The 288,358-nt window shown below is 37.9% G+C and overlaps 13 protein-coding genes, 1 long non-coding RNA gene and 3 other non-coding genes across 36 annotated transcripts; 8 read left to right on the top strand and 9 right to left on the bottom strand.

The window, feature by feature from the left end:
- The first annotated feature begins 5,781 nt into the window (after nt 1–5,781).
- Nucleotides 5,782–12,133, top strand: LOC104606416 (uncharacterized). Its single transcript, XR_736768.3, has 3 exons — nt 5,782–6,084; nt 9,036–9,085; nt 11,954–12,133. It is a non-coding gene; the product is annotated as an uncharacterized LOC104606416 (long non-coding RNA).
- Nucleotides 12,134–23,037: 10,904 nt separating this feature from the next.
- Nucleotides 23,038–67,777, bottom strand: LOC104606415 (26S proteasome non-ATPase regulatory subunit 2 homolog A-like). Of its 2 annotated transcripts, none has more exons than XM_010271588.3 (25): nt 67,464–67,777; nt 67,273–67,373; nt 66,535–66,655; nt 66,397–66,456; nt 55,549–55,616; nt 33,151–33,193; nt 32,679–32,747; nt 32,464–32,502; nt 32,302–32,384; nt 31,219–31,333; nt 30,950–31,024; nt 29,898–30,056; nt 28,218–28,325; nt 28,031–28,135; nt 27,811–27,951; nt 27,606–27,710; nt 27,027–27,248; nt 26,642–26,755; nt 26,346–26,561; nt 26,125–26,184; nt 25,896–26,009; nt 25,705–25,790; nt 23,909–24,017; nt 23,607–23,785; nt 23,038–23,517 (listed from the first exon to the last, which is right to left on the bottom strand). In XM_010271588.3, the coding sequence occupies exons 1-25, from the start codon at nt 67,572–67,574 to the stop codon at nt 23,442–23,444; spliced, it is 2,679 nt and encodes an 892-aa protein (XP_010269890.1). In that variant the 5' UTR covers nt 67,575–67,777; the 3' UTR covers nt 23,038–23,441. The 2 variants fall into 2 exon arrangements, with proteins under 2 accessions (XP_010269890.1, XP_010269892.1); XM_010271590.3 differs by having other exon boundaries at nt 32,679–32,744.
- Nucleotides 67,778–89,040: 21,263 nt separating this feature from the next.
- Nucleotides 89,041–91,472, top strand: LOC104606414 (peroxidase 57-like). The gene is made up of 4 exons (XM_010271587.3): nt 89,041–89,430; nt 89,593–89,772; nt 90,741–90,900; nt 90,987–91,472. Exons 1-4 carry the CDS (start codon nt 89,206–89,208, stop codon nt 91,394–91,396), a joined length of 975 nt encoding a protein of 324 aa, XP_010269889.1. The 5' UTR covers nt 89,041–89,205; the 3' UTR covers nt 91,397–91,472.
- An 11,717-nt stretch (nt 91,473–103,189) lies between these two features.
- On the bottom strand, nt 103,190–107,520 carry LOC104606413 (Pentatricopeptide repeat (PPR) superfamily protein). The gene is made up of 2 exons (XM_010271586.3): nt 105,673–107,520; nt 103,190–104,494 (listed from the first exon to the last, which is right to left on the bottom strand). The coding sequence occupies exons 1-2, from the start codon at nt 107,074–107,076 to the stop codon at nt 104,276–104,278; spliced, it is 1,623 nt and encodes a 540-aa protein (XP_010269888.2). The 5' UTR covers nt 107,077–107,520; the 3' UTR covers nt 103,190–104,275.
- A 16,028-nt stretch (nt 107,521–123,548) lies between these two features.
- On the top strand, nt 123,549–124,741 carry LOC148790743 (zinc finger BED domain-containing protein RICESLEEPER 2-like). Its single transcript, XM_088890348.1, has 2 exons — nt 123,549–124,156; nt 124,210–124,741. The coding sequence occupies exons 1-2, from the start codon at nt 123,549–123,551 to the stop codon at nt 124,739–124,741; spliced, it is 1,140 nt and encodes a 379-aa protein (XP_088746474.1).
- Nucleotides 124,742–130,964: 6,223 nt separating this feature from the next.
- TRNAA-AGC (transfer RNA alanine (anticodon AGC)) lies at nt 130,965–131,037 on the bottom strand. Its single transcript has one exon. It is a non-coding gene; the product is annotated as a tRNA-Ala (tRNA).
- Nucleotides 131,038–134,618: 3,581 nt separating this feature from the next.
- TRNAA-AGC (transfer RNA alanine (anticodon AGC)) lies at nt 134,619–134,691 on the bottom strand. Its single transcript has one exon. It is a non-coding gene; the product is annotated as a tRNA-Ala (tRNA).
- A 1,557-nt stretch (nt 134,692–136,248) lies between these two features.
- On the bottom strand, nt 136,249–141,267 carry LOC104606412 (10 kDa chaperonin 1, chloroplastic). 2 transcript variants are annotated; one of them, XM_010271585.3, is made up of 7 exons: nt 141,093–141,251; nt 140,928–140,986; nt 140,757–140,807; nt 137,513–137,578; nt 137,382–137,429; nt 137,050–137,079; nt 136,249–136,490 (listed from the first exon to the last, which is right to left on the bottom strand). In XM_010271585.3, the coding sequence occupies exons 1-7, from the start codon at nt 141,175–141,177 to the stop codon at nt 136,422–136,424; spliced, it is 408 nt and encodes a 135-aa protein (XP_010269887.1). In that variant the 5' UTR covers nt 141,178–141,251; the 3' UTR covers nt 136,249–136,421. The 2 variants fall into 2 exon arrangements, with proteins under 2 accessions (XP_010269887.1, XP_088745479.1); XM_088889353.1 differs by lacking the exon at nt 140,757–140,807 and having other exon boundaries at nt 141,093–141,267.
- An 11,205-nt stretch (nt 141,268–152,472) lies between these two features.
- On the top strand, nt 152,473–157,957 carry LOC148790742 (uncharacterized). Of its 2 annotated transcripts, none has more exons than XM_088890030.1 (3): nt 152,473–152,979; nt 156,654–157,054; nt 157,126–157,957. In XM_088890030.1, the coding sequence occupies exons 2-3, from the start codon at nt 156,659–156,661 to the stop codon at nt 157,651–157,653; spliced, it is 924 nt and encodes a 307-aa protein (XP_088746156.1). In that variant the 5' UTR covers nt 152,473–152,979; nt 156,654–156,658; the 3' UTR covers nt 157,654–157,957. The 2 variants fall into 2 exon arrangements, with proteins under 2 accessions (XP_088746156.1, XP_088746157.1); XM_088890031.1 differs by lacking the exon at nt 152,473–152,979 and adding an exon at nt 155,620–156,581.
- Nucleotides 157,958–167,088: 9,131 nt separating this feature from the next.
- Nucleotides 167,089–174,032, top strand: LOC104606409 (uncharacterized). Of its 12 annotated transcripts, none has more exons than XM_088890035.1 (5): nt 167,092–169,367; nt 169,536–169,640; nt 172,891–173,020; nt 173,205–173,289; nt 173,434–174,032. In XM_088890035.1, the coding sequence occupies exons 2-5, from the start codon at nt 169,544–169,546 to the stop codon at nt 173,572–173,574; spliced, it is 453 nt and encodes a 150-aa protein (XP_088746161.1). In that variant the 5' UTR covers nt 167,092–169,367; nt 169,536–169,543; the 3' UTR covers nt 173,575–174,032. The 12 variants fall into 12 exon arrangements, 9 of the variants coding, with proteins under 9 accessions (XP_088746161.1, XP_019054843.1, XP_088746160.1 ...); XM_019199298.2 differs by having other exon boundaries at nt 167,092–169,448; XR_016077483.1 differs by lacking the exon at nt 172,891–173,020 and having other exon boundaries at nt 167,098–169,367.
- Nucleotides 174,033–174,556: 524 nt separating this feature from the next.
- LOC104606411 (protein FAR-RED IMPAIRED RESPONSE 1-like) lies at nt 174,557–182,084 on the bottom strand. 3 transcript variants are annotated; one of them, XM_088890029.1, is made up of 4 exons: nt 181,630–182,084; nt 179,062–181,191; nt 178,874–178,938; nt 174,557–177,634 (listed from the first exon to the last, which is right to left on the bottom strand). In XM_088890029.1, exons 2-3 carry the CDS (start codon nt 181,150–181,152, stop codon nt 178,876–178,878), a joined length of 2,154 nt encoding a protein of 717 aa, XP_088746155.1. In that variant the 5' UTR covers nt 181,153–181,191; nt 181,630–182,084; the 3' UTR covers nt 174,557–177,634; nt 178,874–178,875. The 3 variants fall into 3 exon arrangements, with proteins under 3 accessions (XP_088746155.1, XP_010269884.1, XP_010269883.1); XM_010271582.3 differs by lacking the exon at nt 174,557–177,634 and adding an exon at nt 178,272–178,758 and having other exon boundaries at nt 181,630–182,081; XM_010271581.3 differs by lacking the exon at nt 174,557–177,634 and adding an exon at nt 178,272–178,758 and having other exon boundaries at nt 179,062–181,186; nt 181,630–182,081.
- Nucleotides 182,085–183,998: 1,914 nt separating this feature from the next.
- On the bottom strand, nt 183,999–201,684 carry LOC104606408 (uncharacterized). 2 transcript variants are annotated; one of them, XM_010271578.3, is made up of 4 exons: nt 198,784–201,684; nt 198,591–198,667; nt 184,677–184,764; nt 183,999–184,587 (listed from the first exon to the last, which is right to left on the bottom strand). In XM_010271578.3, exon 1 carries the CDS (start codon nt 201,542–201,544, stop codon nt 198,980–198,982), a length of 2,565 nt encoding a protein of 854 aa, XP_010269880.1. In that variant the 5' UTR covers nt 201,545–201,684; the 3' UTR covers nt 183,999–184,587; nt 184,677–184,764; nt 198,591–198,667; nt 198,784–198,979. The 2 variants fall into 2 exon arrangements, with proteins under 2 accessions (XP_010269880.1, XP_010269879.1); XM_010271577.3 differs by having other exon boundaries at nt 184,149–184,587; nt 198,745–201,684.
- A 6,938-nt stretch (nt 201,685–208,622) lies between these two features.
- Nucleotides 208,623–227,485, top strand: LOC104606407 (proteasome subunit alpha type-6-like). The gene is made up of 9 exons (XM_010271576.3): nt 208,623–208,833; nt 209,106–209,200; nt 209,289–209,370; nt 216,621–216,717; nt 220,949–221,007; nt 221,152–221,234; nt 224,037–224,132; nt 224,394–224,453; nt 227,147–227,485. The coding sequence occupies exons 1-9, from the start codon at nt 208,758–208,760 to the stop codon at nt 227,237–227,239; spliced, it is 741 nt and encodes a 246-aa protein (XP_010269878.1). The 5' UTR covers nt 208,623–208,757; the 3' UTR covers nt 227,240–227,485.
- A 10,756-nt stretch (nt 227,486–238,241) lies between these two features.
- ATL4 (TOXICOS EN LEVADURA 4) lies at nt 238,242–240,622 on the bottom strand. The gene has a single exon (XM_010271575.3). It carries the CDS (start codon nt 239,758–239,760, stop codon nt 238,627–238,629), a length of 1,134 nt encoding a protein of 377 aa, XP_010269877.1. The 5' UTR covers nt 239,761–240,622; the 3' UTR covers nt 238,242–238,626.
- Nucleotides 240,623–253,895: 13,273 nt separating this feature from the next.
- Nucleotides 253,896–253,967, top strand: TRNAM-CAU (transfer RNA methionine (anticodon CAU)). The gene has a single exon. It is a non-coding gene; the product is annotated as a tRNA-Met (tRNA).
- Nucleotides 253,968–262,812: 8,845 nt separating this feature from the next.
- LOC104606405 (ATP synthase subunit delta', mitochondrial-like) lies at nt 262,813–267,059 on the top strand. The gene is made up of 2 exons (XM_010271574.3): nt 262,813–263,203; nt 266,323–267,059. Exons 1-2 carry the CDS (start codon nt 262,946–262,948, stop codon nt 266,665–266,667), a joined length of 603 nt encoding a protein of 200 aa, XP_010269876.1. The 5' UTR covers nt 262,813–262,945; the 3' UTR covers nt 266,668–267,059.
- Nucleotides 267,060–269,306: 2,247 nt separating this feature from the next.
- LOC104606404 (superoxide dismutase [Fe], chloroplastic) lies at nt 269,307–278,559 on the bottom strand. Of its 3 annotated transcripts, none has more exons than XM_088889302.1 (9): nt 278,367–278,559; nt 278,164–278,228; nt 271,769–271,828; nt 271,427–271,615; nt 270,873–271,044; nt 270,667–270,785; nt 270,022–270,048; nt 269,872–269,895; nt 269,307–269,749 (listed from the first exon to the last, which is right to left on the bottom strand). In XM_088889302.1, the coding sequence occupies exons 1-9, from the start codon at nt 278,419–278,421 to the stop codon at nt 269,537–269,539; spliced, it is 924 nt and encodes a 307-aa protein (XP_088745428.1). In that variant the 5' UTR covers nt 278,422–278,559; the 3' UTR covers nt 269,307–269,536. The 3 variants fall into 3 exon arrangements, with proteins under 3 accessions (XP_088745428.1, XP_010269873.1, XP_010269875.1); XM_010271571.3 differs by having other exon boundaries at nt 278,176–278,228; XM_010271573.3 differs by having other exon boundaries at nt 271,769–271,825; nt 278,176–278,228.
- Between the last annotated feature and the right edge of the window lie 9,799 nt (nt 278,560–288,358).

Genomic DNA, 288,358 nt, shown 5'->3' with positions numbered 1-288,358 from the left:
CGTTATACCAATTTGTGCTACGATCAATCAAGTCTTTGGGCAAGAGTTCTCTAAGCAAAGTATTTTCCCAATAATCATCTCCTCTAAGCTTAGTTAAATGGCGGTGCATTAGGGTTGAAGAAGTGTGATGGAAGGTAAAATAGTTCTTAGTAAAGGAATTGTGTGGATGATAAAATCTTGGGTAAGGTTAATGGTTTGTATACAGACAACATTGCTCAAAAAATTCTTGAAATAAATCTCTGCCCTAACTCTTGGGCTGATAATGGTTGTGTTTGGGATCATTGCCACTTCTACTTGCAATTTTTAGGATGATCAATACAAATTTTATGAGAATAGCTTTCTTCTACCACATATGCTTTGAGTTATCAATACAACATTAGATACCATTGCTGCTTAAGAAACTTTATTTGATGTTTTTACTATAAATGAAAACATCTAATCCAACGTCTATATTTTTCTAGTGGAATTGGTTATTGATGTGATATGATACGATAATTTCTTAAAAATTTGTATTGACCAATACAAAACTTGCAACTAGAAGCGACAATGGTATCAAACACAACCAAAATCTTCTGTGCTATCAATTTAAATGGAAAAGGTTTTTTGTCAAGCCTGCATACTTTGTTGCTAAGAACATCATTGGGAAGCAAGAAAACATATCTGGACCCTGCTTAAGGACAATTCTTGGAAACTGATTTGGGGAATTATGGTGGAGCAAAAAATCAAGTATTTCATTTGGAGGTGTTGTGTGAATGGAATTTCAATAAGAGAAAGCTTAGAGAAAGGTAGTTCCTTCAGCTATATTGGCAACTGGTTTAATAGCATGCTATTATCTCTAAGAAAACAAACCTAAGAAATCATATGGCTAACATTTCGATTATCTTGTGGATTATTTGGAAAGAAAGAAATGAATTTTAGTTTGAAAATTTTGATATTAGTAAACTGTTCAAAGGTCACTGATCCAGGAGGCCCCATTTCTGATCATGCAGTAGTTGGTGTTCTGCGTTGGGGAAACGGTTGTAGTTTATGTTGTGCTTCTTCCCCTCTTTTGGCTAAAGCAAAGTTTTGCTTGAAGTTGTTAATTTATTTGCAGTGAGATGCAACCTGGATAATATTTTATTTTAATCAGACAGTAGTCACTTAATTTTCTGTATTAATGGTGATGAAAATTCCTGCAGCAAGACATCTATTATATTTGCAAAGCTAATAACCACTTGTGTGCAGGCAAGTCAGTTAGGTTCCTTTTGAAGAACCAAAGGAGAGCTGATCACCTGACGCAGAGCTTCAATCTCACCATCAGAGAGTCATTCACAGAATCCAAGACATAGGCCCCCAGCAGCAAAACGCAACCCAGAACATCTTAATATGAATAGAGCAGAAACAGTAGAGAGGATCTTTTCCTTTCTCAGTAATGAGTTTATCTCATATGTTGGGAAGCAATTATAGCCTGTTTCTCCGACGTTAGTTTCCTATTATTAAGAACATACATCAACCAATGTAACCAATTGAGATAAGTGTAAAAACATGCTCCATCAGATTTGAGACAAGTGTCTCAAGTTGACCAAGGATCTAACCACTTGGTCATCCAGTCTGGACTGGGCCAAATGGATATCCATTGACCCAGTAAGACCTGGAACTAGGGTCCTGAATAATCCAATATGTCTCTTTGCATAAAACATTTTCCAATATACAATCAAATAAAGTTTCTTTTATAGAAAATAATTAAATAGATAATAATTTACAAAAAAAAAGGTGAATGATTGTGGGTGAAGGTATTGCATAGAGATATCCATAAAACAGTCATCTTCCTTCAACATGTGACTTGTCACATGGCCATTGGATATTTCAACATGTTGAGGATCAAACGAGGGCCTATGGCCACTCTATCATCAACTTTGGTGCCTCAGAGAAGCAAATAAGGTAGGTTTGGTTTGAAGGAAAATCTCTAAGTGTTTGATGTTGCACCTCTTTGATTATCTTTAAAGATTAGAGAAGATCTTGGGGTGCTCATAAAAAACAAAAAAACGAATCAAACTGATGAAGCCAAATCGAACAATCCAGTTAAAAACTGGTGGTAAATCCAACCGACCTATATATATTTTTGTAGTGTATATTATAAATATAAAAAGTCAAAAAACAAAAGAATTGAACCAGTTAAAAACTAAGGACCAGTTTAGTTTAAAAAAACCCACGGTTCAAGAGCATCCCTACTAAAAAGTAGGGGTGGGTTCGAGCTGAATCGAGCCAAATACCTGGCTATTCAAGTTCAGCTTGGTATAAAAGCATTAAGCTTGAGTTTGAGCTTGATCTAGATTTGAGCTAGAGACATGAACTTAAATTCATTTCGAGCTCGATTTTGAGACAAGTTTCATATAAAAAAAATAAAAAAAAGCATACATATAAAAATAAAAAAAAATACTTATTATAATTTATATAATTAAAATTGTACATATAATATAAGTACAATTAGGCTCATGTGCTGAACTTCATTAGGCTCGAGCTTGGCTTGATGAGCAAATGAGCTTACATATTGGGTTCAAGTTTGGCTTGAAGCTTGAATAGCATGTAAAAAGTTTAGTTCCTTAGAAGGAATGTAGGTGAAGGTTAGCATTGATTCCTGTACCTGTTGTATGTTAAGTATCTGTTTGGCATCGGTGCTGTAGATACAACACCGTTTTCTCAGAAAATAGTGCTTTTGATGTGTGGGTTGGAAAAAACGATGTTTTTTTTTTTTGTTTGGAAACATTGCTGCTAGGTAGGATGTTTCCTAGAGCAACAACAACACATTCTGTTTGGTACCAGTGCTCCATATCTGTTTTCAGCACTCGTACGTACCCATTATAGGAAGTCCACGTCATTGCCACATCATGTCCTCATTGGCAACAATGAGCTCCAATATGAGAAAACGATAAATTCGACGTTTTTAATCGAGAAGGCGTGGCTTGGAACACCATTTTTTATGGAAAAACAATTCCAAGCATATTAACGTTTTTTGGAGCACCATTTTTTCCAACGTGGCGTTGATGTGTCACCATTTTCTGGAGCAACGACATCGATGCCAAACAGACGCTAAGTGAGCAACACTTAACCATATGGAAAATCTACTATCAGCCAATACAAAAACAAAAAACAAAAAACAAAGAAAAGGGAAAATCAATGATGTGGAAAAGATATGGTATGGAAAGAGTTTTGACCAATCAAAACCCGCCCATGAATTTTGATAAATAATACTATATTTGATACCACGTTTATGATTCCAATTTATTGGTAAATTATTTTTCGGATATCATATATTTTCCATATCATAGTTGAACCCAAAAAAATGATAAAAAATTACAAAAACAAAAGAAAAAGAAGAAACTCTTTCTCAAACCAACATTGATAGCATAAATACAAATTAAGAAGAGAAAATGGAGATGCGGGGTATCAATCCCCATACCTCTCACATGCTTAGCGAGTGCTCTACCATTTGAGCTACATCCCCATCATAGTCAAACACAAAAAAAAAGATAAAAAAATACAAAAACAAAAGAGAAAGAAGAAACTCTTTCTCAAGCTGATATTGATAGCATAAATGCAAATTAAGAAGAGAAAATGGAAATGCGGGGTATCAATCCCTATACCTCTCACATGCTAAGCGAGCGCTCTACCATTTGAGCTACATCCCCATCATAATCAAACAAAAAAATGATAAAAAAATACAAAAACAAAAGAGAAAGAAGAAACTCTTTCTCAAGCTGATATTGATAGCATACATGCAAATTAAGAAGAGAAAATGGAGATGTGGGGTAGGTCTGTAAACGACATTCGAAAATTTGAATTTGAATTCGAGATCCGAACCAAATGAGTCGAATTCAAATATTTGAATTGAATAAACAGTCGAATTCGAATATGTTTTATATTCCAATTAATTAGTTGAATCGAATGCGGATATAACATGATTCGATTCGACCAATATATGAGTCAATTACAATATTATAAATATATAAATTATATATTTATTTAACAATATCTACGATAATTCATAAATATATTAAGAAGTACAATGCATTATGACTTTCGGTAAAATCGCTCAATATAATGTTATTTTAATAATAAAAGTTAATGAAAAGACAACAAATAAGCTATCATTACCTTTTGAAATAAAAATTAAATTTTTAATATTTTGCAGGAGAAGCCCACCTATAGCCTATCCTTTAGCTCTAGCTTTTCAGTTCACTGTTTTCACATCGTCTCCATCCTTTCCTCATCGTCTTCGTTTCCATCCTCTCCTCAGCGTCTCCGTTCTTTCCGGTTGTAGACTTTCTCCTCAGCGTCTCCGTTCTTCCCGGTTGTAGATTTTTTCTTCAGCGTCTCCATCCTCTCTCTATCCTTCGAAGGTGATTACTGGACCTGTAAATGATTTCTATCGAGCCAAGCAAAATAAACTCAATTTCTCAACGAGGTCCTCAGAGACAATGGGCGAAAATCTGATGATTGCACCTGAATTGAATCAACAAGATAATAGATTATTGATCAATAATTTCTCTTTGAGGTGTGTTTTTCTCTGAACGTAACGAGCAACCTAATCCATCGAATTCATTTTATGTTCTTTCGTTAAATTAAGTTTGAGTGGTTAAAATTAACATATTATAGTCAATTGAATTCGAATATTCGACTTATTTGACAAATTCAAATTCGGATGATTATTTTAAAAAACTGTCGAATATCAAATCGGATTCGAACCATCCCTTGTTTAATCGGTTTCGAATTCGAATCAAGCCATATTCGATTCGAATTTGTTTTGTTTACAGGCCTAATGTGGGGCATCGATCCCCGTACCTCTCGCATGCTAAGCGAGCGCTCTACCATTTAATCTACATCCCTATTGTAGTCAAACCCAAAGAAATGATAAAAAAAATACAAAAACAAAAAGAAAGAAGAAACTCTTTCTCAAGCTGATATTGATAACATAAATACAAATTAAGAAGAGAAAATGGAGATGCGGGGTATCGATCGCCGTACCTCTTACATGCTAAACGAGCACTCTATCATTTAAATTACATTGTACATAGTGATTATTAAATCTTAATATTTTCACTTATTAGAAATCTTATATCTTTCAAATTCAAAATTTAATCCTGTAATCAGAATAGATGGGATATTAATGAATAGAACATAAAGAAAATATCGTCCCTCTCGAGGTGTAATTGTTGGTGTTTTATAGAACGCAGAATAAGGTAAAGAAAGATTAAATTCAATTGGATGCTTGATTGGATCAAGGATCTCATTGTGGATCAGTGGGGACAATAGATCTTGTTGGGTTGACAACGGTGAGTACAGTAGTAGAGATCTTCACATAGAGAGGTTGGCATTAAATAGTCATTTTACGTGGCCATCGCATCCCATGGCCCCCTTGGTGCACCTTTTATATGGACCGACCAATATATTTCGCCACATTATTTACAAATCCTCGAGTGAGAGTTTGGCCAATCACCACTTGGTTGCTGATTTGGAGGTTACTGTTCATCGTTTTCCTCTCTATAACGCACACTGAACCAGTCCCCTTCATCTGCTAATGGAGAGTATAGTAGACCTCTTCACATAGAGAGCTTGGCATTGAATAATCAGTTTACGAGGATATCGCATCCAGTGGACGCATCCGTTTACCTTTTACATAGACTCGCTGTACCACTACAACAAAAATGGCCTAAGCTGGCAGTTTAAAAATAAACCGGATTTGAACGGTGGTCTAAGAGAATAGACACGATGCTTTTAAAAATAAACCGGATTTGAACCGATCTAACAAAAGGATGCGGGAAAGCCAAAAATACTTCTCCCGCGCACTCTCCACTTCCTGTTCGACGAGACAGAAGGTCTCCTTGCAGAGAACCAGATAATAGTTTTTTTTACGAAGAAGAATATTGCAGAGGGAGAATCACTGAATCATTGCTCAAATAGAGATTGAGAAGGAAATCTAGGGTTACAAGTGTTATGCGACTCCAAATCCAGCATCAACTTTACTTGAGAAGGTGAAGATTTCTTTCAATTTGGAGATATCCAAGTCAACATCGACCCTTATTCGTTCGAGTAGGAGAAGAGAAGGTAATGCCATATCCTTCTTGGTTTAACATTTATACTTTTAAAGCAGGAGGTCGAAGGGTATAAGGGAAGGGTTTTCGATGAAAAACCCTTCGGTAATCAAGTTAGTAACCTAATGAAAAACCCTTCGAAGCCCAAAGCATCATTCTTCCCGCCTTCTTCTCTTCAATCAGTATCTGTTTGTGGCCATGGAAAACCCCGACGAGGAGAGTTTTGCCTTAACCTATGCCCTCCTTCCTCTTAATTTGCCCACCTATTCAGCTTAACAAACCCTCTGCTTCTGTTCTGTTGCCCTAAATTTGTTCAAGTGGAGTTTCCAGTAGAAAAAACCTTCTCCATCGATGCGCTTCGTGTTCATATGGTTCTTCACTGTTTTCTTTGATTTTAGAAGTGAATTATGGCTTTTCACGTAGGTTTTGTTCCTCTTCCTCCTGCACCCTCTAAGGGCAATGAGCCTAAGGCTGTGGAAAAAATTGATTACCTAAATCTTCCTTGCCCCATACTATACGTAGAAATCAATTGAGAAGCTCTAAGTGAGTCTTTTTCTTAGTATTCTATTTTTTTATGGTTTCTCACTGCCCTTTTTTTTAATGGTTTTGTAGGTTCTAGTTCATTTCCCCCTTTTAAATAATCTATTTGATCTTTGAGTGCTTTCCTCTCTAGTAATTATGACATTATCTGCATTTATTTATTTCAATCATCTTTGTTTCAATTTAGTCTGATTTGAGATCAAATGGACGGTGAATAGGTGAAATGATGGAAAACATGAATCCATTACTCCAAGATGAAATAATGGAATTATGAATTCATAGCTTATTGTCAATGGAGTTTTTGTTTATGTTGTTTTTTTCTTGTACCTGCTCATATTTTGCGTATGAGATTTCTGACGGTGTTGAAATTTTAGTGTTGTTTCTTGTGAACTTAATTTTTGACAATGTTATGAGCACTTTTGATATAATTATGTTGTTTTGCAAATTAGTTGTAGGTTGCAGATCCCCATTTAAAGGTACAGAAGCAAATATCACTTACATCGGAAATTAACGCCATCTCCTAAACATATTCCGTCATTCATTTTTTTTTGTTAGAACTGTCTCGAATATCACACGAGTAAACTTAATTTGTGAAACTTAACTTAAGCTTTATGCTTTTTGCTTGATTTAATCTACTTAATGTGTGCTAACATATGCATATGCAAATACTTTTTTTTTGGTGAACATATAGTCATATACACATGCTTGTGTACGTAAACATAGACGCATAAAAAAAAGTTTATGCCATTTGTAGGCATAGACAATTTAGATGATGATTTCTGATGAGACCTATAAATTGCAAACAACAATCAAATCATGAAAAAGTTTCTATTAGTTTCCCTTGTTTTGGGTGGTAGTGGAGAGCAGAAGTATATAGCATGAACTGAAGAGTTTATTTAGGAGAATTTGTTTACAAAAATGATGAATTGGGTTCCTTCTTTAGGTGGCAAATCATATTTTGGCCACATTGGGGAGAACGCATTGTCATTCCAATATGTTTAGCAGAGAGACTAAGAGGGGACCTTTGCATTGCTTGGGAACAGATTTTTTTACTAATTCATAGCAAGTTTTTGTTCAACTCTGTATTTCTTTCTTTTAGTCATTTAGTACAATGTTTATGAATCTACAAGTGTTTGGTGGTGATGATTTAGATACTGAATCCCCTAGAGACAATCACACTTCGGGAACAAGTTTGAAGCAACATGGAGATTCTCAAAAGTTAATTAAAGATTCCAATAGTGAACATAATGAGCAACAAGAAACATTGACAAATGGAAGTGAGAATGTTATGGGCCCGGGAATAGGATCTCGTCACGGGTCGGTCTACGGGGAAAACCCTCTGTTTTCCCTTGTTCCTCCCTGCTCTTGATGGACCTATCTAGGCGCCCTAATGGTGATTTGTTCAAGAGATCACCTAACTCTCCTTTACTCTCTTTCTTGACTGAATATTCGATATCCTCATTCAATAATGGTGTCTCCTTAAATAGGAGATTACAAGAGTCCTAATCTTAGGGAGTCTCCTTGCTGAATAGGGAGACTTCCAATTCTATCTTGCTAAGGATAAGATAAGCTAATCCTAATCTGATAATAAGATAAACTAATCCTAATCTGATAATAAGATAAACTAATCCTAATCTGATAACTTACTAACAAGATAAGATAAGAGCAATAGAATAAGATAAGAACAAGCAAGATGATCTAATCTAGTCTGGCGGTGGGTCAGGTTCCCGTTGCTGCCGGCGGCGATGGTACGTCTTTCCAAGGAATGCGTCAATAACAGAAAACCCAATGAATGAAATGGATGGTAGTAGCAATTTACCTACAAATGAATCTCACCAATCAATGGGAGAGGTTCTGTTTTCAATGGATCTGGGACTAGTTGTCCTACACTTGGACCTGAATTATGTGCAGAAAAGCATGCAAGTAAACTAAATGACTCCACCTTCAATGTCAAGCGCTCGACTTTCTGGGGAAGGAACATTGTAAGATGTTCAACTCTGTTAACAGAGTAGGGGTAGTGCTGAAACCCAGAAGTTTAGGAGGTCTTTGTTGCAAAACAAAGTTTGGATGGCTAAGTGTCACCACCCCCTAAACCTTAAGTACAGGGTGGTAGTTTGTAATTTACCCTTTCTTTGTTTTGATGGATAATACATGATGAGCACTTGGCCATCTGAATGTTGTTAGTATCTTGTCACACCATTGACACTGATCTCTGCAAACCCTAATCAGCAATTGGCCTCTCTTTGTGGTTGCATTGTTGCTCTAACATTTTTACTTAGAATAGTTAGTGTAAATAAGAAGTTTCTTATACTTTCTAAAATATCAGTGTTCTCAATTCCTGCTTAAGTACTAGGATATGAGATGTTTCATTCTTAAAATCAAAGTTCTAATATATTGTTCTTAATCTTTTTATATTTCTTACAGACCAAGAAGAACACATCCATGGAGTCGATTGACTCTTCTGGTGAAGAAGAGTATGTTATCTCACCTTTAACAACTTAACATCTTTCTATTTACAGCTAAGAAAATTCTTACCTTTGCAATAATTCTTACATTGGCTTGAAAATGAATGGCAACTTCTTGTTTATTTGGCTAGAAAGAGGTAATCATTTCACAAAGTTTTGGAAGGTCCTTATCATGCATATGACAGTGCATTGAAACTTGAAGTTTTTTGTTTACTGTCTTGTATTCTCTCATGCGCATGGAGTTGTATCACATGGTCATTCATTGAAGTGTTTCTGACTAGACTCTTGGCTCTTAATATCAGATGTGACAGTATCGAGAAAATGGTCACACCCTGTAGGAGTTATATGATGTACCAAGAAAAAAATGGTATTTTAAAAATTTAAAATCAATTCATATCCTTACATTTCCTATGAAACGTTTTTGTTTCAATGGGTTCTTATATGAACCATTACGCTTTCATTAAAACATCTTCTCTTTCTCTTGTTTTATTTCATATTTGAGCAAGCTTACACAGAAAGCTACAGAATGGGTTTAAGGATGTACCTATTTTATCCATTTCTCTATTACCATCAATGATCTCCTTTTTACATTTTGGAAATTTACTTTGTCTACAATTATAGGTACTAGGCCAATCATGATAGGATCCATTCCGCACACATACAGGGGGGTATGTGTGTGTGTTTGTCATGCATATCATTCTGACTGACGTGGCATATATTGATATATATCATGGTCAGATCCATTATCTGATTCCTATACATATATAATTGGGAATGAAACCTTTGAGCCAAACAAGAAAATAGCACCTACATCACATCCCACATATGTTTTATTTTTGTAATGTATGAAATGAACTTCTGAATTTCTTTGAGAAATTCAGAGAAATTCATGTATCCACTGCACCTACACCTACACCACATCCCACAAGAGAATAACACCTTTCAATACCATGTATCCACTGCTTAATCATTCTGAATTTCTTTGAGAATTAGAAGAAAAAAACTAATTATGTATGTGTTCTAATGCCATATGACAACAGCCTCGGCCATCACTCAAGTGTGTAGTGGGATTAGTGTCTCTTCATACAATAGGTGAACTGATTAGTTGCAACAGTAAAGCAACTTCAAATGCTCTGCCACCATGTTCTCTAGAGATTGGTCAATTACCCATCCGGACCATCTCTGCTTCCAAAAGGATTATGGTGAAATAATATGTTAATGTTAACATCTGAGCAAGGTACCTTGGATGTTAAGATTTCTGGTAAGGGAAACAAGGAACGTGTCTGCTAACCTGAACTGCTTGTTTTTGGTAGAGCCCAGGATCAGCAAATGCTTTGGCTTACAGTTTGGCTAAGGCTGGAGTAAATAGGGGCAATATGAATGTGGTAATCTAGGGCTAGATGGGACAATGTGATAACTAGTTTGAATCTTCCAATTTTCTTTTACAGTCTCATTTTAGTGTATTGCATTCTTCTCCAATTCCTTTAAATCTTATACATATCTGAATTCCATAATCCAAAACCACAATACATTTTTTTTTTTGTAGTTTGCTAAATTCCATAATCTTGTGATGATGACTTAAAAGAAGGGTTATTAGGTGAAACTCCCCTTCACTTTTTTGAAATTCTCTTGGTATAAGGACTATCTCACTGGAGGTGTGGTTTTTAATGGCAAAAGTTTGACATAGGGTTACTATCTCATTGGAGGTGTCCAAAAGTTAGGGTAAACCCAAGAGAAAGATGGAAAAGTGAAGAGTGATTTCAAATAATAACCCAAATAAGTAATACAATCTCTTTAATTAATTGAATTAGTTAATTGTTTAGGGTATCAGACTCCTAAGTTTGCATATTCTATATATTGTGATGAGCATTAACTAATCATACACGTAATCTTGTTCTTTGTAGAGGTCAGATAGAGCTATTTGCTTATAGGTATTTACAATGTTTGAGCATAAAGCTTAGAGCATGATACAACCTTGAGGGAAAGTATCTCTATTTTGTTTGAGCATAAAACTAAACTTTTTCATTCTCTAGGCTTTGTAGCAGAGGTTGTGGAATTAGGAAATTTAAATTATTCATTTGAAACATGAATCTCCAATCGATCTTTAATCCTGAAAAATACTTTGATGATAATTATATTTAAGGAACTGTCATACAATTTGTCTTCATGCAGGAACTGTACTCAAAATTGAAGATTCTGAGAGAGATAAGGCATAATAAATTTGTTTGGTTGGGCTTGATTAAAATATCCATCTATTGCCTTAAGTTTCTGCAATATTGTATTTCATTTAGGCTGAATTTGGATTGTGGGAGTAGATTTGAAATTAGGCTACAACTCTATTCTTGGAAAGAATTTGAATTCTAGTAAAATACAGAATTTGCAAGGCTTTTCTTCCATATGCTTCCAAATTCCAAATTCCACATTGCTGAAAAAGCGGAATTTGAAATCCACCTTCATATAATAATCATTACCCTAATGAGTTGGGCTCTCTAAAGTGCATATAATAAATCAAAGATGTATTGACAAGACAAATAAGCATGTGTATATATGGCTCAACTTGGAGTGCAAAGCCTTATATTTTACACGTGGTTTGAAGATTTCCTAATGCATGGTTGAAAAGGGCTGTGAGAATGGTGTGAGCACAGTTTTGTGAGGGCTGAATCCGCTCACCTTTGATGTTGTTTGCCCTTCTTACATTACATGTGGTTTGAAGATTTGTAAGTAGGTAAAGAACTCGCACCAACTGAATTTTGAACTACTATTGATATTCCAATTAATTGCTTAAAATTCAGCCCATGTAAATTTTAGTTACTAGTCCTATCTTTATAGTTAAAATATTTGAACATAATTCTAATATTTATATGTTTTGATTTGCAGGTTCAACCAATATGTTAAGTGGATTTGCATTGGAAGATGTACTGCATTATTAGAGAATTTGATTTTTCTTTAAGTTCTTGTACTATTTATATGTCAATTGGATATTGTATTTGAACAATGTCTTTTGGATATTTTAATATATAATCTTTGAATTAATAGATCTCATTTTAAATTGATTTTTATCAAATGGTTTTGTTTTATTAAATAGGTATGAAACTGCTAAATTAATAAACAATTCAAGTACCACAAAAATCCTGCAATTAAGTGGGTATATGATTTTTTTTGAAAAAAAATAGGTTTATCCCGGCGGTCATGTTCGCCGGCTTAGCTACCAACTTGGTAAAAATAAAAATGAAAAAAAAATCTAAGCCGGCGGTCATGGAAATGCTGGTTTAGCCGCAAACACTCCTAAGCCGGCGGTCATTTAGCACCTAAGCCGGCGGTTCGGACCACCACCTAAGGACGTTAGGGAATTTGATAGAAAGCTAAGGTGGCGGTCTCGGACCTAAGCCGACGGTCATAACCGCCGCCTTATTAAAGCTAACTCGGCGGCTCCAATAGATTGCCACTTTAGAGCAACTTAAACCGCCTTCGCCCAACCATCAATGTGATAACAGGATTTCTCAAAAATTTGTATTAACCAATACAAAACTTGCACGGCAATGATACCAAACACAACCAAAATCTTCTGTTCTATCAATGAAAATGGGAATGTGTTTTTGTCAAGCCTGCATACTTTGTTGCTAAAAACATCATTGGTAAGCAAGAAAACATATCTGGATCCCTGCTTAATGACAATTCTTGGAAACTGATTTGGAGGTGGTGTGAATGGAATTTCAATAAGAGAAAGCTTAGAGAAAGGTAGTTCCTTCAGCTATATTGGCAACTGGTTTAATAGCATGCTATTATCTCTACGAAAAACAAACCTGGCTAAGAAATCATGGCTAATATTTCGATTATATTGTGGATTATTTGGAAAGAAAGAAATGAATTTTATTTTGAAAATTTTGAGATTAGTAACTGTTGAAAGGTCACTGATCCAGAAGCTAAGGCCCCATTTATGGTGGAAGTTGCAGGTAGTTGGCTTTTGGAAAATTAATATCATTGCTAGCCTTTTGAATTCTGATCATGCAGCAGTTGGTTTTCTGATTAGAAATTTTGAAGGTCTGCGTTGGGGAACTGGTTGCAGTTTATGTTGTGCTTCTTCCCCTCTTTTGGCTAAAGCAAAGTTTTACTCGAAGTTGTTAATTTATTTGCAGTGAGATTCAACCTGGATAATATTTTATTTGAATCAGACAGTAGTCACTTAATTTCCAGTATTAATGGTGATGAAAACTCCTGGCAGCAAAACATCCATTATATTTGCAAAGATAATAACCACTTGTGTGCAGGCAAGTCAGTTAGGTTCCTTTGGTGCCTCAGAGAGAAGCAAATAAGGTGGGTTTGGTTTGAAGGAAAATCTTTAAGTGTTTGATGCTGCACCTCTTTAATTATCTTTAAAGATTAGAAAAGATTTTGTAGCTCTTCTTTGTGGTTAATGGAATGTTTTCTTACAAAATATAAAAAATAAAAAATAAAAGATTGTAAAAATAATGTAATCCACTAGTTTCAAGTTTTCAATGGTGGTTCCCAGAACTAGGGGTGCTCATAAAAAACAAAAAACCGAATTAAACTGGTGAAGCCAAATCGAACAACCCAGTGGTGGTAAATCGAACCGGCCTATATATATATATTTATAATAGATGATATTTATTTGTAGTATATATTGTAAATACTACAATATATATTATAAATATATTATATATTTATTTGTAGTATATATTGTAAATATAAAAAGTCAAAAACAGAAGAACTGAACCAGTTAAAGGACCGGTTTAGTTTGAAAAAAACCCCGGTTCAGGAGCACCCCTGCTAAAAAGTAGGGGTTCATTCGAGCTAAATCGAGCCAAATACCTGGCTATTCAAGTTTAGCTCAGTAGAAAAGTATTAAGCTTGAGTTTGGGCTTGATCTAGATTCGAGCTAGAGACATGAACTTAAATTCACTTAGAGCTCGATAAGAGCCAAGTTTCATATAAAAAGTAAAAAAATATACATATAAAAATAAAAAATTATATATAAAATTATTTATATAATTAAAAATTGTACATATAATATAAGTTCAATTAGGCTCATGTGCTGAACTTCATTAGGCTCGAGCTTGGCTGGATGAGCAAATGAGCCTACATGCATATTTGATTCAAGTTTGGCTTGAAGCTCGGTTTTAACCGAATTGGATCAAACTTTTTACAAGAACTGAGCTCAAATAGCTTGTAAAAAGCTCAGTTTCTTGGAAGAAATGTAGGTAAAGGTTAGCATTGATCCCCGCACCTCTTGTATGCTAAGTGAGCAGCATTCTACTGTATGGAAAATCTATCATCAGCCAATACAAAAAAAAAAAAGATAAAAAAATAAAAAACAAAAGAGAAAGAAGAAACTCTTTCTCAAGCTGATATTGATAACATACATACAAATGAAAAAGAGAAAATGGAGATGCGGGGTATCAATTTAAGCGCTCTATCATTTAAGCTACATTCCCATTATATATAATGGTAGGTTATTAAAGCTTAAAATTATATTCATTAGAAATCTTCTATCTTTCAAATTCAAAATTTGATCCTGTAATCAGAATAGATGAGATATTAATGAAGGGAACATAAAGAAAATATTGTCCCTCTCGGGGTGTAACTGTTGGTGTTTTATAGACAGAGAATAAGGTAAAGAAAGATTAAATTCAATTGGATGCTTGATTGGATGAAGGATCTCATTGTGGATGCATGGGGACAATAGGTTCTCCTATGTTTTCCCATTCAATTCTTAGCAATGAAACAATGAATTTATTCAATGGCCTTCAGAAAAGGTGGCCTCTACATGATCTTGGTGGGTTGACAACGGTGAATACAGTAGTAGAGATCATCACATAGAGAGATTGGCATTAGATAGTCATTTTACGTGGCCATCGTATCCCATTCACCCATTGGTGCACCTTTTGGTTATTACATATTCCAACACATACCTGTGCGGTTTTTTGCATATTCTGACCCATACCGTGTGAAACATTAATTTAATTATTTACATTAGTTAAGTTATAATTAAATTATTTAATTACTTACACTAACAATATTCCGACCCATACCCATTAGTTTGATTACTTAAACTAACAATATTTGTTAAATTATTTTTCATATCATTTTATTACTGTAATTATTAACTAATTTTTAAATTGCTTTTGGAAAAAAATCAGATATTTAATTATGACGATTTAATTGTTATACTTTTATTGCAATGTTTAATTTTCACAAAATAATTTCAGAGATTTAATTATGAAAATTAATTTATTTAATAATTTTGGAAAATTATTATTTTTAGAACATTCATTTACTTTCATAAATTAAATTTTAATTTTTTGAATATACTATTAAATTAGAATAAATTAATTTTCAGAAAATCCAACAACAATCCAATGCCATAAATTAATTTAAATTGTTTAATAACTTTTGGAAAAGCTATAAATGTTTTTATCAGCTATTTGAGAGAGAATAAATGTTTAATAATAATAGTAATAATTATAATACTAATAATCATATTAATAATTGTTATTAATTTCTTTTAATTAATTTTGCATTTAACTATTATTAATTTATAGTAATTACTAATAATAATAATAAAATAATATTTATTTTTTTCAAGTTGATTGGACCGTTCTTTTGATTGTTTTGATTTGTTTATAAGTCTGGGTTGTTTCAATCTTTGATTAACAAAATCCATGCATCACACGGGTCCCCGTTGCTTAAATCTATATCGAATACTTTTAATAATATAAAACCTGTATTCAAAACCAGTTTGAAAAATAAACAACCCTTTCATTTGGGTGGTGGATAAGTATTAGATCATTTGAGTCAAATGGATCAATCAATGGTCTCATAGTTAAATAAACCACTCTTTAATAATGCAGTACTGAACTTTGAGAATGTGCCACTTTAGTTCAGCTGTTAGCATTCCATCAATTATTTGATGCATGTACTGTCACATACAATTTGAAACATTTCAAAATTTCATAATTATCCTTCACATATAATTAAATAGAGACTGTTTTCACACATTATTCATCATTTTCTTCCTTGAGACTGAATCAAAGCAGTGATGAACAGAGTCCCAAACTCACTACCATTCCACTTCCTCTCTCCACTAATATTCTCTCTATTCCCCTCTCTTCTTCTTCTTCTTCGTCTTCTTCTTCTTCTTCCTCCTCCTCCTCCTCCTCCTTATGGTGTGAACTTCCTAAGTCTTCCTAGAGTTCTTGTACATGCTCCTTTCGGAAACTTGCAGCAGTGAGCATTGTAATAATCAATTGATTGTTCATATTTACTAGTGCTGGATAAAGTGGTACTTTTCAATTCAAATACTAAAATGAGATCATCCCCAAATCACAAGGTACTAATCCACAATTTACCAAATAAATAAGTATAAATATTACAAAAATTTCCACATGCAACGTTAGTACTATTGTTATTTTGGGCTTTCCCCTTTGTTGACGACAGAATCAGGTACAAACAGTTGTCCAAAGAACCTCCTTTGAGAAAAAGGCTTGGATAATTGTTGTGCTTATTTCTCTGTATATATGGAGTTTTGGGCAGTTCATGGTATATTTGAATTAGCGATCAATCTTATCCATAAAAACAATGGTGTTGCTAAATAGTGGAAAACTGGAAATGATGGCAATTCTCCTTTCATCAAATCTCTAGCATCGATCTATGACCTTGAAGAGAACTAGTTTTGATGGGTATTGTACAAAGGACATCTCTTCGATTTGTCTATGTCATACATGGATCCAACACTTGATTTTACTAAAAAAGGTTCAACATTTGAATGGTACTACAAAACCTTCCTTGATGAAAGCTAATTGGGTTTGGATTTGTAGTTTAACTTGAGCCGTTGGAGTGTTTTGCACTGGGCAAGATGGATAGCCATAACGATCTCTTTAATATAAAAACAATAACGGCTTTGATGTTACCTCTATACTACAAACCATTATTGTTTCATTTAGAATCAGAAGATTAAGTTTTGACTAACCTGTTGGACAAGCTAGGATGGACGGGGGCTGAACGAAAGGGTTACAACAAATATTTGGATTGCCTGACAGTTTAGATGGATATTGGTGTTGATCCTATATGTTTTGATGATAACAAACTTATTGAGAGTACTAACAAGGAGAAAAGCTAAGTGTATAGTTGCAGTAAATCCTTAATTGAATTTAAGAGACTTATTAGTGAAGCAAATGGTAATCTTTGGCACAAAGGAACAACTAATTCAAATGGTGAAAATACTCTCCAAGAAAAGAAAGAAAGAAGCGGTGCTACCATGACAACTTTTTACTCTATACCACTAGGCACTTTCTTGAGGTAGTCATTTGTAGAATGCACAACATTGGGTTTAACTGTGATTGGCCTCAACATTACAAGACCTTAAAGACTAATGGTTAAATAAGTTATAAGTGGCTATGTTTTCTCCATACTTTATCTGAGCTAAAATGAGAAATTTCCAAGTGTGAAAACCTAAGGAATCGATTTTCTGTTTGTAGGTGTCACCCGTTAAAGTTTTCAAAAGCTGATCATATCTTATAGTCAACTGCCCACAATGTAGTAGTCGACTATCTGTGATAGTGTCATTGAGTATTTAACTACCCATGAAGTAGTAGACAACCTGTGACAGCCAAGTTTGGTGTCACACTAACCCTGGCCAATAACCGACTAATGGACAAGGGGTCAGTAAAAAAGTTCACTGAGAGCAATAAGCAATAGAGGAATCTTGAGTGAAGAGAATCTAAACTTAAAAGAGGTTTCATCCTTGGAGAAAAGCTTGCAAAAGCTATTTGTACTTCATTAATTATCTCTAAGAGTCTTTAATCTCTACATAGTTAGGGGCATTTTATATTGTGCTTCCATTGTTTTATCTATTGTATTAGGAGCTAAGTATTCTATGATTAAACACCACAGTGGTTTGGATAACACCCGAAAGTCTATTTGGTTAAAAGTCATGTTGGCACTTGTGAAGTCCAATTGTTATAAAGGTCTTGTTGGCACTTAATAAGTCCAATTGGTTGTAAATGTTTTGCAGGCACCTAGGGAGTCTAGCTAGGTGGAAATATTTGTATACTTTTATTGTTTGGTTTTGTAGTTTGTAGATACTCATTTCATACTACTTTTTTTATCACACAAGTACTTCACACTATATTGCTCACAATTTGTTTTTGTTTAGCACGATAAGTTTTGAACAGGTATTGGTTTTGGGGGGAAATCTTGTAGAACCCAATCAGGTCACCAGAGCTAACAACTAATTCCATGTTGGTGAAGAATAAGTTGATCACTAGGATGGGGAAAGTGGGTAATAGGAGAGCTACTATGTTAGGAATTTGGATTTTTCCCTCATACCATCCTCATAGCTCTTACATCCATCCATTGGGAGTGTCTCCATGAATAGAAACATATAAATACGGAGATGCTCCTAATGCATGACAACAAGGCCAGTAAGGATGGATTTTGTGAGGACAAAATCTGAATGCCTATGCTAGGCAATAGTGGGAAAAAGAACAATGGGAAAGAAAAAGTAGAAAAGAAAGAAATAAAAAGGAAAAATGGAGGAATAGAAGTGAGGAGGGAAAGGGATAGAATTGGTGGCATTGCTCTGGTTGCAGGAAAATAATAGAGATGTAGAAGACTGGTTTTTGACATCCATTGTTACTGTTCAATCTGTTTCTCTGCAATAGTCAGATGAGGCTATAGGAAATAGGGGAGAAATAAAATGGAAAAAGGGTCTATTTGGTTTGTAGTTGGAATTGCAATTAGAATCAAAACCCCTCGGAATCAAAATCAGAACAGTTTATTCCCTTAACTTGTTTGGTTCAGACAAGAATTGGAATCAGCTGGAATGGGATCTCATTCCCAAGGGAGGGGATACCATTCCACCAGGAATAGGAATGGGATTCTGATTCTGCCTAAATAAATAGTTGGGGCCATTTTAGTTACGATTTCAAACCCCTATTCCTAAAAATCAAATGACCCACAATATAGATGAAGAGGGGAGATAGAGGAGAAGGAAATGGGAGAAGGAAGAGAGAGGAGGAAGTGAAGAAGGGAGGGGATGACGAGACTGTTTCTTCGTTTGATTTTGATTTAGAGAAAAGCAAAAAAAAAAAAAAAGGTAGAAAGAAAACAAGAAGGGGGGCCGAGATGAACTCACATTCTATGGACCCAACCCTCCAATAAAATTTGAACATGCCATTTTAGTTTTAAAATGATTCAAAACATAGGGTTGGGCTATGATATGGGAAAAACGTTTCTCCAATGAACTAGAATCATAAACATTGTAATCACTCAGTTGTTATTTATCAAAATTCATAGGTAGGTTTTAATTGGTCAAAACTCTTTTGATACCATGTCTTTCTCGCATCATAGATTTTCCAAAAACATAATGTCAATATCATCAACTTTGATGGTGAATTTTGTATAAAGATTTAAAATTAATAGTCATTTTTGAGTTACAACAGACCCTATCACAACTATTCCCTTCTTTAAGTACCAAAAAAAAAAAAAAAAAACTATCCCCTTCTTTGGTTTTTGCCTGAGAGACAAAGATCTTAGACCATAACCACGATTTTGACAAACCCAAACAATAGTGACAATGGTAAGTGATACATTGATGATAATTCTAGACACGATACCTACAATTCTAGACCATAACCACCGAGATTGATTTTAATCTATGGGGTGGTAGGTGATGTTCAACCAAGACCCATGCGTTGAGATGGATGAAAATTAACGAAGAGGGGCTTTGGTTCAATAACAGGTGAACTCAAACAATTGCTGTAATTGAACTTTCAAAAATGAAAAAAAAAAAAAAAGAATTGAGAGAAAAGGGGGAAGAAGGAGAAAAATCTTTATATATATACATTTTTGGTTTAATGTCTAAAAGAGTATTTTATAGTGTAGATGAGAAATTGGATGATGTGTTTTTATTCAAAAGGGTTAACTGTTGTGTACCGTGAATAAAGATGTATAGAATAACCACACTACATCTCCATAAACATTTCAATCTACTTTAAAGGACATGTTCATATTTATTGGAGATTGATGTAAAAAGTGAGTTGAAAGGTTGATAGGATGCAAATTCGGTAGGAGCACATTACCTTAATGAACAACTGTTAAATCTTAAAAATTTAAACTGATGTGGTAAAGTATGATTGGTCAGTCCATGTAAATGGTGGACCTTTGAGAGCATAAAGCTTTCACGTGTGGCGTGAAGGAAATAAGGGGCAAACCATACTATGATGTTTCTCAATCCTTGCCATAATTTCTCGGGAATTCTGGGTATTTCCTTTCATTACCCACAATAAAGTATAGAATGGAAATTTGAGTGCAGAAGGACAGACGTGAAAACTTGTGTCCACATGATGGGGTGGGGGATCTCAACTAGATGCTGTTTAGTGTGACATTGCTTGGGTTAGTTCTAGTGCTTAAAAAACATCACCAGTGGATTTGAGTCCCATTTTACTTGTGAAAAATGCCGCGAAGACAAATGAAAATCAAATACAATTCATAACTCAATGTAGAGCTACAATTTTGGTTGGGTTAGCACGAATGCAACCTGGAAAAATAGGATTGGGTTGGGTTGAGTTGACAAGTATGAACCCGGTTTAATTTCAGAATGAGATAGGGTTGAGGCTTTAGCCAATCTAAACCCAATTTAGCTTCATATATAATTATGTATTTATTTAAGTAGTTTTTTCTAAAGCACGATACTTGTGTCATTTTATATATAATGAGATAAATATTAAATTGACCCCAACCCTATATAGTAGGGGAGAAAAACTATGGTTTTCAAAACCGGACTGAACCGGACGGTCGGACCAGAAAAACCGGGAACCGGTCACTTGATTGGTTCCATTTTTCCCCAAACCCGCTTTTCCCCTCAAAACTGTTGATTTTGGTCAGCAAACCACTGAACCGGCCGGTTAACCGTTCGAACGGTTTTGACTTTTTTCAAAATTTTTAATTTTTTTTGTCAAAACGGTCGGACCATTCAAACCGGTAACCGGACCCCTGACCGGTTCAGTTTTAAAAACCATGAAAAAAACAATTGACTGATATAAGCACAGAAGTTGGGCCAAACCAAGCCCAACCTGAACCAACCTGATCTCAACCCAATTCGAAGTTTTCAAGTTTGGATTGGGGTTCAACAGCTTGGATTGGGTTAGAATTGACTTCAACCCGATCTAACCTGGCCCAAATTACACCCCTATCTTGGATTGGGATGGGATCTCCACTATAAAAACATTTCTTCAAACTTAGGGGTATAAGAGACTTTGAGTTGTAAAATGTGATGAGCTTACTCCAATTGTTGGTGGAAGTATTCCTTGATTCTTCTAAACTAGATGGATGAATATGGACTTGTACTCCCTCTAGTTCCTTCTATTGTATTTCATTTTTTAGAGTTCTCTCCAAGCCCTCCATTAGTTCTTTGCCCTCTTTCCCAAGTAAGGTGATTTGGCACAAACCTATCCCTACTGGGATTGGTTCATTCCACTGAGAAGTTTCCCATCAAAAGATTAATGCTTTTGTTTTGCTAAAGATTAATACTTTTGTTTTGCTTCAGTGCAAAAATTGGAACTTATCCCCACACTGGTGTGTCTTATGTAAAGTTGATAATGAGAGTAATTACTGAGATTTTAAAAACTGACCCAGAAACGGAACAGTTTTGGCCACCGATTTTCGGGTCAGCAATTCGACCGTCCTAGTCAAACGGTTCGAACTGTTTGAACATCTTACCCATTAGATTGGAATATTATAGTAAAATGCATACTATATAAGAGAAAATAAGGTCTGAATGATAGGTTTAAAAAAAAAAGGAAGAGGACTTGCAGGTTGCAACGGTGACGACGACGACTGCGGCAACAGTGACGACAACGGCGATGGTGATAGCAAACTACAGCTGCAACAACGACAACGATGGTGGCAAACTGGTGATGAAAGTAGATCTGAGATTTCTTAGTCTCTTAGATCTCACTCTCTCAGCCTCATACATCTCAGATCTCTCTCACCGTCTCATGCAAGAGACAGATTTAAGCAGATCTGAGATTTCTCAATTTTTAAAACCTTGACGCAAACCATTCTCTAAGTCAAACAATTCAACGATCAAACCATCTGGGTCAACAGTTTGTTGACTAATTCAACGATTTTTGACCAAACACCGGATTTGGGGTAAAACAAAACCGGTTGCTTGAACGGTTTCCGGTCCAAATGGTCTAACCATCCGAATCAACGACGGTTCGAAAGCATTGATAGTTATCATTTACTCATCCCTTATGATTATACTACATCTATTTGTTCCTTTCTGGATGTAGGCGAAATCCTTACAAAGCCTTTTTATTCTAAGCTTTCTCCTGCAACCAAATAAGAGGGAAAGACTAATGTGACAATGCACTAAAGCAGCAATACTATAGATGTTATGGGAAGAAAGGAATCAAAGAATTTTCATAAAAAAGGAAAAAAAAAACAAGGCTTGATTGAAACAATAATGATCAGGGTTGCCCATTAGGTAAAGTCTTTAGACATCTTCTCTAATGTTATAACAGATGACATTCTTAGGAATTAGAAGTGGCGAATTTTGCTCCTAACAAGATTGGTATTATCCATCTTTGGTCTCCACCAACATTAGGGTTTATTAAGCTCAACTTTGATGGTAGCAACATGGTAAACACAAGACTATCATGAATTCATGGTGTATTTATGAATGAAAAGAGCAAAGTTATTGCCCTATATTCAGGGCCAGTAGAGAGGGAGATTTTCTTAGAGCTGAGGTTTTACCAATGATGGAAGGAGTGCAAAGGGCAGACTTCGAATATGGGGAAATTAACAGTGGAAGAGGGCTCACAATTGGTGGTAAACAGGCTTAAAAATGAAGAAATGAAAATGTGGATTTACAATAATGAAATAGAAAAAATTCAGGTGGTTAACAAGGTACATGGAAATCTCATTCAGTTGGTGTATGTGTAGTGCTAATTCCATTGTATATACATTAGTGAAACAAGGGGTGGGGCGGCAATATCTATTCTGGGCACAATTGTAAGGAATGGGTGTTGTCAAGGGGAGAGAGAGAGGCTCTTTTATCTCTCAGTCTTTACCTGTACACTTACTCTTTGTACCATAACATTTTCCTGATCTTAATGAAAGCTTATAGTGGTCGATCAAAAAATTAAAAAAAAAAAAAAATCGTTGCTGCAGGGAGATCTCAGTTCTTCACGTCGCTAAATTCAATAGTAACTCCATTCAAGCATCCGCTTGACTGAAATTACAGCCATTGTCTTGATAGAATTGTGCATACGTGAGAGAATATCCACTAGGTTGGACTTTTGACTGTTTAAATTGTAATCACGAGGTCTCTGAAACAACAGCTCTAGCGATCATCACGGTACTCTGGGTTCTCTTTCAAGATGACAAAACCTTCCAGGATGGGTGAAAGTGGAATGTATCTGCAAAAACAGAAATTCATTAGTGTGCACTGAATGATTCAAGGTTAGCACTGAGCTATCGTTTTTCAGAAAATCATTCAGTTGTTTACTTCTCTGTAGCTAGTTCAGCCCTATCGCCAGCTGCAAGCAAAACTGGGGTCGAGTGTGTTTGAAATCCAGTTATGGTCTTAGGTCGTCCGGCCTGGCCAACCACATCAACAGCTTGGCCCACCCGAACAGGGACAGACAGAGGTTTCAGATTCTCATCCACAGTCAACAACATTCTTGGCTGTAACATTGAACAGTGAATGAATAAATAACTTGAGATAAAACAGACAGTATACCAGAAAATCACTGAAACTAGTACAAAAAATTGTGACTAAAATCAAGGATGAAAAAGTCAAAGTCAGACCTGTATGGCCACAACAACGAAGTAGAGGACATAGTGGTATTTCCCCAAGATGATAGATTTCATGTCAAGACATGCATGCAGTAAGACCACTAATCCAGCAAGTGCCATCCTGGAGGGAAAAGAAAACAATGAGATTTGAAAGCTACCTCAGCCTATATGCAATTAGTTATTAAGACTGAAATTGGAATTCAAGTCCATCAAAGAGGAGGTTTTTCTTATGTGGCAGACGTGGAATAATTTGATTTTACAACTGGTGATAGAAGGCATGGAATCATCTCCAAATTTAAAGAGCTTAGTTTGAATTAGTCCTACTTTACTACTTAAGGATGGAATCATCCATGTCTTCAAGAATTAATGTAGGGCTTAGAAAGGGAGAAGAGGTTAAGAAATTAATGATGGAATCATCCATGCCACAATGACATGGAATCATCCATGTCTCCATAAAGCCCCAGTTGCAAGAGTCATAATCGCTCCCAAATATGTTATGACGTCAAACCTTGGGACCTTCAGAAACTTTTTGGTGAGCTACATGAGAATAACATTATTGATAGAAGCCTTGGTTATTCTAAATTGCCTTCATACCAAGAAATCAGGTTTACTAATTGTTAGGACCAAAAGGCATCCATCCAATCAGCTTGATCGGTAACATCTATAAGAATCACTTTAAGATACTACCCAAAGAATCAGGTAAGTATTAGGATTAATCTCCTTTTTTCCAGTGTTATGGAGAGCCATAAAAATTCTTGAATAACAACCTTTGGGTCTTGGAGGACTCATTCTCAATAGTAAATCTAGAAAACAGCCATGGTCATGCAGACAGCAATTTCTTAGGTAGCCACAAAATAGAGAAAGCCTTGGTGATAGATATGGTGGACAAAAGTTTGTTCTGAATGGCTATCCTCCAAAGGATTTTACACTTCCAATCAAGGTAAAAAACAAGGTGATTTGCAGATGATACATCCCCTACCCTTTTTCTAACACAGAGTAGATAACGAGCAGCTAGTTTTCTATCATATGGTGCTTTGGAATGTAGATTTTGCAATTGAAGGATACCCCTTAAAACACCCGGAGATCTACATTAGCTAGATACAGCAAAGTGAAGAACAGGGAACATACTCTTATGCTGTGTTTTCTTTCATAGAAATTAAGAGAGAAACAAAAATTTCACAAAAATCCTTAAGAATCTTCCCTCAAACTTTTGGTTGCTGTCTTATTTTCTATCAAACCAAACATAACCTAAAGTGAAGTATCTCACATGATAGAGGCTCTTTATAAGTATTTGGTGTATCATAGGGTCCATTTTTTAAAATGCCTCTAGGTGTCAATCCAATCAAGTTCAGGTATTGGGATCCGTGAGACAGAAGGTTTAGAAAAGAAGCTTGCCTCATGGCAGAGGAGGGACAATTGTGTCTACCTGTGTCCTGACATTAATTAAATGCAAAATAAATGTGCTGCATATGTTGAAGCACCTCCATACAAATTTGCAGTGGGAGGAAAGCGAAATCCCTGGACCAATTGATAAATTGGAAAGTAACGTGTACAAGGCACGAAGGTAGCCGGCATCAGTAATCTGAGAGAGAAAATCATCCCTAATAACAAACTGGCTTAGGAGATTCCCTTTAAAACCCAATAGTCATTAATCATCTCAAGAAAATGCTTGCTCTCCAAAGAAAATCCTTGCAAAGTATTTACTTTTTTTTCTCTCGGAAAGCTAAGAGAGATATACTTTTCCCTCTTATGTTAAATATGCATCCTTCTCCCTTATTTTAGATATGAGTTGATAAAAGTGGACTTACGGTGATAGTAAAAATCGATCAGAATGGTAAGGTGCCAGTGTTAGTAAACCCTTTCCCAAGTGCACAAGACCTTGAGCAATTCGCACCTAAACATGAAACCAAACCATATTAGTAACACCCCCCCTCCCAAAAAAAAAAAAAAACAAAACAAAAAAGGGGAGACACAAAAAGGAAGAGTACATGTGACTTACACAGAACAGAAGACTAGCTTCTTTGTAATAATAGCTTGAAAGATTACGAAGCATGCCTGCTATTCGAGCATTATTGGTACCAGCACCTATAAGACCCAAGGAAATGATGGCTGCCTGCATAACCCACAAGTAATTAGTTCTGGGATATGTTTTCTGTTTCTTGATGAATTCATTAGTTCTGGAATATGATAAAAGGTTGGATGCCAAACATGCTGCATTAAGCACATACCATTGCTACTTCTGAATCTGTATCGTGGCTGAGTCTACTTAATGTGTCCATAACATTGACCTGGCCAAGCACATTGAGTAAATAAATTGAAGGTAGTGAGTTAAAAGTTATCTATCTACAGGGAGAGAACTAAACTTTATAGTTAATAGGACTTAGACCATTAAGCTGAACGCTTTAAGAGTTCAGCTGACATGTATGTCTACAGTCCACACATTAATTACCTTAGGATTGGAAACACACAGAAGACCAAGAGCCAAAGGAACTGCCCGGCGGATGTTCTGTTCACCATATTGTAATAGATGTTCCAATGATCGAATAGCCATCTCAAGACCCAGTTCTTCAGCCATTGCTGCCATAGCAATTCCAAGCACAGCAGGGCCCTGGTGAGTCTCACCTTTCTCAAGGTGCTGTGCACAGTGCCCCAGAAGATTCTGGACCTGTACGAATACAGATTATCAACAACTTCATAAACTAAAAATGATCTACAAGTGAAACCAGGCAGGCAAAGATGGAAGACCTTGAGTACATTCCCTGTTCCAGCATAGGCACAAGATAGCAAGGTCATGTCACAATATTTTCTGATTTTTTCATTAAAAGTCTTGGAAACTTCAGTAGTGGCCTCCACACTTTCCTGCAAGGCACCAGAAACTCTAACTATTGTTAATGAAATTGCCACAACTGTAAAACATTCAAATTATGTGTCTTTCTGGTGAAACATCAGCAGCCAGAACACACTAAAAGGATACCAAACAATCAGCACAGATTCAGGGATTGGCCACTTGAAGACAATATGATAGTAGAGTCAGAACAAACTAAAAGTTTAAGAACTCAGTAGGATAAATAAGAACGCCAACGATAAAAGAAAAAAAAAGAGAGAGACCCAGGGTCTTGACTTCAGTTACCTGCTTCCCAAGGTATAGAAGGCCAAGGCTTACAGGCAGAAAACGAGCGAGTGGCTCACCCAGTTCTGAATCACTTCGGTCCATCAAGGCAAAGACAATGGCCTGTGCAACTTCTTCATTGCATGAACTGACATATATCAAGCCCAATGAGATTGCAGTAAATGCAATCACATCAAGTGGAGCTTTTGCATCTCCAAGAATTGGAGATAATTTAAATCGTAACTGTTAATACAAGGCAGTATAATACGTAATCAGAAAAAAGATAAATAATTAAATCCAATAACTAATTATACTAATATAGTGGCCAATTTTTCTATTTAAACAGTCTAGAAGGTAAATAAATATAGTATCACTGACCATCCAATTATTCTTGAATTGTCAAAATTTAGCAATGTAGATGTATTTTCATAGTCTGGGACATACTCTTCAATCAAATCTAATAAAGAACTGATCAAACAGTTACACAACCTCAGCTCAGGATCTTATGCACCATGCACTGCAAACATATTGCAACCCCCCTTCCCAACCAAAAATATGGAAGAAAATAGCAGTCAGAGGGTCAAAAGTTAAGGCCTTCACCTGCTCATTTTGGGTTCCTGCATATGCAAGCCCGAGGCCCATTATTGCACCAATACGAACACTGGAATCATCTTTACCTATATAATCACCCAGAAGTGCCAACGCCTGAAAATGGATGACATCAAAAAACAAAGCAATGATATGAATTATAAAATAAATATTAGCCTGCAAATATTTTAATCTATACATAAAATGTTTAACTTACAGGATCGCAGTCATTCTGAATACCACAGTTGACAATACCAACTCCTAATAATGCACCAGCAATGACATGGTTGTCATTGCTGTGGAAGTATTTGTCAATTTGTGCAAGTCCAGAATCAACATCCCATAACAGAATCATACCCTAAAAGAGAAAAAAAAAATTAAAACATGACCACAAGTTGGGAAAACTCCAAAACCAAATTCTAGTGCAGGAGTAATACCAGACTTGCAGCAGCACTAGTTTTCCCATGTTCCTTATTCTTGAATAACCAGCTTCCAGTAGAAGCACCACTTGAAGATTCTGAAGGAACAGTCATTAACTTATCCTGCAGGAAGGAAAAGATAAAACTATAAAACACATGGAGGTTAGAATTGATAAAAATAAACATTTCATAATCACACAGTTACCTGGCCAAAGCCGGCATTTACAAATGCATTGACAAAAGTAGCTGCCAAATTCTGCCTGGCTGAATCAACATTTGCACTAGCACTTGCCCGGCCATCAAGCAAGTGCACCTAAGAAAATCAGATCAGACTATAAATTCATATTAATACAAAAGGACTATATACATAGTAAGGCAGATTACATGCACAAGGCGTTTAAAGTGTTTCTGGTAAACATGGTACCAAGGATCAAAATATCGATACACCCAATACTCATCAGTGGGTATTGGTGTGTACAAATATGACTGATGCCATACTTTTTTTTAATATTTTAGCAGCTTTATAGGGATGTAATCTATCACTCCAAAGTTTTAGTTTTAAAAACCTGTGTATATCGGTGTATTTGATCCTTGCATGGTACATGAAATATAAATTTAAAATTCATTTCCCATTGGGGAAGTAAAAGCATCAAAAACATCACACTCGGAGATACTAACAACAGAGTAATAACTTAAAGGCATCAAGTTGAGAAAATGATGCTGCATAAAACACAACACAAACATACAAACAAGGGTCATGTGACTTTGAATGGAAAGGAATTAATATGCAATAAATTGTACTCAAGGGATAAATGAAGCCAAACAGTAAAATAGGTCCCAATCAAGGATTAAAGTATTGGGTATTGTATCGAACAATTCAGATGTAGGTACGCTTTGCAAGTGCATGGGTACAGATAAAAAATCAACTAAATATTAAATTCTCAAATGTAAATTAAAATATCAATTAATAATTTATAAAAATATATAATCTTAGCTTAAAGTATATAAAAGTTGTTAAAATTTCTAAGATACATATCATATGCAAATTAATGATTTTTAATTAATAAAATAGTTATTCCATTATTAATATTTTTATTTCTCTAATTTTTTGAAATAAAAAATCATTTTTCTGAAATAAATGTACATTATTAGATTTGATAGGTTCAATTTAATATTATATTCTTAAATATTTTGTAAACAATTTTTTATTTTTTTAAATAATAAATATGTTGTTATTATTGTAAATTAAAATATTAATTAATAATTTGTAAAAATATATAAAAAATTTAAGATGTATATCGTGTGCTAATTTATAAATTTTAAGTATTAAAACAAGTGTTCTATTATTAATATTTTATTTTTATAAATTTCTTGATATTAAAAATCATCTTTTGATACAAACATGGATTTGACAGATTATTTATTCCATTAGTTTATAAATTACTAGTTTTGAATATTATTCATTTGAATTTTTAGTTGGGATTTGTTAAACATAAACATGTGTTGTTTGTTTGAATTGCATGTTGACACCAAAACTAGTAAAATTATTTCCTTTACATTTATTATCACAAGATGTAATGTGGCTTAGCGGTTTAAGTTGCATTTAAGGTTTAGACACTTTGTGCTAGGTGACCTCAGTTTGAATCACACCATATTCATCTTTTTGATAGAGAGGCGCAGTGTATCAATGTGTATCAGTTGATACAATGTGATATAGGCCAACACGCACCCGTATCTATCCAATACATACAATTCACAGGATATGTTTCTATTAGTAGCATATCCCATGCCGCCATTGACTGATACTGATACGATATGTATCAGACATATCATAGCAATATATAAACCTTGGTTCCAATAATACATGCAGGTAATTACTGATTACTTTGTATATATCCTCAGGGGATTTTGGCTCCATGACTTCTATATCACGAGCAAGAGTTAGATAGCCTTCACTTAATTTAGTGTTATTGATGATATCCTGTAATGCCTCCCTGTCATCGTCATCTGCAACCATATCTTCATCAAGTAAAAATGCTACCCCCTGCATTAAAGAAATATAAATCAGCAAACAAGAGCCAAATATCTATGAATCAAGTAAGACAAATTAACCAATTGATAGTGACTCAGTTGGTAGGATCTCTGACTCGTCAGAGTAGAGACCTGGGATCAAATCCCACTGCCACCAGGGTTGGGGGTTAAGGGAGGGGGATGGGCTACCCCCGTTGTGTAGCCCCATAAAAAAAAAAAAAAAAAAAAAAAAAAGACAAATTGAAGACTTTCATGCAAAGTGAGCATCAAAAACTATAATACATGCATAGGATGGTCTCATTCAATAAAATTCACTTATTTGTGTTTTCTTCTCCATCATTTCCAAACCCTTCCTTACCAACTTGCATGTCCCTACATGACCTTTACTGTCTCTGGTATACATCCCAAACCATGAAAAAATCCACAAGCCCAATACCCTCCGCCAAAAACAAAAAGAAAGAAGAAGATAATTCAGAACTATGAAACTATGAAGACTAGTAGAAGATCAAAATGTAAGATTTAACATGGAAGGCACCATACCTATTGCACGCCCAATAAAAAGAAAATGAGACAACTTCCCATCATAATCAGCACAACCAAAAGCAATACTTGAAATACACTAGTAGAAAAAGAGAATTTTCCAATTTCTCATCTAGAGAATATTGTGGGAATATAATCTAAAATTCTAAATGCAATCAAATGGTTGTGTACGTTTGTATCAGGCAAGAAACCATATAATTCATGCTGGATTTGGTTATTCAAGGAATAATAACATTGATACTAACAATAATGACCTCCGGCACAATCAGATATCCCTTAATTGAGCAAATGATTACTGCACCACACTCAAAGCAATGCATATGAAAGGTAATTCTAGACAAATGATCTCAAAATGATGGAACTTACATGTCGAGCAAGAATATAACAGAACTGCTTCTTTTGAAGAAGATCATTGCAAGATGTAAAGATCTGTGTCACGTACTGTCAAGCATAAATTGGAAAGTATAAGAACCATAGGAGAAGAAATCTTTTGGGATGACCACACAAACAACTCTTTATTCATGTAAAAAAAAAATTGTATGAAAAAAATTTAAGGGATGTAGCAAGTCATCTACACTTCAAACACCCAAAAAAATCTAAAAGAAATTATTTGTATTTTACAATGAAGTGCAAACCTGCAAGTTGTCCAAGAAGAGTGCAATCCGAAGTGCACTTGGGTACTCTTCAAACTTGAGATAAATTGTGTAAGCTATATCCAGAACTAACATATCATCTGGTCCAGGGAGATAACTGCAAAATATTTGAATGTGGAATTATGATTTTCAATAGGAAAAAGAAAGCCTTCGAATGTATTGCCTCTAAAAAAAAAACATTCACAATGTAAATTTGTTTTTCTTTTTCCTATTTTCTTTTGATCTGCAACCAAGGAAAAAGAAAGCTTGGTTTCTAGGCTGATACTTCCAGACAAAAGAAGAGTACATTAAAATCATGTAACAGACCCAATCCCATTGATGAAACACCATTTTTGGGTGCCTAGGGTGGTTATCCTTTTTTGGACTGCCTTCTTTGTATTCTCTTATCCATATCTAATGAAACAATTATCACTTATGAAAAAATTAAATAAAAAATAGATTATTATGAGATTATTAGAACTTTCTGTACATGTAGTCCAATGTGTCATATTCCAGTTAACTAATATTTATCCACCTCTTTTTCCAAGTTTTGTATTTATTTTCCTACTTGCAACTATACCTCCAAGGCAAGAAAGCATCCATATTTTTCATCTAAAAGTTCTATACTAAAAAATGGACAAACAACCTAAATAAGTAAAATCATTTTAAATTAAAATGAAATAATTAAATGTATTTTGTTCATTACAATCTTAAAGCAATGACAATAGCTCTGGTTTTTATGTTACGTGTAAAGAAATAAATGAGCTAATTAGCATGCCAAAGGCAAGTTTGATATTAAACAAGCAACTCAAACTCACTGTCAACACTGCGAATCAATAAGATTTTGTGGGGGGGGGGGGGGGGGGGGGGGGAGGGGAGGGAGGGAGAGAGAGAGAGAGAGTATTGTCATTAATCCATTCCCCTGTTGACTTGATCCAGAACATTGCATTTAGGGAGAGAGAGAGAGAGAGAGAGTATTGTCAATAATTATTTCCCTACTACTTCACATGCTCTGGGACTAGAGGAAAAATGCTTTTGAAGCTAGAACATCCAGAACAAGAAAAATAACTTTAACAAGGTACTTACCTAGCCGAACTAGTAAGGTACAAGCATGTCCTTTTGAAATTTGTAGCATCAACATGTTCAACTAACAGATCAAGGTCTTCAACCTAGGTCAATTTAAAAATTATACATCCCTTTCCAAATGAACAATGAATGAGATTAAAAGAAATGAGACTTCAATACTACCTCCATTAGAAGATCTACAGCTTCAGGTTCAGCATTATGCTGCAACACAAAAGGAAGAAAGAAATAATAAGTCTTCTGAAAGAAAGGGATAAAACAATTAAACAATGACTGTAACTTCCAAAAGAACTGGACAAGCAACCCAGTTTAAGATAAACAATGAAGAAACAGAGATCTTCAGTTCTAAATTTCTCATAAGCAATATTCATCAACAATACCTTCATATGGAAAGTAACAATTTGTTCCACAAGCTCCATTATGTCATCTATTGTTGCCTCCTCAATCTGCTGTTGTGAAAGAAAAGCAAAGATATAAAATAATAAGAGAAATAATTACAGAAGGGTCTTAATAATTAGGAACATAAGACTGCAAATGAAATTCCCATATGTAACTTAGATAAAGATGTACATCCCATCACCACCTAATAGATACCAGAGACCCCCAATATGATTAAAAATTGCATAATTCAATGGCCATTAAGGATACAATATCACGTAGACACTGGTTCATAGAAAAATTAGTCCAAAAATTGAAGACATATAATTGGCACACGAATGCCAAAAGTAAAAGAAAAGTAGAATATATTTTAAACATTAAGTTTGTAAACTATCTCCTCTAAATTCCAAAAAACTTCTTTCAAACATCATAATCAAGATTGTCTACAGCATTTGAAAAGATCAATTGCCCAACCTGCCGCTTTGTATACTCCTGTGCAATTTCTCCAGCAAGATTCCTGATTAAAAACAAATGTATCATCAGTAGGGATTTTTAAGACATGGAAATGGAATGGTACATTGGCACCATTTATCAAAAAAAAATGGTACATTGGCACCAGAAGGATGCAAGCAGAATGAACTGAAATAATAAAAAGTTTTAAAAAAATGCCCATAAAGCATCATATGCTGCAAGTAAATTCCAGGCAAATAGCCCATTTTATGGCCAATGAAGATGTGCATTTCTTGCACAATATTGAATAAGGGTACAATCACCACCTAAAATTCAGGAAAATTATTTCCATTATTTGTCACAAGAACATTGCTAATATACACTCTTGATTCATGTTCAACATGGTTAATGTTAAATAATCGAAGTACGACCCAGTTACAACTGGATGTGGGCAAAGGTTTTTTTTTTTTTTTTTTTTTGGGGGGGGGGGGGTAATAAATATAAAAGAATTTTATCAAAACCAAAAAGATCAAATTAAAACTCCAGGTGATGAGAAATCACCCCAAGATAAGCCAGAAAAGGCAAAAACAGGAACCAAATGCCAACAGGACACCCTACACCCGCCCAAAACATCTATATAAAACCACCCCAAACATTTCAATGCAAGATGGAACAGAACAACCCATATGTCAATAAACCTCATGATTGCACGTCCAAATCGCAGATCAAGGGAAACCTGCCACACCCTTACAGCCAAACAAAATCTTTAAACCTCCTAACAATGCCCATAAACTCCAGCTCCACCACCAAACTGAGCAGGTGTTGTCATCCTTACCTCTTTCCAACTTAGCAAGTGTTTTCCTAGCAAATTTTCTTCCCAACAGGTCTCATTTGGTCAAGAATCCCATCCCTATCTCTCTCCTGCACCTCCGATACTTGTTCCTCCTTATCTGAGTCTTCCTTTTCAGGGTCTGACACAATCTGGTTGTATTTCACATAAATCAACCACCCCCATCACCGTAAGATATTGATCCTTCTGGTTTAAAACTTATCCATCTTCCCCTTATTGTGTCCTGCTTTAACTTTCACCCTCTTCCTCTTGTAAAGTTTCTTGAATTTATTACAAGGCCCTACCCCACATAATCCTTCTTTCAATCTAGAGAAAACCTTAGTCACATTAACCAACTGTCCTGAATTTGCACCTTTTGATTTTTTTTTTTGGATTTGAAGGTAATTTACTTTTAACTATATCCTCCTTCACCATTCCATCTTCACTTACTTCAGGGTTCAGGCCTTCTTCTATCCAAGTCTTTGTTCAATTTCCCATCAACAATTTCACTGAAACTTCCTGAAACAAAAGACTCCCCGCCCTCAACTACATACTTATTTTTTTCAGAATCCTTCTCCCCAACTGCGTCTTCTCTCTCTATGGGAAAAGCAGTCCTTATCAAAACATAAGCCAACCAAGTTAATTAAAGCAAAGACAACTCAATCAGTTCTGTAGATTACTTTCATGGGTTATTCATGTAAGCATTTCTTCCTTTTGTTCTTTTCCTCTTTTGGTGGAGGGGAAGGAAGAATGATGACTCAACAAATCATACATTTTCCATCAACACAGCCAATCAAGTGTGAAGGCAATAAATAAGGTCATGTTTGGATAAGCTTTTTCAAAGTACTTTTGTGCTTCGGCAGTAAAAAAAGAAATCCAAAGTTTGGTTAAGTGTGCTTTCGGAAGTAGATTCCCTGAAAGCAAAATTATATCTGCAACAGAAAGCACAAGTCATTCTAGGCTACTTTGGGCCAAATATGCCTTAACAAAATGCAATAAGGTGTAAACGTATGCAGCCTTACCATGTGTGATGTAAACACAATAAGATGCACACACGACAATATATATGCCATGTTTAATGCCTGTAAATATGACACATGGGAAAATATATGCCATGTGGCAAAATTTGTGACACATGGTGAAATATATGCCATATGGAAAAATGTCCCACATGACAAAATTTGTGACATGGCAAATATATGCCACATGGCAAAACTTGTGGCACAGAAAAATATATGCCACCTGGCAAAATGACATGGCAAAAGTTATGTCATATGACAAAAATTGTGACACATTACAACATATATGCCATATGACAAAAATAGAAGCCAATTTTGATGTCCATAAATGTGGCCAAATATACACCAAGTGGCATCCATATGGCACAAAAAATGGGTCATGTAACATTTTTATATTACAAATTTTAACAAATAACAAGATGACATGGGGAATTCATCATGTCACATGTGGTAAAGCAACATGTTGTAACCAAACATTTATTTATGCTTTTACTTTCAAAAGATTTTTCGAAAACAGTGTTTACCAAACTACAAAAACAAACAGTAAAAACATAAAACGTGCTTCATGCTTTTATACTCTGAAAGAACACAAAGGCAAAGGCTTATCCAAACACAACCCAAGTCTTTAAGCTTCACATAGTTTTTAAGGCGCCAAGGCGAGGCTAAGCGATAGGGGGCGCCTTGTTGCCTAGTCACCTAGGTGATGGATTTTTTTAAGTAAAACCATATATCCTAGGGTAAATCCCTAGGTTCCATAACCATCTTTCCTTAATAATTATCCACAATTTTCATAAGAGAAGTATAAATTTCATGTTTTAAGTTTAGAAACTCAACATTTTATGAGAAGAAAAGGAACAAAGAAAAGAAATTTCAAAAAATATAGGGGCTGAACCCCTACTTTTGTTATAGGAAGGAAGAAAAGAAAAGGTGGAAGAAGAAGATCTGTAAGAAGAAAATGTGTTGATTAGACAAAATTTTAAGTTCTTCCCTTGCTTATTGGTTCAGGTTCTAAAATCTTTGAGGATTCAATCAAGGATCAAAACTTCAATACGATATGCCCCGTATCAGGTGTATTGTATTGTATCTTTGGCGCCCCAATACACATGTTTACAGGTGTTTTCGGGAACCCATTTTTTAAAATAATATATATTTAAAAATGAAATTGAAACCCAAAGAAATAAAAAAATAGGGGGAGTATCGTTATTAGTACTGATGCACCTCTGCCGATACACAGAGGTTTATCGATAGTTCGATACTTTGAACCATGGGTTCAATACAGCAGTTAGCAATGTTTGTGTTGATTATAAAAAGAAATTATTAGCACATAAACACATAAAATGAGTATTCTAGTTTATAGTGCCTATTTTATAATTATAATATCCAAAAATTAAAATATAAAAGTATTTTATAACATAGTGCACAAAACTACTTGGCGACTGGGCGAGGTGAGGCGAGCCTCCAAGGGCGCCTTGTCGCCTAGGCGTCGCCTTGACAACTACGAAGCTTCATTATCACTTTAAATCAAGACTAAGGGCTTGTTCATTTGCTCTGACATCTGAAAGTGCAATAATTACATTAAGAGGTATATTGGTATTGGTGAGCTTTTCTTTCCTCTGAACTCTGAATCCAAAGAATGTTATTCTCATAGTTGTCAAGGCGTCTAGGCAATTTTGGGCGACATTGGGGCGCCTAGTCACTTAGGCGATAAAAATTTTATAATATAAAAATCTGACTTTTGGCTAGTTTCCTAGTTTTATATACCATTCAACATGTATGTTAATTGAAAAAATAGCAATTCTCTTTATTAAAAACATTAAATTTCCTCTAAAAATGTGGTAAATCATCACATCTAAAAGATAAAAATCTTTTACATATATTAATTTCATTATTTTCAAAAATAGTACTACTATAATAAGTATTTAATAGAAAAAATATATTAATTAGTAGCTAAAGATGGTTATCAACTTAATATTCAAGATGGAAAGTAAAATAAAAAAAAAAAACAAGGATGGAGTTTCTGTTTTTTTTTTTTATCAATAACACCATCTTCATTAAATTAAAAGAAAAGAGGGAATATGGATACAAGAGGGGAGATAAAATATCTTAGCTCCCCAAAAACAGAAAACAAAGGGAGTGCAAAGAGAAAAGATTAAAAGCTAGCCCAAAAAACAGACTCCCTATTCACTCCTTGCTTGGCCAACCTATCTGCAAATGAGTTGGCACTCCTCTTCACCCAGCTGTATTGAATCTCAATGTCCCTACCCAGCCATAAGAACTGTTTTTTTTCATTGTTAAAGTTCCACAAACCATTGTCCTTTGTCTCCAACCAACTAACCACCACCTTTGAATCACCTTCCAGGATCAAACGGTTGATATTTAATTCCTTTGCTCTTCGAATTCCTTCAAGCGCTGCAAGGATATCAGCCCTAAGAAAGTCATCTTCTCCAATAGGGCCAGAGAATAAAGCAATAACAATCCCTTCCTCATTCCTAAAGACTCCCCCAATCCCAGAGGGCCCTGGATTCCTTACACTGTTGCCATCAAAATTCAGCTTTATAAAGCCCGAGGGGGAAGAGGACCAAAACGGACAAAGTGTGTCCTCTTGCATCTAGCATTGGAAGCAATCTCTTTCCAGTTTCTTAGCAAGTCATCCACAGGAAATCTGAAAGCAACTCCAAAGATTTTAGCCAGTGGATAGCCCTTAAAAGGATTCGATCTAACAATTTTTCCAATGTTCTTTTCTTGTCGGAAAAAATGCGTGCGTTTCTTTCTTCCCACAATGACCAACATACCGCTGCCCTAATACACCTCAACATAGTCTTCCCTCGCTTCCTAGGCCAACTGAAAAAAGGAGAAAACAAACCTTGGACAGTCTCCGGAGGATACCAAGAACACCCAAAACGGGAGAAAACCCACTCCAAACAGTTTTAGCAGCCTTACAAGAGACCATGAGGTGGTAGCCAAATTCCCCATCAGCTTTACAAAGAGCACATCTATTAGGAAGTAGACAATAGTTGGGTCTCTTTCTCTGAAGTAAGTCTATAGTGTTGATTCTTTCCAGGAAAATTTCCCAACAAAAAAAACAACCCGAGGAGGAATAGGCCTGCTCCAAATTTCCTTAACCAGAAAAGACAACCCAAAGGGGATAAGAGGCTGAGTTAAGGTTTCAAAGAATGAAGCACAAGAAAAGGTACTAGAATTAGAAGGGGTCCAAAATCCGGTGTCTTCCTTAGCAGGGTTTAGGAAGACAATCTCAAGGGAGGCTAGCAAAGTTACCAAGCTATCCGTGTCTATATCCCTAATTGCCCTACGCAGGCCTAGGTTCCATCCAAAGCCAAAAGTGGAGGCTGAAGGGACCAAGAAAGAAGATATGGGTTCATTTTTCAAGTTTGATAGAGCATACAAGGAAGGAAACTGGTCCTTCAAAGGAGAATCCCCGACCCAAAGTTGTTCACAGAAATTAGACCATACCTGATCCAAGGGGAGAAAACTGGAAGCAGATTGTGAATGGATTTCCAAGGAGAAGCAGCTAAGGCCCTTGCCAAGATTCCAGGATCCCAGCCACTGTCTTCGAGCCCATGAATGCTAGACACAATCTTAGTCCACGATTTATCCCTTTCCAATGAAAACCTCCACAACCATTTCCCCAGTAGAGCCATATTCCTTTTCTTGAAATTACCAATCCCAAGACCTAGTTTTTTACACCTAGTGACCACCTCCCAACTCATCCTATGATCTCTCTTCTCCTCTCCAGGCTCCCACAAAAAGTTCCTTATTAATTTTTCCAAAAGATTGGAAACCTTTGAGGTGATCTTAAACACTGACAGATAGTAGACAGATAGGTTAGCTAGGGTAGACCTAATGAGAGTGATTCTCCCACCTAAAGAAAGATAATTTCTCTTTCAGGCCGCCAACCTCTCCACTACCGGAGCCCAAAAGCTAACACTCTTAGGATTATCTCCTAAAGGGAGGCCCAAGTATGTCAAGGGCTAGTCCGAAATTGCACAACCTAGCTCACCTGCAAATTCCCTTAGGTCCCTTCATTCGCATTTACTCCCGCCACACAACTCTTATCAAAGTTCACCTTGAGGATAGATATCTGCTCAAAGAGTTGTATTGTCAACTTTAGATTCTGGATCCAATTAAAGTTCCCTCCTTCACAGAATAGGATAGTATCATCTGCAAACTGTAGAAGTGTTAAGGGAACCTCCTCCCTTCCTACTCTCCACCCTCTTATCAAATTCCTCGAGTTTGCTCTATGGATCAATCTCCCAAGCACATCAACAATCAGGGTGAAAAGAAAAGGGGAAAGAGGATCTCCTTGTCTTAGACCTCTCAATGCAGGAAAGAAGTCAACCACAGTCCCGTTCGCCATGATAGAATAATGACAAGTCCTAACACAGCCCCAAATCCACTTACACCAGCTATCTCCAAAACCAGAACTCCTCAACACCTCCATCAAGAAAGACCAATCAACCAAGTCATAAGCCTTCTCCAAATCCAATTTGCAAACCACTCCCTTCTTTGACTTCCTAAAGCTCTCCAAGCTCTCATTTGCAATGAGAATTAGATCGATGATTTGTCTTCCCTCCACAAAAGCACCTTGGTTGGGTGCAATATTAGAGGGAAGCACCTTCTTTATCCTGAGAGACAGCACCTTTGCAATGATTCTGTACAAGCTAGTCACCAGACTGATAGGTCTAAAATCCTTTGGTTGTGATGCATCTTTCTTCTTTGGGACCAAAGCAATGAAAGTTGAGTTCAAGCCCGGATTTATTACACCCCTCCTGTGGAACTCCTCAAAAACTAATCTAAGATCATTCTCCAAAATATCCCAACAGTCCTGGTAGAAGGCCATTGTGAACCCATCTTGACCCGGAGATTTTGTCCTATCCATTGAGAATACTGCTTCCTTAAACTCCTCCATATCAAAACTTTTTTCTAACCACTCTCTTTTCTCTGCACTTAGAGTCGGCCAGTCCAATCCCTCCAACCACACTCCCATTCATAGGCCTTCTAAAAATAGATTTGAAGTGGTTTACTAGAGCCTCTGCAATTTCTGCCGGGTGGGACAACACTGCTCCATCAACTTCCAAATTAGAGATGAAATTCTTCTTTCTCCTCCCATTTGCCACTGAATGGATTTTTTCACCTGGATTTTTTCCTCCAACTATTTCCTCCTTAACCAAGATGTCCTCCATCTGCCTCCTCAAAACCCATCTCAACTTCCTTTCTTCCTCTCCAAAGGAACCACTCTCTTCCTTCAGATCCAAATCCTCAATTTGCTTCACCAAAACTTGTTTTCTCTCTTCTAATCTTCCAAACTCCAGTCTATTCCACTCCTTTAATTGTGATTTTAAGTATTGGAGTTTCTTGTGGAACCTCATTCCCTCCCAATCAACTACCAGATTAGCTTGCTCCCACCACTCTCTGATCTTCTCAATGAAACCCGGATGAGTCAACCACATGTTTTCAAACCTGAAAGGGGTAGGCCCAACTCCTCTTATTTCCTCCTTGACCAACACTATAGGCTAGTGGTCTGAAGAAAGTCTTGGGAGAGCCCTAGAAGTAATATTGCCCCAATGTTGAGAACGAAAATCTGTCCAACTTAGAGCAAATTGGCCTTGATTGAAGGTTGGACCAAGTGAAGTTATTATTTAGGAAATGAAGTTCTTTAAGTTCAAAAGAGTCCACAAATTGGTTGAACTTCCTCATACTTGTTGTCACTCTCTGTCTAGGGTTGTGGGTTTCCTCTATAAATCTCACTACATTAAAATCCCCACCCACACACCAAGGTCCATCCCAGAGGCCTCTAATGTCACTCAATTCTTCCCATAATTTCTCCCTCTGCCTATAGTCATTGGGGTCATACACATTTGTTAGTACCCATTCATACCCATCGTCCACCTGCCTGAACTTTAGGAAGGCAAAATGATCTCCAATTAGCTCCTCCACACCTGAGTAAATCTTCTTTCCACAGGGTCACAATCCCTCCTGAGGAACCCCACGAGGGAGTAGCCACCCACTACTCCACACACTCCTTGCCCATCTGCAATCAAAATCCATTCTTTTGGACTCCTGAAGCATTACCACATCCGGATTAAACTTCTTAATTACCTCTTTTAATTGTTGCTCTCTTCCTAATGCTGCCCAACCCCCTCACATTCCAACTTAGGATTCTCATTGAAAACTCTTAGCCTTAACCCTAACTCCTCCAAGATCTATTTAGACCCTTTTTCTTCTTCCCGTCCCCCTCAATCTCTTTTTAATCTCTCCAATTCACTCAGCTTTCTATTCTTCATCTTGCTGTCATCTTTTTTTTGAATGTAGGCTTTTAGATCATTCAGGTTCTTCAGCTTGCACCCCAACTTTTTCACGAACTTTGCAAATGACTCTACCCCACTAGTTTCCTCCTTTTCTAAAGTTTCACTCTCCTCACTCCTAGGAAACTTCTCGTTCCTTCTCGCATTACCTCCAACAACAGCCCTTTTTGTCCCCTCCATGCTCCCTCTCTGCATTTCCTTCCTCTCCACTTCACCCAAAAGGCTCTCTATGATTTCCCATATTTTTGTCTCTCTGCAAGTTTTCTCACCCACTTCCCCCCCTTGTAGACACACTGTGGCTTTCAAACCAAGGGCCTCCGACTCTTGGTTGGGAAGAGAATCTAGAACAAGGGACACAGAGCGCCCATCAATAGCCAAAACTGAATTGATAGAGTTGAGGGATTTACTTGAGGCAGATATGTGAGGAGAGAGCATAGGCGAAGGAGTGGTAGTCACTTCCTTTTTTGAGAAATTAGAGCACTCTATCTCCCCGAGTTGGGGGAAGAAAACCCCTATCGCTGTATCAACACAAAGACCCCTTTCTGTACCGAAGTATGTACCTCTCTATGAGGTACCCTTGTTCAGCTCTGAGAAGACCCGAGCTACCTCCTTTTCAGCCTCTTGCAAAGCGCTAGAACTCGGGAAGGGCTCAGCCAAATTTGGGTTAAGATCATTCACCCGCTCCTCCCCCTCCTCCTTTCCCTCCCCCACCGAATCCCCTATGAACAAAAAATCAAGGCTGAAAGAATCCCTGTTCTATTCTTCAGATAGAGCTTCGTCTGCCGCACTACCTAAACTCCCACAGGCTTCCGATCTTTCATCATAGTCAGAATCTGAGCCGTAGCTTATCCAACCTTGGTCAGCCTCTTCCTTCTGTTCTGTTCTAACTCTCAAATAGTGCGGGTTCGGGCAATCAGGAACGTGTTTTTGCGCGTCACCGGCCGGCCGTCAGACCCAACACAGAGGACGGCGTCCTTCCGCCTTGCTCGCCATCTGAGCCCCTCCACAGTCGAGAGGGTGAGACCTAGACAATGATAGATGAATGTTGCCATCTATCATCGCCCCATGCCTGCCCTGCCCCACGTGATGACTTAAGTTGTCACGTGGGCTTTTAAAAAAACCACCTGATGCCTACCCCGCCCCACGTGAAGGCTCACCCATTGACCCGTCCGGCCCAGCCTTCCTTAAAGCCAGTTCAGACAATGACTTTGAGCACACCCGAACCTTACCCCTTTTAGCCACATCAGCATAGGACAGGCCACCCTCTTTAAACAACCCAACTACAAAAAAATTTGAATTAGAAGCCTTAATAGGAAAGCTTCGAGACTTGGGGCACCCCTGCGACTGTTCCCCTTCCTCTGTAGTTCGCCCACACGCACCAGGCTTTCCTGCCAGCCCCTGAAGGCCACGTGTACACCAACCTGTAGACTCGTCAGCTCCTTCAACCTCAGTTTGTCTTCCCTAGAGCGAGGCTTCATCTTTTGAAGCTAACCAGACCTTGTACCAGGCATCTTCTGAGAGAACTTCAAAGGCGTGCAGCAAGTACTCCGGCCTGATCCCAGCAACCTTAAGTTCCACAGCTCTCAAGTTTCTTAAGTTAACCTCCAACAAAACTCCACCCAACGCTCTGACAATTTTCCTTAGTATTTGATCATTCCAAAGGTTGAAAGGAAGAACGAGAAGTTTGATCAAGAAGCTGCCGACTCTAGATTCAACTTCGTTACAAACTGGAGCCCAGTTCTGGACCTGAATCAAACTTCACTCTACAAGGAATGTACTGAAATTCAGTTTCTTATTGCCAATATCTAATAAAGCTTTCTTTTCAGCAAAAGGCAACAACACTACATCTTCATCTAAGCCCAACCTCTCTGCAACTACTTCTAAAACCTTCGTCCAATCTTCTATCACCCTATCTGCCACTAGGACCATCCTCTTCAACCAGCTCCCACTTCTTCCAAAGCTACTCGTCGGAGGACAGTCGAGCTAGACACCAAAACTTCAGGGTAATGCTTAAACCAGGGCACCTAATTACAAAGGGCAGAAGGATTACAATCCTTCAAGCCAGGGACTTCTTCCACTCTCCCTTCGACCTCTAGAAGAAAAGCCTGAAGATTAAAAGCGAAGGAAGCCCACCCTCTCCGCTTCTAGCCTTCCAGAATACACAACACTTGCCTTTTGTTATTACCAAAGAGTTTGGTAACCATTATAAACCACCTGTTTCCATTCCTCTTTAGCACAGTTTCGAACCTCTTACTCTCACAGGTCAACGAGTTTATCCAACCTTCTTCACGTAAAGAATTAACAGTTCCATCTACAAAACCTTTCAACCACACACATGCCTCCTCCGGTAGGAGAATCGTCACCCTGCTCCCTTCTCTGATTTTCAAGCGAACCTTCCCCTTTGTCCTTCCCTGCTCGAACAGGAAAGATTTGGCTTCAATGATCAACTCCAGTCTCCATTTCCCCGCCAGCTTGAACTTCCTCTCTTCTCCCATGGTTTCCCCAAGTTTCAAGGGATTTTAAAACATGAAACACACAAAGGATGGAATTTTTGTTTTATTTAATTAGAGAGAGAGAGAATAGAAAAAATAACTTTATTATTCTATTCTTTCTTTCCTCTTTCTTTTCTTTTCTTTCTTTCTTTCTTTTTCTCTTCTCAAAACCCTTTGATCTTTTAAATTTCAATAGTAAAACATTAAAACAAAGTATAATTGATATATATAGCATATAATAAAATGTATTAACACATACATTAATAAGATGCAGCAATATAAATGATATTATAAAAGGCACCCACCTTGTCATTTTTGTCGCCTAGGCAGGCGCCTAGTTGCTAAAAGTCAAGGCGTTTGGGCGAGGCGCCCAGCCAAGGGCGCCTAGTCGCCTAGGCGACGCCTTGACAACTATGGTTATTCTGAATTCTGAATTCTAAAAATTGTCAAATGTCCATTTTAACCCCATATATGAGAACTTTTGTTTGCTTTTTGGGGGTATCATTAGAAAACAAAAAGCTGTAAGATTCCACTTTAAGAGGTAAGAGATAAGAGGCAAAGAACACCCACTTTCCTCTTAAAGTTACAAGATTCCTCTCAAGAGATAAGAGTTAAGAGGAAACAAACAGGCCCTAAGTGCATACATCAAGGTTCAAACAAAATTTGAGGGAATAAATCTGTAAACACTCAAAAGTAAGAGCCATCTCCAATCTAGTTTGCTTTCTAATGCCATTCAGCTGTTCCAGAAATGTTATTCTCGGAAGAAAAAAGTTGTTTGAATAAATGAGTTCAATATGATGTGTCTGTTCTTGTATTTGAGAAGTAGCCCAGACCTGGCACCTCGCTACCAAGGGATAGAATCTTTTGGAAAACCCCCCCTTTTTCTACATGTTGGGCCATATGAATGGCAGAGGAACCGCTACATCTTTAATGATGAATATCAATAGAGAAAGTGTTGGATAAGGTAAGAGCAGTGTTTCACCATTGGAATTCATTCTGGAAGGCCCCAATGTAATCAAATTTATAGAGTTGGAACATGATCATTCTCAACCCGCCTCAAATAGTGAAACACAACATTAATAGCATACTGAAAACTGATAATTTTCAGCTATCCAAATTTTACTTCAAATCGCAAAAAGGGCCAGTTTCTGCATTTATCCAAGTTTGTGATTCAAGTCCTTCAAACTGGAATATAGAATAATAACATTATCTCAAGTCTAAGTGTCATTCTGTAATCTATGTACTTCACCCACACAATGTTTGCCAAGATAATGTTCACCCTAATCTTCCATTATAATTTAAAAATTAAAAAGACAGTAACAGCTATCTGGTAAATTCAAGTATATACAGTCAAATCGTTATGATCAATAGGCCCAATCTTCTACTTTTACAATATACAATAACCAAATGTAGGCCATGATCAGACTGATGGCTCACATACTAATGAATCAAACTCAATATAAAAAAATAGATGCAAGAAAGTTGAACTTACATTTTGGATCAGTGAAAGAAAGGAAGAATCAACTACAAGGTGCTATCTTCCTATACCTCTAGAGTTGTGTTATAGATTTACTTGTGGTTCTGAACACAGTCTAGAACAAAGATCTCTATACAATTGAAAATGAATGATTGAGGACCTTAAACTTGATGTGATTTCCATGAATATTTCTGCCAGGAAAGATTGAACAATCCAGTTTTCCTTTTTCATTTGAATAGCAAATTTGATTGATCAGTGGAAAATAAGTATCTATATAGAAATGTTAAAGCCACCCACGATGGCAATAAATAAAATTATGATTATGAGCCACAGTAAAGAACCCCTTAATTTTTTGTTTGAAAAAATTTTGTTTGGAAAATTTTTTGCTTTTTCTATCAGCAACACAAAATAAATTTTATTTATAGTGAGAGCAACAGAGTACAACAAGAAGTTGTGGAAAAGCAAACCCATTACATAATTAACCCCCCACTGAGATTACAAATGTGCTCAAAACATATGTTGTCTTTGAACCCCGGGCTTGGCAAGGCTGTCTGCCAAGCTATTAGCAGATCGTTTGACCCTTCTAACTTGGATAAGCATATCCTTTGCAAGCTATTTAAATTGCCAGAACACATTTCTCAACTGCCAAATCACTACTCTTTTCAATCATCCCACTACTATTTTCAAGTCACCTTCAATGATCGGCCTATCAACTCCCATTTCCTTGGCTTTCTCAATCCCTACCTAGAGCAGCTAGGAATTCTGCTCTAACTGAATCACCCTGCTCAATTGGACCTGAAAACCAAGGTTTTTAACCCGTCGTTGACCCAGATGGTCGAACCGTTCGAACCATCACCTAGTCAACTTTTTGGGTCCGGTTCTCATAAAACTCAGGTTTTGGTAAAAAACCATTCACAAGTCAGCAAACTGGACAACCCAAACGGTTGACCCATCGAACTGGCGACTCGGTAAGCGATCGACAGTTCAACTGTCAACCTATACTTTTTAGTTTTTAGTCCATTTTTTAGGTTTAAAAAATCGAAAAATTCCCCTTCTCTTTTTACATTTTTTCAGTTTTTCTCACATTTTTTTTGCATTTTTGGATATATATTTTCGTAAATATTAGACATTTTTATAAGTTTTAAGATATTATAGACATTTATTTAGTTATTTATAATTTTTTATCATTTTCTAGATATTTATACAATTTATATATACACACACATGCATATATATACACACATATATGTGTATATAATATATAATGTTTACTATTTTAATTATGACATCACCGGACTGAACCATTCGACCCACCTGGTCGAACTAGTGACTCATGACCCGTTGGGAAAACCGGGTCAACCTCTGGGTTGGTTTTAAAAACATTGCTGAAAGCAATGCACAAATAGCCCCATCCTCATCTCTAAGTACTCCAATACCTTGAGGGACCCGGGTTACCCATACTACTGCCATCAAAGTTCAGCTTCAGCCAACCTTCCCCTGGGGTTGACTACACCTCTAGGATTTTTTTGCTTCCTAGAGGAAGAGTCTACATATTCCCCCCAACTCCTGAAAAAGTCCTCCACCTTGAAGTCCATGAGTTTCAAGGTCTTAACCCAATGAACCACCTTAAAGGTAAGGGTCTCAATCACTGCCTCCTTACTTCTCTCCTCCCCAAATATTCTTGAATTTCTTTCTTCCTACACCATCCAGACCACTGTTGCTTTCGTGCATCTCCACAGGATCTTGCCCCTCCTTTTTCTTCTCCTCAACACAGTAGGGTTAAACAACCTATCCAAACTGGCAGAACGGAACCATCTGCAACCAAAAAGAGAACAGGAAAAAACCCCTAACACGATTAAGGGACCAAACTCGGGTATCTCTACCCTCCACATCAAAGAAAATAGAGCCCAAAATGTTAAACAAGTTGGATACATCAAGGATTTCTGATTCTCTAAGGTTTCTAATAAAACCCAAATTCCAATTCAGCCCAGAAGAAGAGGGATGATGTTGAAAGAAATCAATCGCAAGCCTATCTTTAAGGCTTAAGAAAGCAAAGAGGGAGGGGAAAGCATCTTTCAATGGAGTTACCCCAACCCAAACATCCTCCCAAAATCTTACCTTACTACTAGAAGCCAAGTCGTATTTTACAAAATTAAGAAAACAAGGGAGGATACTATGAATAGCTTTCCAAGGAGTAACCAAAGTAGCTTTGCACTGAAAACCAACATCCCATCCATTCCTTGATCGCAAATGAATACTAGCCACCACTTTATGACACAATCTCTTGCTTATAGAGGAAATTGCCAAAGCCACTAACTGAACAAGGCCTGATTTTTCAACAAGCAGGCCCACATTCCCAATCCCCAAACCTCCTTCCTTCCTTTCTACCACCAGTTCCCATCTTAACAAATGATCTTTCTTCCCCTCCCCCGGTTCCCAAAGAAAGCCCACCATTAACTTCTCAACTCTTTTAACCATTGCCCGGGGTCCAAAAGCTAGTCAATATAGAGCTACCACCTAAAGGCTACCCACAATTATCTTAGAGGCCACTCTCCACTGACACCCCAAGATCTCTACAACAACCCTAATCTCCTCTTTTTCCAAATTAATACCAGCCACCAAGCTCTTATTCCAATTTACACTCAAATTAGACACCTCAAACAAACTAAGCACCAGCTTCAAATTCTCAACCCCCTCCCTATACTATCCATCACATAAGATTAAGATGTCATCTGCACACTAGAGGTAAGTCACCACAACCCTATCTCTCCATAATGACCAACCTCTAAACAACTGCAAACAGATAGCTCTCTTGAAATCAGTTTACTAAGGACCTCAGCCACCAAAGTAAAGATAAAGGGATAGAGGGAATCACCTGGTCTTAAACCTCTAAATCCCTTCAAAAAAAAATCAACCACCAACACGTTGACAACTATTAAGAAATGGCTAGTTTCCAAACATCCTCTAATCCACTTGCACCAAACCTCCACAAATCCACAAATCCTCAACGATTTGTTAAGAAATTCCCAATCCAATAGGTCATAAACTTTCTCCAAATCCAATTTGATTCTCCCTTCCTCCTAGATCTTCTATGGGCCTCTACACAATCATTTGCAATTAAGATTTGGTCAATAAATATGCCTATCCCGAATAAAGGTGCACTGAGACTGGGATACTAATGAATGAAGCACCCTTTTGACATAAAGGGATAACAGTTTGGCTGTCACTTTGTAAATGCTTATTACTAAACTGATTGGCCTAAAGTCACTCGGATGGCAAGCCTTTGCCTTCTTTGGGACCAAGGTAATGAAAGTTGAGTTCATCCCTGCATTGATTTTTCCCCTTCTATGAAACTCTTTAAACATCTTAATCAAATCACTTTTGATAATGTCTTAGCAATCCTAAAAGGTTGATAAATAGCCATTTTTTATTAGTAAACATGTATTTTATTTAAATTTCAGATTGTAAACAGTTTATACAGCTTGGCGATGGGACTGTTGATCCCTTAAATCACTCTATTCTATCCCTCATTACAATGCAGCCCAAAATAATTGCTGTCTCAATGCCCCCTGTTTTGCTAAACAAAACAGCAAAAAATAAAAAGCTATTGTAAAACCATCAGGCCCTAGAGCCTTTGATCTATGCATAGAGAAAACGGCTTCTTTAATTTCTTCCTCCTCAAACCTCCTTTCCAAATTCTAGCAAATCTCAATCAACTCCATCTACTGACCAAGTAACATTGAGAGGCCTTCTATAGATTGACTGATAATGTTCCACAAAGGCCTTTGCTATCTCACCTTCATCTGTGATTTCTGTACCCCCCACCACTAAGGAGGAAATATAGCCCCCCCCCTTCTTCCATTGGCAATTGCATGAAAGAACCAAGTGTTACCATCCCCCTCTTTAATCCACTTCTCTCTCTTCTTCTGTTTCCAGCTAATTTCCTCTCTTAAAAGAGTCACCTCTAACTTCTTCTTACATCTCCACCTCAACTCTCTATCTCCCTCCCCTAGAGAACCTTCCTCTTCCTTTCTATCAATATCCTCAATTTGTGAGATTATTTGTGAGATTAAAACAGCCTTCCTCTCCCCCAATCTCCCAAACTGTAATCTATTCCATTGTTTTAATTATGCTTTCAATCTTTGTAGCTTCTTCAAAAATATCTATCCTTCCAATTAGGAGATTGCAGATCCATATTCCAACAATCACTAACCTTCTCCTTGAAGCCTGAATGTGTGAGCCGCATATTTTTGAACCTAAAAGGAGGACCTCCTGCCAAGCTCCATTGGAAAAAACAAATGGGCCAATGATCAAAGGTAATCCTAGGCAAAGCTCTCCCATCAAGATCTCTCCAGTGAAAATCATCTTTGACAATCCTTAGCTTCACGGAGACTGTATAGTTCCCTATCAATTCCTCCATGCATTTACAGTCTCCTCCTTCCACACACTTATTACCCCTCCTGAGGCTCCCCATTACGAGGCATAGTTCCAACTCATGTTTCTCTCTCTCTCTCTCTCTCTCTCTCTCTCTCTAGAAATTTCTGATCCATCTTCCATCAACCTCTTGGATTTTGGATTCTTGAATCAACAAGATATCAGGATTTTCCATTCTAAGCAACTCCTTGATTACCCTTCTTTTTGTGGCACTCCCTAGCCCTCTCACATTCCAGCTTATAATCTTCATAACAACCATTGGATTTTGACCCTTTCCCATATCCCTCTACAAACCCCCTTTCCTTCTTCCTCCCCTAGCACTTAACTCCTTGTCCCCTTCAACATCATTAATGAGCTTCTCCACTTCATTCATTTTTCTTTTCTCTCCCATCTCCTTACCTTTCCTAGCATCAGATTTTAAATTCTTGGCATTATCTACCTTAAGGCTCCGTTCGCTTTCCGGTAAGTTACTTACTAGGTAAATGCAATTACTTGGGTAAGTATTTCCTAGGAAACACTTACCCAGGTAAGTGCATTTACCCATATTCTTTTATTTCTCAGGTAAATAAGGCAATGACCATTTTAGCCATAGAAATCCATTATTAAAAGGGGCATTTTTGTCCCATTCAAGTGTTGGCAACTTCCCCCTATGTGGGAAAGTTATTTACCCACCTAGGAGATGGGTATCACTTTCCTGGGTAAATGATACCTAGGAAAATAAACTTTCATTGGCCCCCACATAAAGCTGAAAAAAAGAACATGGGATTCTTGGTCAATGGGAACCAAAATCCCATTGACCAACTCCCCCCCCCTTCCAAATCCAAAAACAGAACGCCCCCTAAGTCCCAACTTGTTAGTCATACCCTTCACTAGATCATCTCCTGGGACAACTTTCTCCTTAAAGGTAGAATTAGCCTCCCTACCCTCTTCACCCATGCTGACTAAGTTGCCTTCTCTTTCCTCACCTTCCTCACTGGGGTGGGTCTTTTCAAGCTGATCTTCCTATATCTTCAATCCTTCCCTATCCTCTTTCACTATCCCCCCTTGCATTCCATTATGACCTCTTTCTGCCTCACTCTCCTCCCATAGATCCTTAAATAATTCCTTTACTCCACATGAACTCCATCCCTTTCCTTTCAATCTCCTTGATTTCAGGTAGCAAAAAACTAGGTGAAGCAGAGCAAAGGATGGGAGTCAGTGAATATGTCAAAGCAATGGTAGCAACATTAGTACCAAAAACCAAACCATCAGAGTTACAAGGGTTACCATAAGAGGATGAAAGAATATAGGCACAAAATGCAAGGTGTCCAGGACCCCGTCATTGCCCTATTCCTGTTCTGAGCTTGCTTCCCCTAGCAAGTCAGATTGGACTAAATGTAAGGTATCCATGTTTACATCGGCTTGTAAAAACCTTGGCCTTGCCTCCCCAAGTAGAGTTTCAATGGAGGTTGGATGAATCGACTGCATTTCCAATGTCCGGACACTCTGATCTTGTTGCTGACCCATAAACGGTTCCTTATCTTTTAGAGAAATAGTAGGCCCTAGAAAGAAAGTCGGGTGCAACAAACAAGAAAACAACTCCAAATGGATTGGTAAGTTCTCAACACAGCCCAAATCAAGTCGCACCCCTTTCACAACCATAGTTGTCAAGGTGACGCCTAGGCGACAAGGCGCCTTTTGAGGCTCACCTCGCCTAATCGCCAAGCAGTTTTGTACCATGTATTGTAAAATATTTTTTTTTGTTCTTTATTTTTTGACATTATAATTATAAAATAGCCACTGTTAAACTAAAATATTAATTTTTTGTGTTTATATACTAATTTATTTTTATTATTTTCTTATTTGTTAGGATTTAATCAATACAAACATTGCCAAATGCTGTATTGAACCCTCAAAGACTTTAAAACCTGAACCAATAAGTAAGGAAGAACTTAAAATTTTGTCTAATCAACACATTTTCTACTACTACTACTACTACTTTTTCTTTTATTCTTTTCCTATAACAAAAATAAGGGTTCAGCCCCTATATTTTTTGAATTTTCTTTTCCTTCTTTTTTTCTTCTCATGAATATGTTGATTTTCTATACTTTAACATGAACTCTATACTTTTCTTACGAAAATTATGAATAATTATTAAGGAAATATGGCTATGGTACCTAGGGAACTACCCTAGGATCTATTTTTCTATATAAAAAAATCCATCGCCTAGGCGACAAGGCGCCCCCGTGACGCCCAGCCTCGCCTTGGCGCCTTGAAAACTATGCTCACAACTTCCTCCATAAATGTCGAATCCTCCTTCGAATCACTCCCCCCCCCCCCCCCATTCTGAACATGTTTCTCCTCTCTGTCAGTTCTAACAACTGTAGAGAATGTATCACTTACTTTTTCCATTGAGAAAAGAGAGAGATGCCCCTACTCCAATAAGACCTGGATGGTACATTGCCAATACTGGACTCATAGTCAGCAGTGCTCTCCTCTTTAGAATCTTCACAATTTATCCATTTCCCATCAAATTCCTCCTTCCAATCCTCCCTAGTCCTAGAATACCTTGGATTAGGCTTATCTTGGTTTGAAGATTAGGGCTTCGCCCACTATAATGAGACTTCTTTAGAACCCTACAGCCTAGGGCACCAAGGGGGACAATGATGGAGCTTTCTTATCGTCCCCCAACGTTAAACCTCCCCTTCTCCTATTCTCACGTGACTCTAATAATGTACCCAGTTCGACCAAGAGGTTAACCCTTGGTTTTTCTCCATGCCCACCAGACCCCTTTTACTATGTAGGAAGTTTTTCCTCCTTTGTCCACCGTTCAATAAAATTCAAAGTATTTCATTCTTTAAAAGGAGAAGAAGTGCCTCCGAATAAGGCCTTTGACATTCCACCTTCCCCTTTTAGGTTTCCCCCATTATGCAACACTTCTGTCTCTCCTCTACCACCTAGCTTCTGACCCTCCACGTCAACCTCTTCTTCCTCCTTCCCCCTTACACAGTTCCACCTCCACTTCTGACACCATCCACACCCTATGCCACTGATCGTTGGTGAAGGATTATGATTGTAGTACTGCTTCTGACTTGCACACCAATTTTCAGAGTCACCCCCTGCAAATCCAACAAAGTTTTGAATTGGGATCTGCTCCTCACACCAACCTCACATGAACATCTCACCATGCATTATAAGTATGGGAGATGTTCCCAATGCATGGTAGGATGTGCATGTGAGGTCGGTGTGAGGCATCCTGTGTGAGGAGCAGATCCGGTCTCCGAAGTTTTCTCTACCATGACACCACCACAAACAATGGTGATCTGGTTCAACACCTGGTTCGTACAAAGTTAAAAGGGAGCCCAATGATCCTGATAATAGAAGCTTTTCACAACCAACTCTTTTTCATTACAGGTGGGATTCCAATTCTTAATCACCATTTTACCAGCTCTAGTGCGCACTAAAGCTATGTCCTCCTAGACATCATCTATTTCAAGAATTGTAGCTTTTTCCTCAAACGGCCATGAAACACCTTCTCCTTTGATGGGAAAACCTCCATAATATCACCCAATACCCCTTTCCAATCTTCCACTTTTCATTCCACTCTCACCACCTTCCGCCTTCGCCAATCCTCCAAACTTCCATTTACCATTAATCTCAAATGCACAGCCACACCAGAGAAACCTCTCACCAGTTGCGATTTTTCCACCTCAACCTAACTAACCTCGAGTTATTTAGCTTACAACACTTTCAATTGTGTTTTCATCATTTTTGTTGCCTCCTTTGTTAACCACCTTCTCTGTGCAAACTCTCCATAGCCTCTAAAATCAACCTCTAGCCTTGTTTTCCTCTCCCTTATGGGAAATACACCAGTTGCCTCCTACCATTCCCAAATGATTCTTGCAACTCAACGAAACATCCCTTACCATTGCTTCTCTTCTCAACGAGAAATTTCTTCCCTACACAGCTCGTCTCACCCTTCCAACCAGGTGTGATAACAGCATGGATAGTACCCTCAATTTTTTTATTTTTTCAAATAGTAAAAGAAAAGATTCCTTAAAAGGAAAAAAAAAAAGATACTACAATCACTCTAGTGTTGAGGGAAGGGAACACCTAGGCATAGGCAAATAGATTACAAAAAATTCCAAAATTACAAATTTGTAGTTCAAAGCATTCTAAAAGTCAGCCCCTAGCTCTGATCAACAAGCATGATCCAACTCAGGTAAGATGAACACCCAATCTGCAACAGATGTTCTGAAGGTTGCCACAGTTTTCTCAATCTTCCATCGTCCCCACCTTCTATCCTACTTTCAAGAGCACACAAGGGTCCCAAATTGTCACTATTCCTCCAGAAATACTACTTCATTCAGTACCATTCAAACCCCACAACTCAAGCCCCAAATTCAGAATTATATCTCACATTCACTCATTCCAGCTTTGATACTTCAAGCATCACCACCTCTGGCTTATATTTCTGATCAAGTTTCTAGGCACCACCCGCCTTCTAATTTCCTTTAAACCTCTGAAAATCCACCTAAGTATTTTTATCCCCTCCTTTCGTTCTTCTTCTTCTTTTTCTACTTCCCTTTCCCTATTACCTCTTCCACTCCCCTCCTCTTCTATCTTCCCCTTCCAATGCTTCCTCCTAAAACTCCCCTCCATCCTGAATTCACCTCCCTCCACCAATTTATCTGATCTCTCTCTCCTCCCTTCTCCTCTTCTTGAAATGCTCAAACTCCTTCCTGGCAAACCCCTCTCCTCCCCAGAAGAACAGGCTGTTAAAACCCTCCTCCTTTTGTTAAAATCCTTATCCGCCCGACTGCTCCCTTCGCTTCCTCCGAACTCTACCAGTCTACCTTTTTCCCCCACCCTTCTCTCCTTACCAATACTTCCCTCTGGCTCCTTCCTTTTTTTAGCCAAGACAAGCTCATGAGAAAAGGGAACACAACTTACCTCTTCAGGTTCAATCGTCCTCCCCATCTCCCTAGAACCATCAATGAAGCCCTTGAACCAGTCAACAGCCACTCTATTTAAGATCACTTTTAATCTTTTGTCTTCCCTGATCTTTAGTGTTAAACCTCCACCTGATCTTTGAACAAGAACCTCTTCTTCTCCACCACCAGCTCCTTTTTCCACTTTGTCGCTGGTATGAAGGTCCTTTCAGCTTCCAACACCGCTTGTTTTGTCGTCGAAATGACTTTCTCGCAAGCCCTTGGTTCCTACAAAACTCCCTCTTGGGACCACCTTTGCTTTGTAGGTGGGTTTTTAACATAAAGTTGGCAAGCATGTAATGGCTAATTGTGTATAGAGGTGGAGAAATGGCTAACCACTTGTCTCTGGTTTGCTAGGTTGTGTCAAATATATAGTGCTCCTTTGTTCACACATAGAGAGTTGATTGGAGGAATCCTACATGTTCTATCCCCCTTCAATTGTGGCCAGCAATTTCATTTGAGACAATGGAAGCTGCACCATGGAGGACCACACCTTGTACTTTATGGGACAGATGGAAGGAGACAAATCAAAGATTGTTTTAAGGTAGATTGTGTCCATTACATAAGATTGTTCATCAATGGCCTGCAAAGATTTCAAGGATATAAACCGACCTGATTTTGATTCAAAGTGCAAAGAATTAATTCATCATTAAGCCAAGTATAGTGGGCACTTTTATTCTTAGTGAAGAATGTATCGATTCATGGAAGTGCTTTTAGTTGGGTGCCTTCTCAGCCTCCCTTTTCACAAATAAAATTAGTTTATTACCAGTAAAAATGGATTGATAAATAAAATGGATCTATTACCATAAACCCGCAAAGTAATAACTAAACATGATGCCCCCACAATCTATTACCAGCAACTTCTGGGTCAAACTCACCTTACATACTCATGGCCCCATGAACCAATATCTCCCTCTGAACCCAATAATCTGTATTTCAGGCTTTCCTGTAAGAGTAAACAGAGGAAATATTCAATCAACTAATACCTAGAGAAAAGGAACAATCCCTTTTTTATCAGCTGAGAAGGAAAGAACTCTAAACAATTAAAATATATTACAATATTAATTATTTCCAGAAATTTTTCACCCAACGGAAACTAAAAACAATGACAATCAAAACACTGTAAAATATTCTATCGAAAAGATTGGCAAGTTTGTAGTTTTGTACAAAACACTTATTCATCCAAAGGATCATAAGAATGGGCTTTAAATGATAACAGTGTTTGCTCAATCAAAGAGAGCAAACACCTCTTGTATACTTTGTTTTTTTAATGATTTTTGATAGGTTAATGATTTTTATTTTACTATAAAAAAGAACACTTTCTCTTTTTTTGAAGAGTAAAGAAGAAAATTTATTAAAATAAAAAGGAAAGCTACACACTGGTTGGGTGCCAAGGTGGCACACCACACCAGTTAATCACTAAGAAATGAGTTTACATTACAAGCTGGAAAGAACCTCCCAAAAGATTTTCCACCAAATCTCCACTGTTTACTTGCTCAAATTCTGGGAGGACCAGAAGCCAGCTTGAAACAAACTTTCCAACTGAAGCCACCAAAACTTCAATGCATTTTGTTTGTCCTTGAACAGTCTTCTATTCCTTTGTTTCCATAATGTCCAGCACACTGCAAAAGGAATACTACTCCAAATAATTCCTGTTTTCTTGCTTCCTCTAAATCTTGGCCAAGAAGAGAATATTTCTGCAGATGAGGAAGGCTGAAATACAGGAATGCCAAACAGGAAAGAATGGAACTTCCATATGAAGTTTTCCACTTCACAGGAAAAGAACAAGTGCCACATAGATTCCTCTAAATCTTTGTTAGACAGTGTATGCCCTTAGCTCCAATCAGATTGATGTACCGATACATTTATTGTAAACGAGTAAAAGTACATAATTGTTTCATGTTATGATTGGTGTGTTTCTGTGTAATTATCCCTTAAACTGGACACTTATGAGACTCGTGTTAGTTTAGAATGTTCTCAGCCGTTGGATAGACTTGGGGAGTATATCTTGCCAAGGCCAACACTAATGTGCTGCCAAAGAAGTTGGGGCAGCTTGTCTCAGTTGCTAGGGTTGGACCCGAAGCACATGTAGTGTGTGCTTGTTTGAAACACTGAACCCGGACCATTTTCCAGTTATGCCCTAGACCTTGGAGACTGATGGGCAAAACTGGAAAGTTACACATAACCACTAGACTCAATTATGGTACTACACTGGGTGTCGGATTGGGTTGTCTTTGATATGCCAATCAGTGATGTCCTTTGGGGGGTCAAAACCTGGGTATGTTGGGGCATTCTAAGAATTCACTCGAGTGGGTGATCATAGTGACAGAATCAACCCCTTTGTCAGACAAAGTGAATGATTGGGATTGCACTCTCTCTGATGGAAACCAAAAACTACCGGCAGTCGATATCAACCGTGTTTGAGATTTGTTTTGCAAAATATATTTATATAATATATATACATATTAATATTATGTTTTAAGAAAAGGGTTTGCAAAAGGTTTTAATTCCCGGGACCCATCCGAGCAGAGTGCAACACGCACCTTGTAGCCAAGGGAGAGGTCCTTCCCTGTCGGGCAATGTTTGACTATTATGGACTGAGAGGTTAAGTCTAAGAGACCATTAAGGGCTGTTTTACCTAATGAGCTATATCTTACTTAAGTCCATTGTCCTTGGGCATTCATAGGATGGCTGGACTCAAGGATCATTTACTATAAACGTTGGACCCATTAAGAGCCCATATTGATGGACTCAAGGGTTCACTGTGCTTGATAGTGAATTCGGCCAGGCCTTTTCACAGAGGCTGGACCGAACCCATGTGGGCTTATGTGAGGTCATTGTTGGGGTCCCATGCCATACAAAATGAACCTAAATGAGCCAGCAACTATCTAGGGACGTGAGCTTCTTGTTTAATGGGCTTAAAGCCCATGATTAATTGGATTAATCAAGTAATCACATGACTACTTAAGTAGTCATGTGATTTGGGCGAATATAGGTACGGATATGGGTTTGGAGCACCTAGTCTCATAAGAGGATAAGTCTTATCCACTTATAGAGTCCAGATCCAAATAAAGGTTTGGATTAGGAACCTCCTAATTCGATTAGGAGTAGGTGCTACTTAAGGCTTATAAAAGGAGAGGGCGAACTGCTCTAGATCATCTTCTGCTCTTGCCGCCCTGACTCCCTAGTTTGACCTCCAATTCTCGTGACTGATCTTGATCAATTTAATCTCTGATTTTTGCAAGAAAATATCAGAGAAAATTCGTGCTCACCTCCCTTGTTCGATCCAATCAATTGGATTGCAATTTTGCTGAAAACTGTGTTGCTGAACCGGCTTCAATTCAAGTTGTGCCATCTTCAGTGGAGGCTGGTTTTGGGATTCAGTTTGGGCATGAACTACCACTTTGGGAGCTACATTTGTGGAATACGTATCAGGTATACTTCTCCCTTCCTTTTGGTTTCAGATCTGGTCCGGTTACGGTGCAAGAATGATCCTTGAAAAATGCAATTTTTCTAAAATTGGGAATACGATTCCTAGAAGGTTGCAAGAAAATTTTTGAAATTTCGCCCAACCATCTAGCATAGTTCGGTCATCCATATGATGGATTTAACCTTCCTTCAATCTAGCCATGTTGAACCCTCTACTCTTCAAATGGTATGTTTTTAGGATGATGTCTAAGACAACCAACCAACCAGGCAAAAGCTTCCACTCTTGGGGACACCAAACCAGCTGATCACAGAGTTGTACTGTAGACCAGGCTAGTGGCAGGCCAGAACGGACCAGTATGACAAGGGATGTGCATGGCACGGCACAGCCACTACAATACCATGTTGTGCTAGGGCACAGCATAGGAATCCAGGCTGTGTTGGGCCTAGGCTGTAGAGGGGACCGGACCCCTAAAGCACAGCACAGCTAAGCACACGGGCCGGCCCAACACAACCCGAATTTGATAATTTTTTGTAATATTTTCAATTTTATTTGAGAGTTATTTGTAATATTTTCCAATAATCCAATCCCATTGTAATTTTTATCTTCAATTTTATCATTTTATTAATTCAACTTCATTGTATTATTTTTTTCAATGTATTTTTTATTTTTTGTACACATTAAATTTGAAATGAAATAAAATTTTTACAATTTTTTCCAACTTATTGTCCATTATTCATGTTAATTTTCTTCTATTATATGTTTTTTTTTATTTTTCTAACTTAGTTTAGGAAAATTGGAAAAGAAAAGAATTGGTATGGCCCGAGCCTGCCTTGCCATGGCCCAATTCCTCAAGCCCGACACAGCACAGCCTAGCACAGTTGGGAACCGGGCCACTGGCCATGTCAAGCCTGACCAAGGAAGGGAACTGGGCTACCCAAGCATGGCCTACCAAGGCCCAAGGCATTGCACAAATGGCGTTTGAGCTGCCTTCAATCCATGTCATGTCAGCACGACACGGCCCACATTATAGGTCTAGCTGGTCACCTCTAGTCTCATAGCATTGAGCAATCTCCACTTGTTCGACTAACCTATACAATCTTAGGCAAAGATCACACAACTTTCCAACCCCACTCCAGTCCTCTTCCCTAAACCTCACTCTAGCCCCATCTCCCACCCTAAAACTCACCAAGCCCCTGAACTCCTGATTTAATATCATAATGCCTTTCAATACACAAACCCCATAAGGGCTTGAGACCTTTCTCAACTCCCCCCAAACCTTTATCACCACCCTTCTCCATAAAGACTCCTCCTCCAACCCAAACCTCCAAAGCCACTTGTCCAAGAGGGCTTTGTTAAAAGTTTTAATTCTTCTAAACCCCAACCCCATCTCTTTCGTCCTGCATACTTTTTCCCATTTTACTAGGTGAAACTTCTCCATCCCCCTTGCCACTTCCTAAAGGAAATTCCTCTGCAACTTCTCTATCTTATTGGCCACCTCAGTTGGAATTTTCAACAGCGAAAGCTAATAGGTGGGTAAGCTCAACAACGCACTGCAATAAGTGTAATCCTACCACCATAGTTGCCAAGGCAACGCCTAGGCAACAAGGCACCCTCGGAGGCTCGCCAAGCAGTTTTGTATATTGTGTTATAAAATACTTTTATATTATTAACTTTTTGAGATTTTAATTATAAAATAGACATTATTAAACTAAAATATTCATTTTTTGTGTTTACAAACTAATTTACTTTTTATTATTTTCTTACCTGTTAAGGTTTAATCAACATAAGCATTGCCAAATGCTGTATTGAACCCTCAAAGACTCCAAAACCTGAACCAAATCAACCAATAAGTAAGGGGAAGAACTTAAATTTCTTTTTCTTCTTCTTCCACCTTTTCTTTTCTTCTACCTTTTCTTTTCTTCTTTTCCTATAACAAGAATAGGGGGGTTCAGCCCCTATATTTTTTGAATGTTCTTTTCTTTCTTCTTTTTCTTCTCTTAAATACGTTGATTTTCTAGACTTAAACATAAAGATTATACTTTTCTTATGAAATATTGAAAATTATGGATAGTTATTAAGGAAAAGTTTAAGGGACCTAGGGAACTACCCTAGGATATATGGTTTTTACTACAAAAAATTCAATGCCTAGGTGACTAGGCAACAAGGCACCCCCTATCGTCTAGCCTCGCCTTGGCGCCTTGAAACTACTACCCAATGAGAGATATTTTGCTTTCCAGTTTGCCAACCTCGTCTCCACTCTTTCTATAAGAGGTCTCCAAATGCTAAGTGATGTTGATTTAGCCCCAGACGGGAGACCCAAGTACAAAAAAGACAGGTCCCCAATCTGACATTCCAATGCTGTTGCAAACAGTGCAATTTCTTCTTGACTAATTTCCCTTATTCCAATTATAAGTTTTTGTTTTCAGATTCACTTTCATCCCTGACAACAACTCAAAATTAGCCACAATTGCTCTTAAATTCAACACCTGTTCCACATCTGCGTCTAGGAAGATGAGTGTATCATCAGCATATGGTAAATAGGAAATGCATGACCCCCGTTGAGACACAAATAAAGGGAATATAAGTGTACAAGAAAAGGCCACGTCAGCCTTTAAAGAATATAACAGCCAACCACTAGAACAAACTAAATAACAAACTAGACAAGTGGACTGGACAAGTGGAGAGGCTGGTATAACAGAATTGTAACAGCAGTGTTATAACAGAATGGATTATTGAATTGGGAATACAACCTCTCTTCCTCTCTCTCTCTCTCTCTCTCATTCTGGAGGCAGGCTCCCTCGAAAGAGTCCCTGAGTTAGGCAGTTCCTAACGCCCCTCTGTCCCGACTTTAAAGCCTTCAATCCAGCCCTCTTGAACCCTTTGATTAGTAGCAAATTCAGCACCTCCATAACCAGCACAAACAACACAGGGGAAATGGGATCCCCTTGTCTCAGCCCCCTAGATGCTTGGAAGAACTCCGGGGTCACTCCATTGAGTAAAACTGAGAAGGAAACAGACGAGATATACCCAAATATCCAGCTCATCCATTTTTCCCCAAATCCCATCAAAATTTGAACTGCTTCCAAGAACCCTCACTCCATGTGATCGTATGCCTTCTCTATATCAAGTTTGCACACCAAACCAGGTCTCCCAGTTCTTAACCTAGAATCCATACATTCACTAGCCACCATCACCCCATCCAAAATTTGTCTTCCTTCCACAAATGCCATCTACGAATCTCCCACCACTTCATGAAGCACTTTCTTCAGCCTCAAAGATAGACTTTTGCTAATAGCTTGTAAGGACTGCTTATCAAACTAATTGGCCTGAAATCTTTAATATTCAAGGTCCCACTCTTTTGTGTATCAAAGAGATAAATGTTGCATTAGTTCTCTCCAACAGTTTGTTCTCGCAAAATTCCTTCTTATCATCTGCATGAAATCTTCCTCCATAAAATGTCAGTAGTGCTTTATAAAATTAAAATTAAAGCCGTCAGGCCCTGTAGCTTTATCTCCACTAATCTTTTTTAGAGCCTCATTTACCCCAGCTACCTCAATCTCCCTCTCCAGCCAGCCTGCTGAGATGTCACTAAGTTTTTTAGATCCAATGTCTCCCAGTGACATCCAACACCAAGACCTACCTGAGCAGTTTCTTATAGAACTCCACCACCATCCTTTGCATTTCTTCCCAGGTCTCAACCACTTCCTCATCCACATGGATCTTTGTAATCAGGTTTCTTCTCCTCCCGCATGCAAAAGCATGGAAAAATGTTGTATTTTTATCTCCTTCTTTCTCAATAAAATCTTTGTTGTTACCAATCAAAAATAGGCATTATGTAATGGATGGTTTATCCCTATTATCCACAGACAATATAATAATAAATTGGCAATTTGTTGCAAGTTCTTCATCAACTAGGAGGAGCATTGTATCCAGTCATCACCACCTTAATATAAACATAATCAAATTAAACCTTTTTTGTTGGTTAATCAAATCAAACTTTGATGGATGCAATTGTTGTGATCCAGGAATCTCAGGTATGGGGAGAGTTTTTGGGAACAATGCTAGACATATTTTAGCTCTATATTCAGGACCCATTGACAGTGAACTTCGTAATGACAGAGTTAACTAGTGAGATCCTCTTAGGGTCTTGGACCAAACTGCTTTTTTATATACTAACCAGTGGCAGTGAGATCCTCTTAGGTCAAATATGAAATACCTAGGTATGTTGGAGCAATTTGGAATATTACCTGAGTGGGTGACCATTGTGATAGGATCAGCCCCTTTGTCAAACGAAGAGAATATCAAGATTAACACTCTCTCTGATGGAATCCTAAAACAGTCAGCAGTGAATTTCAATTGTTTCTGAAATCTCTTTGCAAATGTAGTTATATTTATGATATATTATTTTATTTAATGAAAAAGGTTTGCAAAAGGCTTTAATCCCGAGATCCATCTGAGTAGAAGGTGTGACACTGCATTTAGTAGTTAGGGAAGAGGTCCTTCCCTACGAATAGTGTTTGATCATTTAGGGCTAAGAGGTTGAGAGCAAAAGACCATTACAAGGCTGAAACCCGATGGGCTTTATCTTATGTCAATCCATTATCCTTGGGCTTCATAGGGTGACTGAAACCAAGGATCACTTAGACTTTAATTGTTGGGCCCATACTGAGCCCAATTCAATTGGCTTAGGGATTCACTAAGTTGGATCAGTGAATTCAGCTCATGTGTTTTCTAGCATGAGCTGAACCCAAATGGACTAATATAAGATCTTTGTCGGTCCCACGCCATACATTATTCAAGCCCAATAAGGCTTGCAACAGTTATGCTATTGAACCAGTTAAGTAATAAGCCTTAGCCCATTAACTAGTTAGACTAGTCATGTGCAATGAGTGGAATATGGGTATGGATTTGGATATGGATCTCCATATTATCTAATGTGATTAGGGGTCTAATCAAATCAGATTTGGATAGTCCTGACCACATTAGGATTGGAGTCTATATATATGAGACAAGAGATAGAGTTCAACCAGTACTAGTAATTCACATTCTAGCTCCTTTCTCACTACTCTCTTGCTACCGAAAACCCTAGTTTGTACCAGCCTTGAGAACCATGATTTTCTCTTTGTTTCTATTGTGTTTTCTACTGCAACACATAAGAAATTAAAGTGGTTTCACAGCTGCAAAAATACAAGCTTGTTGGAGAAGTTCAGCTGAGACTAGTTGCAGAATCAGGCGCATCAACTATGTATGCCATCTTCAGTTGGGAGGACAATTTGGGTTTGAATCTTGAACATAGTTGTCAAGGCGGTGCCTAGGCATGTAGGCGCTTTTTTTGGGACTCGCCTCGCCCAAACGCCATATATATATATACCTGTTGTAAGTTTTGCACATTTAATATTTTTTTATATTTTAGGGTTTTTTCAACATTAAGCAATGTCTAGGCGACCAGGCGACTAAGTGCTCACCTGTCGCCTAGGTTCTCTTGGACAAATTGAAAACTATGGGCATGAACCACCACTCTAGGAACTGCACTTTTTGGTCTCCGTATAAAGTCCATTCATATTTAAATTAGAAATAAAATATGGTTTGACCCAATGCTAGATCAATCCTAGGAGAATCTGATTCTCCAAATTCAAAGAATCTAATTCTCAGGTTTGGACTGGATTGAAATTTGGCCAATAAACCCTAGCTGGTTCAACCAACATATTGATGTTAACAGTCCGTTCAACACTTACTTCCTAAGAAAATTAATAGCCAATCAAAAACTCAACATCCTAGAAACTTCCATACTTCTTTACTTCCCTCTCTAGTCTCTAGGTTGGTTTCAGAAATGCAACACTACCTTAAGTTGATTGTCAAATTCAAGATTCTTTCAAATCACTTTATTAAGAGTTGGAAATGTCTAGCTCCTATCTCCCCCTTGTCTTCACTGAATAAAATGATGTCATTTACAAATTGATATCGACCTATAGTTGCTTTTTTTTTTTTTTGATAAGTAGACATATAGTTACTTATGCCCTCCCACCCTCCACCCTTAAGCAATCCAAGCCTATTTGTCATAGAAATTAGCCTACTAAAAGCATCTTCTATTAAGGTAAATGAAAGGGAGATAATGGTCTCCCTTCTCTTGTCCACTTTTAGCTAGGAAAAAGAGGGGCAGCTTTTCCCCTCTATCTAGAATTAGGATTGAGGTCCTAATTCAATAATGAAATGAGTGTGGAGTGTGTGCATCCATTTATCGATTCCCTCCATTTTTCCCCAAATCCACATTTCTCCACAAAATCCAAACATGACCATTGAGTCCACAAAGTCACATACTTTCTGTAGATCCAATTTGCACACCCATCTTTTTTCCACCAAATATCTTCATTTTCTTATATTTGTAATGAATTTAATCAACAATTTGTCTAATAAAAACTCTTGTAATTGTAATACAATGGATGAAAAACCCTCTTTGATCCAAAAGGAGAACATTTCCATAATAATCTTACAGAGGCCACCGACCAAGTTTACTGTCCTATAAACCCTGGGGTGAAATGCTTCTTCTGAATATATTTATAAGGTTAAACTGTCATTTAGTACAATGAAACAGCCTAACAGTCTGGAGGTGGAATGAACAGCCAAACAATCCATGAAGGAGGACCATCCAAGCAAAGCATGGATCAAAGTAATATAGACTGGGATCCAAGTGAAATTGATGCAACTTATGGTTGTGCAGTGTAGATAGGTATTCAAAATCCCACACTGAATTCAAAAAAGGAATCAAATATGAGGTGAGAATGTGACAAGAATTAGGTTTTGGGGGCTGCATGTGTTGAGAGTAGCCACTAAAGGAGCTATATCCAAAATTGTTTGAAATAGAATATTAGAATAGAATAAGGAATGGATAATAGCAAATGTGTTTTCATAGGGAATCAGGGGATTGGAATCCCACCTTCAGGAGGAATTTAAATGATTAGGAAATAGAGCTGTGGATGGAACTTATGCAGAGCATCAAGTTTAACCTGGAAATTTATAACAGTTTAACCTGCACAGGGACCACCAGATTTCCTGCCGAGAAGGTGTGGCATACAACAGCTCCTCATTATGAATTCAAAAAAGGAATCAAATATGAGGTGAGAATGTGACAAGAATAAGGTTTTGGGGGCTGCATGTGTTGAGAGTAGCCACTAAAGGAGCTATATCCAAAATTGTTTGAAATAGAATATTAGAATAGAATAAGGAATGCCTAATAGCATATGTGTTTTCATAGGGAATCAGGGGACTGGAATCCCACCTTCAGGAGGAATTTAAATGATTAGGAAATAGAGCTGTGGATGGAACTTATGCAGAGCATCAAGTTTAACCTGGAAATTTATAACAGTTTAACCTGCACAGGGACCACCAGATTTCCTGCCGAGAAGGTGTGGCATACAACAGCTCCTCATTATGTAGTCCTTCTGCTATGGACCACAACACTGGCAAAATGTCTAACTGTGGACAATCTGTACAGAAGAGATATGGTGGTTGAGAAGTGTGGGCAAGCTACTGAGTAGGTGAATCACCTGCTTATGCATTGCAGGATTGCAAGAGGAATGGGTGTTCACATGTTAAACCCTTCAGATACAGTGTTGTTCCCTGCAAAGTTAGAAGATCTTCCTAATGTTACTGACAAATGAAAGGACTGAACAAGAGGGGGAAAACCATATTTGGGGGGGACTTATGGGGGCAAAATTTACTATTGGGTGGCTACTCAGAGATGTTTCAAGCATGTTTACTATAGTACTTTTGTATCTAATGTCATTGACTGATTTGTATAGGAGAAATACTGCTATTAATCTTATTGCCCAGTATTGTTTTTGTATACATTTTTGAACATCAAGGAAACACTTTAAACTTTTCTTCAAAAATAAATAAATAAAACCTTTATTGTTACTGATAAAGAGGTTTTCTTTTAATTGATAACTCTAATAAAGAGGTGCTTGAGAAAAGTGGACACAAGCAATGGCTATACAGAGACTGAAATACAATTATCTTATTAAAGAAGCTCAAAAGAAATAATAAATTTTTCTTCATAGTAGTAGTAGTAGTAGTATATCTTCCTGAGCTCCTTATCCTTGTTATCCTTTCCCCCATTTTCAATTTACAATTACTTGGTAGCAGCTTTTAAGAATCTTTGATCCTTGCTACTAATAAAAATTTCAAGGTCATATGAAAAAGAAATTTGTGTTGTTCACTAGACTGGCATTAGTTTTCCAAATTTTGCACTTTAATTTCTGGAAATAGAATTTATATACTATTAAGTAACTCCACTTACCCTCTCCCCTTCAGCAGACATGGTCAAGGCCAAAATTGAAAGAATATCAGCAAGGTATTTCTGAAATCAATAGGGAAAAGTGTGAACCAAGCTATCTCGGAAAGAACTACCACAAAATGATAACCAGGAAATTCAAACCTTTACATCTGACTCCCCCATTGTTTCATAATATGCCTTTAGGGTTCCATAGTGTGACCTAAGAAACTTCAATGGCTTAGGAACAGAGGTCATAGAGCTTGTTGAAGTTCGGATCTCCTGCCTACGATAAAAAGATAAATTGTAGTTAGGATAGGATAAACCCAAACATAGGAGACCTTTCAAGTTTATGTATCATTGTCCTCAAATTACAGAACCGTATACAGTTTCAATTATCAGCCATATATGAGCAACGTGGTCATAAGCTCTAGTGTCTCTGATTTTTTTTTTGATCAATCTAGTGTCTCTGATTCCTGAACACCCTTTCTAACATAACCCAGAGATAGGAAGCACATTTGTCTAATTAGCGCCCAGTCATGACTAGGGCTTGCTATTTTACAAATGAGTTGTTGATTCTTCAAAAGGAAAATTATTTCAGTAAATCACATGAGAAGTATAAGACAATATTTTCAAACGTTACAGAGTGCAAAACTTAACACATTGATTGGAAACGATGTTTGGAAATATGATGCTAAAAAAGCAAACCATTTACAAAACAATTTCTTCTAAGCTAATACCAATTATACAAACTATCGATACATATGGTCATTCCTCCGAAGTCCAACCGATGGGCTACTTCTTAGGTTGGTCATATACCAACAGAATCACCCTAAGCATTTATACGAACTTTGAATTACTGCATTGAAAATTTCTTGTTGTTTGGAGATCAAGAACAAGTACCTCATGCTTTCTAGAGCAAGCTTCTGCACACCAGGATCCGAATCCTGAATCCTCTCGACATACAGCTCCAACTGCTGCTTCAACGCCAAGTCCTCATCCGACTGTAATTATCAGATAGAAGAAATTGTAGAAGATTAGAAAAAAATCCAATCAAAATGACGAATAAATGAAAAGTAGAGCTTTCGACTTACAAGATCCTCCTCGTTCTTCTCGTTATTCTTCTTCTTTGGATCTTTGGACGGGACCTTCAAGGACGCCTCGTCTAGGCTTCTACCAGAGTTAGGGTTAGGGTCCGTTGTCATCTTCAGAGCTTCAATTCAGAGAACGGACTGGTTTGAGAGGAAGAGGAGAGAGTCGAGCTTCAGTGTAAAAGGAAGACCGGAAAAGGAACGAGACTACGCGGGTGACGGTGGAAGACGCAACACTAATTGCTATATGTAAGTTTAACGAGTGCAAAATGCAAGGGTCTGTTTGGTTTCTTGGAATAGATGCCTGGAATTGGAATGGAAATGACCCATTCCGATCCCTACCATTTATGCAGGAGAATGGCCACTTCAGGCCTCCCATTCCAATAGTCGGCAAAAAAGTAAAAAAAGAAAAATGCAGGACAAAAAGCCTCACAAAGGTTAATCTTAATAAAATAATAAAATATTATTATATTAAGAGCAAATCTTATATATCTATACCGGTTTCGGGTCGACGGTTTGAACGTACAATTCGAACAGATGACTCGTTAACAACAAAATTTAAAAAGTAAAAAATTATAGAATCGTTTTGGCCACCGGTTTTCGGATCGACGGTTTTACCGTTTGGTTCAAACGGCTCACCCGTTTTGACAACAAAAATTACAGGGAAAATTTTGAGTGTGTGAGGTCCATTAAGTAGTATCATATGTGTTATGTCATTCGAGCGCATGACTCATACAACCCAAAAATGAAACCGTTCTGGCCACTGATTTACAGGTCGATGGTTCGATCATCTGGTTTGAATGGATAGCCCATTTTAACAACAAAAATTAAAAAAATGGCCAAAATCCATTGACCGGATCAACAGTCGACTGCTTAAGCCAATGGGTCGTTGACCAATTCAACGGTTTTTGGCCAGGGATCAAGATTGGGGTAAAACGGAATTGATTGTCTAGATGGTTCCCAATTAAAAAAATAAAAAAAGGCGGTTCGACCGTTCGGTTCGAACAGATGACCCGTTCAAACAAAAAAAATTACAAGCAAAAAATTGAGTGTGTGAGGTCCATTAAGTAGTATCATACATTTTATGTCATTCGAGAATGTGACTCATACGACCCGAAAACAAAACTGTTCTAGTCACCGGTTTTCGGGCATGTGACTCATTTGAGCATGTGACTCATACGACCCGAAAACATAACTGTTCTAGTCACCGGTTTTCGGGCATGTGACTCATTTGAGCATGTACTCGAATGGACGGCTCGTTCTGACAATAAAAATTAAAAGTGGCCAAAACCATTGAACGTGTCAACAGTTCGACCACCCAGGTCAATGAGTCGTTGACTGATTCAACGGTTTTTTGCCAGGGATTGGGATTGGGAGAAAACGGAACCGGTTGCTTTGATGGTTCCCAATTAAAAATAAAAAATAAATAACGGCCAAAAACCATTGAACGGGTCAATGAGTTGACGGTTTGACCGCCCAAGTCAATGGGTCATTGACCGATTCAACAGTTTTTTGCTAGGGACCGGATTGGGGTAAAACGGAATCGGTTGCCTGGACGGTTCCCAAGCCAAAATGTCCCTCCATTCGGGTCAATAGTGGTTTGAAAACCATGGTTTTTTATGCTTTTGGATTTTCACTATTCAAAAGTTTCTTCTACCGTGGGCTTTATTCGAGCGTGTGTGGTATGTTCATTTTTTTCATTTTCTGCTTTTGTGTGTGTATGTGTGTGTGTTGGTCTTGTGTGTGTGTGTGTGTGTTGGTCTTTTTCTTACAAGATGATCTGTTTTGTTTCTTTCTTTAATTACATGTATGTTTAGCTCCGTCTTAAAGGGGAACTTTGGACTCAATTTTCTGATTTTTTTCCTTGGTTTTTCGAGTTTGGTGGATTTACCGCTATTTTTTTATGTGTTTAAGGTCACTTTGAATTCATCTTTCAAGGTTTGGGAATCCCTTGCAGTGTCCACTAGACCTGTTCACGGGCCGGGTTTCGAGCTTGACTTTACACTATGTCGAGCTCGGGCTTCAAGCCAGGCCCATTCAAAATTTGGCAAAAGCCATGCCCGAGCCCGGCCCATGAACAGGTCGAGTGTCTACCCTTCCCATTACTATGACTACAAAGTTATTTCGTCTAATTATTGACATCTAGAAAAATGACCCAAAAACAAACCCGTTCTGGCCACTGGTTTCCAAGTCGACGGTTTGACTGTCCGGTTCGAACAGATGGCCCATTCTGACAAAAAAATAAAAAAATAATTAAAAATAATTAAAAATAAAAAATGACCAAATTATTGAATGGGTCAATGGGTCGACGGTTCGACCGCTTTGGGTCAATGGGTCATTGACTAATTCAATGATTTTTTACTAAGGACCGGGTTTGGGGTAAAACAGAACTAGTTGCCTAGACGGTTCCTGGGCCAAACTGTCCTACCGTTTGGGTCAACTAGGAGTTCTTCATGTAAAACAAAGGACAACTATAAAGTATAACTCAGAACTATCACTGTATAATCGTGTTCTCTTATATGAAATTCTTTGCTAAAGCAATATTTAAAAAACGAGCACATGATGGTCTCTTTTAAATCTTTATATGAGTTTCAACACTTGAGTACTTATAATTATAAATTTTTTATTAAGAAACTATTGTCTTTTTCTAATATAGCAAATAGCAATATTACAATTCCATTCTAGACCCTACGAAGCAGGGTCCCTCCGCTAGTTTCTTAAACTACTCCAATTGATAATTACCATCATCGGTATATCTTAATTAAACATACGAAATGTCCATTTTGCTCTTAAATCAAATACCGCACTACCTCTAATTCTCTCTCTCTCTCTGTTCTCTTTAAGTTACCCCAATTGTCCATTCGGACATTGTTTTTGCAATTGTAATTGCAGCGGAAAGCCCATACAAGCATGCCAAGATCATCGTCAGTAGTGTGAACAATCTCGATTTGTTGTTTCCTCCCTATTCAGATTTAGAGCCACTGCCAATAAACTCATTGGAGACGTCAGCTAGAATCCCCGTATTGATTTCACAGTAATCAGAAAATCACTATCAAAATGAGGAGAATTTTGAAAGATGTTCAGCAAGCAACTTAGAGTAGCAGAGAGTGGAGAGAATTACAGGAGAGTTTAGAAACGGAAATGGGTGTCGTATAGCTCACATTTGATGGACAACTTCGAAACGTCAGAAATGACAATCACCACCTATGCCGTTGTGGCATTACAGCTTAGAGCAATCGACGAGGCACAATTTCTGTGAGTTAGAGGGCAGGCTTATGTGAGTCGACAAATAGGCTTCCGTTAGGGCTGTTCATAAGAAGGCCCAACCCGACCAACCCGAACCGACCCAACCCGAGTCGGCCAGGTTTTCATCAGCACCGGTCGGTTTCGGGTTGGGCAAAATCATAACCGGATATATCAGGTCGGTTTCGGTTTTCTTATGTGAAAACCGAAACCGACCCGAACCAATTAGTTTTCTAGTTCGGTAGTTCCTAGTTTCCTACTTAACTAGTCTTCTACTAGAACTAGAACAGCCCTATCTTCTAGTTCTTACTTAACTAAATTGTATCTATCCTAATTTCTATAGTCTTTTACACCAAATAGGCAACCCATTAGGCAATTACAATTAGAATTAGGTGTCCTTCTAGTTCTAGGCTTCTCTATCATTTTTTTACATGAGCAAAACCGAAACCGACCAGGTCGGTTTTGCCTATCAGTGGGTCGGTTTCGGTTTCCACCTCATGTAACCCGACCAGGTCGGGTCGGTTGGAAAAAACCCTATAAACCAACCCAACCCGACCCATAAACAGCCCTAGCTTCCGTGAGTTAGTGGGCAGGCTTTTGCTAGATGGCCATACAATTTTCCTGAATTGGCGAGGCCCAATATCTATTCGATAACTCATGAGGTTGAGCCACCTATAGTATTTTATAGAGCTCTCTTTGATCAATGTCATAGATTAGAGTTTCAGCACCTATGGCATTCACTCCACTGCTAGCATGGGTGAGTTCAAAAACTACAACCAATTCGTGAACTACCCAAATTAGGGAATGAATCATTCTCCAGCTACAAAAGTGACGACAACAGTGTGATAGCCAAATTCAAGAACTACGCCAAGGACTCGAATATCATCATTTCGACCTTTACGCTGCGTTTGGAAATAGTGTAAAATATCATCAGTGTAAACACTGAATCAGATAGTGACCATTGCTTTTTTTGAAAATAGTGATGGGTGGAAGAGTGTAAAGTTTTACATCGATTATCAATGTAAAATTTTAGAGGTGATGAGGTTTTACATCTATTATCGACGTAAACTATACTCCATCTAAACGCATACGAAACTAAACCGGAGTGTAATTTTATGTCTATAATAATGATACCCTCTTTCAAAACGCATACAAAACTGAACCGATGTAAAATTTTCATCACATCCAAATGGCGCAAATGACACGTTCACGTCTTAGTGTGCCCAGAAATGTTCTTGAGCTCTGCGAGAGCTTTACTCCATGGATCAGCTCTCCCTCTCACTAAACTCCATTGCGCCACCAGGGCAATGCAGCAGGAAGCCAACCATAATCACCCAAGATGTGTTGACATGGCTGTGTGTGGCTCTGACGAATCAGGGCACCAGCACTAAAGGGATGAGTGGCACGAATGGGTATGTGAAGACCTAGATGGAAAACCAACTGAAGGATTTGACAGAGTTAGTGTACTCGGGAGGGGACTAGGACTTTTCCGGCGTTCCCATACAAAACTAACAAAGACTGTTGGAATGTAGTAGCAATTTTTAGATGGAAGATGGCATTTCGGCCTGGCTAAGAAGAAGAAGAAGAAGAAGAAGAAGAAGAAGGAGGAGAAAAAGAAGAAATAGAAAGATAAAGGGAAGAGAGAGAGATCGGAGGAGGAAGGGGGTGACGGTGTTCTGCCATTGCGTCAAAAGGAAGGGAATGAAGGTAATATTTGGGTTTAAAAAATAAATGTCACATGGTGCCAGATGTGTATGGAATATTGACGGATGCTAACAATAGAGGTAGAAATAATCAATTGTCAAAAATAGAAGGGATAGCTTAAGACAATAGTTAAATAGTAAGGGTATAGTTTGTCAATTAGCTAACCATTAGAGGTAGTTCAAGAAATTTGTCCTTAAATTAATAATAGCATAATAAATAAATAATATTATATTAATAATAAAATAATAATATAATTAATATTAATAATTAAATAACAAAATATTATGAAAGTAATAATAAGACAATAATAATAATATAAGAATATATTAATAATTAAAATAAAATGCAAAGATATTGTTTATTAAATAATAATTAAGTACAAATAAAATATTAATATATTATAACTAAAGTAATAATAAAATACTAATATATTAATAATTCAATAATAATAAATTAATTTTAAAATAATAAACAAAAATAATAGAGTGTTAATAAAATAATAATCATATATTCATAAAATATTAATAAAAAGTAATAATAAAATAATAAATAGACTAATACAAAATTGAAAATTTTCAATTGATTTTGATTCCAACTTCAAATGAACCAAACAACAACAATCAGAATCCGATTACAACTCTTGATTGAACCAAGGAGGCGTCAAGAATATGTGATTTTGATTCCGATTTTGATCTTATCTACAAACCAAATGGACTCTAAAATATACTTTAGGTTTTTAGAGGTTTTAAAATAAACTTAAATATACCTTATGGGATGATGCCACTAGACTTTAACATACCTTAATCATATTGTGAACTCATAAAAGATTTTTAAAATACTGTTTTGCCCTCCTATGCTCTTCAGTGTGATTCTTAGCTGGTGGCATTACTCTTCTCCTTCTTCCAAGGAATGAGATAAGATAGGAAGAGAGTGGGGGAGAAGATGGAGATAGAAGAACAAGAAATAGTTGGATTAGAACAATTGTGATTCTCAATTGATTATAATTAAGCCAAAAGATCTAAGATTTCTTTCATTGAATTTCCATTATTCTCTACTAGTGAGTTCTTTGTTTTAAAATCTCCATGGGTAATTTTTTTTCAAGAAAATTTAGAGTTCACCAACTTCATGAACTTTTATTAGTTTTTTGGTTTTATCTACAAACACCTCCATCCATGATTCACTACACCCCTTGAATTTTGATTCATTCCCCCACTTGTCACTGTTATAACTGTACAAATTGTAATAAAATGTATGGGGTGGATTAAACAATAAAAACCCCTTTTTTAAAAGGTTCATCAGTGAACAAGAACTCATCAATAAGTTCTTTATTTTAAACCCCATTGGAATTTCTTTCAAACAAAGTTCATTGACGAATTGCAACTAAAACTCGAGCCATCAGTGGTCACTAAGCCCCATTTGAAGGTATTTACATCAATACATTGTAAAAAGAACGATCCATTGACACAGAAAGCAGTTTTTGAGTAGTAAAAATTCTGTTAGTTTGTCTGTTCCAGATTTATGAATGAAAATGCTTTTCAATGGGGGCAGGCAGAATTCCACTTCGTTTGAACAAGCACTCACTATTCACTTTAAAACCTCGGGGAATTTTAAAGCCTCATGGTATCTTGAACAAGAACTTACTGTTCTAAGACATCCATGTTATTATGGCTTTAAAACAAAAGAAATCATTTTTTCCAAACCAAAATAGATAGTTGTTATTCTTTGCTTTGAGCTCTTTATTTTAATGAAAAATTCTGTTAATTCATCTTTCTTTGATTCTTTTTAAAAATTTGAGAGAGATAAAAGGTCAAATGAGTCATAATGTAAGTTTAAGTCCTTTTTAAAACTTTAGGGTATCTTTAAGTCAATATCTAAAAAAGAGCATAGATATATTGATAGGAATTGAGTGGGCATGATTAGCTAACCAATCCGTAACTTTGTTGGATTCACAAAAAGATCTCCATCATCCCAAGCAAGGAAAGATAATATTTAATGATCAGCTTTAATCTCCACGGAATCTCTGACTACTTGTTTGAATAGTCAATCATGAGTTATGATTCATCCTCAATGGTAATGTGTTTTTACATAAAAAATTTGACCATCTAACAACACAAGCAATAGAACATGACCCATTAATACATGATGCATCAAAATTATCTTTAGAGCATCCAAGCACGGACTTTTCCAAAGGATAGGGATCCAATACTTTTTCTCTCTTCTTTTACATATAGTTAATTGTATATGAAATAGTTTTCCAAAAACTGAACTCCTGGCTCAGGGATAATAAGGGGATGGGCTTTATTGCTAAATGTCTTTTCATTTCTATTTTCCACATGTGCCAAAATAAAATGGTGAATTTCTTCGTAGTGTAAGACTCAATAGATTCCTTATCCCAATATCTATCCATATTGGCCCACTAGTTCCAAATAAATGATTCATTCCCCTTTGGAACACTACAAGAAAAATGGGTTTTAATGACAAACAATACAATGATGTTCATCACTATAAATAACTCTATAATGATGAATTTAAAGTTTCACCACTAAAAATACACTATTTAGTGATGGAGAGATTTTTGTCACTATAAAGAGGCTATAGCAACAAATGGTTGAAGCTCTGTCACCAAATTGTCATTTATAATGACGAGAACAACTGAATGTCTATTGCAAAAGTGAAAAATCTTGATATATAGTGATGAACATTTGTCATCTGTCACAATTGATTAACTTATAGTGATGGGTGACTTAATCATCGTCACTAAATATTGAGTTATAGTGACTGACAATTGAATCATCGTCACTAAATAGCGAATTATAGTGACAGACAATTAAATGTTTGCCACAAAATTATAAAAGTTGATTATAGTGATAAATAGTTTAATGTTAGTCACAAAATCTTTATTTATAGTAACCTACAATTAGGTATTGAATACAAAATATTTATCTTTAATATCGAACAATTGAATGTTTTTCACAAATTAAAATCTCAACATCTTCATTTTTGGACATCTTTTATAGTCATTCTTTAAATGTTGTTTTGTTTAAAATAATCTAATGAATTGGACATTTGAATTGTTGAATTGATATATCCAGATAATGGACAATAGGTTGTACATTTAGATATTAAAGAATTTGGTAAAATTCCATTTAAACCCTACCTAGGATGCTCATAGGTCAAGTTTTTATAGACCATTAGTAGCTTTTAATGTTATGGAGGCTTTGACTGGTCCATACATTATGCTTGACAATATATCTTTAGGGCTTGGCATTCGAGTTAACTAGCTAATGAAGTAATGAATTATATGAAAAATATAAAATGTAAATTTAATTTTATGATCAAATTTATAGAAAAATATGCAACATTTTCATAATTAGATTATGAAAAAATATTATATTATATATAAAATAAAACATTATACCAATATGCATGTTTGTGTGTAATATTGTTTTGTAATCATCCTTGACCTGGTTAGTTGAATTGATAAAATGGTGCCCTAGTCATAATTATACTTTAGATCAACCTCAAATCTACCATTAACCCAAAAATTGCTTACTTGAACAAAACCTATTTGACATAAGTGGTTAAACCATTGTCCTACTTAAGGGTATGCTTGGCTTAGGTCCATACAAAATGATCATCATTAGTTCAATCTCTATATCTCAACCAATGTTTATAACTCATCGTTGACCTAGATAGTTGATGTCCGAACCATCAAATGGCCTTGATTCTAGGTTTGGCTTGGCTAAACATAGGATTTGGTCAAAACCCCTTGACTTGGGTAAAAACATTCGATCCAAGTGGTTGAACCACTTATCTGTTCAACTTGATGACCAAGTCACATGGGTTGCATACTCTATGTATGTGTAAGCTTTTGGAGGCCATAACTTTACGCTCAGATGCACGATTGTTTTTTTTTGTAACTTTTCGAGATCTATGCACCCCAAGGTGTCAAATGTGCCTTACCCCATTATTAATTATACATTATTTATTGATAAACTATGTGTTTATACCTATATATGTATGTATATATGTATGTCTGTGTGTGTATACTTACATGATGTGGCACAGTCTAACCCGTTCGGCACAAAAGGCAAAAATGGTTAGGCCTATGTGTTGGTTTTTAAAACATTGAATCCCAACCAGTCTATTCTCCAAAGATTGAGGAGGATTATTAACTCCAATAATCCAACAATCCATAACTTTGTGTTCAAATGCTCAATTGAACATTAGGTTGAGTTGGTTCTGGACAAGGTAGATCCAGTCCCAACCCAATAATAATCACTACCGAAAAACAAGAACTAGAACCTACCCATCGGTCTAAATCCTAGAACTAGAACTGTTACAATTGGTTCGGTCTTGTTTGGTCTATCGGATTAGACCCAACCCATTGATAGCCCTAGTTTTTTTTGTGGTAATTTCTGCATTTTTTATAATTTGATTTTCTATTTTGCTTTTTGCAATTTCTTTTATATGTAAACTCAATTCCTCGCTCAAAGATGAAATAATAAAATTGCTTTTTGTAATTTAATTTGTCATGTTAATTATAATTTATCTACCATGTTGATTAGTCTTTGTCAAACCAAGAGATTCACACAAAAATGTAGAGGGTTAGTGTGTTGGGTTAGGCTTCATTGTACAGTAGCCAATGGGTATGGTCACCTTATATTTTGATATATTGGCATCTGCACTTATGGGAAAGGTATGTGGTTTAGATGGTCTTGGTTTCACATAAGGTGTATGTATGTTGTGTGGTTGATCCACATGTTTGGTGTGACAAGGTTTTGGTAGCGTAGGTATTAGAAAGAAAAACTTAGTGGTTCACTTTTACAAAATTTTATTAGAATTGATCAGAAATAATGATATTTTTGATAAAAAGCGAATCCATCCATTTTATTCTCTTTTCCTATGTGTGTAGAGATGGGAGATGATTGAGTGAGAACAGAAAAAATGTGTTTGATATGAGCTTGCCCTATGATGTGATAGACGTATGAGTGCATAAATGCCTAATGACCTCGAATCTTGGTATGTGAGGCTTTTTCTCATTCTTTTTGTTTGGGTGTTTGGCATAAGCAAGTATATGATGCTTTTGATGAAGTGGTTTTCATAAGGTCTTCTTTGGTTCATTGGGCGGAGGTATCTTTTCCTGTAATATTGGTTTGCAGGAATAGGGGTCTGGAAATTCTAATTGTTTGATTGGGCAGAATTGGAATTTCATTATCATTCTTGCTGGAATGGCACATTCTCTGCCCCTCCTTTGGAAATGAAATTTCATTTTTGCTGATTTTAATTCTCATTCACATTCCTGTTTGAACCAAATAGATTATGGGAATAAATCATTCCGATTCTGATTCCGGAGAATTTCGATTCTGATTCTGATTCTGACTATAAGCCAAACGGACCCTAAGATATTTAACTATTGGTGTGGAATTCAGTTTCATTCAAGCCATTTCTAGTATTATTCAAATTGTTGCTTTATTCGATACACCTTGGTGATTCTCTAGATTAATTAGTGATTCTCTAGCAAGTCAGCATCCAAATTGTGGAGTTCGATTTTTTTTTTTGCTGATTAGTTGGTGTCATTGCCAAACAACTGTTTATGATGTGGGTTTCTAAGCATTAATTGGAGCACCTTATTTGGAATTTGAGTAGCTTCATTCATCTTGGGATAATGGCGTCTTATTTGGAAGTACAATAAATTCAAAATGGGTGTTTCCCAAGGAAGGTTATTTATCATGGATACCCTTTTAGGGACCTCATCCACCCTATTTATTAAGTTCAAGTGTTGTTGGTGTGTTTTGTTTTAAGTTTTAAACATCTTTATTTTTTGTATTTGTTTGTATTTTTTTTCCTTTTTTTCTAAACTATGTCTTCAGTCCATTGTTACGAGTCTTTGTTGATGATTACGTGATCTCTGTTGGAGGTTTTTGACCTTTGTTTCATAGCATTTTCTTGATTCTTTAATAATACTTGCAGAGATCCTGCTTAATTACACTCATGGTGCCTAATTTATTTAATTTTGGTCAAGGTTCAAAATATCAATATGTATCGACCTGTATCAATTAATACGTATCATGCCAATGGCTTACCGATACGCTCCTCTAAGAATTGTATCGGATCAGACACTGATTCAGAGGGTGTCTAAGCCTTAAACTGATTCCTCTGAATTGGTTTCAAAAAAATAAATAAAACTTAAAAAAAAGTACCGATAGAAGCCAGTATGCACAGTACTTTGAACCTTGGTTTTGATTGTCCAATGAGTTCTTATCTAATTTCTATTTATTTTAGTATTACTGTTAAGTATACTAGTTGCTTCTGAGTGATATACATTTTGAGTCTTTAGGTGTAGTTTGCTTAGTCTCTCTCTTGTAATTTGAGCATTATCAATGAAGTTTTAACCTTTCTGTGTCAAATCACATGATTAAGTCCATTTAGTGATCAATATGCCCTTATTTTCCATAATTTGTACATTTACTACCATTAAGACTTTTTTTTACTAAAGACAAAATTTTCATTAGTCATAAAACCAGAGGGCCATTGGCCAGTACATTAATGGTCAGCCAAGATTCAAAATATCGAAATGTATTGCACAGTATCGGTCAAAACATACTGTACCGGTGGCCTCCCAATATGCCCTTACAGTGGGCGTTTTGGAGTCTGGCTTGGTTCAAGGGGATAGATGGGCCTTAAAACCGACCCCTCTGAACTGGGTAAAAAAAAAAAGTGAACATTGATACAAGCTGATGCACCAGGTTAAAAAAAGGGGACCCTTATGGTCAGCACAAGCTTTTCCAGCCAAACATTTGAATTACCATACCACTCACCTTTGGGGAAATTTTTACTAGCTAAGTATAGTTAATCAAACCACAATCTCTCTTCATTTATATCACAAAAATTAGCTAGGATTTGCATGGCACACTCAAGGAATTATTCTCAAGAGTAAAGCATGAGCCTCCAAATATGCATACACATAGGGATGTCAATGGGTTGGGTTAAATGGTAAACCTGGCTTGACCTGACACGTGTATCTAGGGGTGAGCAAAAAAACAAAAAAACAAAAAAATGAACCGAATCGAAAAATCGGTTAACCGAACCAACCAACATACATATATTTCTATATTATATATATATATATATTTATGTATATTATATATATTTTATATATTATAAATTAATAAATATGCATTATATATAAATATATATTTATAAATTTTTATTATATATTTTTATAATATACATTGTAAAAATTAAAAAATTAAAAAATTGATAAACCAAACCGGTCAACCAGTCAACCCATTGGCCTTGGTTTCGTTCAGTTCCGGTTACCGGTTTTCCAAAAACCGGTAGTACTGGTTTGGTTCCAAAAAAAGTTCCACAGTTCGATTAATCAAACCATGAGCCACCCATAATAATATCATGTATTTATCATATTAAACAAAAAGTAAGTGTGACATATTAGAATTATTTTTACACGCAAAAATACAAAAAATATATAGAAATTTTTGAACACATCTATAATTCTATATTTACGCTACTATTAAAAATATAAATAAGATTGTGAAACTTTCTTTTGATTAAAATCAATGTTTTAAAAATTGGCCCAGAAATAGAACCGCTTTAGCTTATGTTTCCGAGTCAATGGTTCAACCATCCAATTTGAGAGGGGAGTGTGAGACTTTGAGGAGTAGGGGTGATCCATTGGTTGGGTCGAGTTGGGCTCGGGCCAAGTAAGCATTTTATGATAAGGGCTATAGCCTAGGCTCGGGGCCAGCCTAGCCCGACCCAACGTTCCAGGCCTAAAACATAAGCCCTAGCTCAGGTTTATATGGGTTGGGGCTGGGCCAAGCCTTTTTTCGGGCCTATATCTTTCATATATAAAACATTACGTATATAATATATTTTATATTAAATGACATTTAACATGCATATAGATTTATTTTATACATTATATATAATATAAATTATACATGTCATATTATAATATTTATATATAAAATACATAAAATAATGTATATATATATATATATATACATTATACACAAAGTGTGTATGTTTAAATATATGCGGGCCAGGTCAGACTTGAACACAAAACCCTAGCCCAAGCTCAAAATTTCCAGGCGGGGCCAGGCTGAAATGATCACCCCTAAGAAGGAGGTGGTTGGTTAAAGTTGAGAAGTGAGGAAGAATAAGAAGAAGCGTCGTCGGAGGTGGTCGTCATCATGTTCATTGAGCATTGTTGTAAAACTATTTGCCCTAAGAAGAAGGATAATGAATTGTCGGCGGCGGCTATCTCCTTGTTCATTATCACCGCTGTTACAATACTGCTTGCCCTCTTCTTAATCTCTCTAAATCTCTTTCAAATCCTAGATCATTTGCTTCATTAGAGTATCTTAGATTTTAATATAAGATTGATGTTTAATCTCTCATCTCTTGCATTAATTCTTCAATTTCTTCATTGGAGTTGCAATTTTTTTTTATTACAACTTAAAAAGAATCACATAAATGAGAAAACTCAAAATCAAAATGGAATAATTAAAAACCTAACTAATTTTGGGTATTGGGAATAATCAAACAAGATTTTAAGATATGAATCTTTTATCATTTTTTTTTTTATTTTCTAATTTATATTTTTAAAATAATAAAAATTTAGAATTAGTTTGAAAGCAACCCGAGAGCCGTTAACCATGTCGAACATTTTAATGGTTAAATAGTTCGCCCTGACCATTTCAATGTTTTTTTGGTAAAATACCGGTTTAGAGACAAAATGGAAATGATGACTTGACCATTTTCCAAGCCAAACGGTTTGACCATTCGATTTGGTTAAATTTTTAAAGCATTGATTAAAATACTCATTTTTTTAATTTAATCCCTATTTAATTATAAGGTATTGTCAATTGAACTACTACTTTTCACCTCATTCAATTCATTCCATTTAAATATTTAATTTTTTTAATAAATGAATAAAAGAAAAAGAACTATATATCTATACTATATATAAAAGTGTCTATGCAGAGTGAAATTTTTTGGACTAAAATTACCCTCTATTTCTTTGTTTGATAAAAGGTATGAAAGTCATTTTATTACAACTTTAGTGCCAACTTTTAGCGGCTATTAAAATGCCCATATTTGCTTATTTATTGCATCTCTAATTGTAAGGGTTGAAAATATAACTTCAATTATTACTTTCCACCTCCTTTAATCCCCTTTCATTAAGTCTTATATTTAAAGGTATTAACTTCCATTTTCTCTTATTAAATTCTATATTTAAGTTATATCAATATTTTTAAAAATATGAACCCATAAATTTTAAAATTGGCTAAAAAATAAAACCATTCTTTATCCAAGTGGTGGCTAAGCAATTCAATTATCCAAATCAAATTGATAAACCTATGCAGTCATAGTTAGGTAATAAACTTTTTAAAATAGAAATAAATGTAGAAAATTACAAAAATGTAAAAAGAAAATTAAACACATTAATGATATTTTATTAATCAAATTAAAAAATAAGTGTAATAAACAAGAATTATTTTTATTGATAATGAAAATGAAATACATACTTTAGAACTGACAAAAAATAAAATTATTTTACTATTTGACAAAGATCAATAGTTCAACTTTTGGGTAAAATGTGTTAACATTTAATGTCATAAATAAATAATAAAAATTAATAAAATATTAAAATACAAAAATATATAAATGTTGCATAAAACATTCACACACATGTATAATATTAATTAATTTTCATATTAAACAAAAAGTAAGTGTAACATATCAGAATTATTTTTACACAGAAGTATAAAAAATTATAAAAAAATTGAATACATCTATAATTCTATATTTACACTACTATTAAAAATATAAATAAGATTGTGGAACTTTCTTTTGACTAAAATACTCATTTTTGAATTTAGTCCCTATTTAATTGTAAGGTTTCAATTGTAAATTGAACTAATACTTTTCACCTCATTCCCTCTATTTAAATCTCACATTTCTTTGATAAATGAATATAAAAAAACTATAAAAAATATTATAAAAAGAATAATCTTTCCAAGTAGGTAAGCCTGTTAATGATACTTGAAATTTTACAACTCGATCCAATTATCACGTATTTAGATGAGGTGTTTATGTATTCATATTTGGATTTTGTAATATGCATCCGATTAATAATAAAAAGCAAAAAACATATAAAAATAAAAATACATATTTATATAAATTTGTGGATATATTATTACTATTATTATCATCATCTAGAATTACTACGTGCAAAGCACGTTCACACTTACTAGTAAAACAAAAGGTGCATGGGGAGTTCTTGGATGACTCACAACTGACTTAGGCTTTAGCATCAACTATTGGCTAGATTGAGGTTGATCTAGCTAAGATGAGATTTGTTGTGGCAATTTGTTTATATTTTCAATGGTATACATGAGATAAGGAATCTGATCGTGATGCACAAAATGTTTCTTGTTATTCCAGCTATGTTTTGTTGTAGTGCAAATTTATTTGCACTAGTACAAATGCATGGGTGTGTAAATGTAAAAAATGCAAATTCTTGTTTAATTTGTTTTGGACTTTACTTTATTCTGCTTCATGTCTTAATTGATTTCCTTTGTACTGTAATCAAACCAAATAAGCTAAAATTTGAAAAAAAAGGTCAAAATTTACACTCAAATCATTTGCACTGCCATGATTTTGTATCAGTGCAAATTTATTTGCATTGCAACCAAACAGAGCCTCTAGATACTAGCATTACTAATAATATATTCATCTCTCGTACGATGGGAATAAGTCTTTTGTTTCATGGTACTTAATTAGTTTAGTAATTGTGACTTTAACAACTTATTTGATGTTTCAATTATTCTTCTTCACTTTTATTTAAAATAATTAATTAAGAAATTATTATACATCAAGAACAATTCTCCTTGCTATATCATATACCACTCATCACTAGATTTGTTCTTAGGTCAGGTAGCCTGACATGCTGGCCTGGCTTGGCTCATTCTAAGTCGGGCTTAGACAAAGTTTTAAGCCCATGGGCTCAGGCTTGGTCTTTCCCAAATAACACTGACCTGAGCCTAAGCCTGACACAATAATATTACATATATAATTAAAATATAATAATTTATATGAATTTTGATGTATATAATTATTTATATATAATAATAAAATGAAATAATATATATATATAGCACGGCCCACTCAATATGGCCCATGGGCCTGGAAATCCAAGCCCAACACGGTCCAATTTCATACCAGGCTTGGGTATGTGTGCCTATCTGATGGGGACTTAATAGAAAATGGTACTTCTTGCAACAAGGGAATCTGCAATACTGTTTTCACTAAGTTTAATGGTTCAAAGGGTGGTCTGAAATGTAGAATGCGAGCTCATATCTAGATTCTGCATACTATTACATTGTAATTGTAGAAAAAGTGTTATTAGTTATTAGTAACGGAAGATACGGTTACATTGTCATTAATGTAAAAGAAGTAATATTTAAGTTGCATAATATAATACTTTGACTTAATTTTTTTTTACGTGTGAAAGATAAAAAAAAAAAAAAGTAATGTACTAAAAAAAGCTTTGACCAATCAAAGTCCATTCGTAAATTTTAATAAATACCATTTAATTGACTAACACATTTATAATGCCAGTGATTGATCACAATTTCTTTTTTGGATACGATGTCTTTCCGGTATCATAGTCTAGATATCAATGCCGACTCATTAGACTCACAGACCCAGTTTCCCATTTCTAACAATGTGTTATAGTATTATTTGGCCGAATGTAGCATGTAAGCTAATTCGATCCCCTTTCTTGCCTAGTTATGAAAATCATTATAATTTCTCACACTTTCTCAGTTAAATTAAGTAGACCAACTAAAAAATTTTGAAGCTGTTAAACCATCATCGTCGTCGTCGTCATGATTGACGGTGACAAAGGAAATAACGGATAATCGTTTAATATATAATAATGTCTCTTATACTAAGAATATTTGATGTTGTTATTCTTATCCACTCGGATGGGGACCTATTGTTATAGTATAAATAAGCATTAATCTAACCGTTCATACTTTTATGAGCTAATAAATAAATAATTTACATATAAGGTCAGAATACTTGCGTTGTATTTTGGGCCCTTACACGTTACACCCTCTCCCCAAGGAAAAAAAAGAAAGGGCTGAAATTAACTTGGACCGATTAGCCCCAATCCAATCCTAACCCAATCTGAAAAACGATCAAGTTAGGGTGAGAGTTAGCCTTTGGGCAGCATGATCCAACTCAAATCCGACTCTACTATTACCATTTTACATGTCTATTGCTTTAATTATTGAGCCCTAACTTTAATGGCAAATTGTCATTAGCGATTTTCATTCCATTATGTTTTGTTATTGCTCATTTCATTATTATAGGGATGTTTGGAATCATGGTCGTTTTTTAAAAAAACAGTGCCACATTGGATTTACATAGGCGTTTCAACAAACGTCCATGTATCTCATTGTTTGGTTCAGCCGGTTATTAACAAATTGGGCATGTCTTGAAAATCTGGGCTCTACCAATGCATGAAACGCCAAAATCGGTGAATTGTTTTCCCCAATGGTTGACTGATGTGTATCTTATGTGATGCTTACCAGTCAGTACATACATAAAAAAATGGTGATGAAAATCACCTTACCAAACAACATAGTATTGCTCACTGCCTACGTGGCAAAAGCGTTTTTTTGTGAAAAATTGGTCTTAGAAACCTGGGCATTTTTTCTTAAAAATCGGTTCCAAAAAGTATTCATACTTCCAAACACCATATATATTTATAATAAACTTTAATCAATTTCACTTTTTTACTAACACACAAATAAAATATTAAGTAAGCGAATTCCAATAAAAAATATTGTCAGTATATGATTATAAAAGTTTTGCTTAGGTCTTTTAGTCAATTAAGAGAATTTAAGAGATTTTAAGAGGATGGGAGAAATTTGGTTGGGTGTTAAGAACCTTGGGTTGGGATCCAGTTGATGCCAATCTGACCTAATCTTGCCCAACTTGCACCCTTACCCAAAAGAAAGCGCAAAAATGTGCATGGTTTTTCCATCTTTGACTTTGATAAAAATAAACTGTGAAGCCGTCCATTACTGGTGCTGTTAGGCTCAAAATATTAGGGTTAGAAAAACTGAAAACGTAATTGGTCAATCAATTATTCCAACCAAGGGAACCAGTGAACCGGTCTTGATTTCATAAAACCAGCTGGTTTTTATTTATATAAATTTCAATGTATATAAAACCCTTCAAAGGCAATAACTTTGCACTTGATGATTGGATTGGGGTAATTTTTTTTTTTTTTTTTTAAATTTGGGCAATTTATTGAAAACTATGCATAGTTATATAGATGTGTCATGGGCAATTTATTGATCAGTTTAACGTAGGTAGTTGAACTAGTGAGCACTGACCTGCAACTTGGAGGGAAAATGATTCAGCCTCTTGGTTGGCTCTCTAAACAATGGCTTTTCCATTTTTTGTCTCATTCTGTATGGGTGGCAATTGAGCGGGTTGGGTTGGGTTTGGTTTGGGTTGAGCTTCAACTCAATCCATCTAACTTACCACCCATTAATGACCCAATTATATAAAATTAAATAGGTTGAGTTCAATCTAAACCCGCTTTAACCCAATCCAGCCTACTTTAACCCAATCCGGGTCAGGTCTGATCAGATGGCCCATATCGGACAAAACAAGTGGCACTGAATCATTCTGTCCGGGGTCTATTTTGGATTCGGATCGACCCAAATCAGCATATGCTGGATCGGGTCAGACCGCACTGAATTGGTCCAGACTCAGGTCAAATTGATTTGGATTTATGTTGGGTGAAGTGTATTGATTCAAGACAAAACTAAATTTAGTCAATAATTAATAGAAACTTAATGCATTAATTATAAATTATTTAATTCAAATAAAAAAAATTAAAAAAAAAGGCTAAGGAATTAATATTTATGTCTATAATGATTAACCCAAAGGTTATCCACAACCCAACCCAACCCAACCCATTTAAGTGAGCGGGTTGGGTGATGGGTTGATCACACAACCCGCCAAGTAAATAGACGAATTGGGTGGATTTAGCGGGTTGGGTTAAAAATTGCCACCCGTACCAATCTGAAGAAAACATTACTAGAAGAAAGGTAGAAGGGAAGTACGTACAGGAGGGAGATGGGTGGTTTGATAAAAAGTGAAACGGATGAACTGAATGGCTTATTGCTTCTCAATGGATGGAATTCGAAGTGGATTTATTACTATATGTTTGAAATTAAATTTCATATAAATATTTTATTTACATAATAACAAAACAATAAGTCGTTCAGTTGAGCCACTTCAGCCGTGGCACTTAGGCTTTATAACTTTACAGTTAGAAAGAGATGACAATACATATGAAAAGAAGGTACAGTCATGATCAAGGTTTTTAAAAGCGAATTAGACAATGAACCAGTCGGGGTCTGGTTCCCGGGTTGAACGGTTTGACCATTCGAACCGAACGGATGACCTTTTCTGACAAAAAATTAAAAAAATTAAAAAATGGCCAAAGCCATTGGATTCATGGTTTGAACGGTTTGAACAATTCGATTGTCCAAATCAACTGTTTATTATCCAAATCAATGGTTTTTGACAAAATAATGATTCTGCGACAAAACAAAATCGATCACCTGACTGATTTTCGGTTTTCCGGTCTGAATCTCGGGTCCGATTTTGAAAACCATGGTCATGATGTCCTCTCAAAAAGAATATACCCGCGCCCTCTTGTCTTTAAAATGAAGGGAAAATGCAAGGAATATTCCTAGCATTCTATTTCATATGTTTATCTAATTCCTTCCTGCTCTAAACCCTCATCATCAATTCATCATAGTGGGGGAAGGGTCACCATCTTGTAAGAGAAACCAAATGCAAAATAACTGGCTGATTATTTCCATTGACATAAGAACCTTAAATATGACAAAACTCATTATGGAATCATGAGTTCTTTATTAATCATCAGAACCAGCATCATATCAGTTCATCAGTTAGTAGATTCACTATGTGTTTGGCAACTTCCTTCAGAAGTCATTTCTATGTTCAGAGGCTTTTTCTATGGATTTAAGCAAGTTAATTATACCCTTTAAGTTGCGTTTGCATGGTTTGATAAAAAAATAAGAAATAAAACAGAAATTAGTTGAGGGAAATTAAATTCTTATGGAATTTCCTTCAAATTCAATATCTGCTTCCTAGTTGCAGGTTCAATTTGTTTGACATCCATAGAGCAGGTCATAAAAATCAAATCAAACATGTACAGTACTCTCCTCCAGATATCAACTTCAACCTGTAATTTTATTGACAATATTACATCCATATCAAGCAAATACCCACTTGCCGAAAATTTATGCTCAAGACATTTTAATGCTTGAAAATTTAAATAACTCGATCCCGAAGTAAGCATTTTCTTTTTGTTGAATCCCTTCTTACTCAAATTATAAATTGATTACACCTATATATATATATATATTATACATTTATATAAATAATAGATTAATAGTTGTTCTAGAAGTGTTGCTTATGCATCTGTGCTGTACGCAGAGAGAGAGAGAGAGCACGCGGTTTTGCTACATGGTAGGTATTCTCTAGATTTTGAACAAAAAATTTGACAAGCAATACTCAACTCCCCCATGTGCTTCGATTTCAGGCAGATGTTCCTACCGTCAGCAATAGTTTCTGATCTGACCGGTGACCGCAGGCAAGATCTGGTTCTGGTGCAGTGATTGACTAAACAACGTATCCACACCGATTAATTAGCCATTATTTATCCTTTAACCAATTCAGAGAGCCGTAAAACCAGTCAGTTTAGCATGGAATTATTACAACATTACTTAACTCAATCCACCACCAATCTCTCATTATATTGACCTTCCTTCTTCCAAAAAAATAAATTTAATTTGTTGGGTATACGTAGGGGATTTGGTAAACCATATTCTATTCTCTACGCGTTACAGCCACGCGCATGGACTCAATCCAACTGGATCCGTCACGAATAAATTATAAGGATTTCAATTAAGCAGAATCGATCGGAATCAAGTTATCTCAATCTGGGGCCCTGGGGGTAGGGGTGTTCATTTGTCGGTTTGGTTTTAAGTTATTTGGCCAATTGAATTGATTTGATGAAAACCGGTCAGCTAAAATTGTATTGGTTTGAATCAATTTTCTGTTTGATCGATCAGTTAAAAAAATTAAATTTAAATTTAAAGAATTGTAACTATATTATTAAAAAGTAAATTAAAAAAATAAAAATTACAATATGAAATATTTTAAACTAGAAAATAGGAAAAATTTTCAATTTTCTATATTAAAAAATATAAATTTAAAAACGAGTTGGATTGGTTTTGATCCGTTTACAAATAATTAAACCCCCGAAACTGACCCAACCTCTGGGATTACCGGATTAGCATAAAAACTAAACCAAACCAACCAACTCGGGGTCGGGTTGGTTGGTTTGGTCGGTTTGATGAATAGCCAGCCCTAGGTGGGAGTGGGAGAGTAAACAAATATTGCATCAAGACACCAAGCCACCGAATAGACTCTTTCAACGTTTTGCTTCTATATAATATACATATAATGTAATGCATTTCGTGGGTTAAGTCTGCAGATGTAATGACAACGGCTGTTCACCACATTGAGCCCTTGACTTTGAGTTGGATAAAGAAGGAGACCGTCCGTCCATTATAAATAAGGTAAATAAGATGGGTCTTCCCGTATAGGTTCACTCAGTCGTACGTGTTCATTATTAGCAGAGAAAATGAAGGTTCCATCGTCAGCAGCAAAGGCAGTGATCCTTGGCCTCCTTTTGGTTAACTTCACAAGCTTGTGCTTTGGTGCACTGGAGGTAGGATTCTACAGGGGGAAATGTGGGGTTGCAGATGTGGAGAGCATCGTCAGAGGTGTCGTTATTGCTCGATTTTCCAGCGACCCAACCATTGTGGCAGCTCTCCTCCGGATGCAGTTCCACGACTGCTTTGTCAATGTAAGTGCTTTTGTTGAGGAGGAGTTACTACTGAGAGTCTGAGAACTTCTGGTTCAGTTCGTGAAGGTGATAATAAGCGAGCTAGCTTTTTCAGACCTCTCAGTGAAAACATATGCAGATTAATTTCTTTGACTTTTCTTTAATTTGCTTCTATTTTCTTAGGGCTGCGACGCATCGTTACTTCTAGACGGCCCTTTCAGTGAGAAGACTGCACCTCCCAACTTCAGCGTGAGAGGTTTCGATATCATCGACCAAGCAAAGACTGCTATTGAGAATGTTTGTCCTGGTGTCGTCTCTTGTGCTGATATCATTTCTCTCGCCACAAGAGATGCTGTTTTCTTGGTATGACAAAACCCTGAAACTAGATATGTGTGTGCGTGTGAGAGAGAGGGAGAAAGGCTGTTAAGTGTTAACTTATATAGTGGCAACATATTAGATGATAAAATCCTATTCACGACCTCACCTGCCAAGTGGTCTAGGCTGATATCATCTGATACCGTAGATCTTATAACATAACGGGTCCCACTTTTTTGGTAGACCCCAGTTTTATAGTGAGATGTGTGGTGTTAGATTAGGTTGGTAGGGTGTTGGAACTGGTTTATTGGCAGGAAATCTCAATTCATCTAGTGTTAAGTTTGATCTTTATAGATCTTCATCACTCCATTATAATTAATTAAATTCTATCACAAGGTATATAGGAGTGGATTTGGGCTTGTTCACACCACACTTCAAATCCAATATGTTATATCCCAAGGGGGGGCTGGTAGGTTTAAGATTTTAGGTTGAATGGTTCCTTAGATTGCGTTTGGTTGGAGTGCAATTTTATTTGCACTACTACGGAAGTACAAATAAAAAAAATTCAAATTCTCGTTTAATTTTGTTCTGTGATTTACTTTATTCTGTTTCATATCTTAATAATTTACTTCATTTGCACGACATAGGCGGTGTTTGGAACCATGGGCATTTATTGAATAAACGCTGACACATATGTTCCACTTCGGTATTTTCCTAAACATTGATTTATGTATATGTCTACCATTGGAGAAACTTCATTTTAGCGTTTTCTTCAATGGATAGGTGTTATTCACTGTTTTGCTAATGTGTGGTGTTTAATGGCATCTAAGGGCGCCTAAGTGTCAATAAACACCCATAACTCCAAATATATACATAATTTTGCATCAGTGCAGATTTATTTCTTTTGGCTATATGGGTTTGGTTTTAATCCGTACTGAAATCACAACCCAAAGATTTGTTTTTTTATCAGTTGGCAGTACTGATTTTTAATTTATTTGACTAATGCGAAAACCCAGAGTGGGGGAGGGAGATACGAGGTACAGACAGGAAGAAGGGACGGTCTGGTTTCTCTAGCTGCTAATGTCGATCTCCCGGGGCCTTCAATATCAGTCACCGATGCCATTGCAGCATTTGCTAAGAAAGGACTCACTGCCACAGACATGGTTCTTCTTCTTGGTACTTCTTTCTTGCTTCTTCCTTCTCCTGCTTCGTTAAATATTTTTTAATTTCACAGATTAATTTGTTCTTGGGTACTACTATAGGCGGTCACACTGTTGGAATCACCCATTGTTCGCTCATTAGTGATCGTCTCTACAATTACCAGAACACCGGCGGACCTGATCCAGACATGGATCTTGCTCTTGTTTCCATTCTGAGATCAACGTGTCCTCAGAATGCAGCAGTGGACAATGCAGTCGCTCTGGACCAGATGAGTCCGCTTGTTGTGGACAATTCTTTCTACAAGCAGTTGCTGATGAGGAGAGGGATTCTTCCGATCGACCAAGCACTAGCTCTGGACTCTTCGACGAAATTCACAGTTATTTCCCTGGCCAACGGCGTCAAATTTCCTGCAGGGTTTGGGGAGGCCATGGTCAAGCTGGGGGCTGTAGAGGTGCTTACTGGGACACAAGGAGAGATTAGGAGAACCTGTGCAGCCATCAATGGCCCTTAATTTCTGAATGTAGTTGGTTATTTTCAATCACTTTTTTTTTTAAGTATTTGAAATAAAAGATCCAAATTCCAAACCACGTTCCAATCTTTTATCAGTCAATACAAAAAAAAAAGGAACTAAAACAAAATCTATTTCTCAAGTTGATACTTTAAGACAAATTAGAAAGAAAAAATGGAGATGCGGGGTATCGATCCCCGTATGGAATTAAAGATTTCTTTATTGAATAAGTGTTTCTAAGATGACAGATAACTTGCCTTTAGAAGAGACATGGGATTGAGTTCTGCTGATTCATCCGGATATATTCGGATGGAAAAACGTTTCTTTAAAAAAAACATAATGTAAAAGCAAAAAAAAAAAAAAGAAAAGAAAAAGAGCTTGCATTATCGGCAACCATGGTCTGCACAACAATCAACATTTTTATTTGAAAAGGATGGTGAATTCACATTTCCATGGGGGGGGGGGTCGAGATTGTTCTACAATAATGCAAGGTTCTAAATATCGATACGCGTATAAGACAGTACCGATACTGTATTTTTTTAATTTTCAACTTTATTTTTCAAATCTGATTCAGGGGCCAGTTCAAGGTTCCTCCACCCTTTGAATTAGTCAAAATCCCGATACATCCTCTGTAGGGGCGTATTGGCCAATACGGACTGATACATTTCGATTTTTTGAACCTTACAATAATGTTTTTCTCCCAAAAAAGCACAATGCATAAAATTGAGTCTTTTTGGTAGGAAAACGGCAAAAAACAATTTAATAGCTAATCAATAATGATAATCAACTTCAAAAAATGGTCTAATAACTGATGACAATCCACATGGACCCACGTGCACAGAATAGGGGTGTAATTGAGTTGAGTCTAGTTGAGTTTTGGGTGGTTTGAGCTCAAGTTTGACTCAAACACTCATAACTTAGAACTTGAAACTCAAGTCGAGCTTGATCAAGTTTTAAGTTCCATATTGGAACTTGACTAATCTATTCAAGCTCTACTCATCTAGAGTCAATTATAAATAAATTGTTATTAAAAATTACAAATAAATTAATATTTAAAATATTATAAATAAAAATATTCTAGAATATTTGATTATATATTAAAACTTATAAATAAATAAATATTATGAAATATTATTAATAAAAATATATTGAAAAATAATATTTTATTGGAAGCACGATTAGCCTCACAAGCTTCTTGAGCCAGGTATTATGAAGCTCGAACTTAGCTCAGTTAACTACTCGACTCAAGTCAAGCTCGATTCCACTTGATAATCTTCAAGTTGAGTTTGAGCATTTAGAGAGCCAAGCCCGAGTAGTTCAAGAGCTGGCCCGGTTCCGTTTCACCCTAAAACCACTAATGGGCCAAAAGCCGTTGATTTGATTAGCGACTTGCTGGCCCGTTGGCCCGGACAATGGTGTTTGTTCGTTTTTATTTTAATTATTTTTTTAATTTTTAATTTTTAAATTAGAACAACCCATTTGTTCGAATCAGACAGTCAAACCGTTTAACTTGGGAACCAGTCCCCAAAATGGTTTCATGTCCGATCCAATTTTTAAAACCTTGCAAAACACTGGTGTGTTTACTCATGATAGGTTGCCCAGCCTGGTTTGCAAGTTTTTGTCTCTAGCCTATCCAATTACCTCTCAATTCTATCCCTCTAAACTATGATCTATACCATTAGTTTGCCTGAGACATATTGAAACTTTGTTTGGACGAAAGACATTGCCAAAGAGTGAATATCCCCAAGCAGAGAATTGAGCCTTGGTGCATTGGGATTTAAAAAACATACATCTTTAAGCTTATCCAAATGCAACCTTAGCATTCGAAAAACAATAAGTAGCTTTTGTCGATGTAACACTTGTGGTTTTTAAAAATAAAAAAAACATGTATATTGGTGACACCCCATTATTCATTGTAGTTTGTAGGCCTACACTTGTTATGTGGATTCATTTGCCTAGCTTAAACTAAAAGGGATAGAAAAAAATGTTTAATTCCACATGATTTGTTGTTTATGGGTCTATGTTTTTCATGATTGGTGTGGAGCATTATTATTGGTTCCACTATTAGATAGTGTATGCCTTTATCTCCAATAAGATTGATGTATATTGAGATTTATGTACCAATAAAATTAGTCCATTACTATTTCGTGTTTTGAATGATGTGTTTCTATGAATTACCACTTAAATTAGATGCCTATGAGACTTATGTTGGTTTAGAAAGTTCTTAACCATTGGATAAACTTGGGGAATTTATCCTAACAAGGTTGACACTAATGTGTTGTTGAAATGGTGGAATAACTTGTCTCAGTTGTCAGGGTTAGACCCCAAGTACAATTAGTAGGTGTTTATTGATATTGTACTAGGTCTTAGACCAAACTACTTTTGATATGCCAATTAGTGAGATCCTCTTAAGGTCAAATAACTAGGTAAATTGGAGCAATTTAGAATATTACCTAAGTGGGTAATCATTGTAATAACCCTTTGTAAAATACCTTGGTATGTATTCAAACATGCCGTATAAGTAATGTAATTAGCAATATTGTAAAAAATTCTAACATAAGCATATACCATGATTGTTTGTTTAACCGGTCTTTCTCATCAAGTTTGAGGTAACCAATAATTGATAATTAAACATTTGGCACTAGAGTGCTCGACAAAATGAATATGTAGTTGTTATGTTACATGGTATGAGTGTTGTTAGTGCAAAGTGTATGCGATTTTTTAGGTAGATTGTATACAAAAATGTGTATAATTGTATTAGCATTTTAGGCAGGTTACCATGGTTTTTGTAGATCAGGGCCTAGGGTCTAGTTATCGAGAACTCGAAGTTGAAAGCTTAGGGGTTAGGTACCTAGGGCTTCTTGTAGTTGTAATTGGAGGCCTAGGGATTAGTTACCCTAGGGTTCAAAATTGAAGGCCTAGGGATTAGTTGTCCCAGGGTTCAAAGTTGAAGGCCTAGGGGCCAATTGCCCTAGGGCTTCTTGTAGTTGTAATTGGAGGTCTAGGGGCTAGTTGCCCCAATGCTTAAAATAGAAGGCCTAGGGGTTGGTCATCCTAGGGCTTCTTGTAGCCTGGGAGTTTGTTGCCCTTGGGGTCAAAGTTGATGGCTTAGGGTAAGTTACCTTAGGGCTTCTTGTAGCTATAATTGGAGGCCTGGGGTTGGTTGCCTCAAGGCTCAAAGTTAAAGGCCTAGGGCCTAGTTACCCTAGGGCTTCGTGTAGGTGTAAGTGGAGGCCTAGGGGATGGTTACCCCAGGGCTCAAAGTTGAAGGCCTAGGGGCTGGTTGCCTAGGCCTTATTGTAGATGTAGGGAATGGTTACTTGTTTCCCAACCCGAGCCCAACATGCATTGTAATTTGATGCACTCAGTTAGGCTTGGGCCCGAACAAGACTTGGGTTGGTCAATGGATTCACTCTAAAATTATAAATGTATCTATGCATTTATGCAAATATGTATGTACATATATAAATGTGTATACAAAGATTTACATATGTATATATGCAAATTTTTGCATATATACATATGTATATATGAATGTCTATACTTGGGTTGGGCTCAGGCTACCTAAGAGCTAGGCTCGAGCCCAACTTGAAAAATAAAAAAGCTCAAATTCTTGGGCCAGGCCTAATTCGAGGACTAAAAATCCAAGCCCAGCCTGTGTAAAATTTCAGGTTGGGTCAGTTCGGGCTCGGGTTGGCCTACCCAAGTTGCACCCCTAATAAGCGATGTTCAGGACTATCTTTCTAGGCTTATATTGACTACACTATGGTTGGTGCTATGGGTTGGTTACCTAGGGCTTAAGCTGTTATGATTTAAGGTGCATTAAATCTATAGAAGGTTAGTAACATTAAGAAAAGTGTATACAATATGATGTGCTCAATAGTTAAATGTGTGATTATGAATCTATATGTTATGATAAAACTTAGGTAATAAGTATTTCATTAATACTGAAAGATGAAATTACATCGATCGCAATTCATAAATACATAGATTGACACTTGGTATAAAAAAAATGATCAATTAAGAAGAAAATTTTCATTAATGAACATTGATGTTACATTCTGAAATACATAGAATAATTTATTCATGATACATTTTCAGCCAATGTCCATTTATGGTTTCATCTTCCTCATAAGTTTCAGGGTTCCATAGTACATAATATCCTGATGGGTAACCTTTTTTTATGATATAGAGGCCAACCCAGTTATGGGTGGATTTATTCGTAGACTTGTCTTGTCTTACATGCAACACCATCTTAAACACTTTGTCCCCTTCCTTGAAAATCCTTAGTTTTACTATTTTGTTGAAATTTGAGGCCATGAGCTGTTTTAATTTTACTTGGTGTTGAACATTTTTATCTCGAATCTCATCTAAGGTTTCGAACCTATAACATGCCATCTGATCCATATCCTCTGTCTTCAACGTCTTCCCTGTCGCATAAGCCACTCTAACTGGTACTATTTGTATTTCAACTGGTAGCATTGCTTCTTGGCCACCAGGGAGTATGGTGCTGATTTTGTCCATTTCCTAATGAAACTTTTGTAAGCACACAATGTGCTAGAGAGTTTGCCTGGTTAATTTCTCCAATGTTCAACCATAGTTTACTTAACATCTTTAGTAATGTTTTATTTATAGCCTTACCTTACCCATTCTCTTGTGGATAATCAGTAGTGGATGTGCTTAGTTGATAGGCCATTTCCTGTTAGGATTCTCATGGGTACTCCAAAATGATGGATGATGTGTTGTCTTAGGAAATTCTTCACATTGGATGTGACTATTCTTTTTATGGGAATGGCTTCAACCCACTTAGTGAAGTAATCGATGGCAACTATAGTAAAGTAGAAACTTCTAGATGGTGGATTGATCTTTCCTATAAGGTTTACTCCCAAGTGTGGAGTGGCCAAGGTGTGATTATTGGGTGAAGTTCATTGTTTGGTTGGTGTATTCTTCATCAATGGAGCTAGTATGTGTGGCATTTCTTTACATGTTTGGTTGTATCATCAATCATCGTATACTTGTAAAAGCCTAAGTGTAAGATATGATTACGTAAGACCATTTGACCATGGTTTGTAGCTAGCTCTTGGCTATGGGCAACTTCTAGAATGTGTTTTATTTCATCCTTGGCTATGCATCTCAAAGGTTTGTCATTATAGGATTTACGATATAGCAACCCATCATGTAAATTCTCTTCACCCTAAACAACAACCTTTTACTAGTTACCTTATCTACTAGTAGGGCATATGTTGTTAAGTAAGCTATATAGGAACCCGTTCAATCAATGGTGTCAATTAGGTGTGAGCATTCGGTTTATTCAGTTAAAAACCAAACTGAATAGACCAAAATTTTAAAAACCGAACTAAAATAATAAAAATCGAATCAAAACCAAAATTTTTTGTTCGATTTTCGGTTAAGACCGAATTGTAATAATATATACTCTATTATATATATTATAACATATAATACATATTATATATTATGAAATCAAAATTCATGTTATTATATATTATATTATGTATTATATGTTATATATTATGTATAATAATAGAAAGTTTGGTTAATTTAGTTAACCGAATTTCTAATTTTAAAACTGAAACCGAAAACCGAATTAATTGAACTGATTTAACCAAAAACCGAAACCAACATTTTTGGTTTGGTCTTTTGGTTTTAATAAAAAAATGCTCACCCCTAGTGTCAATGACCAAGCACTCATACTTGTTTGTTTCTAGTAGGCATTTTTCGTAATCATTCAGTATTCTCATCACATCTACTTTCATCTCTGACAAGTAATACCTCATGTGTTGTAGTTTTTTGTATAGGGTAGCAATTATATTTTTGCAATACACTTCATGAGTTTCTTTTAGTACTACCCTACTTTCTTCAACATCCATGCAATGAGTGCACACTCCATCAACCATCTTATAGTATAGGACCTCATTCACCAATTGATATCATAGGAGGATTTTGTTGTCTTGGGGTGAGGGGTGGGGTTTTTAGTTTCCTTAATAGTCTTTATCTTGTGTTTCGACCCAATGGAATAGTCTCTCGATGGATGGTTGGTCCTTTATCTATACGCAAACTATGGTATTTTCATTGCAAGGTTGTATCTTAAAACCCAGGGTGGTCAAGGCATCTGCATAGTGATTTTGGCTCGATTATGATGTTGGTAGGTGATGGTGAGGTCTTTGGTTAGTTTTTAGATGAGCGTTTTGTAGGGTAACATAGAAACCTCTTTCACTATAGTTGTTTCATCCATTTGCTTGCTCACCAACTACGAGTCATCAACTACTAGGATTTTCTTGGCACCAAGGTCTTTGGCTATGATTAGTCCCAAGACAAGGGGTTCATATTTTGTGATGTTATGTGAGAAAGGGAATTAGAGCTTAAAGAATAGGCTATACTTGTACTGGAAGATGATGTTAGGGTAATACCTGCTCCTATTGACGAATTAACATAACTACCATCAAATGCTAACTCCCATTCTCCATCTTCTACCATTGCGATTAGTGGATGGCACCCAATATATCCTCTAAAATTTCTAAGGGTTTATCTATTAGAATGGCTAGTAGGAGGTTACCTACTACCTGGAACATTATAACTTTGGATTGGCTATATTTAATGGTGTATTTAGCCACATTAACCACTTTACTAGCCTTCCAAATGGAGGAGGTCAGTACACGAAGTACTTAATGGGGCCACTTTTTGCAATGAGAACCACCTTCTGGCCTAGGATGTAGTGTCTAAACTTTTGCACCGCAAACACCAAGGCTAAACACTGTTGCTCCATGTGCGAATAATTCCTTTTTGCTTGTTATAGGGTTCTGCTCGCATAATAAATGGGACACTCCTATCCATCTACATTGTCTTGTGTGATCGGGCAACCTACTACTTGGTTTGCTGTTATGTACATCTTAAACTCCTTACCATTCTGAGGTGGGAACATAGTTGGTTCTTTGGCTTGGACCTATTTGATATGTTTTTGTTGTGCTCATATGACCACTAAAGTTGTTGGTCTTCTTGGTTAACTTGAGAGGAGAGGCTACTAGTGCTAGGGTTGGGATGAACGTCCTAAGGTATGAGACTTTTCCTAGGAAGGAAAGCCCTAGAACAACTTTTACCTTAACATCATCTAGATGTATGCTTGCCCAATCAACCTTGTAGCCTAAGAATTTGTTTGGCTCCACACGAAAGGTGCACTTAAGAGGATTCAATCATAAGTTATACTATCTGCACCTAATGAATATCTTTCTAAGAACTATTTGATTATCCTTTTTCTTCGCTTTGACCACAACATTATTAATATAACATTCAATCTCCTTGTGCATCATGTCATGAAACATACAAGTCATCACCCTCTAATTAATAGCCCTTGTATTCTCTATAGGTATCCTAAAGGTTGTGTGAGGAGCTTCTAAGGGGTCCATAAAGATCTAATTGTATCTTCTATATGCATCAAGGAAGGAGAAGGGTTTATTGCTTGTTATTGCATCAATTAGTATATCCATAATAGATAGGGGAAATTTATCCTTTAGCATATCTCTAAAGTTGACAAAACACCTATGGGAAGTTACCATTTCTAGGGTTAGATGGGATGTAGAGTGGTTTGAAGACTTGATATTTAGGATCTAACTTGAGTTGGTTGTTCTTCTTCTTAATGAACATTATGTCGGCTAACTACTTAGGGTGCACTATGGGCTTGATAAAACCGGTCTTGAGGTGCTTCTTAATTTTTTCCTTCACTTTGAAGACTTGATATTTAGGATCTAACTTGAGTTGGTTGTTATTCTTCTTAATGAACATTATGTCGGCTAACTACTTAGGGTGCACTATGGGCTTGATAAAACCGGTCTTGAGGTGCTTCTTACTGGACTGAATACGAACTAGGGCTGCTTGATTGGCTTGTGGTTGGGGTCGATGTAAAGTAAATGCTTGACGAGATTATGATTTAGGGTAGGCATTTGGTCAGATAACCAGGCAAAAACATCTAGGAATTCTATGATTAAAGTAGGTTAAGTTTAGTTTGACGAGTTAAACCAATGAGATAGGTGAGATGTAGCTTACCTTTCAGTAGTACTAAAAAGCTTGTCTTATGTTCACCCTGAGTTAAACATGGATCTGTTTTCATTTTTTTGTTGTTCGATGTTGATTTCCTCTAGAGGCTCTTGTACTATGTTGTTCAAGTCTTGTAGGTGTTTTGGGGGAGGAGTTGTCTCATCGTAGTATTCTACTAATTCATTCGATTCAGCCTATCGCAAGTTTCTAATTTAGTTAGGGTTCACAACATAATGACTTCCATTTTAAAGTTTTGTTCGTTCTAATTTACCTAGTTAATATTGAAGACAATGTTGTGTTCTTTTGTTGTTTGCTCAGTGGTTTCTGTGATTTGAGATAAATGATTGCTTAATGAGAAAAAGATATGTGAATGTACTAGTGTAAAATAAACAGATATACAAACGTATGGTGTGGTTGGGATCTACTACCAACGTATCATCAGCGAATAACTCTATGCTACCTTATTGTTGTTGTTGTTGTGGAGGTGTGTTGGAGTTTTAAAAACTTCTACCAATGCCCTTATTGTTGCCTAACTGTTTCATCAGCCTTATTCTTCACAAAGAAGTCGTTTAGTTCATTACTCTACTAAGATCACAAAGCTAGTGTGCTGGGGAGGCTGAATGGTAGTTTATAGCATTGACTACATTGATGTTTCCTCCTTGTAAGTGATTGGGGAGGGGATTGCTACCTTATTGCCAAGAAATTATCTAACTTTACTTATTGTTGTTAAGATTATTCCCAACAAAAAAGCTTAATCAGATCATGAGTGGTGTTTTGGTGGAAATCACACCACCGCTTGCCATGCCTGTCTCTCTTTAGGTCAATGTTGAGTGGGGGTGGGGGCAGCTGGATTAACCTATCTTCTACCAATTTATTCATTATTAATATTACTTCTGTCTGGTTACATCTGAATGGTGGAGATGGGGGTGGTGGTGGCCCATCATCTCTTTTGTCAGATCCATGCCCGACGCCTTTGTTCATGCATTGCATTTTGTCCATGACATAACTTTCTTGGAGTGGGCCCTGATACTGTTAATTTGCTATTTGCTATGTTAAGGGGAGTGTGTTGACTGAGCTCGCCGTTCTCTCGGCTCAGTTTGGAAGGAGTACAAATACAAATATGTGTATTTGTATAGTACAAATAATACAAAATGTAAGATTTTGCACTCTAGATATTTATATTTGTACTTCTTCCAAACTGAACCCTCAATACACTTCCAAAGGCTTAGTTTCGAAAGAGTACAAATATAAATATATAGAGTACAAAATCTTGTATTTTGTATTATTTTGAATGTATTTATACTGTATATTTTTGTATTTGTACTCCTTTCAAACTGAGCCTTTAAGTTGCAAAAAATCTAGACAATTCATGATTTTCAATGCCAATTTTGTATGATGGCTTTTAGGGGTGGCAAATGCGTGGGTTGGGTAAGGGTTGAATACCAACCCACCCATATTGACCGACCAATCCACCATGACCCACATCAATGCTTCTTAAAGAGTCATAACCCACCCTACCCATGGGTCACCCTAACCCACCCATATTGACCTTTACCCACCGCTCACTTATAAATACAGAAATGGGTCGAGTCAACCCATATACCCAAAAACAACTTTTGAGATAACAAACTCTCTTAAGTCTACCACGTGTTATAAACGGGTCAGGTCGACCCATATACCCAGAAATAACATTTTTAAGAGAATCATCGCTCAAAGCCACCACATGACAGAAATGAATCGGCCAATCCATATAACATTTTTGAGAGAATAATCTCTACCAAGGCTACCACATGGCAAAAAGGGGTTGAGTCGACCTGTATACCTGAAACTTTGTAGAAAATGCAAAAGTTTTGCAAAAAATACTAGAAAATTGCAGATAATGCAAAAATGGCAAAAAATTTGGAAAAAAATACACAAAATACCAAAAAATTTGCAAAAATATAGAAAAATACCAAAAATTGCAAAACTTTTGTAGAAAAAATAAAAAAAATGCAAAAAATTGCAGAAATGCATGAAAACACTAGAAAAATGCAGAAATTATGTAGGAAAGTTGCAAGAAATTCAGAAAAATATAGAAAACTAACAGAAAAACTGCAAAAATGTAGAAAATATCAAAAATTGCAAAAAGTGAAAAAAATGCATAACTTTTGCAGGAAAATTGCAAAAAATGCAAAAAATACCAGAAAATGCATGAAAACACCAAAAAATGCATAAATTATGAAGAAAAATACCAGGAAATTACAAAAAATGCAGAAAAATACTAGAAAATTATAGAAAATACAAAAAAATTGTAGGAAATACAAAAAGTACCAGAAAATTGAAAAAATAATACAGAAAATACCAGAAATTTGCAGTAAATACAAAAAACATACCAAAAAATTGCAGAAATGTAGAAAAATACCAGAAAGTTTAAACAAGTGCAAAAAAATACTAGAAATTTGCAAAAAAATGCAGAAAATACCAAAAATTATAAAAAAATAAAAAATTACCGAAATGCAAAAAAAATGCATAACTTTTATAGAAACAAATCAGAAAAAAGAAAAAACAAAAACCAAAAAATTGTAAAAAATTATTGGAAATATGAAAAAACATGGCAAAAAATGGTAGGAGGAAGGCTCAACCTTTACTCAGAAACCTTCGACTTGAATAGAGACTTTCGAATTACTAAAGCCAAGGATTAAAGTATCGGGTATCATATCGGATAACACGGATATAAATACATTTTGGAAATGCATGGATACGAATAAAAAATATAGAAATGTATGGATATGCTATGGAAATACATACTAGTTTTATAAATACATTAATAACACTAAATTTAAGATCAAAATACACAAAATATAAGAAATATATTACAATTAGTATATTGGGATGCGTAGCTATCATATAATTTTATTTATAATGGATCAATCAAGAGTCAAAGACACTAAATATATGCACCTATTATATTTTAATTATTATATTAATTATTATTTTATTTTACTATTTTAATTTTTTAAAACTAACAAAAAATCAACTCAAATTAAAATATGAATTAAAAATTTATAAAAATATAATCTTAACTTAGAGTATAGCAATTTTGTTAAAATTTCTACAATATATATCATATACAAATTCATAGTTTTTAATTACTAAAATAATTATTCCATTATTAATATTTTTATTTCTATAAATTTTATGAAATAAAAATCATTTTTTGAAATAAATGTAGATTAGTGCATTTGATAGATTCAATTTAATATTATATTCTTTAATATTTTTATTTTTTGTAAATAATAAATATTTTGTTATTACTTATTAATGTAAATTAAGATATTAGTTAATAATTTATAAAAACATGTAAAAATTATAAGATTTATATCATGTGTGAATTTATAAATTTTAAGTATTAAAATAATTATTCTATTATTAATATTCTATTTGTATAAATTTTTTGATATTAGAAATCATCTTTTTATATAAATGTAGATTTGATAGATTATTTATTCTATTAGTTTATAAAATAATATTTTTAAATTTTAGTTAGAGTTGTTAAATATAAATATTTATTTTTTGTTTAAAATGCATGTGAACACAAAAGCTAATAAAATCATTTATATACCACTTTTAATCAGAAAATCACATTTGGCTTGGTGGTTTGAAATGGGATCATGTTTACGCGTTGGGTGGACTCAAGTTCGAGTATCTTCAAACGTGTTTTTTATTGTGAGGCTTGGCGAAATTTTCAACCCAACCCTTGACCCCATCGACCCAACCCATCCTGACCCTAATGGGTACCTCGACCCAACCCACACTAACCCTTTTTCACTGACCCTAATGGGTTGCTCAACCCATATTGATCCACCAATAGAATGGGTGGGATGGGTGGGTCAAATGGGTTGGGGTCAAGATTGCTTTGCCCTAGCTTTGTATGCATTGCTTCACAAATTCTTTGTCACCCATTCATCTAGGATTGAGTGCATGGCCTTCTAAAATCGCATGACATAATCCGACAACCTTCTCTGGTGTGCCATTGTCATGTGCTACTTCAGCGAGAACCACTTGGTGACAAACTTGCCCATCAACTCATCCCAAGAATTAGTGCTTCCTGTTGTCAAATTCACAAAGTAGGAGTAAGCAGGACTTGTCAATGACTTGAAAAATTCTTGTACCTTTAGGTCCTCGTGTAATGCAAAGTAGCCCATGGAATCTCTGAACTTGCTGATGTGTTCTTGAGGGATGTCATGCTGACTGTCATATAGGGACTGCTGCTAGGGAAGGTAATAGCCTCCCGAGTATAGTTTGAATAGGATTTTTTTGGAGGAGGGTAGTTGTTCAGGTTTGGTTCTGGTTTGCTTTAATAAGGCCCTGCACATATTCATGCAACTCGACCTGACTAACCAGCAACATAGAGGGGGCACCGACCTCCTCAACTGTTGTGGCTAGAGGTGGTGCTACGAAAGTGGATGGTGGAATGGTGTCGTTAGTGACTTACAAAGGTCTAAGGGGAGCTGGTATCTAATAAATCAGGTTTGGTGCGTCTATTGCAGGAGCTTGTGAAGCATATGCTGATCCACTCTGGCCTCATGGCTAGGTTTGGGTAGAGAGCTGAGTGGAGCGTGGTGATTGATGGTGGATTGGCATCTAGGGATGAGCTTGATGGTGTTGGAGAGCTAGCATGAGTAACTCCTTGATCTCAACTTGTTGGTGCACCAGGGCATTGATTTGGTCTACTTTCAGTAAGAGTATAAACCTTATTGGCGAGGATCTTGAGTTTGTCACCATCTTTGAAGTGGAATGCGATCTTCATGTCATTCTATTCTAGATTCTCAGTGGAGTTCTCGAGGATGGTGGTCAAGTTGATCCTTCTTGTAGCCATCTTTTTTGATCAAGGAGGTAAAAGATTCTACATGAATGATGGCTCTGCGAGAGGAGTTTACCTGAAGGATGGTAGATGGCTCTGTGAGAGGGAGGAGGAAGGTTGCAAGGAAGCTTAGGGAAGGCTAATGTTTCAATCCGGTAGAGCTTACATAGAGGTTCTATAAGACTGAGGAGAGATTCATGCCTCCTCACCTACATAGAAAAGGAAGCGAAAACAAAATTAAAACCATAGTTTTCTCATTAAAATGTATATGTTGAAAAGTGAATTAAGAATGCACAAATAATAAATATATGTGAAGAGTGAGAAACACATATAACACATATACTCATCTAAGCCTTATCCCAATTATTTAGATAGATAGATAGATATGGATATATAGATATAAAAAGATAAAGATATGTGTGTATAGATATGGATATATGGAAGTAAAAAGATAAAGATATGCATGTTGTGCACACGCGCATGTGTGTGTGTGTGTGTGAGAGAGAGAGAGAGAGAGATAAATGTTGAACCTGCTTATTGCCTTCAGTGCCTTGTAAAAGGTTGGTTGGATGTTGTGTTTTCCTTAGACCATACCTAAACTGAAAGACCTAATTTGAAATGAGTTGCGAGAAGAGAAACAAGATCAAGGAGACTGCTTCGTGTAAACAGGGAATGAGCCAGAACTTAGCATCAAGGACATGAGTAATGGGGATTTTGACACAAACAGGGCTAAGATGACTAGAAGATCAATGTAATTAGTAGGGGTGCAAGTCAGGCTACCTGAATTGAAGAACTTCAACTACATCAGGCTGGGGTTAGGGTTTGGGACCATTAAAATTTTAACAAAAGTTGAGCCAAACCGAACCCAAGTTGCAGCCCTAGTTATTAGTTTATGTTTTCACATATCAGATGAAGCTGTATATAGAACTTACTTTTGATTGGTGGTTTTCTCGTCCTCTTTTGTATTTCTTACTAATAAAGCTGCCATTACAAATCATAAAGTGTTGAGAGAAATTAAATCAGTTACATAAATTTGGAACCCCAACTGGTAATGAAAGATTACTTACCCAAAAAGATGATGCCATTTTCCTACCCTGATAAATTTTATACAACCAAACCCCAGAAAACTGTTTTTTCCATGGATCTCATGCACTTTATATGCAAAAAGGGAGAAACTACAAATCATTTTTCTCTCTCTTTCTACCAAATTTCATTTCAAAGCATAACAATGAACCATGCATGGAAGAATTGCCAGTAGTTCCACAAACTGCTTCTGTGACTTTTCCATTTTTCTCTTATAAGACTTTCTTATAATCATCTTTGAACCAAAACTTTATTCATGAAAGAGGAAAAAGCTATCTGATTCAGTCATGCTACATCCAGGTACCTTAGTCATATTCCTTTGTTTCATAAAGCTCCTCACCTGCTCCGCATCATCAAACCTACCTGCAGCTGCATATATGTTGGCCAGAAGGACATAATATCCAGCGTTCTGTGGCTTCAACATCAATAGTTTCTTTGCAATTCTTTCCCCCACCTCAACGTTGTTGTGTACTCGACACCCACTCAAAAGAGCACCCATTACAGCCTCATCAGGCTCCACTGGCATATTTTCTATAAACTTCTCCGCCTCTCCTAGAAGCCCTGCTCTCCCTAAACAATCAACCATGCAAGCGTAATGCTTCAGCTCAGGCACGACTTTGTAATCCTCCATCATATTGAAAAAAGTCCGTGCTCTACTCACCATCCCAGAATGTGCACATGCAGACAAGACCCCAAGAAAGGTCACGTCATTCGGCTTGACTCCTTCCATAACCATTCGATCAAAAAGCTCGAAGGCAATTTGGACACCTCCGTTTAACCCATACCCTAAGATCATCGAGCTCCAAGAAATCACATCTCTTTCAGGCATTTTATGAAAAATTCTGTGTGCATAACTAAGAACTGCAGATTTAACGTACATGTCCATAAGAGCATTCCCCAAACTCAAACCCAAACACAAACACCTCCTTATAATCCACCCATGCACACTCTTTCCATGTCTCAACAACCCTAACTGTCCACAGATCAAAAGTAAGCTGACCATGACCACCCCATCAAGCCCAATTCCTTCACCGACCATTTCTCTAAATACGGCTAAACCCAGCATTGGTTCCCCATGCTGTGCGTACCCAGCCAGCATAGCTGTCCAAAGCACTGCATCTCGTTGAGGCATTTCATCAAACAGTCTTCTAGCTTCCAAAATTCTCGCCAGCGTAACATAAAAGAAAACCAATGCCGAAGCAACAAACACGTTCCTCTCCATCCCCATCCTCGCACACAACCCATGTACTGACGCACCCCAACAGATAGCCCCGGAGCTAGCGCAGGCCCTGAGAACAAGAGGGAAAGTGAATACATCCGGTTGAACGTCCGAGTTCCGCATTAGAACAAACAGTCGTATGGCTTGCTCAGGATCTCCCGACCGAGAAAATTCTCCGATTATGATGTTCCATGAGTAGATGTTTCGATGGGGCATGTGGAGGAAGACTGATAGAGAACAAGAGAGATTGTTGTGTTTGGAGTACATCATAACGAGCTTGGAGCTAAGGATGACGTTCCCATAGAGACCTGTTCGAAGCAGTCGAGTGTGGAGACTACCAAGATGTCTGGCGTTGGCGGAGGAGTGTAGAAGGGAGAAATAGTAAGAGACAAGGTCGTATGCGTCTTTATTGGCAGTCGAGATGTTAGTTGTGTAGAATTTGTTATACATGGTCCTTGTTCTTCCAAGAATAACGGTCGTTTTTTGCATTTTGCCATAAACGAGTCTGCTGCTATGTGAAATTGTGGACCTGTTTGATTGGCAGACAACCACCTGACTGGACGTTTTTACTGTCTATAACGTCTTTGCAGATGTCCTATTTGATTCAACTGTGTTTCGTTTTCTAAGTATCAAAGTATTGGCATTAGGAGCTCCGTGTGAGTGAGTGAATGCTCCGAGTCAGTGTGGTTTGAGAGTGAGCTGCGTCCGTGTGACTGATCTGGACTTGTTTTTGCTCCTCCGGGAGCGCTGCTGAAGCTCGATCTCTGTTTTTTTCCAAAGGAAATGGATGAGGAGAAAAAGTTGGTTAAGAGAGATTTTAATGGGAAAGGTGTTGGATTGTTTGCTATGGTGATTTCCGACAGGCCAATCAACGTAGTTGGAGGTATGGATCGCACACAACATTTGGTACTACCACTACGTCTCAAGTTCGAATTAGGGAGAATGCTACGTAGGAGAAGGGCTCTAGAGTAGTGGGATCAATTGGACTGGATTTGGTCCAATCCGATCCAGCCTAATGTGAGTACATTTAATACCACGCCCAATTCAATCCAATCAATGTTTTGAACCAATTTGAACCAGTTCAATTCAATGTCTGGACCGTTCAATCTGCTCAAATTCACTTTGATTTAGATTGGTTTTAACTCAAACTCAGTCCATCAACAGGTATATTCTTATCTTATACCAATGGACTAGATATTAGCTTAATCAAATCCAATCCAATATAAATTTGTTATGGATGGATCACGTCTAATCCAATCCAACCAAATCCAAGACAATATAAATTTGTCTTGTTGGTCTGTCCAATCCATCCAAATTGATTTTGGACTGTACAGGGTCCAATCCAAAACCGGTCCATTGACACCCTTACTCTAGGGTAGGGTGAAAGCTATAATGGAAAGGACTATCAGAAGTAGAGTGAAAGCCATCAAAGGAAAAAGGGCTATTTGCCATCAGAGTGTGAGCCGTTGTGGAAAGGACTACCAATTGCTAGAGTGAGAGATGTTATGAATAAGGCTACTTACCGCTAGAGTGAGAGCTGCCTAGACCTAGAGTGAAACCGTCGAGACCTCGATTATGAAAGTGTGGTGGTATGTTATAGTCGTAAATAATTAAAGTGATTGGCTTGACGCATTCCACCAGTCATAAAGCTTTTGGCATATTGATCAAGCACACAATAGGATCAAATTAAAAGAATGTGGATTTGGACGAAAAGGGAATTTGAGATAGATAGCATACTATGGATTGCTTTTGACAAGGAAAAGAACATGGATAAGGTATTAAGGGATGAACCGTGGTCGATTAGAGATTCCCTTTAGACCATCCCAAACTAGGAGATGCTCTACTATTTAGATGTGTAGGTCAGAATTCTAAATGTTCCTATGGTCTATAGATCTAAGGAAACATGTGAGCTTCTAGCGAAAGAGGCAGGTGAAATGTTCCTATGCTCAACGTTCCAAAGGAAATGGATTGCTTTTCCATTTCATTCTCTAGTTCCTGCTTTTTTTTACAAGTTCTCTCTTGTATTCCAATAATCCACAATTGCAAATATATATATATATATATATATATATATACACTAGAAAAATTGTCCAAACAGTCAATGAGAGACATAGTTGGACTAGGCGATTATGGCATGTGGCTGAGGGTCATTGTGCGAGTAGAAGAAGATCGATTTTTAAATGCAAGGAACCATAGTTCCCAGGGTTTGAAGAGACAGCAAACAAAGGATACAAGCTTGAATAGTTATGGAAACAAGAAGAGTGGTGGAAATGAAGAACCTTTTGGTCTTAAAGAGAACCGGTCGAGGGCGATAGAGTAGTATTTCTTGAAGTTGTGGCTCTTCATTTTTATTATTCATCGCCCATCTTTGTGTCATTTAGATAGGGTGTGATCATACTGACACTAATGCACTGGATCCCATTGGATCTTTAAATTTAACCATGCTTGGTGAGAGTAGTAATAGGATGGGTGACTTCTTGGAAAGTCCTTGTGTTGAATCCCAACTTTTAACCAAATGGGGGGTGGCTCGGTTGGTTTGTTAATTGGTCCTCTCTAACATAGACATGGACCCAATTCCCGCAACCACCGACTTCGGAAAGAGTAGTGTTTGTTAAAGTTATTCATCAACCAACACTATGGTGAGCAAATGGGTATGTTCTACTCGGAACGGAATGGAATCGATGTCGAACCAGCCTTGAATTGTTCCTATCCAATCTATTACAGGGTGTTAGGGCTTGGTTCCAAATTCTTGGAACCAATCCCCACCCAAGCCGATTCCAAGGTTTAAGGGTTTACCCTACTTGAACCAACTTGATGAATGAACCTTGGTTGGCCTTGGTGGAGCTGACCTTAGAATCAAATTTTCCTTGAAATAAACTCCAAAATAATTTTTAAGGGTGTGAATATTTGAATCCAAGCACTAACGGTTACAAAGGCCATGGTTTCATTTGACCATTGGGTGACTTAAGTTAGTTGATCACTTGTTTTCATTTTAATTTTGAATGTGTATGCAAGTAATGGAAAATGTAATATTTAAAAAATTTAAGTCATAATATAAATTTTGAACCATATATTATAGGATAATTTACATATTAAATTACTCAATTTAATCAATAAAATACTGTAAGTTTTAAACTATATGTTATATTTATTGAAAATCAAGATTTTAAAAAGAATTTTCATTTTTTTGAAGGGGGAGAATAAATTAATAATATGTTCCATTGGTAGACCTTAGAACCAAGGTTCAAAGTATCGGAAACACCAATTGTATTGGAAAGGCAATTTTGAAACGTATCGGGATACACCTTGGATACAAATGCGTATCAGAGAAAAACTAAGACACGCATAGATACGCTTGGAAACATTATAAATACTTTAAAAAATTATAAAAATACATCAACAACATTAAATATAAGACCTCAATAAGGACTATATACATTAAATTAAAATATATTAATGGCTTTATAAAGAAATATATTGTAGCTAATTATAATTTCATTAAAAATCATATGCTTAACTATAATTTATAAATTATAATTCTTAAGTTTAAATGTTTTATGAGATGGGAAAAACCCAATTCTCCTATCCAATTTTAAAATATGCATTTGTACAACTTCTATGTGAAAATATATTTAACAATAATACTTATTTATTATATTGATTCATTAGGCACCAATGAAAATAAATACATATATCATTATTTTTGTTCCACATACAAGTGGACAAATGAAATGCACTCAATCATATGTCATACATTAAAATGATCATGTTTGTATTTAGAATGCATTCTATTCCTCATTTATTTTACATGGCCAAAAAAATGTTCCATACCATTTACATGAATTATTTATTTATTTTGGTATTGAATAACTTGCCTTTACCCCCATAGGGGCCGTATTTCAATTTTCCTTAGCATAGTATATATATTACTTTTTTCTAGAAACATTAATAACTCTTCTCAAAGGTGGTGAGAATCGGTAGCAGGGCTCGACCTCACTTAGGACTGCCCAAATTACGTGCCAACCGAGCCACCACTCAATTGGCATACCATTTATATGAAGTTGTGGGAAGAAACCGTTAGATGCTTTTTGGTTAATAAGAAGCTTGCTATAAGTACACTCCTTCAATGTTGTTTATATGAGGTATATCCACGGAGATGAAGTCCAAAGTGCACTTGACCAAGCACACTCTGGAATTTGTGGTGCTCATCAATCAGGACCCAAGCTCCATGATCGCCTTAAACGAATGGGCTTCTATTGGCCAACAATGGTACAAGACTCAATTGAATATGCCAAAAGATGTCAGGCATGTCAAATTGATGTGGTTGGTCCCTTGCCTAAGTCTTCCCGCCAGCACCTCTTCATCCTAGTAGCAACGGATTACTTTTCCAAATGGGCTGAACTGGTTCCTCTTCGAGAAGTAAAGAAAGAAGATATTGTCAACTTTCTCCAGACTCACATTGTCTATCGCTTCGGTGTTCCACGTTACATAATCACAAATAACGGGAAGCCATTCTCAACAGCATTGGTGATACAGTTTTGTGACAAGTCTGGCATTAAGCAGAGGTTTTCAACCATGTACAATGCAGCGGCCAATGGACTTGCAGAGGCCTTCAACAAAACTCTCTGTAAGTTACTTGAGAAGATTGTGTCCAAGTTCAAGAAAGATTGGCATGAACGTTTGGATGAGGCCTTATGGGCTTACTGGACATCTTACCGCACCGTTACAAATGCAATTCTTTTCCTTTAGTATATGGTGTAGAAGTTGTACTTCCCCTAGAGAAACAAATGAACTCCCTAAGGATGGCTATCCAAGAGGGAATTACAGAAGATGAGAATGCAAAGCTACAATTAGTTGAGCTCAAAGCGCTAGACGAGAAGAGGTTAGAAGCTCAACAAAGAATAGAGTGCTACCAAACTCGTTTGGCTCGTTCATTAAACAAGAAAGTTTGTCTTCGCTCCTTTTAGAAAGGAGATCTTGTCCTTGCTGCTCGACGACCTACCGTTCTCTCACACCGTTTAGGGAGAAAATTTGACCCTAAATGGGATGGGCCTCACGTGGTGGAAGAAGTCTACACTAATGGTGCTTATCTCCTTGTCACGCCAGAAGGTCTACGTCTTGGTCCCATTAATGGAAAGTGCCTTAAGAGGTACTACTCTTAGTCTTTTGCATTGTAACGCTCTTGGCCCGCATGAGCCTAAACTGTGAATGGGAAAACAAAAAAAAAACAAGTCTTTTGCATTGTAATGCTCCTGACCTGCATGAGCCTAAACTGTGAACGGCAAAACAAAACAAAAAAAAAAAAGTTTTTGCATTGTACGCTCTTGGCCCGCATGAACCTAAACTGTGAATGACAAAACAAATGTCAAATATGAGAATTTTTCTCTTAGAAGAAAAAGAATGAAATATCAAGTCCATTTCTAACATCATTTGACTACAATGTAGAAGTTGTTTCATTTACAAAAAAGAACCACTTTTTGGAGTTTTACACAATTAAATACACTCTTACAAAGAGCAATGGATATTTCTACAAGTTGTGTTGTCACTTAACATTGACTTACATCTCATGCTTGTTGGCTGTCTTCAATTGTTTCAACTCGCCATGTTGAGCTTTTCTGCTATAGGTGTTTCACAATCTTCCTGCTTCTTGCTAGAGTATTGTCTTTGGAGGTTAAGGAAATGTGTTGTTCCACCTACTTTTATTATTGCTCCTCTATTCCTTGCCATTCCTCCTCAAAGGTACGAAACATTACATCAATGTGGAGTTTCTTGTTGTCAGTGGAAAACATGTCAACTGATCTTTACCCATTCATTCGTGTGGGTAAAGATCTTCACAACAAGCTTCCTTAGAAGGGGTATGAAGAATCTCCTCCCTCCCATGTTAATGGAATGCGCTCATCCCATATGATCTCATAGAAGTCAAACAAACTCTCTAGAAGCAACATAAGACTCTAGCATTGCATGATCCATGACAACTCCTTTTGGTTGGAGAGATTCAATGAGCTCCTTCTATTCAGCTTTGTGCTAACAATGAGGACTTGTCAAAAAGTTCTTCAAAAATAAGCACTAGTTGGAGCATTCTACAAGTAGAGAGATCATCCCTTCAAAGTTAGGTCTTTAGGGTTTGTCTCAAGGTGAAAGGTCTGTGAGGGCCTACTGTTGATGAAGCTCTGCATGGTGTGACTCTGTAGTGAAGAAGCTCTATGCAAGATAATCCCTAAATCCAAGAGACCTCAGACACAAAAGCCTATGAAGCTCCGGATCTAGGGATGCCAAACCATTGAAGGTCTACGACGGCCCGCTACTAATGAAGCTTCGCAAGCTATAATTCTCCGGTGAAGAAACTCTATGCAAGCTAATCCCTAAACCCAAGAGACTTCGGACCTGAAAGTCTATGAAGCTTCGGACCTAGGGACCCTACACCATTGAAGGTCTACGAGGGCCTGTTGCTAATGAAGCTCCGCATGTTGTAACTCTCTGATGAAGAAGCTAATCACTAAATCCAAGAGACTTCAGACCCGAAAACTTACGAAGCTCTGGACCTAGGGACCCCAGACCATCGAAGGTCTGTAAGGGCCTACTATTGATGAAGCCATATCGACATGTCAATTGGTGAAGTTCTAACCCGTCAAGTGTCATAGAAATGATATGCAATTCATGATACCCTGGCAAAAGATGACAAGCAGTTGATTTACCAAATCTGTAATCCTGCATGTACAAAATTCCAACTATGAGAAGAGGAAAAGAAGTAAAATCCATGAAGATGCAATATGTAGTATGCTGAAACAAGGGGTCTTGAAAAGTGGAAGTTATGTAACATATGACTCGTTCGGGTCGGTTCTAATGGTTTACAGGTTACCTAACGACAAAAGGTCCACAAGCAATAAGGAGGACACCGGCACCTTGGCGGGATAAGCTCAAATGCTTAATCCAGTCATCATAAGGAATACGTTCATGTTTCCTATTGACTGGGTTTGGGTTGGTATGCAATTCAATGAGAACTCCATCAAATTTTCAGTGGGCTGCTGTCATGGAGTTTAAGCATCCTACTGTTGCCATGTGATACGGTAAGGTATCATACTATCATCTCTCAAAGATTGGCTCCCATACTACGTTTATTCATCCAATGCCAAAAGGGACACCCATGCAAAAGCTTTACTCTACAATAGTGCAATCCACTCTGTAACGGTGGCAACCGAGCTGTTTACAATTAATCAAAGGAAACCAATCTGATTCTGTTGAGCATTGTTAAAATACCAAGGCCGGTAATGGGCTATTAGGAACAAACAATCAAAGTGAGATTTCAGTCAATGTGACCGAACACATTTACAGCACAGAATCTGAGAGACTCAATCTAGAATTTTTATGGTTTTGGTTCCGAAACTATGAGCGTATGCAGTGTGTTTCAAAGCATTACTTGATCGAGTGAATACCATTTTCCATCATGTCATTACCAAACCCCCTTCTAGTGGAAGAATAAACTGCTACACCAAAGTGGACATAGCTACCCAACATGTGCAGATTCCCCATATTAGTGATTAAATTCGATTCGATCGTCTTGGTGCCTGGAACAGGTTGGCTCTCCATCCTTTGGAGTTGCCAAATGGTCTGAATTTTATAGTACACAAGTTGGACAGCAAATCTTCTATAAAATCTCATGATTAATAAATGGGCCAGGTAGCAAGAGAAGGTTTTTTTTTTAGTTCTTGGTTGTGATAAGGGAGGGAATTTAACATGTTGTGATGTGATTGTTATGGAAGAACAACACATATCTTGATAGATCAATTACAGCTAGCAATGGTGAGGTGATGATAATACCTATAGAAATAAAACAAAGGGATGGACAGTCCAACAAATAGAGGCTGATGATAGTTTCGATTGTTCAGTATTTATTAAAAAAGAAAAAAGACTGCAAGAAGGAAGGGAAAAGCTTCTGCAAGAAGTTCTCAGACACCAATATTGAAGATTGCAAGCAACCACAAGCTCCTGTAACCTTCAGCAACTACAAGATCTAGAGAGAGAAAAGAAGGGAAAAGCTTCTCCGTTCTCTACAATGCACTTGGATTCAAGCTCTCCAAAGAAGATCAAGCCACCACAAAAGGGCCCTTCTTAGAGAAACATCCTTCACAGCCAATCAAGCGTGAAGCCTGGAGTGAACAAATCTACACCAAATCTCCCAAAGCACCAAAATGAAGAAAATCTACATCAACACTTCAAGAAGTACGAGAAACACGCCAATGGCCCTCGTCTTCACCAAATTCGACCGTTAATTAGAGGTTGCTCAAGTCATCGAGCAAAAATTAAAGAGCATTCATTCCCTTGTTTGTTTTCTTTATTACAAATTCATTTTTATAATTTGTCTCCATATTTTGTGCTAACCAAATACACGAAATTTGTGTCGACAGAGGCCATTGGTCTCAAAATGGAATAAATGTGCAATGCCACCAAAAATTGTTGCCTCAAAGTAGATTTATGCCATTTGATGTTTTTAGTGACTCTGATCTCCTTGGGTTACTGTAGGCTCACCTAAGCCAATAGAAGTTCTCTTTATCTTAGTATGTATGGCTTCCTAGGTTCTAATCTTAGGTTTACCTTGCTGGCAATGGGTCTAGTACAGGTTGTCCCACTAGGCAAGGACTTGACCTCGTAGCTTAAAATCCACAAGGGAAACCTTCTTTTCTTTTGGGATCATCTTGTAATCAAAGAATTTTTCCACACTACTTAGCTAATCAACATAGTCTTTAGGGGGCGCTCTTTTTCTGGATTTTAAGAGGGGGGGAAGTTGGTCAATGGAATTTTGATTCCCATTGACAAAAAATCTAATGTTTTTTTTCAGATTTAAGTGGGGACCAGGAAAAAGTTTATTTACCTGGGTATCACTTACCTCCTAGGTGGGTAAATAACATTTCCACCTTGGGGAAAGTTGTCAGCACTTAAATGCGACAAAAATGGCCCTTGTAATAATGTATTTTTATGACTAAAATGGTCATTATTTTATTTGCGTGAAAAATAAAAGAACATGGGTAACCCGAGCAAGTGCATTTACCCAGGTAAGTAACTTACCAAAAAGCGAACGAGGCCTTAAGGTAATCCATAACAATAAACTCAACGATCCTATTCTTGTTTCAATCATCCCAATGTCGTGGTAGAGGTTTCTCAATGTATACAAGACATTTGGGATGACAACGTCTTCATCCTAGAAACTCTCAGGTGGATGATGCCAAAGCTTTATCATTCTCATCTGTGTGAGATTGATGGGGTAAATGGAAAGGAGTTAGGGATAGATGAGCACTTCTAGAAGTTCTCTTGTCATGGAGCTCAACGAACAAGTTGGTAAGGTCTTGAACTTGATCAGAAATCTAGTCCATTCTTTTGTTGGTATTGTTAATGTGGTCCTTAAGGTCCTATATCAAGTGATTGTTCCTCTACAAGCCTCGAACAGAATTCTCTTCAGTTTTGTTTCTTCCATACCTTGATGCCATAAGTGCTGATACCAGATGGTGTGGCCGGTGGTCCTTAAATGGAGTAAGGGGTTGTTTGGCAAGTCATTTTAGGTAAATCTTTCAACAACCCAATAAACAAGAAGATGCATTATGCTTTTGGGGTTTTGTCTTTAAAGATAGACTATTTGGTTCATGTCATGGTCTACGAGGCTGTTAAAAATAGTTGGAAAGGCCACTTCCAGTGCTAAAAGACCAAAAGTTTCATTTGATGCTTCCTAATATTCAACTTTTTTGGTCTTTCCATGCACTCATTTTTGTGTCTTTTGATATATGGGATACCAAAAGGGAAAGACCATTTTTTGGTCTTTTGAGCTTCCTGTAGAACAAAAGACATGCCAAACACCATCTAAGTCAGGGACTAGGGACTGGGCAGTAAGGGTAGCACTAACCTCTTGGATTTGCAACTTGTCGAGAGAAGCCTTAGTCTCTACACACATAGGGAATGTTAAGGATTTAGCCTATGTGTTTCTGTAACAAGTCCAACAAGAGGAAAGAGGAAAAGAAACTCGGCCTGCTATAGATATGGCTGATTAAGAATGATGGAACAATTTAGCGCCTAAAACAAAACACAAAAGTGACGTGATCTGACTGTTAGCATTCAACGGTTGCTCGGTGTGATCTTCATTGGTGGGCTTGTTCCGATGTGGCCAAGGGTTGGGACTTGGGAGAGCCAAATTCAGTGGAGTATCTTGAGGCAAGTGTGGTTTACGGTCTTGTTGCATTTGCAATCCTACAACGTCATGGGGTGTGCTATACTTAGCCTCGTAGGGTTTTGGGTCTCTCTCCATGTAATCTTGTGGAATGCGATCTCACTCCCAACTTTGTTTGGTCTTGAATCTTATAGTCTACAATCTTATAGGTTACACCATTCATCCTAAACCCTAAACCCTTAAATCCCTAACCCTATACCCTAAAATGAGCATGCAAAATGGCTATAGTAGGTAGGATGCATCAAGGTTTTTAAAATTGAATTGGACAATAAACTGTTCAAGGGTCTGATTCTAAGGTCAAACGGTCCGATCATTCGAATCAAATGGATGGCCCATTCTAACAAAAAAAACAAAAAAATTTAAAAACAGGCCAAAAACCGTTAGACAGTTTGAACGGTTTGACTGCCCGAGTCAGTATTTTCTGACCAAATCAATGATTTTTAACCAAAAGACAATTCTGGGGTAAAATGGAACCAATTGAGTGACCGATTCCAGATTTTTCCTGTCCAACCGTCTGGTCGGGCCAAAAGGCAATACGTGGTAGGAGCCAAGAATTTTCCAAATAGGGCTGGGTTTGTGACTAGATATGCCGTATGCACACCCAATAAGAGCCTCTTTGCATCCTGTCCCCATTTGCATTCACTTAAACCGGTGGGCGTTTTATTTACGTTTACACTGTAAACAAACAACAAACGTAGCCTTAAAAACATAATCTAAAGTTTAAACACTTTTAAACCACAACAACACACATACACATGCTAAAATTGAGGCTTCAAAACCACAAATCCTAAATTTTAATTTCCTTTTAATAGCAAAAAAAATAATAATCCATTTATCCGAAACCTTTGGTTTTTGAAATTGCTTCCGCTGATGTAGCATTTTTTTTTAAACAAAAACCATGCTTTTAGGCAAACACCCCATTACATACAACTTTTAAATGACCCATTTACCTAGCCCATAAAATAAAATAAAAAGAAAAGAAAAAAAGTAAATAAACTCAACAAGAACTTAATTCCACTTTATTTGTTGTTTACTAGCACACCGTTGAATTGTTGTTTACAATTTATAGAACGCAAGCAAACCTGACATACCACTGTTGAATTGCATCATTAATTCTTCTTACCTAGCCTACCAATATGTTACGGGGTTAGTCGTTGGGACCCCGTGTGGCACTCGAATGCGATGAATAAACCTAAGCGACAAGCAACAACACAAGAAAAGGTAACAAAGATGGCACACGAATTAGATAAAAGGCAAATTGTATTGCATTAATGGATGACAAGCATAAAACACAATTCAGTGTCGAGGGGATCTTGTACTTAATCTTTACATGCTCATGACTCACTCGACTACCTACCTCCCCTCAAAAAGTACGTTAAGCTTTTGGGGAAGTGACAATAGGAAACATCAAAAGGATGAAAAATCATACTATGTAATTACAATAATGCCATTGGCGGTCCCCCCTTACAATATACATGCATAGCCCACCCATGACACACATGTTGACACCATGAAGGCACGCAATTGGCACTCTGATGGCACGATGTAGGCGCTTGATGGCACGGCGAAGGAATCACTTGTGACAGTCTCCCCCACTCAATTCGATTTACGTCCTCGGAGATCGGCTTCGACTAGTCCCCTAGAGTTACTATTGCAGAAGGAAGGTTCTTTTGTTGCTCCCTGAACCGGCTGTGGTCCAAGGCCGAGGTGTATATTTTGGTGGCATGGTTGGGTTGGCTCGTTCTGTTGGGGTTTCCTATGGCTAAGTCCTTTCCTGGCAGCCTCAAGGTATGTTAGTGACTGGTTCAGTTTGGCTATGGGAAAGGTTTGGGCCAGGTAAGGATCAAAATGGTGTTTTTGATTGTTAGGGTGTGGGTTCCCATGCATTTTCCCCAGGGGTGACTCACAGGGCTACTATGGAAATTAGCTTGAGGGATGATGTGAATGTGGTCCCTAGATGGCTTTGGTGGCACTCGCTCTCCCCGGTGGTTGTGGTAGTAGATGTGGGCAAGGTTTGACACGGCCTTGGGTTTTCTGTTGGGCCCATTAATTGCAGGCGCTTGCGGCTTCTGCTGCGAAGTCAACTTCCGCTGATGTAGTTGGTGTTGAAGCTGATGCTAATGCTGATGTTGGTGCTGACTTGGGTGCTGGCATTGGCATTGGCGCTGGAAATGGAACTGTTTTGGGGGAGACTCCTTCCTGGTGACGACTTCCCAACCAGTTCCAGTGTCGATGTGAGATGCTTGACAGGGGTTCTTCCTTGTTGACGCGTGGTTGTTGGTTTCTTGGTACAACTGCAAGGCTGAAAGCTGCTTCCCAAGTATCTGCAAAGCTGATGAGACAGGAACCATGCAAGGGGAATGTTCGTCCAAAATAAGTAAGCTGCTAATGTGTGGCATAAGTGTTGCTTCCGCCTGCGTGAGGAACTCCACTCCAAGAACAACCTGAAAATCATCCAAGGGTACCACAAATAGATTGATGGGTCCTTTCCATGGTCCACCCTGTTTGGTGGTGGTGGTCAAGCCGAGTCGCTTTGCCTCCACAAGTGAAATGAAGTTGTGAGTGGCCCCAATGTCCACCAAGGCTTGGGTCGGCCTCCCGCCGAGGGTGATGTCTACATAACTCAGCCCCTTGTGGGCTTTGGTAGGCCGCTTGGATGTGGCCTCCTTCTTAACCATGGCATTGATAAGCTAAAGGGCGCCTACTCTTGGCGCTGCTGTGGTTTTCTCCTCATCACTAAGTTTGGCGATGAGGGCATTGACCTTCTTCTGCATAGGACAATCGCTAGTCCAGTGCTTTCCGTTGCAAAAGTAACAAGGAGAGGAAGGAGTGGTTGGTCTCCTGGTGTACCGGTGACCCTGGTAGCTTCAGGCTCCTTGTGGCTTCTTCCCTTGTTGGTAATAGATGGGCTTGTCTGTATGCACTGGCTTCTCCTTTGTAGAGGTTGATTGTTGATCTCCCCCACTCAAACTCATGGTATGTGGGTTGGATGGCTTTTGCGCTTCTTCCTTAGGTGCTCTCAGATCAACAAGTTGTTCAGCTACGGCCATGGCGGTGGCGAGGTCCTCAACCCCGCGTCGTTGGAGTTCAAGCTCGGCCCATGGCTTGAGACCGTCCATGAAATTGAACAGGAGATCCTTCTCTGACATGTCGGAGATCTCCAGCATCAAGGCCGAAAACTCCTTGACATAGTCATGTAGTGATTCTTGATGTCTGAGATTCTTCATTCTTCGGCGCGCCATGTACTCCACATTTTCTGGGTAGAACCGACGCTTGATCTCATGCTTGAATCCAACCCAGGTGTCGATGGTGCGGGTTCTACGTTCAATGTCTTGGCAACACTTACGCCACCATAACATTGCGATATCAGTCAAATACATAGCAATTGTATGTACCTGAGTTTGGTTGTCAATGATGCTAGTGGCGGAGAAATATTGCTCCAATTGCCACAAGACGTTGTCAAGCTCCCTAGCATCCCAAGCACCCGAGTAAGGTGTTGGCTCACAGATCTTGATGTTCATGGAAGCTAGGGTGGAGGGAGTGCTAGGTGAGTTGGCCACCACCCTCTTTAGGAGAGTCATCTTGTCTTTCATCTCATCCAATTGCGCTTGAAACCTGTCTAGCAAGCCCTGTAAGCTACTTTGGGAAGGCCCTGCTCCCGAATTTTGTATAGTGGTGTGCATGTCTCTGAAGGCGCCATTGAAACGTCTTTCTAGTTCCACCACTGCATTCTCAACAGTCTCTAGGTTGAGGTGGAGTCCATCGACCCGATCTCGGGTTTCTCCCACTGTCTCCTCACAACGTAGGAGGCGCATGTCCATGCTAGCTAGTTGGTCAACAGATTTTTCGCGCTTGCTAGCTTTAGTTGTGCGGCCCTTTGGGGCTTGTGTCTTGGTAGGTTCCTCAAGTGGAGCTTCATCAGTGTCGTAGGCTTGGAGCCGCCCATGTGGTGTGTCATCGACAATGTCGCGGATGCTCTTCATTGTGCTAACGTAGGGGCGAAGACAGGGTCCAAAGTGTGTGTAGGAGCTCCTGCTCTGATACCAACTATCACGAGGCTAGTCATTGGGACCCCGTGCGGCACTCGAATGCGATGAGTAAGCCTAAGCGACAAGCAACAACACAAGAAATGACAACAAAGATGGCACACGAATTAGATAAAAGGCAAATTGTATTGCATTAATGGATGGCAAGCATAAGCACACAGTTCAGTGTCGAGGGGATCTCATGCTTAACCTTTACATGCTCATGAATCACTCGACTACCTACCTCCCCTCGAAGAGTACGTTAATCTTTTGGGGGAATGACAATAGAAAACATCAAAATGATGAAAAATTATACTATGTAATTACAATAACGCCATTGGCGGTCCCCCCTTACAATATATATGCATAGCCCACCCATGACACGCATGTAGACACCATGAAGGCACGCGGTTGGCACTCTGATGGCACAATGTAGGTGCTTGATGGCACGGCGAAGGAGTCACTTGTGACAAATAGGCAATAGGTATCGACGAGTCCCTGTGTCAAAAACATTATGAATCAAGGGAGAGGAGTAAAAAGAAGAAAAATGAAGATACAGAGTATCGATCCCTGTACCTCTCGCATGTTAAGCGAGCGCTTTACCATCTAATCTACATCCCCATGACTGAATTTTTTTTTATTTATTTCTACATGTAAGTTAATTTGGAAACTAGAAACATAATCAATCAATGAATCAACCGGTTAAAAGTGGTCAAATCTATGCATAAAATGGGCTGTAGAATAAAATTGCACATATCCAACAGAATAAGCTGTAAGTTAAATGTGATAAGAGGAAAAAAAAAGACCAAGCGATTGTGAGTTGTGGATAGGCATGTAAACGGTATTCGAAAATTCGAATACGAATCCGAGATTCGATTTAATCGAATCGAATTTGGATAATTTGAATTGAATATTCGGTCAAATTCAAATATACACTGACCTGATTCGATAAATATCTTAACCAATTATATATATATAATATATAATATAAAAGTTAAAAAAAGGAAAATGAAAAATAGCATTAGTTCAATTTTTTGAACTCTTTCATTTTACCTCTCAAAACCCTAGAAAACCCTAACCCTTCGTCATCATCGGTTGCTACCCAAGCAACCACCATCGGTCCATCACTGGTCACCCCCTCTTCATCCGACCAACCACCAAGCACTAGCCTTTCATCAGAGTTCGAACGCCATCGTCGCTCATCTCGTGTCTCGTCTTTCCTCTTAGGCTCTTACCTCTATCTCTCTTCTCTCTGTCTTTGACTCGTCGCCTAAGCAACCACCATCACCGACGGCATCGTCAGTTACAGATTGGTTTGTGGTGCAACCTACGACGGCATCGTCGCTCATCTCGTGTCTCGCCCAATCACCTATTCGCCGCTACTCAAGCTCAACCAACCCTCAGGCCTCAACCGTCCAACATCATCGGCTTTGTGCTACAACCCACGACTTCCGATGGGAACCCATCGCATTCACACCGCCGAGAACTCACGCTTGCCACCGTCCCCTACCTCTTTTCTCAAGGTGATTACAGTCTTACAGTTACAAATTGGTTCCTATAAAAATTTTTTAGATTTTCAACTCTTTTTCTAATGAGATAGTGATTTAGATTTTTCAACTCTTTTCCTGTGCTAAAATTTTCAGATCATAATTTTTTTATAGTGATTTAGATAATGATTTATTGGTTTTTTGGTTTTTGGTTATGAGCTAGATTTTTTTAGATTAAATGAGAGAATAGATTACAGATTTAGGGTTTATTCATTTTCTTATTCTAATGAGATGGAATAGATTACATATTTTTTAATTCTGAAAGTGTTTGTCTTTTAGATAATGATTTATTGGTTTATTGATTTCTGGTTATGACTTATGAGCTAGATTTTTTAGCTTAAATGAGATATAATAGATTACAGATTTAGGAATTGGTTTATTCATGTAGATAGTGGTTATGTTGCAAATTTTTTTATCCTAATTCTTAAATGATATTGTGAATATTTATTGCTTCTCATTTTTAGTAATTTTATTTTATGATTATCCATTTACTTTGCTAGTTTTAAACTTCTAATATTTTTTTAAACTTTATTTGTGTAATTTTTATTTAGGTTCCATTTTTACTTTTGAAGAAAATATTAAATGTCTTGATCGGTTAATCCTTCTCAATTTAGCACTGAACCTAATGCCAATGGTGAAAATGGTGAAAATGTGAATAGTCCTAGTGTTGCATTGCCTCCATTGGTCCCTAGAAAAAGAAAAAGAATATCTGAAGTGTGAAAGCATTTTGACATAATCCTTAATGCAAAAAATGAGGAAAGAGTTGTTTACAATTATTGTAAACAAGATTTTAATGCAGCAAGCACTAGTGGGACCACTCATCTAGCTAATCATGTTTCGAGATGTCCACAAAAATTACCAAAAGGACAAAGAGAAATTCAACAACAAATGTTGACAATTTTTACAAATGTAAGTGAGTCAACTCGCAGGCTAGAGGGATGGAGATATGATCCTATAAAGAGTAGATATGACTTTGCAAGATACCTAATCAAACATAACCAACCATTTAGCATGGCAGAGCATGAGTTTCTTGAGATTTGGGCTACTAGTCTTAATCCCATGTTTAAAATGGTTCACGCAACACAAGTAAGAATGATTGCATGAAAATCTATGAGGATGAGAAAGAGAAGCTTTATGGCATTCTTGATAGGCTTGATTCCTATATTTACTACTAATATGTGGACATCAGGGCAAAATACTGGATATTGTTGTTTAACTGCACATTACATTGATGATAAGTGGCAATTGAAAAATAACATTATACATTTTCGAGTTGTTAGAGAGAAACATGATGTTGTAAACCTTACTAGAGTCATCAAAGATCTTGTTTTGCATTGGAACCTTGATAGTAAAGTGATGACTTTCATTGTTGATAATGCTTCTGTGAATGATGTTGTAATTAGAAACATGAAGGAGTGGCTTTCTAGGCAGGGTAAACTTCTTTTGTCATGGGAATTGTTTCATGTGCGTTGCACAGCACATGTTTTGAACCTCATTGTGCAAAATGGGTTGGATGTTGCTAGGCACTTGATGGGAAAAATTAGAGAATCAGTCAAATATCTACAAGCTTCAAGTCAAAGAAATCTGAAATTTGAAATGGCAAAAAGTCAATTGAATATTTGTAGTAAAAAGGAGTTGGTTTTAGATTGTCCTACAAGATGGAATACAGCCTATGATATGTTCAAAACTACACTTGAGTATAGGACTGCATTTGCTCAATTGGAACAAATTGATAAAGAATATATAATCTTAATCTGTCTTCTGAGGAGTGGGATATTGGTCAAGTTGTTTATGAATGTTTGGAATATTTTTATGAGGCAACTAATGCATTTTCAAGGACTACATATCCAACATCTAACTTGTTTTTTCTCGATATTTGTGAAATTCGTGTGCAAATTGATGAATGGCTATTGAGCAAGTATGATTATATTCAAGCGATGGCTGGGAAAATGTTGAGAAAGTTCAAGAAATATTGGGATGAGGTTAATTTACCATTGGCAGTAGCAGTGGTTCTTGATCCAAGATACAAATTGGAATTTGTGAGGTATAATTTGCATAGGGTTTATGGTTACGTAGGAGAAAATGAAGTAGCAAAAGTGCGTAAATGCCTTTATAACCTTTATTCTCATAATGCAAATTATGATACCTCATCCACTCTTAATGAAGAGAGTAGTCCCCTTGAATCATCCATAACAAGTTCAGCTCTGAGTGTGATGCAAGAGAGTAAGAAGTATCTCAAAGACTTTCAGAAATTGTGCACAAGTGATGAAACAACAACATCAGTGTTCTATTACAAAAAATCAGAATTGGACCAATATTTGGAAGAGTCTTTAATTCCGGAAATGCCAAATTTTAATGTGCTAAATTGATGGTCAATTAATTCTTCTAAGTTCAAAATTCTCTCAAAAATGGCTCGTAATGTCCTAGCAATTTAAGCAACCACTATAGTATCAGAGTTAACATTCAGTATAGGTAGTAGAGTGTTGGATCTTTATCAGTGTTCATTGCTTCCAGAAACAATAGAGGCTTTGGTTTGTGCACAAAATTGGATTGAAGCACCTCTTAAACCAAAAACTCCATGTAAGTAACTATATTCATATATTTTTTTGGTATTAAGCTTATCATCTTTTTAAAATGTGTATATTAATTGTATTCTATGTTTCTCTTTGCATGTTTTAGTTTCTTTTGATGAAAATGATGCTCATGCAAGTGGTGCATCCAATTAGTATATGTAAGATTGAAAATAATTTTCGTTCTTTTAAATATTTACAAATTGTGATTGATGTTTTTCAAGATTTGGACTAACATGTGATATATACTTTTCTTGCCCTTACTTTTCTTTTCTTTTTTTTTATAGGCTTAAACTTTGGTCATTTGCATGAAGGATAGTTTGGAGCCTTGAACAAGTTGGTTGGTCATTTGCATGAAGGATAGCTCATTAGCTTGAACTTTGGTCATTTTCCTTGGAGATTTGAAGCCTTGAACTATCTTTTATAGTTTTTTTTATGATGGTTGTATGGATAAATTGGTTATTTTAAACTATTTGGGACTGATTTTGATATATGCTATTTAGCTTTTTTATCTTCTTTTTGATTTTGTTGAGTTGACACTTAGTGTGGCTATGTGAGTCTTTAGTTTTGGTGCTTTGACGAATATGGTTTTGACTATAATCTAAAGTAATTAAGTAACTTATGTTTCTCTTTCTCTTTAATTAATTATGGTTGTTGAATAGTTCATGATTTGATTAATAAGGGAAGCAATGAACAGGTAATACTTGAGTTTTAACATCTTTATGTTTATTTTTTCAAAGTATAATTTCAAAGGATTTTTATTAATTAGATTTTTAATTTTTACAAGCTTTTGATTTAAAATTGAGGGAAAACAAGTGAGAATCCAATCCAAATGCAGCCTTGGGTCAGGGTGATAGGCAAGTGAGGGAATGGGATATCGAAAGAGGTTGATTTAAAAGCTGCTACAAACAGTTGAGGTGATAACATCTTTGATTTTAGTCTTTTCCTAATTTCTGTAATGTGCAAGAAATGCCACTTCATTTTCTGTATACATAGGAAATTATGTATTTGAGTCAGTGTTTTCAGTATCTACATTCCTAGTTCCTACTGCATCTATGGAAATTACTTAGTATTTAAAAATTAAAAAAATGAACAACAATTTTACCACTGCGAAATTAAGAACATCCATAGCATTTTAGTTTTTCTTCATAAATTAACCTAAACGGCAGTCGTTTTTATCTAATGTCAGGCTATGAGAAATTGAGAAGAATTACTTTGTTCCCGTTAGTGAGTACCATAGCCATAGGACCACAGCTTTTTCGTTTTGAATTCGAAACCGATTATAAATATTGATATTCGAATTCGATTCGACATCCGACATATATCAAATACATCAATCACATATAATAATTGAATTCGATTCAAATCCAATTACTGATAGAATACATTCGAATTTGATCGGATTTAAAGACTCGAATTTAAATTCGAATCATAATAGATTCGGATTGGATTTGGATTTAATCCGACTCTGCGACAAATTTTCTAAAATATCAAAAATATTGAAAATTTATTTATTTACTAATCTTTATATATAATAAATTAATATAAATATAATACACTAAATTTATTATATACATAAATGCACATATAATATAATATATAGAATATATTTTCATAATTTTAAATAAAATTATATAAAACTTGTATATTAATAAATGTTATATTACAATTGGATGGATGTCAGATCGGGTCTCCAATTTTTGGGTACCATTGACAGCCCTAGTGGATAGGCCAACAAGGTATTTACCGACCCTAGAAAAGTGGAGGTGATATAGTTACAATCTAGTCTAGTTCCTGCTTTGTTAGAGCAATGTAAAGGCCATTTAAATTGCCATCCCTACTCTATCCTCACCTACCCATGTTATTGTGCATGGGAGATGTTCCCAATGCACGGAGATAGTGTTTTGTGGGTAGGTGTGGATAGAATTCTTGTTGGTAAGAGATGCTAAATTCATTTAAATTGAATTCACTTTTGCTACGGTAGTGTTGTAGCATAGAGCTAAAATTGAGAATAAGGCCTTTGATGTATTGCAATGGCTCCACCAAGACGTTACTTCATCTAATTCAAAGTGGAGATAAAGCATGATATCAAAGACTTGATTTTATTGTTTCAGTTAGGAGTGGCAACGGGGCGGGGATTACATTCCCCATCCCCGACCTAGACCCCAAAATCACCCTCCATTCCCGTTCCCGATCAATGTTGGGGAAAGAAATCCCCTTTCATCCTTGACCCCCAATGGGGATGAATTCCCCATCGGAGACCCGAATTCCCGATTTTGTAGCCATTAACAAAGCAAAAATGCTGAAAACATAAGCAAGCGAGAGAAAGAGAGACTGAGACTGAGAGAGAGAGAGGACCATTGCGATTTGAGGCCGACAACGAGAGAGAGAATCTGACGGGCGATGACGACGATAGATGAAGGTCAAAGGAAGATTGAAGAATTGAGTTTCAGTTCTTTCTTCTTTGAATATCTTTGTCCTCTGTCGAGACTCAAGTGGTAGACTAGTAATCAATGACAATATGTCCGACGATGTCCGACCTTCGACGGGCGAGTGGCAACAGCGACGACGGTCGACGAATCGGCAACGAAGACAAAGGAAGAAGAAGACTAGGGTTCACGGACTCACGGTTCAGAGTTCTCTGTCTGTGTCTGTCGACTATCGAGTGTTTTGTTTTTTAAGTTTTAATCGTTAAAATTAAATGACCTATAATATAATATATAATATTATATAAATAATATTATATATTATATATTATATTAATTATATAACTATATATTTATTAATCAGGGCCAGGTCGGGGCGGGGATTGCATTCCCCATCCCCATCCCTGAACCCAATCGAGGATTCAGGGATAGCCCCATCCCCGACCCCGACCCTGCTAAAGTATCCCCATACCTGGCCCCTTCGAGTCGGGGAGCCCGAGTACCCGTCAAGGATGGGGAAAATTGCCTCCCCAAGTTTCAGCACAGGGATACAACAGTATTGTAGCAAACGTGGTTTGACTTAAATTTGTGATCCGACTAATACAATCTCGAGGGCCCTATGTCTATCCTGTAATGATTTTGTCTATATGTTAAACACTTCGGTTGTGTTTGGCTGCAGTGCAATCATATTTGTACTAATACAAATGCATAGGAGTGCAAATGTAAAGAATGTAAATTCAAGTTTAATTTTTGTTTGGGTTTTAGTAGGTCTTGTACTCCAATCAAATAAAATAAGGTAAAATTTGACAACAAAAATAAATCAGAATTTGCACCCAAATCATTTGCATTCTCATAATTTTGCATCAGTGCAAATTTATTTGCATTGCAACCAAACACAACTTAGGAAAGACTAAAACGCATTGCCCCAAATACCTGTATCTCAATCTTTAAACACCCCCCCCCCCCCGCCCCGAATTTCACAATGGCACTAAGGCTTCGTTTGAAAATGATGCAAATAGAGTGTAAATGCAAATATACAGAGTATGAAACGGTCCATACAAATGCAAAGTTGGGTTAGCTTTGCATTAATAAATTTACCTTCTTATCAAACAGACTTTTAGGCTAAGTTTGGAAGTAGTACAAATGCAAATATGTAGAGTGCAAAACCTTAAATTTTGTACTATTTTGTATGTATTTACACGGTACATATTTGCATTGCACTTTTTCCAAACTGAGCCTTAGTTGTAAGGGATGCAAACACGAATCCAAATAAAATATATGCCTTTTTTTAACGAAAGCCCACATTGAATGCAAATTTACTTATTTTTTACCGATGCACATTTACTTCTCATTTTCGATGTAAATATGTTTTCTATCATTTGTCAATGCATAACTGCACTCTTGCCAAACACTAGAAAAACTGAAGGAGAATACATATTTAAACCTGAACCAGGATTTACGCTCCATTTGCATTGTTTCCAATCAGAGCCTGACCGGTTCGTTCCAATTCCAACAGTTTGATTGGATAAAATGGGATTTCAATTCTCAAGATTCCCACCTGATAGAATGACATTCTCCCATTTGAGAGTGACCATTCCTGTCCTCTCTTTGAAAATGAGAATTTCATCCCAACCAGCCAAACAAAGACATGCTGCTTAGAAACCCCCAAACCTTCTCTTTACCCGGCCAGTCATGCATATCTTAAAGAATCCAATTCAGATTCCTATCTGAATCAACCAGAGAGGACTGGTGAACCAACCATGGGGATTTCAATCCCAATTACAACAGAAAATCAAACAGACCCTTAGAATGGAGTTCACATCTGCCCCTCACAGAACGTGCCCAGAAAATGCCCTACATGCACATCTCAGTATGCAATGAAAACATCTTTCATACTTGTTATTGGGACACCATGCACTCATTTTTGTGTCTTTCAGTATATGGGATACCAACCGGAAAGACCATTTTTTGGTCTTTTGAGCTTCCTGTAGAAAAAAAAAAACATGCCAAACACCACCTAAGTCTCTAGAACTACTAACAACAACAAAGACACTGCAACAGTCAGGGACTAGGGATTGAGTAGTAAGGGTAGCACTAACCTCTTGGATTTGCAACTCGTCGAGAGAAGCCTTATTCTCTACACACATAGCAAATGTTAAGGATTTAGTCTTTGTGGTTCTATAACAAGTCCAACAAGAGGGAAGAGGAAAAGAATAAGTAAACTGGAACAAAGGAATTCTTCTTTAATTCAATTTTACTTATGTTACAAACTCGGCCTGCTATAGATATGGCTGATTAAGAATGATAAACAATTTAGCGCCTAAAAAAACACAAAAAAAGGGGTAGTCAGGCACTCAGAAGCTCAAAATGGAAATGGAAATTAGCAACTTGGTGGGATCAGTCACGTGATCTGACCTTGTACGCTACACCATCCATCCTAAACCCTAAACTCCCAAAACCCCAATCCTATACCTTAAAATGAGTGTGGAAAATGGCTAGTAGGACACATCAAAGTTTTAAAACCGAACTGGACAATACTGTTCAAGGGTCCGGTTCTTGTGTCGAATGGTCCGATAATTTGAACCGAATAGATGGCCCATTCTGACAAAAAAAATTAAAAATAGAAAACGGACAAAAATCGTTAGATGATTAGCAGTTTGCTAATTAAATCAATGGTTTTTGGCTAAAAGACGATTCTGGGGTAAAATAGGTGATCGGTTCCTGATTTTTTTTAGCCCGACAATCTGGTCCGGTCCGGTTTTGAAAACCATAGGACACATGTCCAACATGGTAGGAGCCAAGTATTTTTAAAATAGGGCTGGGTTTGTGACTAGATATGTTGTATGCAAACACCCAATATAAGCCTCTTTGCATCCTGTCCCTATTTGCATTCACTTAAACCGGTGGGTGTTTTATTTAGTTTTACAGTTTACAACAAATGTAGCCTTAAAATCATAATCTAAAGTTTAAACACTTTTAAACATGGTTTTCAAAACTGGACCGGAAAAATCGGGAACCAGTCCATTTTCCCCCAAAACCGTTGATTTTGGTCAGTAAACCGCTGAACCGGCTGGTTAGTCGTTCGAATTGTTTGAACCGTTTGGGTCGAACAGTCAGACTGTTCAAACTAGTAACTAGACCCCTAACCGGTTTGTTTTTAAAAACCATGCTTTTAAACCCCAAAAACACACATGCACATGCTAAAATTGAGGCTTTAAAACCACAAATCATATATTCTAATTTCCTTTAGGTTTAGTTTGAAAGGAACATAAATATAAATATGTACAATACAAATACATACAAAATACAAGATTTTACACTCTACAAATTTACATTTGTATTCCATCTAAACTGAGCGTTGTACATATTTGCATTTGTACGCTTTTAGCAAAAAGATAATAATAATAATCCACTTATCCGAAACCTTTAGTTTTTGAAACACATTTTTTGAAGCCTTAAAGAATGCAAGCAAACCTGATATACTGAATTGCACATTTGCACCATTTTCACAGGAAGAAAGGGATTCTTCTTACCTAGCCTACCTACCGGTATCTACGAGTCCCTGTCTCAAAAAAATTATAAATTGAAAAAGGGAATGGAGATGCGGGGTATCGATCCCCGTACCTCTCGCATGCTAAGCGAGCGCTCTACCATCTGAGCTACATCCCCAATGAATGTTATTTTAATCTTTTAAATATAATTCTGAAAATGTAATTTAATCTAGAAAACAAAAAAAAGTAACCAATCAATGAATCAACCGGTATGTGCAGAATAAAACTGCACCCATCCAACAGAACAAACTGTAAGTTAAATGTGATAAGAGGCAAAAAAAAAAAAAAAAACCTTGTAGATAGTAGGGCTGTAATTGGATCGGATGTAGCAAAATTCACATTTGATTTGATCTCATAGCATACATTTGAATCCGATCAGGTTTAAACATTTGGATTTGAACCCAAATCCTACCAGATTCGGATTTAATCCAACTCCACTACAAATTTTCTAAAATATCAAAAATATTGAAATTTTATTTATTTTTTAATTTTTATATATGTTAAATTAATATAAATATAACACACTAAATTTATTATATACATAAATTTACATATAATATAATATTAATATATAGAATATATTTTTATAATTTTAAATATAATTATATAAAACTTATATATTAAAATTAATAAATTTTATACTATAATCGGATCGGATGTAGAGTCAGGTCTTGGATTTTCATGTACCATTGACAGCCCTAGTGGACATGCCAATTTCCTAGACACTAGGGTTGTTCATAACAAGACCCAAACCAACCAACCCAAGTTGGCCGGTTTTTCTTCAGCACCGGTCGGTTTTGGGTTACAAAAAAACATAAACCGATGGTTCGGTTCGGTTATTTCAGTTTTACTATATATTTCAATTTTACTATATATATATATATATATATATCAGTTTTATTTCAGAAATATACATATTATATATAAAATATCAGTTTTAATCCATCAAATCATTTTTAATTTTCAAGCATCTAGCCTTTGCTTTCTTAGACTTGAATCATTTACCGTTCACACTGAGAGAATCATTCACAAAACCGACCCAAACCGATTCAAACTGGCTAGGTCGGTTTTACTTAGTATTGGGTCGATTTCAGTTTCATTTCTAGGTAAACCGACCAGGTCGGGTCGGTTGAAAAAATGTCAATAAATCGACCTAACTCGACCCGTGAATAACCTTACTACATACGACGATTCTATCCACACCTACCAACAGCACAATCACGCATGGGGAATATCTCATACTCTTACATGTTATTATGCATGGGTGATGTCTCTAATGGAAGGAGGTAGTATTTTGTGGGTAGGTGTAGATAGAATTCTTGTTGATAGGAGATCCCGAGTTCATTTAAATTGAGTTCACTTTTGCTAGGCCTTCGATGTATTCCAGTGGCCCCACCAAACGTCACTTCGTCTAATTCAAAGAGGGGACAAAGTATGACATCAGAGGCTTGATTTTATTGTTTCAGCGCAGGGCTACAACAGTATTGTAGCAAATGTGATTTGATTTAAATTTGTGATCCCACTAATCCAATCTCGAGGGTCCTATCTCTATCCTGTCATGATTTTGTCTATATGTTAAACACTTCGGCTGTGTTTGGTTGCAGTGCAGTCATATTTGTACTAGTATAAATACATAGGAGTGCAAATGAAAAAAATATAAATTCTGATTTAATTTTTGTTTAGGTTTTATTAGGTCTTATTTTATTTTATTTGTATTGTAATCAAATAAAATAAGATAAAATTTGAAACAAAAATAAATCAGATTTTGCACCCAAATCATTCGCACTCTCATAATTTTGAATCAATGCAAATTTATTTGCATTCAAATACCTGTATCTCAATCTTTAACATACCCCCCCCCCCCCCCCCCGAATTTCACAATGATGCTAAGGTTTCATTTGGAAATGATGCAAATAGAGTGTGAATGCAAATATGCAAATATGCTAAGGTTTCATATAAATGCAAAATTGGGTTAGCTTTGCACTAATAAATTTACTTTCTTGCCAAACAAACTTTTAGCTGTAAGGGATGCAAACACAAATCCACATTGAATGCAAATTTACTTCTTTTTAATCAATGTATATTTACATCTCATTTTCGATGTAAATATGCATTTGAAAATATGTTTCCTGTCATTTATCAATGCATAACTGCACTCTTGCCCAACACTAACAAAATTGAACCAGAATACATATTTACCCTGAACCCAGATATACACTCCATTTGCATTGTTTCCAATCAGAACCTGATTGGTCCATTCCAATTCCAACTGTTTGATTGGATAAAATGGGATTTCAATTCCCACGATTTCCACTTGATAGAATGGCATTCTCCCATTTGAGAGAATGACCATTCCTGTCCTCTCTTTGAAAATGAAAATTTCATTCCAATCAGCCAAGAAAAAAGACAAGCTTTTTAGAAACCCCCCAAAAGTGAACAAAGAAAGGGGTAGTTACAATGATCAGGCACTCACAAGCTCGAAATTGCCAGCTTGGTGGGATCAGTCACGTGATCTGACTGTTAAGATTCAACGGTTGCTCGATGTGATCTTCGTTGGTGGGTTTGATCAAATGTGGTCAAGGGTTGGGAGTCAACTTCAATACTCTAACAATACTGGGATCACGCTCACATGAAAAGCCCAAGCTGTGGCAGCGGTGAACTCGCAAGGCTGTGGTGTGCTACACTTAGCCTAGTAGGGTTAGGTCTCGCTCCATCTAATCTTGTGGAATGCGATCTCACTCCCGACTTTGTTTGGTCTTGAATCTTATAGTCTACAATCTTGTAGGTTACACCATCCATCCTAAACCCTAATCCTATACCTTTAAATGAGTGTGTAAAATGGCTAGGACACATCAAGGTTTTTAAATCGAATCGGACAATAAATCGTTCAAGGGTCCAATTCCTAGGTCGAACTGTCCGATAGTTCAAACCAATGGATGGCTCGTTCTGACAAAAAATTAAAAATATAAAACAGTCAAAAATCGTTGGATGGTTCGAACGGTTTAAATGGCTTGAATGCCCGAATCAGTGGTTTGCTAATCAAATCAACAGTTTTTGGCCAAAAGACAGTTCTGGGTAAAACGGGTGACTGGTTCCCGTTTTTTCTAATCCAACCATCCGGTCCAGTCCAGTTTTGAAAACCATGGGACACATGTCCAACATAGTAGGAGCCAAGTATTTTCAAAATAGGGCTGGATTTGTGACTAGATATGTTGTATGCAAACACCCAACATGAGCCTCTTTGCATCCTGTCCCTATTTGCATTCACTTAAACTGGTGGGTGTTTTATTTACGTTTACCCTGTAAATAAACAACAAATGTAGCCTTAAAAACATAATCTAAAGTTTAAACACTTTTAAACCCCAAAATGTATGCATTTGTACATTTTCCAAACTGAGCCTTAAAAGGAGTGCAAATGCAAATATGTAGAGTGCAAAATTTTTGTATGTATTTGTATTGTACATGTTTATATTTATACTCCTTCTAAACTGGGCTTAATAATAATAATAATCCACTTATCCGAAACCTTTAGTTTTTGAAATTTCTTTTGGTAGCACTTTTTTTAAACAAAAATCATGCGTATAGGCAAACACCCCATTAGTTGTCGTAGCTATTTTTTGAAGCCCAGTGGCGATCGTTCGTCTTTATAATTTATGGCTAGTCCCTGTCTCAAAAACTTTATGAATCAAGAAAGAAAAATGGAGATACAGGGTATCGATCCCCGTACCTCTCGCATGCTAAGCGAGCGCTCTACCATCTGAGCTACATCCCCAATGATTAATATTTTAATTTTTTTTATTTAGTACTGACATTTAATTTAATCTGAAAACTAGAAAGATAATCAATCAATGAATCAACCGGTATCTTAAAATTGGTCAAAGCTATGAATAAAATGGGCTGTGGCTCAAGCTCGGCAGGCAATTGTGACTTGTGGACAGTAGGGTTGTAATTGGATTGGATGTAACAAAATCCACATCTGATTTGATTATTGATAGCATACATTCAAATCTGATTGGATTTAAAGATTCGGATTCGAATCTTAACGGACTTGAAAAGAATGCAAATTCTAGTTTAATTTTTGTTTGGGTTTTATTAGGTCTTATTTTATTTTATTTGTACTGCAATCAAATAAAATAAAGTAAAATTTGAAACAAAAATAAATCAGAATTTGCACCCAAATCATTTGCATTATCATAGTTTTGCAACAGTGCAAATTTATTTGCATTGCAACCAAACACAGCCTAGGAATGACCAAAACCCATAGCCCCAAATACCTGTCTCTCAATCTTTAAACCCCCTTTCCCGAATTTCATAATGACACTAAGGCTTCATTTGGAAATGATGCAAATAGAATGTGAATGCAAATATGCAGTGTAAAACGGTCCATACAAATGCTAAGTTGGGCTAACTTTGCATTGATAAATTTACCTTCTTACCAAACAGATTTTTAGCAATAAGGGATGCAAACACGAATCCAAATAAAATATATGCCTTTTTTAACAAAAGCCCACATTGAATGCAAATTTACTTCTTTTTTGTCGTTGTACACTTACATCTCATTTTCGATGTAAATGTCTTGCCAAACACTAATAAAACTGAACTAGAATACATATTTACCCTGAAACAGAATTTACACTCTATTTGCATTGTTTCCAATCAAAACCTGACGGATCCATTCCAATTCCAACTGTTTGATTGAATAAAATGAGATTTCAATTTCCATGACATTCTTGAGAGAATGACCACTCCTGTCCTGAGAATTTCATTCCAACCAGCCAAAAAAAGGCAAGCTGCTTAGAAAACCCCCCAAGCCCTCTCTTTACCCGGTCGGTCATGCATATCTTAAAGAGTCCAATTCAGATTCCTATCAGAACCAACCATAGAGGGTAGGTGTACAGATCCTTAGAATGGAGTTCACATCTGCCCCCCCCCCCCCCCCCCTCCCCCCTCCCCCCTCCCCCAAGAACGCCCACCAGAACATCTCCCATACTTGTCATTGGGAAACGGCCCCAATACACGGTTGGAATGTGCTGAGGCGTTTCTGGGGCACATTCTGTGGGGGCAGATGCGACTTCCTTAGAATGTCCATGCTTTCATATTCCAGGCGATTGATGTTGCACCATTCATGAGGCAACATATTTTCATATATTTATCTATTTTGTTCAGGCGTGCATGTGTGCATTTTTTATTTTAGGAGTTGGTTGCTTCGTTGCTTGTTTGTAGTGGGGAGCTCTCAAGTCTGGAGCACTTATTGAAAGTGCCAAGAGATCACCCGACTCCTGACCACGGAGAGTTCAATTGAAATTATTGAGAGATCACACTCGCACGATAAAATAAAAGGGGCATTACATCAACTCGGTGAAAAAAAAAACAATGTTCTTCTGAACTACATAACCATTTCTGGAGAATGATCTTTGTTAATCCAGTACAAGATTTGCAAAAATGAATCCTCTCAACTGGAGGAAGCTTACTATTTCCTAATAATCAGTAATACCAGTAAGCCTACTCGACCACGGCCATTAGGTCACTCTCTCGTGCAAAGCAGTGCCTTGCATCTGTACCCAAATCCACCTGCATACAACATGGATGCAAATCATATTTAGAACTTTAAATATATGATCCAATACAAGTAAACAAACTAAAAGCCTAAAAATGTTCCACCGACCAAACTTTGGAACATCTGTCATTCAGCCTTGTAACCTGGGCCCAACTAAGGACAACTAGGTCAGCAACTCAGCATTAATATGGAAAGCAATTCACTGCTCAGAACCAATGAAGATCAAGATATCATCCACTGGTTTCTGGTTTGAACGAGTTTGTTTTAGCATCCATAAAACATGCTAACTATTTGTCAGTAAAGTTGCAAAGCAACAGGGCAGGTTCATAATACTAAATAATCAGACAAGCAACTAGTAAAATTGTAAAAGTGGGGATAACTTATTTTTGTGTCACAGCATAGTGCCACAAATGGTTTAACATAAGAGGCAGTGAGGGCAATTAGACCCTACATTTGATAGGTCTCTCATTGGCTATATGTCTACTGATAGGGCTTGCTCATGGGGCATATGGAGGTTGTCTTCAAATGAAGGTAATTCTGTGCTAAGGTTCAATGCATTGTAACACTACTTACCTCATATGCATTAATATCCGAGAGAAGAACCTGCAAGACAAGATCCTGACCTTGAGGAACTATAAACAAAAATGGCAAACTACACTATAAAAGGAAAAGAAAAAGAAGCAAAGCAATACAATGCAATGAAATGAAGTTTACAATAAACTCATTAACTCAAGTTGAGACTTGAGAGACATCCTACAAATACACAATTACTGGTCAACTGCTCAAATTTTGTGACTTTGCCAGTATATACTATTTACCCACAACCAAAATACCACGGCAAAAATCACATATACTTTTTTGAAGAAGGTAGAGTATCACATATACTTGTCAGTCTGAACTTGTACCTTTTTCCCAGCTTCCACTTCCTTGACATCAGAACCAACAGACAAAATCTGTAAGAAATGCACACTGATTAATGTTGTTCTTGACAATAATTTAAAAAGGTTTCTTTTTGTTTGAGTTGCACACAACTCACCTCTCCCATTAGGTAGCGCTCAAATTTAACAGCTGATTTGGGCAGCAACACTCCACCTACTGATTTCTGTTCAACACACTCTATTAATAATTACAGTTTACGTCAAGGAAAGAAATGAAACAACTTTCAAGTCTGATTTTGATCATAAGTGACTGTAAAGAAACATGGATCTACTAGCAGCATCACATACACATGGTGCACAAGGGAAATGAGATCACCGATTCACCATATAATGGGTCCAGCCAGGAAATCTACTTGATTCAATAAATCTAAACCTTCACATGTTTTATAGAACATATTGCTAGCCTTAAGGTCAAATTGTAAAACTTTCCTTTTAGCCTAAGTGGTATTCTCCCATCACACATCAATCCAACATGCACCCCTCTATTTCAACCATCTTGCTCTAAGCCTATAATTATTAGTTGCACCATCCCCAATCCCTCCTTTGATATGGATTATTAAACCAATAATAAACTTCACACAGATTTCTCTTAATCCCCCATCCTAACAGCAGGGATGTCAACAGAATCTGAAAGCCTTCAACTCCATCTGAGATATGATCTGATTATTTGAGATTTTGCTGATCTATTTGCATAAGGGAATGGGATTCCAATTTTAATGCCCATGGTACGAGGCAAAGTGTGTGCCTTTTCAAAGCGATGCAAAATTTTGAATACAATTCAAAGAACAAAAATAAAAATAAAAATAAAACTATAATACATAAAAATGCAAACCTGAATTTTAAAAGAAATTAAGTGTTTTAAAAAGCCTATTGTCTCAAATTAAAATACAAAGACATAACATATAACGTACATTCAAAACGAAAACGTAGAAGTGAAAGCAAACATATGTTGACTGTACCGAAGTTCTTCAAGCACTAAATAATTCAAGCATGTGAAACTTTCAATTTATTTATTTATCCTCTACTTGCATTGTTTCAAGCATCCTGTGTAATGTTAAACATCTTGTATTCCTAATCCTAAGAGATTGGCCCTTTGCCTCCTCCATAAAGACCCTTGAGGCAAAGGCCAGATAGATCCATGCGGGTTTTGGGTAGCAGCTTGGACCTAAATTTTTTGCCCATATATACAAAGAGATTGGTTTTATGATTTTAATCGCAACTTATTCTATTTTGGAATTAGGAATCCAATATTAGTTGTATTTTTGTTGCTTCTTTAATTAAAAAGTTTCTATTTTAGATCCTAACTGCAAAAACTAATGCTTCAGATATTTGAATAGTTTTTGTTTTTGTTTATTTTAGAAGCTAATAGACCATTATCAGTATAAAAACAGGTGATAAAAGGCAATTTAAAATTGTTCAGCCATTATAAAGATGTAAATCCGCAAAAGATAACAGAAAAGACATTTAAATAAAAAAGGTATTCACTTGTGCTGATGTGCACCATGCACGCTATTTGAGAGGGGCTACTACTCTGGTTCAAGTGAAGCGCATGCCTTCAGATGCACCTTACCATGTACCTAGGCACACCTTTCCATCATTTCATACTTACATAAATTTATTTTATATATACAAGCCAAATGGTGATTAAATTATTTACAAATTTCAGTTTTTTCTATATTTTAAAGACGGCAAAATAAACTCAAATTAAACACACAAGTCCAAAGGTACTATTTGAGGTTCCCTACATCAAATCAGATTTTCGATCAGATTCGAATTTTAAATATCCAAATTAGACTCAGATGTGATTGGATGCAATCCAAAATGCTATCTCATTAAAACCTTACCTAATGGACTCTAGTTCCCACACTTATTATTTTTGCATTTGAATTGCAGATTCTGTTTTAGTCCTACTTATATTAAAATCTCTTGATTCTAAAGCATTTCCCCGAAGATCTAATTTTTCATTTAAGCTTTCTAGTTTTATAAATTAATACTATGTACTCAGCAAACAACACCTCCTTCCTAATAGTCAATTCATCCATGACCAGTGCAAATAAAAAATGGTTACGTAATGATCTTTGATGAAGTCCCATTGTGATTGGACACTTTGATGTCAACCCTTGATGTTATAACAGTGGTCATTGCACAATAATGCATGCCCTTAATATTTAATAAAGTTTCATAGAGTAGTTTATAAGTTTAAGGGACAATCTATGATGTGGAAAAGATATGGTATGGGAAGAGTTTTGACCAATCAAAACCCACCCATTTGGCTGTTATGTTTATGATTCCAGTTGACTGGTCAGAAATTTTTCAGATATCATATCTTTTCCATATCACAGCCAAACCCTAAGTTTAATCATGTAATAATTATTACAACCTTGCTCATTCTCCATTCATTTGGCACTTTCTTTATTTTCACCATTTTTTCTTGGTGAAACAATAATATCCCAAGTTAACAAGGGTGGGAAAGTGGGTTTGAATTAAAGAGTGGCACTTTGTGCAGAAAATACAAGGTTCAATGACTTCAATCTGTATCCAGTCAATACCTACTAAAACCTCAAATAGTAGGGAGTCCTAGGGACCAAAACTAGGTAATGGCCCTTTTATGTGGTATCAAAGAGATTCCATATGTTCATGGGGAGAAGGCAGACTTTAAAGCATCATCCTCTGGAAACTTTCATGATACTAATAATGTAAGAAAAATAATGACAACACCACCAATAACAATGAGATTCAACTCATTCTGTGGTTGAATAATGAGAAATTCCTTTCTCCTTTAGCAAGTAGGGGGAAAGGATTGAGTCCTCAAATCAAAACTACACCAAGCCGTGTTGATCTATGTTCAAGCCCTCCAACTGGAAATAGTAAAGTAGTAAACTCAAGTTGGACATCAAAATGGAATTTTGGTCCTATTCCACCATGACTTTCTAAAACCACCTCCAAACCAGACAACTAGTTTTTTTTTTATAGTTAACCTGAATTTACAGTTATCAAATAAAAGATACCCCCTGCATTTTGCTACCTACAACTCCCTCTGCAAATATCGGCTTGGATTACTATGTTGAGAATGAACATCAAAATTTGTAACATTAATACATCAGTTCGAGTGGGCTTAGATGAACTCAAATTAAAGTATTCAATCAATATCTTAAAATTTAGATTAAACAATGCGGTTAACGACTTAACTCTTCAACAAGACCAATTTTACCAGGCCTTCATTGTAGTTTTCTTTGTGTTTCTAAAATTCTACTAATTGTCCAGGGAAAAAGATATAAAAGACCAGAAGCCCATAAGAAAACACAAATCCGACTTAAGAAGAGAAGTAAAAGAGATAGATACCGCAGGCAACTCCTCTAAACGAATCAGAACCCTATCGGATTGTGGAACAACCTACCAGAAAGAAAGGAAAACTATGAACCTCAAGCAAAATACAGAACAATTCGAGAACAGCATACATAACCAAAGCCAGGTTAGAATAGAAAAACGAAAACCCAGGAGGGGGTGGAGCACCTTCGTAGGCTCCCATTTTTTGGCCACTGCATTAACTCTCAAAGCATTCTTCCGCAAACCTGTTCACAACCCATGTGCAAAATTATGGGAATAGTCAGGAAAAACAAGGGGTGGAACTTAAACAAAGATATCTATGGAGAGAGATGAAGCTTCAGAGGTGAAAACCTGGTAATCTCTGATTCGAGAAAGAAGAGAGGTTGGTTTTGTAAGAAGAGAAAGGCTTTGCTACTGTAATGAATGCAGACGCCATGGATAAGGATGGAGATAGAGAGAGATGCGACAGCTAGAGTTCCGAGTAGTCGAGATTTGAGAAGGTTCAAGAACAAAAACCCCTTTTATGGTCTTCAACGTACGAGTATCGAATCGCCGATACGTATCGGCACAAATAGAATCGCCGGATTCTAGAGGGTTCGGATGTCTTTGCTTGCGGTTGCGGCTTAATGTAGAGCTGCAAATGGGTATGGACCGCACGGCCAACCCATACTTTTCTATGGGCTCGGTTGGTTTTTTAGGGCTTCTGGTTAGATGTGGGCCAGAAAGCATTCATAATATGCTTGGATTAATTGTGGTTTGGATTATCAGTTCGGGCATATGAGGCCAAGTCTTTTGGTTGGCCCAAGGCCCAACGTAACCGGCCCTAGTTGCACAACTAAAATGTTGGCATCTTCCAACCGGAACCAAGCTCCAAGACTATGAACAGTGGGGCAGGGCCAGAGCTGGCCGTGCCTTATGTCTACAGCAACCACAAAAGTTACAAGAAGGTTTTTAAAACTGAACCGGACAACGAACCAATTAGGGGTCTAGTTCCCCAGTCGAACAGTCCGACTGTTCGAACCAAACGGATGGTTGTTCTGACAAAATAATTAAAAATAAATAAAAACAACCAAACTATTGGACGGTTCAACTACTCGGGTCAGCGATTTGTTGACCAAATCAACGATTTTTGGTGAAATAACGGTTCTGGGGTAAGGTTCCCAGTTTTTCTAGTCCAACCATCCAAACCGGTCCAGTTTTAAAAACCATGAGTTACGACTTGCAAAAACACGGTTGATAGAACTGCAACTTGAGCAGGGTCGGTTGAGCTTTTGTTAAGACTTGGATGGGTTGTGCAAATTTTTCAAGTTGGGTATCCGATTTAGCAACATTGGGTCTGTTTGGTTCATGGTCGGAATTGGAATTGGAATGGCCCATCCCCCCTCCCAGGCTTGTTTACGACAATCGGAATCGGAATCATAATGGGATTATTTTTAGTGACAACTAACAGTGTCTTAACTCACCAGAGTATACAGGGTTCAACAATTGAAGGTAGACTTGTTCATAGGCCAGGCTTGGGCTTGGCTTTCGCCAAATTTTGAATGGGTCATCCTAAATCTCAAGCCCAAAACAACGAACCTTCATGGGCCAGTCTTCTCATGTTCCTCTTTCTTCAAAGAACTGGCCCATTCCCCACCTATATTTGGACTCCCTTTTCCAATTTTGGAAGTTTGGGGTAGACCAATTCCTCCCAGAATTAATGCCTTTTGTAGGGAAGCTTTCCTTGAAAAGTATAACACTTACGACCTACTCCAAAGAAAAAGGCATAATTGGTGTTTATTCCCACACTGGTGCATCCTTTGTAAGAAGAATGGTGAGACATGTTATCACTTACTGGTTTCTTGCCCATTTGTTTCAGAGATCTGGTGTTGGTTTTTCTATCTTTTTGGTTGTAGGTGGATCCCCCCCCCCCTCAAATGTACAAAGCCTATTCCATTCTACTACTGTTAGGGGGCTGAAGAAGAGAGGGAAAATTTTGTGGAGATGTATAAGAGCAACATGTTGGACAATCTAGGAGAAAAGGAACCAACGTACCTTTTCATGGGAAAGAGATAAATAAAGGTGTAATTATTAAACTAATTTCTTTAAGGGTGGTTCATTGGGTTAAGACTTTGCAAATTTTTGAAAACTATTCAAAATGAGATATCATCAAGAAGTGGAGAGAAATAGCTTGGTCAGCTCCAAGGAAGAATACATCTAACCCAATTTGGTTCCCTCCAACTTCAGGGTTCACTAAACTAAACTTTCAAGGTAGTAGCAAAGGAAATCTAGGCCTGTTAGGTATAGGGGAGCTTTCAGGGATGATGAAGGTCGAATTATTGCTCTGTACTCTGGTTCTATTGGATAGGGGGGACTGAGCTCAAATATTGGCTGTTTTGGAAGGGTTGAAAAGAGCTCAAGAGTTAAATATCAGGAAATTGGTGATTCTAAGTTGGCTATAAACTGGCTAATGAAGGATGATTCTAGTTTGTGGAAGTTTCTAAATGAGAAGAAGAAAGTTAGATATCTCATACAAAATATGGAAGTCAAGTTTCAATGGACTAAGAGGTGTGCCAATTCCTTGGCATATTCATTGGCCAAACAAGGGGTGGGAAGAGTTAAATTTTTCTAGGCAATATTGTAATCTGAATTGTTTTCTTGGGAGGGTTATGAGTTTTTACCCCTCCTTTTGTATATTTATTTATTAATATCTATTAATAAATATTAATAAAAGTCTTTGTAATCTATCCAAAAAAATCTCAAGCCCAAAACAGTGAAAAAATCAGGTGGAGGGGGCGCCAATAAAGATAAGAGGCCTTCCCCAATCATCTCAAATGGGATTCTCATTCCCATGGGGGCTCAAATGGGAGATGCCATTCCACTAGAAATGAGAATTGGATTTTGATTCTACGAAAACTCAAGAGCCGTATGAAGCTCTTCCTCTCAACATGAGAGGAGTCAAGGAAGAAAACTTCTTTATTTATAGAAGAGAGAAAATTACAACATTTTCTTTTTTACAACTTCAGGAAACTAATAAAAAGAGAATAGAAAGAATTTGGGAACTAAAAAAATTAGGAAACTAATAAAGAAATAGAAAACAAGGATCTCAAGGATCAAGAGAGGCATTTCTTTCTATTAGTTGTATGGTTGATGTAGCGTGTGTAGTAATTGGATCTCCCCCTTGTACGCTCTCTTCTTGAGATTTTACACTCCCCCTCAAGATGATGTGGGAACTAGAATAAACACCCATTTTTGTCTTAATAATGGAAACATGTTTTCGGACAAAGGTTTTGTAAAAATATCACTAAGTTGTTCTTCTAAGTTAACATACTTGGTAACTACAAATCCCATTCCAACTTTTTTTCCCTCGCAAAGTAATAATCAAGCTCAATATATTTTGTTTGAGCATGAAAAACCGGATTGACTATCATGTAAAAGGCATTTATATTGTTACAAACGATAGTTGAAAGTTGAGGAAGAGAAATGCCAACATCTTGTAGCAAGAAAGATAATCACATCAACTCAATTGTAACAGATGATAGTGCTTGGCATTCTGCTTCAACCCCAACTTCAAGAAGAAAGGTACATGTCACATAGGGAGCAAGGACATTGGGCACCACAATGCAAATTCAATTAGAAGAAATCGAGTAATGGCAACAATAACAAAAGTTCAGTTAATTTGACTGAATCAAATGTCATTGTTGCAATAGTTGTTTCTAAGGTTAATATGGTAGTGGATTCTAAGAAATGGATTTTAGATACAACAGTTACAAGACATTACAACAACAGTTACAAGACATTACAGTAACAGAAGTTGTTTTCAGTCCTACACTCCCATTGGGGAAGGTGAGTAGGTGTTCTTGGGCAATTGTAGGCATGCTCCCATTATTGGCAAAGGAAATGTTCTCTTAAAACTGACTTCTAGGAAAATTCTATCCCTTTCTAATGTCTTTCATATTCCCAACATTTGTAGAAACACGATTTCAAGCTCCCTACTCAATAAAGTTGGAATAAAACTCTCATTTGAGTCCGATAAACTTATACTCAACAAAAACGATGCCTTTGTCGAGAAGGGTTATTACAGTAATGGCCTATTTGTTCTAAATGTACTTGAAATCATGAATGAAAATGCTTCTACTTCTATTTATATTATTGACTTTGTTGATATTTGGCATGGTAGATTAGAACATGTTAGTGTTCCACACTTAAAGAAGATGAAGAAAATATGATTAATTTCTGATTTTTCAGAAAACAACCTTGACAACTGCCAAATATGCATAGAATCAAAATTTACTAAGATAAGTCATAAACCAATACAAAGAGAAAACGACTTACTTGGATTGATACATAATAACTTAGGAGAGATGAAAGTCACTATGTCTAGTAGAGGAGGAAAATCGTATTACATAATCTATATTAATGATTTCTCTAGATTATTAAAGTACTTAGAAGTAAAGATGAAGTAGAAGAAATGTTTTACAAATACAAAAATGAAGTTGAATTACAGTTAGGCAAGAAAATTAAAAGAGTCAGAATTTATAAGGGAGGAGAATATGATTCATTATCCCTCAAAAATTTTGTGAAAATATAGGAATGATACATGAAACCACCGCTCCCTATTCTCTTGAATCAAATGGAGTTGCAAAAGGGAAAAATATGGCTTTAAAATAAATGATGAATTGTCTACTTATAAGTTCTAGTCTACCTCAAAATATGTGGGGAGAAGCCATAATAACTACGTGCTATATGCAAAATAGAATTCCACAAAAGAAAACAAGACTAACACCCTATGAACTTTAAAAGGGTTACACACCAAAATTAAAATTCCTGAAAGTGTGTAGGTGCTTAGCAAAAGTTGGAATCCCTGAACCTAAAAAGTGGAAAGTCAGACCAAGAACTATAGATTGTACATTTATTGGATATGCACTAGGGGCGAGCATACTTCAGTTAAAACTGAAAAACCAAATCGGAATTTCAATTTCGGTTCAATTGGTTCGGTTTAATAAGTTTTCAGTTCAATTTCGGTTGTGAAAATCGATTTAAGTATATTTCGGTTTCAATTTCAGTTGTCATGGTTCATAAATCGGTTAACCGAAAAAATTGGTTTGTTTTTTAAAGTTATATTTTTTAATATTATTGGTAGTTTCTACTTTTTAGCTTGATGCCTCGATGCATGGGCCACGAAATAATTTTGGTCCTATCTTATCTCTTGTAGTTTGGTTGCATGTAATTAAATACTTGGTGGAAAGTATAAATTGTAAAGCTGAATAGGAAACTTAAACGTCAGACTTGAGAAGTTTAACTAAAGAGGGAAAACTAAAAAAAGTAAAAAAAAAAACCTTTTCAGTCCTTCCATAGTGAGCACGTCTACCTGTCTAGCCTCTGAGGTCTATTCGTCTTCTTCTCATCAACGTCCTTGTAGAGTGCAGAGAAAGCCAGAGACTGAGATTGCATTCTTCCCAACCAACGTCTCTTCTCATGATTTCACTCTCACCTTTCAAACCCAGAAATTCAAACTTGGAAGAGAGTGAGAGACCAACAGCAATGCAACGACTACAACAAGATGACAGAGATTGCAACCTGCAACCTTCTTCTTCTTCTACTTCTTCTAGTTGGGTGTGAAATTCTAATTTGGTTTTTAACCAAAATAACTGAAAAAAAAATCAGTTTTGTTTGGTCAATTTTTACAAAGTTCAGTTTTAGGTTGGTTTACACATATGATAAATCAACTATTAAAATTCCGGTTTTTTGGTTCAGTTTTAAATTGAATGCTCACCCCTAATATGCACAAAATAGTATAGCCTATGTTAAAATCTGAAGGCAATATTGTAGAGCCTAACACTATCTTAGAGTCTCAAGATGTAGAATGTTTTGAAACCATCTTTCCTCATAAAAGGGATGAAACTAACATAGAAAATAGAATTGATAAACCATCTTTCCACAGATTTAATTAGGACTTCTTTTCCTCCAAAAGACAGAAAGGACTCACTCCATGCCTTGGTTTTGTTTTGAACTCTCTCTTTAATGAAGGAAAAGGTCTTTGATTTTAACTTTCCTAATTCAAAGGGGAGACCAAGATAGACCGAAGGTGTGCCAACTCTTCTGAATTTGAGAATTTTGGCAATGATTTTCTGAAGCCTATGGTGAAGGTTCTTGATAAAATAAATTTCAGACTTCAAGAAATTCACCCATTAACCTGAAACCCTTCCATAATCCTGAATTGCTTCCAAGAGATGTTTCCCTTTTTGCAAATTAGCCTTTGCAAACATGATAGAATCATCTACAAAGAACAAATGGGTGAGAATTGGACAATCATTTCTCATTTTAATGCTCGTAACCATTCTTTCTGAATTTAACCTTTTGAGCATAGAAGAGAGAACATCAGAGCAAATGAGAAAGAGGTAGGAGAGAGTGGGTCCCCTTGTCTTAAACATCTTGCAGGCACAATAACCCCACTTGAGCTTCCATTTACTAGAACCCTATAAGTCACTTAGGTTACTCATTCCATGATCCATCCCACGAATTTGGACTCAAATCCCATTTTGGTGAGAGCAGACCTTAGATGATCCCATTCTACCATGTCATACGCTTTACTTATCTCCATTTTGATAGCCATATATCCATTTTCATCTTGGTTTTGTTTAGGAAGTGAAAAACCTCATAAGCTATGAGGATGTTATCAATTATCAATCTACCAGGAAGGAAAGCACTTTGGTTTGAGCTTATGGACTCAGCCAGGATGGGCTTCAAACGGTTAGCAAGAATTTTTGCTATCACTTTGTAAATGGTATTGCAGAGGCTTATTGGTCTGAATTGAGATGGATCCTCTAGACTTTTACACTTTGGGGTCAGGGGGTATGAAAGTTTCATTTAACTATCTTGATATACTCCCAAACCTAAAGAAACTCTTAACAACCTCTTTGACACTACCTCCCACCATACTCTAGTGATTTTGGAAAAAAGAATTTGGATAGCCATCAAAACCCGAGGCCTTCCTAGGTGCCATCTGAAAGAGCACTTAAGAAATTTCAGAATATTCTACCTCCCTTTCCAACTTCATATTAGTATATTTAGAAATACAGTGATTTATCATATTAGTTACAACCCCAATATTACTAGGAGATGAAGATTGAAAGAATTGCTGGAAGAATTCCATTAGAATCGATGAAACGTTCATTTTGCCCCTCCACCCAATCACCCTCCTGATTTTTTACTTTCACTATTCTATTTCTAGCCCTTCTCTTGATTGTTGCTAAGCGGAAGAATTTTGTATTCTTGTCGCCTAAGTGGAACCAATTTTGGCGGCTTTTTTGGGTCCATAGGTCTTCTTTCCTTTTCAACTCCTTGTCTAGTTGGTATTCAAGATCAACCAACTTTGTCCGATTGAAATCACTGCTTCCTTTGGATAACTCCTTTTTAATATTCTCTTTTAGGCATTGAACTTTTTTCTTGAACTTTCCAAAATACCTCATTGTTCCATTTCTTCAGTAAACCACTGAGCTTTTCTACATTTCCTTCTAAAGTTGGATTACTAATCACCTTTGAAATCTTCTCCCCAGACTTGACTAATGTGGTTTTCAAATCCCTCTTGGGTGGACCACATGTCCTCAAACCTAAACGGCCTCCATAGCTTTTCTCTTATTGGACAGGTATCAAGGGTTATTGAAAGATGGTCTGAGCCATTTGAAATGTGATGGATTAAACTTGTCTCATCAAAAGTGCATCTCTAGTTTGAACTGTAGAGAGCTAAATCCAATCTTTCCTTGCATTTTCTCAATCATCTCTTGTATTGTTCCAAGTAAAGCTGGGCACATGGAAACCTAGGTCCTCTAGCTCACAATCATTTAGGATTTCAACATTTGTACCTAACTTCCCAAAGCTAACTGGTTTGCCCCCTTCCTTATCTTTCTTGTTCACAATTAAATAGAAATCCCCAATATACAGCGATGGGCTATGAACCATTCTCACAAATCCTTCAATTCCACAAAGAAATCTTTCTTTTTTTATTTAGAAGATTCCCCATAGGTGAAGCTACATAGCCAATCTCCTTTCCCTTCATCAATAATTCTAGTATGAATAAATGTGTCACTAGTTTTTAGAATACAGATTTTAATATTTGGATCCCAAAACAAGGCCAACCCCCCCCCCCCCCCCCCCCCCGGCAAAACCCCTAGAGTCAACACTCCAACAACCCCAAGACCTGAAACACCTCAATTTATTTTTACAATCAAGGAGTGAACATTTTGTCTCCATCAAAAAAACTATGTTTGGCTTCAACAAAAGCAATTTTTCTTTTAAAGCTGATCCCTTGATAGTTCCAACTAAATATTAACATTGGCAACCTTGGGGTTGTTTTGGGACAGCCTCCTGAACCTACTTATTTAGTTGCGATAAGGAACAACCTTTTGACAAACAACAACATTTAGCCCTCAATCCAAGCCTACGGTTAAAAAGTAAATTACTACCCCCATGGTTTAGTATGAAAACTCTCAATGTCTTTTTAAACAGCCTCATCCTTCTATAGTGCAAGTTTGAGCTGACCCAAGCAAAATTTTTACAGTGAGATAAAAGAACTTTCCTAAATCTATTACTCTTGTTTTGGAGTTTTATAGTCACTTTCATCATGCCCCTTCAATGGTACAGAGAATGTAAGCCTTTCAAATTTGTTGCAGAAGGCTTTCAAGGGTTCAAACTTAGAGGGACACCAGTCTCACAAGTGCAAAAAGCGTGGTTTGTGTTTGCATTACCAATAAAAGCAATTAAACAAAGGACTTAGAAATACCTGATTCATTTCTGTGTTATTCTCTATACAATGAAACTCACCATCACCATATGTTAGTCTTTCTTTAGTCAATTGGTCTTCTAAATACATTTCTTCAAAAGCTTGTCAATCTTCTAGATCCAAGCCATCAAGACAAACTTCTCCCAAATTCCTCAAACTTTCCTCATCCATATTCGTTAGCTCCTCTTCAGGGTCCCATTCTTGCGATAGTTTTGGCTTCTTGCAACTAGGGTCTTCTAAATTCATTTATTCAAAGGCTTGTCGATCTTTCGGGTCTAAGACTTCAAGACAAACCTCTCCCAAATTTCTCACTCTCCTTATCCATATTCGCTAACTCCTCTTCAAGGTCCCATTCTTGCAGTTGTTTTGGCTTCTTACAGCTGGATTCAACCAAATCTTGGATTTGTTGAAAAGTCTTAGCCCAGTTCCTTTTTCTCACTACTCCCACCAGTTCAACCTGTAGGCCACCTATCACACTAGTGTCTGCCTCATCCGCTTTTTTTGAAATTGGGCTAGGTCTATCTCTAGAGTCAAAGTCTTCAGCCATGTCAAAGCCTAGCTAGTTTCGGACATTAGAGAGTAGAGCTATGTTACTTGAAACATGACCGAAAGAATTTTTCTTTTCTATTGCAGAGCCTACATTCACCGAAATGGAAATGCTTTGGTTGCAAGTTTTTAGTCTCGCCGCCTACCACACTACTTGGTCCTCAGCATGGAGTGAACTTTGAGGATTCTGTTTGGCCGGAGAAAGGTCCAATATACCACCTTTCTGACCAACAACTTGTTGTAGATCATTTTTGCAGGTGAACTGTACTCTACAACATAGAACTCAACTTGACATTTCCTCTCCCTGATCTGACTTTTTGGGGTGCTCGGGGGTGGTTCTCTCTCTTCTATCGGATTTATAGTTACATTCTTTACAGAACAGCTCTAAAAGTCTTTGGCTGTAGGGGTTTGTTTTTAGGCAGTTTAGACTCACTTCCTTTTGGATGATAATCGGCGTTGGGAATTTGATCTCATTTTTTTTTCTACTCTCATCCAGGGACTAAAGCCCAATCGGCCCCCTCCAACATTCATCGACTACAATGCTAGTCTATCAATAATCTCATTCAACATGTCGCCCTTCGACTTGGACTGGCAATTTCCTTCATTGTGTCCTATGAGTCCGTGCTTGAAATAAAAATAGATAACTTCTCATACTCAACTGGAAGTCAGTCAAAGCATCCATCTGCCTTCTCATTTTTCACTTCTTTTACTAGTGGTTTGAAGATAGAGATTCTTACCTTGATTCTGAAATGTTTCTCCCATCGAACTATTTTTCCTTTCTTCAAATCATCATCACTAGGATCCAACACGATACCCACTTGGCTACTGAGAGAAATAACATTTGCGGTTGACCTTCGTTCTATCACCAGATTGAGAATTCTTACTTAAATATCCCAAGTTTCAATAACCAATCTATACTAGGTGCCAACACTGGAATTTTGCTCGATCTGCCACTTGAACCCCCAATTACCCCAAATTCCCGATCGGACCCTTTCGATCTTTCTGAAACATCTAAAAACCCAAGAAACCTGAATTTCAACTCAAAATCCCTCAAATCCATCGTTAAATTTGCATGATACCAATCCGATAACCCCCGATCAACAACAATCACACCTCAATCCTCAAACCATACACCAACATTAGACTTATGACATCCTGAAATACCTATTCGTAAAATTTCAACTCAAGATTTCTCCATTTACCCTCTCATCAAGCAAAGATTTCGTTCTGACGTCTCCCATTAGCCTAAACACTTGGAAGCCAAACTTCCATGATCTTAACACATCTAAACCGATCAAACCATATCATTGGATTCTAGTCACGCCCCAAACACCTACCTGTAAAATATCAGCCCAAAATACCCCCATTTGTCCCTCGATCACATACATATTTCGTTTCAAGGCTCCAAGTTGATCGAATCAAGCCCTTTTCAGATTTGCCTGATTTGGACTCATTTGGCTCAAAGTGACCTCATCAATCAACTCAAAATGTCCAAAAGCCTCACCCTACCAAATTTCAATAAAAAATACCCACGTTTACCCATACATCTAGAAAGATTCCATTTCAGTTAATCTTATTGGTCTACACACACAAAGCTCTTCTCAGTGATCAAACCCACCTCAACCCTTTGTTTTGACCCAAAATCTCAACCATCCATCTAGAATCCCGATTTGACCACCCTTGGACCAGGTGTGACCAAACTTTCCCAAAATTACAAAATTACCCCTCATCAAATTCCTAAAATGCCCTATCATGCCAAATTACCAAAATGCCTATTTACCCAAATTATCCAAAATAACCCTTCTTCTAAATTACCAAAATTACCCTTCAAATTTCCAAAATATACCATTGACCAAATTACCAAAATTACCCTTCCTCCAAATTGCTAAGGTACCCTCTAGACCAAATTTCCAAAATACCTTTGACCAATTTGCCAAAATTATCCTCCTTCCAAATTACCAAAATACCCATCACCAAATTCCCAAATCACTCCTTCCAAATTCCCAAAATAGCCCCTTAGACTATTTACCAAAATACCCTTGACATAATTCCTAATTTACCCATTTCTTCAAATCTCCCAAAATACTCCATCTAAAAATGCCCTTTTAACCAAAATTACCAAAATACCCTTATTCACCAAAATTACCCAACTATCTTTCTTAATCTATCCCTTTAAACCCCAAATCACCAAAATTGCCTCAAAGTTACCCGATTGCCCTTTTATCCCAAATTACCAATTTACCCCCCCAACCCAAATTCCCAAAATACCCTCCTTCCCAAATTACCCAAATACCACTCTAAATGAGTTCTTTCAAACCCTAATTGCCAAGTTACCCCAAACCCCCCATTCACTTTTAAGTTTCTTTGGAAATCCCTTCCCTCCTATTATAAATAGGAGGCACCCATCCCAAGGAGCAGGGGCTCGAAGGGAGAGGAGTTGTCTGGGTAGGGTGAGAGAGAGAGAGAGAGAGAGTAGCAAGAGAGGGCCCTTGAATAGAGAGGAGAGTTCAATGAACTGGTAAAGAGCTTCTCAGTCCAGAGGAATGATTTGAGAGAAAAAGAAAAAGAGAAGAGAGAGGACTTTTGGAGAGAAGGGAGAGCTCGTCCGAACTGAATAGATGGTTTGAGAGAGAGAGAGAGAGAGACGAGAGAGATTAGAAGAGAAGAAAAGCACGAAAGAGGAAGCTAAAGCTAGTTCATACAGAGGAGGAGGTGTTCTGAAGAACTGAACTGAGGGTTTGGATTTTTCAGCATGCGAAGCTTCTTCTACTCTGTCCTTCATCAAACACATCCCGCCATTAGTGTCTTGGGCATCATCAGCCGCTTCTTCAAAGTTGAACCAACGTTTCTTTGCCCCAAAACCACCCTCCAGGGAGATTAAACCCTAAAGATATCTCGTAGCATTGTCCATTCTTGCAAAGGTCACAAGAGGTAAAGATCGATTACCTCATGTTTGCAAGCTTCTACTCAAATGCGATTCAATATTTCAAATGCAGCTCCAGTATCATTTCGTCTATTCATCTTTTTATTCCACTACATTTTATTACTTGTGGTTGTTCTCTATTGGCATAATTTTGTTTCTTTCTTTTTGGGGTCTTGTATTCAAATCCGAACACGAGAGCTTGTGAATCCTCTAGATTCTGAGAGTGTGTTCTTCCTTTTTCTTAAACCATTCAGCTGAGTCTGAAGGTGGTGGCTCTGATAGAAAAGGGGTGAGGGAGCAATCACTCACCCTTTTGCTCAAATCTCTACGAAGGGAGCATCTTGTCGAGCTACTGGAGGGTCCGAGTCTCCAAATCAGATATTGATTTAAGAAAAGGATTTGGCATTCCCACTAACCAGAGGGATGTCTAACCCCTTCGCTCTCTCTCTCTTAACTTACCTAGATTTGTGTACCTTGTCCATGTTGAATGGTATGGAGTCACTATAAAATTCAAATTTATTTTTGAAATACAAATCCAGGAGGCCCACCATTCCCAGTTATTCATTCTGATGGGTGGAGACTCCGTCTAATCGAACATGAAGTGAACAGTAGGATCTTCCCAACATTCACACCAGGTGACCATTTTTGAAGAAGAAGAAGAGGATAGTCCCTAATAAGCCAAGGGCCTCTGTCTAGGAAGTCTTCGAGGTCAATTTCTCTATTAAAACTACTCTAGAAGACGTCCCCGCCTATGGACTCCACCTCGTAACCTTTTGGGGCTTTCCACAAACTTTTAATGCGCTCCACAACCCCAACAATGTTCAAAGGTTTATTGGTGAGAACTCGTGCGAAAAGGTCGAGCTTACATAACTCCCACCTTGGTAGAAACCCCACCATCGATTTACTTTACTTCACCAAAAGCTTTCACAACAGAAAAAACAAAGAAGGGAAGAACAACCCGATTAAAGAAATACAGATTAAAGAAGAAAACACAGCGGGGAAACCGCAAAAGATCGGGTGTCAAGCACTCCACACTCCTAAAAAAAATCGATGTACCGCAATTATACCTGTTCATGGGCCGGGCCGGGCTTGGGCCGAACTTTTATTCATCATTAATGGAAATACGTTAGGCCTGAGCCCGAGCCCAGACCGACCAATGGGCCTATAATTTGGGCCTGAGCCCGACCCTGATAAAAAGCCTGAAGCCCAAGCCCGAGTCCGAAGCCTAACCTAATAAAAAGAATTACAATTTTCCCTATTCAAATTACAATTAAAAATTCATACGGTTTTTTTTCCTATTTAAATGAACAATGGGCCTACAAGATGGTTTTTTTCCCTTTCTTTTACGTTTTTGATGATGCACAATCTGGCCGGTCTTAGCTGTTGATGATCATGCCTCTGAAATGAGTAACAGGGACCTGAAACGGGAGGAGAAGAGAAGCTCCGGGGAGAACCCGGCGTAAGGGCTCCGAAGCTCAAGTTAGAATCCTTCAAAGGCAAGAATAACCAGATAGCGCGAAAGTTAGCATACCTCATCCCTAGGGGGGTAGAAGCCTTTTATAACCACCTCGCGCACTCACTCCAAGGCCTTCGTTAGGTCGGGCAGAATTACTTCTGAACTCCTGCTAGTTCGGGTGTCATTTCCTCTGATCAGACAGAACCGCCACTGTTCCTTTTGTCGGAGCCGTCTCTGCGGCTAGTGACGACGGTTGCAGGTGGCGGTGGCAGGAAGCCGTTTGAAATGCGGCTGTCAGGCGTCAGATCCAAAATCAGTCAGGTACGCCGCCCTTGGATAAAGACGTCCTTGGTATCGGGTACGTCTGGCTGGCCTGGTGCTTTGGAAGTGAAGTGTTGGAGTGGCGAGCGAGGTGCCTTGAGTTCGGTTTGGAGTGTTCCGAGCTGCCACGGGTCAGCTCGGGTCAGCTTTGTGAGGCTTGGGGCCCAGTACAGTTCGTGCTCCTCGCAGGGAGCTCGGGTTCTCAGGAGGGAGCTCGCTCTTATCAGGGAGCTCGGGCTCCTAGTAGGGAGCTCGGATTTAGGGAGCTCGGACCTTTAACAGGGAGTTCGCTCTTAACAAGGAGCTCGGACTAAGTACAGCGGTCTGGAGTTCGGGCTCGGTAGTGAGTTTGTACTTGCTTCCGATGTTCGCTTTGGATGCTCTACTGTCCCGAGCTGCTTGCCTTTGCCACGTGTCGGGCGATCGCGAGGTCGGGCCAAATTTCCCTTCATCAATTGCCCCCCACTCCCTGTGACAACGGTTCCGTCTTGGCGCGGGGAGTTTGCAAGGTAGTGGGAGGGTTTTGGTCCGTGCTGAGCGCGCTTGCTCTAATTTGATTTTCAAAAAAAGGGCGCGCATTCGGAAGTCGTGACGGCAGTTGTTCGGGAGTTGCGTTGCAGACGCTTTTATTGCGAGGGGACGTGCGCCGTTACCCCGTCAGTTTCGGGAAGACGCGTGCCAACACCTGTCCTCTGACAAGACGTGCGCGACGTTCCGTCAGTCTCTCAAAGACGTGCGCTGATTGGTCTTGGAAGACGTGCGGCTTAGCGCGGCTGTGGGCCGTTGGATTGGCTTCGATCTAGGCCGTCGCTTTCCGTACGCTGTGGATATAAATAGTGCGCGGGGGGGGGGGGGGGGGGGGGGGCGTCCTTGCTATTGTTGTATATCTTGAGCTCGCGCCTTAAGTTTCAGCTCGCATCCAGGCTTTTTAGCTCGCGTCCCAGGGCTTCTTGCTTGTTCGAGTTCTCGCGGTCTGCTTCAGTCTTCTTCCCGGGTGAGTGTTCTTTGGAATCCCGTTCCGTTCCACGATGTCTGGTTTGGAGGGTTCAGACTGTTCAAGCGGGTCTGATGTGGGTTCTATGAACCAGTTTGCGTCCCACGGTAGTTTAAGTGAGCCCGATGTAGGTCCTGAGGAAGGGGTCGGGCCTACCACCCGAGGTGCTTCGGGTAGGTCGGCATCCACCTCCCGCCGTGGCCGGGTTGTAGATCAGTTCGGCCCTTCGACTATGACGCTTGAGGAACTTCAAACCCTCGTAGACTACTATAATTTGCCCAGTGAGTACGGTTATTTTATCCCTACGGGGAGCTTTCCTTGGGAACACGGTCCTGATGAGATGGTGATTTTCCGGGAACAGCTCACCGCGGGGTTGCGACTGCCCTTCCACCCTCTTCTTGTCGAGGTCCTAAACCACTTCGGTGTGACGGTTGGCCAGCTTCACCCGAACTCTATTAGGAACTTAGTGGGAACGATCTCTTTATTTTGCGACGAGAACTTCCCTCTGGATCTGGAGATTTTTTCTTCTATCTTAATGTTGAAAAAGCAAGTGGGTCCCCTTCCTGGGCATAGGCGGGCATACTACCTGTCCCCTCGCCCGGGCTTCAAGCTCTTACACGGACTCCCCAATAAGATCCCAGCGTGGAAGTGGGACTATTTCGGGGTGCGAAGTGCGATGGAGTGGCCGTTTCAGACCGGTTGGGGGGTGGCCGCTCCTGATTCCGGCATCACACTTGATGAGGAGAAGGCGAAGGGCCTCCGGCAATGGGTGCGGCTTGGGCTAGATTGTCAATAGTATCTGACGGAGGCCAAGCTTATTGCTGCGGGCCTGAGTTCGGGTAGGTTCTTTCCCTAGTGATCTTGTCTTGCTCTTCGCTTACGTCTTACTGATGCCGAACTCCTTTTTGTAGGTACAATGGATTCTCGAGGGTCCCGAGGTGCGCACTTGTTCGAGGGGATGAAGAGGAGAAAGCGGGTGGCCAAGCGAGCTCGCGCTGAGCCATCCCGAGCTGTGGAGCCCGAGGTGCCGGATTGTCCGGCAGAGGAGCCCGAGATGGTTCCTCCTATGCAGGGGCTGGCGGGGGCTCCTTATGCCGAAACCACACACACGGGGGCTCCCGCCTATTCCGAGTCCGCTCATATGCGAGCTGGGCCGTCAGGCTTGGAGGCCCCGGGGGACTTCAGGAGCGTGCTGTCGCCTGTGCATGCTCTTCAACGGAGTCTGGAGGCGATGTTTCCTGAGGAAGTTGTGGCATGGATTGAGCTCCCTCTGCACCAAGTGGCTTGCCGTGCCGTTACTCATGCCATGGTGGTAAGTGATCTTCTTTAGAGCTCGACTTCTATTTTTTCATTCGTTTCTCTGACCTCGTTTTCCTTTGATAGGTGAACTCCTCCATTCACGCCTTGGCGAACCAGGTGGAGAAATGCTCGCGGCAGGCGCGAGCTGCCGAGGAGAATGCTCGTACTGCTGATGCTGCTGCTCGCCGTGCGCGGTCTAGGCAGGCGAGGTCTCAGAGGGATGCCGAGGCCATGGGGGTGGTGGTGCAGCGCATGGCGGAAATGAAGCTGGACCTGGAGCACCAGGTCGAATATCTTCAGGAGGATATCAGGGAGAGGACTCAGATCTTCTCTCAAGGCATCGAAGACGCGAAGAAGGCTGTCAGCGATTACATTGCTTCGCCGGATTTCGATGACCTGATGGTAGACTCCTACAAGAGGGGTTTCAAGCTAAGTCGGTGGATGATCCGGAATACGTACCCCGACCTCGATACCAGCGCCATATCCACTTCGCGCATCACTCCGGAGATGGCTAATGCCGCGGATGCCGAACCAGACTCCGAGGGGGAGGCAGGTCCTTCGGGCGTTGTCGGAGAGGCTTCTGATAACGATGAAGTAGCCCCGGGCTTGTGAAATGAAATGAAATGAAATGTACACATCTGTTTTGAAATGAAATGTCTTTTTGTTCATGTACCGGTGTCTTCGAGCTATATTTTTTGCCGAACTGACCATTTCGGTCCCTCAGTTCGTTTTATGAAATGAATTCGGCGTACTTGCTTTGGTGGCCTACAGATAGTACCTTCTCAAGTTGACAACGTTCCATGCTCGGGGTACTTGTTTCCCTTCTAGGGTTCCGAGCTCGTACGCTCCCCCACCGAGTGTTTTCATTACTCTGTAGGGTCCTTCCCAGTTCAGTCCAAGTTTCCCTACGCTGGGTTCAGGCACCATGACCTTACGGAGAACCAGGTCACCGACGCGGAAGTTCCTCTTTTTTACTCGCGCATTGTAGTACCGAGCTACCTTTTGTTGGTAAGTCGCAGTTCGGATGTGCGCGAGGTCTCTCACTTCGTCCAGTAGGTCGAGGTTGGTGCGCAGCTCGCCCTCGTTTGTCCGTTCGTCGTACGCTTCTAGTCGTAACGTAGGCACTTCGATTTCCGCCGGGATCACTGCTTCGGTGCCATAGGTGAGGTTAAAGGGGGTCTCACCCGTGGCGGTCTTTTCCGTGGTTCGGAGTGCCCATAAAACACTTGGTAGTTCGTCTGCCCACAAACCTTTGGCTCGGTCCAATCGCGCTTTTAGTCCGCGGAGGATGACTCTGTTCATTACTTCTGTTTGGCCATTTGCCTGCGGGTGTGCGACCGATGTGAAGTTCTGACTAATTCCCATACTTCGGCACCATTCTTGGAACTTGATGTCTTCGAACTATTTGCCATTGTCGGAGATCAGTACCCGAGGTAGCCCGAAGCGACATACGATGTTCTTTCAAAAGAAGTTTTGTAAGTTTCGGGCCGTAACTATTGCCAGGGGTTCGGCTTCTATCCACTTTGTGAAATAATCTACTGCCACCACTAGGAATTTTCTCCCGCCTGTCGCTGGTGGGAATGGCCCCAGGAGGTCGATGCCCCATTGGGCGAAGGGCCATGGACTGGTGAGGTATTTGAGGTCGGCAGTGGGCTGGTGGTGGATGCTGGCATGCTTCTGACACTTGCTGCATTTTCTGACGAGCTCGATTGCCTCTGTCTTCATCGTTGACCAGTAGTATCCTTGTCAAAGTGCCTTTTGGGCGAGGGCTCTGCCCCCCAGGTGTCCGCCACACAAGCCTTCGTGGATGTCGCGGAGTACCAGCTCGGCTTCGGCTGGGCGCAAGCATCGCAGATAGGGGAGCGTGTAGGATCGTCGGTACAACCGTTCGTCTATCATGACGTATTTGGCTGCCTGGCGCTGCACCCTCTTGGCTGTGTTGCGGTCCGCAGGGAGGGTTCCGTCCAACAAGAAGCTCGCGAGTGGGTCGATCCAGCTCTACTCCGCTTCGGTGACGGGAGCGACCTCTCTTGCCCCACCGAGAATGCTGGGCCGAGGCAAGTCTTCTACGTACACGGTTCTCCTGGCGTTGTGGCTCGTGCTAGCCAGTCGGGACAGGGCGTCGGCCTCAGCATTCTCTGACCTCGGGATTTGCTTGATGAAGTGTGATTGGAAGTTGAGCAGAGCTTCCTTTACTTTTGCTAAGTACGCAACCATAGTGAGTTCGCGTGCTTCGTACTCGCCTGTAACTTGGTTGACCACGAGCTGGGAATCACTACAGATAACCATGTTCTTTGCCCCGACCTTGCGCGCTAGGTTTAGCCCGGCTATCAGTGCCTCGTACTCCGCCTCGTTGTTGGATGCCGCGAACTCAAAGCGTAGTGCGTATTCCAGTTTTGTTCCGCCTGGGCCGCGTAGCACTATTTCAGCCCCGTTGCCTTGTTGGTTCGAGGAGCCATCTACGTGAAGGATCCAGGGCTCCTCATCCCAGTTCGTGCTTGGTCTAACCAGGAGGGAAGCCACGCTGGCTGCTACTTCACGGGGCTCGGACTCGTTTGGCTTGAGAGCTCCGAGTTCGCCCGAATTGGGGACCTTGGGCTCGACCGGCTCAGGGGCTTCGGGGTTGAATGTGCACTCTGCGATAAAATTTGCCAAGGCTTGGGCCTTGATGCCAGTTCTTGGCTTGTACTGGAGATCGTACTCGCTGAGCTCGATGGACCACTTCGTCAGCCGGCCGGAAACCTCGGGTTTGAGTAAAACTTGCCTCAGAGGTTTGTCGGTCAGGACGATGACGGTGTGGGCCTGGAAGTACGGGCGGAGTTTCCGTGCTGCTACCACCAGGGCATACGCTAGCTTTTCTATCTGCGGGTACCTTGTCTCTGCTCCCTACAAGATTTTACTAACATAATATATGGGTCGTGGGACCCGGTCTGCCTCCTTTACTAGTACCGAATTGACCACCTCGTCGCTGGCCGAGAGGTATAGCTCTAAGACTTCGCCTTCCTCGGGCCGAGCTAAGGTTGGCACTTTGGCGAGGTAGCCTTTTAGCTCGTCAAACGCGAGCTGACAGTCTTGGGTCCATTCGAACCCTTTGCCTTTGATTGCTTTGAAGAAGGGTAGGCAGCGGTCTGCCGATTTGGACATGAAGCGGCTTAGGGCGGCTATGCGGCCGTTTAGCCTTTGGACTTCTTTTATTTTCCGAGGTGGTCTCATATCTAGGATGGCTTGTATTTTGTCTGGGTTGGCCTCGATGCCACGTCGATTGACAACGTAGCCCAGGAACTTGCCCGAGGTGATGCCAAAGACACATTTGTTGGGGTTTAATTTCATGTTATACTGACGCAGGATTTGGAAGACAGAATCTAAGTCTTGTATTAATTCTCGCGAAAACTGTGTTTTGACGACCATGTCGTCTACATAGCACTCTATCTTTGTGCCGATCAGGGGCCGAAACAGCCTATTTACAAGTCTTTGGAAGGTCGCCCCGGCGTTTTTTAACCCGAAGGGCATGACCTTGTAACAGTATATACCGAATTCGGTTATGAAGCTGGTTTTTTCCTCGTCGGACTGGTCCATCCGGATTTGGTTGTAGCCTGAGTAGGCATCCAAGAAACTTAGCAATTCGTGTCCCGAGGTCGCGTCCACTAGGCAGTCGATCCAAGGAAGGGGGAAGCAGTCTTTCGGGCAAGCTCGGTTCAGGTCGGTGTAGTCGACGCACATGCGCCACTTGCCGTTCGCCTTTTTCACCAGCACAGGGTTGGCCACCTAGCTCGGGTAATGGACTTCCCTTATGAAGTCTGGCGCGAGGAGCTTTTCGACTTCCTCGTTGACCGCTTTCCAGCGCTCCGGGGCTAAGTTCCGTTTCTTCTGTCTAACGGGTCTGACTAAAGGGTCAGTGTTAAGTTTGTGAGTTATAAGACTAGGGTCAATACCGGGCATATCGGCCGCGGACCATGCAAAAATATCTAAATTTTGGAGTAAAAAACTTACAAGTTCGGTTCGTAGGGGTTTCTTGACAGAAGCACCAATCTGGAGTGCGCGAGATGGGTCCGTAGGTGAGGTCGGGATCGCGACTGTCTCTTCTGTCGGCGAGGCTCGTTCTTCGCCTTGCTCCGTAGGCCGCTCCAGGTCGAGGTCGCCGGCCGGCTTGGACTTGCCCTTTAGGGCGGCGACGTAGCACTTGCGGGACTCGAGCTGGTCGCCCCGTACTACCCCCACACCGAAGTCCATAGGGAATTTCATTGCCAAATAATAGGTAGAGACCACCGCCCGCAGGATATGCGTGATTGGCCGTCCTATTATGGCGTTGTATGGGGAGGGGGTCGCGACCACCAGAAAATCGTGGTTGAGTCTGACCGCACAAGGCCACGTGCCGACTTCCACGGGCTCCGTTATCTTTCCAAGGGGCCTGACTTCCTCCCCGCTGAAGCCCACCAGGGGAGTGCTTGCAGGTTTTAGTTCGCTCCTTGGCAGCTGTAGCCGATCAAATGCCGACTTGAATAGGAGGTCTGCCGAGCTGCCTGAATCTACGAGCACGCACCTAACTTCGAAGTCGCTGATCCTGAGTTTAATGATGAGTGCGTCGTCGTGAGGGTAGCGAACTCCCCGCGCGTCGTCTTCTTTGAAGAGGATCGGCTCCTCGCTCTTCGGCCTCTTCGGGGGGTTCCGCTCCTCGAGGACCGCTTCGTGAACTGAGGTCCGAGCTGCCGCTGATGTGCACCCCGCCACCACTGAACCTCCCACAATTACATGGATGGTTCCCCGAACTGGCCTTTCTGTCGGAGGCTGTCGCTGCATCGGTTCGGCAGGCCTGCTGCTAGTCTCCGGGGCGTCTTTTAAGTGTTCGCTCGGCTGATCCGCTTTATTGCTATTATTGTTGTGTTGTACAAAGTTTCTTAAGTATCCGCGACGGATGAGCCCCTCTATCTCGTCTCGGAGGTTATTACATAGCTCGGTACTGTGACCGTGGTCCCTATGGAAACTACAATACAAATTCTTGTTTCTTTCGTTCGGATTTCCCTTTAGGCGAGGTGGCCATTTCACGAAGGGGGCGTCCTTGATCGTCATTAGGATCTCGGTCCGCCTTGTGTTTAGTGGTGTGTAATCCGTCCGAGCTGGCAGGGGAGCTCGGAATGACTGGTTCGGTTTCGGGTCCCGGGCCGGGTTTTTCTGGTCGACCGAGCTAGAGGGCTCGCCGTCCCTCTTTCTTTCTCGTTTCCGCCCTCAGTTCTTTGGTTGATTTCCTCCTCCGTCCTCATGAACTTGTCCGCGAGCTTGAGGAACTCGGCCACGGTCGCGGGCTGGTTAGCTACCATGTGCCACTTGAATTCCTTGTGCGTCACCCCTCTTTTTGCTGCGGCGAGCTGTACCGCGGGGTCTAACCGAGGTATCTGTAAGCATGCCTCGTTGAATCGTTTGATGTAGCCTCGTATGGGTTCTCCTTCCCTTTGGACTACTCCGAAGATGCTTTCCTCTGCTCTGGGGCACCGTTTGCTGGTAACAAAGTGTGCAGTGAAGACCTGCACGAACTGAGCCCAACACTTTATCGATCCGGAGGCTAGGTTCCTGTACCAAGTGCGGGCTACCCCCTTGAGGGTGGTGGTGAAGGCCACGCACATGCATGATTCGCTGGCCCTGGCAAGGTGCATTTGGGACTGGAAAGCGTCCACGTGGTCATTGGGGTCGAAGGATCCGTCGTACTTATCTAGGGGCGGGAGCTTGAAATCTCTAGGCAAGGGGACTGCCAGGAGTTCTGAGGCGAGGGGGGAAGGAACTGAGAGAATCGGGGCGATTCTTACCTCGTCCGAGCTCGTCTCGCCTTTGCCTCTGAGCTCGGATAAGACGCGGGTGGCGGTTCGTCGACTTCGACGGCGTCTTCGCTGCTGAGTGGGCCTTGTGCTGGCGCTGCTGGCCTCTGTGTTGCCGAGCTCGATGGGCTCGGAGTTCTGGTAGTCCGCTGCTGCCAGTGTGCCGAATCGGTTTCCCACCAGTGGGGACTCCGGTTTTGAGACCCGAGGTGCTGACCTCGCGGGCGAGGTTCCTGATCCGCCTGCGAGCCGCGAGGCGGGGATGACTTTTCTTTCTCTCCGGCCTGGGGACGAGGCCTGGCTGTTTGGGGGATTCTGGGGCCTGGAGGCCTTTCCTTGGTGAAGGCGCCCATCCTGCGGAGAGGCCTTTACTGGCTTCGGGGCAGGGTGGCGAGGTGGAAGTAGTGGTTGGTTCGGTGTCAGTTGGGGAAACTGCTGCTGATAGTGGTATTGGGAGAGGTTGTGCAACACTTGGTGTTGGTGAAGCTGGTGTTGCTGGAACTGCTGCATCTGGGCTTGCATTGCCCGCATGCATTGCATTAAGTCGTCCAACCGATTTTGGCTAGCTGCCAGGGGGACGGCGGTCGGTTCAGTGAAGGTAGTCTCGATGGGAAGAGGTAAGGAGATGTTTGCGGAGGGCAGGCTTACAGGTGCCACTGCTTGTGGCGTAGTCAGGTTGGGGATTCCATCCACCGTGAGGGGGATGGTGAACTGCCCAACACACACTACGGGGACTTGGAGCTGTTCCCCGGTGGTGTGTGTCTCTGTGCCGTGTCCGGCGTTGCTGGATGAGGCCATAAGTAATGAGTTTTTCAGAGAAGAAGGAAAGGGTATGAAAGTTTTGGAGGGAGGCTTTTTGAAGTGTATTTCCCACAGACGGCGCCAATTGATGATGCACAATCTAGCCGGTCTTAGCTGTTGATGATCTTGCCTCTCAAATGAGTAACAGGGACCTGAAATGGGAGGAGAAGAGAAGCTCCGGGGAGAACCCGGCGTAAGAGCTCCGAAGCTCAAGTTAGAATCCTTCAAAGGCAAGAATAACCAGATAGCACGAAAGTTAGCATACCTCATCCCTGGGGGGGTAGAAGCCTTTTATAACCACCTCGCGCACTCACTCCCAGGCCTCCATCAGGTCGGGCAGAATTACTTCTGAACTCCTGCCAGTTCGGGTGTCATTTCCTCTGGTCGGACAGAACCGCCACTGTTCCTTTTGTCGGAGCCGTCTCTGCGGCTAGTGACGACGGTTGCAGGTGGCGGTGGCAGGAAGCCGTTTGAAATGCGGCTGTCAGGCGTCAGATCCCAAATCAGTCAGGTACGCCGCCCTTGGATAAAGACGTCCTTGGTATCGGGTACGTCTGGCTGGCCTGGTGCTTTGGAAGTGAAGTGTTGGAGTGGTGAGCGAGGTGCCTTGAGTTCGGTTTGGAGTGTTCCGAGCTGCCACGGGTCAGCTCGGGTCAGCTTTGTGAGGCTTGGGGCCCAGTACGGTTCGTGCTCCTCGCAGGGAGCTCGGGTTCTCAGGAGGGAGCTCGCTCTTATTAGGGAGCTCGGGCTCCTAGTAGGGAGCTCGGATTTAGGGAGCTCGGGTTTTAGGGAGCTCGGACCTTTAACAGGGAGTTCGCTCTTAACAAGGAGCTCGGACTAAGTACAGCGGTCTGGAGTTCGGGCTCGGTAGTGAGTTTGGACTTGCTTCCGATGTTCGCTTTGGGTGCTCTACTGTCCCGAGCTGCTTGCCTTTGCCACATGTCGGGCGATCGCGAGGTCGGGCCAAATTTCCCTTCATTAGTTTTAAAACACAATTTTACATTCTTAAATCAAAAAATTTATTCAAATGGACATAATCACATAATTCATTTTAAGTCTAATTTTAGGTCGGGCCAGGCCAGGCTTGGGTCGGGCTATTTTGACAAAACCCGAGCCCGGCTCAGATTTATTGTGGGATGGACTTTTTGGCCTGAGTTTAAGCCCGCGGGCCTATAAACATGTTCAAGCCTGTTCGGGGACCGGGTCAGCCCGTTGGGCCACCCAACCCATGAACAGGTCTAACCGCAATAGGAGAATCTTTTATAAGTAGTATAGATTTGTATTTTACATATTTATATTTGTATTCTTTTCAAATTAGAAGGAGTACAAATGCAAATATGTAGAGCACAAAACCTTATGTTTTGTATTATTTTGTATGTATTTGCACTCTACATGTATTCGTACTCCTTCCAAATTGAGCCTTAGGGAACAATTCCAGGGTCTTTGATATTTTCTATGCTTGCAACTTGCCAAAGTCCTACGTCTTTCAACCTTCTCTCTTGTTGCAAATCTTAACAACAACAATTCTGTTTGCACCCAAAATGAAAGAGAGAATAATTTCTTGAAGATTGCTAATTTACTGTGTGATTGCACATAAAATGGCTTTAAAAATGAATCATTTTCCATAAAGTGAGTACTATGTGATTGCTAATTATAGAAAATTGGGAGTTGCCTCTCATTTTTTTCCATAAGATTGTGTTTGACTTGATAGAAAACAAAATAAAATCAAAAGCTTGAGGAAAAGTTTTTAAGGAATTTTGTGAAAATTTTAAAGGGAAAATCTATGATGCCAAAAAGACATTATACTAAAAAGGCTTTGACCAATCCCCCCCCCCCCAAACTTTGGTGAAAACCCATTTGTTGATTTAAAAACTTTCCTTCAATTTTGTGTTTATTTATTTTCTATAGGCTATGTTTGGTTTGAAGGAAAAAGTAGGGAAACTTATACAAGGTTTGTAAAGGTTTCCCTACCTTTCCTTTCCTTTTCCTACTTTTTCCTTCAAACCAAACACAGCATAAACAGATATATATATATATATATATATATATATATATATATATATATATATATGTATGTATCAAAACTGGTCCTACCATGTCAGCATAACTCTCTTTTGAAAGAAGCTATTTATCTATTTTCTCCATTTTTTGTATTTTTTCTTATTTTCTTTTGTTCTAAAAATATAAAACAGTAATCATTGCTTATCTTGATTAGATTAAACAACCAATGAGATACACTTTCCCACAATATAAATAATCTATTCTCCTAAAATTTCTCCTAAACTACCTCCCCCACTTTCTCCAAAATTATCTCTAATTCCAATTTATCTTCTAAATTATCTCTAATTCTTATTTATCTCCAAAATTATCTCTAATTTAGTAGAGAGTTTCTCTCCTAAATTATCTCTAATTCCTATTTATCCTCTCCCTTACTTTTTATCTATATCTATCTAAAGAAAGTTTGGATTAAAAAATTTAAGAATTATTTAAATATTCTAACAAAATTATATAATAACTTTAAAATATTTATTGAAAACACAAAAAATAATTTTATATTTTTACAAAATATATCACGAAATTATGTACTAACAATTTAAATTATGTTTTTCTGGATTATCAATTTAAATGTTTTTCAAATATTTAAGAATATGTAATAGCTTTAAATAAATAAAATTCAAATAACAAAAAATTTTAAATATTTTTTAGATTATTTAAATATTTATCATAACTAGATTTTAAATAGTTAAAATAACAGAATTATGTAATAAATTTAAGAAATTTCTTCAAGGTAGAAAAATAATTATAACATAATATTGAAATTAATAATAATTTAATATATTACAAAATTAATATGAAATTATGTAATAATAGTATAGATTATGATTTTATGGATAATTAAATTCAATAAATAATTAATATTTTAAAATTTAAATATTTTACATATTATTTAAGTATTTAAATAACAAAATATTTAACATAACTAGATTTTAAATAGACAAAATAAATTTAAAAAAATTATGAAAAGTAGAAAAATAATTATAACATAATATTGAAAATAATAATAATTTAATATTTTAACATAATAATGTAAATAACTAATTTCACCTATATCAAGTAATAATTCGAGAAAATAACTTTCAAAAAATAACATTTATTAATAATAATTTTAAACTCTTAATTTGTATTTCTTATATAATTATATATACTAAAATTAATATTTATTGTATTTCAGTAATTATTTATTGTTTTTTGTGATAAATGTATTTTCAATGATTATGTATAAATTTATTTTATTTTGTTATTTAACAAAAAACTTTCAATAATTATTGGATATTAAACTACTATTATTGAAATTTTTAAATTTAATTTATTGTACTTATTGTATTTTTGTTATAACTTATTGATTAATATTTATTAGAGATTAAACTATTATTTGAGATTATACTATTTATTGACTAAGTTAATATATTTTTAGTACTTATTGTATTTTTTTATTATCAATATATTTTTAATAATTGTGTATTTTCACTATAAATTTTCAATAATTATTGGAGATTAAACTATTGTTCTTTATCAGAGATGATACTATTAATTTATCTAGAATTATGAGTGTTCATGAGTTGGTTCGTTTCGGTCATAAGCTATTTGGCCAACCAAATTGACCTGGTCAGGTTGGGGAGTTGGTTAGCTAAAACCAACTGAACTTTTGTGAAAACTGACCCACTCAAATTGTATCAATTTGGGTCGATTTTTTGGTTTGATCGGTCGGTTTAAAAGATTTAAACTTAAAAATTATAGTGCAATTATTAAAAAATTAGATTTATGATATAAAACATTTTAGACTAAGAAATATGGGAAATGTCCCACTTTTCCATGTTAAAAAATTTATTTAAAATATAAAATATTAATATATATCCATGGTTAGGCCGTTCGATTTTGGTTGGTTTACAAATGGCCAAAGTGAAATTGAACCAACTTGGTCGAGTTGGGAAATTTTTTAACCAAAGCCGACCTAAAATACTAGAGAACCAAACAAATTGGGTCGAGTTGATCAGGTTGGTCGATTTCATCAGTTTGATGAATAAACCTAACTGAAATTAATTATTTTTTTGTATTATAAAAAATTTATTAAAAGTAATATATAAAATATGAATAATTATTAATTATTTAAAATTTTGAAAATATAAAACAATTTTATACTCTTATGTGATTCTGTTAGTGTCATTTACTAGAACACATCTTACAGTTTTGCATATTTACTTAAACCTACCTTATAGTTTTCATTTTATTAAAACATCCTACATATTTTACAACTTATTTACTTATTAGGGAGTGTTTGTTTTTCCATTAGGTCCATGATTTTTTATTCCAAAAATACCCTTAACACTTTTTTGTACAGAAAACAAAATTAACCAAATATAGTCAATAAAGTGATTGTTCATGTCTTATAAAGGGAAAAAATGGTATTTTTATTTTTATTTTCTTTTGATTAAATTTATTTAAATGAACATTATGGTCAACACTGTCATTTTCCACTATCATTTAATGGAAAATTGATTAAATCCATTGCAAATTATAAGTGATGTTTTAGTAAAATTTTAACTATAGGGTAGATTTTAGTAAATCCATGAAACTATAAAGGGTATTTTAATAAATAACCATTTTCATTATTTAACTTCCGCTTAAAAAATCCCGTGCATCGCACGGGTTCCCGCTAGTTACTTTCTAAAAACAGATCGGTCGTCTTGATTCATATATTTCCTAGCAATTCTGCCTTTTCCCCAAAATAAAGAATACATTTTGCCATCACATATCATTTTTCAAGAAAATCATTCAATTCAGTGCAACCAAACACAGCCTTCGAGTGTAATTTGCATGCCCTTCTTAGCACGGACTCTCTGCTAGTGGGCTTATGATGATCCGTGAACCCATCTTATCATATTATCATAAATATCCCTATTAGATCCTCTACAGTTTTACTAGTAATACCAGGCCAATCATTATATACCACGTCAACTCCGTAGGTCCCACGCGTCATGCTGACGTGATGTATTGCTATTTGCCCAGTATCCTCCGGTTCCCGTTGTGGATTCGAAGTGCTCTGTTATCCTCTTATTATATTATTAGCTTCTGATGATCCGTGAACCCATCTCACGTTCGAAAGCTGTAGGATTATGACTATAGGAGACTCAGATTTCGCTCCATCAAAAGAAATCCGAGGCCACCTCATACAAACGGCTAGCTGGGACCAGCAGTCTCTCCTTTTCGTATTCGGGTCTGCAATTTTCAATCATGTCGTCTCGACCATCCCTCCTTTGCCGGGAAACTTGCAGTCGATTCCACCATTACCACCATAGCACCAAAATGCTGCATTGCTAGAGATTAAGAGAGTAATACCCAATTTCCTGAAATATCGTTTCTTGCTTGGTTTTTCTTGTTTCTTCACAAACAAATCCATTTATCTACTGAAGTTGGAGCTTTTTTTAAATTCTTTTGTTCTGTTGAATTTCTTCATAAAGAAAGCTCATTGAAGCTAAAAGCCTAAAACCCAGTTCTGAAAACAAGTCTATTATTTCCTTTCATTTGTTTTTTTTTTCTTAGTTTCTTGGGAAATAATTTTGTTAGCAAAGGCGAAAGCAGAGAAGAACCCATTTTCAGAAATTGTTCTTTATGCTCTCTTTCTTCACATACAAAGGCCATTTCGGAGGGAGAAGCAGAGTAAAGTCCTTACTTTTACCATTCTCGTCCAATTTTCACTCCTTTAATAACAGATAAATATAACTAGCTAGTCATAAGAAGGTAAGCAGGATACAATACATCTCAAGAACTTCGGATTTTTGTTCATTTTTCTCTCTTTTCAAATCCTTAAAAGCAAAATCTGTGCAGAGTTGGTGATGATAGTGATGATGATGAAGAAGAAGCTTTGTTGCTGCATTTGGTTCATTCTTTCTAACTTGCTGCCTGTCTTTGTGGTTTCCGCCATGAATCACGGTAGGTACCAACCTAGCTCTTTCAAATTGCATCTGTTTTAAAATTAGAAGCAGTTTGATGTCTCAGGAGCTTTTTTTTTTCTTGTCTTTGTGGGAAATATGGTTTGTTTGTTCTAAGACTTCTGGATGTAGTTAGATTTCTTCTACTTCCTCTTTTAGTTACTGGATGAAGTAGGAAGTCAGCCTAAACAGAATGCACAATCTGGTGGAAATGGGATAGATTATATCAAATTGTATAGTAGAAATGTAAGTTGTCGGGATTAACTTTTTAGATCCAATTATGGATATTTCTAAGCCACAGATTTGTCTGGTTAGATGATTCCAGCCATAGGATTTACAGATTTCATTATTAGTTTCTGTTTCTTGACAATCCACTATTCTCTTACATTATTTTGTAAATTGCAGAGTTCAACTTGTGAAATGAACTTTGTAAATGTGTAAGTTTTCAGATTTTGCAAAATCAGTGTTTCATACATTGTATCGGTGTGCAACTCTTTCTTACACAGATTTTTTTTTCGATTTTAGATGTATCACTCTTGTTCTTCTTTTTCACTTCACTCTTTTCATGTATTCATTGATTGTTTGTTCAAGTACCTGTGTTCTCCTGTCTGATGTATGACAGTATGAGAAACCTCCAATTGATCTATTGTTCAATCCAATCTCTTAAATTGTTTGAAAAATAGGCCTCCATGCAGCCTAAGTCATCATAAACCTGATTTGTTTTTTATTTCCATTTTCAAATGATGTTATTAGATGGATAGATAGGACAGTTTTATGTCCTTTTACCTGGCATAATTACTATAAATTGATTTTAATGGTTGATTAAAGCAGTAAACACTGTTTACCATCATTGCTGTCCTTTTTCCTAGGAGTAAGCAGAACAAAACATGGGCATATTCTTCAATGCAGTATGTACCAATATATTGATATAAATATATGATTCCCTAAGAAGTTGCAGCCTCAGAAAAGTCAAGGATCCTACAATCATTTACTTTAATATAATTATTCTTTTATTGAAGTCATATCATAGACATACAAGACATGCACTTATTGTGTGGGTGAGTGACAGTAAGTCCTGCAAGAATTTTGTGATTTTTCTTGTTATTCCAATTTCTCAGTACCTCTTCTTAAGCTAATTATTCCCACATTTTCCCATGTATTTAATTCTTAATGCTTTTTCTCAAGTCAGCCAACGGAAAATAATGAATGATGAATCAGAAGAAGCCCAAATAAATAAAAATTAAATCAAACAAGATTATTGACACGGAAAGTGCTGGATTATGGGAATTAGAATGGGAATGGTATACTTAAAGAGTTGAGAGCTCCTGTCTAGGTGAGTGAGGAAACCAAGCAATACAGATAACTGTGATGCTAGTTTAAGATAGCAGCATATTACAGTATTTATGCAGCCTTTCATAGATCAGTTCATCTGCCCATTTACTGGTGTAGTTATGCAGCCTTTCATAGATCAGTTCATCTGCCCATTTACTGGTGTGGAAACTGTTCACTTGAAGCCAGATTATTATATCCATCAGAATCCCTGATTATAGTTTCCTGTGTAACATGCCATTTAGATCTTATTTAAAACCACGAACAAGCTACTGCCAGTACACCCAGCATTAAACCTCTGCTCTTCTGTTTTATTTGATGATTGTTTTAGACATACAAGAAAATCCTGGAACTACATCTTGAATAGTCCCAGGAAAATTACAAACTCGGTGATCATATAGTTCAGGTGAAGATTACCATTGTGAACATCACTCTTCCTCAAAGTTCCAGCTAACAGGCCTACAAATCCATGAAATAAGGTTCCCGGTGGACCTTGCTGATAACAGGAAAAGATTTGAGTGGCCTTTTAGATGGTATTTTGATATCTTCAAACTTATATGGTATCTGTAATTTGATTTCTGAATACCTTGATGGTAAATAACATGTGAAAGCATACCATTCCTTCTGATGTACTCTTATTTGTCTTGGATTATTCCATGCAATTGTTATACAGGAAACCCTGCAAATGAGCTTGTTAATATCATCAATGAGAATAGAACAGCCCAAAAGCTCCCCATACTAAAAGACAATCCTGGTCTTGGGTGTATGGCCTTGCAGTATGCAGAGGAGTGCAAAGCAAACTGTACTAGCAACAACACCTTAAGCTGCCAACCTGCAGATGATGACTTCACTGAGATCTTTGCTCCCAATTGTGGTGTAGAGTTGCCCACATTTGACATCATATCTGGCCGCATAGTAGGATGTCAGTTTAAGCACATTGAACCATCACAAGCCTTCTCTGACATTCTTGTCCGGGACAAAAAGTCCCTATCCTTATTGATAAGCAAAGGACACACAGAAGTAGGGGTAGGCTTTATTGGGAATAACCATGGTCCTTTCTTTTGGTGCATTTTGTTTAGCAGTGGTCAGACCAATTCTACATTTGTCCTTGAAGATGGTGGAAGAGGCATCAAGCAGAAGAGAGGATGTTTCAGTGGGACCAACATCCAGTGCAGCGGGGTAGACGAGATTGATTTGTTCTTGAACACCCTAAGTGTGATACTCATTATATTTATCTGTTACATCAGTGGTACCATGATGCCATGAAAACACTACAATGAATGTGCTTTTATGCATGGATGATACTGTAATTATTTTGCATAATTAATGGAAATACTTTCACCTATTCTAAAAAAAAAAGGCTTTTGCAGGGCCTTTGTCTTTCAACCATGGATTAACAAATGAAAATTCTCATTTGCCTCAAGTATGACCACAATCAATACATCTGTACTTTGCATAAACTGACAATAACCCATTGCTCACCAGGACAGGGACCATGTTTCAGCATATCTTCAATTCTATGAACATATTCTGAACTTGTCCTGTTATTTAGTTCACAAAGTTTGGAAAGTGGAAAATGGAAACAATATTTTTGTTATATTCGCATTCTGACTTATACACTGTCTAGTTTTCCATTCTTAGTTGTCCAAATATAGGTCTATGCAACCAACCTGTGTTTGGTTTTGATAGAAAATAAGAGAGAAGCAGAAAGTTGAGGGAAAGTTCTTAGGAATTTTACAAAATTTGTTAGGAACTTTTCCTCAACTTTCTGTTTCTCTCATATTCTGTCAAACCAAACATAGCCCAATTGTCCATCAGTGGTCCATAACTTGGAAATAACAGATCATATTCCAACTATCTTCTTTGCCAGAGTTTTTGTGATTGCCAATAGTTCACACTATGGTGTGGGTTCAACCATGCAGATCCTTTGATAGATGAATTTCTGGGGATTGCAATACATCAGCCATCAATTAAGGAGTGTCCAGTTCGTATACATTGGCCAACATCCACTAAATGGTCTAGATGGACTGCATATATGATGCTGAAAACATGGTTGTCAAAATCTTACAATTTACAATGTGATTCATGATTTGAATTATAAATCTCAAGGATTTTGATTTGTGCTAAGCATTGGAATATGGATTTTGTGATAGTAAAAAGCAAAAACAAAGTAGCAATCTCTTGGCTTCAGCATCCTAGTCTACATGTAGAAGTTGACATTTTGTTCCATCTGCAGGATATTTTGGATCTGGCCAAGTATCTTACTGTGGTTTTCTCTTTTAGTAGTAGGAATTGCAACATGGCTGCACGCCTGCTCGTTCGTAAGTCTTTTAGATTTCTTTTTGCCCTCTCCGTGGCTAACAGATTAGTGTGCAAGGGTTTCTCTGTGTAGTGTTTTCATTAGTTTTCTTTGATTGTGTTTCTCTAACTGTATGAACACTTTAGATTAATTTTGCATGATACAGGAAAGAATGATGGAAATACTGTTTCTAAGTTCTAACTGGAAAATATCAATGAAGGTGGACCTACACCCATTTCCTATATGGAGGTGTGACCGCCAAATCAGGCAAGACAACTCTACCAAGCTTATCCTTTCCTACAGTTAATGTTGTGTTTGGATCTAATGATCTGCCTTGTGATGGAAATCATGTGAATCTTGAGAACCTTTTGCAAAGCTCAATCATTGGAGAATCATTGGATGCTACAATAATGCATGCTGACAAAGCCGTCGTGAATTATCGAAACTTCAAGCACAAGAGATACATTCTGGAGCGCAGTGTGGAACCTGGTTTGCAAGGTTCAATGTATCGACACTTATCTTTTTGGGAGCTCTCCGATATGCCCCTACAGGGGGTGGAGGAGCCTTAAACTGGCCCATCTGAACCGGTTTTAAAAAAAAAAAAAAAAGTATAAAACAAAGTACCGATATGACCCGATACGCCATGTATCTATATTTTGAACCTTGCTGGTTTGTCTGAACAACGATACTATGATATGCATATTCTTCATAAAACAGATATGCTTCCTCATGAGAATCAAATTCCATTCCCTTACAAGGCTCAAAGTTTTCATCCTCTTCAGCAAAAGCATGATCAACAGATGGAAAATTCAACGCCAATTCATCCTCTCTTTGTGTCTCTCCTTTACTCATTGTATTTCCAAATCCAGATCTAGAGTCTTCCATTTCATATTCATCTGCATTTACTTCAAGGTCTATTTCCATGTAGAAACCTTGACATCCCGACGGTTCATATAAATTTTTATTTATAATGAACCGATAGGACTGGCAATCATTAGTGGTTCTACGGCATAGCACAAACATTACTTGTGCTATGTTTATTTAATATATATAGAAAATTTGTGACATTTATTTAAAATATATATAAAATATAAATACATATACCGATCAGTTTGATTAACTGTCAGTGTATTTTAGGGTAGCCTAAAACTGAATCGGTCTTTCGATTTTTCAAAATACCGAATTGATCGGATCAGTTAACCGCATTTTCTAGTTCGATTTTCTCAATTCGATTCAGTTTTTCATGAACACCCCTAGTTGTAATGAGTACAAATACACATTCCAAGACTGAAATCCACATTTTTTACATTAACCAATTTTGAGTTCAAAGTTTGTATCAACTTTTTTGATACAAACTTTTCTCTCATTTTGAATATAAAAATGTCTTTACAAGTTATGATAGCTGTCAATTTTAATGGACAAATGTATTTATACAAACCCTTGCAAAATTAAACTACATATCAAACCGGCAAACAAATGCAGCCTCACATACTAGGAATAATATATTTATGTATCAAACCGGCATATACACTGCAAACAATTGCAGCCTCACATACATCTCCTTGCCATAGATGCCTGCTCCGGTTTTGGTCAAGATTGTTTTTGGTCTTTATAAGGTGGATGTTGGTTTTAAGTTATTTAAATCTTTTTCCTTGGTTAAGTTTGTCTATAAAAATATTTGTCGGTTACAGAATTTGGTGGTTTCACCAACCTGGTTTTAACATTTGATATACAATATTTTTGGCTATATAAGTAGTGTTATTTTTACTTTCCAAAATAAAAGGCATGCATCACCTCCACCCAAACAGTGTGGATCAGGAATATTGCCATTAATTACAAAAACAAATAAACCATAAGGGCCCACTTGATATTCCAAAGGTAGGCCCTATGCAAACAGTCTTTAAATATATGTCTGGTGAAAAATCGGACAAATCGACTGTCAGCTATTTTTTGGGCTGTGTTGTTCAGCTCTTTTAGATTGCTTATCAAGACTCAAAGAGTACTCAAAGCAGCTGAACCAACTTAATTAATATTCAACTCAGCCCTCCCGCTGATAGTCATTTGAAGGGCTGTCCACTTCAGTGTCTTTGAATAAATGCCCATACTGAAGTACAGTGGCTTTTGGCTTTCTAAAATGAATTCTACATGGACATCCTATAAACCATATATTTGATAAAAAAATAAGACGAACCCAAATCGGCTGAGTCATTTTAAAGGCTGTTCGCTTAAGCCTCTTTGAATATCAGAAGAGTTGAAAGGGCTTAAAGAGTATAGATTGGCATTCCACCAAAAATGATAAGCTTGGAGACAAAGTGGGACATGTATTTTCATGAATTTTGCTTGTTGGGCGAGGAAAAACCGGTTGAATTCTGCCTTAATGTGTTGTAGCCTTTTCTAGCAATTCACCTAAGCAAAAGTTCTAAAAATGATCCAATTCCCCGGTTTTAATCCTCTGCCATTCACCCAAGGAGGATTCCACCACGAGGTCCACGACCCTTCTTTTATTCACCCGGCTGTGAGGAATGTAGTTCGTGCCTACTATGGTTGTATGCCAAATTCAAATATGGTATGTCCATTTAATAAGAGACCTTTTGGTTTGATAACATTCTTCAAATGTGAATGTGATCAACGGGATACATTTTTTGGACCCAGATCCCATACTTCCACTTCCATTTCGATTTTTTATTTGATCTAAATGCAGTCTAATTCAACTCGATATAAAGTGCCGATTTAAAGCATTGTTTTTCTTATAATGGAAGACAGTTAAACCATTGTTTTTAACCTTAATTATCAAACACAGTTGCCAGGGATACAACATCCCTAACAACTCAACATGAGCTAAAAATAGCTCAAAATATGAAGTTTCTTTAAATGAATTATTACCAAAACCCTAAACTCAAATTTAAAAAAAAAATCTGAAAATTACTTAGAAAAAAGAAGCATATTCTAAATAGAAGGCTATCCAAAAATACAAATTTCCTTAAATGAATTATTACCAAAACCCTAAACTCAAATTTAAAAAAAAATCTGAAAATTACTTAGAAAAAGAAGCATATTCTAAATAGAAGGCTATCCAAAAATACCTATCTCTTGGAAATTACTTTATGGCATATAACAGTTATATATTTAAAACCCAAACCATAGAATCTTAATTTTTCAATCTACATATTTACCACACAAATTTTAATCATGTGCTCTGGACCATAGTTGTCAAGGCGGGCACCTAGGCAATGCCTAGGCAACAAGGCGCCATTTGAGGCTCACCTCGCCTAATTGCCTAATCATTTTCTACTTCCTACTATAAAATACTTTTTTATTCATCCTTTTTTGAGATTATAATTATAAAATAGACATTATTAAACTAAAATAATCATTTTGTGTGTTTATATACTAATTTCTTTTTATTATTTTCTTATTTATTAGGATTTAATTAACACAAACATTGCTAAATGCTGTATTGAACCCTCAAAGACTTAAAAACCTGAACCACTAAGTAAGGAAGAACTAAAAATTTTTATCTAATCGCACATTTTCCTCTTCTACTACTACCAATACTTTTTAGTTTCTTCTTTTCCTATAACAAAAATAAGGGTTTAGCCCCTATATTTTTGAACTCTATTTTCCTTCTTCCTTTTCTTCTCATGAATATGTTGATTTTCTATACTTCAATATGAAATTTATACTTTTCTTATGAAAATCATGAATAATTATTAAAGAAATATGGTTATGGTACCTAGGGAACTACCCTAAGATCTATGTTTTTAACATAAAAAATCCATCACCTAGGTGATGCCTAGGCGACTAGGTGACAAGGCGCCCCCAGTCGCCTAGCCTCGGCTTGGCGCCTTGAAAACTATGCTCTGGACAAGAAGGTTTGCTAGTGAGGTCAGAGGTTTTAGGGCTCTCCTAGACAAGTTACTACACAACCTATTCTCTTACAAATTCAAAAGGCTCAAAAAGTACCATGGCATTTATAAGTATATTATGAAACAAGTTAAATACCATGACAGCTAACAAAATAGAAAATAAAAAATGCATAGAAAAATAGCTGAATATGGCTATTAACAAAACGTAAAGTAATACAGCTTGGTACTGAGTACAGACTACACGAGTAAATTGTGTAAGAATAACCAACATCAAATGGAAGCATGCATTTCATAAAAAGCACTTCATGTTTGTAAATAAAAAAGTTATTACCCAATGTTGGTCCCAGCTATCTGGGGTTTTGGGAGGGGTAGACTGGATACGGTCCTAACCTTTGGCATTTTTTGCAAGTGGCCTCTCTTAGACTTGAACCTGCATTCTCATATTTGCCAGCCTGAGATTTTACCATTACACCCAGTAATGGCCCCTATTCATGTTCATAACTGCCTTACAGAAATCACAAGTTAGTATTACAGGACCTCTAGCCAAAATGGATACCACCAATGACACCAAGCAACAAATAAGTGATTGGAGAGATGCCGCTCATGTTCAGGAATCAAAGTAAATTCACATATTTAGCGCAAACATGCAGACATGACACTTCAATGAGGTTGCCCTACCTAATGCTCACTATGACTTTATGAAATTCAACTACTGTTCCAACAGTTGCCACATGAAAAGGTGATTAATGAAACACATAAAACATTACTGGTTGCCACCTCAGTATAGGTATAGAAACCAGACCCTTCTGAACAGCATAACATAACCTCCTAAAATATTTCTTAGGCACATGGTTAGAGTTTATTGTGCTTAGGTAAACACTTCAAGCTCTTCTTACGCCCATCTAAGCCACAACAGCAGTGACAACACATCATTCACTACCGATCTATTCAATGGATGACTGTTCACTAATAGGATTGTTAGTAACCACATAGCCAGCAACCTTTTGAATGAATGACAGGGATGCTAGCATTAAGTAGCAAGATGTGGCACCCAAATTCTTTTTATCTGAAACCCTTGGAATTGGAAAACAAAAATTTGGTACTACTGTTTCACTAATCCAAGAAGACCAAAACAAAATGAAAAATCCTTCTAAATATCAACCAATTGTTATCTCTCATAAATTCAATCAATTAATATCAGTTGTTCAGTTGCTCTAATGACAGCAATGTTAAACAAATGACAAGAGGAGGTATGACTAAAATTTCAAATCATTATCACAATACTTTGACATCATTTTTTGTGAGTGCAATAGCCTATATGGCTAAGTACAAAATGGAGGGCTTCCTGCTACAATTTAGTTGGCATGACTAGTTGATTACGTCATGAAAGATAGTTGGCAAATTTAAATCATAAAAAGAGCAAGCAGCTAATCAAGGAAAAACTGCTAACCATACAATTTTAACACCTCTACAAATTTTCCACCTTGCCAAAGTTTGAATCTATCTAATATTTAATCAAAAACCAAATTGGGTACATATCTCAACCCCATATATTTATCATCCTGCATGCTCTGTTGATTTCCATAGTAACTTTTAAGTGTTACTAGAATTGCATTTAATCATCCCTGTAGCAAGTGAAATCCCAAAAACAAAAATGGAGATTAATATATAAGTATTGCATATGGACAGAAAACAAAATTTCTTAATAATTATATCATAGTTATAGCATGTGGTACCAACCCTCAAAATCTCTGTTGTATGTCATATTGGTCATCACAAGCTGGCATCATTGAACTTAAATGCTCCTACATGCGTGGAAACACAGTGTAAGAACCAATGATTACTACATTATATTTGATAAACATATTATCAGGAAAACTACAATTTTGTGCAACTCCACAATGATCATAATATTTAGTTGAACATACCAGCCTTTGCATGGTCTCTTCAGTGCCAAAACCACCATGAACTGCTGATGCGCTGGGCTTTGTGGTATACTTTATAGAGTTATTTACCTTTGTAGATTTTCTTATAGCTTCCTCAAGTGCTTGAACTGCAATATCGTAACTCTCTTGAGATATTGAAGCCTCAATCCCCAAATTAATGGCCCGCTGACACAAATCATTGCAGCGTTTTGCCCTGGAGTCTACTTCCTCAGATCTCTGTCCGATGGCATGCCTGCTCCTTGCATCTTTTGTCCACCGTTTCAATATATACTGAGATGGGATTTCAGTCACAGCTGAAAATTGGAGAACAATCATTGCATGCCTGCAAAGAAAGCCTTTATATTCAAACAAATGACACAAACAAGACACCTCTGACTTTGTTTCATCCCAGGCCACTATGTATTCCTTTTGTGCCTCATAGTCAAGGACTGTATATATTATCTTGGTCCCATCTTCTTTCTCCTTTCTAGGATGGCATGCAACTATTCCCGAAACTTCAACTTGAAACTTTCTGAATATTTCATGTGTATAGATTGTTGACATTTGCTTTTCATAAGGTGAATGAGTTTTTAAAGTAGGTACCCCATGCCATGTATCAAAATCTGCTTTAGATTCCTCATCATGACTATCTTGTTGAATAACTTTGTACTGCACTAAAAATTCTTTCAATGGGGTATTTTTGTATACATACTTGTCAAAGAAAGAGCTTATATTCTCAGATTGATGGGTGCTTGACATCCCGACAAGAGAAGTATCTTTTATATAAGCTGGCACCCAATGTTTCCGGTCTTCATACAATGTTATAATCCAATCATCCTCTTGAATTTCAAAATTTTCAATCATTTTCAACCATTGATTTTCAAACTCGCCCTCTGTCCATGACCTGAAAACACAATTATTAAACTCTTCAATAAAGTTTTTATTTCTTTCAATTACATGACCAAGCTTCTCAGTAACACTCCTTAATATATGCCACAAACAAAATTGATGGTGTATATTTGGGAAGACCTCTGCAACAGCTGCCTTCACGGCTTTTTCTTGGTTAGTAATTATGACTTTTGGAGCTACACCACCCATTACTTTGAGCCATGTACGCATTAACCAAATAAACGTTGGTCTAGCCTTATCCGCAAGTAAAGCACATCCAAACAATATTGGCTGAAAATGATGATTCAAGCCAACAAGAGGAACAAAAGGAACCTTATATTTCTTTGCAAGATATGTAGTGTCAAAATAAACCACATCACCATAACTGAAATAATCATTCCTTCCTTTAACATCAACCCAGAAAACATTTCTCAAACGCTGTTCATCATTCAAATCAATTACATAGAAGAAGTTAGGATTCTCCTCTTGCATATGCATAAAATGATCAAGCATAGCTCGTGCATCCTCTGATTCTATAGCCAATCGCCCTTCTCTATCCATTTGATTCCTAATGTCCTCCTCTGGACAATCAACACTTTGATATCCACTGTGTTGATTGGAGGACATCATAGCACAAACATTACTTGTTTGTATCTGGGCAATGTGTAAAATATCTAAAATTTTCTTGCTAATTAGACTCATGCTCCTGCGCCGTCGGAAGAAAAATGCTCGAGCAGGCAAAAGCTCATGATTATGCTCTTTTACAAAATTATGCACAACCCACTTTCCGTCTTGTCTTCTTTTCACATGCATGCTTGCTTTGCAATCTGTCCTATGAGAAGGTCGTGAGTTAACAGCTTCACCCTTTTGACGATAGCTTCCTTGTCTAAAGCATGCAAAATGTGCATCAATGAACTTCCCTGTCAGAGTTGAACGTCGGGTATTCTTCTTCTTGATTGTGAATCCTAATGACCTAGCATATTCTTCATAAAACAGATATGCTTCCTCATGAGAATCAAATTCCATTCCCTTACAAGGCTCAAAATTTTCATCCTCTTCAGCAAAAGCATGATCAACAGATGGAAAATTCAACGCCAATTCATCCTCTCTTTGTGTCTCTCCTTCACTCATTGTATTTCCAAATCCATTAGATCTAGAGTCTTCCATTTCATGTTCATCTGCATTTACTTCAAGGTCTATTTCCATGTAGAAACCTTAACCTTTGAATCAATAGATTCCTCTGTCCTATGCCAAAAAAAAGTATGGAAAAAATTAGTGAAACACAGTGAACATCCATAGTTTTGAAAATGGCATAACAAATAATATATGCAGGATATAACAAGACCAAAATTAAATGACATACAATCATACATAAGGAGGGTCTCATAACACAGTACACAAAAAGGAACTGTACATACGAGATTGCAGACCACATGACTCCACAAACAACCATATTCGAATAAACAAGTTCAAAACTAAGGCCACTGATTACATTCAGTTATCAGGCCCCTTTCACCTTATATTTTGTTCTCAAAGTAAAGCTTATTTTATCTCCTTAAAAGATACTAACTGAAAGGTACAGAGTGGTTGTTTTGACTTTGTCACACTCAACTGCGACATAATTGAATTGAAATCTGAAACAAAATGAATAAATAAACAAACAACTAGAGACTAAAATTGTACCTTGGCTTCCCCACAATCTTATCCGCAAACCCAATAGGGTTTGGGAGGTTGTTTGAAATCCACAACTCACAGACCCTGCACCCGGATAAACTGTATTTTCTGCTCTGAAACTGAGAGGTCAAACATCAAATTAGGAGCTTCTGATAGCCAATCCGCGGAAACCCGAACAGAATCATACCCAAGAAATCTTGTTCCCACAATCAGACGAATGTAGGGTCTAATTCCACTACAGCGGGGGAAAGGAACAACCCTCCAGGAAATAACGAACAGAGAGAGACACCTCGAGGGTGCTAGGTTCCGTCTCCCTCGCCGGCGACGGCTTCGCGTGTCTGAGAATTCTTTTTCAGGCCAAGGTCCGGAGAGAAAGCAAGATGATGGGAATAGTAACTGAACTTGCGTGCGATGCACGCGCTGCTTCTGTTTTTGTCGTTTATGATGCGTGAACCGCACGCTACTGCAATTTCAATTTGACAAGCAGATGATTTGTGGTCCGCTCGCCGGTTCCTGTTCGAAAGATTCTTTGTGGAATTGTGGTCGAGATTACGAGGGCAATTTTGTTATTTTGAGATTTCGGAGCTCATGCCATTTTGGACTCCGAAATCCGAATGGATCAAGCGCCAGATTTGAAGAGTAATAAATTTGGCTATAGTCCCCCAACAACAGAAGGGTTGCAAATGAATCGGATTGAACCGGATATATTATGATCAAAATGCCAATATCAGTATTTGGATCTGAATCTTATTATATCGGATTGTAATTTGATTAGGATATTCAAAAGAGTTAATGCAATAAATTAAGAATGATCAGAATATTATATATCATTAATAAAATGGATTAAAAATTAATTTGATAGTACATACAAGGAAAAAAGGCTCTTAAATAAATATACATCATTTAAACCAATACTAATAAATATAAATTATCATTAGGGCCAAAAATACTGAGAATAACCCTAAACTTTTGAGTTAGTGTCACTTAGGTCCCCAAACTTTCTTTTTGTCATAGAGAATCTTGTACTTTTGACATTGTTCCTTTAAGCATTTTATCATCTTTGAACTTTCATGTAATCATTTTGCCCAAGTTTTAAACCTTTCTTATCTTCTATTTATTTTGCTATTTTCATTTTTTAAGACCATTTTGCCAAATCATTTGCTCCTCGTAGAGTTGGCACCAACCTCACAGCTCTATCCCACTGTGTATTGAGAACATCTCCCTATGAATAACAACATAAAGTACGGGAGATGTTCCCAATGTGTGGCTAGAAGCAGTGTGAGGAACGCTTTGTGAGGAGCAGATCCAGATTTCACTTTGCCCTCTCCTCCAGCTCAAAAAGGTTTTTATTTCTTTTCCTATCTTCTCTTTCATCATTTTTTATCATCTCTCTCTCTCTCAAAGTTCAGAATAAACTTATTAGGCCCAACCGCCCAAGAGATACAATAAAGAAAAGGCAAAAATGCAAAATGATCTCATAAAAGTTAAACTGATAGAAATATAGAATGCTAAAAGTGGGAGCAGAGTGTTGAAACCTAAATATACAGTTGCAAATAAAAGTTGAGGGACTTGAGCATTACTATGTAGTTTGTCCTTAATTTTATATGGATATCAGCCATGATTGAAAGCATCAATATGTTGGATATTTAAAAATTTATTTATTAGTATAAGGGCTCATCTATACCCTTCCATTATATTAATTTCAGTCGATGGCTACTATACTACTACTAATACTTACATATTAATGTTATTTAAAACTGCCACGTGTCATTAATTCCTATTTTCTTGTATTCAGTGTGTAGATGGACTAAAAAATTAATAAGTATCATACAATATACATCTACATGCATTACAATATTTTGAACTTTGATATCAAGTATGATAAGATTGGGACGGATTTTATTTGATCCAATTTATAAATGGATAGAGTTAATAAAAAAATTGAATTTGGATTTATATATACCATTTGTAACTCTTTTTTAAGTTTTTTTTCATGACATAAAAAGTTGTTTTGATTCAATAGAGATTGAGACTCGGTGATAGTGTGTATACAAGGCCAGAAAAAGTTTACTTTTACTACCTAGTCCATCACGGCTCCATTTGAATGCTCTGAAATGAAAAAAAAAAAGGACTACTTCCACAGACAATACTATTTTTATGGTGTGTGGTTGCATATAAAGTGGCCATGGAAAAAAAAAAAAAATTAATGTTTCCACTTTCCAGAATGAGCTTAGATAAAGAAAAATAATCTTCCTTATGCCCATAAATTAACTTTCCAAAAAGGGTTGCATCCCTAATTCAAACCTCACAACACCCAGATATTTCTCAAGTACTTAGATTTACATTTACAGCAAAGTCAAACACCATGAAAATGAAAATTAGGAAGGTTCAATTTTTCGTACTGGATTTCATTTCCTGAGAAAATCAATCGTTTTCCCTTGTTTTCCATGCAATCACACAGCCCACTGGTAAACCGTAAACATGTGCCCTGCTGCTACCCCAAGAGTTGTTTATCCCATTCCGATTAAGGCAGTAAAAGAATGACATTTTTTTCATTATACACTTCCCAACAGCAGGGCATTACACTGCATGGTAAACTAAGATCTTCCTTCTACATCTTAAAATCTTTGCCTTTCCCAAAATGCAAAGAAATGAAAACAAAGAGAATAATGTAGCAACTTGTGGAATTACAATTTGGATAGACAGATCAACCACCAATCATTATTGGAACACATACATTTCTTGCTTTAATCAAATACCTTGCAGTTTGGTCGAGATATACACTGCAACACACTTTTCTTCCAATCTTAGGCTTAAATGAGTAAAAAAGAAGTGATCTTCTTCCTCGTCATATAATAGTTGCCTCTTCCACATGTTTGCAATTTTTGAGGTCACAATATGAATCAATACAGCAGATATAACTTTGCCATCTTTGTTGAGATGCCAAACAGATCCCCCATCCCTGGACTGAAAAGAACTATTTCAGTGTGCAAAAATAAATAAATAAATAAAGAGAAGCATAATTCAAAGTTTAATCATCAAAGGAACAAAATTACCTTGCTCAAAATAAAGGTAGTAGTAGTGGCATGGTGGCAGCAGTAGCAGAAGCACAACCAGATGTACGATGGTTGTCCATCCTACAGCCTGCAAAACATGGTTTCTTTTCATATTAGTGGAAGCATATTGAGAAATGGAACTAGTTTCTGTAGATGTTGAGTCAGCATCAAACCCATTAGGTGTAACGTTGGATTTTAGTTGGAGTTAGAACTTCAACCAAGAAGCTGGAACTTCCTCTAGTGTTTAATTCCAACTCAACCTTCCTCAAAACCTTGACAACTTCTACTTATATTCCAAATGTTACCTAAGTGTCCATTTTAAGCTTGATTGAACCAAGTTCGTCCTATTAAAGTAGTAGAAAAAGAAAGATAACATGAACCAATGATGTTTTGACACACACACACACAAAGAGAGAGAGAGAGAGAGAGAGAGAGAGATCTACTATCACCCTTGATTTACATGTGTACATACAAGTCATTCATGCAAAAGGACACTGACAGCCTTGACATGAACTCATTTAAAGTTAGGAAGCAACTAGAAGTCATGGGTACAGGACCCTTTATTCCTTGATTTTTGTCTCCAACTTATTTCTTATTTCAGAAAAAGATCTTCCAGTTGTCTCCTTAAAGAACACCTTTCTTCTCTATCCCTTTCTTCAAACATGCCTGAATTTTCTTTTGCATCTAGATCCTCAATTCCTACTAATTAGATCTTGCTTCCTCTCCTTAAGTATCCTGAACCAATGGACGTTCCACTCCTTAATTTTGACTTTGAGCTCCTTAATTTTGCTTTCCTCCCACCATTCCTTAACCTTTTTCTGTAAATCCAATTGCACATAGCCACGTATTCTCAAACCTGAATTGTGCAGATCTCTCCCACCCAAATCTTCCTTAAAAACGGGAAATAGGCCAATGGTCGGATGCGATCCTAGGTAGGGCTCTAGAAACTAGGTTGCCCCAATGCTCATTCCAATCCAATGTGAAAAGGAATCTATCTAGTTTAGAACAAATCGAATTGGACTGCAAATTAGCCAAGTAAATTTACTGTAGGCCAACTGCAACTCTTTAAGCTCACATCCTTCAATAAATTGACTGAACTTCATCATACTTGTGCTTATTCTCTGTCTCGGACTAGTAGTCTCTTCAGTGAATCTAGCAGCATTAAAAGCACCCCCCCAGACACCACAGCCCACCCCAGAACCCTCTAATGTCCTCCAACTCCTAGAATTCATTTCTTTCCCTATATCCATTGGAACCATACACATTTATCAACACCCATTCAAAGCCATCTGTAACTTGTCTAAATTTTATTGAGACATAAATCTGCCCACCAATTCATCGTCACCCAATTTTAAGGCCCTTGATCGTAATCCTCCCTACTTGTTGCCCTTACCCTTCCTTTTCTGCCACTGCATTCTTTATCCCCTTCTACATCTTTTTTCAGTCTTTCAACCTCTCTCAATTCCCCTTTCCTTCCCCCACCCACTTCCTTCTTTTTCCTCACAAGGTGTTTAAGTTGCTTGGCTCTTTTAACTTGCATCTCAATTTATCCACAAATTCTGCAATTGATTTTTCCTTCTCTATAACACCACCCTCCACCCTAGGATCCCCAGAGCATTCCCCATTAATAGCACCAACAATATTTTCTACTAATCTCCCCCTTGACTTTGCCTCATCCTCTAATTCTTTTCTCTTCATTTCCTCCAAAAAGCTCTCTATCAGTTTCCAGATTTTCCTCCCTTTCTCCTCCTCCACAACTACTTCCTCCTCACTCACAACCCTGTTTGCAACTTGCAGTGTGAAAGTCTCCCGGGAACCTGGAGAGGAGGCATCAGTCAAAGAGCAAGAGCAAGGGTTAGTCACAAAACCAAAATTCACAAGGTTACCTAGATTCAGAAATTAGGGGGGCTCAACTGTCTTACGTGTGGCCAGACAACTTTCCTGTGCAATAGATTGGAGCTTGCTATTTATACCAGTAGCACCAACAATCTGTTTACTCCCATTGTTCTGTGGCTTATCCTCTCGCAATATCCCACTACTTGACTTCAAGTTAGCCTCCACCAAACTCTTACGGACACCCTATCTAATATTAGAATATGGTTTTGGTTTCCCCTTAAATAGAATTTGGTTTCAATCCCCAACATTCTCAACAAACTCCGCCTGGAGACAACCAACACCATTTGCCATTGGAATCAAATATGAGGCGATTGATCAAAAAAAAATCAAAGATGAGGCGCTATTGATTGCATTTCATCTCTTCAACAAACAAGATGTCAGCACACAAATCCTCCTCCAAATTCACCACAACCGTTTTCCTATTCCAAACTCTCTTCTAATGAATTGGCTTCAAAATTGTTGAGCAAGAGCAAGTGAAGAGAGGAGAGGAGAAGAGAGAAGAGAGGTGAGTCGAGTGACTGAAAGCCCTCCAGAACATAGGGGGCAAAAGAATAATTTTATTATTTATACTAGTACAGTCGAACAATATAAACAGAAGGGAAATTACAATAGTACCCTTATGGTACTAGACCTGAATATATAAACAACTGTCAACACTCCCCCTCAAGTTGGAGCATAGATATCAATCATGCCCAACTTGTTACAAAGATCATGATGTCTGGAAAGGTTTAAACCCTTTGTAAAGATGTCTGCAAGCTGGTTCTCAGAAGTGACATAATGGGTACACACTTCGCCTGTGATAACTTTCTCTCTGATAAAATGCTTGTCAACTTCGATGTGCTTTGTTCTATCATGTAGCACCGGATTGGCAGCAATGCTTATAGCTGCTTTGTTATCACAAAATAGAGTTATAGGTTTGGTCACTGGGAAACCCAACTCCCCCAACAAATTCTTTATCCACATGCCTTCAGCGACCCCGTGGGCCATAGCACGATATTCAACTTCAGCACTGGATCTAGCCACCACATTTTGCTTTTTACTTCTCCATGTAACAAGGTTCCCTCCTATAAGTGCAGTAGACACTGGTAGACTTTCTGTCACTTTGGGATCCAGCCCAATCTGCATCTGTATAAACTTCAACTTTCAAATGTCCGTGCTTTTGAAATAACAAACCAGTACCCGGATACTTCTTTAGATATCGGAGGATTCTCTCTGCTGCTTCAAGATGAGAAGACCTAGGAGCATGCATGAACTGACTGAGGACACCAACAGCATATGCAATGTCTGGGCGAGTCATAGAAAGGTATAACAATCTCCCTACAAGCCTCTGAAACTGTTTCACATCCTTGAGAGATTCACCACAGTTGTCACCTAATTTATGGTTGGGGTCAATGGGAGAATCAACTGGCTTCACCCCCATCTTCCCAGTGTCCTAAAGTAAATCTAGGACATATTTCCTTTGAGAGATGAAGATACCCTTCTTTGATCGGGCGACTTCAATTCCAATGAAGTATCTGGCAGGTCCTAGATCCTTCACTTCAAACTGAGTGGCAAGAAAAAGTTTCAATTTCTGAATTTCATCCTCTCAATCACCAGTAACAATTATGTCATCCACATATACAATTAGAGCAGCAATTTTACCTTCTCCTTTTTTCACAAACAGTGTGTGATCTGATTGACATTGCCTGTATCCTTTCTGTTGAACTGCCACATGGAATCTGCTGAACCAAGCTCTTGGTGATTGTTTCAACCCGTATAAGGACTTCTTCAACTTGCACACTTTCTGTTCATTGCCTTGGGCTAGAAAACCAGGAGGTTGAAGCATGTACACTTCCTCTTCAAGGTCACCATTCAAGAATGCATTCTTGATGTCCAGCTGGTGTAAAACCCAATCCAGATTAGCCGCAAGAGAGAAAAGGACTCTAATGGAATTCATCTTGGCAACGGGGGCAAAAGTTTATGTATAATCAACTCCATACACTTGAGTAAATCCCTTTGCGACTAAGCGAGCTTTATACCTTTCCACTGTTCCATCAGCCTTATGCTTGATTGTGAACACCCATTTACATCCAACTGGAACCTTTCCCTTAGGAAGATCAACAAGTTCCCATGTGCCATTTTTGTGAAGGGCATTAATTTCTTCCCTCATGGCATTTGTCCATTCAGGAACTGAAAGAGCTTCTGCCACATTCTTAGGGATAGGGACACTGTCAATAGAGGTAAGGAAAGCACGGAATGAGGGTGAAATGTTCTCATAGGAGACAAAGTTGGAAATGGGATGTTTAGTGGTGCACAATCTAACACCCTTCCTGTGAGCAATAGGACGATCAAGATCATTAGCAGTAGAGGAATCATTTTCAATAGATTCAAGAACATCATTGGGAGCCAAAATACCTGAGTGAGTATGATCCTCCCCCGAGGAGTCTGGTGGCACTGGAGGTACAGCTTCCGGATTCTCTACAGCTCTTGAATTTGGTTGGCCTTTGCGACGACGAGAAAAAACACGAAAAGGTGGAGGGTCAGGGAGAGAGGGAAGCTGAACCAGTTTCTCCTCATGCCTACACCCCCTGAGGAGAAATAGGATAGAAAGGCTCATCTTCAAAGAAAGAAACATCCATGGAGACAGAGAATTTACGAGAAACAAGATCAAAACAACGGTATCCCTTTTGAGTGAAGGAGTAACCAAGAAATATGCAAGGGATAGCACGAGAATCCAATTTCCCACGGGTGGGAGATAGATTTTGGACAAAACACTGGCAACCAAAGACACGAGGAATAGAAAGAAGGGGAGCCTTAGGAAAGAGAAGTTGATGTGGGGCTTTGTACTCTAACCGACGAGAGGGCATACGGTTTATAAGGTAAGTGGAACAAAGAACAGCTTCAAGCCAAAACCGTTTGGGAACATTCATATGAAGTAGTAAACCCTGAGCCACTTCAAGGAGATGTCGGTTCTTCCGTTCGGCCACACCATTTTGTTGTGGTGTGCGGGCACAAGAGCTACGGTGAAGGGAACCATGCAAAGCAAAAAATTCCATGAGGTCACTATGAAAAAATTCTTTTGCATTGTCTGATTGAAAAATTTGGATTTCAATTTGAAATTGAGTGAAGACCATCCGCTGGAAATCTTGAATGATTTTTGGTACTTCTTCCCTGGTTCGCATCGGGTATACCCAAGTATATCTAGAATAATCATCAATGAGGGTAATGAAATACTTGTAGCCACTCTCAGATGGTAAAGTAACAGGGCCCCACACATTAGAATGAACAATGTGAAACGAAGATTCAGATTTACTATTTCTTTGAAGAAAATGAGTTCTACAATGCTTACTCAACTGACACGTTTGACAAGAAAAATCAGAAACAGACATTGACTTAAACAGCTCTGGGAATACAACTTTCAAAGAATCAAAAGGCAAATGACCAAGACGACAATGCCATAAATAGACTTTTTTCTTACAGGACTGACTCAGACTGACTCATAGACTCTGTAACATGAAGACCAGCTTTATTCTCCAACATGTAAAGTCTATCAGCCATACGACCCCTACCAATCGTCCTCCCCGAGGCCAGATCCTGAATCACACAATGAGAAGGGAAAAAAGTCACTGAGCAATTCAAGGAATTAGTAACACTACTAACAGAGAACAAATTAATGAGAAAATTTGGAACATGAAGAACATCAGAAAGGGTAAGGCCAAGAGGAAGAAAGAGAGTTCCTTGACCAGCTATGGAAGAGTATGATCCATCGGCTAGTCTCACCTTGTCTCTTCCAGAAAGAGGGTGATAGGTTTGAAAGTAAGAGGACGTACCAGTCATATGTTTTGATGCTCCAGAATCAATGATCCATGGAGAGTCAGGGGTGTGAGAAGCAACATGGAAAGCAATGGCAGGGTTACCTGACGTGGATGCAAATGAGGTTGAGGGAGGAGCATCCATCTGACGAATTGCTCTATCATAGAGCTCTAAATGGTCACGGAAGGAATTCATAATGTCCTCCCTCGGGTCAGGTCCAGTGAGATGTGTCTGAGTCACAGTAGAAATGGGGGGCTGATTCTCCCGAGTAGCCATGTTGGCCATGTGATGTTTCTTTGTATTTTGCTGTCCGGACTTCTTATTCACCTCTGAACCTTGCTTCTTAGTCAGATCTTGAGCCCATTTTGGTTTCCCATGAAGATCCCAATAGGTATCTTTGGTGTGTCGGGGTTTCTGGCAATGAGTGCACCACAATTTTTCCTTATCTTCTGTTTTTTTCTAGAGATCTCCTTTCCAGGAAGAAGATCCCACACCAGTAGATACACCCCCTTTTGCAACCAACACAACAGCATCCCCACCAGGGTTGTTCATCAAATTTCTCCTGCTTTCTTCAGACTGTACAAGAGCATAGACTTCCTTAACAGATGGGAGATCCTTAGAGCTAAGAATCTGAACCATGATAGATTCATACATAGGATTCAGACCATGTAAGAAAGCAAACACCCTTTGTTGGGAGACAAGCTGTTTGTACTTCTTAGCATCCTCATCACACTTCCAATCCACACTCTGGTAGTGATCCAACTCCTTCCAGACAGATGTTAAGTCAGAGTAATAGACCGATAAACACCTCTCCCCCTGTCTACAAGTAGAAGATGCTGCCTGCAGTTGATAAATTTTGGCATAGTGTCGCAATTCTGAATATGTAGACTTTGCTTGTTCCCAGATTTCATTCGAAGTTTCAGCCCACATGAAATTCTTCCTGATTTGAGGTTGCATGGAAACCAAGAGCCAGGACATAACAATACTGTTCTCCTGATTCCATCTATCATATTCAGCACTCCCGGAGGATGGCTCTTTTATCCTCTCATTAATATAGCCTATCTTCCCCCTTGTAGTGATGTATAATTTGATCCCTCTTGACCACTCCAGGTAATTTAAACCATCAAGAGGGACAACAGCCATAGGAAAGGATAGGTCACCCCCACCCATTCCATTCAGCATTGAGGAAACTCCAAATGTGGCTGGATCTTCACTGCCCATGATATACTGAATAAAAATTGAAACAGCAACCAAAAGAGTACAGCCGTACAAGGCTATTTCAGAGATAGGTCCTTCTGACCACCGGTTTCACTGAGAGCAAAAAAAAATAAAAAAAGGGCACTGCTGTTGCAGTACAAGAACAGGTCCTTCTGACCTACAATTTCACTGAGAACAAACAACAAACTGAACACTGCTGTTGCAGTACAAGAACAAGTCTGAATGACCTAATTAGTAGGCCTGATAGCTAACCAATCAAGGAGATCAATAGGGTAGTCGAACAGTCAATCAATAAGATTAATATTGAGCAGACAATCAATCGGCTAAACAGACCATCAACAGTCCACAATACCAACAAAAAAAAGGTTTGAATACAGTTACTGTGTTAAGGAATACAGTCACTTAATAGTAGGGCAGCCGAACAGTTCATCAAACAGTAGGCAGTCGAACAGACAAGGATGATAGTACCTCTTTTAGTTTCAGATGATAGTCTCCCTTATGGTAAACCAGAACTCCTTGACTGTAAACCAGAACTCCTTCTACGAATCCTCAAACAATAGGCAGCCGAACAGAAGATGAGCAATACTTCTTTTAGTTTCAGATGATAGCCTTTCTGAAGACAGAACACCCTCTACAAACTGCAAACAATAGTCTCTCTACAATCGAGCAGACAGGAGGAGCAATTTCTGGGCTGGAAGATGAAAAGACTCTGTAACTTCTGGGTCGAACTGATTTCACCAGATTAGGAGTTCGATTGGAGACAGCACTGGATGCAACAGTAGTTAGCTTGACATCACCCTTCAGGCCTGGACGACTTGCTCTGATACCATGTTGAGCAAGAGCAAGTGAAGAGAGGAGAGGAGAAGAGAGAAGAGAGGTGAGTCGAGTGACTGAAAGCCCTCCAGAACATAGGGGGCGAAAGAATAATTTTATTATTTATACTAGTACAGTCGAACAATATAAACAAAAGGGAAATTACAACAGTACCCTTATGGTACTAAACCTGAATACATAAACAACTGTCAACAAAAATCAAAACCACTATACTCATCCTCCAATTGGTCATAGTCCACCCATCCATTGTCATTGTCATCATCATCATCCTCTGATTTGCTCCTTAATCCTTACATACCTGGGATTCGGGCCATTCGGCCGATCATCCTCCTTTCTAGAGGAAGCAACAGTGGCAGCCCTAGGCCTTGGAAACCATTGGAAAGACAATCTGACAATGATAGACAAGAAGATACCTTCGATTGCTAGCCAGACTCAAGTTGGAATGATGATGGACGATTATTTCAGTCCCTAGTCAAAGATGGATCATACATCACATGACCACTATCACGCGACCCTGATAATACATCCTTCTCCAACTTATTTAATGGGCCCAAATTTTGGCCCAAAAAAAAACCTCCACTAGGATCTAATAAAACTGGACCCACTAACATCCTTTTCTTCATATTGATATGGGATTGGCCTTTCACTGGCTCGAAAGTGGGCCCACCCTTAAATTCAAAATATTAAATTTTGAGACTTTCTTTTTCGCGGCCCAACTCGACCTATGCCCCTTAATCTTCCTTTTCCTTACCCAAATTCAATAACCCCCCTCCATAAACCCTCTCTTTCCCATCCAAACCTCCAAACCCATTTCCCAATAGTGCTTGATTATAAGTTTTTTTAAGATAAATAAAGAAAAATTTTATTAAGAAAGAAGAGAGGACTACAAACAGTGATAAGAAATCACCACAAACAGAACAAACAAACAACAACAAATCAAACCCAAACTAGCAAAACCTCTCCACTCCCATCCCAAACACCCAAATAGGCCCCCTTTCAATCTTACAAGCACCTTCAAAACTGGCACAAATCTGTTGAATTTTTTAAGCCTAAATCTTTTAACTGCATTAGGATGACCCTCACCAAACTTTTTATCTTTTTTTTTTTGAAGAATAAAAAGGAAATTCATTAAATTGAAAAAATGCAGTACATCTCAAAATACTTGTTGTCTAGATGACAAACCATCTGCTTAACAGAATTACACTGAAAAGTAATCGAAACTACATGGATTCTTAATGGTTCCTGAACCACTTCTCCCACATAACCTGCCCAATCTTCTGAGAATAAGATTCTGTCCAGCCTTCTGAGAATGGTTGGAATTTGGCCATTCGACCATGTAAACTTCCCTCCAACCAATGGTGGATCAATCAGCTCATTATTGGTTATAAATTCTTCAAACCTCCTCATACCTACAGAAGTTCTTCTCTCCCTTCCCCCCTTCATTTCATTCCTTCTCCTTACCATGTTGAAGTCCCCACCTACACACCAAGGCCCATCCCACTTTTGTCTCATCCCTCCTAATTCCTCCCACATCTTCTCCCTCTCCCCCTCCTCATTTGGCCCGTACACATTTGTTAAACCCCATCTCCAACCCCCATTTACTTCTTGTAAGCAAACTGAGACTGAGAACAATGCAACATCCTCCCCAGCCTTTTTAAAGACCCCAGAATTCCATATAATTACAGCTCCCCCTAACAGACCCAAAGCTTTAAGCTCCACCCACTCTCCTCCCTCTTCCCCCATATTTCATTTTTCAATTACATATCAAAGTTTAACAAATGTGTTAAACCACCTCTGGTTTAAAGCTTCAAAACAAGTTCCTTACTATCTCCCATTCTCCCTCATCCTTCCATCCCTCAACCCTCTCACATTCCAGCTAAGAATCCTCGTCTTCCTCCCCCTCCCCCAAATTACTTGAGCTCGTCCAACCCTTCCTCTTACTCCTCCTTCCTCATCCCACCCCTTTATTTTTTCTAAATATTCTTCCCTCTTCTTCTTCTCCTCTCATTTCTTTTTTTCAAACTTTTCAAATGTTATTTTCACAAACCCTTCCCCTCCACCAATCTTTTTATCTCCATTTATTCACCCTTTCAAGCTCCAACACTGGAACTTACTATGTCCTTATTGGCCTTTGATAGCCCACCAAAATCAGCTTCCACTTCCAAGAAAGCATTCCTAGCAAAATCCTTTCCACCTAAGAAGAATAACCCCAGCCTTTTTTATCAGTAAACTTAAAGAAATATTTATTGATACAGAGAAAATTTACAAAGGAGAGCAGCCTTGGCTACCTTTTGAAAAATAGAGAGATTATTAGCTTGGCAAAGGAGATTGGGGTGTATTTTAAATGGGTAAGAAGGTCAGCAAATGGAATGGCTGACACTTTAGCTAAGCAAGGAGCTACTAGGGAGGCTTTGTTTTGGGCTTGTTTGTAAGTTTTTGTTTGTTTTGATTTTTTTTTTTTTTCATCAATAACAATGAGAGTTTTTGTTTTGATATTCCATCCATTTTGTGGGTGGTAAATCTGTAATCTTTTCAATTCTTTAATGAAAGTTACCATTTCCTATCAAAAAAAATAGAGAGCACCAAAGAGACAACCCCAGAAAAATAAGGGGTTTGCCAATGTGTCTTGTAAGTTTTTGCTTTGATATTCCATCCATTTTTGCGCCTCACCTTACCTAACTCCTTGGAGTAATCCACCTGCATCCAAAAAGAGCAAAAATTCTATCCCAAATATAACCTGCAAATGGGCAAGAAATAAAAAGATGAAGGGCAGATTCACCATCTAGGTCTTTTCCTTTGCATCGAATCGCAAGTGCTGCATCATGGCAAACTTCCCAGCAAAAAGCACTCACTTTTGGAACAGGACAGAACCAAACTTCCTTAACTGGGAAAGAAGCTGAGAGGGAGAGAGGGGCAGCCAAGGCTTCTAAAAAGGGGGAGACACTAAAAGCCCCCGAGGGATTACCAGTTCACACCCGAGTGTCTACTCTAGTGCCGTCGAGGAACACCCCTTCCAGCAAAAGGAGGTTGGAGACATGAATCAATTCTGAATCTTTGACATTTCTCCAGAAACCCAAATTCCACCCAAACCCCGAAAGTGAAGGAGAAGGGAATAGGAAGTCAGCAATAGGTTTACCCTTGAGAGATGATAAAGCAAATAGAGAAGGAAATGTAATCTTCAAGGGATTTTCACCCACCCAGAGATCTTCCCAGAATCTTACTTTATTTCCCAAGTTGAGATCATACCTGATGTTATTAAGGAAAAGTGGAAGGATCTTGTGGATTGTTTTCCATGGTGCAGCTCTAGAAGCCCTGCTAGAGACCCCAGCATCCCACCCGTTCTCAAAGAGCCCATGAATGCCAGTCACCACTTTTGCCCAAAGTCTATCTGTCTCCCATAGGAATCTCCACAACCATTTGCCTAATAATGCCCTATTTTTATCCTTAATCCTACCCAAACCCAAGCCACCTTTCTTCTTCCCTCTACACACAATATCCCATCTAATGAGATGATCCCTCTTCTCCTCCCCTGATTCCCACAAAAAATCCCTCATGATCTTCTCAAATATTTTGACAATGGGCTGAGGCATTTCAAACACCGAGAGAAAATAAACCAGGAGGTTTGCTAAAATTTAATGAGAGTTATCCTACCCCCTAATGAAATGTAGTTTCTCTTCCAGGTAGAGAGCTTCTTTTCAAATCTTTCCACTTCTAGATCCCAAAAACTCAAAGATCTAGGGTTAACACTTAGCACCAAGAGGGAGTCCTAAATATTTCAAAGGCCAGTCGCTTGAGCCACACCTCAGTTCTCTAGCCCACATATCTATCTCCTCTTGACCCATGTTGACCCCTGCCACCACACTTTTGCTCAGATTTACCTTTAAGCTTGTCACCTTCTCAAAAAGCCTCACTAAAAATCTTTGGTCTCTAGCACATTGATCTCCCTCAGCTTCACAGAAAATGATAATATCATTTGCAAACTATAAGTGGGTGACCACCACTTCCTCTCTTCCTATTCTCCATCCCCTAATTATGCCCATCTCATCAGCTTTTGAAATCAATCTGCTAAAGACCTTGGCAACGAAGGTGATAGGCATTCATCAAAAATAAATAAAAAAGGTGACAGGGGATCTCCTTGCCAGACCTCATCATCCTCAACCTTTTCCATTTCTGAACCATCCTCTAAAGGTGTTGTTCTGTATTTTCTTCTCTGGTAGACCCTTGTTTTGTTTACTTCAATCTCTTTGCTTCCTTCCTTTTCCTCCGCTTCCTTACATAGTTGTCAAGGTGACACCTAGGCGACAAGGCACCCTTGGAGGCTCGCCTCGCCTAATCGCCAAGCAGTTTTCTATAGTGTGTTAGACAAAACTTTTATATTCTTAATTTTTTAAGGTTATAATTTTAAAATAGGCATTTCTAAACTAAAATATTCATTTTGTGTGTTTATATACTAATTTCTTTTTATTATTTTCTTATTTGTTAGGGTTTAATCAACACAAACATTGCTAAATGCTGTATTGAACCCTGAAAGACTTCAAAACCTGAACCAATAAGGAAGAACTTAAAATGTTGTCTAACCAACACATTTACTTCTTTTTCTTTACTAATTTTGTGTGTCTATACTATATACCAATTGCCTTCTTCCACCTTTTCTTTTCTTCTTTTCCTATAACAGAAATAGGGGTTCAGCCCTTATATTTTTTAAAATTTCTTCTCTTTTTTCTTTTTTTCTCATGAATATGTTGGAATATGTTGATTTTCTATACTTTAACATGAAGTTTATACTTTTCTCATGAAAATTATGGACAATTTATTAAGGAAATATGATTATGGAACCTAGGGAACTACCCTAGGATACACATTTTTACTTGAAAAAATCCATCGCCTAGGCGACTAGGCCTTGTCTCCTAGCCTCGCCTTGGCACATTGAAAATTATGCTTCCTTATAAAGACCATTCTTTACCTGCACCTCCCCCAAACTATCCTCCTCATCACTTGTAGTCTTGATTTTCTCTTCCTCTTTCCCTTCCTCTCCTTCCAACCTCATAGTTCCCTCCCTTATATAAACAAGAACTAATCTAGACCCTTCCCTGAATCCTTCAACCAACCATTGCAATACCTTGCCATCAAGAGAAAGTCATGGCACCCCAATCCCATTCACTTCTCCCTTTCCATTTGATTCCCCCTCTGCTCCCTGAGAACTGGCATTCAAATTCCTACTTGCACCAGGTCCCTCATCTTCTGAACAAACACAGGTAGGGGAAGATGAAAGACCCACAATGGTATCCATTGTCACCCCTCCCAACCTAATCACCTCCACCAGCACATTGATACAGGTACAAGTATCCTATTTAATACACTGGGACTTAAGTTTTATATTTAGCTTTCCAAGCTATGTATCATTATTTCTTAATGATTATAATTTAATTAGACTTCTAATTTCTACAAGTTTATAGTATGGTTTTATAAAAGTATCCTATATAAACACTGATTGAAAAGTATGTATCCCCTATAGGCCTATAAGTGTGTATGCAGTATCAGTTTCTTAGGCTCTGTTTGGGAAGAGTGCAAATGTCGGTTTGATTCATTAATGCACTCTGGTTCAGTTTTGCAGGTGTTTGATAAGAATGCATTTGAGTATTGAAAATGATAGCAATCATGAATTCCAAAACATGTTTGCGCTCAAAATGAGAGCAAAGTCTACATCCAAAAAATGGATGCAAACTTTTTTTCCACTGAAAAGTTGGTTAATGTAAAAAAGGTATATCAAGTCTTGGAATTCGTGTTTCCATCCATCACAACTAAAAAGTGTTTAGCAAGAGTATGAAACTATCATTGCAAAACTAAACGAACTTTGCATTTTTATCAGCTAGACATATTTGTATTTGCACTCTTCCCAAACGGAGCCTTATCAAATATATATAGTGCCTCATATAGGCTGTACTGAGGATGTATATGCATTTGACTATTTGAGTAAAATCAAATACAAAGCCTACGGTTCCAAGATAAAAGCAAGAAAAAGCCACAGAAAGAGTGAGAGATGCATCAGGCCTAGGATAGGATATAAACCTCACTTCCTCTGGGACAACACTCTTATACAAGAATGACAAGGAGACACTAAACAAATATTAAAATAAGCAGAGACTTTGCAAGACAAAAAACAATAAAAAGTACCTCATAGAAGCAAAGATCTAGTCATAAACAGGATACTTCTGTAGCCAGAACCCATGCAAGGTCAAGAAACAACTTGCCTGCAAAAAGAACAAGGCAAAGTACACGACATAAGATCTAGTCTATGGAATATAGAATACAGAAATGTAATAAATACCTTTTTACTCAGTAGTGCAACCAAATATTTGATGCAGACCTGAGTACAAGAAAATGCCACTTAAAAAATGGGGCTTCCTTGCAAGGAGTTATTTTGCAGAAGTTCATCTTTAGCTTTAGAAATCAACCTCTGCTGCTGCCTGAGAACCCACTGAGACTGTTAACATAGATCTGAAATTCCAAATCTAGCAAATCCTTGTATTCCACTAGCAGGTCAAGATTTTACTCAGAGATTGTTACTCAAGTTTGGAAGGCTCATTAATAGACTGAATTGGCTTAGCATTCTCTGGAAGCAGACCCCGCTTGATAATACCTTCTGATATTAGAGTAGCTTCTCTTGAAAAGCCTGAACTACACAGACCATGAACCAATGTGGTATACGTAATTTCATCCAACGTAATGCCTCTTTGCATCATCTGATCACATATTCTGAAAGCCTCTTCTATTTTCCCTCCTTTGATGAATCCGTATGTCAATATGTTATATGTCACAATATCTGGAACAACACCATTCTCCACCATCGTCCCTAGAATCTTGGCTGCTTGTTGCATGTCACCCATCTTAGCATATCCATTAATCATAACAGTGTAAGTAAACTTATTTGGAGCTATTCCGTATGCAGTCATTTCCAGCAAAATGTTACTAGCTCTGTCCACCTTGCCTAACTTACAATACCCATCAATCAGCGAAGTGTAACAGAAAACTTCCGGTGTCAAGCCTTCTTTTCTCATCTCATCAAGAAGGTCCTTAGCTTCCTCAACCTGGCCAACTTTGCACATCCCATGTATTAATGAGTAGTATGTCCTAACAGTTGGTTTGATACCCTTATTCCTCATTTCATTGCAAACCCTAATGGCCTCCAATATATTTTTGTTTCTACAGTATCCTCCAATTAAGGTATTATATACAACAGAATTCAGCTCCAGCTTTTGGTTAACCAATTCATTGAAGAGACTTTGCCCTTCTTCAACTCTCTTAGATTTGCAAAATCCATCTATCATGATGCTGTACATTGAAAGATCAGGCACCAAGCCATCTCTTTTGCACTCATCCCAAAGACCAATAGCTTCATTTATTTTGCCTGTATGACATAGTCCTTGTAACAGTGCACCATATGTGATGATATCTGGTTTAAATCCTTGCTTAACCATATCTTCCTTTAGCTTAAACCCTTCTTCCAACTTCCCCTCCTTGCAACACCCCGAGATGAGTGTGTTGTATGTGATCCTATCCAGTGTCAGTCCTCTCTCAAACATCTCTTTCAGAAGTCTAACTGCCTCTTGCATATTACCACACTGACAGAGCCCATGAATCAAAGCATTTGAGGTTACTGTATTGGCTCCAAGCCCTTTCTCCAATAGCTTAAACCAAACATTGATTGCCTCAGAATGCTTCCCCCCTTTACAAAGCTCACTGACCAGCTTTGTCAGAATCCCATCATTGGGTCTTAAATTCCTCAGCACCATCTCCCTAAAGAGATAAAACGCAGTATCCAACCTAGATTCCATGCATAGCCAGTGGATAACTGAATTAAAGGCAAAAGGATTTATGGAAACCCCTCCAGATAACATCTCCTCCAAAATTCTCTCAGCTTGTTCCATCTTACCAACCTTACATAAACCTTTAATAAGTGAATTGTAAGTTACTGAATTTGGATAGATCCCCTTGGACACCATCACGACCCTTATTTTTGAAGCTTCCTCAAAATTCCCTACTTTGCAGTACCCATCAATTATTGTGTTATAAATAACTTCATTTGGAGAAATTCCCTTCTCTGACATTTCCCTTAAAATGCAGCTTACATCCTCAAACCTCTCAGATTTCATCAGACCATTTATGAAAATACCGTAAGTTTTAAGGCTAGGGCTCAGACCACTGTTAACCATTTTCTCCTTGAAGCTAAAAGCCTCCTCTAAATTTCCTTTCTTCAAGAACCCGTCAATAACTGTATTATAGATAACTACATTGGGAGATATTCCCGACTCCTCCATTTTCAAAAACAACCTGGTAGCTTCTTCAATTTTCCCAGCCTTGCAGAATGCATTAATTGCAATTCCAAATGAGTAAACATCAAATGAGAGACCTTTATACATTATCCTAAAAACCTCATAACTACTCTCGAGTTCATTCGCCTTCACAAGCGAACCCAACAGGAAATTACATGTCTTCAAAGATGGAAACTGACCGTGACCCGTCAGCAACTGAAACACATCAAACGCAATCCCCAATCCCAAATTCTTAAATTGCGTGCAGTATACATGAACTAGCAAATCAAACACCGAAGTTGTCGAACTCGAACCAGCAATTGCCCGGGCAATCTCAAGATGCCTGTCATTTCGATTGTCAAATATAACAGGCACATTTCCATCTATTAAACGGATCAAAAGCAACCGGGCGGGCACAATGGTATTCGATCCAACAAGCAGACTAATTAGAAGGCAATAAGATCTGACCGTGAAACGGAAACCAAGTGATTGAGATGCAAATGTGAAGAAATTCAGTGCAGTCTTAGGGTTCACAGAGTCTCGCATGTCAAAGAAGAGACGATCGAAATGATGTGGTGACAAATGACAGAGGACTTCTCTACATTTGGAGGTATCGAGAGACTTGTTTGAAAGGATTGAAGCTACCTTATTTAGAATACTCCGATCGTATGGTGGCGGCGGCGGCGGTAGCGGTTGTTGTTGTTGAGGATATTGCTGTTGAGAGGTAGAGGTGGCGCGAGACGAGCAACGGATGAAGGATAAGACCAGAGGTGTATGTTTGGGCTCTATGGAAGTAGCGATTCTTCTCAAATCCATAGATGACAGAAATGGAGAAAGAACCCTGCAGATTTGTTTTCAGACGTTAAAAGAAGGAGGTTTCGGTGGCAGTGGCAGTGGCCGTGGCAGTGGCCGTGGCGGTGGCGCCATGAGAGTCTCTGATCATCGAAAGGAGTTAAATGTGGCCACGCTCAGTATGACGGAGAGAGATGGCTTCAACCCCTGCCACAAACGGGCGAGAGGGAAAATGCCTTGGGGAGGGTTTCAGCCCCTCAGGTTCAACTTCTCAATTAGGTTGTGAGTCTTGTGACTTGTGGATGGAAGATCCGGGTCTACCCGAAACCAGTCCATGACTATTAACTGCAAGTCTGCAAGGTACAAAGCTACAAATACAGAAATGTTCAATACCAATTCGTATGTGTGATTCATACAAATGCAAAGTTGTTTTGTAATAATAATTTTGTGCTCTTGCCAAATGAGTTAATAATTGTGATAGGTATAAATACAAATTTTAGACCGAAATCCACCATTTTTTATATTAAAATAAAAATTGAGTGTGAATGCCTCTTGAAATCCATGTCTCCCTAGCATTGACAAATTATCTCCTCTCAATAAAAGAAGTTCCAACTTGGAATGGCAATGGGGTGGGGCAAGGATGGGGAGCCATTCTCCATTCTCGTCCCCGTTCCCGTCCCCATGAAAATCCCTATCGGACCTATTCATATCCTCATTGGCGGGGACAAGGTTATCTCCATCCCAGTATTTTTTTATGATACCAACCATTTTGTTTTTATTTTCTATTTTGTTTTAAAATTAAAAATAAAATAGTTAAAATTTACAATATTATTAAATCAAATCCAAATATATTCAAACATAGTCAATCATATTTTTAAAATAGGACAAATTTCTTAAACTATCCTTATGATTTAGTTAATTTACTAATTTTACGCTTACTGTTTACATATTGTCTTAGATTACCCCTAAGTTTTCTGACATTTATCCGAAACCTCTTGTCATTGATATTCGTTAATGGAAAGATGAAAAACACTATTTTACCCATTTCTTTCCTTCAAATTTTCAAAATGAAACAAGAAAAGGTAAAGTTGTCTGACAAACCCTTTCTACCTCCGGTTGCCAAAGCCTGAAAACTTGGCTCTCTATTTAATGCAAAAGAAAGGGGTCTTTTTCCTCTTCTCCCTGTCTTTCTACAAACTTGATGAAAACAGTTTGTTTCGTTATTCATTCTTCTTGACAGTGGAACAGGGGACGGCACAACAGTTGCCCCTCATCGTTGTTGTATAGCCATCACTGGAATCAGTACTTGACCCAAGACCTTGTCTCTTCCTAACCCTATTCAATCCTCCATAGAGACCATCAAATAATCTTCCAAGGTCTTAGGGATGACGAATAGCATATCCTCTTAGCACCTGGTTTCCTAGTTGGGCCTTTCCCGAAAGCTCTATTCCTCGCCATTGCCGACCCTTTTTATATTATGACTTTTTATGCTTAGGACTCTGACCGCCAAGCTTCCATCAGTCTTCCTAAATCCTAGTGTCAAGTCTCAATCCTCTTCCAACTTTTAAGATAAAATAAAGGTTAAGCCATCATTCCAAATTCATTCTATTCTTGTGAAAATGAAATGGTTTGTACCCCTAATATCAACAGGGGCTGATATTTACAGTTTAATCTGTCATAGCCACAGCATAAGGGCAGAAGCTTACTAATACAGGCTTCAGAAATTTGCCTAATGCAGATATCAGATTGGATCCTATTGAATCGACTCGGCTTTGTTGATTTGTTTTGTGTTCTCTAATATCAGTGGCTTTCTTCATCCCTGTGTTGTTGTCAGTGACAACTACTGTAAAGAATGTGTGAAGAGCTCAGTTTGTTGCTGTTGAAAGGAAGAAGAGTGAAGAAGGAGGAGGGAAAGGGATGAAGGGTAAATTTGTGTTTAAAAAAAAAATATATGTCACGTGTGTATGGGTTTTGACATAACACTAATGGATGCTAACGGAAAGGGTAGAGCTAGTCAATTGTCAAAAACAATAAGGTTGGTTTAAGACAATAGTTAAACGTGTACGGTTTGTCAATTAGCTAAACAATAGGGGTAGTTTAAGAAATTTTCCCTTAAAAATATTATACATATGTATATAGATAGGGGTGGGCAAAAAACCAAAAAACCGAACCGACCAAAAAAAATGACTGAAATTGAATCGAATAATCGGTCAACCGAACCGGTCAATTCGATTTCGATTAACCATTTAAAAAAAATGGTGGTTAACTGGACCAACCGATATATATGCAATAATATATGTATAATATTATATATTATATATATATATATATATATATATTTTTTGAAAATCGAATTCGGCGGTCTGAGAGACTTTTAGCCTACCGATTTATTTATTTGAAAATTGGCAGTCTTGTCTTTTCCCCAGAGCCCAAACTCCTCCTTCTCTTTTTTCTCTCTCAGTTTCTTTTTCTCTTTTCTCTCTCACTCTCTCAGATCTCTCTTAACTCTTCTAACTTCTTGTCTTCTTCGACAGCAATTGCGCGGCCCTGCGCCAACCACCAACAACATGGCAGGCAGCAATACCAAGCAGCAATGCCAATCGCTGCCTCGCCGACAACGCCATCTATATCTCTCTTCTCTCTCTCTTTCACCTCTCCTCTCTACGTCTTGGTCTCAGTTCTCTTAACTCTTCTAACTTCTTGTCTTCTTCGATAGTAACCACCAAGCAATCGCGCGGCCCGCACCAACCACCAACAGCACAGCAGGCGGCAACACTAGTCACCGCCTTGCCGACAATGCCATTTGTATCTCTTTTCTCTCTCTCACCTCTCCTCTCAGTGTCTCCGCCAGGCACCATCTCTCAAGTCTCAAGCTCTCACTTCAGGCAACACTCAACAGCAACCACCGGTCCACCGATGCTAACCAATCTAGCATTGATGGTAACCACCGGCACTGAGAACAACCACTGACTACAACGGTTTTAGTTATTTTTTTTTTTATTTTAAGTGCATAAAAAACTGAAAAATTGAAGCGCAATTATCCGGTCCACCAGTTAACCGGTTCACCGATTGCATCGGTTCGGTTTCGATTTGGATATTTAAAAAACCGATTAGATCGGTTCAATTTGAAAAAATAGCCCACAGTCAAATTGTGATCACCCCTATATATAGATACAAGCATACACATATACATATATATAAGTAGGGATCCCTTTAGGACTAGAATCGGGGGCCCCATAGGGCAAGGAATACTCTCCCCGTCCCTACCGACGGGGATGAAAATTTCCCTACCCCCACCCCATTTGGGGTGAGTTCCCATGAGGGTCAAGGAAATGGGGAAAACTGCCATCCCTGGTTCCAACACAATCTATGACCACACATCTCATGCATGGTGAGATGTGTAGACACCGATCATGTTGGAAGAGCACTGGAATGGTTTTCGTTGGGAAGAGATCTCAACTTAAAAATATGTTGGAAATATATATAACACGGTCGTTCTTATAATACAACAAATAAGGTTATAGCCCAAACTTGGATTATGCATGGTTGCTTGGTTGAGTTGTTGAGATCTATTTATCACATTCGTTTCCGCAAGAATCTGTGATTTTGAGGATTTGGAAATCATTGATATGTGCATTGACGGCATGATGGACATGGCAATGCTATGTTAGGTCTCAAGACTCTCAACTTCAATAACTTAAGGGGGGTTGCGGGTGTTGATGGTTTTGCTTTATAAAACAAAATCCACTGCTTTCCATGTCAACAAAAGCAATAAATTTTTGCTCCTGTGGCACATGTTTTTGTTATAGAAAACAAAACAATTCGCAGTAGCGAACACTCTTTAAACCATGCCATGATTGGTAGTACATATTCAATTCTTCATTTGCCTCCTAGGTAAAATGTATATGCCCGAGAGCATTGTACTTATCAATTGTTTCAGTTGCCATCCAGTTTATAATAGCCTAATTAGTTCAACCTCCACCCATCGACATGTCAAGATAATACAATGTGAAGTTCCTATTGTACCCCTTTCTTCTAAATCCCAAAATCGAAAAATCTTGTTTTCTACAAGTTTCAAACCCAACATTCGAAACCCCAATATTCCCTCCCTCACTGTGGGTCATCCTATGGAGTTTGTTCGATAGTTTGGGCAATATCTAAAAGCAAAGGGGAATTTATGAGTTGCTCCTAGTGTTCTCTCACCATAGTGAAAGGATATTGGATATATGTTATTTTGAATTGTTTTTGTTCCATTTTCCTTGCACCGCACTGGCCGGTATCTTTGTTTTCTCCTACTTTGTTTGAGGTTTAAGGAAGCTCAAGCTGAATCGTCACCAAATTTCCAACAACAGAGGTCATTGGAGTTCTATCCACATCTTACTTGCATACGGTAGGGCATTGACTTCTTGGAGGAGGTAACTATGTTTGTATTTTGGTCCACCTTAAATAAATTATGTTCTTATGAACGTTTCTATCATTGATCACAATACAACAATGAATTGTTCGGATGGCTAGTGTTATGGTTCACAACTACGGTTTGATGGATTTAGGTTAAGGAGAGCAAAGTATAATCCTATGTCATCACGAGGGAATTTGTTAGTTCGTTATAATAGGAAATGCCAGTGGTTATTGAAATGTGAATTTATTGAATTACTGCTTTACTTGAAAAATCAAGGAAGGTAACATACCTCACAGTTGGTTTTTGAAGATGATAAAGGACTTGTGACCTATGATCAATTGGTAAGTTTCAATATTTTGAAAAGATCACTAATTAGTTAAATGCTATTGGCTGTCTTGGTTTGTTGTTATTATAAATCAGGAACTTTAGTGGCAACAATTTGATTCATAAAGTTGTTGAGTATAATTTTGGCATGTGTCTTGTTTGAGAATATTCTGTCGATTGTGTAATTGGTTTTGATAGTGTTTTCAAGGAAGTCATATACGGTAGGAGAGGCAAATCAATACACTAGGGATTCACCACTATATCTAGTACATGAAGAAAATATGGGTGCACCCATTTGTTGTTATCTCAACCCATTGGTGTACTATGATATTAATGTAGGGTGAGGGTTTATACAAGTAGATAAAGTATTGAAAGTGATAAATATTGTTGGATGTTGATAATTCTATAAGTGTGAGAGAACATGGCATCTATGAATGATTGTTGATGTTGTCTAGGAATCAACCAATGAATTATTGTTTTGGATAGAATGGCAATATTTGTGGTTGATAGGCAAGTATGGCAATTGTTGCTTAGAAATGACTAGTACCTTGCTTGGAGTAAAATGCAGTACCAGGAGAACCCAAACAACAGAGGAAGATAGAAGGAGAATAGTGAAAGGCAATACCAAAAGAGTAAAAAGATAGTAGAAGAGGAAAGAGAGAATGATGATTACAGTAGTATGAAGTTCATATAAGAAGGAAGTGTTGTATATATAGAAAATGATCAACAAACAAAACCATTTGCCAAGGAAATGAAATTATAATGGCTATTCACCAAGTCAATCAAACACTGACTGCAATACGAAGAGACATAAACTTTACACAATTAATCCCACTGAAATACGAAGAGACAGACACTTTCCCAATCGAGCATGCAAAACAATACAGTAAAAAACCCCATTGAAATACGAAGAGACAAACACTTTATACGATTAATCCCAGTCGAGCATGCAAAAAAAAAAAATAATTCTTGGATGAGAACTGCTGCAAGTGACGGGAGGACATAATCTATCAGATTTATCATCGATAATATCTATGCAGCATGTAGTACACGTGTCCATCATGCAAAAATAATTGATCATACTTCCCTGGAAGGTCGCCGGAAAACGACAAGGTAGGCTCTCTTTCGGATTCCAAAACAGGGCCATGGATCTTGAAGGGCAAAACAGGACCATTGAGACCTTCCTTCGAACATCAGCGTAAACAAGACCATCGAAGGTCGCTGGAATCTTGGAGGGCAAAACAGGAAGGTTGCCAGAATCTTCGAAGAGGAGACAGGCTCTCCTTCGGACAACAACGTAAAGAGGGCCATTGAAGGTCGTCGGACAGTAGCGTAGATAGGGAAACTCGAAAGAGAGGGCAAAATAGGAAGGTCGCTGAAATCTTCGAAGAGGAGACAGGCTCTCCTTCGGACAACAACGTAAAGAGGGCCATCGAAGGTTGCCGGACAACAGTGTAGACAGGGATTATTGGATGAGAACTGCTGCAAGTGACAGGTGGACATAATTTATCAGATTTATCAGCGATAAGATCTATGAGGCAACATGTAGTACACGTGTCCATCATGCAAAAATAATTAATTGGTCGCCGAAGAACGACAAGGTCTCCTATGCAAAGTAGGCTCTCTTTCGGATTCCAAAACAGGGCCATGGATCATGAAGGGAAAAACAGGGTCATTGAGACCTTCCTTCGAAGAGGAGACAAGCTCTCCTTCGGACAACAACGTAAACAGGGCCATCGAAGGTCACCGAAATCTTGGAGGGCAAAACAGGAAGGTCGCAAGAATCTTTGAAGAGGAGACAGACTCTCCTTTGGGCAGTAGCGTAAAGAGGGCCATCGAAGGTCGTCGAACAACAATGTAAACAGGGAAACTTGAAAGGGAAATAGGGAAAGAGAGGGCAAAACAGAGAGGTCGTTGGACTCTTCGAAGAGGAGACATGCTCTCCTTCGTACAACAGTGTAAAGAAGGCCATCGAAGGTCGCCGGACAACAACGTAGACAGGGAAGCTCGAAAGGCTAAGGAGCTCTATCAAAGAGGGAGACTCAAAACCCACGTGGGACTCTCGCACGATTGGGTTGCTTTGTTTTGCTTCCATCTACACGTGGGACTCTCTCTCTCTCTCCGTAATGAGAGAGAGAGATTAATCACCATTAGACATAATATGAAAGATGGAAATTCAGGGGAGGTTTAAGTCTTTTACCAAAAATCTTCATAAACCCTGAATATGAGCCGGGAGCCTGGGCCTGGATAGCATAAACTCAACTTCGGAGTTCGGACTAAGAATTAGGGCTATCGGTCAACTTATTTTGCTTAAACCTTGGCCCACGGGCCACAACGGCCCAAGTTTTGTCTCTACTAGCTTACTCAAATACTCGCCTGTCACCTCACCACCTTCTCCCTGGCTTCTTGCCTTCTTGGTGCGCAAGTTTAACCAAGCGGTGCCTTCGTCTTTGTTGAACAGAAAACTAGAAAACTTTCTGCATTTCCTCTGTGTAACGATCGAAGAGCTTAACTATGAGTCGTGGAAGTGGAGGTGGTTATGATCGCCATATAACGATCTTCTCCCCCGAAGGTCGTCTCTTTCAAGTCGGTAAGTATTCTCGTCCGCCACTGCAGTATCTTATGACATTTCCCCTAAAAAAGGGTTGAAAGAATTACGGGACCCAAATATTTGAGACGCATGGATTTTCTCTGGTTTTATTTGAGATCTGCATTGAATTGTCGCATCACGGAACTGCTTGATTTGTTTACATGCTTTTTGACGAGGTTTTCTAGGTCCTCCCGACCCCCCGCCCCTCCACCCAACCCCAAGAGCGCAATAATTGAAATTTTTGCTATGTGGGTCTTTGAATGGATGAACAGAGTACGCTTTCAAGGCCGTTAAGGCTTCTGGGATCACCTCGATTGGTGTCCGTGGAAAGGATTCCGTATGCGTTGTCACACAGAAGAAGGTCCCGGTGGGTGCAATTAGCAGATTATGTCGAAATTTCTTTAATTTATAGTTGGAATTGTTGTGCCTAATTTGGTTCCCGGTTTCTGATGCAGGACAAGCTTTTGGACCAAACTAGTGTTACACATCTTTTTCCCATTACCAAATATCTTGGACTATTAGCCACCGGAATGACAGGTTTCCTCCTTATGTTTTTCTGCATAACTAGCTTCTTTGAGTAATGATGCTGTCTAAATACGCAGTATATATTGGGGGGTTTTAGAGATAGAGATGTTGTGAAACTTGTTCCCCCACTCCCATCTGGTTTTAATGGTTGAATTTTGGAGTGTTGGTATATAAACGACAATGATTTTGTTTTAATTGGCATGCGTTTCTGTTTTTCCTCTTCAATTATAGTTCATAAAGACGATACAAATAGCAGGGCTGAAATGAAGTGAAAACACATAAAAGTAGTCTGTATGCATTTACTGAGATAAGAGGTAACAAGAGAATCCCAAGTGAACTATAGTGGAGCTAATGCACCAAATCATGCCAAAAGTCTGCGGTCAAACATTCCTGGGCAAAAGTAGGAGTAGGACGAGATTGAAGACTATCCGCACTTGTTTTAACGTGAACCTCTTAAAAGGGAGAAGAAGAAGAAATATAGAAAAATAAATAAAAAAATAAAAAGTCAGAGAAAAGAAATCAGTACAGATCTTAGAATTGTAAGAGCACCTATTAATCTAAGATCTACATATTGATGCTATTCTCACATGGGAAGGTTTGACTAATCGAGTGCCATTCTTTTCACAGAGGAATAGCTAATTGTGATTTTGACATGTTAGGGAATATAGAACTTTGGCATCCAAAGCGAACATTCCTGTTGATCTGAGTTTCATTGTCTGATAATTCATTTGCAAACAGTCTAGCCAGGGTTAGGGTTTTGAGGAAGAATTTGTATTGGGGATTATGTTTTTTTTTTTTTATTAGTAATATAAACTACCCTTTGAGCTGAAATCCTGGGGCAATATGTGTTATTTTTGAGCAGTGATTTAAAAGGCATGCCTGAGACGTGACTAGGCACTTAGGTGAGGTGCATTTTAAGGTATGCGTCTCGCCTAGTCCCCAGGCACAGCACTTTCAAAGTGTTCATGCCTGGTGTGCCTTGCACTTCAGCCCAGGCATTCACCTATTTTTGCTCTTTTTGTTCTTTTTTCAACATAGCGGCACCCCCTATTTGCTAATTTGTTCAGTCATTAATCCTAGTAAATTATCTTCTTAAAAGGCAATTAACTTTTTACGATCAGCAACACAGAATTTATTTATTGATAAGATTAAAAAAGCATATACAACAAGAAGTTGTGGGCAGAAGGATAAACCCAAGAGAAGAAAAACCACTAATTACAAACCATTAAAAAGCAATTAAAAGTATGAAATCATTTTTTTTTGTGTGTGTGGAAGGGTTAAGAATTTAAGACCCTAACATAGAGTTGTTTGGGCTTGCCTTAAAGGGCTTGGTACAAAGGTGGCTCGTAGAATCAAGAGTGCAAGATGTTCTACATCACATTAGCTATTTGAAGTAATGCAATTAATGAAAAAAAAAGAAATTGTGGGTTTTACATGCTTGAAAGTGTTTTATATGTTTGGTTTTATTTTTAAATTTTCATTTGAATGCACTTTGCATGTTATGTTTATGTATTTTAATTTTAGACATAGTTTTTTAATATTTATTTTAAAATTTAAGTTTATATTTTACTAATATTATGTTTAGTATATATATTTTTACTTTTTTTGCATTTTTGGCATTTTTTGTATTTTTGCGCCTTTCTTCAAAAAGGTGTGCGCCTTGCCTTGCCTTGTGCCTTGGGCGCAAATTGCCCCTAGTGCATTTTTTTTTTGTCGTGCACTTGACACTGTTTTTGAGTTTGTGTTCTTTTTATAATTGGTCTTCGTTTAGGTCATTCTGCTTCCCCTTCTATTTTAAGGCAGGAATTCTTGTGTTTGTATTTTCTTTATTTTATTTTTCCCTCTTCCCTCCATTTTGATAGCTTTTTGATACGCTCAAGTTATCTAACAAGAGGGAGAAGGATCTAGAATAAGGAGAAGAGAGAGAGAGAGAGTTTGTTTGTAGAAAAGCCAATGCCAACTTCATTCATTCAGGCTATATTTATAGCCTTATGGTGCTACAAACTGGGAGTAGAAATAGGAACTACTACCCCTTAATCTTAGGAGCTTATCAACAAAAAAAACAGAATGCACTTATCTAGGAAACAGAATGCACTTATCTAGGAACATAATTGAAGACTTATCTAATGCACTTATCTAGGAAATAGAATGCACTTATCTAGGAACAGAATTGAAGACTTATCTATTCTAACAGAATTAAAACTGAATGGATAAGGCTTATCCCAACTAAGAGCTAACATGACCGGGTCTTCTGCTGCTATCCACTTTGACCGGGTCTTCGGCTGTTGCATGCATGCACGTATCATTTTCCTCCCCCCCTGAAGGACCCTTGTTTGCAAGGAAGTCGGGATAAGATTTTCTGAAGCGCCATTCATTCTCCCAGGTTGCATCCTCAGCTGGCGCCCCAATCCATTTGACCAAGACTTCGGATTTTGGGCGGTATTTGCCCTTGTGAATAATACGACGATCCAGGATTGCTTCCGGTTGGGGTAGGATGGTCGAAGTATCCGAGATTGGAGGAAGCTGAGTGGAAGTAGGGGTGATGGGTCCCAAGTGCTTCCGCAGCAAACTGACATGAAACACATTGTGGATTTGAGAGCCGGGGGGCAAGGCTAAGCGGTAGGCTACTGGACCAATCTTCTCAATGATTGGGTACGGCCCAAAATAACGTGGGGCGAGCTTCATGGAACGCCGAAACGCCACCGAGGTCTGCCGGTAAGGCTGTAGCTTCACATACACGAAGTCACCTGCTACGAACGAGACTTCTCGACGGTGCTGGTCCGCTTGACATTTCATCCGGTTCCGAGCTACCTGGAGGTTATGTTGTAGATCGCGTAGGATGATGTCCCGGTCACGCAAGTATTCGTCAACTGCCCCTACTCGAGCTGTACCCAGTACATAGGTCAGGAGACTAGGGGGTGGGATTCCGTAGACTGCTTCGAAGGGTGTCATTTTGGTGGAAGAGTGAGTGGAGGTGTTGTAGCTGTATTCTGCCCAAGGAACCCACTCTAACCATTTTCGCGGCTGGTCACCTGCAAAGCACCGTACATATTGCTCCAACGTCCGGTTAACAACTTCGGTTTGCCCATCGGTTTGGGGGTGGCAACTTGAGCTCATACACAGTTTCGTCCCATGCATCTGAAAAAGTGTCTGCCAGAATGAGCTGATGAATACCTTGTCACGGTCGCTAACAATGGATGTTGGTACTCCGTGTAGGCGGACAACGTTGGCAACAAATGCCTTCGCGACTGTGGTGGCAGTGAATGGGTGTTTTAAGGGAATGAAGTGGGCATATTTTGTCAACCAATCCACAATTACCATGATAACCGTGTACCCATTGGAGGGAGGCAATCCTTCGATGAAGTCCATGGAGATGTCTGTCCACATTTGAGTAGGAATTGGTAATGGCTGAAGCAATCCCGTTGGTCTCATGCAATCTGTTTTGAAGCGTTGACATACGTCACATTGTTGCAAGAACTCCTTCACCGTCCGACGCATGTGGGGCCAAAGGAAGCTGTGCTTGATGCGAGAGAGGGTCTTATGAAACCCAAAGTGTCCCCCTACAGGGGATGAGTCAGTCCGCCACCACCTTTGAAATCAAGGTGGAGGCGGGGCTCAAATAAATCTTGTCCCCCTTGAACCATACCCCATCCCGTTGAAGCAAATTGTGGGAGGGTCGCCTTTTCATCAATTCCCCATAAAAGGTGTCTTGTTTGACCTCTTCTTGTAGCGTCGGCCACCAGTCTGCGTGTGGTATAGAGATGGAAAGAAACTGAAATTCAGCCATACGCGACAAGGAATCCGCACCTTGGTTCTCAGCCCCTTTTTTATACTCGATCTCATAGTCGTAGCCCAGTATCTTTGGCAGCCACCGCGTTTGTGCCGGTGTGGTTATCCTCTGCTCGAGTAAATATTTAAGACTTTTTTGGTCGGTGCGGACTGTGAATGGTTTCCCAAGCAGATATGGGCGCCATTTCTTAACGGCTTTGACAATAGCTAACATCTCCTTCTCATAGGTGGACAATGCCAAGGCTGAACTTTTCAATGCTTCACTGAAGTAGGCCACCGGTTGGTTTTGCTGGATGAGGATGGCGCCAATCCCGGTTCCACTCGCATCGCATTCAATCACAAACCGTTGGGAGAAATCTGGTAGACGTGGGATTGGCGGTGAAGTGAGTGCCTTCTTCAATTGCTGAAAGGCCAGCTCTGCTGCCTCGTTCCATTGAAATCCCCCTTTGGTCAACAGTTGGGTTAAGGGAGCTGCAATGCTTCCGAAGTCGCGGATGAACTTCCGGTAATATCCTGCTAACCCGAGGAAGCCACGGACCCCCTTTGCTGATGTCGGTGTAGGCCATGCGAGAACAACTTGTATTTTGGCTGGATCAACGGACACGCCTTGTTCTGAAATCACATGACCCAAGTACTCGACCTGCGAAACCCCAAATTGACATTTTGACATTTTTGCAAATAATTTGTTAGAGGATAATACAGTTAGAACAACTCTCAAATGAGATAGGTGGTCTTCCCATGATTTAGAATAAACCAGAATGTCGTCGAAGAAGACCAAAATAAATTTCCGGAGGTATGGGCGGAAGAGGTCGTTCATGAGGCTTTGAAAAGTTGCAGGTGCATTCGTCAAGCCGAACGGCATCACTAAGAACTCGTAATGCCCTTCATGTGTTCGGAAAGCCGTTTTAGGAACGTCTTCTTCTTGCACTCAAATCTGATGGTATCCCGACCGTAGATCTAGTTTGGAGTAAAATTTGGTGCCGTAGAGCTCATCTAATAATTCATCAATCACGGGAATGGGATACTTGTTTTTAATAGTGATTTCGTTCAGTGCTCGGTAATCCACGCAAAACCGCCAAGCTCCATCAGCCTTCTTCACTAGCAAAACCGGCGATGAGAATGGCCTATTGCTTGGTCTTATCAGCCCTGTCTGCAAAAGCTCCTTCACCATCTTCTCTATTTCGGTCTTCTGGTAATACGGGTATCGATATGGCCTCACACTCACCGGTCCTTTGTCGGGAAGCAGTGCAATTCGGTGGTCATGTGGTCGTTTAGGAGGCAGGCTTGTGGGCGGCTCAAACACATGGGAAAATTCGGTGAGAAGGTGGTCCATCTCGGGTGGAAGAAAACCTGGTTGGCCGCTGCTATGTGAAGGAATTATTTGAAAAAAAAATCCCGTACCTTGTAACCCATTGCATTCCTTGTTGGTTAAGGCTTCGATGTTGGCTCGTCCCAATCCTTGGAAGGTGCAAGAGAGTCCCTCCTTTTTGAACGTCAAGGTTAGTTGTGTGTAATCCATCTCGACGGGTCCAAGCGTCTCTAGCCACTGTACTCCCAACACCAACTGGCATGCTGCGACGGGAAGAACATAATAGTCAGCGGTAACGGGGTGTCCTTGAATGGCGAGGGTGAGAGATCGGCACTGCCCCATGCACTCGATCTTTTCACGGTTGGCCACCATAACTTGAAATTTCTTGTCTCGGTTCACTGGCAACCCGAGCTTGGAGACGATGGCTTGGTCAATGAAGTTGTGGGTGCTGCCGCCGTCAATTAATACGGTCACGTTCTTGTTTTTCAGTTTCCCAAGAACACGTATGGTTTGCGGGTGCTCAGCTCCTGCAATAGCGTGGAAGGAGATTTCAGGGATGGCTTCTTGGTTTTCCTCCTCTGATTCGACAGTCTCCACGTCCGCCGGTTCCGGATCCTCAATCATGAATAGTTGTGGACGTGCACACGGTGGCCGGAGGTGAACTTCTCATCACAGTAGTAACACAGCCCCTTCTCACGACGTTCTCGCGCCTCCTGGTTGGTGAGTCGCCGGAATGTTGGGGAAGGAGCACTGGAAACCTGGTTCACGCGCGAGCTTGGTGGAGGCCCAAGTACACCGGCCATGGGGTTGGGTGACGCCTTCTGGGTTGTCATGGCTGATGGGGATCGAATGGTTGGCTAGCTCTCCGCTGTAAGTGATTTCGTTCCTCAATTAACCGGGCCACTCCAATCGCCTCTATCAAAGTTCGAGGCTGCTTGATCTTCACATCTAAACGAACGTCATCACGAAGTCCTGCAATGAAACAGCCAATGAGAAAGCTCTCGGGCAGGCCGTCAACTTGGTGAGAGAGCCTCTCGAAGGCTTCTTGATAAGCCGTCACAGTGGTGGTTTGCTTTAGGCGGGTTAATGCCTCTGATGGGTCCTCGTAGTCGGTGGGGCCGAACCGTTGTAACACCGCTTTGGAGAGTTCTTCCCATGTGAGCGGTCCGCGATGCTTGGTCAACCACCTGTGCCACTGTAAGGCGATGCCTTCCAAATGGAAGGAAGCTAGCTGCACCTGTTGGTCCGGAATAATATTTTGAAATTCAAAATACTGCTTCGCCTTGTAAATCCAACCGCTCGGATCATCCCCATTAAATTTTGGGAATGACAGCTTGACGTGTTGATGAGGGTGGTCATGGGTGGAGCTTGAATGGGAAGTATGGGGGTGTGAGGATTCTTCATGGGCGAAGGGGTTGGTCTCGGGAGTGGTATTGGGAGTGGTTCGTGAGGCTCGAAGGGCTTGGAGTTCAGTTAACACTGCTTGTAAGACAGTGTTCATTTGGTCGAAGCTCGACTCATGTCGTGCTAAGGTTTCATTGACCTCATTGCGGAACTCCGCGTTAGTCTTTCCACGGGTGTCCATGGTCGAACCGGCTCTGATACCAATGATACGCTCAAGTTATCTAACAAGAGGGAGAAGGATCTAGAATAAGGAGAAGAGAGAGAGAGAGAGTTTGTTTGTAGAAAAGCCAATGCCAACTCCATTCATTCAGGCTATATTTATAGCCTTATGGTGCTACAAACTGGGAGTAGAAATAGGAACTACTGCCCCTTAATCTTAGGAGCTTATCAACAAAAAAAACAGAATGCACTTATCTAGGAACAGAATTGAAGACTTACCTAATGCACTTATCTAGGAAACAGAATGCACTTATCTAGGAACAGAATTGAAGACTTATCTATTCTAACAGAATTAAAACTGAATGGATAAGGCTTATCCCAACTAAGAGCTAACATGACCGGGTCTTCTGCTGCTATCCACTTTGACCGGGTCTTCGGCTGCTGCATGCATGCACGTATCACTTTTTTTGCCTTTTATCTCCCTTAAAAAACTATGACCTGTCTGACTAAAGTATTAGGTTGCATACATGAACAAAAGATTAAGTAACCAATAATATCTGTGTGCTTCCTGTTATACTAATGATTCTACTATCATTTCCAGCTGATGCAAGGACTTTAGTTCAACAAGCAAGAAATGAAGCAGCAGAATTTCGTTTTAGATATGGATACGAGATGCCTGTGGATGTGTTGGCCAAGTGGTACTTTATCATTGCCTAAAAAATATTAATTTGATTGTCATTGCTGATCAAAACCATTGCTTTGTGGATGTATTGGTCAAGTGATATTTTATAATTGCCTCATAGGGTGTAGATATTGTACAAATTTTCTAATTTTGCATCGAGATTCCTAAATAGAGCCTAAAACAATTAAACTTGAAGGATAGAAATGGCAACGGGGTGGGGCACCCCCTCCCTATCCCCCAGAATCCCCTATCCCATTCCCACTCTGTCCCCAGTGGTGGGGCGGGGCACCCTTCCCCCATTGGGGATGGGGAGTCCTTGAATTTTCCCCATCTTGAAGAAACTACCTAAAAATACATCAAATTTCAGGGGTATTTAAAAATAGGATTATGGGAATTTGGGAGTATTTTAGAAATGTGATTATGGGATCCTAGGTTTTGGGGAGTTTGGGGGAAATTCAAGGGTATTTTAAAAATTAATGTTAAACCTAGGAATATTTTAATAATTTACCTCCGGGTTTGTGGAATTATATGCAAACCCTGTCCCTGTCCCACCCTTGATTCGGGGCAAAAATATTTTCCCCGTCCCTCCAGTCCCAGTTTAAGATTGGGGAAAACCTGCCCTATTCGGGGCAGGGCCTCGGTTTTATAGGGAAAATTGTCATCCCTATTGAAGGATGTATAGAACTGTGTGAGAAGATATATAAGTTTCATTTGATGACATGCATAGGCTGACCAGCTTGTACCATTCTCTTTTATGGGGAGATGCTTCTTTTTTATTGCTCATATGGATAAAATTCCATTCTTTTACCTGTAAAAAAGGAGATTAGTTTCAGCAAGAAAATGACCACCATCATTACTATAAAAGTTGTACTAAGCAACAGTCTGAATATGATAAAGATGCTTTCATTTGCAACCCGATCATATAATAATGACACTGTTAGAGATTGTTACATAAATCTAACCAAGACACTTTTTTCCCATGTCTAACTCCTCTTTTGTATGTATCCCATGTTTACTTATTAGATATTCGTACTAAATTGAATATGGTATGACACACACATTGGCAACTATCGGGCTCCTATGAAGTTCTATTAGGGCATCTTGTAGGCTACATGAATGACTCGGACAAATGGTTCTAAGTTCTAACTAGACAATTATGTTAACTACTAATGGAGGTCAACTGAACTCAACAAAGCCTTGGCCCAACTTTAGGTTCATAGTAGTGGTTTAAAAGTGCAAGGCACAAGGGATTTTAGTCCATTGTTCTTTCCAAGGACCAGATAGACAACCTCCAAGGCTAAAACAACTTGACCCAATGAAATTGCCTCCCCCCCAACGAAAAAAAAAATGAATGAAGTATACCTTATTACTTGCCACAAATTGATAACGTGATAAGCTTTGTCTGCCAATAGATCTAACACCAAAATTAAATTCAAGACCATATTCCTTTTAAAGCAACCAAATCATCATAGCGTCATTAGAGGGAGGGTTAGATTTTGGGATGAGTGTGGGTTGGGAATCTCCTCTTGAAAGATGTGTTTCCTTCTTTGTATTTTCTCTCAATCCTTAGGCCCCGTTTGTTTACCGGTAAATAAGCTTGGGAAAGTTGGTCAATGGGTACCTTTTTCCCATTGACCAACTTTACAATATTCTTTTTTCATTTACTAATGGTTTCCAAGGTAAAATAAGCTCCACTTCCCTGGGTAAAACTTACCCATCTCCCAGGTGCGCAAGTAACTTTCCCACCTAGGGGGAAATTTTATAAAGCATAATGGGACAACTTTGCCAATTTTTATATTAGCTTTATATGGATAAAAATGTCATTCTGTTACTTACCTAGGAATCCTGGAAATCAAAAGAACATGGGTAACTGCACTTACTTAGGTAAATCTTACCCAAGAAACATTTACCTGGGTAAGTTACAAAGAAATAAACCTATTGAATATTTTGGATGACCTTGTTTTTGATGATTCAGTGGATCATAGTTGGGTTTGTTCTCTCAGTCCCTTTTTCTCTTACCCACTTTCTCTTTCCATTCCTTTCCTGTGAAAGAAGTTTGATGTGCCCCCATCCGTCCAAAAGTCAGTGCCTTTTGTTGGGATGTTTATCATGGGTGCATCAACACATGTGATCTACTGCAAAAGAAAGGCCAAATTGATGCTTGTCTCCCAATTGGTGCATCTTGTGTAAGTTGAATGGTGAGAGTGCTTTCCACCTCTTAATTTCTCGTCCCTTTGCTTGTTGTGTTTAGGAATGGTTTCTCTCTCTCTCTTTGGTTGCAGGTGAATCCCTCCTGTTAGTTTGGAAAGACTATTTAGCCCATCTTTTATGAGAAGCACAAAGAGAAGAGGTAGAATCTTGTGGAAGTGTGCAAGGGCAGCAGTTGTGTGACAGTTTGGGAGGAGAGGAAAGAATCTTTGAGGATAGAGAAAGAAATAAGGAGGCAATCTTGGGGACTATTACAGCATACTGGGTGAAGACTTGGAAACTATTTTCAGACTTTTCAGTGAAAGACTTTTTTTGAAACTGGGAGTCGATTGCCCTTTCTTCCTCTAGGAAACAAAAGCTCTTGGAGGTATGGATGGTCTTCTCCAATTGGTGGGTGGATGAAACTTAATTTTGGTGGAAGTAGTTTAGGTAATCCAGGATCCTCTGGGATTGGAGGAGTAATTTGAGATGTGAGTAGGAAAATTTGTGGTTTGTTTTCAGGGACTATTGATCAGGGTGATTCAATGAGAGCTGAATCCATGGCTGCTATTGTTGGGGTGCAAAAGGGGCATTATGGCAATTCAGAAATGAATTCTGCTGGTTCAAGTTGCTGTCAAGACAAGTGCAAGTTCAAGTAAGATGGGTTAGGAGGTCCACTAATGGGTTGGCGGATGGATTAGCTAAACAAGGAGTATATAGACATCATTTGTTTTGGGCTCAATGTTAAAAGGGTGGTGGGACTTCTTTTGTTGTAAAGGGTTTTATTCCTAACAACCTCTTGTTGTAATCTCTTTCTCTTAAAGCTTAAATAAATTCTTTCAGATGCTGATAAAAAAAAAACGAGTGAACTGCCTCTTACTTTTGTTTTTGGTGATAAATAGAGAAAACAATTATTAAGTATAAGAGAAAGAGTACAAAAGAAGTGATAAGAAATCACCCACAATAAGAAAACAGTTTACAAAAACCACCCTTACAGCTGAACCATACCAATGACAAGTACCCAACTCTCAGCTTCATCCCAGACCCTGACCTTCTCTTCCATCGATTATTTTAGTTCAACAAACTATTTCATTTTATTATTATTATTATTATTATTATTATTTTAAATTAGAACTACAATCCTCTCCTAACTCCCTGTCTCCCTCCCTTTCTTATTCAGGAATTGGCTTCTATTTTCTTCAAGCTCTTTAAAGGCTTTACTTGCATACTCCTCTCTCCCAATGAAAAACAAACCTAAGATGTGTTTCATCCAACCACCTCCTTCTCTTGGGAATCATCTAAGTCCTTTTCCCTCCTATCTTCCTTGTCTCTCGTCTTCAATAGGTTTTATTCTATACTTTACTTTTGAACCATTTCTTGCCTTCATATGATTTGATCAAGTTAATTTTACATTGTTTGATGATAAGGACCAAACATACAATCTTAATCTTCAGAGTTTGACTATGATACCGGAAAGGCATCATACTGGAAAAACATGTAACCAACTGTGGCCAATCAGGTGGTATTTGTCAGAATTCATTAGGGGGTGGGGCTGATTGGTCAAAGCCCTTGCGTTATCATGTCTTTCCAGCACCATAGATTTTTCCTAATCTAATCTTCAACTTAGGAGGGAAGTCAGTAAAATAGCTGGTCCTTTGTTTAGATTTATTGAATGTTCTTTTGTTGGCTCATGAGCTTCCTTTCCCTCTATAGTCCTGTTTTGGACCAGGACTAAGATACAAACTCACACACACACACACACACTGTAATTTGTTTTTGTCTTCCTTCTTCCCTTTTGTGCTTGTTATTATTATGGCTATACCTCCATTTTATGCGCCCCATCTCCAGGCAAAAAAAAAGCATGTAAATAATTTACAAAAAAGCTTTCCAGAACTATCCAAGCCAAACCAAATCAACACATCTTTTCTTGGCCATTGTTGCTAGTGTCCCGCATCCATGAAGTGCCATTTACTTGTGAAAGATAATAAAAGCATGGAGAGGGGGATATAGTGCAATTTCATTTGATGGGCTTTGGTTGACATCCCCCAGTGTGCATGCAGGATTGCAGACAAATCACAAATTTATACACAACATGCCTATATGAGACCTTTTGGAGTAGGTATGCTTTTGGTCTTTTCTATGTGTCTGTCTGTATGTATATGCATGTATTGTAAATGATTAATTTATTTTAATCTGAATTTTTCTGTCTCTAATATATCTTTCTGTTCTTTTCCTTTTTCCTTTCTATCTGTGCATTTTGAAGCTGCTATGATTTTGGGTATTGATGAAGAAAATGGGCCTCAACTCTTCAAATGTGATCCAGCTGGCCACTTTTTTGGTCATAAGGTGCCTGTGGAATTGTTTCTTTCTGTTATTATACTTAAGATGTGATATTCATGATGCTTCTTTGGTTTGTTTTTCCCCTGATCAGTAACTGATCAAGATTTTTTAGAATCAGTAATAGGAGTTATAGTGCAGAATGTATGAAGCCCCAACCCAAATCAAAGCCCCCTCCCACATCCCCCACCCTGATGGGGGATTTGATCCAAGGTCTCTGCTACAACCAGTTGCACCCTTCAGAATGTATGAAATTAAAAGAGATTTAGAGCCCCCTGCTATTGTGCAAAAGAGCTGCACCTCTGCCACTTGCCCCAATATACAATAAGCCCCAATAGAAATAAAAAACCATTCCTAATTTGGGGGATACACATCCCATTACAGGGTACCATTAAATCCTTCCCTAGCTGGGGAATCAACAAGATAATTTGTTGATCTGAAGTATACTACATGATGTATTCAACTATTCAAGCTAGAATCCAAATCCTTGACCTCTGAAAATGCCATTCTTTTTCACTTTATGAATAAATTCCCTGAATTATTAGTAGAAAAATATTGATATAAGTACAATAGCATACAGATGCACATTAAAATGTACACAGATGCACATGATATGTTTAAGGAACAGATGAGCCATTTTAGGGATGTGATGAGGTACTATTATATTGGTCGACCATCGCCTTTCTCAAGTAGGGCGGTGAAGTTGAAGGGTTGTTGAAAGCAAAATGAATGGAATTTGTAATACAAAGCTAGGGGGGTGAAAGGAATCTTGTTCAAGAACCAGAGGAAGGTTTTAGCTTCAAGGAAAGGAAAGGAGAAGGATGATGGGAATGGGTCGTCACTAGGTTTGTTCAAAACGTTGAAGAAATGATGGCGGTGGAAGATGGTAGGATGAGTTCTTCGTCATTTGCTGAGGATGGACAGAATGTGTTGAAGTTGGCCAGTGCCAGGGGGGGGGAACCCAGGGAGCCATGCCTCCCCTATGGTTTTGGCTCCCCTCATAAAAAAATTACTGGCTCAGCCCCTGGTTAGTGCACAAATCTGACTGCCTAAGCAAGATGGGGTGGGGGTTATGCATCAGGATGAGCGTTTGTTTCATGGTGAAGAAACATTTTTGGGTTCTTCAGGGAATATGGTAAGTTTGGAATTGATAGATCTGGCACTGAATGACTGTTCTCATGTTGAAGCCCCAGAGTTAGTTATGTCAGATTTGGATGCTTCAACAAGCTTGGAGATTGTCTGTAGTGCTCAACAAGGGGAAGAGGTAGAAAGAGTTTGGGGCGGAAAAGGAATGGAAATGGATTGGGGAATGGAATTGAAGCAGTTAATATTGGTGACAACACGCTTGAAAACTTGAAGAAATACAAAGGTACAAGCAATAGACATTTGGTTGAATTCTTTTATCATTTGAAGGATGGCCTTCTGGGTGCGGGTCCAAGCAATAAATTCAAGAGAGTCTATAAGAAGAAGGGGGTGAAGATAAAAATCAAAATTCTGAAAGGTACTGAGAAGATCAACTCACTTGATAGTTTGAAGGAAGATTCTAGGAGGAGCTTAAGGGAGATGGCTTCAGATTCTCAAGAAGAAATTAATTTGAAGAGGGGAGAGTGGTTGTGAAAAGATTGATAAAGACCGAGAGGAAGAGGGTGAGGTAGTTTTGGATAAAGTGAGAAACGTAGGGAAGAAGGTTGATCTGGAAAAAAATTGTTGAAACAGAGGTCCATTAAGCATTTTGCAAAGAAAATCTTCATGGAATTAGAAAAGGAATCTACATTAAATAAGGCTTAATCGAGGGAAGAAGATTTTTTTTTTCAGCTTCTTACAGGGCGGAGTATTATTTTTAGTTTCTGGGTTTGGGTGAGATTGAATTTTCTGGATGTATTGAGGGATTTGTAAGGAGGCCTTCTGATGTCTTCGAAGATTTGGGTAGGGGCTTGGGAGGTTCTTATTAATGGAGGGCAGGAGGGTGTTAATTTTTTACTGTCTTTTTTGGTAGGTGATATCTTATCACCCTTTCTTGTATTCTCCTCTCTTTTCTTCTTCTAATAAGATTTCCCTTTTATTTATTTTCAAAAAAAGAAAAATGTACACAGATGCACACATCTAAATGTGACTTATGAGGAATGTGGCTTATATTTTTGGGTGTCAGACTCAAAGTTGTACTTCACTTCAAGGTGTAAGCCTCATACATATTTTAAAACACTTTCTTTTTAGTTTGAGACGAGATTTTATTAAAAGGTAAAAGAAAAGTACAGTCATTCCCAAGAACAGGACAAGAGACTTGAGGTTGCTCATATTTCAATTCCCAATGACATACAGAGTCTTATCCTGAGCTTGAAAGAAGGATTGCAATATAGCTTTCCCATCCTTACCTCTTCTGTAGCTGATGAATTTGCTAGAGAGTTGGCTTACCTTTGTATTCATTTGAACGAGATAAAAAAGGCATATTAACATTTCACATTTGTCCTATCATCACTTGTGAACTTCATTTGTACTACAGTCCATTTTTTTCTTAGCAAGCGTAATTCATGAAGAAATGAGAGTGCCTTAGCTATAGTGCAATCTCCTCTACCTAATAGTATGACTGAGAAAATGTTTAATTATCTTGAGTTAGGGTGATCTCATAATTTTGACCTTATTCTGATCTAATTAATCTATATATGCACACTTTTTTGTGTGTGTATTAGTATATATTCTGATTTAATTTTGATCTCATAATTTTGACCTTATTCTGATCTAATTAGTCTATATATGCACACAACACATGTGTGTGTTAGTATATATTCTGATTTTACCTACTTCATTTATCAGGCTACAAGTGTCGGCTTAAAAGAACAAGAGGCAATTAACTTTTTGGAGAAAAAAATGAAGAATGATCCTGCATTCTCCTATGAGGAAACAGTACAGGTAAACATAATATTTCTTGATGGAATTCTACATGTATTACCTATAGGTATTTTACGCATCTCCAATGGACACGGACATGGGAATCAGATCTAACACTTGGGAGTTCGACACAGTAAGACAAGAAAGCATGGATTGATCAACATGTCTGTAGCAGAGGATTTTTGTTACTTTATTTAACCTCCAATTGGTAGTTGTCAAGTTTTATATATTTGTTAGTTTCATTCAATCCTCTAACTTTGCCACCTTTCCTCTATTATGTAGACTGCAATTTCTGCTCTGCAGTCAGTTCTACAAGAGGATTTCAAGGCCACTGAAATTGAGGTATCACTTCTCATTTGGTCATTCGAACCACTGATAGCATAAGCAGCTTTTTCATTGCTCATGTTGTAGTACCACTATTATTCCATGCTGTTATTGACTCCCCATTAACTTACTTTATGCACTTGCATAAGTCTCTAGCTTTCTGTCACAGATTTTTCAACCATTTCCTGGTTTACTTTTATTACTTTTAGTTGATACTTGATAATGCTTTCAAATCTCCTAGTGTTGTTTTTCTACTTCTCTACCAGCAAGAATTTGTTGAGATTTTGGGGTTAGTGGAAGCTTTCTTGACAAAACTTGTCCATGAAAGATTCTTATCTTTCGTTTCAATGACTACCCGTACTTGGAGCCCCTTTCCTTTGTATAATTAAATCTGTTTCAGTCTTTCAGTTCATCCACATTGGTTTTACTTGTTTCTTGACTGATCCTGCGTTCTGATATATGCTTTTGAGAGGAATCAATCAACAAACAAGTAAAAGTGAGAGGAGCGAACTGAAAGACAAATAGATTATAATTCTTGACTGTTTCTGGTAAAAAAACCAAGTACCGATCAAATTTTAGTCCTTGACAATTGCATCATTTTCTTATTCTTGACATTTTCCTTCATTTTTTTTATCAAAAAAAAACCATGAATCCGCCCATGGAAAAACAAGATTGAAAATGGTCCCAAATATCTGACTTGGTCCTGAAACTAAGGGTGAACATTCCTAGCCTGGTTCACATTTTTTTTGATCAGAAAAAAGATTGTTTCATTAATTAAAATATGTGGAGTTAATTACAGACTGATGACCCAATAGTCTTCCCCAAGGATTACAACCCAAGTTACAATGAGTCCCAATATAGTTGCTGCCTTGTATCCCCTTGTTTGGCTGAAGTATCTGCTAACCCATTTGCACTCCTGATCCACCTAAAATCAGCATTTATATCCTTTGCTAATCTCTTCACTTCTCTGAAGATATGCTTGTGGGTCCATGGGACATGTCTATTACATTTTGCCCAAGAGATTACAACTTTTGAGTCCCCCTCCACTTCCACCTGATGAAAACCCAATTACTTTGCCAATTCGAGGCCCTGTAATAATGCCAATAAATCAGCCTTTGTTGAGTTTGTAATACCAATTGGCCCTGAAGATAGAGCCAATATCTTGCATTCTTATTTTTGATTGCTTCCCCAATTCGTGCCACTCCTGGGTTGCCCATAGAGCTTCCATCAAAATTTAGTTTCACTTTGTTTACCTCTGGTGGTTTCCACTCAACTATTAATAGTTTCCTGGCCCCTAGAGGACTGTGCTATCTCTTTTCATGCCCTTTGGATGTCAGTTACAGAGAAAACTTGAAAACTGTCTAAGGTTTTTATCCACAATGCGGCCCTCAGTTTTATGCTGTCAATGACCTCTTCCAAAGTTCTAGATTTTCCAGCAAAATTTTCTGTTATTTCTTTCTTCCCATACTCCCGAAGCAATAGTCGCTTTGGTAACTTTCCACATAATTCTCCCTTTCTTCTTTGGTTGCCTCAAGAAGTTAGGATTGAAAATGTTTGTCAACTCTTGGGAAGGGTTCCCATCTACAACCAAAGAGAGAACAGAAAAATTCCCAAATACGACGTACAAATGGGCAGGAGATCAATAAGTGGGAGAGGGACTCTCCACTATTCCTACAAAAAACAACACATATGAGGAGAGAGGCTAGTGGAACGCTTCCTTTTTTGCAGTAAGTCGCAAGTATTTACCTTACCAAGGAAAAGGGTCCAGCAGAAAGCTTGGATTTTTGGTGGGGTAGGTTTGCTCCAAATTTCTTTCATTGGGAGAGCCACCCCTTGGGGCCTAGAAGAAGCAAGATGACTAAAAAAATTCATAAATTTCCAGGCTTGGCTTGGCACTGGGCCCACATCAGGCTCAGGAATTTGTTGGCTGGGCCTGGCCCAATATATACATATGTATTTGTGTTTATATTATATTATAGGAAAAATCTATGCTGCCGGAAAGACATGATACCAGAAGGGCTTTTACCAAATCCTCCTGTGAATTTGATAGAAAACCACCTGATCGATTACTGGTTGATTGATTACAAGTGTTTCCAGTATCATAGTTGAACCCTATATTATATATATAATTAATATGTATACATACATAAGTACATGCATGCATGCATGCATACATATATATTAATGACACATAATATAAAATATTATATACTTATAATATAATGTATTTAAAGTCAAAGGCCTGGAAACCAGGGCTATAGCCCTTGTATCATAGAGGCTGGCCTGACCCAACCCATGATCACCCCTTCCTGAAAGTAGCTAGATCTTGAAAATAATATGATGGTATGGTATCGCTTTGGATATGGGGGAAATGTAGAAAGAAGTTTCAGTGATTCAAAAGATCCAGGAATAACTTTTATCTTATTGGGCCAGTACATGGACCAAGGTGCTGTTTCTCATAATCACGCTTTTTGGAGATTTTATTTTGGTAGTTCACTTGCTGACTAACTTGGGAGTTGGGACATGTTTAATTGCTCATATGTGCAATATAACTATGGAGGCAGGTGGATTGGATTATTCCCCAATGCCTTAAAGTTCAAACTAGTACCATGCAGAAGGGAGCAAGAACATGGAATATTGTCTAAAATTAATGTTTGTGGTTTCACTGAGAAATTTATGGACAATCATCTGGGACGTTTGGGTATTTGTAGGTGGGAGTCGTGAGAAAAGAAAATCCTGTATTCAGAGTGTTGCCCACTGAGGAGATTGATGAGCACTTGACAGCCATAAGCGAGCGTGACTGAGTTCGAAGAAGGAATCAGAGCTGCCTAGCATAAGATCATCTAGGTCGATTAAATACAGAACCATACTGGGCTTAAACTTGTATGGTCTTAGCTTGCCTGAGCATGATATGAATGAACCGGTTTTGGTTTTTGGTCTTAAACTATGTAAACTTGTTCATTTGAAGCTCCATTGTTTTAACTTTTAGCTTAACGGTATTTCTCTTTTTATATATTAAATTGGAATCTACTAGTGCAGTTGTTCTGGCCTCTGGGCAGTGTCTGGAAACGAACTGTACCATAATTAGATCCAATCCAATATAATGGTATATTTCTCCGAGACAAAAACAAGTAGGGTTTCAATGCAACAAAAATACAGTGGGAGTACGCCTATCTGGTACCCATTTGGGAGGGCTTTCATGCAGTGGCTTCTGTCGTTGTATGAGCCAAGAAACTCAGAAAGTGGTAGAAGCCTGTTTGATAAAAATCTGAAAAAGCTGAAAATTAGTTTACATGGGCCCAAAAAATTGACTTCCTGGTTGAGTTTGTGTTTCTGTTGAATTAACATAGAACCATGAGCGCTCTCAACAGGCTCCTAGATGTTTCACAAAAAAGCTGCTCTATACCTTGGGAAAATTTGACCTATCACCTACCCCCGTCCCCAAACTCTTGATTTTTCACACATTGATTCTAATCTGTCCAAACCAGTTGGTTGTAAAGTGTACCAGTTCATTCTACTTTACAAGTCTAAAGTGACTTTTCCAGTATTTACATTCTTTAAGCAAAATTTGGGCCCCACCTCCCATTTGTCTTTTTTGTAGATTTCTATAACAATTGATGAATTACTTGACCATCCCTAGCTGCCGGAGGCTCAATCCTTCTAAGTCCTAAACGAACCACTAATGTTCTGGGGTTGTCTCCACCTGATCAAACATATGTTTGGCCTATGATGGCCTCTGAAAACCCCTTTTTTTTCCTCTTCATTTTGGGGTATTACATAGGACACATTGCAAGGGAAGGGGGTGGGGGTGGGGCAGAGTAGGATGAAGATGAAGCCCACTGGCCATACCATGAAGAGTCTACGGTTCCATCCCGTGCCTCCTATTTGGAGTGGTGCCAAGAGACCATCTTGATTCTTGACTATGGGCCATTGTCTCATTGATGAGAGACAAGAATACTTAAAATTGGTTTTGAAAGAGATATAGTATCAGGTAAAGCTTAAGCCTCTAACTTCATCTTTAATAGAGGAAATATACGGACTTGGGAAAAAAAGAGAAGATTGGCCATGTGATTAGGGATAGATAACATGCAAATACCATTTATGAGAGAAATTCCACAAAATTTCCAATGAAAGATTAGAAAAATAACGTTTCATTAGAAAGAGAATAGAGTATCATCACCTAAGGCCATGTTTGGCTTAAATTCCCATTCTTGTTCATTCTTTCTAATAATAAAATTCTAGAATGGATAAGAATGGGTAGAATGAGAAAATGTTGTTACAAATAAAATACCTTTTTTTCCAGAGAAAGGAATTCTTTTTGTGGCATGAATGAGAATAAATTTTGAGCATGTTTGGTTACGACTTTAATTTTATTCAATTTTTTCAACCAAAATGATAATATAGATGTATACACAATACTCATTAGTATAGTGAAAACATGCTATACATAACACAAAATATAAAAAATAATAATAGATAAGAAACTAGAAAATGTTTTGCATTTGGTTTCATAAAGAAAATATAAAAATAAAATTTAAAGGAAGCAATAAGCACCTATTTAAAACTAGTTAAAAGGAAATTAATTTGCTGAACTGAATATGCAGTTGTGCAATTGAATAGCCTGGGTTTTGTTTTCAGGCTTGACCAAACCTATATATTTAAATATATGTATTTTATATAAAATATCTACATATGCTATCTTATTATAAAATTATATATATATATATGACTTAAGGCCTGACCTGATCCGTAATTACCCCTTCAAACATCCATTAAAAAGAAAAAAAAAATATTTAAGGATCAAAATGCATAAAATGTAAGCAACAAAATAGATTTGGGCGTAATGGTGGACTATATGAAGGTTTGAAATTATGTGCATTAAGCGTTAAAGTGGCATGCCTAATTTGAAATTCAAATTCAAAACTTTAGGAGGAAGTAATTAATGAGAAGAATTAGCAATAAAAGAAAGATTAATGAGAGAAAGGGAGTAAGTAAAGTAATTAATGAGAGAGAGAGAGAGAGAGAGTAATTAATGAGAAGGACCAGCAATTTAATGAGAGAAAAAGAGTAATTAAAGTAAGGGTAAAAGAGTTAAACATACCCTGGGTTTTTCAAAATGAAGTAAAGATATATTGTGACTCTTTTACCCTTCATTTCCTTTCAAATTTTCAAAAAGAACAAAAAAGATTATAAATTTGAACGCAAATGAAGGTAATACAAAACATCACGTTTTCCCCTCCAACCATTAGCGAGAATGGTAGGAGATGCTTTAATATAGATCTTGAGATTGATTAATCAGCCCTACCCAGTTCAAGTTAAATTTTGTCTATACAGAATTTGATGTTTGATATTTTACCAGCAGTAGATATTGGCTATACAAATACAAAGCTAGAAGAAGATTTGAAATGACAAGCCCAAACAGAAATAAGGATGAAAAACAAATGCATCTTTAAAAGAAATAGATTTAACAATTGAAAGATTTTGGTTCTATATGAGCCATAATGCTTAAAGAGCACCTACACTAACTTAAAAGAAAAATGGAATTGTTCGTGTAGATTCCTCTAACGGATGCCATAAAATGCAATGGATATGAATTGGTTGACAGTTACGCATATGTGTGAACCATTTGTAACACTTATTTTCCAGGCTAACTGTTGATCATTAGTTTTTCAAATAAAATAGTGAAGGCCATCCTTATTATTCAAATAATAGAACAGATAAACAAACAACAAGGTTGATTTGTTAAAGGGCAAAATAGAATTTAAATGAATTTACATATTTCATTGATGGAGGGTTTAAGTCCAATGGGGTTGTTTTACAAGGTATATCTTTAAGTCCTTTTTAGAAGTTCAGGGTATATTTGAGTCAATTAATGAAAACTCAAGATATGTTTAAGTCTTTTCCCCTTAGGCTTCATTTGCTTTTTGGTAAGTTAATTACTTGGGTAAATGCACTTACCCTACCCATGTTCTTTTATTTTCCATGCAAACAAGACAATGACCATTTTAGCCACAAAAATACATTATTACAAGGGGCATTTTTGTCTTATTCAAGTGTTGGCAACTTTTCCCTAAGGTGGAAAAGTTATTTACCCACCTAGGAAATGGGTATCACTTACTTGGAGATGGGTATTTATGCACCTGGGTAAGTGATACCGAGGAAAATAAACTTTCCCTGGTCCCCACATAAATCTGAAGAAAAAACATAGGATTTTTGGTCAATGGGAACCAAAATCCCGTTGATCAACTTTCCCCCCTCTCAAAAAAAAAAAAAAAAAAAAAAAAAAAAAAAACACCCCCTTAATTAATGAGAGAGAGAGGGAGAGTAATTAATTAAAATAATTAGCAATAAAAGAAAGGAGAGTTATTAATTAGTAATGTATCGACTTGTATTGGGTCTTGTATATGTTTCATGTATTGAGTCTTTATTGAAATTATATGTCAGTTGATATGGGCCGATACATTGCGAAAATTTGAACCTTGATGCTAAGAAAGTCATAAAATATATTAAAATAACATATAATCAAGCATCATTTTGCTTATTTTCATTTTTCAAAGAAACTTTGTGACGGTGGTTCTAAATTGTAGTCTAGGTCTCAAAAACCGTTGGTATAACTCTTTATTACTTATGGCTAACACCGATGTCAACTGGCATAAGTTTTCACATTGTCAGCCATCCATTGGTAAAAATCTATATCGACGGTCTTTGAAGGATGAAAATGAAGAAGATGGAGCACTAATACTTTTATTGATGCAAGTTGCCTCAACTTTTATACCATGTGCTCATTTTTTTATTCTAAAATGAATAAGACCCATGGCTAGAATTTTGTAACTAAACACTCTCATGTAATTTATTCTTCCCATTCTTGCCTAATTGAAAGAGTAAGGCCCTAATGAGAAAACCAAACATGCCTTGAGCGTCTCCCTACTTTAATTATATGGATTTCATTTTCTGTTTTTTTTCTCTTTTTTTTTTCTATGGCAAATAGGGGTGGATTCGAGCCAAGCCGAGTTGAACATCTGGCTATTCGAGCTTGGTTCGCCAATAAACTATCTGGCTCGAGCTTGATTCGAGCTAAAGAGTTGCGCTCGAATTCGGCTCGAGTCACAAGCTCGTAAGTTTAAACTTGGCTTGGTTCAAGATCGATTGAGAGCCAAACATTTTATAAAATAAAAAGTATATATAAAAAATTATTTTTATTTGACATATAAAAAATTGTGAATTATAAAAATTAGTTATTATATATATAATATTTTTATATTTATTATTTTTTATATGTATGTATGTATGTATGTAAAAGCTCAATTAGGCTCACGAGCCTGATGAGCTGAACTTTATTGGGCTCAAGCCTCAAACTAGGCTCGATTAATAAACGAGCCTATATATTAGGCTCAAGCTCGACTCAAAACTCAGTTTAATCCAAATAAAATTGAGATTTTCACAAGACAAACTCGAATAATTCGTAAAAAACTTGGCTCGAAAATCACAATTAAACATAAAGGACATGGAAAATCAAGATCAATCAATATTCATCAAAGATAAGAAATGACTGACTTGGTACTGAAGGCTCTGAACAACGAAAGCGTCAAAAACATTCCATGTTCAGGTAGTGAGGACAGATCTGTCGGTTCATTCATGAACAGGAACTATGCCTTAGTGTGGAATTGAATATAGGAGAGGTGCTACTGACCCACTTAGGTGGATGAGACAGATGATGATTACCAGCAGAACACTCAATTCAATTCAGCTTTAATCCCATTCCCACCTATTTGAAATCAACTAAAGGAATCTTGTCCCACACTCCCACCCCATTGTGCTCTGTAAAGAGCCCACCATCAGAATCTGCAATAGAAACAGAAGAAACACATTCTATGCAGCATTAGCCAAAGAAATCTGGACTGTGGAGTTCATCAGACTGGACCAGGCCAAACAGAGATAAAAAGTCTGTAATCTCTATGTGCCAGTCCAGAGACTCCAGACCCGTGAGCCACTACGCCTGGCCCATTGTTTTGCATGGGAACATCATAGCATGCCAGACTCAGAGGCTTCAGAATGGATGTAGAAGCTGGACTAAAAATGCATGGCCACCCAGTCTAAAAGATTGGAATGGAGTGAAGAAATTTCCTCCAGACCACCCGTATAATCCATACAGTGATACAGTAAGGGTACGTTTGGTTTACAGTTGGAATCGGAATTAGAGTGGTCTATTCCCTGTTTGGTTCAGATAAAAATGGAAATGAAAATTGAAATAAATAGAAATAAGGTTTCATTCCCAAGGGAAGGGTAAGGAATGGCCATTCCCTCGAATGGGGAATGCCATTCCAACAGAAATAGAAATGGGATTCTGATTCCACCCAACCAAACAGTTGGAATCAGAATAACCCATTCTGGTTCTGATTCCAAACTCCTATTCCCGCAAACCAAACAGGGCCTAAGTGTCTTAACTCTTAACTATTCAAAAGCATTCATTATCATGTTGAATTCTCTTCATTCAGTTTGTAACAGTATCAGCACCTGCCACTACCAGAGCCCCAAGAAAAGCTGAGTGAAATAAGTAGACAGATGGAGAATACAAAGGACTCTTTTTCAAGACAAAAGTTCAAGCTTTAATGGAGAATCTGTACCACCCAATACACTACCCATTCATTTTTCATTGGCCATACGTTTGAGCTCTACTGAACAACAGTGCACCTTTTTAAATTGAAGTCACTGCTGCCATGTTTTCTTAATGAACCAGGAGAATTTCCGTGATCTGTTAATGTAAGTTTTGCCAAATTTCTGTAGTTTTTTTAACAGTCTGCTTTGCAATTGACAACCCCAACACAGACTATTAACAAAAATTTAGAAGATTGAGGGGGGTGAAGAGTGAAGGCTGCACATGGATGTTGGTCCCCAACGACAAACATTTCCCCATCCTTCGCTGATAGATTCCACTGTCAGAGACCCAGAGTACCTCTGAAATTGATAGCTAACTCCCAGAATCCTAGACGAATCTGCTTGTGTTGAGAGGAAAGCTACCCATAAGCTCCCATCCGGAAGCCCCCGAGCCTTGTGGGTTCCGAGGTATCTCTTCATTGAATAAGGGGCAAGTTGTGCGAAGCTGTAAAAGATATCGCCTAGCCTGATCATGTTGTCCATAAACTACACAGAAGCCTCCCTAGCTTTTATGCTTATCAATAACACAATCCTCAAGATGCTTACGCAGTTTCCTCTGCAAAATCACTAGTAAAATCCCAAGTGTCAAATCGACAGCACTGTGGTACCATCATATTCCAATTTCGACGGAAAAACGAGAAAAAGGGAAGCATTTTGTCCCCCTTTTCTCCCTGCCTCTCTCGGAATTCGTCTGCAAAGCGAAGGACTGGAGTTGCAGGAAATTAAACTAATTGCCCCGAGGCGGCAGAGTCAGGCTTTTAAAAAAGCCCCCAAGAGCTTCTAGTTCTAGCCCCTGTTTGGTTTTTAATCAATAGCACTAATATTTTTAGTGCTGTAAGGGTAATCCTGGCTATAGTTGTGAGAAAATATTGGCTCCTATCTAGTCCGAGGACATGCATCCGATCAAATGCATTTTACACTTAAATTTTAGGATGTAAGAGTTAGGGTTTATGGGTACAGTCGTAAAGAGTTTTTTTTTTTTTTTTTTTTTAACCCAACCCAGGTGCAGGCAGGATTCGATTTCAAATCTCCCCTACGACCAACAGAAGACCTTACTAACCCACTGGTTGGCACCTTGCAGTTTCTATGTAGAGAGTTTAGGTTTCAGGTTCTAGGATTTAAGATTTAGGATTTAGATATAAAACTCATTTGCCTGGCCATAGTAGGAGCTGACTAAAGCCCCATAGTGGTGCAGCTAATGTTCTTAGAAATTCCCATCATCTAGTCTTGCCATGTTTTATGGTTTAAGATGGCCACTTACACCCATAATTTTTAATTTAGTTCATTTCTAACTTTGAGCTCTAGAAATGTAATTTGAACTTCCTACTTTTGGACTCATTTAATTTCCTATCATTAAGTCCTATGTTTTTTAGAAGGCCCATAAGTCTTATGTTTAATTTATTGACTTTTATGCTATCTCATTAAATATTATATTTAAGGTATTTTTTATTAATAAATACTACTAATTAGAACTACATTAAATATTTTTAACAATATAAGCCCTTTTTTTTAAATTAATGATAATGAAATCATTCTTCAATCAAGGTCGTGGTTATGCAATCAATTATTTCGGGTCAGATGAGTCAAATCATGATGTCATTGTCAAATAATAAAATTTTAAAATAGAAATAAATAAAAATTATAAAAAATAAAGAATAAGACATTTTTTAACAATATAAAGCCCATGATTTCTAAAATTAACCAAAAAAACAAAATCATTTTTCTGTTAAGGTGGTGGATATGCAATTCAATGATGTAAGTCAAATGGGACAACCCCTGATATCATAGTTAAATAATAATTTTTTTTTAAAATAGAAATGAATACAAAAAATAAGAGCTCATCTTTGATATTTTTTGTATTAATCAAATTAAATAAAAATAAGTGGCATAAAAAAATTATTTTCATTATTGATGGAAATGAAACACAAAATTTAAAACCAACCAAAAAAAAAAATAAATTGTTTTCCTATTTGGTGGCAAGTCAATAGTTCAACCTTTGGGCCAAATGTGTAAACATGCGATGTTATAATTAAAGAATAAAATTAAAAAGAAAAAAGAAAAAAACACAATAAAATAAAAAGATGCATTAATTTTGTAGAAAACATTTAAGTGCATCTATAATATTGTATATTCATCATATTAAACAAAAATAAATGTGATGAATAAAAATTATTTTTATATACATAGAAATAAAAAATGTATAAAAAAAAGTAGAGACATTGTTATTATCATCACTATCATCACTTAAAATTGTCATGTGCAAAACACATGTAAATTTGTTAATAAAAGATTATTGTTCTTTGTTTGTATTCATATGCCACAGTTTCTATGATTGGAAATAGGTATAAAAGACCTTGGTGTTTGTGGAGAGGTCTGGATGTATAGGATTGATGATACTAGGTGGGAGATGATTGACACTGTGATGTATAATTTTCCCAAAGGTAATGGAGCTTGCAAAAGAGGCTAGTAGCCTTGTAATACAGAGATGAATCAGGCTTTTAATAGTGGTGCACATCTCTCTAATGATGTGAAGCAAGCACTAAGAGAAGACCAATTGGGTATTCATAGAATTAAATGTGTTTTTTTATAGTTTTGCAGACAGATTTTTCTTTTTTTCTTTTCATTTATGAGTTGACATCTATATTGTATGTATGCATGTATGAATGTACACTGTCTGGCAAACAGCTCAATTTATCTCTCTTACCCAATAAGAAGCATAACTTATCTGTTCATTAAGAATCAGAATTAAACTTCTTTTGACAAGGAGAAATCATCTTATGTATGAATTAAACTTCCTTTTTTTCTTTTTACCAAGGAGAGAGAGATCATGTTATGTATGAAGTTGTATATTTGTATAGACTGATGTGATTGCAGGAGTCTTGATTAATATCCCAAGAATTGCAAATAAAGTTGAACCTTTTAGCAAAGAACCTTATCTGTTGGGTAACTTCGTCCAAACAACCAGACTTTACAATACACATGTTGGGTAACTATTGAAGATATGCTTTAATTGTTGTTAAATGGAATCAGCATTGGGGCTTAAAAAATCCTGTTCAGCCAAAAACAGAAGCTTTTTTTTTAACATATAGCTAGTACTGATAGAGTGGGCAATTTATATTTCCTCATTTTCAACTTAATAGAGAAATACCTTATCCAATAACAACGGCATTTGCCAATTTAATTTCCAGGAAGTTACTTGGACAAACAGGACAATCTAGGATTATTCTTGCCTATCAAATGAATTACTTTTTAATTAATCTCTTGACCATTCTCAAGTTGAACGTCAATAGTCTCCCATTTTGAGATTCGAGTAATATCCCAAAACTATTGACGGATTTACTAAAAATTATTTGTTGATTGATAGAGAGATGTCTCCCAACCCCCAAGCTTGATGCATAAGTTCAAGAGTTGATTGACTGTAGTCTCAATTCCTCTTAATTCACTCGATATTTCGTTTGCATTCCTTCTGAAGACTTGATAGAGAAGGCAAGACGACAGTGACTGTGGAGAATGATTCAGATGCTGAGATGCATTTCATGATCCACCCATATCAAAGTTTCATTCCAAGTTTCTATAGTACCGGAGATCAAATCAGCCCCCACAAGATTGCCCCCCAACAGCACATTCCTGCTGTGTATTGAGAACATCTTCAGGTAATAACACCAGAAATGATGATATCATTATCGGGAGATGTTCTCAATACACGGCAGAAATGTGCTGTGGAACGTTGTGGGGAGTTGATTTGAACTCCCACTAAAGTGGTTAAAAGAACCCATTTTCCAAGTTTTGTTCATTAAATAGGAATAGATTACATTTGATGGGGGAGAAGCAACTTAATCCAATATCAAAACTAGCAATTAATTTATACACAAAGTTACATTTGATGGGGGAGAAGACCCGTGTTTGGTACCATGTTTCAAATAAATTTGCAATATTTTGACTTAAAAAATCAAACCCATGTTTATACTTATAATCTTTTCGAGAAGAAAAATTGATTTATGTGGAATCTACTGAAAATTTATTTTTTTCGGGCATCATTTATCTAGGTAAGTTAAACCCATATTCTTAGATGATAAATAACTTTTCCATACAGAAAGAAAATTACAACCACTTTGATGGAATAAAATTGTCCATTGTTTTATTTACTTGAATAAAAACACGGGTAAATACATTTACCCTGATAAATAACTTCTCGAAAAACTCACCAGTATTTGTAGTTTTGTACTTGAATATTGCTTATTGAAAAATTGTGTGATTTTCATCCATGTCACCATGTTCAGCCTCACATTAATCAGGTTCTGAGACTTTGCTTCCCAGAGCAGGAAATATCAAGTTGAAGCTACACCCTAACACGGATTTTCATGCAAAATGTTTTATGACTATTTTTTTTGATACAATGGGATAAATTAAACCAAAACTACCACCTAAAGTGAGACACCATAATGACTATTTTAACTCAAAGTCCGTCTCTAACCAAAAAAAAATTGACCATTAAACCCAAAAAAAGCTTATATGGTGCTGATTTTGAAAGGCCAATGGATCAAATCAATAGATAGTTAATTCTTTTGACCAGATCCCAATCCCCAATACAAGTTTCATTGACCACTCATACCATGGTTCCACTGATACATCAGAATTTCTTCATCAATCAATATACACTTAATTCCTTGACCACAAGAAATCACATATTAAATGCACAAATCAATATACCAAGAAAAAAAAAAAACTTGCTCAAATTAAACCAGGGCGTGGATTAAGGGGTGCCCCTCCATCCAAAAGGACCAAAACTGTTGGTGTCAATTAATATGAGCCAGAACTGAAATAAACACAAAAAGAAATGACTCACTGGCATTCATTTGATAACTTGGATCGATACAAATGGCTAGGGACCTCCTATGTGGACCAGGACCACCCATTTGGGGGAGGAAGCAAAAACACTTCAATAAAACCCCAAGCGATCATGGTTATGCCACCTACGTCAATGTCACGTGATGAAGCCAGCTATCGCTGGTTTGTCATAAATGAGCGCCCATTAATACATTCTCCATCCATCCATCCACACTTCTCTCTCTTTCTCTCTCTCCTCTTTCGGTCCCTCACTTACATATCACTCGCTCCAATTAAATGCCCAATGATGGTTTAGGTTTTAACTTTCAACTCCCTGATGATTCATCTAATATTCCAAACTTTAAATCTTAACCGTTTGATTATCACAAGCAACTTTTTACAAAATTCCAAAATACAATTCTGTCCTGTAGGGGTATTTCCGTAAAATTATTGAATGCTCATGAATCTTAGACGGAAATGACGGAAATATCCATTGTAGTAGGAAGGGAGAGGTCTCATACCCGAGGGCATTTTCTGTGAACTTTATTGTCCTTTCCTTCTTGGCGGTTGGCTCTAACCTCCAGGCTCCGGGCTTCAGGTTCCAACTTAACTCCCTGTACAGATATAATAAAACCGCCTGATCCGAGGCCATTTCTATTATTTTTTGTTCTCTCCAAAATTGCCCCAACTTTGAGATGAAAATTACGAATCATACCCCCGATAACCACCGGAAAAAGTTAGTGATCTCTTCGCCCACCCGGTTTCCCTCCAAATCCCAGCTCCCGCCACCGAAAACAGCGGCGCCACCGTCGCTGCGGCGACTGCTTCCCGTGAAAACTTCGCTGCGGCGACTGCTTCCAGTGAAGAATCTTCCGGAAAGGCGAAACGAAAGAGTGCGCGAGGAAAATGATGACGATGCTGAAGAAGCTAATCTGTCTACGTAGTCTTTCAGCCAAGTTCTCCCGCTCGCCACCTCCGCTGCTACTTCAGATCCCGGCGGCTCTGGCGCAGGCGTACTCGGAGGAGGAGCTGGAGCTGCGGCTGCTGTTCCGTCCCTACCTCCGCCTCCGCCATCCTTCTCCTTCCCACTTAAAATGCATTCTGAAGCTCCTCGCCTGTGTGTTGGCGACACCACGACCTCGCACTCCTGTTCCACCACGTAATCAAACGATCCCATCGAGTATGACCGCCTAGACTCGTTGGGTGGTCCCGTCGGTGATCTCCGCCGGCTAACACTCCCAATCTCAATCCGGAAACTATCGCCACCGGTAGATAAAGACGACAACTTCGACAGAAGCTCTGATTCAGAGACATGGATTGCAGAGCGGCAGATAGGACAGGTCTGGTTTGAGGACAGCCACTTATCGATGCACTGAGAGTGGAAGGCGTGCAAGCAGAGAGGCAAACAGCGGAGAAGGTCGTGTGGCTCGAATTTCGACAGGCAAACGGCGCACTCGGCCGCGAGAGACGAGCTGCGTACTCCCGTGACAGAGTCGAAGGTGAAGAGAGGGAGAGAGTCGATCAGCGACTGGTACTCCGGCAACACCTGACGGCTGGAGACGCGAGGAACGGGATGCGGCTCCGCGGATGCGACGACGTCCTCGTCGGAAGAAGAGGCGCGGCGGCAGAAACGGAGGAGGAGATGGATAGAAACCGAAGCAAAGAAGACGAAGGTGATGATGAGAGAGATTATCAGAACGCTAGGGTTCACATTACTCGACGAAGAATCGCCACCATGACTACGAGCATCACGAAAGGTTTCTGCAACTGCTCCTCCTGGGTTATTCTGCAGTGGTGGTGGAGGAGGAGGAGGAGGAACCAGGAGATCAAGACGGCGAGCCATTAGGGCTCGAGAATCAGACGCTAAGCTGCACCGAGGATTCAGTGCGAGAGAGAGAAAGGAGGGAGCTAAGATGCGCTGGGATTTTACACAGCTCCAGTATCAACTTCAGTTTCAGTCAGAGAGAGAGAGAGAGAGAGAGAACAAAGAAAGTGAGGTTGGGCAACGAGCGGGGTTTAAATGCTGTATTCAATTGATGAATTCAATTGAGACGGACGATCTCATTGATGTTTTAACACGAGTCGATTAACTGGGCGACACGTGCCGTGAACGTTGGAGAGCTAAGGACTGAAGATAGCCGATTCATCTGCTCGTATGAGTTGTACGGGCAATTCACAGTGCGTCAGTCAGACATGAATGCAAAGGTTTTAGAGCTGTTTGGTTGGTGGCCGTGGGAATGAATCAATGAATGAACAACCAAGAACGAAGAGGGGGGAGGCCTCGCTAATATGCGCCCATGGGGAATGGGATAGGATACTATATGAATGATATCTCTTTCTCTTTGTTGAGAGGGTGCCCAACCCAAGCCCAGCCCATGATTTGCAGTAATAGCAGAGCCCTTCTGAATTGAATTTGAAGAAGAATTTGTGGGAGATGACCAACTGGGTCTGGGTGTGTTAGTGTAGGCGATAATGGCCCAAAAAAAAAAAAAGAAAGAAAGAGAGATGAAGAAAAGAAAAACAAAGGAAACTTTGGTGAAAGGCACCTTATCTGGAATCATTTGGTTGTGATCATCCATCAAGCTACAGTCCACAGTGGTTTATGTGGTGTGGACACCTAGTTTCCCTTCAAACGATGGGGATACAACGCTAGGACATTTAATGGGCCTGGCCCCACCTCTCATATACAATCAAATGCTTGTTAGCCATTCGATTTCCATTCACCTAATTGTCTTTGATGATGACAAGTACATCAAACAAACCCCCTACTGCTTGTAAAATCCCATTTAGAGACTAGAGAGAGAAAGGGGGGGGGGGGGTGTCATTAACTCCTTATGATGCTGGTAGGGTTGGTTGGAGTCTAGAACTCCAGATAGAGACAAAGGCAGCCTCTGAAGCATTACTCAAGCTAAATCAAGGATTAAGTTTGGTGATTAGGGTAATAATTTAGGGTTTGACTCATAAAGGTCTAAACTTGTTTAGTTAGCCCAAAATGATTGTCGTTTGTTTCAGTTGTACAAGACAAAACAGCCTAGCAACCTTTGTATAATTGGAGTGATCAAAGCAATTCCAACGCACACAAAAGGAGACTTTCCCTCCCTAACTGCTTGCTCATAATTTGATGGGTGAAAAGTTGCAATCTCTTCTCCTGACTAGGTCTTTCAGTTTAGACTTAGATTATCTAAAAGGCACATACTATGAATGCAACTTGAGCTTGATCGGTCCCAATGGCAGCTTTGTTGCTCTATGGAGGAGGGGTCATATGGTTCAATCCTAACCACCCTCTATGTCTCATTTAGCCACATGTCTTTTGTCCTTTTCCATGATCAAACACAAGGCAAGCCAGTTGGGAAAATAAGCCAGCCTAGGTCTTGTACCCCACACAACTCAAATAATGTCCTTGATATTGATGAAGGACAAGGGTAATATTTTGCCAGGTGGAAAAGGATTATTTGGATAAAAGATGGCACAAGGCATGTTGTCATTCTATATTCTCTAAACATAGCAAGCATGAATTAGAAGAATGTTAGAGAAATTCTCATTAATATAAATAGAAACTTTCAAGGAAAAGCACCCCAGTAATCATAGAGACTAGATGAACAAACTTTGAGAGCAATCCCTTTTTTTTTTTTTTGTTTGATAGGATTGATAGATTGTTTATTGATTAGTGGTTAGCATGAATAGAAGAGCCATTTACTTTTCTTTCTTTTTCTCTACCTTTTTTAATAGCAATATCACTTCTACTAATTGATTTGCAGTCATAATTGAATTACAATCAAAATCGGAATGATTTATTCCTTCAGACAGGAATTAGAAGTGGAATTGAAATCAGTATTCCCATTCCCATGGGGAGGGGGTATCATTCCAGGAATGGAAATGAGATTTAGATACTGTCCAACTAAACCGATTGGACCATTTCAATTCCAACTACGAATCCTTATTCTCATGAACCAAACAGACCTTAAAAGACCTCTTTTTAGACCTTTTTTTATCCATAAAACGACGATGAATTTTTGTGTCTACCCAGACGGTCAATCTTAATTCAGCACAAGAGTATATAACAAATATACGGTTTGAGAATGAAAGGGAGAGAGAAATTAGAGAATAAGTTTTTAGTAAATACTTTTGCTCTAACTTGAGAAAAGAAGCCAGTTTTATTGTTAGAATTCAAAATCGACACGGAAAAATTCGTGTTACATCATGTGTTTGTGTTTAATTATTTATTTTCTATGAATACTCTCATCAAGCTAGGTCAAACAAGACCACACCCTGAGCAAGATGTAACACCTTTTAACCCCATCCCCTACTTATGTTTATATAAAATCTAAGGATTATGTTTTGATCTTTGTGATGGAGAGGGCCCGTGATGCTAGGGATTGCCCTATATCCAATAAAAAGCGACAAAGGACAGTATCTAATATTTCTGATCTTATTCAAATGACTATCAATGCTTGTGTTCCCAGAAGAGAAAATCTACGGCTTCTAAAAATGCCCTAAGTACCAACTATGACGCATCTTGTGGGTCCACGTCATTTTCATTTTATTAATAAATAGACATTCCTTGTGGCTGGTGTTTAGGGCATGTATAGCAGCTTCAAAATTTATTTTGGGCAGTTCTCTTAATTTATTGTCGTGATAAGTAGGAAATTGGATTTGGATGATCAAGTTTTAAATCTTGGAAATAGCTTTTCTATATATTTGCATGGGTAAGACTACATACATGTGTTTCTCTCTAAATTCTAGGGGTGAACATTCGGTTTATTTGATTAAAAACTGAATTTAATTAATATATAATATTATATATTATAACCTATAATATATATTATGAAATTTAATTTCATTATAATATATTAATATATATCATATTATATATTATATAATGAATTTTGGTTAATTCAATTTTTTTGGTTAACCGAATTTTTAAATCTGAAAACCAAAATCGAAATTACTAAAAACCGAATTAACCGAATTGAATTATCCAAAAACCAAAACCGAGATTTTTAGTTCAATAATTCGGTTTTAGCATTGAAGGAATCTTTAGGGGGTGTTTGATAATAACCTTGATTTTGATTTTTGAAAATAATATGTTTTTTTTTTTCTGATGTGGCAAAGCAAAACTAACCATGTTGGTGAACATCCCCTTAGTTTAAGAATTGGAATGATTTCGAATCAATTCTAAATATATGTATTGGATAAATATTACATAAAACAAAGGCCTAATGAAACAGAGTATGATGAAAGAAAAAGGGTATCCATTGAGAGAGGAAAGTAAAAGGAAAAGGGGAGAGAATTTTTTTTCACAAATATGTTGGCCCTATGTCCCTATCACAAGATAAGAAGAAAACCCCATTTTTTTTTTATTGATAAGACCAAATTTCCACAAGAAGTCTTGGCATATAATAATATAATAAAGACCAAACGCAATCTCTAATATTTCTTTGCCCACCTAAATTATTTCTAATGTTTGGACAACTGAAAACGAACCCCTTTGTTTATTTTGAACTTGACTTCAACTTTCTTTTTCAAACTGATAATCAAATTAAATTAAATAAAAACAAAGACTAAGGACCCTAAAGTTGACTAATATTTCAAGTCTCTACTCTCTAAGGGTGTTCCACAATGCAAATTGTTTTGTTTTCTAAACCAAAAAACAATGCCACATCAGCAAAAATGTGTTTTTTGCTGATGTGGCTGTGTTTTCATTTTAGAAACAAAACCATTCACATTCTCAAACTATCAACCACCCCCCCCCCCCCACCCCCCCAAAAAAAAAAAAATCAAATGAAAATTAAAATCGAAGCTTTTCCTTCCTTTCCTGCATTTTCCTTCAAACCAAGCATAGCCTTAGTGTGGGCTACACAAATACCAAATGAAGTCGAGTGGGAGAATCAGTTCTAGTGCTTGTGATGCTCTTGAGAATGATATTTTGTATTTGTCTGTGGGAGAATTACTAAATTTACTTTTTTGGATTTAAAATTTATATAGAATTAATTTAAATACTTTAGGAAAACAGTTATCTTCTTCACAAGAGAATCAGTTTTTTTTTCCCTGCTTAAGCCCCTGCTTGGAAGTGCTTATTCCTAATATAAACACTTTTGAGTGTTAGGTGGAAAAGTGCTTCTTTCAAAGAGGAGTAGTGTAAGTATTTTAATAATTACATGGCACACCAACACGGGCAGAAATGCAATAAGCACTTTCTAAAAAAGTGCTTAAAAAGCCAAAATTTTGAACTTATTCAAACTGGGCTTATTTCCTTATTTACTTAAAAATCACTAATTCTGACTTATTTTCCAAAAACATATAAGTCTTTATTGGTGTGATCCTGGCCTAAAATAAACATTTTTTCTCAATAAATGATTAAAAATAGGCTTTCCTAAACAAGAGTTAAAAATCATAACCGAAGTACTCATCTTGCCGATATCAAGTGCTGTCTTTTGTGAATTTTCAGAACTACTTGGACCAATCTCTGCTTATAGACTACTTTTTGCCATTTGGTTGAACTAAAATTCTAAATGATGTTTGTAGAACTCGAGGATTACTTTTTGGACAAACTGCAAATTTGATTTATTGTGTGGCTAAATTTTCAATCAAATAATGGGCAAAAGTAAATTGAGATTAATATAGAAGACCATCTATAGTAGGGGTGTCAATGGACTGGTTTTGGATTGGACCCCGTTCAAGCCAAAATCAATTTGGACGAATTGGATGGACCAATAAGATACATTGAATTGGACAAATTCAGATTTAATGGTCTAAAATGTTTATTGAATTGGACTGAACCTGATTCATTTATAATAAATTTATATTGAATTGGGTTGGATTGAGCAAATATGAGATTAATAGAAGATAAGAAAATACGTGTTAATGACCAGGTTTGGGTTAGGACCAGTATAAATTAAAACAAATTTGAAAGAATTGGACCAGTCCTATACTTGGGATTTTGGTGGCACCAATTATTCTATCTAACGTGAATGAATTGATTTTGAACCAGTTATGAGTGAAAGAAACATCTCTAAATCTAAATTAATTAAGTCCCAGATATGGTCATTTGGTAGTATTCCAAGAACTGACTGAGATTACAACAAATTCTTTTCACCTCTCTCTTTCTCTTTCAACCTGCAACTTCTGTCCAACCAAATTCAAACCAAACCCCTTAATTAGTTTAATTCCACCATTGCCTTGGCCATTAAGCCACCAATGGAAAGCTTGACTCTCAAGGCAAGACAGAGAGATTAATGTGTTGGGTTGGGTTTGGTGGAGGCAGGCATCTGTGTTGCGTGAAGGTTGCAGATGTGATGGAAGCTGTGGAGTTGGTAGAAAACTTCTAAGTTCTATCTGTGCATGGAGTTGGGGAGTCTGAACGTTGATGGGCCTTAGCAACCAATGTTATTCGAATTGAATCCAGTTTTTTAACTTTTTATGTTAAAATACACCGACCTGGTATATTTAAATTTGCAAAAGATCTTCTTTGGCCACATTCATCTCTTTCCGGAGGCATTTTGCATCGTCAGATTGGAATCTACTTCGCATAGTCATATCTCTCATTGATAATTTGATACCAGTCCAATGGCTGTCGCCTTATGCCATTTCTAGCCAATTATCTCCTCTCAGGACAGAGCAACTGCTTGTCTAGGATTATAAAATATAGGAATTTAAGAAGATTACTGATTTTGCCACGTGGCATCCATTTCTGTTTCTTTATTTGAACAAGTTCCCTACTTTTTTTATCATTCTTTACACTAGATTAAATAATTTGCTTTTTTATTAAATTTTATTTGGACTGAATTGGAAACTCAGATTGGCAGGAGAATAAATTTTTAGATAACTATGGGGGCCACTTTTTTATTTCAACTGAAAATATTTTAATGCATTTTTTTTGAACAAAGGCTCAAGTCAGATTTTATTTATTTTTTAAATAAAAAAAATAGTTTAAACTTACATAGTCACGTGTCAGAAAAATAGATCAACTAGTTGAGGTGCAAAAGGGTATTTGAGTAATTGCAATGGGATTAAACAAAAGATGGAGAATTATCACCGCCGGATTGCTACCTGAAGGTAGGCAGAGGGCATATAGTTTTTCATTCCTGTTCTGGTAGAGCCTCGTGGTATTATACTATTATAGTACCTACCTCATCTACCCCACCTCCCACTTTCTACGCATATGATGATAGCACCACAACTATCCCATCTCTCTCTCTCTCTCCAAATTGTTGCACTCATGGCATGCTTCAAAGATCATGATTAGGGCTCTGTCAGCACAAGAAGCTTTTAAGCTTTTAATTGTTAGTGGAGGCCTGAATACCCATTAATAACAAAGATTAGTTTTACTACAACACAATATAATAGTAATACAAATCATATTATTTTAGGTGTTGTTTGGCAATTCTTTCTAAATATATCTTTCAAACAAAAAAAATTTTTGAGATCTTATCTTCAAGGATCAATTGTTTGATATGCATCTTCGTCTACTGGGATGCTAAAAGACATATTGGAAGGCTTGTAAGCATGGTTTTTAAAACTGATCTGGGGAATAAATCGGTCAGGGGTTGGTCCATTTTGATAAAAAAATAAAAAATGGTCAAAACCATTCAAATGGTTCGAACGATTAATTAATTGAGTCAGTGGTTTGTTGACCAAAATCAACGGGTTTGAAGAAAAATCTGATTTTCTGGAAAAACGGAACTGGTTACCAGTTTTTCTGGTCCGGTTTTGAAAACCATACCTGTAAGTGTAGAAAAACCAAAAGCTCCATTTTAAGTTTACCGATTTTTGGGTTTTGGCTATTTCGGTTTTTTCATGCGTTCATTTTTGGGTTTTTCGATTTATAGGATATCAAAAAAGGAAAAAAAAAAACATTTTTTGATCTTTTGAGCTTTTAATGATCTGAAAGACGTGCAAAAAAGATGCGCCAAACACTCTCTTAATAAACAAAGGTTTGCTATCTTACACCCTGATTACCCTATCTACACTAATCATGATTAGCATGAGAATAATTTAGTTTTAATAAATTATAGTCTTCTCTATTGTCCTTTTAGGGTTTTTAGCTAGGGTTTTGATTTGATTGTAGGACTCCCATGATCCCTCAATCAAATGCTTGGTCGAGGATATGTACTTACAAAGCTTCCTCTCCTTAAAATAAGTAAACAAATAGAAGTAAAACGACAGAAGAAAAGCTGGCTCTTCAAATCTAACGTTCGTTTCACGCAATCATTTTTTATTCTAATTAAATGTCACCCTCCTTTATATAATTCAATTATAGATCAACTAAAGTTACTAAACTCCTCGTCCTAGCTCGTCAACTCCGGATAATGCTAGGGTAATGCCATTGCAACTCTACTTTTTTGCTTCTGCTGATCAGATTTTTTTTATTGCTCAATTGAATGCAGTTTCATTTGTACTATTGCTTCATCTGCACTGCAAAAGCAAATAAAACAAAGTAAAACTTGAAACAAAAGTAAAGGAAATTTGCTTTCATATACTTTTACATAGGCGTAAATAAAAATTAAAAATATTGAAAAGAGAGAGCAAACCATAAAATGTGGGTTCAAATATAGGCATTGTTTTTCAAGGCAATGTACATTAGCACAAAAGCCTCAGGAAATAATGAATTGAGTTATCAGTAACCTGAACCAATGATGAGGCATTTGGTATCGGTTAAAATCATTCCTAAGGACTTAAAAGTAGCTCCAATAAGTGATGAGAGACAAAAAAATCAATTTGGGTGTGTGAATAAAGTAATTTGTTGCAAGTGAAAAGGTTAAAAGGGCTAGTAGTAGGGGTGGATTTGAGCCGAGCCGAGCCGAATAGTATCAAGCTTGAGCTTGGCTCAAGACTATTCTACAAGGCTCACAAGCTGAGCTCTACTAGGCTCGAGCTCAGCTCGTTTAACAATCGAGCCACTGAATTGGGCTCGAGCTCGAGTTCGGCTGAAACTGAGCCGAGTTAGAGCAGCTCATGAAAAGCTCGACTCATTGCCAACCCTAGCTAGTAGTAAACAAAAGCGACATGAATAGAAATGGTAAGAAATGATTTAAGCATCAACAGCTTAATAGTTTGACAATGTGTATAGCTTTAAACAGAACCAAATGGCCAAACAGAGTTCATGTAGCTGACCCATATAGTTGGAGATAAGGATTGGAGGATGATGATGATGATGATGATCAACATTTTCATGCAAACCTTCTATAGGTTTCCTTACCTTTTCTTTCAGACCAAACACAACCTAAGGATATCTTCTTTTCAGTAAATCCTTAAGGGGTTGTTTGATTCATCACATATAAGCATCTCTTCTACTCATAACAATTACCATCAGTATTGAAGTTAAAAAGCATGTTTGATTTTCCATCTAAAGAATAACTTCTATAAGCTATTTAAGTGGATCAGAGTACTTAAATTCAAGAACTGAGATAAATAAAACACCACAAACATGCTGATGAACCAAACACCACCGAACTGCTTACTCAGCACATATTTTTATCAAACTTGTTTTAAATATATATATATATATAAAGAATGGCTTGTGTTGCACTCACGACTATTTTTCAACACGATGACAGATAAACGCCACAATACCAAACAGAAGCCAGGGAGTCCTTGTTTGGTACCTTAAACACTGCATTAATGTCGCATGATATATAAATATTTCCATAATCAGAAGTATTCAATTCATAATCTTGATTTTAAAGAATTCTGTCTCCCAAAAATTTGATCTAATTGGATGACTCTAAACAACTACAAGATTGAATCATTTTCCAACAGTCAAAAGAAAATGAAACCAAACCTTGTAAAATTTTTTATTTATTTGATAGTTATCTGATCAAGCTAGGGTCCCCCCCACCCCCACCCTCGGCCCCAATCCGGTAGGTATTCTACATGGGCTTAATATCTGTATGGTTCAGATTAAGAAGATTATTTTATCAAGTTGTCTAAAAAATTAATTAAATATTTCTATGCTTGTGTCCATGCCTCAGAAGATGGTAAGCATAAATATAAAAAAAAAAAAAAAAAGATGGTAAGAATATGTGCATATAGGCATCAGTTGGTACGTTGTACTAGGAATAAATTGAACTAATTAGCCTTAGAATCTCAAGAAATGTGGTCCTAATTGGAATCCAAGGTGGGAGCTTTGGATATCTAGTCAAGAATATTCATCCCATGGGCCATTCTGTTAGATGGGCCGAAGCCCATTACCCAAAAGGCCCAATCCATGAAAGGTTTGAATAAATAAATCCATATTGCCATGTGTGATGATATTATGGTTTCTAGTATGGGTTGTGTTTTTACTATTGTTATTTTTACCGGAAACATTTTAATTTGATCAATACAAATTGTTATTTTTATATGAAACATCAAATTTAATGTTTCAATCATAAATGTCGTTGTAGCGAAAAAAAGAAACTATAAATACATAAGAAATAAGTTATGAACCAAGGGAAATGACTTCAAAATCATCTCATTTATTTTTTCCCCCCACCACCATCTTATCTCTTAAATAATCAGATTAAGAGGTGAAAGAGTTGAAAACATTAGGTAGTTCCATTATTACTATAGTTATGACTTGTGATGGTACCCTCTGTTTTTATTTGACTAAATATTAAACTTACTTAATGGGTAGGCCCCCTTCGGGCCTGGGCCACTGGACCCATGAAATGGCTTGAGCCCAATTGCTTGTCACGTGTCCCTAGTACCAGGATCAGGACACACAATTAAATGGATTCCATAATCTCAACGATTAAGCTGTTTTTTGGTCTGGGCTGGCTCCTTTGTGAGGTCCAACTGATAGAGATTATGGTTTACGTTGAATCCGTGGTGAGTTGTTTTCTGTGGTCCTCGATTAAGAGTCTAATCAATGTTTTAAAAAACGATTCGGAACCGAACCATTATGGCCACCTGGTCCATATTTGAATGAATGACCTGTTCTGACGAATAAATTAAAAGGAAAATTTTCGATTAGTATTTGTACTTTGGGTTGTGTTATTTTGGTTTTCGAATTTTAAAATGCGATAATTCAGTATTCAAATTTTTAAATTGTGACAATTTAGTATATGTTGTTAATTAATTATTATTTAGCCATTAAATGGCATTTGAAAAAGACACAAATGCCCTTCAAGTGTTATTTCATTTTCTTTATCAACCATCCAAACACTAACAGAAAATTAAGTCTCAAATCTTTGCCTCTTCTATTCAAGAAAGTTAGCCCACTCAAACATGACCCCAACTTTCTTGAATGGAAAAGGCAAAGATTTGGACTGTTAATTTTTTGTCAACGTTTAGATAGTTGATAAAGAAAATTAAATAACACTTGAAGGGCATTTGTGTCTTTTTCAAATGCCACTTAACAGCTGATTAACAACTAGTTAATGGCAGGTACTGGATTATCACGTTTTAAAAGTTTGGGTATTGAATTGTTGCATTTTAAAGTTCGGAGACCAAAGTGGCACTAGGCCCAAAGTATAAGGTACTAATCGGAAATTTTTTGTAAGTTAAAAATTTTAAAAAATAATTAAAATAAAAAATGTTGAACGGATCCACAATTCAATCACCTAGGTTAACGAGTCATTGACCAATTCAACAGTTTTTATCGAAAGACTGCGTTTGAGGTAAAACTGAATCGATTGCATAAACTATTCCTGGAGCGAACGATCCGATCGTTCAAGTCAACTGTAGTTCGAAAATATTGAGTCTAATACATTTTCAATGAAATTGAAATTTTCTTCTTAATCGGCACTGAAAATCCAGATCATTATTGTCGGCAATCAGGCAAGAGTGGCGCAGCGGAAGCGTGGTGAGCCCATAACCCACAGGTCCCAGGATTGAAACTTGGCTCTGATAGAGAAAGGCTTCGCAAATCGCAATCTATTTTTCTTATGTATGAAATAGTGAAATACCATAATCACCTTTCTGAATTTTTACTAAATATAACACACCTTCTGGGGTTCCTAAATGGGGCACTTAATTTTTTACATTGTTTGAGTCTATTCATATTTTGACGAAAAATCCAATCCGAGCCTGCCCAAATTGCAACCCAATAATGGCCGCTTCTCTTATGGGGCTTAGGGCTGCATCACCAACACCAAAAATAACAAATGAAAAAACTCAATTTTTGCCGAACTCATTACTCATCCTCTCTAAACATGATTCATCTAATGGTGTGCTCCAATACTCCAACCCATAAGATAGATGGTAAGTTGTATTACTCTCGTACAAGTATATTTAATTTCGGAGTTCTAATGGAATTTGATGTATTAGTGTTGGTATGATCGTACCTAGTAAATTATAGAGCTTTAGACCCATTTGATTCTTCTTGTTAAATTTTCCCTTATCATGAGCATGTTATAGACTTTTAGCCATATACGTACATCAACTTATGACCACATATTTATCTATTATAGGTTTTATGGCTGCCAAGACCAATGGATTCTTATTTTAGATCATTTTGTCAATGCATATCATACCAAGCTACTGGTGAGTTAGTAGTGGCGGTTAGAAGTGTAAATCGGGTTATGCCGCCCGTATCCCGGCACGGTACGATAGCCTGCAGGGCATACCAAGCCTGGCACGATGGTCCATGTCGTACTGGGCTAGGGGTCTGTAGTCCACAGACCAGCACGGCCCATAGGGCCCGTAGCAGGCCACGCTCGACCCGCCCAAAAACTAGCTGTTGGGCCCCTCCCAATGGCTAGTTTCGGCTTTTTGGGGGATTTTTTACATAAATACCCCCTAATGGCTATAAATAGCTATATGTGGGGGGTATTTATGTATTTTGCTTATGGAGGGGAGAAAAAATGACACAAATGCCCCCTAACAGCTATATAACAACTAGTTTAAGGGGGGCTTTTTAGGTAAAGTCATAAATAACTTTACAATGACCAAATACCCCTCCCAACAACTAAAAAACAGTTAGTTTTTAGGGTATTTTGGGTAATTGAATTATGTTTAATAAATAGCCCTATCATCCACCAATCTCATCACACTAATTCAACAATTGTCTTAATGTCTTCTCTCTCTCTCATACTCATACTCGTACATTCTATGCAATCTGAGTAACTCTGATTGGTTGATTGTCTAATTCTCCAATTCTCAAGTATCAACTTTATTGACGTTTCAACAAGAAGAAGGCTTGCTCAAGTATCTCAAGTTAGCAATTTGGGAGGCTTGGACGTTGAAAGGCTTTAACCGTTGAAATCAAGTTGGGATTCTGAACTGATAAACCGGGTAAGTCCAATTAAATTAATTTTTATCTTTTTAGAATTTGAAAAAAAAATGGCCAACTCTTCCCAAAACTGATTCTCCAACATGTTCATTGTTGACGATATTCAATCGCATCATGATAATGTTAGCATTGATGATATTGATATTGATGAAAGTTGAACTTTCACCCCTAGTACTGATATTAGGGGAAAGAAAAAGAGGATCGTTAAGTTGAGTAGCCCGGTTTGGAAAATATTTAAAGTAGAGGATATTGAGCGGAAGTGAAAAAGATCAATTTGCTAAAAATGTAGAAAAGACTTTAACTATTGTAACAAATGTGGTACTGGCCATTTGAGCAGACATATAGTGGTGATCCATAAAATATCATTATTAAAAGGGGCATTTTTGTCCCATTCAAGTGTTGAAAACTTTCCCCCCAAGTGGGAAAGTTATTTACCCACCTAGGAGATACCCAAGAAAATACACTTTCCCTAATCCCCACATTAATCTGAAAAAAGAACATGAGATTCTTGGTCAATGGGAACCAAAATTCCATTGACCAACTTTCCCCCCTCACAAAATCCAAAAAAAGAATGCCCCCTAAATGGATTCCATAGTCTCAACGATTAAGTTGTTTTTTGGTCTAGGTTGGCTCTTTTGTGAGGTCCAACTGATAGAGATTATGGTTGCTTAAATATGCAATAAGTTGAATCCGCGGTGAGTTGTTGTTTTCTGTGGTCCTCGATTAATAGTCTAATCAATGTTTTAAAAAACTATTTGGAACTGGAACCATTATGGCCACTTGTTTTTGGTTGATGTTCGAATGGATGGCCTGTTCTAACAAATAAGTTAAAGGGGAAATTTTCGATTAGTACCCCATACTTTGGGCTTAATGCCACTTTGGTCTCTGGACTTTAAAATGCGACAATCCAATCCCCGAACTTTCAAAACATGACAATCTAGTATGTGCTATTAATTAATTGTTAACCAGCTGTTAAGCGACATTTGAAAAAGACACAAATGCCCTTCAAGTGTCATCTAATTTTCTTCATCAACCCTCCATACATTGACAAAAAAATTAAGTCTCAAATCCTTGCCTCTTCTATTCAAGAAAGTTGGCCCACTCAAACATGACTCCAACTTTCTTGAACGGAAAAGGTAAAGATTTGGGACTACTAAATTTTTGTCAATGTTTAGATAGTTGATAAAGAAAATTAAAAAACACTTGAAGGGCATTTGTGTTTTTTTTCAAATGTCACTTAATGACTAGTTACCAGCTAGTTAACGACAAGTACTAGATTGTCACGTTTTAAAAGTTTGGGTACTGAATTGTTGCATTTTAAGGTTCGGGGACCAAAGTGGCATTAGGCCCAAATTATAGGTACTAATCAGGAATTTTCCCTAAATTATTTTTTTTTTAAAATAACTAAAATAAAAAAGACTAAAGGATGTCGAATGTATTGAACAGATTGATAGTTCGACCACTTGGATTAACAGGTCATTGACCAATTCAACAGTTTTTGGCCAAGTGCTGAATTTGGGTTAAAATGAAATCAATTGCCTACATGGTTATTGGGTCGAACAGTCTGATCGTCAAGTCAACTGCGAAAACATTGAATCTAATACATTTCCAATGAAATTGAAATTCTCTTCTTATTCGTCACTGAAAATCCTTAGATCCTAATTAGTAGAGGCCGTCTCGGCAATCAGGCAAGACTAGAATGATTCATGAAGTGAATATTTGGCTATGTGAGTTGAAGTATACTTTTTGTCAGAAGATAACAACAAATCAGAGTGGCGCAGCGGAAGCGTGGTGGGCCCATAACCCACAGGTCCCAGGATCGAAACCTGGCTCTGATAGAGAAAGGCTTCCCAATCTTCTTTTCTTTTTTCTATGGTGTGTTGATTTAGCCATGGATGTAGAGCACCCACATTCGGATAAATTACCCTCTCCTATTTGCGTATGAACTACGAAATAGTGAAATACCATAATCAGCTTTCTGGATTTTTACTATACAATAACACACCTTCCGGGGTTCCTGTATGGGGCGCAACTTGGACTGCCATGAACAAGTCCTCCCTTGCCAAATGGGCATTTAATTTTTTACATTTTTTTGGGCTATTCAAATTTTGACGAAAAGCCCAACTTGCCCTATGGGGCTTAGGGCTGTATCACCAACACCAAAAATAATAATTAAAAAACCCAATTTTTGCCGAACTCATTACTCATCCTCTCTAAACATGATTCATCTAATGGTGTGCTCCAATTCTCCAACCCAGGTATGTTGTGGAGCTTTTTTTATGGAAAAAAGTTGTGTATAATACGAGAATTTCTCAGGGGTCATCTATCCTAGTACTACTCTCAATCAAATACACTTAATTTCGGAGTTCTAATGAAATTTGATGCATTAATACTGGTATGATTGCACCCATTAAATTAGAGCTTTAGACCCGTTTGATTCTTCTTGTTAAATTTCTCCATCATGGGTATGTTATAGACTTTTAGCCATATACATATATCAATTTATGGTCACAAATTTATGTGATCATGTTAATAGGCTTTATGGCTGGCTGCCTGCCAAGACCAATGGATTCTTATTTTAGATCATTTTGCCAATGCGTACCATACCGAGCTTCTGGTGGGTTAGTGGTGGCGGTGATGCATGTGCAGGCCCATAGGCCCACTGGCAATCAACTTGCAGAGGTATAGGCTCACAAGGCATCCAAAAATACATAATATCTAAGACTCCATTTGTTTGTAATGCAAATAAAACTGGTGTAAATGCATAGGAGTGCAAATGGATCCAGTATAGATTTTGGTCTGTTTTTGTTTTAGATTTGACTCTGTGTTGTTTGTTTTAAGAAATAGGAAGATTATGTGCTTCCCACTTTAGATGAAAGAGAATGGAGGTTGGCTAAGATTATTTGTTTGAGAGGAATAAGGTAGGAAGTAAATCCATGTGATCCCCACTTATGTGAGAGATAATTAGGTAGAAGGAAAGTAGTGCAAATTTTGCATCATGTAAGAATGCATATTATATTTACAAATAAACGGATGCAAAATTAATATGTACAGTCTAATTAATATGATAAGAAAAATAGGCATTGCCAATATACATAATTATTAATACAATCATATACATAATTGCTTTGGATAAATGATGCAAACCTAAACCTAATTTTTTAATTTGGTTTATATAGACTATAACATATATTATATGTTATATAATATAAAATATTGTATATTAAATATAATGCATATAGTGATACAGGCCCAAAGCCCGGGCGGGCCCACGATCACCCCTAATCTAAGACTATTGGGTCTGTCTGACCCATTGACAACCCTAATTTTTAAGCCAACTTAATGGCATCTATACAAAGTCAAAAGATGATCTAACGAGTACATACTAGATGCACATAGATTTAAGTACTTTCAAAACCTTTTAAACTCAAATTTTATTTTAATTGCCCCAAGAAAATGCAGGATTTTTAGCAGCCCATTCCCACCATTTTCTCTTGATGGGGACAAACATATAGTGGTATAAAGAGTTTAATTGGAAAAAAAATGCATTTTTACAATAAATTGCATGTATTTATATATTTGTTGAGGTAAATTCCAGCTACCTGAGCCTCAATCCAAATCTAACTTAGGTTAGAAATTTTTGTACCAGATCCAGCCCACAACAAAAAAAAATTAAGCCCAAATTATGTAAAAAACTCGGTTAGATTGGGTTGGATTCATGTTGGGCCCGCCCAAATTGCATCCATAGTTGTAATTGAAATTTTAGATTCAGCATTATGATAACTTGATAAATTAACTATCATGGTAGGTAGACAAAAAGGGGTTTGGGAGATGGCTACCCCTAGGGGCTAGGGATGTCAACTGGTTGGGTCCAAGAACCCGGCCCGAAAACCCTGACCCTGATCAATTAAATTAAATTAAATAGGGTGTAAAATCCAGCCCTGTATCACAAATAGAACATATATGCTCAACCAAGTTCTTAAAAAAAGTATCAAAAAATAAATGCTATTGGATCATCTGAATTAAATTAAATTCCCATCTCATTAAGGGTGATCCCAATTTAATTTGTCTATGATTGGATCAAATATAAATCCACCCCTATATAATCTAATATCATCCGATTTGGTTAAACTAATAAAATATTAGTAAAGGTTTAGTTTGGATGGCACTAATAACATTTTTTGCATCACTTTCCACAATTAATTTTTGAAATCCCAACTCCTTAGCCAAAAAACAACAGTCCCTAATTGCATAAAGCTCAACATATTCAGCTGATGGGGCATTACAATGACCATTTTGCCACTCAAAAAAGAACCACTACAGTCCTTGAACAATAAACCAAAACCACCCATCTCATTCAAAATAATACTGCCATCAACATTTACTTTAACAACACCAGCTTTAGGCCTATCCCAAAAAGATGTACTGGAGATGCCATTGGTCTCCAAATAGATTTTTCCAATTCTAGTTGAGAAGCTATATTCACTTTACCACCATGTCAGCCATAATGATGGAGAACCATGGATTAGGACTAACATGGTTGAAAACATATTCATTTCTTGCTTTCCATATACACCATGATAAAACTTCCATATAATCTAATAAAAAAGATTCATGCAGAAAAGTAGGAGCTGGAGCAGTTCAGAATGAGCAAGTATGGTCACAATAATAGAGTATGAGTAATAGATTCAGAACCCTTTTAACAAATTCAGTAGATATTACTCACATTCATACCTATTTTTGCTAGATTTAAACAACATTTCCATATTTGATTGGGGAGAATTCAGATCCAATTGAAAAAGATAGCTTGTGAGCTATAGTCTAAGCAAATTTAACCGAGAATCTGCCTTTGGGATCCGAAAACCAAATTAACCTATCCATTCTTCCTACATGGGGAACCCCAATATTACAAATACCATCCACAATCTCTTGGCTAAATAGGAGGCTTAACTTTCCTCTATTCTATACCCTCAACTTTGGATTAACAAAAGGTTTAAAATTTGGAATTCCTATTAGCCATGGGTCATCCCAGATGCGATGCTAATGTTCTCACCATTTGCAATCTGCAAACAAGCTCCCTCCTTTGGCACATCCCTACCAATTAAAAGGCTTCTAAAACCCCAAGATCACCGCTTGGGAACACCCATAGACCAGAAACTTTTGTTTGACAAGTATCTTCCTTAATTACTTAAGCCCACAAGTAACTATTAATACAAAATCTCCAAGCTAGTTTTGCTAATAGGGCTTTATTGAAAGGTTGGGGATCCCTGAATCCTAGACCCCCATTGAGTTTGTTTTTGCACAGATTTTTTTAGTTGACCTAATTTATTTTCTTCTTTTTATTTTTTCTCTTCCTCCTCCTACAAGAATTTCCTTTGAGCTCTAGCTAAAAAGTCATATAATCCTTTAGGGAATAGAAAGCAAGACATAACATAAGTTGGAATGGCTGTTAACATCGCCTTTATCGTTATCTCCTTTCCGCAAGGGATAGAGTTGCACTCTTCTAACCAAGGTTCAAAATATCAACACATATTGGGCCGTATCGGCCAATACGTATCATATCGGGGGCTTCCCAATACGCCCCTACAAGGGTGTTTTGGGGTCTAAGTTGGTTCATGGAGTGGATGGACCTTAAACTGACCCCTCTAACCAGATTTGAAAAAATAAATAAATAAAAACTAAAAAAATAAAGAAACAACATCTATCGATGTATCGAGTGTATCGATATTTTGAACCTTACTTCCAACTTAGGGCCTTATCCTCAACTCTCTCACATACGAATTTTAGGTTTTCCTGCTTTGACCTTTCCATGTGAGAGGGGAGACCAAAGCCTTAGAAACAATTTTTTATGATTTCATACGGAGACTTGGACTAAAGAAGATTTCAAACTTGGAGAGGTTTACAGGTTTACCCATTGTCCAGATGCGGATACATACTCCTTTAATGCTTCAATGGTCTTTAAACCTTTTGAGATGTCAACTCTTAAGAATATGTAAGAGTCATTTACAAAAAAGATGGGTGATACTTGGACAATTTCGGTTTAGGTTAACTTTAGAAATATAACCCTCCAAGCAAATTAGGAATAAGTGGACAAGGGGTTCTCCTTGTATCAGGCCTTTGGTGAGAAAAACTTTATTTCTTGGACTACCATTCACCAAAATCTGGTAACTTATAATGCTAATACACTGCATGGTCGAATTCACAAAAGTTTGACCAGAGCCCATTTTAACCATTACTTAAAAAATTCCATTTTACTCTATCATAAGCCTTGTTCTTATCTAGTTTTAATGCTATTGACCATACTCCTGCTTAGTACTATTCATAAAATTTAGAATCTCATGAGCAATTAAGACATTGTCTACTGTCAATTTACCAGGCAAAAAAGCACTTGGGTTTTCAGTAATGATTCTCATTAGAATATGTTTGATCCCTGCTATCTAAGATTTTTGCAATTATTTTATATTGTGCTACACATACTTATTGGCCTGGATTGAGAGGATGTTTCTGGGTTCTTGCACTCAGGAATAAGAGATATGAAGCTGTTATTTATCTCTCTACTTAGATTCCCAGATTGAAAGAACTCCTTGATGGCCTTACAAACATCACCACCACAATGTCCTAATATTTTGAGTCATGGGGCCTTCTAAGGATGCATTTGAAAGAGAGCCAATCTAATTTTATCCTCACTCACCTCCATTTGCAAAGTGACATTTTCAGCCTCTTTAATAACTTTAGTTACCTTTTCAAGAATTCCCCTTGTATCGCTTGAGCTTAATAATGTTTTATAAATTTCACTAAAATATTCAACAATGCTTTGGACATATGTTTCCCCATTACCCACCTATCACTATCCACTTTTAGGGATATTATTCTATTTCTACCTCTTCTCTTCATGGTTGAGACATGAAAAAAAATCAAGTATTTTTTGTGTCCTAACCTCAGTTAGTTTTTCCTTAACTTATGGGCCCCAAGAATCTCTTCTCTTCTCAATTCTTCATTCAGTTCACTTTAACATGATTGTAAAAGCATCCAATCTTTGACTTCTCCTTACTTAGCTATAGCTAAGTAGCCTTAATTCTATCCTGAATTTTACCAAGGATCCTCTTGTTCCATTTAACCAAATTCCTCATAATTTCCTTGCATTTTTTAACAATTGCATATTGGTTGTCTCTGTAATTTCCTTTTGACCATGTTCAAAGATCAAGTTTGCACAATCCTTATGAGTGCTCCATACATTATCAAATCTGAAAGGCTGTCTACATCTCTTTTTAATAGGGTTTGTTTCAAGTAGTATTGGAATGTGATCTAAACCCCCAATTACATGACAAATCACCTTAGCCTCCTCAAACATTTCTTTCCATCTCCTATTTTCTAAAGTCATATCAATCCTTTCTTTAACTTTCTTCCATCCCATCTCTGTTATTCGACTAAGTGGATATTGGGCCATAGTAGCTTTCTACTTCCTCTAGACCAACCTTAAGCAAAAAGTTTCTATTTTTTGTAATCTTGGATCTCAAACAAGGTTTACCTCCACACTTATCTTCCTAATCACCATGCTTAAATCTCCAATGCAGACCCATGAATCATGAATATTGCTAGCCCAATTTTGCCAATTTTCCAAAAAATTACCCTTTTTTCTTATTAGTTTCTCCATATTTAAAAGAATATACCCAAGGATCTTTTTTCTCTGATATAGCTATTTAGATTACTCTCTCATTTGCTGTTGTGATCTTTAGCTTTGTTTCAGGGAGCTAGAAAATGGCTAGACCTCCAGATAACCCAATCGAATCTACACCCCAGTAGCCCCACCTCCTTAAGAATTTAAGGTTCTATTTACAGACCAACAAGGACCATTTTGTTTCAATAAAAAAAATATGATGCCAGGCCTTAAATCTCTAATGACTCTTTTTAAAACTCATATTATCAAGGGAGAAACTAACCCTTGGCAATTCTGGTTGAAGATTATCATTGTAACTGTGGGAAGCTCCCCCACACCCATTTGAGTATACCATATTCATATAAAATGCTAACAACCATGTAGGATCTTGAATTAATAAATCCACCATAATACTCCTCTACCCTATATACAAAAAAAAATCTTTAATTTTGTACCTTGATGCTCTTTTTTCTTGATTTGCTTATAACTTAATTAAGGACCAGGCACTTCTTTCCTTCTCCTAGTAAAAAAAACAATTCTTTTTTCTTGTTTTTTAAATAATTTTATATACTTTTTGCCCTAACTTAATTTTTCTATACTACATTTTGTATCAAAATTGATAGACTTAGCAGAGTAATAACACAAGAGATCATTCCAAACGTATGTAGGAAAATACAAAAAAAACTTGGAACCTTGCTTACCTCTGAGACCAACATCTATCTCTATTGGGGAGAAATCTGGTTTTTGGGAAAAATGAAACCAATCACCTGACCAGTTCCCGGTTTTCCGGTTCGATCGTCCGATCCGATCCGGTTTTAATAACCATGTGTTTAGCTAAGCTTTCCCTAATGGCCTTTGTGAGGCATTCCACTAGAAGCTTCAAGATTCTCACCCACATCTTTAGTTTATTATTGATAATAGCATTTGGCTTCAAATCCGGCTCCCATTCCTTTTAACAGTAAAAGGTATTCCTTGATAAGCCATGGTTATCTATTCATAAACTCCCGTTGATCTTCTTCACTAGTAAAGCCAAAACATAGATGCTTCCCTTTAACATTTTCACCTTGTATCTTCCATCAATTTCACCATATTTCGAGCCCTCTCCAAGCTTCTTTTTACCCTTAGCTTTTTATCAGTTAGAATATTTCCAATGACGCTAAAACAACACTTCTCCCCCACCATATCTTCCTTTTTGAATTCCTCTCTACTAATATGTTTCTGGCTTTCATCGTCAATAAAAGAAATTCTTGTTTATCACACATATTTTACTTTAATTTGATTAATGTAAAATATCAGAAATGTGCCTAAATTTTCTTGTAGTTTGCTATATTTATTTCTAGTTTAAAATTTTTAATACTTAATCATGATATCATGGGTTAATTGATTTGATTTAGATTATTGAATTTCTTAGTCACCATTTAGACGGAATAATGGTTTTGTTTTTCAGTTGGTTTTTGAAAACCATGGACCTTGTATTCTTAAAAGTATTGAACATAGATCTAATTAGTAGAACTGTAAAAAAAATAATTTAAATATAGGATTTAATGAGAGAAAATGAGAATTAATACCTTAAATATAAGACTTAACAAAAAATGATTAAATGAGGTAAAAAGTAATAATTGAAATTACATTTTCAGCACTAACAATTCAAGAGAAACTAAATTCACAAATATAAGTACTTTAGTTATGAAAAGTTCCACACCTCATTCATACTTTTAATAGTACTATAGATAACTCCAAAATCACCCTAATCACATCTCTTGGTTATTGTCATCACTCCAATTTCACGACCCTAACCAACTTGCAAAATTTTAGGTTTACACAACTATTTTCCTCTAGGCTAGGCCCAACTTGGATCCGCTCTAAGCCTATGCATTATGTGGGTTAGGCCTAGGCTAAACAATCCCTCAATTTGACCCTAGAAGTTATATACATAAATGATAAATATTATACATGATATTTAGATGAAATTTTTTTATATATTTTCCTATAATTAGAAGCTTGGGGCATGGATTGGGCCAGACAATTTTAAAAACTATTAATACACTATTAAAATTTGACCTGTGATCTTTTATTTATTTATTTATTATTCATTACACTATACAATAGGAGGTAGTCCATCCCTTGTACCCATAACCCCAAAACCATAGGTGATATTGGGGTTCAATTCCAAGTCCCACTTAAAAGAAACCAACTATTGTACCAATTCAGCCACCCATTAGCTAGAACAAACCAACGATCGTATCAGTTGGGTGACTCAGGTTCAGCTTGGTTCATGATCATCTATATTTTTACGTTAATTTCATTGGTTCATTTGACTTCAATTTTGCTTAATAAAATCTGTGTACCTCACGATGCTGACTTCACCTTCGATTAATAAAATTGGTGCATCGCATGTAGGGGTGGATTCGAGTTGAGTCAAGCTGAATGCTTGACTATTCGAATTTGGTTTGCTAAAAGCTTGAACTCGACTCAGTTTAAAGCTTACAAGTTCGAGTTCGACTCAAATCGAACTCTCGACTGCAAGCCAAATTCTTTTTTCTAAAAAATAAAAAATATATATATAAAAATATTTTTTTTTTATTTTATATACAAAAAATTAAGAATTATAAAAATCATTTATTATTATACATATAAAATAAAAAATATACATATAACATACAAAAAATAAATATTATAAAAATTATTTACTATTAACATAAAAAATAAAAATGTTATATATAAAATATTATTATATAATAAAAATTATTTATTATATATTATATATAATAAATAATTATTTATTTATCGAATTGATTCACAAACCTCACGAACCGAGCTGCACATGACTCGCACTCACTTCGATTAGGAAACGAGCCTATATATCATGCTCGGACTCAACTCAAAATTCGATTGCAAACCGATCCACCGCTAATCACACGGTCCCGACTCTTTACAATATATGAATATAAACGAATCAAATAGACAAATAATCATCGTGCTTAAAATGCGCCTTTCATACTTCTGAACTGCTAAACTGCGCTCCCCAAAGCATATTTGGGTCATTAGGGGTAAAGAAGGTAGGAGAGAAACGCAGAAGCGCAGCGGAGCCACAGCACCTTCTCTCAATCTCGTCAGCGAGTCCGACCGAGCGCAGCCGAGCGACCGACCCGCCCGACCATGTTTCGACAAGCGCCTCGCCTACTGGCTAGAGCCACCTCCATGATGAGGACTCGATCCTTCTCCACCGATCTCCCGGCGGCTCAGACGGTCGATTCTTCGTTTGTGGAGGCGTGGAAGAAAGTGATCCCAAACATCGACCCACCTAAGACTCCCCTCTCTTTCATGCAACCTCGGCCGCCGACGCCCTCTACGATTCCCGGGAAGCTCACTGTCAACTTCGTTCTTCCTTACCAATCCGAGCTCTCAACCAAGGAGGTCAGTTTATTGATTGATCGCATCTTTCATTGCTTCCCTTAATTGGATTTTTAGATTTTGTTTTCCATGTTTTATTTTGCTTGCTTCGTTGTTATTGAATATATTTATGATGATAATGAAGCCGGGATCTCTGTTTCTCTGTGTATGTTTTTCAATTAATTTTAAAATGTTATATCTCTTTTGTTCCATTACGCGATTATGGATGTTGTAGGTTGATTTAAGAAGACGGATTCTGATTTGAGTACTTAAGAGAAGTTTGAATTTGGTATTGTTTCCTTTCTAGGGTTTTGGATTTCTCAAAGGAACCTTGTTTGTGTATTTTGGTTATTGGGGTTTTCCGGGATTGTCGTTTAGTTAGTTTCTCCTTTCTCAATTGGACAATGTAGGATATCCTGGCATTTAGATTCTCCAATGTAGTACATTCTACCTTTAATTGTGGTGTAGAATTTCTGGATTTAATTCTCTTTTGTACTTGAATCTTAAGGTTTAAAAGTTTGGTTCCAATTCTATGATTGCCTAATTGGTGGAACTGGTTCCTTGAATAGTGGTGACACCATTGCTTGCTTTTTGATCAATTTATGTATACCCTATGAGCATACGTACCTGACATTTCATGTTAAATCCTTTATTCAACTGAATGGGCTTGGCTTGTTTAAGACTCGTAGGTTTTCTGACTCGAGAAGGTTGGATGATTCCTTTGAATAGATCATTATGATAATTAACTAAGGCGACCTTATACTAACCCACTTAAAGAAATGGTTTCCTCTGAATTAGGTTTGACAGTTCAATGTTTGGTGAACTCCAAGCACTTTTGCAATTTTGCTTCTTTAATTGGAATCTCTGAGCAGTTTTCTTGATGACTTTTGTTTTGGGTTGAATGCTGTATTTTAAAATATCAAATGTGAATTGTGACGGTACAATTCAAATGTTCAAGATGCAAGAAATCAGGGCATGATGATTAAGAATGGACTTTTTAAAAAAAAAAGTAACTTTAAAACTAGAAAGACTTGGAGGGCCATTGAGACTATTTGGCCTTACGGATGCACAAGGAGTTGTCTCTTAGAAGGGAAATTATATTCTTCCCCTTATTATGTTTTATGTAAACAGAAAGTGATGAAGGAATGAGATTGGGAGCATTTTTTATAGCAAAACTAAAATAAAATTTCATTAAACACAACAAAAATATTACATCCTATCCAGGTGTTAAGGCAACACCAACATGCCAGCTACTCTAACAAAACCATCTCAAATACAAATTAAAAACAGACCATCCAGATTACACATATGAAACCCCTACACTTCCAAGCTTGTCCCCAGACTCTTGAATACTTGACTAAAATCTGGTAAAACTAGGACCCCGTCTGCAAAAATTCCACACTCCTTTATTCAACCTTCCACATTTGTGAGCCCTCACCTCCACTCCCCTTCCACCACTTGGAAGCAAATTAAAGTTGAAAACATTCCCAACTTCTCTCCGGACTTTCTAAGGACCCATGGATCCCGGATGATAACTACACTCGTGATAAACCACTATATTCACTTCTGCCCATTCCCCATTATTGGACCCCAGTGTTAATTCTTCATTCTCAACTCAAAAGGCACCACCTTTGATTCTTGCATTGTCACTACCTCTAGATTGTGTTATCTCAGAACATTCCTTACAAACCATTCCTCTTCTTTCATCTCCCAGGCCCCTAACCATCCATGATACTAGCTTCAACTTCAACTTTAATTTCCAAAACTACTCCCTCTAAGCTTTTAGCATTCTCCCTCTATTCTTCGTCAACTATTCCTTTTTCACCCCATCTCCCTCCTCCCATGCCTCCTTCTCCAATAAAACTCTTTTTGTTTTGTTTTTCTCTTCTACTTTTCTCAAATTGTTCAATTGCTTTCCTCACTACCCCTTCCCCTCCCAATGAGATTGGGAGCATTAGAGAATCAAATTTGAAAGAAAAAAAAGAAAAAAAAAAGCTCAAAAGATTTGGAGCATCTCTGAAGTGTCTATAGACATAATATTTCTTTGGTTAAGGGCCTTGAAACTGAATACTTTCCAGTGGCACACTAGAGGAAGTGAAGGAAGTGATGGTTGAGTTGCCTCTTACAACACAAAGTTATGTTCTTCACCTCATCAAGTTGATACCTATTTATTTATCTATTTGTATACCAAGGGAGGATGATTATGTCACTTTATGACATGAAATCCTATTGCAAACTGATTATAGAGGGTTCGACAACCAATCAACCAACATTAAGGAACATAAAATGTCTCTCCCTTTTGAATTCTTTGTCACTTGGAGGTTATACCTTGGTGCACCTGTCAAAGACAAGTTAGCATCTTGGAAGATAATGTTGTTTTATCATGTTAGAGGAGTGTAAAAGGCTGATCTATTTGAAACTTTGTTGGTTATGATATTTAAAGGCTAACGAATCAAAAGGGGCATTTGCACAGCTACTGCATAAAATCGCTGCATGAAATAGTTCTAGAACTATACCTGAATGCAAGTTGGAAATGTCAAGTTTGACCTTCAGCAGTCTCAATAAGTAATGGTGTTCTTCCAAAACATTGGATGTCATCAAGGCTTTCAGAATGTCATCAAATCAATCTTTAGTGTCCATTTTTTGGTAAAATGCACTTTTGATATATAACTAGGGAAGAATATAAATTCAATTAAACAGATTTTGCATGTAATTAAATGAGTTTCTTTTCATATTAATAGTTGAATGAAGTTAGAATCATACATTTTCATTGCTTGACTTGGCTGAATCAAAATTTTGATGTATGCAAGCCTTGGGAGTTACTGGAATTTGATATAAATAATTCTAGCATGCAGTGTTCTATCAATCAGGTAGGAACCACATACTAGCCTGATGATTGCAACAATTCAAGCTAATTGACTTCTTTTGGGTGAGCATGAGGAAAGAGAATGAGTGGTAATCTGATTTGCTGCAGTTTCTGGTACAGTACCGTCAGGTTGGGTCCTAAAGAATACTTGTATGGACCTGGCCTTATAGTCTTCTAGATGGGCACCTAGGGTTCTAATATGCAACAATTATTAGATATCTAGATAATGGTAACATCAACATCCTTGCATTCAATTATTATTTTTTTGTCTTTTCAGGTAGACATGGTCATAATCCCAGCAACAACTGGGCAGATGGGTGTTTTACCTGGTCATGTAGCCACCATCGCTGAGCTGAAGCCTGGAATTCTATCTGTACATGAAGGGAATGATGTGACCAAGTACTTTCTCAGCAGTGGGTTTGCATTCATCCATGCAAACTCTTTTGCAGACATAGTTGCCGTAGAAGCCGTTCCTATTGACCATATTGACCCAGCCTTGGTTCAAAAGGGCCTTGCGGAGTTCACCCAGAAGCTTAGCACAGCTACGACTGACTTGGAAAAGGCTGAAGCCCAAATTGGGGTGGATGTCCACAGTGCTCTCAACTCTGCACTCACGGGCTAGTAGTAGTCCTGCTGCTCCAGCCTTTTCATTTGTTGTTTCTCTGGTTTCATCAGCTTCAGTGACTGTTACCATCTTGAGCCAGACCTGATCTCCAAGTGATATTCATTTTCCTTGAATGCGTGATGATGTATTCCCTTTGTTTAGATTTTATCATACTGATATTTAGGGAGTGGAATAAATTTCTGAAACAAGAAATGGAGGAAAGATTTTATTCTTCTTTTGGATTGTAGAACTCACAGGTGGAGGCTTTAACTTGTCTCCCATTTTATGAGGTTACAACTGAAACGAAAGCACAACTTCCTTTTTAAGTTTTAGCATGAACTATTTCAGTATGTTCCGAAACGAAATCTCAAGTACAAGTTTGGAAATTGCCTTTTCTTGAATTTATGTCCACATGGAAGGCGTGACGTTCTGAGTATACTGATCAATTGTTTCAATTTCTTATATGTAGCATGAAACGAATTCCGGGGGGGTAGCACATCCCCACAAATCACTAGAACACAAACGCAAAAGGCCAAGGCAACTTACGACATACACAACTTTCACCCGTCAATTGGGCTTCATGAGCATGGTGAACCAGTCAATTCGCAACCTAATTTGCTTTTTGATAAACATGCTTGTAGATGATCCCCTTCCTGCTCTTCTTCTTGAGCTCCCAGCAGTCTTGAATGATACTCCCCAGGTTCCACGTGCACGGACTAGACTTGTTAAGACAAGAAATCACAATCTTGGAATCACCCTCAATTACGATAGGAAAATTTGTGAAATTCAATGCCAAATTATGGGCTTCCCGGGCAGCCCAAGCTTCCGCCCTAGTGATGGAGGTAAGATCCAATTTATAAGCTTAAATATCCAAAACTGCACCCAAATGATTCTTAGCAAGAGCTGCAATGGTGCACATACCGACCTCCATCTGAGATGCATTAAAATTAATTTTAATCTCACCAAAATCCGGGAGATTCCACCTTACGTATTTATAGTCTTTGGCTAAATCTTCCTCAGTCTTATTTGAACATTCTTGAAATTTCATAAGCAGGTCAAGGACCTTATCAATGACCTTAAAATGAGGAGTCGAAAGATTCTTAAAAACCCTCAAATTTCTACTCTTCCACAGATGCCATAAAGGAAAACACATTTCTCCTTTTGCCAATCCCTTTAAGCAACAAATTCTTTGAAAGGTCCAGCCACCAATCTTTTAAGGATCTATCTTGATCATCAAACCCTTGAATAGTTGGGAGAATAATTCTCCAACAATTCCTAGCAACAGGGCATTTCCTAAATATATGATCCACATCCTCTTCTTCATCATAAACATCACATTCACCATTAATGTTGAACCCCTTCCATCTAAGGAGAGCCTTAAAAGGAAGCCAATAATTCAACAAAAGGTACAAAAATACTTGAAATTTAGGCGGGCACTTAAGCTTCCAAATGTTCCTTTTTCCAATTAAGCCTATCAATTGGGTTCAAAATACTATCACATTTCAATCTATAAGCAGAATTTGATGAAAATTTGCCATTAGCATTATACCACCACACCACTTCATCCACTTTAGAATTTGATGGGATGAAAATGGTTTTGATCTTCATCTAAATATCATAAGGAACAAATATTGCATATTTTCTCTCTATTCCAAATTTTCTTTTCTTGATCAATCACATCACTCACTAGGAGTTCCTCATTACCAATGATTTCTTGAAGAACCAACTCTGCAATAGCTTTATCTCCATTCCATCTATCTCTCAAAAAATTCACTGAATAACCATTGCCAATTTTCCAGCCCAAACCCTTCATAAGAAGCTCTCTAGCTGCAATGATACCTCTCCAAGCCCACGAGATACCTTTCTTGCATTTAGCATCCAAAAACTTGCTTGCTTTTAGATATTTACTTTTAATTACTCTGTTAGGATTTTCCAACCTAATTTTGCAAGGTTGGCTTCATTAACTCAGACAATGTTCTTAAGGCCTAAACCACCCTTATTTTTAGGAGTACAAACTTTTTCCCACTTCGTAAGGTGAATTGGCTTCCTGCCATCAGAGTTGGACCAGACCCAGTCCAGCTAGCGCTGTATATTTATTCACTGAGTGGGTAGTTGGAAATGGAGGACCTAAATACGTTAATGCATACTAATATAAACCTTTTTCGAGCCCTCTATTCCATCTCCATTCCATTTCATCTTTAATTGGATATAATCTGCATTCTGCACATCATTTCTGTTGGTAGAAATGAGCTGCCTAATGTAAACCTTTATTAGGAAAATTAACTTGTCAACCTAGGAGTAGACTTTCCCAATAATTTGCTAAAAAATTTACCCACTTAATGTGCTATTGCAATCCTCCAACTGTGCTAGAGTCAAAGGTGTTACTATTTTATTTATTATTCTTTCACTTAGGCTGTGTTTCTGTTTCATTCTCATTTTCTACCAAACCAACCATAGCCTCGGGATTCGGGTTGATTAGAGAAATGAAGAAAAATAATCCCAGTATAAAATTTTGGCATACCTAGGAGCTTTCATCAGGCACTTCTCTTTGACCTGGCTGCATGCATTTCTTTTTCATGTCTTTGAGGATAGAAATTGCTTTATATTGATTTAAAGTGAAAAAATAAGCTCCTTGGAGGCTTTAATCCCAGTAAAACTGAGAAGGAAATATGATATGCTTCTTGACTCAAAATTTTGGAAGATAATTTACAGGGAAAACGTTGCTGATGCAATAATGCAAACAGTGCTATTTGTCCATTAAAGACAATCAACTAATAGTTTTCCACATTTGTCACAAAAATATGTTACTACCCAAAACTCTGTAGTAGAAAAAGGATGCCGATGTACCAGTGATTAACCTACTCATGGACCTATGGAACAAACCAAGTTAATCGGTCTCGGAATCTTCACTTTCACTATCCAAGTACATCTCTATGGCTTCACTGTCTGCCATTCTATCCTCGTCTTCTTCTATTCTTCTTCTCTCTTCCTCTCTTTCTCTCCCAGCTGCAAGAGACTTTGCAATCTCAAGTCTATAACTAACTGCTTCCCAATTTACAAGTTTATCCATAAAGACTGAGATGTAATCAGCACGCCTGTTCTGTGAAAAGAGAAGCAAATATACATTTGTTAAACTCGTGCTTGACATGGAATACAGAACCATATCTTTTCTTTCGTGGAAGAGCAAGCTACTTTATTGCGGAATAAATAATTGTAACTCACCTGATAGTCAAGGTAGTATGCATGCTGCCCAGACAAATGAAATTCCATGTGGTATTAGTGAGTAGTTGAAGACTTATGATTGCAATAAAATATAAAACGTAAATAGAAATCATTATGTTTTCAAGAACTTGATAAGCAATAGCAAATTACCTCCCAAACGTCAATAGTGAGAAGTGGCTGTGACAAAAAAAAATCATGTATAAGTTTCTTATGGCAGACAACAACGTTCCAATTATAGTCTTCTACACTACTTTTTTTATCATTAAAAGAAGATTTTATTAATAATCTTCTACACTACTTTAAACAATTTTTAGTATGGTTTTTTCCTGAAAAGTTCTAAGCTGTGGGTGAAACAATGTTAGCAGTATCATTTAGAGATGTCGCCGAAGGAGCTTATATCTGCTGTCATCAGTCACAGGAACTACAGGAGATACATAGATCACTCCATAATATTAGGACAATTTAGCAACCCAATGTTCTGAAATTGAATACTGACTCACTAAATTATCCCAATACTATTGGTGTCACAAGCTTCACTGTGATGGTGGTTACAGCTGATTCAAACCACTGTTGGAGAGAATGGATGTGTTTGAGTATCCTTTTCCTGCTCAGATGACACAGCTGAGTCTCTTGATAGATGGGTTTTCTATTATCAATAACACCCCAGTCCTTGTTTAACATGACACCAACTCCCAGCCCTTTGTTAACAAGGGTAGCACAAAGAAATTTGAAGGTTCCAAACTTCCTAACTATCACAATTATGAATATTCATCAATGCAAAAGTTGCATACCCACCGAGTAATCCCAAACAAGGGGGTTCACAGCATTGGGACTCTTTACCACCACAAGCTTTTTGTCCTCTTCTGACGGGCAAGGATTTACAGCATTTCCAACATCTAGTCTATTTGCCTTATCTGGGATACAAAGTACTTATATCATTGTAGATTATTAAATTAAAAAAGAAGAAAGAAATCATCTACAAAATAATGGAAACAACTCACAGGCAAGCCAAGCCCAGCCAGAACCAAACTGTGTTAATGCAGCTGACTTGAACTCTTCAACAAATTTCTCATAAGAACCAAAATCCCTTTCAATAAGATAAAGAAGATCCCCAGATGGTTTTCCACCCCCACCTGGTTTCATGGATTCCCAGAAAAACTCATGATTCCATACCTGCAAATGGGCCATGAATTAGATTACTATTGCGAGAAGAAAATCAATCCTATTGGCCTATGGAATGAAGCATAACTAAAATATGAAGACTACCACAATGAACAACTGTAAAGATGGTCAAAATCAACCTAGTCATTCCTAAACTAGTTAGGATTTGTAGAAATGATTGGGGAGTGCAATATTGAAGTCTGTAGACTGAATCCTTCACCCATCCATGCTTATACTTTATTTAAGTAAGTACATAGCTCATCAAAAAGGATTCAGATTGAAAAAATGTCAAATAGAACTGGTTCCCAAACAAAATTATGATGGTTCTCCCAGGAGTCCATCAAGATCAGTGACAAAGACCCTAACAATAGCAATGTTCTTAAGAGAGACATACCTGTGCAGCATTGTTGAAAGAAGGAAGGAAATCACCCTTGTTGTACGAAGCAATTATGATATCTTCCAATGTCATTCCATCCAACTCAGTTCCTACAATTTGCCTATTTAGGTTCTCCACATAACCTCTATGATGCTTTCCCCAATGGTATTCCAGTATCTCACGGCTCATATGTGGTTCCAAAGAATTCTGTCATATGCAAACATGCAAACTAACTAAAAACTTAGATGTAAAACAAGAGTTGTAAGAGAGAAATCTGAGGTCATAATATTTCAGCTGATGGGTGTAAACTTTTCCCTTGATTTCCAATTAATAAAAGCTAGGCAATATTTGCTATCTCACCAGTGAGTATGGAGGGGGCTTCAGCTCAATTTGTGCAGTAATGAGAGTTCGATGTGCCTTCTGCGGACAAGATATCATTACACAAATGATAATAGGTTGTTTCCATCAAACGATAGCATAAGAAAAATTAACAGGTCACCCAGCATAATAATCCTTTTTAACATATAGTGTTTTCAGAGATAGCACAGGATATAGGTAATACCTTTCCAGAATTTCTTGCCTGAAAGACTGTAATGACAGAAATAATATTATATGAAAAAATTATTAAAAAATGCTATTTATATAATCCATGCTCTGACTCAACTTTTCTGCATTTTGAGTTAATAACAAATGGTCAGCACTTCATGGTTGTGTTGTATTGAGGACTACTTCTTTCACAATATTCTTGTAAATACAGTCATCTCAAAAGGAAAAGAAAAGCAAAGAAAAGGAATTGTGACTTGTGGTAGAGAAAATCAATGTTTGGTTTTAGTGTACTAGTGTAGTCAGATCACCATAATATAAAAAGGTTGCCAACTTTCATGTAGACAGCAATGCTAGGGAGGCAAGTAGACTGGACAGATTGGCAGAGTTGATTTGGGGGCAGAGTCCCTGGGCATGGTTTTCCATTCAGAGATGATTTGTTTTCTTTCAGTTAATGCCATTAAGCGCTTGCTAGCTCCTCCATTCAGGTAACTCAGCTACTCTATTTTTTATCATTAACAATGGAGGACAAAGCTTTTGCTGTCCCAAACTTAAAAGAGGAAAAGCTTCACAATGTCTGGACTCTATTCAAATATGTCTTTATTTATTCCACATACAACATGATCCAACACTAAGGAATCTAGCAAGAATCTCTTTGTATTATCAAGAGTCTAATTCCTTTTTGATCAGCAACAGAAAATTCCATTAATTTTAAAATATGAGATAGTACAATAAAGCTACGAAGTTCCCCAGCCACCCTTTTCAATTTTTAATTCACCCCAATTTCAGCCCAAAATAATTGTTCACTGTTCACCTCTTGCTTGGCCAAAGAATCTGCCATTCTTCTAACCTATCTAAAAGAAGCTCCAACTTCGTTATCTATTGTACAAATCTCCCTGAATATCTGCCTGTAAATCCAAGGTCCTGGAGTATTGTTTCTTAACCAAGAGATGATTAATTTAGAACCTTCCTCCATTTCCAGATGTTGGATCAATAATTGCTTAGCCATCCTCAGTCCTTGCACCATTTGCATCCCTAAACACTCCCCCAGTTCCTGCAGGCCTGAGTTGACTAAGGAGCTTCCATCAAAATTCAACTTCAACCTCTGACTTGCCAGTGGTTTCTACTCCATTATGACCTTATCCTTCACTTTAGAAGAATTTGCCACTTCACCCCAAGCTCTCACCAAATCGGTCACCAAGAAGTCTTTGGAAACCTTCATTGTTTTTACCCAATGTGCAACCTTTATCCTTGTGTTATCCACTATCTCCTCTATGAGATTACTCTTTACTCTCAATATTTTTCCATTTCTCTCTTCCCATATAGCCCGTTTTATTGTTACTCTTACTTTGTCTAACTTAAATACTTTGGTTTTACTAAAGTAATAACAATGGCTAAGGATTTTAGAACTCTCACAAATTGATAACAATGGCCTCTATGGATAGATATTCCAAACGATTAACGATGTTTCTAGAGACAATAGATATTCGAAAAGATTGCTGTTAATGTTAATTCCAATTATTTCTCCAAAAAGAAAAGAAAAAAAAACTTGAACAAGAATCGTTGTAGTAGTCTAACCCTTCTTAGTTTCTTTCTTCTTTTATTTTTTTCCTTTTCTCTTCCAATGTATCGACCTGTGTATGTATCAGCAGGGTACTGATAGTTTGTTTTAAACGTTAATAGACATCATTTCCAGCTCCCTTTAAATTTTGAAGAAAAAAACTAATATATATAAATAGAGAACTAGCATGAGAAAGTTTAATAGCTTTATTGTTGATTGTGAGTTAAAGGAGATCCCATTATTGCAAGCTCGATTTACTTGGTCTAACCCACAGGAAATTCCCTTGTGATTGAAATTGGATAGATTTATCTTTAATGTTGATTGGGAGAACTATCGGAGAAACTTGGTGTCTAGAGCTTTGTCTAGGGTAACCTCGGATCACTGTCCTATAAGAATAGGTGTGGAAGATTTTACTAGTGGACCTAGACCTTTTAGGTTTGAGAACATGTGGCTAACCCACCCGGACTTTGTGAATAAAGCAAAGTTATGGTGGAATGAGGAATTGAGGGGGATAAAATGGAAAGGGATAAGATTTCATAAGAAATTGCAGAGGTTGAGAGCCAAAATAAAAGATTGGAACAGGGAACACTTCTGAAGACTTGAGGAGCAAAAAGTGAATCTAATCTCTAGGATAGAAGAGTTGGATGAAAGAGAGGCCCAATCTAGAATGGAGGAGGGGGAGAAAGACTTGAGGGGACAATTGAAGAAGGACCTAGAAGAGGTCCTACTGAGGGAAGAAATAAGCTGGTGGCAGAAATCGAGGCATAGGTGGGTTAAGGAAGGTGGTGGAAATACTAAGTTTTTTCATGATGTGGCAAATGTGAGGAGGAGAAAGAACTTTGTGTCTAAGTTAGGGGGAGGCATTCACTAATCAAGATGATATTGCTAGGAAGTTTGTGGATCATTTCAAATTGATTTACAAAAGACCCTTGGAAGAGAGGATGGAAATAGAAGGGGTAGATTGGCCAAGGTTGGAGGAAGATCAAGTTAGATGGCTCCAAGCCCAAATGGTTTTACAGTGGCATTTTACCAAGATTGTTGGGAGGTGATAAAAGTTTATCTTTGGAGGTTTTTAATGAGTTAGCAGAGAAGCATATAGTCAGCCGAGGCATTAATGCTACTTTCTTGGCCCTTGTTCCAAAGAAAGTTGATGCTATTCATCCTAAAGATTTTAGGCCAATTAGTTTGGTGACTAGTATCTATAAAATCCTGGCCAAGGTCCTGTCCTTGAGGATTAAAGAAATCCTTCCCTCCATTATTAGTCAGGCTCAAGGGGCTTTCATCCAAGGGCGTCAGATAATTGATCAGATCTTGATTGCCAGTGAATGTGTGGAAGAGATGAAGAGGTCCAAGCAGAGAGGCTTTGTTTGTAAGCTTGATCTTGAGAAAGCCTACGACTTGGTGGACTGGCAGTTCCTACTAGAGGTTTTGAAGAAGTGTGGGTTTAGGGAAAGATAGTGTAGTTGGGTGTCTGGTTGTGTCAGTTTTGTCACTATTCCATCCTAGTAAATGGGGTGGTGAGGGATTCTTTTCCAGCTAGTAGGGGTATTAGATAAGGGGATCCACTTTCACCTTTTCTCTTTACCTTGGTAGTTGATGTGTTTAGTCGAATTATCACTAGGGTTGATAGGGGAGATGTGATAAGGGGATGGAGAGTAGGCACAAACCGAATTCCAGTAACCCACCTTCAATTTGTAGATGACTTGATGATCTTCTGTGATGGAGGCTTCGGTGAGGTGGTGGAAAACCTGAAAGAATTGATTAGAGCCTTTGAAGGAGTTTCCAATTTGAAAATCAATCTAGGAAAAAGCTACATAGTCAAAGTAAATCTAGACTTTGAGGAGGTTGAGGCAGTTGCAGATTGTCTTGAGTGTTCCATTTCTTCCTGGCCTTTGTCCTACTTAGGGCTTCCATTAGGGGCAAACCCTAGGGAGAGTAGGTTTTGGACCCCAATCTTGGAGAAGATCGAAAAGAGATTAGCTATGTGAAAGAAAAATTATATCTCTTTGGGTGGGATGATCACTTTGATAAAAGCTACTCTCATGAATCTACCTACCTTTTTTTTTATCAATACCCCATTACCTCTCTATCTTTAGGATATCATCTAAGGAAGCAAAGAAATTGGAAAAATTGATGAGAGGTTTTTCTTTGGGAACTGGGAGAAGGTAAAAAAGATCACTTAATTAGTTGGGGGTTGTGGGTAGAAGCAAAGAGGAAGGAGGATTAGGGCTTGGGAGTGTGCTTAAAAAGAACTCAACTTTGTTAGGGAAGTGGCTGCAGAGGTGGCCTTTGGAGCAAGATAGACTCTAGCACAAAGTGGTGAAGAGTGTTCATGGATGTTCAGAGAGTGGTTGGGATGCTGGTGCATCAAGGAGGGCTAACCTAGCTACACCATGGAAAGCAATTCACAAAATTCTTCCGTAGTTCCTCAATTGTGTCAAGTATGATGTTTGTTCTGGTAACTCTATTCGGTTTTGGGAGGACATTTGGGTTGGAGATCTCCCTCTGCAAGACCTTTTCCCATCTTTGTACTCTATTTCTTTGTATAAAAAAAGAGGTGATTTCAAAATTCCTTCCGTCGATTTTAAACTTGTCAACGTTGCCTTGGGATTTTGGTTTCCATAGAGGGTTAAAGGATGAGGAAATTGAGTGTTTGTCTACTCTTCTTTGTCTCCTTGATAAGATTTGCCTAGATCCCTCGAAACCTGATAAAAGGATTTGGACCATTCACCCCAATGGGTCTTTTTCTTGTGGCTCCCTTTTCAATTCCTCTGCCAAACATCCTCCCAACAAAGTTTCCCTTCCAAAAAAGTCTGGTGTAGGCTGGTCTTCTCCAAGGTTATGGCTTTGTGTTGGGAAGTGTGGCATGGTAAAGTAAACACGATAGATAACCTACAAAAGAGAAGACCCGTCCTTTGTATTTCACCAAACCGGTGCATTCTTTGCAAATCTCATGGTGAGGATTGTAATCATCTATTTTTATCTTGTAATGTAACTGCGGAGCTCTGGGTTTGGCTTCTATCTTTGTTTGGGTGTAATTGGGATATGCCAGCAAAAGTAAGCACAATCTTTAACCACCCTTCTTTTTTCTCTTGGCCCCATAAAAGAGGAAGGAAAATGTGGAGGTGCACGTGAGTAGCTTTGTTATGGACAATATAGGAAGAAAGGAATGCCAGGATCTTCCAAGAAAAAGGAATGAGCAGTCAAGCCTTAAAGGACTACATTATGTACAAGCCAATGCATTGGTTAAAGACTCTAGAATTATTTAACCATTTCTCTTTTAATGATTGTTGGAAGGATTGGATGTTGGTAGCAAGTTGTTCCTCCTCCAAGGTAAGGGTATTGACTAGTTGGGTGTCCCCTCCTCTTGGTTCTTTGAAGCTGAATTTTGATGGGAGTAGCAAGGGTAACCCGGGTCCCTTTAGGATGGGAGGTGTACTGAGGAATGGGGCTGGAGAGGTTGTCTTACTCTACTCTGGCCCTTTAGGTGTTGGGAACTCAATCTGGGAAGAACTGTTAGCTGCAATACAAGGAATACTTCTTGCAAAAGAAGTGGGCGTGGAGCAACTTCTGATTGAAGGAAATTCTAAGACAGTGGTGGACTGGTTAAGTAATTCAGAGGATGTCACTTGGGGCTACAAAAATGAGTTAAATAAATTCAAATGGCTGACAAGAAATATGTCTATAACAGTATAGTGGGTTGGGAGATCAGGCAGCAATTGCATTTGCCGATGTCTTGGCAAAACAAGGGATAATTAGGGAAACATTGTTCTGGGCGCAACTATAACTCTTGTGTAACATCAACATTCATGTAATCTCTGTTGTAGTTTTTGTATTTGCTGTTTGGAGAGGCAGCATCTCGTGCCTCTAAGGAGATTTTGCATGTAACCAATCTTTGAATTAATGGAAGATGATTTTATTTATCAAAAAAAAAGACAGAAAGCAGAGAGAGAGAGAGAGAGAGAAGGCGGAAGGTTCAAAGTACTTGAGTTTTCATTATGAATGGATGTAAAAGATGCAGTGAAATGATTGTTGTGCTGGAACCCATCCATTTCCCATCTGAGCCAAAGGCCTAGTTTGTTTGAAGTGCAACTTTATTTGCACAGTGCAAAAAGGTATGGGGATGAAAATGAGTTGAATGCAAATTCTGATAACATTTTTTGTTTTAAATTTTAGTTTGTTTTGTAGGTTTGCATATGAAATAAGTAAAATAAAATTAAAGACCCTCGAGCAAAACCTGAAGCAAAAGTGAACCAGAATTCATGATTCTCTAATTTGTACGTCAATGCATTTGTACTAATAAAAATGAAATTGCGCTGCAAACAAAGATACAAAGGGAGCCAAAAGTCCGAATTTGACTCTCAGTCAATCCAAAGGCTGAGAACAACATTCCATTACCACGTGCAGAGCGTACAATAAAAAAAAAGAAGCTCCATATCCATTCAACTATACAATGTCAAGGGTTGGCTTTTAAGTTACTGTTTTTGAAAAAACCGCTAATAGAACAACGGAGCAATGAAATTAGAGTTCAGGTCTCAGAAATTCAAATCTTTACAACTTGTTCTCCACATAAAACCCATAAATTCCAACATAAGAAGGGGAAAGGAAAATATAAGATGCTAGAATAAGTGCGGAAATGGAGAAAGCAAACCACGAAGCAGACCTTCGGTTTTCTCCATTGCAGGCGAAACGTTGAATCCAGAGACCCACGAAATCCTATTTCGACAACCGAGTAGACATCAAATGTGCATTCAGAGTCAATGTAAGCTAGTCGTCGCAGACAAAAGCTTTAAGAAGAGAGAGAGTGAATGAAGTAAAAGCAAGAGCAGAAGCTCGCGGTTCGAAAAGGGTGACCTTGGAACGGAAGAAATGCGCTTGATAGCGAAGCAGTTGCAGCTGTTCCATGCATTTTCCTTCTCTTTAAGTATGGAAGCGAGCAATCGAGCGAACGAGAGAGAGAGAGAGAGGTGTAGGCGCTGCACTCGGTCTCTTGATGTGGAAGACGGAATTAGAGACCGGATGTGGTGAGTGCTGTGAAATCATGTGAACATAGTATTAACATTATGACGACAGGATCTACCGCCAGAACGGGATGGAAACGGATCGGATCGGATTCGAATAAGGTGTATCCAATCCGATCCGAATATTCGATCGGATCTCACAAATGGTTATTCGAATTCGTTAAAAGATGCCGGATATCTAAATATGATCCGATTTTATTTAAAATTTTAACATTTTAATAAATAATTAAAAGAAAAAATACAATCCAACCTAAAAATCCTCTGAATCCAACAAAAATATGATGAGATTCATATCAAATTGGATCACGATCTGATCCATTTTGCACCCCTATCTCCAAACTCCCTACACATGTTTTCGCTCTTCTCATTTGTTAGAACTAATAGATAGATGTTAAGCTCATTTATTAGTTGTTTAATTAGAAGTTATAACTAAGGCCTTGTTCATTTTGCATTAAAAATGTGACAAATAGGTGAGTCCCATGAAAATGCAATAATCTTATATTTGGTTGCCGCTATAATGGAGCCTACGGTAAATTTTTTTCCAAAGAGTGTTAATTACCCGACCTAGATTATTTACCTCTACCCACTGAAAATGTAGATGTAGGGTTCCATCATCTTGGAGAAGAGGTAAGGTTGGGTTTATGTTGCTTCCTTTTTAGGCAAGATGGAACACATGGTGAAATTTGCAATTCTCGGGCAACTCTAGTTGATAAGTTACAGGCTCGATCTCTTTCATCATCTGGAATGGCCTATAAAAAACAGGTTGCTAGTTTTTGGTTATGCCACTTTTCCTATAAGGTTGAAGTTGCAAATAAACAAGACCACCTTCTTCAAAAATAAGCTAGGTGTCGGGCTTTGGGTTGGGTCCATTCAAATTTTAACAAAAATCAAGTCCGAGCATGGCCCATTAACAAATCTATAGGTAAGCCTTCAATGAAATCCATGGCAATATCTGACTAGACGATTTTGTTTGGTATTAGAAGAGGTTGTAGTAGTAGTATTCAAATCCGGGTGTATTCACATCTCTAATTTATTATTCCTTGGACAAATGCCACACTGTTAAATACACTTCTTGATATCCTTTCCAATAGCAAAACCATTTCAACCTGTATAGTATTCAAAAATCCCAACTGAACCCCAATGGGAGAGGCATGTACTACCTTAAATATCTTTTGCTTGAGAGGAGAATATGGGATCAAGACTATTATTCCATTTTCCATAGCATTCCCTGCTTGTATTAGTGTATTAGGCTGGGGCTTACCTGGTTGCAAGCCTACAATGATGGATTGCAAGAATGGATCGGATCCGATGTTGTTTTCATTCTTAAATTCTTCTATCCATTTAGGAACTTGGAAGGTATTTACTAGTAATTCTCCTTCGTTTTGGCATGACAAGATTGTTCTCTTCCCCTCTTGGTACAAATCTTATAGTTATATTCCATGAGCTTGGCTATTAACCTTCACTGTGTTGGAGTGTGTATCTACTAGAGAATGAACCCCAAGCTTTAATGATTGGTTAACCACTTAAGAATTGTTGAAATAATTTCCATCAACCCCTTATTGTATGTGGAGAGAGCCAAACACATCCCTTATAACACCTTATTGAAGTAGGCTATAGGTTTATTATGTTGGGTAAGAATCACTCCTGTTCTCGAGGCATTGGCATTACTCTCCACTATAAATTGTTGTGAAAATATAGGAGGGTTAATATTGAGGTTGTAACCATGGTTTGTTCGAATTGCTTAAAGTCTTGGCCTACTTCTTCACCCATTTCCGTTTTCCCTTATGGCCTTATCGAGGTGTTTGGTTAGTGGTTGGGTTATAACTCCATAACCCCTTACAAATTTTCTATAGTAACTAGTGAGACCTAGAAATCCTTGCAAGGCCCCAAGTGGTTTGGGTTGTGCCCAGTCTATAATGTTTGTAACCTTATTTGGGTCCATCTCCACTCTTTGGGTTGAAACAATATGGCCCAAATACCCTACTTTATCAACTACAAAATGACACTCGCTTAACTTGGCAAACAATTTGTGTTGTTGGAGTGTTCAAAATAGTTTATAAATGTTGTAAGTGGGCTTCAAGCGACCTTCTATATATTAATATATCATCAAAGAAAACCAAACTAAAATGTGGAGGAGGCATTTGTGAGCTCAAAGGGCATCAAGAAAATTTTAGTGTTCTTCGTGTGTATGAAAGGTTGTCTTGGCAATATGCTTCTTTTTAACTCATGATTTGGTGGTAGCCTGATCCAAGGTCCAATTTAAAGAAAATCTTAGCCCCATGTAACTCATCTAGTAGTTCATCAATTATGGGTATCTCGGATTCTCACAACAGTTAGGCCCCAATAATCTATGTATAACACATGAGGCTATAACTGGGCTATTATTGGGATTGATGATGCTCGAGCTTAACATATCTCTAATCAATATCTCAATTTCCTTATTCTAGTGAAGATACCTATAGGGCCTCACATGAATAGGCATAGTACCCTTAATCAATTTAGTAATATGACCACGGGCCCTTAGAGGATATAGGTTGAATAGTTCCTTGAACATTTCTAAAAAGTCTTTGAGTATTTTCTGAATTGTTGGATGGGCCTATAGGTTGGTCCCATTGATTAGACCCCTTGTTGGAAGAAGATATCATAAGCCTTGCCCATGGCCTTTGTAGTTGGGCCTACCTCTAATATCTTGGGGTTTGATGATTTTAGAACTTTTAATTCATAGTCCCCTTCATGTTCGAAAAATTTGAGCCACAATGCATTTGAAATCCCATAAAACGAGCCTAATGTCTTCGGTCATTGCATGCCAAGAATGTCATCATATCTAGGTAGAAGAAGTAAGAAAAAATCGAGCATGATTTTCACACCTTGGATATTAGAGGGAATTCGTAGGCATTTACCAAGGCTTGTCAATGATACCCCGGAAATCCAAGGCCCGACCCAACATCTTATCCAATTATTTTGAATTCGAATGATGTATTTATCTAACCGGATCAAATTTCAAGTATGATTATATTATAAATTTTATTGATTCTAATATATAGATTTTATATAATTATATTTAAAATTATAAAAATACTTATTGTATATATAATAAATTTAGTATGTTATATTTACATTACTTTAATATATATATATATATATAAGTTGAAAAATAGTTAATTTTTTGGTATTTTTTAAACAACTAAAGTGAACTTGGATTCTAGGATTTGGATTTGAATATGAAGTCTTCAAATCCATTAGGATTCAAATCTTGCTAAATCTGATCCGATTACATCCATGCATTTACCTGACCCTTTCAATTTCTCCCTACTAGCTACTATAACTTCAAAGGGTTGGATTTAGCTTTTTTAGCTAATTTAGGATCTAAGGTATTTTGTGATGAGCCACTATCAACTAGAATGACCAAGGGATGATGGAACAACATACCCTATAGTCGCATTGATTGAGAAGAAGTTGCACATACCATGTAGAGAAGGTTCTAGGAGTATCTTCACCCCTTTCACTTTTTTTGGTACCTTATGTAATTGGTTTGGTTTGTCCTTCATCTGGTTTTACAATCCATGGTAGTTTCTAAACTTTGCAATGATGTTGAAATGCTAGATTTAATCACACTTATAACAAATCCCCTTGGCTCTCCTGTCTTTGACCTTTATTAGAGCCAACTTCTTAACCTTAAGAAAATTTTTATTGCTTATGGTTTGTTGAGGTGTTGCCTTCGATGGAAAGTTTGATGGGTTGGGTTTAACCCTGTAATACCTCATTGTGGCTCTCCTCATAGCTATCCATTCTTCCTCTTTGTGTTAGGCGAGATGAATCGCTTGGGTGAAGTCCAACAACAAAACATCCCACCAGGTGTTCCTCCAGTAGTCCCTTAATCCTACTAGATGATCTTTGAAATTCTTTGACATACCCTTGAACAAATGTAATTTGAACCAACTTTGTGAGGTGGCTTTATAGATTAGGATTCTAATGTCCATTGAATCAACAATCAATGGCTGCCACGAAATGCCATCAAGTGGGTTGAGGTTGGTAGTTTTGGTACCAACAATACCACTCTACTGTCTTATCCTCAAACCCCATGCTTAGCCACTTTGAACCCATTGTTCCTTGGGATCCCCTTGCAACTCAAAATACAGTTGAACCATCAATAGCCATCTGTCCAAAATCCCAATTAACCCACAGAAGCAAAAGATGCCTATCTTCAACCATTGTTGGTAACTTGTGTGACCATGGCTATAGGATCCATCATTAACTAATGGTAAAGTAGAAGGAGCCTACCAGTGTGACTTTCTTATGAGAGTAGCCACTGCAATTAGATGATTATCTCTTCGTTAAACCAGTGTGAAACTAAGAAAGGGAGATGGGCCTAAGAAAGAAGCAACCCTTGATAACTACATTGGCATGCGACAATGATGCACATTTAGTACTTTTGAACAAGCGTGTTGCTTGTGCTTGTTGTTACTATAGGACCTCCACCCCCAAAGCGAAGTAAGAAGAGCAAGAACAACAAGTTGTTTTCACCCTCTCTTTAGTGGATTCAGATGGGGCTGCTACTTCTTGAATTGAAGCGGCTAATGCCCTATCTTTCTTCTCTAATACCTTTAGTATTCCTTTTGGGCTGTTTGTCCTATGGTATATGTTGCTTCCTGTTGGGCATAGTTTTCTTTTGATTTCTCCCTTATAGTGTTACCTGAAATAATGTAACTATTTGCACAGCCCCAAAACTGACTTGATGAGGTATCCATTCTCTCGCTTGGCCTAGACCTTATAATCCTACAAGCATCCAAACTAGGAATCCATGAATGTCTCTAGGTATCAATATTTCCTCCTTTTTTTACATCCCGGTTCACTTCCTTTTTAAAAACATCCCTCCCAAGGAGACCTATTCATATGTCGGGTAGCCCAATGAACCAGCCAGTCTGATCCATTCTTGGTTGGGATTGGACAAGATTTTAGGCTCATGGGCTTAGGCTCGAATTTGGTCCCAAAACATTAGGTTTGACTTTTGTTCCTCTTCTCTTTTCTCAACCCATAGTGTGATCTTTTAGTATTGCTTAGGTTTTGAAGTTGTTTGATATAAAAAAAGTAGTTTTATTGTTGAGTAAAAATAAAAAAATGTCAAATTTCTTAAACTACTCCTAAGGTTTAGGAAATTGACTAACTATACCCTTCCTGTTTCAGTATTGTCTTAAAGTACCCCTACTATTTCTAACAATTGACTAGCTCTACCCCTACCGTTAGCATTCGTCAATATTCCATCAAAATCTGTATACATATGACACCACGTGATGTATAATTTTTCTTCTAAAACCCAATATTATCCCTATCCCTTTCTTCTCAATGAAGTTGTAGAACACCAGCACCCTTCCTCCGACCTCTCTCTCTCTATCTCAACCTCCGTTCTTCCCTCTCTCTCTCCCACAATCTATGTTCTCCCTTGCTCCACTGTCCGCTAGTTGTGCCGTTGGTACACTCTTCCACGTCTGGTCTCTCTCTCCCCTTCTTCTTTCTATTCATATTCTTCCTTTTTTACCCCCTGTTCGCTTTGTTCTCATACCACCTATTCTTAGTCACAAAAAAGATTTCTGACCACAGTAACCCCCTGTGCCTCTACTCTCTCTCTCTCTCTCTCTCTCTCTATCTATCTATCTATCTATCTTCTTCTCATAATTGCCCTCTCCGAGAGAGAAAGAGAGAAGGAGTGTTGGTGAGATTCTCACTTCTCATATCTCACATCTAATTCAGTTGTTTGTCGTAAATTGAGGTTGCAGAAGGAGTGTTGTTTCCATGGCAGCATTGTAGAGTTATAATGTCTAAAATTATTGGAAGACTCCGTCGAAAAATGTCCATGCAATGAAGTCCCCCTTGGTCGGTTAAGGGATCGAAGGTGGTTGCATGTCCTAGTCCCAGAGATGACTTCAACTTGGTCCTATCACTCTTAAGTAGAGGCTCATCGATGGACATAAGTGGGTCAAAGAAATGGAGTGCGGGATTGGCTATGAGGCCTTTTTTTATCAACATCACCAATTTGGAGGCCTTGGAGGTGATCCAAGATGAAGAGCGGTATCTGATTCTCAAGCATTATCATGTCACGTTGTATGGAATGCATAATCTTGTGCATAGCAAATATAGGATCATTTTGGGAATAGCCAAGTTCCTTGAACCCCTCAGTGGTGCCTCGAAAGATCTTAAGTATGAAACACCTATCCAACACCATCATCTCAACAAATTTGTTGTTGTTGAGAGGGATCATCCCATCATAATAGGCACGAGCCATATCCTCAAGCTCCCTAATGGATTCCAATTAAGGCTTCACATCTTGATTGGTACACTTGAGGATATGGTGGAGATATCGCCACTTGTGAAGTTCCATCTTCCTGAGGCATCTCCGGCCATGGTGATAAGGCCCCAAGGAGACTATATGGGAAAAATAGGCTTTATCTTTTCCCTCCCGGAGAGACTTGGTCATCTGATGACCAACGCCTGATCCACATTAGGGGCAAAGGTTGGGATCTAGTATGCAAGAGATTATATCGAAAAATGTCCAGGCAATGAAGTTCCCCTTTGCGTGATGGGAAAAATAGTATTTTTAATCCTTTTATTAACGGGCATTGATGGTAAAGAGGATTTAGTCAATTATCAAAAACAGAAGGGGTATAGTTAGTCAATTTTGTAAACCTTAGGGGAAGTTTAAGAAATTTGCCCAAATAAAAGTATCTTCTTGCCTAATTTTCTTGGTTAGGCTTTGGTTTTTATATGAGGGTTGGGCTCGGGCTTAAGATCTAGGATCAATGATTTGCTGGGCTTGGACTTGGACCTGAATATGTTCTATTAATATAAAGGCAAAGCCTGAACCATGAACAATTCTAGTCCCAACAAGCACTCCTCTCCACTTAACCTCAATTTTTTTTTCACTTAAGAATTTTTATTTTTAATACATTTTCCATTTAATATTTTTGACCCATAAATTCATATGTTTGGTGCAAATATTTGGGCCAACTTCAATATCATAGTCAAGTCAAAGAGATGATGATCATGAAAAGTGTAAGATAGGATGCCAAAAATAATAACTTTGATCATAATTTCCTTACTTGTTATGAAGGTAAAAACATTTCCAACCAATAATTTTCTTTTCCACCCCATCCAACAAATAATTAAACATTTTCCTTCCAGACTTACCAAAGTCCAAATTAACAGAGGCCATAATAGTTGTTATGACTACACACATTTTTGGATACCCAGGGATCTTGCAATGATCTTCTTAAATTTTTTATAAGCATTGTTATTAAGAAAGATCTCTATTTTTTTTAGATATACTTGTAGACCTGAAGCTTGTCTATATTTTATTAGTGCCTTTTGAATGTCCCTTCATGTCTTTAGATAAGTCCTCCAAATTGGCCCTTTTGTTATTTGTTGACATATTGCAAAGTTTGGAATACAACACCGCAATGCAAAGTAAGTTGTCACATTGTGATAAACCCTTGAAAAGGCTTCATTCTTATGTTGTAAGCAACATTTACAAGAAATTGATATAATGTTGTAGTGATATATCACATAGCCTAGTTAATTTGCTTATTACCATTTTTATTAGACAACAAGCTCTAGAAAAACTCCATTCAACTATATGGTACACTTTACATATATCTAATTTGATGACCATTATGCTATTATGTCCTTGGTTATTCTTAGGTTCTGGATAATTTCATGGGTGATAAGACAAAAAAGCACTCAAATTAAGCTTAATCTTTTTGCCAAGCATGGCATGGTATCTATTTGCTATCCTTTTACAGTATTGAGATCACTGATTTTTCATAAATCAAATAAGTTGTTTGTTTGGTACATTGTTGCCATGTCAACCCTTTTCTTAGAAATTGGTTATGAGTTTGTTTGATAGGGATCATCAATAGTAATTCTTTGTGTTTATGAGAATTATCTCTTTTATCCATGTCGGGTGCCATATCACTTAAAAATAATTGGAATAGGTTTGAAAAGAGGAATCATCAAATTTGCTTATTTCTATTTTCAACCTGATTTAAATAATCATTTTATGAATGATTTTGTTGATTTCTTTTGAGAAACCATCCAACTAAACACCAAAATAATTAGTGATTTTTGAATCATTTATGTGACTTTGACATGGCGCCGATTTCTGAGAAATTGCATCTGTCCCAAACACCACTTAGGACACACTTTTGTTTTTTAACTTTAGGGATCCTCCTCCTCATCATCATGCCTTATCCCAACTATATGGGGTCAGCTACATGAATCTTGTTTCATCAATCCGTTCTATTTAAAGCTATATCCATCGTTAATTTCTCAATGCTTAAAGTTGCATTCAATGGACCGGGCATGACTGGATGGGCCTGAACCAATTGAGACAGTTATGGTTCTAGCATGTATACCAATGGGCCTGAGGATAAAGGAAATGAAACCTAACAATATTTTTTGCCTTTTTTTCATAGAAATTATAAGAATGCCACTCTCTACCAACTCTCTCTCTCTTGCTTTTTTTTTTCTTTCAAATTACAAGAATGCTACTCTCTCTCTCTCTTGTTTTCTTTTTTTTTAAAATTACAAGAGTACCATTCTCTCTCCTACCAACTCTCTCTCTTACAAATGACAAGAACGCCATTTCTCTCTCCTTATGAATTACAAGGATGCCACTCTCTCTCCAACTGAGGGAGACCTCAGCTCGACATCTTGGCTGCTAGGGGACCTACAATCATAGGTAGTCAAGTTCGAGCCGAGCCGAGCTTGAACTTCAGAGCTCAAGCTCAAGTCTCTAATTTGAATTGAGGTTGAGCTAGATGACACCTCGACCACTAAGGGAGATCTCAACTCAACACCTCGGCAACTAAGGGAGACTTTAGCTCAACACCTTGTCAACTAAGGGTGACCGTAGCTCGACACCTCCCTTACTAGGGAAACTGCAACTTGACACTTCAACAGCTGAGGGAGACCTCGATTTGGCACCTCAGAAATTGAGGGAGACCTCGGTTGCTTGATAGACCTACAACCAAAGGTAGCTGAGCTCAAACTTCTGAGCTTTTGACCCAAGCCGAGCTTGAGCTCAAGTCTCTAATTCGAATCGAGCTTGAGCCTAATAGTTTATGAGCGAGTCCCTACAACGTAGGGCCCCCTCCGCTAGTAAATCTATTAAGCTAAAATGTGTACGTAAAGAGGCCTGAAGATGAGGGAAATGGAATCTAACAATATTTTTTTGCCTTTTTTCTTAGAAATTACAAGAATGCCATCTCTCTCTCTATCTCTCTTTATATATATAAATTACAAGAATGACACTCTCTCAACTGAGAGAGACCTCAGCTTGGCATCTTGGCTACTAGAGGACCTACAACCAAAGGTAGTCAAGTTCGAACTTTCGAGCTCAAGCTCAAGTCTCTAATTCGAATTGAGCTCGAGCTAGATGACACCTCGACCACATGAGGGAGACCTTGGCTCGGCACCTCGGTCACTGAGGGAGATCTCGGTTCAGCACTTCAACAACTAAGGGAGACCTTAGCTCGACACCTCACCTGTTAGGGAAACCTCAGCTCGACACTTCAGCAGTTGAGGGAGAGTTTGGCACCTCGACAATTGAGGGAGACCTTGGTTGTTTGAGAGACCTGCAATCGAAGGTAGCTGAGCTCGAACTTCCAAGATTTTTAGGGCCGAGTTGAAGCTCAAGCTCAAATCTCTAATTTGAATCGAGCTCGAGCCTGATTATGAGTGAGCCCCTGTAACGCAGGGCCCCTTCGCTAGTATATATATTAAATGTATACTATTTTTGGTAGATTTCTCGAGAATAAATCAGTTCTGTTTTAG

The sequence above is a fragment of the Nelumbo nucifera genome, chromosome 6 (genome assembly GCF_055504915.1).
Source record: "Nelumbo nucifera cultivar China Antique chromosome 6, China Antique-T2T, whole genome shotgun sequence".
In the NCBI taxonomy this organism is placed as follows: domain Eukaryota; kingdom Viridiplantae; phylum Streptophyta; class Magnoliopsida; order Proteales; family Nelumbonaceae; genus Nelumbo; species Nelumbo nucifera.
This window is presented reverse-complemented; position numbering and strand designations above follow the sequence as displayed.

What these genes read in the sequence shown, in the direction of transcription:
- LOC104606411 (XM_088890029.1), bottom strand. Translation starts at nt 181,152, where the DNA reads ATGGAAATAGACCTTGAAGTAAATGCAGATGAACATGAAATGGAAGAC. An exon ending in AAGAGACCATGCAAAGGCTG is followed by an intron (nt 178,939 to 179,061) that starts GTATGTTCAACT and finishes CCACGCATGTAG; the next exon opens with GAGCATTTAAGTTCAATGAT.
- LOC148790743 (XM_088890348.1), top strand. Translation starts at nt 123,549, where the DNA reads ATGTGGACATCAGGGCAAAATACTGGATATTGTTGTTTAACTGCACAT. An exon ending in AGGAGTGGGATATTGGTCAA is followed by an intron (nt 124,157 to 124,209) that starts GTTGTTTATGAA and finishes TGCATTTTCAAG; the next exon opens with GACTACATATCCAACATCTA.
- LOC148790742 (XM_088890030.1), top strand. Translation starts at nt 156,659, where the DNA reads ATGGATTCTCGAGGGTCCCGAGGTGCGCACTTGTTCGAGGGGATGAAG. An exon ending in CCGTTACTCATGCCATGGTG is followed by an intron (nt 157,055 to 157,125) that starts GTAAGTGATCTT and finishes TTCCTTTGATAG; the next exon opens with GTGAACTCCTCCATTCACGC.
- LOC104606412 (XM_010271585.3), bottom strand. Translation starts at nt 141,177, where the DNA reads ATGGCGTCTGCATTCATTACAGTAGCAAAGCCTTTCTCTTCTTACAAA. An exon ending in CTCGAATCAGAGATTACCAG is followed by an intron (nt 140,987 to 141,092) that starts GTTTTCACCTCT and finishes GGTTGTGAACAG; the next exon opens with GTTTGCGGAAGAATGCTTTG. An exon ending in AGCGCTACCTAATGGGAGAG is followed by an intron (nt 137,430 to 137,512) that starts GTGAGTTGTGTG and finishes CATTTCTTACAG; the next exon opens with ATTTTGTCTGTTGGTTCTGA.
- LOC104606404 (XM_088889302.1), bottom strand. Translation starts at nt 278,421, where the DNA reads ATGCATGGAACAGCTGCAACTGCTTCGCTATCAAGCGCATTTCTTCCG. An exon ending in AACCGAAGGTCTGCTTCGTG is followed by an intron (nt 271,829 to 278,163) that starts GTTTGCTTTCTC and finishes TCTTGTCCGCAG; the next exon opens with AAGGCACATCGAACTCTCAT. An exon ending in AGCCCCCTCCATACTCACTG is followed by an intron (nt 271,616 to 271,768) that starts GTGAGATAGCAA and finishes TGCATATGACAG; the next exon opens with AATTCTTTGGAACCACATAT.
- LOC104606407 (XM_010271576.3), top strand. Translation starts at nt 208,758, where the DNA reads ATGAGTCGTGGAAGTGGAGGTGGTTATGATCGCCATATAACGATCTTC. An exon ending in AGGTCGTCTCTTTCAAGTCG is followed by an intron (nt 208,834 to 209,105) that starts GTAAGTATTCTC and finishes ATGGATGAACAG; the next exon opens with AGTACGCTTTCAAGGCCGTT. An exon ending in CCTATGAGGAAACAGTACAG is followed by an intron (nt 224,133 to 224,393) that starts GTAAACATAATA and finishes TCTATTATGTAG; the next exon opens with ACTGCAATTTCTGCTCTGCA.
- LOC104606413 (XM_010271586.3), bottom strand. Translation starts at nt 107,076, where the DNA reads ATGCAAAAAACGACCGTTATTCTTGGAAGAACAAGGACCATGTATAAC. An exon ending in AACAAAGGAATATGACTAAG is followed by an intron (nt 104,495 to 105,672) that starts GTACCTGGATGT and finishes TTTTCTATGTAG; the next exon opens with GTGAGGAGGCATGAATCTCT.
- ATL4 (XM_010271575.3), bottom strand. Translation starts at nt 239,760, where the DNA reads ATGGCTCGCCGTCTTGATCTCCTGGTTCCTCCTCCTCCTCCTCCACCA.
- LOC104606408 (XM_010271578.3), bottom strand. Translation starts at nt 201,544, where the DNA reads ATGGATTTGAGAAGAATCGCTACTTCCATAGAGCCCAAACATACACCT.
- LOC104606405 (XM_010271574.3), top strand. Translation starts at nt 262,946, where the DNA reads ATGTTTCGACAAGCGCCTCGCCTACTGGCTAGAGCCACCTCCATGATG. An exon ending in CCGAGCTCTCAACCAAGGAG is followed by an intron (nt 263,204 to 266,322) that starts GTCAGTTTATTG and finishes TTGTCTTTTCAG; the next exon opens with GTAGACATGGTCATAATCCC.
- LOC104606415 (XM_010271588.3), bottom strand. Translation starts at nt 67,574, where the DNA reads ATGACAACGGACCCTAACCCTAACTCTGGTAGAAGCCTAGACGAGGCG. An exon ending in TACCTTACTAGTTCGGCTAG is followed by an intron (nt 31,334 to 32,301) that starts GTAAGTACCTTG and finishes AATATTTTGCAG; the next exon opens with TTATCTCCCTGGACCAGATG. An exon ending in TAAATGCCGGCTTTGGCCAG is followed by an intron (nt 28,136 to 28,217) that starts GTAACTGTGTGA and finishes TCCTTCCTGCAG; the next exon opens with GATAAGTTAATGACTGTTCC.
- LOC104606414 (XM_010271587.3), top strand. Translation starts at nt 89,206, where the DNA reads ATGAAGGTTCCATCGTCAGCAGCAAAGGCAGTGATCCTTGGCCTCCTT. An exon ending in CAAGAGATGCTGTTTTCTTG is followed by an intron (nt 89,773 to 90,740) that starts GTATGACAAAAC and finishes GCGAAAACCCAG; the next exon opens with AGTGGGGGAGGGAGATACGA. An exon ending in AGACATGGTTCTTCTTCTTG is followed by an intron (nt 90,901 to 90,986) that starts GTACTTCTTTCT and finishes GTACTACTATAG; the next exon opens with GCGGTCACACTGTTGGAATC.
- LOC104606409 (XM_088890034.1), top strand. Translation starts at nt 169,544, where the DNA reads ATGATAGTGATGATGATGAAGAAGAAGCTTTGTTGCTGCATTTGGTTC. An exon ending in GGTTTCCGCCATGAATCACG is followed by an intron (nt 169,641 to 171,641) that starts GTAGGTACCAAC and finishes ATTGTTATACAG; the next exon opens with GAAACCCTGCAAATGAGCTT.